The sequence below is a fragment of the Harpia harpyja genome, chromosome 12 (assembly GCF_026419915.1).
Source record: "Harpia harpyja isolate bHarHar1 chromosome 12, bHarHar1 primary haplotype, whole genome shotgun sequence".
NCBI lineage: Eukaryota > Metazoa > Chordata > Aves > Accipitriformes > Accipitridae > Harpia > Harpia harpyja.
In genome coordinates this window covers 44,476,981-44,762,477 of record NC_068951.1, presented here as the reverse complement: position 1 = coordinate 44,762,477, position 285,497 = coordinate 44,476,981, and the positions used below count along the sequence as shown (strand labels likewise).

Below are 285,497 nucleotides of genomic sequence, written 5' to 3'. Positions count from 1 at the left end.
ACTACAGTTTTGACTGGAAAGAAATGTGCCTAAATCCTTATTTTCTTCCCTCTGTTTGCTTTGTAACAAATATTTACACTTAAATCGCTAAATTACTCTGTCAGTGGTGGAAAAAAAGATCCATCACGTGTGTTATGGCAGCACGGCCTGGGAGGGATGAGGCTGCACTTCAGTTTCCATTATAAATACCTCCTGATTTTGTGAGGACCACTATATGTAGCACCAAGAGGCAATTATTGAGCTGGGTACGATATCGTGCATGTTCACCCCCATACAGAGGAAGCTAAGAGCAGAACTTCCAAAAGTGGGTTGAATATTCCCTTTTTAAAGTTGGAGTCTAATGCAGTAAAGAGGAATTTTCTTCCAGGGAAAGTACCATACAGCAATAAATAATAAGCTGAAACACCTTTAGTAGACTTACCTTTGCCTTTTGCAGTGGACAGAACAGGGCTTCTCAAATAAATGTTTATTTTCTAGAAGTCTAGCTATTTGGGGCTCTCCTCTATCAGCTCAGTGACTTCCTTTTTTCTTGTGAATGGGCTCATGTGGGGCAGAAGAGGAGCTGGTGGGTTGTGGGTTTTTAAATACATACATAATCCCATGGCAGAAGTGGAAAGGCCAAGTACACTCCTCCTGGACATGCTGTTTGTACTTAATTTTTTCCCGCAGCAGAGATACGTGGTTGTCAGCTCCTACACCTGACTATCTATATTTGCTTTCACTGCTGCCATCCGTCTTGGGCTTGAGAGAGAATGTGAAAAGAGAAATTTTGCATTTTCAACCCAAACCTACTTTCTGTTTAGCCTGATTTCTTACGTGTGTCTCATGCAGGAATCTGCCGAACCAAATGCAATGCCTATTGCTCCACAACGCAGTTGATGGCACCTTCCGCTCACCTGTTCACCTAACAGGGTTATTCATTACACTGATCTCATTAAGTGGTGAATATTGTTAATGCTGGAATACCACACGCAGTTCAGTTTGCAATCCATGCAGTGTTCCTGGGTTTATGTAGGCAGCTCCTTGGCAAGAGGCTCACCGTGGTTCCCGGTGCCCCCACCCCAGCCCCGTCAGAGGCAATGCCTATTGCGGGCAGTTTGCTACATGTCCTTCTTTCTTGGTAGTAGTGTTTCTCTTCTGGTGACTGCCATCATCTTCACAGGGTACGAAAACATCTTTCTTCACCTTTTGATATCCTGGGGCAGTTTCACGATACCAGCCATCCCTTTTTTCCTCCACGTGGCGGTCGTACGTGCTGGGCAGTGAGATGACAGCAACCCCCGGTTGTGCAAGCGCTCGTTCAGGCCCCATACTGAACACATGGCAGGAAGGAAGGAGAAGACAGCAGATAAATAAACCTCTGCCTGGTAGCCACTTTCCAGAAAATAGTTTGTGTCATGCTCAGCTCACGTCATGCTGGCAGCTCAGCCTTTCCCAGCAGCTGTGTGTGCAGAAGCGCAGATGAAGACAGGCAGCTTCCCTGGGAGCATCCGCATTGGTAATTTGAAAGTATCTGTTTAATTAGGCCTGTATAAATCTGAAACGGTAAGCCACAGCCTACTTTTAATGCTATTAGGAAGCACACCTCTGCCCCTTCAGAGAGCACACAGGATGGCAAGGCTTGTTGGGGGAGCGGAGCTGACCCTGCCTGATGCTCGTCCCAGCTCATTCCTGCCCGTGGGTGGGCACGGGATGCTCCGAGGCAGGCGCAGCCACCACAGCCGAGGCATGAGGACACGGTCCTGTCGCAGCGGTTCCAAAGCAAGGTCTGGTTTTCCCGTCAGCACACATCAGCAGCAATTCTGTTACTGCCAGGGAGGTGACTCTGGGCTTTTCATGCAAGTCAGGAAGAAACTTACGGTTTTGCTTTTGGTTTTTTTTAGCACAGAAAACAGTTGTGAAGAAGCTCAAGTTGCTTTGACACGTGGAAGGTGTCTGGGTTAAGATGTCCTCCTCAAGGTTGGGTTTGCTGGAAGAAGAGGCATTACTGGCCCAACAGCATCCACGTGTCACTGCTCCGGTCCTGCCGGGTTCTGGCTGGGGTCCAGCTCCGCTGTCCTGCCCAGGCTGGGCCAAGGCCAGTCCAAACCCCATGACAGGGCTGGAGCCGCGGGCACGCATGATGCCACTGCCCTTTCCCCATCAGAGATGCACCTGTACAGTACATGGCATACCCTGTCTGGGTGATCGATGGCCAGGAGGCGATTTTTCTTTGCAAACAATGTGTAGTGACAGTTCTTATGGATTAATATGTTCAGTTATTTGTTTTGCTGTGTCCATTGAGGTGAGCAGGGTCATCTGCTCCTTATTAAGTGCATAGAGTCACTAAGGATACCTCCCTGTGTACACACCAGTGTCGCATGTACCCACACGGCTATTCCCTGTCGGCTTGGTACCCGGCAAGTAATCATTATCTCTAAATATATGCTCTTTCTCTTCATATATACTATATAACCACCGTAAAAAAGGTGCAAAGTTAGAAACTAGTGCCTGTGCATCTGAAAGCCCAGCACTACTTCATAAAAATCCCATACATTATATCAACTGGTTTTTATAATAGCGATGCTATTATTTCTCTAGTATGTGTACTGATCATATCATGGCACATGAAATTTTAAAAGACAGAGGCTAGCTAATTAGAAAATTGGTTATTAATTCATTTAACTGAAATTCTGAAGGACTGCAATAGCTCTAACTTCAGCAGGAACAGGCTGGCAGCTGTTAAGCTCTTTTTTGTTTCTATGCAATTAAACTGCAGGAAGAATACTGAAAGACCACATCAGCAATTTCCCATGAAGTGGTAGCATCAGGCTGCTAACAGGGAGGCAGGGGCGAGCACGGCTGCTCCAGCGCGGGGTCTGAGGGCCATGGGGCGAGCGGGGCCAGGCTCAGCTGGGCGCAGGCTCGGTGCCCCCCGCATTTTCCCTCCGGACCCAGGTCCTGCAGCCCAACCCAAAACCCGCTTTTGGTTCCCACAAACGAGCGGGATTTGGAGCTGCAGAGTGAGAAACTAGAAACATTTGCATGTCCTGACTAAGCAAACAGCCCGAGCGCTCGCTTCCTTCCCGAAGAGGAGGACAAGCCCCGGAGCTGGCACCTTCCTCGGCCACACTCAGCAGCTTTCCATGCTGCATGCACGGCTGCTCCATCAAGGCTTGAGCTGGGCTCCGCCTTTTAATGCACCCCCAAAGTCCGACCTGGCACAGGGAACCTCGTGTCCAGCTGAAAGGCGGCTGTCTGAGCTGTAACGGAATTAGCAGCAGGTGATACTTGCCTTTACAAACAACGTGCTGAAATCTCTGAAACCGTTTTGAGACTCAGGATTATAAATCCCAATGCTTTTGAAAACTGTCTTTCGCAGCACTACCTATTATACAGTCTTGCAGCACTTACAGATCCAGGTAGTATGTAAAACCAACATCTTCTGAGATTTCTCATGGCAGATATTGTTTCCCATTTCACGTATTTTTGCCCAAATTCCACACTGGTGACAGTTGGCTTATCTCTCATATTGTCGTTTTCAATGTTTCCTTCTTTTTAATGTCTTCACTGCAGATGCTGTCCTCCAGCAGTTGGATTTATGGACCACCTAAGATGCAGGAAAAGGAACTTACATTTTATTGACAGTTTATTCTAAGACCAACTGTTGTTTAATCCCAGGAAATATTTTCTATTTAATAATATAAATGTAGTATCATAGGATACTCAGGTTGGAAGGGACCACAGAAGATCATCTAATCCAACCTCCTCCTCAAAGCAGACAGGTCTGAGGTCTGACCAGTATATCCACAGTAACTGTGAATGGCAAGACTGATTTCACTCTATGTGACGAATTAGATATAAAACAAAATAAAAATCCATATTATTTATATAATTAAGTTTTAGAACCATTCTGTTCAGAATAGAAGAATACAATGAATTATAAATGCCAAGTAGTACAGACTAGCTCCTTCTAGAAGGAAGACTTAGCAGAGGACATTTATACTATATACATCACTAGCGCTGGAAAACATAGGAGTGGGGAAGAGATGGCAACGATCATGTTAAACTGCAGACTTAAAGTAAAGCCACATAGTAAGAAACCTTTTGCACATGCACCAGAGCTGAGCTTTGCACCTGCTTTTAACGGAGCCGGGTCTAAGAAGGAGCCTGTGCCCCGGCTCAGACTTGGTCCCGTAAAACCCCCACCCAAGACCCGAGCTCTTCATGCTCTCCTGTGGCTGAAAGGCAGCACTGCAGCCGCTGGTTGGGGCTTAAAGCAAAGGCAAAGAGGAAAAATGAAGTTTAATAATCCCTTAGTAACCCTATTTCTGAGTCTGGTTTTATCCTGGTTATATGATCCGGATTAACGTAACAAATGAATTTTAACCCTTTCGGTAATTGGAAATCGTGACATTGGCAGCTCCTGCATTGCCTAGCCCCGGGTGAACATCGCAGCAGCAGCAGCAGCGTACTCCTCTCTGCAGTCGCTCCCTGACGCTGCAGCGGCAGACCTACCTTTTTCTTTTCTTGGCCTTCATAAAAGCCATTTGTGTTTAGCTTAGGAGCCCCTACACAAAACCTAGGCACCTCGGGTGATTTTTATGTCCCGTTGGGCTCTGGTCCCTTTAGCCTTCTGAGATAATCCTGGTTTGTGCTTTTGATTTAGTGGCAGTCTCTAAAATCCCCACCTAATCCCATTTCCCCAAACTAATTAGTGAAAATTCTGATCATTACACACTTTACTATGGTGCTTCTGGTCTTCCAATTAAAAATAGCAAAAATGCAACAAAAAAAGGATTCCTTACAGACATTATCTTGAAAATGACTAAATAGTCTGTAGCATCCAGCTAGAAAAACATGAAAGTTTCTTTCCAAAAAGGCTAATATTCAAGAGGGCCGTTTTCTTCCCTCTGATTTTGCTTGCTGCAGATGTACCTTTTTTTTCTTTCAAGGGGCAGGTCTCAGGGTCTTTGCATGAACCAGGCACATATCACTTCACAGGCAAATAATTCTGTAAAAAAACACCTTAAGGGGTAAGAGCGCTGCTCCCCCAGCCTGGGTGTGATGGTGTTTCCAGCTCTGCAACCCCTTGCAGGCTTTTGGCTTTGTTTTGTACATCCTAGGTGACACTGAGATAAAAATCTCTACGTTAAAGTTATGTATGCATGCTCTGTCTTTGTACTGGATAGTACAAGTATACTGAGTAGTATACAGACAAATTAAAATAGAAAAACCCAAACCACAAGCTCTTCGCATGGAGATATATCACTTAGGCTGAGCTGAGTGGGGCTGAACCGGGGTGCAGGTTTGGGGTAGGCGACTTGGGCTGTGGGCCTGGGTCCCCCCGGGGAGACCCACGCGATGCCCCGTCACTGCTGTGGCCACGGACCAGCACTGACACTGGCCCAAGCGCCCCGGCCACCCTCCTCTGCCATCCCGTGCCGTCCGTCCCATGCCCCGCTTGGATGCACCAGCACAGGCTGGAAACATCCACACTGGGCTTCAGTTGGGGTCCAGCTGGGTTTTTGTTTGTTTGTTTGTTTCATTTTGTTTTGTCTTCCCTCCTTTTGGGTGGGGACAGAAAACTCAGCCTCCAGAAGAACAGGAATTCAGCTGTGAGTCAGACTGAAAACAGTCCAAGTATGTTTTACTGGCGGTAAGTGATCTAAAAATAAATGTTCCTTGCGATGAGCAGTGCTGGGTACGGCGAGGGGTCGCGTCGCCGTGCCGGGCACCCTCGGCTCTCCCCAGCGCAGAGGCGTGCTGCGATCCCAGCTGCCTGCTTTCCCAGTCAAATGCAGAAGCCAAGACATTGGGCTACTTTTAACCCCTGGTTTTAGGCGCTGGACGTGTCAGTCTGAAAGAGGGAGAGCTGCTTTCCAGGAGACGCCTGGTTTTAGGGGAAGGAGCTGCAGGAGGAGGACCCACCTTCTGAGGGAAATCACAGCTCGGCTCCAAACCCACCTGTCAGAGCAGAGGGCTCAAAAATGCATGAGCATATTTTTTATTCATTTAAAAACCAAGCAGACCTCTGCTCCTCCACAGCTCAGAATGTGTAAACTGTCCTACAACCTTTTTTCTTACATTCCACGGGAATTTCCAGGATTTCCCTCTGTGCCCATTGCCTCTTGCCCCACTCCCTGGCACATCTGCACTGAGGACAGGAACCCCACTCCTTTCCCCACCAGCTCTCTGGCCATGCTCTATGCTAAAGCAGCTTCTGCTCTGCATTATTTTAATAATTATTTCTAAGAATATCTTTCCAGAAGAACAGGATTGCCCACAGGCTACCGCAGTGGCTGTGGAGTTAGTGCCATGCCATGCGAGGGCTGGCTGCCTGCAAAGTCAGAAGTAATCCTGGAAACTCAAAATGAGCTCTCCCCCAGCTGTGATTTAACTGTGCCGGGAGTATGCCAGGCTGCCCGGCTCCCGTCACTGCATGCTGGCACCCTTCTGCGTGAAGAGTCACACCAGTGTATTCCTGACAGTGTAGCTGGTACAGCTGGACAACTTCAGATTTTTAACTACTGGTGCTGCTGGCGATAGAGATATTAATTCAGCTGACTTTTGCTTGTTTTCAATTTGGTTCCCACTTTCTAAAAATATTTGAGTTAAATCATCCATCTTCCTGAAGCTCAGGAGGAACTTAATTCTTTAAGAGAGTCTGTAAGCCAGCCAAATGTGTTCCTTTGTTTGTTTAAATGTTATCACCTCAACAGTACCCCCAAGGTCTACGGACAGCATCTGAAGTGTGCAGTAAAACACATACTTAAATGCTTACGGTATTACCTATTTGTTCAAAGCAGCTTTATAGCAAGTGATCAGCAGCATAGGGGTCTGACCTAAATGCATAAACACCCTGAGGACAGGACATTGCAGGTGACTGATGTCATGGGCAAGGTGGCTGTTAGACTTGTCTTAATTCTTTTTACTTTTCCATATCTTATCTTGATTCTGATCCACATAAGTGAAGCCAAACATGTAACTGCTGCTTTTGACTCATGTTGTCCGTTCTTGCACTCTTACTTCACTTCCTGACATCATCACATAAGAATCGCAGGATGGAAAGTCGCATTAATAACCTTCCAGTTGAAATAATTAAGTCATTTGATAAATAAAAGCAATTCGGCAGCTTGCATGCTGACTTTTGAAATAAATTCTGCACTCTCAGCTACTTTAAGGCTTGGTCTTACGAATTCTTTTTCCTTCCTAGAGACGTGCTTTGTTTTGGTGGGTGCTGTTGAGAAGCAGACAACACGTTCCACCTGCTGTCACCTTGATTCCTTCTTTCTGATGGGAAAGATGAAGACCATGCCTCGCATAGCCCAGCTACCCAGCCAGGTGATGAAGTGCTGGGGCAGGGGGGGCTGGGAAGCATCCCACCACCTGGGTGAGGGGCTGGGGGGGGCCAGAAGTGCTGACGAGCCGGAGGAGGGGATGAATCCCACCTGGATCCCCTGGAGCCAGGGGCTCCCCATCAGACAGGGTGTGGTGGCTCGGCAGGGATTAAATAGGAGCCAGGATAAGAGCTGCCTGCTTGCACAAGGACCCCCCAGCCCGATGCTGCCCGTTAGCGTGGGTGGGAGCGCCCAGAGTGCCGTGCCAAGGGCGCATGGAGAAAGAGCCAGCTGAAAAGGTAAGAATGAGGTTACATTTCTCAAATGTCATTTTCTTACTAAATAATGAACCGCAGCAGAAAATTTTACTGCTGAGCGTGGCATTTCTTGGAAAAGCCTTGTTAGATGAGCTGCTGGAGAGACAAAGCTCGTATGAGTGTTTTGTGTGTTGTCGGGTTGTGGTGTGACCCATCAGATGGAAATAGGAGTTACTACAGAGAAACAAAGTGACCCAGTTTGGTTTATCTAGCAACGGAAATATATATTCAGTGTTCATGCAGCAATGTAAAGGGGAACTGGTCTTTGCTAAGATGCTCTCTGTGACACAAGTGGGAGGATTGTGAAATGTGGCACAGGGAAGCGAAAGCGGGGGTGTCATACAGGGCCAGTGGTCTTCTGCAGATGCATGTTGCTGGCCGAGTCAAGACTTTGCTGCATCTGTCCTGCACGATAGCTCAGGCCGTGTTCCTTCAAAGGCATCCTCTCCTTAATGTTGTCCTGAGGCAAATGTGATGGAAAGCGTAAGGCCATCCGTCTTCTAATGCTACATCAAAACATTAAGTAACTTCAAATGAAATGGCCTTGCAGTGGATGAAAAGGGTTGGAGACTGATGGTCCCTGCCAGGCGGCCCGAGCCTTCCAGCAGCTGAACTCCAGTGAGGAGCATCAGAAATGCTGTTCTGGCACACACGCGGTCCGTCCCACCCTCAGCTGGGGGATTCGGCTCTGCCGCTCTCGCTGCCCTTGCTTGCGCCAGGTAAATGAGCCTGGGTGCAGCATCCCTGCCCGGCGTCCTGCGGCAGGGCGGGTGTCACAGGGCTGCTCCCTGATGGGATGCTCTCACGCTGGGGTGGCAAGAGGAGGGGTGTCTAAGGAATAATTTTACTGCTCAGACCCAGGGGCAGCAGTTCAAATGCTGTGTTTTCTGTCACTGTGTCTACCTGCAAAAGCTATTGATGTGCCTGATGAGTATAACGTGACTAAGTAGGAATGTATTGCTCTTAGTAGTGGCTTTGCAGCCTTTCCAAACTGTTGGTCGCTGTTAATGTCTCTGTTGGTGGACAAATATGCAGACGCAAACGCTTCTCCGTAAGCTGGCTGTTTGGTAGTATTTGCTTTTGGGCTTTTCTCTTCATTCTATCTACATACGCTTGCCTTGTGTAAATCTTTGATTAGGCTGAGCGTGCTTTGGGCTTAGAAGTGGAGCTGGAGGAGCAGCGTTGCAATGGCAGTGGTTTGTGTTTCTGCCAAGCAGAAGGGGCAGTTCAACCACGTACAAAAATGTCCATGCTGCAAATGGGAGAGGTGAAGGAGAAACCCCTGGAAGGAGTGCTTGGCCTACGCTTGCATTGCTCCCTGAAAAAACTTGATATAACAACCAGATAATCTAAATCCTGCTAGTGTCCTGTGCTATTATTTTGTATCAACAGAAGAGAAACCATTCTTTGATGTTCTCTGACACACTTAAATTGTTAACCTGCTAACTTGAATAATGCTGTCTACTTCTGATGCTGAGAACTGAAAAAGCTAAAGCTAAAAAAGACTGTAATTCTTAGGAACCAGATCTGAGTTATAGGGGTTGGCAATAAAAAATTACTGAGGTTCAGCAAAGAGGTCGATTATGTGCTGACTACTTGGCTTCTTCTGGGATATGGAGAAGCTGAAGTGGCTGTGCAAGTGCAGCTTTGGGAGATGTAAAAGATGCAATGTTGAGTTATGTTGAAAGGGCACCTAAAGTAATTTTTTTCTTTGAAAATGATACCTCTTCTTAATAGGGGTGAGGATGACTTAAACTTGTAAGATTTCTCAGCTCTTAACTTAGGAAGAAAAGACTGTTTAAGTTGAATACTTGTTGAAGAGTTGGGGCTTTTTTCTGTTGTGCAGAATAAGATGCTGAAATCTCCTGTTTCTTTATGTAGCATATTATTGTCGTATTTAATGTAAACTAAGATTTTAGAGACTTGTTCCTTCTAAGATGTAAATGTCATAGAAAAGTTAACCCCACTCCTCTGACAGGCCACACGTTTGCCCAGGCGGCTGAGCGGCCCCACAAAGGTGCAGCTGATAGCAGCACCCGGGAAAACACCGAAGGCACGGAACGGTTCTGCAGGGAGGTGGTGGGCATCCAGGCTGCCGGCACCGCGCCCGTCCTGCCCGGGGCCGGAGACGGTGCGCGGCAGCGCTCGGTGTAACGGCGCGGGCTGGTGACACGGCTGTCCGGACACGGCTGTTACAGGGAGGAAGGGAGCTGCTGGTACGGAGTGGCTGCAAGAGGAAACCACGGTTATGGCACGCTGAAGTAAATCCAGGAACTGGCGTAGCATGAGCTACGAGAAACTTATCCGGGGTTTGATGACAATGTGAATTTGACAATACGATGTTTTTATATGTAGATATATTTTCAGGATATTTCAGTGTCGTGCCTGCCTTTGCCTCTGTTAGAAGAGTGCTTGGCAAAATAGCGGCCAGGTGGTGCTGGCAGAAGAAAAGGTTTTTGTGCGCAGGATGCAAGTCTTGGGTGTAAAACTGAGCTCAAATGGGTTTTGGCTGCAAATGCCTAAAATGGAACATAAATGCCAAAACCAGTAAATTAAGCATTGATCCATTCATGTATTGGCTCTTCCATGATTTATCATCTGATGCTGATCGGGAACATCCTTGGCTATTGACCTTTCTTTTCTTTAGTGATGTGTCATTGGTTTATTTTAAAACATTGGCTTTTGCTTATTGCGGCATATCTCAGTAAGTATCTCAGAAGATGACAAAGTAAGATTCACTTTATTATATACATGTTGTGTCACTGCACAGGTTTAAGGAAAACACTGACTGCTGGAGCAGCAATGCCATTACTGACCTTGTTTGCAGTTCTCTCAATGCCAGCCTCAGTTTCCCTGCTGGTTGCTTCCCATTTTCTTTCATGGCTCCTCACTTGTAGCTGTTGTAGAACAGGCAATGCCCGTGCCACATGATTTGTGAGCTGCTGGGTATCCTCCTCCACAGCCCCGGCAAGCCCCTCCGCAGAGCGGAGAGCACAGAACTGAAGCATCTCATCTGTCCAGGGAGGGGGATACAGAGGCTGTAAGAAAAGCTGCTGGAAAATGATGTCTGTGAGAAGAATCTGTCACCTGAACTGAGTGGCTGTGAGATGGCAGCTTCTTGGGAAGATGCTGTCACGGATACAGGGAAAGAGATTAGAAAGGAGTATCTATTTCCATGGATTTACTTTGACTTTGAGGAATCACTTTAAAAAAAAAAAAAAACCAAAAAAACCCAACAAAACCAACTACTATCCTGGGAAACATTTAAATACTTAGAATTATTTGTTTGAGTGGAGGGTGAATGATGTTCAGTGTGCTCTTAAGCTTAACACTTGCCTTTTTTCTTCTTCTAGACAGCACTTTCATCCCAGCTTGACACCGGGAGCTGCTCCCCTGGGGTGAGGACGTGTGTGGCCGTTGGGACCGCGGTGAGGAGAGCCCGGGGCTGAAGCACAGCTCCCAAACACAGCTTCGCTTGTGCACCGTGAGTGATACCTGCAGCGTGTCAGGTGTAAGCTAGCAGGGAAGTGTGGGCTTAGTACCCATTTAGTTTGCTTGCTATGTATACCAACCCACACAATTTTCTTTTGAGCTTGTTTCAAATGGGAGAAGTCACTGTGGCATGCAAATTGGGTTTGTTGGGCTTGTCTGACACCGAGTCGGGAAGTGGGAAAATTTGTCGTCATCTTCAATAAACTGAACGTGCAGTGATGAAATTCTAAAGCAAAACTGAGAAATAAGACCAGGCTAGACACCACTGCCTGAAAATATACTTGTGAGCAGCATATGACCATAAGCAATATTCCTGTTTGTGTGAGTATCTGAGATTGAACAAATCAAACGTTTTAAAGGCCTGTTTTCCTGTCGGTAGGCTCTGACAGTCGGTGTATGCTCTTTCCATGTTTTGTCAAGACTACCTTGTGACTTTGAAAACATGACAGTGACAGTAACAAAGCAGAGGAGGTCCCTGAGCAGATGGCAATGAAGGGGATAAGGTAAATATACATGTCATGTACTGGAAATGCAGATGAAGGTTCAGATCTTTGTTTCAGGGTGTTACAGGACATTCAGAGCATCGCTCTCTGGTTCAAGGAGTTGTCAGGTAACGTTGGCATTGACCAGCATTTCTAGGGTGTTTGTGCCCCACTTCAACTGCTGACACACCTCATCCTCATCCTTATCCTTCCCCATGGCATTACAGCTTAGGCTAAATTTGCAAAGACATCTGAAGTTTTGAAAGTGAGTGGGGCTTTTTTTCTGTTATTTGTAGAGGTAATTAAGTTTTGGTTGAATTCGAAAACCTTTAAAAACAGCTAGGGTGAAACAGCATAAGATTTGGTTGGATTAGGTGAGTAGTGACATATATAAGCGTGAAACATCTTTTATTTTGGTATCATTGAAGGAATTTGCTAATATTCGTGCCTGAAATTTGGGAACATGTTACTGGATTTTTAGGTCAGCCCTGTGAGGTCATGTTTTGTTTTTTGGGTTTTTTTTTTTATTTTGCATTAGAAGTAAACTGTGGATATTCACCATGCGGTAAATGAAGTGAATGCTGGTATGCCAGTGTGCCCCAGAGGAGGGCAGGCCACAATGCTGTATGGTAAATGGAGGACTAAACTAAAACATGATGTAAAAACTTTGTTGCCAACATGACCTTTAATATCAGCTCTTATGACCATCAGCATTACAGGACAGATGCTTAGGAGACAGAAAAATGAAGTGATGCACCAAGCGGTTGTTAACCAGGTCATTTAACAGCTACTCACTGTTATCCTTTCCATTCTGTTGGTTTAAATACCTGGTGGTAATAATTTGAGGCTTCTCGTATGTGTGTGCCGAGTGCTGGCTGGTCCCCAGCCCTGTGTGCGTGGCCGTGGAGGGGGCACATGCACCGGTCCCTGCCTGCGCCCGGTCTGGGGCTGTCCCACAGCGGTGGGATGGAACAGGGTTAGGGAAACCCAGGGATTATGGGATATTAGGGATAATGGTGTGTCCTTTCCTGGGATGGATCATGCTGCCAGCTCTGGGTTTGGGAGCAGGGACATCAGCTGGTGCTGTTAGAGGAGGGATCTGGGGGTGATGCTCAGGCTGGGACACAGCGGGGGGGCTCAGCTGCAGCTGGAAGCGCACATCTGCCTGCAGCGCTGGTGACGACGGCAAAGGCTGGTAACTGCATTGAGACAATTCACATATCAACTTAGTACAATTTTCTACCTCCTCCTTTTATAAATATATATAAAAATAGATAACATATATTAGAACTATGTAATATCATATAATAAATATATAATCATATACATTATAGTTATGTTTAAATTGTCTCCATGCTCTTGCAGTTGCTTTCCCTTGCCAATCATTCGTAGTGCTCCTCTCGCAGTCCTCCTTTTCCTCCACTCCTGTCCCTTTGTGTTCCTTCCCAGGCCCTGGCTGCTCTCCTCCACCCGTACCTGCCCGGAGGCTCTCGAGAACCTGCTCCGGCCGCGTCCCCGCTGCCTCTGCAGGACTCATGCCTGCTCCAGGCACCACGGACCGGTGTGCCGCAGAGGTTCACGGAGCCCTTGCTCAGCATCCCCTTGTGCCCAGCAGTGATGCTGTTAGTGAGCGTGCCGGCGGGGGTCCCCTCCATGGGTACGGAGGTGCAGCCGGTGGGATCGTGACCCAGGAACTCCACCCTGAGGAACCTCTTCCCTTTGTCTGTAAGAAGGAAGAGTTACAATATGACGCGTGTTACTTGTTTAACCCTAAATCTTGAGATGGTGTTACCGTCAGCCTGTGAGACTGTGCAATGTAAAGCTTAGAAAGGAACTTCATTAAGAGCAAAACCCAACAGCAGTAAAGCCAGTGATAAAAGCAACAACTATTTCCATAAAAATCTTACCTTTATAGGTTTCTAAATTAGCTGGAAAAAAATATTGCTCCAGGTTCGAGCTTGCCAGTCACATTTAGATTTCCCTTTATTTCTGTAGACTGTAAGTTTTGCATGTGCTTTAACAGAAGTAATTCCAATTATTTATTTGAAATCATTGTCTAATTCAGGTGTGGATAATTATGCTTTGAAAATGGCATGTGAATTTTTAAGACAAATGTGGTGCACATGTGCAGTGTTCATACTTGCAGCATAACACGTTAAACTCTACCTGGCCTATAACCCAAATTTTAGAGTGCCAAAATATCCATTGAGATAATATAGTAGGTGTTAGTACCTCTGAACTCACAATATAGAGCGTGAGGTTAAAAAAATGCTGTTTCAGAATCCCTGAATGAGGATGCAAAAGAAGAGCTGTGATCATGTTGCAGAGAACTGCGAACTCAATATTCTGGGTAAATTTTTATACCTATATAGCTGAAAACATCAATTAATGAGACTGCTCTTTTGATTATTATAGGAAATCACCCAGAACTGTGCAATGAAGTCTCCTGACACATGGAGCCATCCCAGTGGAAGATACTGCTCTCGTGTGCTGTGGGAGGTAGAAAGTAGGCAAGAAGCAAACCCCCTGGTTCAACAGATGCCTTGACTGCCAAAAAAAGGTCCCTGTCTGTCTTCCCACCCCAGCAGGGACCGGGGGCCCTGGGGCTGCTGAGCTCTGCGCTGTCCTTGGGCTGCTCTGAAGCCGCGTTGTTCTATGCCAGGTTGTGCGCAGGAATGGGTTAAACGCTGCGAAGGCAGGAGCCACTGCGCTGGTGCACGGGGTTTTGGCTGAAACCAAGGCCCAAATTCTTGTAATAATACAGCAGGTGAAATCTGTGATGAGACCAGCGCAGGCCTGAATTTGCATTGAATGAATTAGAGTTATATGCTAAAAGCAGCGGTCCCTTTGGGCTGCTGCTTCACGTTTTCTGTGCATGGTTACCAATCAATAACACTGATCACTGGTTTCTTCTAAGATGGATCTTTTTAATAATGAATATTAACATGTAATGACACTGTATCCAACTTATCAGATTGCTACTTAATCATCTCATGTAAGATTAATAGTGATTTGCTGAGATATTTTCAGAGGGATTTAATAGGATTCTACACTGCAAACACATGGTTGCATGCTAAGCATTGGGAAGTGATTAAAGGTGTGTGGGGTTTTTTTGAAGTTTAGAATTTTTTGGTACAAAATTATGCACTGTATGTCTTGCAGTGGAAAATACTGCTTTAATAAGCATATTGGTATTAAAAATAGTGTGAAATTAGAAATAAGAGTACTTTGATATGGTATATTCCTTCCTAATGCTTTTCCAGCAGCAGGTCCCTGGTGTATACTTCAGACGTTTATCCCAATCAATAACCTTCTGTAAGGTCTTGCTTTCCTCTTAATATACACTTCTGCAGCTGTAGCAAATGGGAGGTCATGTGCAAAAATACTATTCTGTAGAGCTGGTTTAAAAGTAAAAATACTCAGAAGTAACCTGTGTAAATGAAAGTACGAAGAGCGAGTTTAAGCCGAGTGACCAGGCAGGAGCCAGCCTGCCGTAGGCTCTGAGGGGATGCGTGTGCCGGAGCCTGTGCTGTGCTGCACCTCCAGCCTCTGCCAATCCGGCAAGTGACTCAAAATGTGTGAGTCGTTCAAATGTGCCTTTTCCATCCTTGTAATGGTAGCTGACGCAAGCTAGCTTGAAAAAAAAAAAAAAGGACTTTCTCTTTTTTCCTTTAAACTAACAAACAAACAAACCTTGCATCTTATTTCCTCTAATCAGCTAATGGAAAGTCTCAGATTGACATTACTTTAAATGATGAACCTTGGGCTGCTGACATCTAATCTTTTTCTTTTGAATAGCTCATGGTACTTTACGAGTTTACCATTCTTCTAACCAAATAAAGCTATCAGGATGCCTGATTGTTTTTTACTGGCAGGTTTACTAGAGGAAATCCTCCTTCTGAAGGAGCACAATAGCTGGTGATTTCTCAAGGGTGAGTAGCAGCCAGTAAAAACAAACATTATCCTGTTATAGTATGTTTCTACAAAGGCCTGAATTACAAAGCTTATGTATGAGGTTCAATTACCATAATTTTATATCTAATAATATATTTGAGTGGAGAGGAAGTACTTTATCATACTAAACATTCTTTTCTTTATGGTGTGTGGAGAAATTCTGATTTCTCTGTATTTCAAAACCAGTATATTTACAGGGAATGATTTAGGTATCGACTCCCTCAGCAATGCTGCTTTGTCTGAGGTTTGTGTATATAGTTCTGCCCCAGGGAAATAACCTTTTCCTGATAAGAGAGCAATTTATTTTCAGTGCCTATTTGGTTTTCAGGTTGTTTTTTCTTATCTCCCTTCAATTAATTTTTGTGCATTTTAGGGAGGTCATTACAAAATTACAAACAACACGTTTAGTTGCCCTGTGGCAAGTTTCAATATATCTTCAAGAACTTGGTTTTGCTTATTTCATGGCACTCTTTGCCCTGGGGCCAGCAACGCTCTTCCACTTGACCTCTATGCCTGGGGAGTAGCCCTGCAATTAAAGCCTGCCATTAAGCCCAGCCCAGGCAGGCTGGCATCGCCCCGGTTCGGCAGTACGCCCTGCAGAGGAGCCTTTCCCAGTGGCTGTGGAAGCCGGGATGCAGGATCTGTCCTCGCGTGGCCCTCCTCGATGGAGCAGCGTCCATGCCAGTGGTGGAGGCATCTTCCCCCAGGTCTGGAGGGCAGGTCCCTGCAAAGCTCCACCTTGGCTCGTTGACCGAACGCAGAGCCTGGCAGCGCGGTCTGCACTCGCACAAGGGGAGAAAGGGCTGCAGCGCGAAAAGGGCAACTTTGTGCTGTAGTAACTTGATGGTGTGCCGTAGGAAATGTGGATAACCTTGTATGTGATGCTTGAATATTTGAGGAGTTATGCTGTGAGGTCAAAAAAAGAGATCTATAGTATAGTTCGTATAGTAGCCACACTCACTGCTGAGTATGATTTGCATGTTATTCCTGAAGATATTTTCAGTGGCTTTAAGCTTCCTTCATGCAAATTTCAGTGAAGGTATCTCCAGTTCCATGGGGTTTTGGACACGAATATAAAGGGAGTGGGAAATAATTCCCTGTGGAGCTGAATGCCATGAAACACCAACTCTTGAGCTTACAATGGCCGTAACATCAGCTTAGCATCAGTTTGTGTATTAACACCCATGTTTTTGAAGGTACCTTGTTCTTCTAAGGTCTCAGTTGATTGATTGTAGAGGCAGCTCAGAGAGCGCAGGCAGAGTTTTCCTCCTGGGGCAGGTCCTCCGGCAGCCGCCGCAGCAGCCGGTTGCTCTGTGCTGGTCCTTGGGACCTGCAGACTGGAGCCTCCCTGCAGAGGAATTTCATTCCTGGCACAAGCCGCCTGTTCCCGGCCCAGCTCTGCTGGGAGGGGAGGCAAGAGGAGTGCTGCTGCAGGGAGTTCTCTTGGAAAACTTGCACATCATCTGGGCAGGGAAGACAGAGGTGCTGGGAAGGACCGAAGGATGGTGCCTTTAAAAACTATCAGCAGGCTGTGCTGAAGCCTTGTGCTGCTTCGGAGCTCCGTGCTGCCTGATGTGTTTGGAAACCAGGCTGCCTGGCTGCCTCCGTCCGAGGCCGTGTCTGTTCGCTGAGTCCCGCAGCCTGCGAGAGGGCGGCAAATCTGCACCGAAACGGCGTGAAAACACATCAGCTCACAGCCCTTTTGGGATTTAGTGAGTACAGACGTGGTCCTCTAGACCTTAATGCGTGTAAACCCACTTGAGTTCATGGGATGCCTTGGGTGCTGCTCTGGCAGAGCCGGTCCCGGGGGTGCCGGGGGTTTTGGGGTCCAGCAGCTGCTGTGGGGGCAGCCGTGCTCGGTGCCTGCCAGGTCAGACCCACGCGTCGGTCCCCATCTCCCCTATAGCTCGTATACAGCAAAGGGTCTTGGCCAATATGTATGTTTGAGGAGAGTGAGCTGGTGGATCGTTGTCCTGAAAATTGAAAAGGCATAATGAGAGCGATTTCCACCCCCCTGCCCTTTTTTATCTGACTATCTGGACAGATTTTTTTTTTCCTCTGTTTATAGTTTTCTTAAAAAAGCAGCTGAGCTGGTCACTGGGTTCTTTCTTAAGTAAAGAATTTGGCCCGTTTGAAGCTGGAGCTGCAGCCTGGACCGCCGATCCCGGGAGACTGCTGACCAGGGAACCTCACTGGGCCTGAACCGAAATCGGGAGATTGGATGCTGGCACGTTCCTGTCTGACGCTGAGTCCTCTGGCTCTGGTGTGGAGTAGCTGGAAGGGGAAGACAAGAGAGGGGCTCTTTCTATGGGAGTTCAGCAGTTTCATCCCATTTAAAATATCAGTGTGATGCAGAGAGCTGCTTCAATCAAATGGGAAACCTGTTTCAGCAGGCTTTTAAGGACTAAAACATAAAAGTAGGGTGGTAGTGATATTCTTCCTAGTTTTGCTTTCCTGCGTGTGGTGAAGTTTGCTGTTTCAATATGATAATACCCTGTGAAACATGATCTTCAGGCCATTTGGGAAAACGATGTGCTGAAGTTTTTGCGCCACAGATGATGTCTGTTCTTGGCAACTGCCCGGATGAGTGTCCCGATCTGTTGGAAATAAATCCTGCGGAGAGCGGGAGCTGCCTGCCCAGCCCAGAGCACACAGCAGTGCCCCAGTCAGCAGGGCTGGGGGGACGGCAGGCGCTTTTCTGGGTTTTCTAATTGAAATTCTGTGTACTCAAGGCAAGACTTCGGTCAGCGTAACTTCAATAATGCAGATACATGGTTCTTTCAACAAGCCAGTGTTGTCTACCGTGATAGAGTATTTTATTACACTTTATCTGCTCCATGCCTGCAGGTCTTACCCCAAACCTTAATTCAACATTTGGGTCGTGAAGATGGCACGCGGCTTGTTCTGTCATAAATCCTGCCCGAGGAGCTGGGCGCGGGGACGGACAGAGCCCTCTGTCCTGCGGCCACCGGCACTGTTCCCGTGGGAGCCCGGAGCCAGGGCAGGCTCCGTCCCCGCAGGAGGTGCGGGACCTGCAGCCCTGGCCAGCGCCGCTCGGGTCTGCGGCGTTGGCGTGACGAGGACAAAGCTGTGAGCGCAGCCGGGAAGGACTCGCGGGGACGTCCCATGGGAGATCCTGCTCTGGGTGTTGGACCGTCAGCATGGTGCTCCTCGCTGCTTGTTTTGCTTCACTTGGAGAAGTGTCAGGAGACATTTTAGATGGCTTGATTCCACAAAAATCACTTTGAATTCAGGTTTTGTTTGGTTTTGAGGATGAGCGTTGTGAGCCCCAAATGTCTGTCCCAGTCCTCGTCCCTGCCTTCGCCTAAGACCAGCTGCACATCTTTCGTCTTCCTCTCCATCTTGTGAGTGGAGCCAGAGTTTGGTGGGCAGATGCTTTCTCCTTTGTTTTGATTTTTGTTATTTCCCAGAGTGATTTCAGTAGTATCCTCAAAGAAGCCAGAAATAAATTTTCCAGTTGCCATCAGAAGTTAATATAGCCTTTGTTTTCTCCTGACTGCAGTACCTTTGGGCGTAGTATTCGGTACAACTTGGCAAGGGAAGAAAAAACATCGGAATTGACCTTGGTACCAAAATAAATAGAGAGAAATTAATGTTTAGTTATAATTATCCTGTTCTCATTAACAGTTCCTCTGCTTACTGTAAAATATATGAGGTTCCAAGGAGTTTTGTGTGACTTTTGTTATATTTATGAAAGTAGCTTTTCAAGACCTACCACCTGTGCAAGGAAGAATAAGCTTGTGTACTTCTTAAAATGGTTTTCAGACTGCTCTATCTAACACTCAGTATTGCTTCACATAAGACAAAGATCAAAATAAACAGACCTAAATGCTTCCTCTTTGCTATATCAGAGAAATCAGCTTTCTTATAAAAGCTGCTGCATATCATTACAATAATTCAACCTGTTGTATAATGTGTAATGTACTGATATAATTGAACGTAATTTTCTCAAGCAGTATTTCTTAGCATGAAGTACTTCAACTAGATTCCTTGTGCTGGACTTACATCTTATTTTAAAGCAGGTTTCTGCTTTATTCATTTAACAGGCAACCTGTAAATCTGTTTTAATGGGCTTGCTGACCAGGTGTGCACTTTATTTATTTTTGTGTCTTTCTGTAACTTGATCTTTCATATTTTTTTTCATATCCTTTTCTAAAATGTAAGGTACAAGTTAATGGTGCCCTCATGACTGGGGACTGCTTCTGCAGAGTATTCTGTATGTGCTGTTGCTCTGCTACAGGGGTATGGTCTGCCATGGATGAGGCAAAGCAGCCTGGAACAGTGAAAAGACAACCTGGTTGAAAATGCAGCGTTCAGAAGCTTGACTTCATGCACGGACAAGAAATGTACCGTGTTGGTGACTTCCCCTGACTCTTCATCCATATTCATTACTTTGCTTCAGTCATCTGAAGGCTATTAATTAAGCAGCAGTGCATTACAAATATTTTGGAATTAGGAGTGTGACATCTGCTGACCCATGAAAGGAGCATCCCTCCACAGCTGGCTTCTCACTCCTGACATGCTGCTTTGTATAGGCTGTACCACAACACTAAACACTAATGTGAAGGCTTGGAGAGTTTTTCTTCAGCAGGATTTTTCAATACCCTTATGATAAGTTGAATGGAATGACATATTTTGTTTTATATGGAGAAAGTTGAAAAAGCATTGTAAAAATCAGAAAAATATCAATTTAAATAAATAAAGTAACAGGAAGCATGTGCATTCTGCAAACCCTGAATTTTTTACTGTTATGGAGCAGCCTGCTGTTAATATGACTCTTGCACCAGGCCAGTGGGGTCAGTAGTGAAGGAAGCACAAGGCAGGGCAGGTCTTTGGTGCAGGCGCAAGGATGCTGGTGGGGATCTTGTTGTGCTCAGTGCCTGCTTCACCTCTCTTGGGGCAACTTGGACTTAACCTCAGACGTGAAAATGAGATGTGATTAATGTGGAAACGCACTTACTATATTTTCTCATTGCAGCTGTGACAGCACCATAACCAACCCTGCGCCCCGAGAGAGGTGTTCCCCTGCTGATCTCTTTCATTTAAGATGGAGAGATGGGCACCCCGAGAGGGAGCGTGCTGGCGGTCGGCATTTCAGTCTGTTTGCAAATAGCAAAGTGCTTTGCAGCAGGAGAGGTTTAAAATTTATTCTGGCAACAAGAGGCAAACTCAAGACTGTGGTCCATCAATCCTCAGTTTGTTGTTACCCATATGTTTAAACTGTGACAGCTCAGTAATATTAAACATGAAATACTTGAGTTGCATGTCAAATAGCAAAAGAAAGGATAAATGTATTGAGGTATAATAGAAAAGTAATTAATTGTTTTAAACAGTTTAAGGTAAATTTCCATTAACATCATAACTGCAGATTGAGTCACAGAAAGTATATCTTCTGGAATAAAAAACTCTAGCAAAGTAGTTTTTATACTCATGCTGGGAGAAACTGTAACCGCCTAAAACACCAGCAACCGGCCCTGGCCCTCACCTGTGAGGAGGTGCTGGTGTTTCGGTTCTGTCCTCTGCCCTCCGGCTGCCTGAGCTGTGTGTGACCAGGCTTTGCCAGGGCTACCGCTGTGCTTTGCTTTTTGGGGTGGTTGTACAAAGACTTGGTTAATGCCCAGGTCAGCAGTTAGTGGCACAGGTGATAAGCTTTATTGCCTCCCCTCTGGGATCCCTTGGATTGCCTTTGGTGTGCCCATCGCGGCTTGCTCCCCAGCTTCTTGTGTGTGTCACTTCAGTTGCTGCAGAAACATGGGAACTGAGATGTTAAATCTTTCTGCCACTACTGAATGTTGAATAGAAAATGTAAAGTTGAGCGGTTTCTTGTCCTTAGGAATGAAAGATTTGCTTTTCTGTAACCCTGCTATGAATTTTGTTATTTCCTGCAGGATTGGATAAAATCCCAGCATAAATAATATTTAAAACTACTTACATGACGTACTTATGAGCATGATGTTAGCATCCAAAGCCTGTAATTTTTTACTATACTTGTCAGAGTGGGAGAGCAAAAATACAGAAACACAAATCTCAGAATATAGCTTTGCTCTTTCACATGCTGTCTGTTGGTATGCCGCCATACAGTGACAGGACTATTTGGCTGCGGTTTGGTATTAACTCTGTACACCAATTTACTCAAATTTTCATCTTTTAGGTAGTTCTGACCTAATGTGGTCATTAATAATAAATCTCTAATGAGGACCGGCCAGTTCTATGTTCCCCTTTGTTGGCACGCAGCCTTAGCTCAAGTGCTTTGAGTTCTCTAAGGTATATTTTTTTCATTATACCCTTTCTTGTCTTCTAATTAGTGATCGTTCCAAACTGGGAATCCTTCCTGCTCAGCTGATCATCCGCAGCATGTAGGTGATGGAGGAGCTAAGTGCTGGCACCGCTCCCTCCACGGCTCCAGTGCTGCTGCTCCTGCGCAGGACTGGGGATGATGCTCTCGTGCAACCAACTTTCAAGTAATGTAGAAGGCACTGATTCATGCCACTGGCGCACCCACAGCTCAAAAGCTGGATGTTACTTTTCAAAATGCTCTCTTTCATCGCTGCTCATTACATACCCCGGCCGTATCCAGGCCCCTGCGGCATCATGTCCGTCTGTCCCCCACCTCCACTCAGCTCCTGAAGCCGGCTGCGGCATCGCCGCCTCCTCCCCAGACAGCATCTCTTAAAGGTTCTTTCTCAAGCACTTACCCATCCAATTCTTTCCAGCAAAAGTAATCTATTCACCTTAAAAAAAAAAAAAAAAAAAAAAAGGAACTTTGTTATTACTAAAGCTCTAAGTTTTGGTTCTGGTTTGGAAATTTTTTTCCTGTCTTGTCCCATAGTAGCCCTTGGAAACATGTAATTGTTTCACCCTGGTTTCCCCAGTTGCGTCCTCTGCTGACTTAGCACAGATGGTGGTTTTTTTTCAGACTAGCACAGAGAAAGGGGTGCATAATAATTCCCATTAACTGACTCGTGTTTGAATTGTGCTTCTCATGTTCTTTCTGTCAGTGGTTAGTGACAGGAGGCTAGTTCTTATTTTCTTTCATTTTATGCTGTGCCTACCCCAAGTGAATTCTTGTAAATATGTCTGGTTTATCGGTACTGCTGTCCCTACTTCGGAGGGTGCCATCCCGTCCCTCCGTGGCCCTGACCCGCCGCAGCCGGCGGAGGAGGCCAGTCCAGCGGCCGAATACCCCTGGGCTGGTGCGGGGGTCTAGGTCTGGCCGATGTGCAACGGCAGTCCTAGGAAGATCTTGCAGAAATAGGATTTGTATACCGACAGGCTAGTAATGGATTCATTAGGTGCTTTTTTTATTTTTTCCTGAAGTGTCAAAATCTTTCAGACCAGAGTATTGCGAGAGGACAAATTTGAAGCCCTGCTCTGCTCTCTGCCTTCGTGCCCTGCTGATGGCACTGTCACTGCTCCGGGTGATCGCCGGCACCGCTGCAGCTTCTGGGATAGGGCCAGACCAAGACACAAATCTGCTCCAGAGTGATAGTTGAGATGAGAATTTATTTTCAGCTTGGAAAAGAGTCTTTGAGCCTGGCAAAAAAGATGATCAATCCAGTGGTCAGGTCATTTTCCATCAGCTGGATGGTCATTTTCCATCAGTGTACATCAGCTTCGGACGTGCCTCTCCGGGGCAGGAGGAGAGCCTGGCAAACCGTCGGAAATGTCACTCCCTCTGTAGTGGAGGACCCCAACACTTTTGAAATGGGAATTCACAGTTGGAAGAAATAGCTCTGCTTTTAATTTTATCTAATAATGTGAGGTTGCTGTGAGAATGAGGAACTCTGAAAGGATACTTTCTTTTTCCCTTATTAAGTCAGAGTTTCTACCTTTGTGTCATTTCTGACCTTGGAAACAGACTGCTAAATCCACTTCAAATCCACAATGGCCACTGCCATAGGAAGCAATTGAATGACAGTTCATGGATTGGGTAAAATAAGACCTGTGCTAGCAGATGAGCCCGCAGCGTGAGCACAGCGTCATCCAGAGAGCCCAGGACCGGAGCCGCCGGGCTTCCCATCCCTCCGCACTGCTCCAGGCAGGCAGGCAGCCGGTCTGCACCCGCACGCATCTTGCACGGCTTTGGAGTAAGCCTGAGAGATGTCCCCTCTCTACTCACAGCCCTTGGTGCTAGGAGTCAGCAGTGACTTTGCCAGCGCAGCAAGGCTACCGTCTCGCCTAGCCTTCTGCAGGGATCCCTGCAGAGGTTCAGGATTTTATCACCATTTATGTCATTGTGTGTTCAGCTCATTCTGGAGTGAGCCTACCTGGCTGCAGACAACTACAAGACACCTGGCAGTAAAAGGACACGGCTGGAGAGGGTTGGAGCGCTCCGTCCAGTGCAACTGCAGACGAGATGCAGGGGGAGCAGCAGGAGTGAGAAGCCTGGACTGCATTTCCGAAGGCGGTGCTGCCCCCGAAGCAGGGGTCTATCCAGGGACATGGCAGCTACACCAGGCAATATACTGGGGTGGGGATTCTACCCTTTGCAGAACCCAAACGAAGCGGTCTTTGTCATCTTGAAGCTGTTTCTACTGTTGGCCATCTCAGTTCTCCATCAATAGCCTGTTGCCCAAAATTACTGTTATTTGGTTGATCCCAGATGTGGCATTTACCAAGTACGATTTTTCAGTTAAAGTGATCTTTAAAAGCAGCTGTTGAATTTGACCTTCCTTTTTTTTGCTGCTTCTTTCATTAGCAGCATCCGAAGTTACCGCTTCCAGCACCGTGCTCCACATTGAGTGACAGTTCAGCTAGCGAATGGCCAAAACACTGCTGTAGCCCTGTCCCCCCTGGTGCTGCGTGGAGCCTTGCAGGTTGTGAAAGTCTGTGTATCCCCCAAAGGCTAGCGCCTTTTTCACTAAAAAAAAAAACAACCTTACAAATTGACCTAATATGCCTTTACCTGAAATCTGATTTTTATGACATGCATCTATGCTTACTACTTAAATATAAAGAGTACAACTTTAAATATTGGGTTAGAAAAATCCAGCTTATGGTTACAGAATAAGCTAATCATTAACCCAAGGCTCTAGAGATATTGCCCTATGCCCTATTCTTCCCATAGCATGTAATGATTGCATCAGCTGAACTTTACTGAGCGGGCACTGTTCTGTTTTTACTTCAGTGGGATGGCAGGCTGTGGAAAGGCTGCGGGATGGCTGTTTCTACGAACAGTTGTGTCAGAAAAAGAGATCGTGGAATTTTTGGGGGTGTGTCAAAGTGAAGTGAATGGCATGTTTTCTGTCTGTTTGCTGTCTGTCTGCTGGGGTTTGTGTTTGTTGCTGCATTTTGGTTAAGTGGTAGATATGTCAGCCCATTTGTAGCTCTCAAGCAATGTTCAATTACAGAAATATCCCTGAAATTGTTTGTGTTGATGTGGCTGGACTCAGATCCTAGGTGAGAGGAAGACAGAAGTAATACTTTTGTTGTCTTCCCATTTTTTTGATCTGATAGTGTTTCATTTGGGCATGAAAGGATGGGTCTGAGTGTGCAGGGACAAGGGCTGTTGGCAGGGGAAGTTGTCATAACAAAGCAATGTGGCCTCTTGAGATGCTGTGAACCCAACGCCAACCCCAAAATACTTTATCTGTGTTGGTTAATTCCTCAGACTGGGAAAGTATGCACTATAAAAACGCTTGCTTTGAGGGTGTTTCATAGCAGATGATGTGTTTGAAAGTAGGTCTCAACTAGACCCGTGAGAATTAGCAGTGTCTTCTAAAGAAATCAAGGGCTATGGTTTACTGAAGAGACAGGGAATTACCGAAGGGTGAGGCCGTAGTGATCTGTGAACTAGAATACCTTGGAATTTGAATTTGCAATCAGCAGCGACTGAGAAATTTCCTACAGACATCAGATTTTGGTTTAACTTTTGCACCGGAGCCAAAGCCGCAGCTGAGCCCTGGCATCTCTGGGGTGAGGGGTGTAGCTGCTGACATAACGCTGCAGCGCTTCCCTTCAAACCTGTAACAGCATGCTTAAGCAATGTCTAAATATTTGGTTTAAGCCACTGTATCCCATTTTCTGCTGTGAGCTGTAAAGCATAAAGCAGCGTACGCGCCTGCTCATGGCAGCTCTGGGTGGTGCTGGCTGGGGGGGCTGCGGGCGCTGGGACGTGCACGGCTGTGCCGGTCCCTCTGTGGGGCTTATAGCAACCCTCCGGTTAAACCCATCTCCCACGCCCTCCGGATCCCACGGCGGAGAGTTATCCCTTCCCACGTGCGGCTGCCATCCTTGCGGTTTGACTTCTCCCCTTCACTTTGGGGGCCCTTACCGCAAGTTTCTGTAGGCTGAATTAGCATTTTTTTTTTCCTCTGGATGATTGTAAGTGCAGAAGATGGAGCGGAGCATGTGCCGTTTGCATTAATGTTGTTTCTAAGAACGTTCTCTGCTGGGGGCTGGAGAAGCGTGCTCCCACGCCTGCCTGCGGAGCCGCTGCCTCGCGGGTAGCGGGCTGGCTGGGCACAGTGCCCCAGAGGATGCTCTTGGGAGCTGAGAAATGCAGCTGGGAAAAATACCCTGTCCTGAGGCAGGTGGCCCTAGGACTGACAACCCCCAAATGAAAGTAAAATGTCTACAGCCTTCTCCAGAGCACTTGTGAACTGCTCCTGCGCTCTTCGGATATGGAATTAGGTTTTTTAATTTTTCCTTTCTCTTTTTCTGTCTCTTTCTCACATTTTTAAGGTGCCTTAGCATATTTGCATAGTAAGCAGTAGTAGATAGCAACAGTCCTATGACAAAACATCAGATTTAACATAGATTTTTTTTTTTTTTTAATTTGAAAGACCTCAAAGCCAGGCTGCTAACTTGTTACGCTCAGCACCCTTTTGGGGGCAGGCTCTGTGAAGAGCTGCTGAGAACAACTGCTGTACCCTGGCAATACGTTTCATCAGCAGAGATGGACCCTCTGACCTATAGGAACAGCCAATTCACTCTTCTGAAACTCAAAACCTGGTGTCCAGCACGTATAGAGCTTTGACTGTTTGTCATTTAGGGACTTAATCACTATGGCAATGTTTTGTAACTTCTAATTACAAGTAATTGGAGAGTAATTCTGCTACTGTCTGCAGTAACGCAGTCAACAAATTCCCCTGCATCCCTGGGCAGCCTTCTGTAGCTTGCACAGAAAATGTTTTTCAACAAGCAGATTTTTCATTACCTTAATAAGAATACTTAGTGTGAGATTCTGCAATTCAAGGCTTTACCATAACAACTGTATCCACAGAAGCCAAACCAAAGCTCTGTCAGCTGCGCTGCCCTAGCCATCGTCAAAGAAGACCACAAAGCCCTACTACTTTTCTAGTAGTTTAATAAAGATTTGGGGATTGACAAGGCGTGTATATGGTGAGGACAACATTATATCAATCATTTGGTCAACCACTAGAAGAAAAAAATCACTCAAGCAACATGTTCTTTGGTTTAGAGCACTACCTAAATAAGGTCATTTCTTTCACTTGGGATATTTACGAGTCTTATTCATCTTGACATATTCCTATTCAATATTAATGAGGAAAAAAAAGTTATTCAGTGATTACAGAAATGTCTGTTTTCAAGAACTCTTGACATTAAGGTAAATTTCAAAATACAAAAATGTACCGGGCCACAAAACTGGGAATGTAGGAATTCCTCTGCTTTTTGAGCTATTACTAGGGCCTTGCAACACGTCAGGGTTCGGTAGCTGGCAGTGCAGTCTCCACCGCTGTGGCTGGGGTCACGCTGCTTTGTGTTGCTGCCGGGGTGGGAACTCCCATTTAATTAATTTTGTTTCCTACATTGATTCCACGTGTCCAAGCAGGAAGCCATAAAGAGGGCAGAGACGTAGTTTGAAGCCAAGCAGGGCTGTCATGCAGCGCATAGTGCTTCACATACAGGGGAACTAATCTGCAAAAGCAACGCATATCTTATCGACCACAGCTTTATGTTTTATTTTTCACGAAACCTGCTGTAATGTTGTATTTACAGAATCCTGCCACTCACAGTATGTGCACAACAAGGGATGCTCACATGCCGCCGGTGGGCAGGACACCGGCACGGCTTCTCTTCTCGGGTGTTGCACAGTGGCTTTAGCTGAACGGCGTGTTTGGGATGATCCCATTTCTGGGGAGTGGGAGCGGCACATCCACAGCCCCTCTAAAACACCACCCGTCCCCTCGAGGTCCCCGGGAGTGAGGATGAGCCCCAGCACCACTAAAATCCTGCTGTGCAGCATCGACTGGGTGGGCAGAGTCAGGGGAGGACGTGGCTCGCAGACCTTGATTCAGATTTATTTCCCGTTGCTAAATACTTTGAAAATTTAGAAATCCCAAAGACTGATGCTGGTGGTGATGTGTATCTCTGAGGCCCTGTTTCTCGATTTTACAACTCTTAGGTTAACAAAACGACAGCATTTCCCCAATTTTTGTCAGCTCTTCATCTTGGTCATTTAGGGATGGATAAGTGTGCTATTGCATTTTCCCTAAGTACACAAAATAATCTTTGAGTTTTCTGGACTGGATATAGATTTGCCTTATTTATATGTAATACATTTTTCTCTTTTTAAAGTTTACAGTCTCACCACATCCTAATGTCCACTCATTTGGTGAACCTTTCCTTTCTCTTACTGCAAGACTGAAAACTGATATTTAGAAAAAAATAGAAAATTAGGCCAAGTGGGTAATGCCTAAAATAGACAAACCACCATTAAATAACTGTCACTGTCATGTAAAGAAATAAAGGAGGGAAACAATGTCTGAAACCATAAAGCTGTCCCCTTCTCTTGATTATTTAAATAACAGAGGCTGTGAAATGACTGCCTCGGGTGGAGCTGGTGGGTGCCTCACCTGGTGTCCCCGGATCCCGTGGGAAGGGGGCGATGCAGGTGCTCGGAGCGAGGGAAACGGGATGAGCCGTGGCATTTGCACAGCCCTGAGGTGACTCCAACGCTCGCTGTCCTGCTCGTGAAAACCAGACTGGAGCCAGCTTGGGGGGCAAGGGCAACTGGGGAGGAAGGGCGAGCGGGTGTCCTGGCTGTGCTGACCCGCTCGGGTCCCCACCGTGAGCCTGGCGAGCCCCCCCGGGCACCCCGAGCACATCCCCCTTCCCTGGACATGCTCAGCTCTGAAAGCTTTCAGGGATGTGCCGTTTTGCAGGGGATGGCTGAACCAGGTCAGCTTTACCTGAAGAGGAGTCACAAGCCATCTGTGGATCACACAAAACTAATTAACCCCGTGCAGATATTTCCCCATTGCTCTCTGCCACCCTCTGGGTCAGCCCGTGGCCCCAGGGTCCTCCCTCGCGTCCTGCCCCTCGCTGGGCAGCTGCTCCCTCTTTTTGGGGGTGAAGGTTGCAAAGGGCAGGGCTGGTGCTGAGCAGAAATTTGGGTTCCAGCCCCGGTCGGTTCCTGCCACTTTTGTTCTGCCTTTGCTCTGTCCCGCCTCAATGGCAACAACCTTGCCTGGCTGGGGAACAAGTGCAATCTTGCTCTGCCCCTGCAGGTAGTCACAGCGATGTTTTCTACAACATCCCCATCGCGTGAGCTGCAGCCCTGGGAACGCGGACGGGGCTCTGGGATGAAGGGGTGCACGCACCCATCCCCAGAAACGCCATGCAGAAATGAAGGAATCTCTAAAAAGCAGGTAGGTGTGCTTGCGTGGTCTGCTCCAACAGCTATCTATGTGGTACTCGAGCTGGTTATTAAGTTTAAAAAACGGCACATAAAAGAGGAAAAAGTAGAATGGCGTGTGTGCAGAAGTAGATATTGATCTGAGTACTTAAATCTGCAAGGTTGAGGTGATGCTTAACGTTCTCCTCCAATAAAGTGATCAAAAAGCGATGCTCTTTCCTAGGCAGGGAAGTAAACGGCCCATCTCAGTTGTTTCACGCTGCCTGAGCGTCGCTTTTCCCCCAGGTTCCCCCAGAGCCTCCCTCCCGCTCTGGAGGGGATGGCTGCGGTCGGTCCTCCCTCGGGATGCCGCCTGCAGCCCTGTTTCCTCGAGCACGTTCAGCCGTCCTCCCCCGGAGCCGGAGGAAACGTGCGGGAGCTGAAATGTGGAAACGACCCCCTCGCCGCGCTTCTCCTTCCCCGGGGTGAGCTGATTCCGTCCGACACGGACCTGACGCCAAAGGCCATTCGTGGCAGCGGCTGTGCCTTGACGTGAGAGCTCCCCAAACCCCTGCGTTTTGGCACCGCCGGGACCGCGTTTTGTCGTTCAGAGCCGCTCAAGTGGACGGGGAGGGCTGTGACCGGCCGTGGGACACCCCCGGGGGTCCCCAAGCCCCACGGCCAGGACGTTTGGTGGCCCGACCTTGGCCGGTTGCAGAAGGATTTATGAAACGCCATTTCCAGTTGCAGCCGGTGCTCCGCTCCGGCGCTGCTCCCCGGCTCGGCAGCTCCTGCCCGGCACGCTGCCGCTCGCCCGCCCGCGCCTCAGCTGCAGGCAGGGCTCAGCTCCGGCACACCGGGGCCAGGACCGGGCCAGCCTTGAAAGGAGAGGAACGGCATCGCCTTCTTGGCGCACGGGCACGGCATTCCAAAACGGGAGCGAAACGGCCTTTGGCTTTACCGGAGTTGGCAGAAGGGGTGTGAAACTAAATACCGGCGTACGAAAACGTGTACCTCGAGCGTCGCGGTGTACAAAAATGCCACCCTCATATGGCGTCTAGCTGGAGCTGGGGCACTGCTGTCACCAGAGCTTTGAACTCCCTTGCTAAAAAATGCAAAAAATAGCATTCTGTTTATTTGGCTGAAGATCTGTGGGGCGCAGAAAGTCACGTCTGCTACGCTCGCTATAATGTAATTATTTAAGTCTATGTGTAGGCTAACGTGCAATAACTCTCCATGTTCTTGTCAAAATGAAATCTGACTTTGAAATGTAATTTTCATCTCCCTCGTTGGCAGGAGGGAAACTGCGTTCCCTCTCACAGACTTCCCATCACATGGGACTACACAAGCACTGTTAGTGTGACTATACACGTGAAAGGCTGTGCGTTATTTTGGAGCCATTCTGATACGCACAGTGTTAAAGTGAGCCAGCATTATTATTAATAGGTCACAGCATTTCAGTGGTAAATCCAGCCAATACCACTCTGGGGAGCTAATGTTAATCAGCTGATGTTGCTGTAACAACCTCAGAAAAAAATGATAGCTGGGCTTTAGATTGTGACCCTTTAAAAACACCTCTGTTCCTGAAATTGCTGTATTCTGTGTAAAGAAAGAGTGGCCATGTACTTCCACTTGTGAGCTTGGCAGTTTTGCAGCAAAATACTTTGAAAATGCAATTGGTTTGGATCGCAGGTACATAAAACCCTCTTGTGAAGCAAGGAAACGCTTTGATAAAATGCCAAAATGCCAGAGCTTTCACACAGATCAGAGTTTACTGCTTCTGTTAGCGCAGCAGCATACATACTTTTAGTTAAATATTAAAAGCAACCAATAAGTAGTTGGACACAGTCTTCCCATGAACGATTTCTTCATTTCCAAATGTGGCTGGTAAACTATTTGATGCTTCTACTCGAGCTGCAGTTCAAAATGTCATTTAATTGCTGAAGCATGCAACAGCATCTTGCTTTTTCACAAAACAATAACACAGGTCAGTAGGCCTGTCCCTCAGGTGCAATTCTTTATTTGCTCCAGCTGATTGCTGTTTTGCTGAATTGCAAACCCTTCTTGGGTGCTCTGGAAGGGTTTGGCAGTGCTCTCCTTGCAGCTGTGTGCTCGTGCAGCAGGGCGTGCGGAGGGGATTTGCTGGTTTTCCAGCAGGTTCTGGGGAGATGGAGGAGACAGGTATGCCTCACCTGCTGGGATGGCCATTTACAGCGGGGTGCTGCCCCTCCAGCCGGCCGCACAGCCCCGGCAGCCAGGGGCTCTGCAGGGGACTCAAACCAGGCAAGGGACAGGGAAAATGATTCCCCCCCCGCCGAGTTTCTGTGTTATTGCCTGCTGTGGGCTTTCAGAAGGATTTGTGTCCAGGATTTGAATTCTTGCAGGGTCTCTGCTTAATTGTCTCCTTCATTTCGAACTAACAAGCTGGGGTCAGTTTACATGCAATACTTCAGACAAATAAGAAGTTGAAGCTGCTGTATTGTTATAACATTTTGGCACAAATGATATTTTTCCTGGGGAGGAAAAAAGGTGAAAGAGCTTTGGTGGGGGACAGAATAGTGGCTGTGCCCAGGCTCAGCTCAAGTCCCTGAGCACAAGGCAGTCAGCAGAGCATCAGGGCAATCCCCAAATTAACCCCCGTGATTTACCAGGCTCGTGATGAAGGCGTGTGGCACAGGGTCTGGAGAGAGCTGAATGCTCCAGGGGAACAAGGCAATCTGCACTTACCGTGTCTGTTCCACAGCTTGTTTATGGAAGAGATTTGTTACCAGTACTAGTGCCCAAATCCTATTTTATTTTTTTACTAAAGTGGCTACAGGACATTTTCTGCTGTTACAATAAATGCTGTTGTGTGCTCCTACTATATGGACTGGGCACCTGGGCTCTTTGGAGAGAGGGACATAAGGTTGAAGGGTATGTTTCCATGATAAAATATCAGCTTTTTATCATTAGGTGAAAGGCCACTTGTGCAAATCCTCTGGACCTTCAACTGTGAAATAGCATACAAGTCTAATACTTTGTATTTAGTTAGAAAAGGAAGAGTGCTGGGATTTGGCCCGTGAAGACCAATTTAGAACATGGGAGGGATGAGTTTGGCACAAAGTTCATCATGGGTAAGTAAAGAGATATTTGCGATATTTGCCGGGCTTTTTCCTTTTTTATCAGACCTACAGGAGTTGTTCAGTGGCTGTCAAAAGAATTGTTTACACTAAGGTTTGGGAAGCTATGTCTTGTCTGGCAATACAGGGTCATAAAATGTAAAGAGCTAGATTAATGGACATCTATATTTAAAAAAAATCAACAACTAGTTGTTTTCTTTCTTTCTGAAGATATTTCTATCTTAGATGAAGGTATCAGAGTTGCCTTTACTTCTGGCTGGCTTCTAATACCAAGTATTTCCAATTCCAGTAAACGTTTAAAACTGTTATGGATTTGATAGCGGTTTGAAAACAGTGCTATTTATGTTGATCTAATTTACTTTTGGGGGACTGTCATAGACTGGTATGTGAAGAATTAAGATTTAAAAATTGATAGAATTCAAGCGTTGTTAAGGAGGGTAAATAAAAATGTCCGTTCACGAAATTTGCCAAAGCCTGTAGTAAGTGGTGGAAATCCTCAAACTTAACGCTGGCGTGACACTTCACTTTGAAGAGTTCTCGTTGCCTGCTGGGTGTCCTCTATATTGTAGCCACATTTGTCCTTCAGAGTGACTTCAGCACAGCTTTGGCTAGATGGGTGCGAGTCAAAAGCACGCAGCCTCTCAGGTTTTGTTTAAGAGAATAGCTGTACCTTTGGGGAAGCTGCAGTAACGATGACCATATAGTGAAACATGGGAGATGCAAGTGCAGGGAATGGGCGATGCCTCTTGGGATCTTATAGGTGGGTAGCTACCACCTGAAATAGTAGATTTAGAGATGAGATAAAAGTGTCTGAAGGTATGGTTATACAAGACAGTTGGGTAAGATGCTGGTGTGCTGAGGGTGGCAGGAGACGTGGGTCCGGCAGCGCCTTCCTCACCCGCAGAGGTGGGGGATGCTCAGGGCTCGCACCCTGTTTTCACAGCTGGCACAGCTGGGGGGTCCTGGGGGGTGATGTTAAGAGGCTGGTAACGAAGTGACTGCTTTAGACGGGCTGCTTTGTGGCTTCATGGTAACTAAACGAATTCTTTAGATGGTCTGCGCTGTGGTTTCATAAAATCTGGAGGCTCCAGATGGTTCCAGAGGAGGAGGCTGGTAAAATCAGACCAGGGTACCCACGGCTTGGCCAGGCTGTGACCGGCGTGACGGCTTCTCTGCGTGCTGCAGCCGTGGTGACCACCGTGAGTCACTGCCTGCACAGGGCTGGGGCACCCGATGTGGCTAAATACATCTATATGGGATTAGGAGGATAAGAAAAGCTCTCATACATATAGCACGCTAATGACCCTCTGCTTTACTCTTGTATTTAATTGGAAAACCAGTCTAGCACGTACATAACAGCTCCCAAAATGAGCTACTGATACTGAAGAAGCACAAGGGGAGAATCCATTTAACTGAATTCTGGCTGGATGACATGTATCTCAATTTGTTAAGGATTAGTGACTTTTGGCAACAATCAGCAGTGGGTTTGGTTGTTTCCAGAAGCCTTACTGCAGGGGGCTGCATATACTACCTTGAGGAGAAAAACTTCCTTCTGTAGTAAACTCAGTTCTAGACTCCCTACTGAAGTAAGGGAAGAAATAACAGAAGCAAGAGAGAATGAGCCTCTTGATGGAAGTTATAACCAGCGAGTGTTTATGGTGAAGTTACCTTTATAGGCTGATAGACCATTTGATAATGTGCCTTATAAAGTGGTATTGAAGAGACAGTTCTGCGTGGATTTATAGAAAGGATGAAGGACTATTAAAGGAGGTCAGTAATATTTCTTCACTATGATGTCAAAGGGGTGAGGTTAAGTCAAATCACCTTTAATATAATTAAGGATGTGGAAGGGAAAGATAATTACGCTATCAGATGACACAGCTCGGTGGGGATCCCGCAAACCCAACGCAAGCTTGTGAGTCAGGCAGGGGAGAAGCGATACGGACGGACAGGGCAGGGAGCTGATGATCTGCTCGGAAAAACCCCAGCCGTGCCTGCCGGCGATCAGCTGTGAGCACAACCAGTCCTTGGGAGAGAAACCTGGCCCGAGTGGTGCAGGGGTAAGCAGGAGGGTAGATACCGGTGTGTGCAGCACAGCACGGCAGCAAGGAAGCTCGGGTATTTCGGGCTGCGCACACCTGCGACCCATGCACCGGGAGGGGAAAGCATTCCTCCGGAAAGCTGCTGCGCGGCACCCGGACCGTGCCGTCGGCATCACAGGCACCGCCATACCGGTAAACTTCAGAGCTTAGGGGAGCCTCGCCCAAAAGATAAGTGAGAGAGAGAAACGAGGAACGTTTCCAGGAGTTAATATTTAATTTGGCTGAGCCGGTACGGGCAGGAATGTGATATTGCTCTGAAAGAACAGGGAGGCTGTGAAAAGCAGGGACGGAGAGAAGTTATGCTGGCTGTTTGCCAGGCAACGGGATGGTAACAGGTAGAATTGAAAAAGAAAATTAAATAAAGCACTAGCCCTGAAAATCTTCAGAAAAGGTCCGTGGTGGTGTATTGCACAGTGGAAGGATGGCCCAGAGGAAGGAGAGCAGTGTCATCGGCTGGGACCTGCTGGCGTAAAGCTGCACAAAGCTCCAGAAAACGTGTCAGGAAGTGACAGCACATGCTTCCTTTTATCAAAAGGGGATAAACTTTTTTCATTCCTAAAAATCTATGACTGGTATATTAGGCATCTGCATTTGTCTCATGTGAACAAGTCTTAAGTGGCTGCATTGTCAAGGAGTCTGTCCTTTGAGAGGTCGGCATTGGCAGAATTGTTGCAGTAACAAACCCATATTCCTCAGGAAATAATAAACACTTCAGTCTGGTGAGCCACTTCTTAAAGTCCTTGGGATCTAGGAGAAATGAAATTAGTTTTGAATCTTAGGGGGGGGAAATGGCATGTTGAAGGGCTGTAGCGTACTCAGACTGAAGATCTTTGTTATTCCCATGGCATGGAATGAGACTTTGAAAGTAATGACAAACAGCAAAGCTGTTAGTGACAATTAACTCTGTCATAGGTCTCATACCAGTATTTGATACTGAAGAAAAGAAAAGGTATTGCAGTAAACAGAAGGTCAGGATAAGGGATGAACTGGTAACCTTGCCAGTCAGTAACTTGGCATTGATGGAGCACTGTACATTGCTCCTGATAGGAAATGAGAATGTTTCTGGTTCCAGATTCACAAATCAAGTCAATTAGAAGGCAAAATAAAGATATTCTCCTGTATTAATACTGAAATGCATGGGAGCATGGCTGGCTTGCCTATTTTAAATGCCATGCTTATGCTGGCATGTGTCCAGGGAGCAAAGTAGTCTTGAGTATAAACAGACTGTAAGAATCAGCTGTTTGGAGGATTTGTCAGCCTGTTCTCCAAAGCACTTGCAGGCTCACTTTTTAAAACTATTATTTTGTTTGGATACATTCAGTTTAAAAAAAAAAATACAGCAGAAAGGCCTTTAATAGCTATCAGTATTGTTTGGGATTTAATTTCTGAAAGGAAAAAATGCAAAACACAGAAGCCAAATAAGTATCAGTCATTTTACCTGGTGTACTGCCCATCTTCTACATTCAGGAATTACATGCTTTACGTCCTTGCTCCTGCTCCTCCTTATGGCTGGACTCGATCTTAAAGGTCTCTTCCAACCTAAGTGATTCTATGATTATATATCAGATGGAGCTCAGGGAAATGGAGGTGCTCCCGCTGCTGCCCATCGACACCAGAGCCCACGTGCCCATAGTGTAACTCATGGCCAGCGCACGTCTGTGCTTGACTTACGCAATTTCTCATGGAAAATAGGAAAGTTGCCTAAACAACACAAAAAGGTACAAGAGAGTCTTTTGCAGCACCAGTCTATTATTGCAAATTGCACTGGGTTTTAATATAAAAATATTAGGATCCTGCTACTAGTTCCCATATCATGGAAGAGACCTTTGTTTCCAATACAGATCTGTTCGATGTGGTACACAGCAGGAAGGCAAAGCTGTTACCTCCAAACACTGGGAGGAAAATGAGGAAAGAGGATACTTTATCTCCTAACTAGGGAAAGGAGAGATTGTCCATATGTTTCCCCCATTTCCTCTGATTCAGATAACACTTCACAATTTAATCAAAGTGTCCTCATTCTTTTCAAACAAAACAAAATGCTCCTGCCCCTGAAAACTTTTAAAATCATTATTTTTCAAAATAGACCCAAAGACCTGACCAAAACTCAGAAAAATAATGAAAGGTGTCTGGCCAGACAAATGTCAGCTGTAGTAAGAAAGTATTATATCTACTGATGTATTCGAAACAGAAAACCCTTCAATACAGAAAAAGAAAACAGCACCATAGGATCAGTTCTGTTCTGATGGAAATGGCCTGCATTTCTCCTTTTTCACTGGGGAAAAAAAGTAGAACTCGGGAAGTTCCAAACAGATTTTTATCTATTTTTTCCCCTTGGTGTTATATTTTACTAGATCATCATTTGAACATGTAACTTCAGCTTAATATATTAGCTTCCTCTTCTTTTTTTTTTTTTTTTCTATTGTCAATCATCATCATTCCTATCCCACAGATAAAAAAACAGATTGAATTGCACAGCTTTTGTACACAGCGTGGTATCAGGGATCCTCTCCTCCTCTCCTTCCCTTGCTATTGCGTCTTGTCAGCGCACGTGCTTTCCAGACGGCTTCAGTCGCTCCTTATCTGAGCAGATAAAGCATGGGTGACTCTTATTTCATCCTTAATGGCAGGGAGAAATTTTTTCCCGTATTTAAAGACAGTCTTTTCTCTCACCTGCCCGATGGCATCGGCAGGCTGGCGTGTCCCTTGAGCGTTCTGGATGACCCCACAGTTGTCTGTGCCCTAAGCGGCACTGCCCATCGTTTCGGGTCCGAGGTGCCAGGACCGGGTCTGGCTGCAGGGAAACAGGAGCTGGGCAGCACCGGGATTCCCTGGGAGCCGCTTCCGTGGGCACCGGCTCCAGGCTGGCACGGAGCCCATCCCGCAGGACCACGGAGCGGGGCAGCCTCCCAGCCCTGGGATGGCACACCCGCCCCCGGCCGACCCAGAGGGGCTTTCTGGGCTTTGTTAAGGGCTCCCAGCTTGGTAAAAAAATTCTAGAACAGAAGTTGAACCCCACGTTGGTGCTCCCCAAAGGGAGCTGGCTTTAAAGTCTCCCAGGTGGGGATGAGCAACCTCGACTCCTGTCGCCACTAAAATTTGGAGAAAACACACAATGCAGGTTATCACTCGGGTTTCCAGCAATGTCCGGGTCTGCCCCATGTCTTTTGGAAGTGAAACATTTAACCGTCTCCTTAATTTTTAGTGACTGCTGTATGAAAATCATATTAGAAATCTCATTTTTACAGTAGAAAGTATTTTAATCATGATCCTATTTTCTTTTTCTAGAAAAAGACTAATTTGGGCATTTTGCAGTTCCCAGGTGTACTCCAAATTTTGTTCCCTTTGCGAAAAGGTTTATGAAGGCTTTACCATCTCGTCAAAAGCACAGGCACGGGTGTCATAAAATGCAAGGGGTCTCTAGGGCAATGGCAGCATTAGCTTTAATGTCATAGTCCTTCTCTGCCAACGTTGTGAAAGGAGAAAGGAAGAAATGAAAATGGAAATTAGCCTGCTGTCATTTACAAAGAGTAACGTGTACAAAACCAGAGTGAAGTTTGTTTTCAAAGGACGTTTGCACAAATACAGCTTGTATTGTGGGGTTGGGATCACATAGTGTATAAACGTTTTTGTGCTGTGCAATCCTGTTTTTTTTAACTCTGTGATGGAAATACCAGTGATAGAAATGCCACTTGGTGAGATGTATGCTGGTGGGGCTGTATACCAGAATACCAGTAAGAGAGAGAACTTTGTATATTTTGTTTCTGCTCAGCCCCACTGTCGTGGTTTAACCCCAGCCAGCAACTAAGCACCACGCAGCCGCTCACTCACTTCCCCCCCCACACCCAGTGGGTTGGGGGAGAGAATCGGAGAAAAAGTAAAACTCGTGGGTTGAGATAAGAACAGTTTAATAGAACGGAAAGGAAGAAAATAATAATGATAATAATAACAATAATAAAGTTACAATAATAATAAAAGGATTGGAATATACAAACCAAGTGATGCACAACGCAATTGCTCACCACTCGCTGACCGATGCCCAGTTAGCTCCGAGCAGTGATCCCCCTGGGCCAACTCCCCCCAGTTTATATACTGGGCATGATGTCCCATGGTATGGAATACCCCTTTGGCCAGTTTGGGTCAGCTGTCCTGGCTGTGTCCCCTCCCAACTTCTTGTGCCCCTCCAGCCTTCTTGCTGGCTGGGCATCAGAAGCTGAAAAATCCTTGACTTAGTACAAACACTACTTAGCTACAACTGAAACCATCAGAGTGTTGTCAACATTCTTCTCATCCTAAAGCCAAAACATAGCACTATACCAGCTACTAGGAAGACAATTAACTCTCTCCCAGCCGAAACCAGGACACCCACATATGCCATTACTGAAGCAGAGACAGTGGGTGCCCAGCTCATTTATCAAAGAGCGAGCCAGCTTGGGAAGATGTTGGCCAGTTTTATAAACTCCCTTACAATAGAGCCCTGATATTTTTAGGGGGTTATATATAGCACAAAGGGCTGCGTGACTTCCTCGTTCCTTTCAGCCAAGAAATTTGCAGAGCTCTCACTGACGTTGGGAGGTTTATAAATGAGGTTTGTGACAGCAGAGGCTGGTGCGACTTTGTGAGTCCCCAGGAACGGAGCGGCTATAGGGAAGTGCCAGGCTATAGGTTGGCTGCGCAAAGGTGGCTTTTCCCTGTTGGCATTTCTAACCATTTTCAATGGGGTTTACAAAGACTTTTTTTTTTTCTGTGTCAGTGGGACTTCTGTGCAGAGCTACCTGGGACTCTTAGGAACCGGCTGCATCCCTGCTGACTTTAGCACAGTTTCCCTGGAGAATTACTTCATTTTAGCTCTTGTTACTTCTCGGCTACGCTGTTCTCTTTCCGGTCCTGTTCTGTTGAATAGTGAATGTCCTGATTGGGAAATACCGTATCTGTGAGTGATATGCAAGTGTATGTGCCAGTTACAGCCTTCCTAACACACGAATGCTATGAAGTACATAGATGGTATTTCTTACATTTCTGCTTCTTGCTCAAATGTTTTTTTTAACAGAGAGCAGGTATTAAGGAGAGTTATTTCCCCCCCAAAAAGCAGAAGTTCTCTGTAAAAAAAACCCTCATTGTAAACTTGCAGCCTTTCAGCCTTATAGAGGATATTTGGGTTCTGAAGAACAGTTTGCTTTATGAATTTTTCATCTGTTCTACTGCCACTATAATTTGCATAATTATGAAATCGTATTATTGACTCAAAAAAATGAAGTAATGTAGGGCTGTTTACAACCCACGAGCAATCGTACACCGTGGTTTTGCCAGCAGTTACCGCAACAGCTGTTGAACTGGACATTTGTTTGACTCTTTGCCTCCGCAGACAGCAGTGGGTGGTAACGTTGGGACTGGCTCGCCGGGAGGCTGGAGAGCAGCTTACTGCTCCCCTGCACCCGCTGCCAGCACCGAGAGGCTCAGCAGAGCTCCTCTTCCTCAGCCAGGCTTTTCTTTCAGGCTTTGACCCGAGACCTGCCGGTCTCCCAGCTTCTCGGTAAATCTTCAGGTCGTGTTTGCCCACCTGTCCAACACCCAGATTCTCTTTTGATGTGGCATCCCAAATAGAATTATAAATACAATAACGATCTGTAACAATAAACAATACCGGACACCCCCCCAAAATCACAATGCGTGTTCAGCCCTGTAATGGCAGCGTCGGTTTATGGCTCTCCATGGCCCTGGGGGGTGAGGCGCTCCCCCCAGAAGGATGGCTGTGGGAGGGAAGGAGCCGGAGCTCACCCAGGGAGTGTTACCCCAAATCACTTCCCCGGTCCCGCGCAGCCCGCAGCACCGCACGCTCCTCTCCTTCTGCGGCCGTTCAAGTGGCTGCCATGCCATGCAAGGGGTTCTTTGGAGCTCTGTCACATGAATTACTAATAGAACATCTCGACGCGTTTACGTTCTCAAACCAAAAGCCCGAGTCACGGCAAACCCCTGGAGCGCCGGGCGCGGGGACGCAGCGGTGGCTTTGCCGCTGCCGCGCGGCACGAGCCCTGGGTGCGGACATCTGCCCTCGGGACGGCGCGCGTGGCCCCGGCACAGCCCCCGGAGCAGACGCATTCACGGTCCTCTCTGAAGGTCCTTCCTCCACAGGGTTAGCAATTGCTAATGACATTTACAGGGAAAGAAAGCATTTTGCTCAGCTCTTCCTCTTTTGCATACTGTTTTGCTCTCTGGCATCATGTTCCCATGTTTGCGATACAGGCATCTCCACAGCAACAAGTCACACGCAGGGCTATGACTTCAGCCGGGGAACATGCAGAAAGCGTTGATGAGCTGTCAAGCAGCAAAGATGTTGTTCCAGCAAGGGTGCAAGAGGCAGACAGCGACGCTGCACTTGGTCTCTGGCTGTCCTCCTCCTGGTGAGGCCCCGCTGGAGGTAATTGAGGCTCAAGAGAGAAGAAAACCCTTCCGAAGGAACTCATTATTTTCATATCTGCAGAATAAGGCCTAGGAAAGACCCCAGGCTTTGGACAACTCTTTAGGAGTAATAATAATAAGAAAGGAAAAAAGCTAGGCAGAAAGCGTTGTCATCTGACCTACCACCGTAAATCTCTGTAAGCAGTCTGCTGTTGATGACACTTCAGCTCGATGCAAAAGAAACACAGCAAAGCAAATAACAGTCTGAGCAAAAATGTGCCAACAAGTTCATCTTTAATCAGTAATTAACAAACAGTTTTATTCATTCATCAGAGTGTGAAGACTTCCCCAGCTGCGTATCTGACACTGCAGGGAAAATGTACTGGCCCTGTTCTAAACATTTTATAAGCCCATGTATTAGTATCACATTAAAGTGAGTTACATGAAGAGCCAAGAAGAGGTGATGTTTGCTAACATGCTATGCCCAGCAGTGCAAGGACTGGATGACAAATGAGAAAATCCTTTTGTCGTTTTAGCTGTGATTTTTCAGACCAGAACAGGACCCCTTTCCAGGGACGCCTCTGTGCCGACGGAGGCCTCAAGGGCATGTTGGACTCCTGTGCAGGCAGCTGACACCCATGGAAAATTTTATCTGTTGTGTCTCTGTGGCTGCAATTTCTGGGTACCTTTCACCCTCATCGGAGGTTTTACTCTGACCAGGCTGCTGAACCTCTGAAAAGCCCTGACGACTGACCGGCGTGCCTGTGCTTTGCCTGGAAAAAGGCTTCTGGATGGGAAAAGTGGAGCTCCCTCATGCATGGTATCCATATCCTTGCAAAAATGCACCAAATTCTACACTAGGAATAGGTATTTCTTAGAAGACTGTTCCAAGATCTTAGTAAAATCAAATCAGCTTATTTACATTCTGCAGTTTATGTGTATTTTTTTATTTATTAGCAATTGAAATCAAGACTCAAGATTTGGATCTTTGCAACATGCTGGATGTGGCTTCACATTTGAACTCTCCATTTGGGAAAGATTGCCGATTACCAAAAGGGAAGAAGTACTTTTTGCTGGAGAATGTAAGTCCATTTTTCCTATTCTGTTTACTACGTTAATTACATCAGTTGATTAAACTAACGATGCAGACCCCAGAAGGGAAAGTTTTTACTCTTGCAACTGACAAAAATAAGGTTTGCCCTGTGCCTCGCAGGGCATGCAGTAACACGGAACGTGCTCTTATGCTACATCGTCCGGGTAGATTTGGGGTGACTGCGACGCTTTTGAAGAGATAAGAAAAACAAGATTTTAAATGGGATAGCTCTTTGATTAAAAAGCCTTACGTTGCTGAAAAATTTGCATAAACCCATTCAGGCGCACCAGGCCATTTTCAACTCTCTCAGTTGCTTACCTGTGTCTGGTGGCTCAAGAACAGCAATAATACTTATGAGGCTTTTATCTTGTGAGAAGCACTTTGCCGGTTGAATATACGTCCTGAGATTGCACACGCGCTGCCTTCTAGCGTTGGCCTCAAGCACCCCTGCCTTCGCAGGGTGCCGGTGCGCGCGGCGCGGGCACCGGCACCCTCGCCCGCGGGCACCCGCCGCGTGCCGGCAGAGCTCGCCGCTTCGCCGCGCGAGTTCAGAAACCTTGCCCCGCCACGACGCGCGGCGGATAACGCTGCCGTGTGAAAAGCAGCACGCGACGCCCGGCAACACCCCGAAGGGCAGGGGAGGCTGGCACACCGCGAGTTCTTTCTAACCGAGATGTGCAATTAGAGGAGCCCGGTGGCTCAGAATATAGAAATCATTTATCTCCTCGGGGCTACCGTGCGCGGGACAGATGGCGTTTCTCCCCATGCCTCCTTAGCGGTGCCTTCTCTCTCCCTGCCTCCTCCGGCCAGCCCTGTTCCTGCGCTTGTCTTCTACAGCTTGCATATTTTACACCAGTAATTTTCAATTATAAAATATAACCCACACAGTGTAGATTTCCTTAATCTTTTTCATTGTAAAACCTAGGAACACGTGTGAAGTTTGTGGGCTTAGACTTCAACCCCCCAAACAAGCAGTAGCTGTATAAATACATCATTTAAAAATTCACTGCTTAGTACATGTCTGTAGTATGAATTCCCTTAAACAGTTAAAGCATTTTAATGTACTACATATGAAAGAGCAACTAACACTTAAAGATTAAACGTGTTCCTCGCCGCAGTTGCTGCAGATTAAGGCCTTGCACGTGATAACGGCAGTATCTGATCTCATCCAGTGGCATGCCTCAGCTTAAACAATGCTAACACAATTGAACAGCGTCCATACCAGGGGTTTTGCCAACCTAGTTAAATCACTTTCTAACAGAACAAGAGCTGTCTTTACGGGCGGGTGTCCGTGCCCTGCCCTGCTCCGGCCGGCCGGGAGAAGAGCCTGACAGCAGCTGGGTGCAGCGCGGGAGGACGTCGCTCCTGACACACACCAGTGAACCACAGCTGCACTGCAAAACGCCGCTCTGTGAGTCATTAAGAAACATTTCCTAGGGTTGGCTGTGTGAAGACGTGTGTTGTTAATAGCTGTTGTTTGGGCTTTAACGTGGAAAAAGCCTGGTTTGTAAATCGTGTCCTAATTTGCAGGTATAAAGGTGACACGTGCTGTTATATAAGGTGCCAAAGTACCAAACCTGGAGCATCCTGCTGCCTGAAAAACAGCTCTTGGTGCTTCATCCTGTAGGAATTAGTAGTTAAGTCCCCCCACCTGCAAAACAAACGTAAGCATAGTACGGTAAATATATTGTGCTAAACGTTCAACCTATTTCTGTTATTTCCCAGCAACAGATCCTCGAGAGATGCTGCCTGCAATGCTCTGCTCTTTGAAAGAGTCAAGCCAGCAGCAAGAGCTTAAAATCCTTCAGACAAGGGGGACCTTGGGGGCTGCGGCCGAGGGAGAGGTGTGAGGGTCAGCGCTGCCCCAATGCTCCCACGGCAAGAAGCCTTCCCTCCAGCCGCCCGCGGTGCAGAAGTCTGACGGCGGTTACAAAAGGGAGCCCGGACACGGGTGCGACTTCTCCTGTCCCCGGTGTGCGGGGCTGGCAGAGGCCATTGCCCAGCACCGCTCCTGCCTGTCCCTGCCGCCTTCTGCCTCCCCGCCTCGGGCTTCGGCGGTGCCCATGTAAATGGCCGGGTCTGGAGAGACTCCGTTTCACTAAAGGGCAGCTCCTGCAGCGACCTCGGCGAGGAAGCCGTGCAGATGAAGATGCCTCCTCCCCGGTCCCTGGCGCAGCCGCCTTTGCTGCCAGCGCTGCGCCGTGCTGGGGCCGAGCAGCGGGGCTGTGCACTGCTCTGCCAGCGCACGGGCTCTGGGTTAGCAGGTACGTGCCACGAGATGGGCTGAGTAACTCTTGCACAGCTATTCTGTTAACGCACGCGACATCCCGTAGGGCGAGGTGGCGAACCCTTGTGCACCGCAGCACGACAGTAGTAGAGGGGGACGCTGGTAGAGGAGTGGAAAGAAATAACAAGAAATCCTGTTCGTAATTACTGCTAGTGTTGACTGCAGCATCCCTCTACCGTGGTTTCCAGGCTGCTTTTCCCTGCAGGCTGCACCTCCAGCACACCCTGGAAGCACTTCTTGGGAAGCAGGCGGCTTTGCAAGCCTAGGTCTCATGCACCGTGCCCTGCAAGCGCGCAGCCCTCCGGTACCGCGTGCGGAAAGGGGCTTAAACAAGCAGAGAGGAAGGCAGACAGCGTTTCCGCCGCAGCGGTGCCCGCGCTGCTGCTCCCCAGCTGCCACCCACGCAGCCCTCCTGCCCGCTGCAATACCCACTGCGGGCAGCCGGCTCCTGCCGAGGCGCTGCCCCGGCCTGGGAGCTGCTCTGCCGTTTTACGAAGGCCGGCGGTGACCGGTGAAGCCGCGGGGGATGATGTGTTTCCCTCCCTGGGTCGAGCAAGGGACGTTTCTAGCAAGATCTGCAGCGCGCGGCGAGCTCTCGCTCTGCGGGGCTTTGGGCGGAAGGGCTGTTGCTCGTGCGGGAAGCCCGGAGATGGCGGCGGCGGCAGCAGAAATAACAAAAATGGGTCTAAATGTTTCTGGTCGGTGAAGCCGGCCGTGCTGCAGGCACTGCCAGCCCTGTGCCGGTGGCGGTGCCGGCCGGGCAGCCGTTATCTGCGGCTCGCAGCAGGAAGGGAGCCCCGGGGACGCCGCCCCAACCATCGCCCCATTTCTAGGGACCGCGGCGATGGCCTTGTTGGGTGGCCCGAGCCCGTGTCCCCCCCCCCCCCCCCCCCCCCGCCAGATGCCAATGGGCAGATTAACAGGTCGCAGCGGAGACGTCCTCAACCGGTGCGTTTCAAAACGCGCCTTTGTGCCCGAGACACAAGCTTCCCCGGCAGTGAGCCACGCTGCAACTCAAGATGTGGCCACAATGCAAAAGTACTTCCCCTTGCGTCTCTTTTTTTATTAGCCGAAACTAATTTTTGCTTCTTTAAGGAAATAAATACATATGCAAACCACAGCCTGTTGCCGTGGTTACTGCTGTATGCTACTGCGAATAGCTTATTTCACATCTTTAGCCCTATAGGGTTTGGAAAGCGTGATTCTTCTGGCCTTTCACCGTTTCCCCCCTCGCTAGGCCACCATCCCGCTGTTGCAAAAAAAGCATGTTGTAATAAGCCCTGCGCGCTGCCGGAGGAGGCGGTGGCTGCGCTGCCAGAGCGCTGCAGCACGCTCCGACGCACCCCGCGCCAGAGACCCCCCAGGTAAGAATTGTGCTTTTTACCCCACTTTGTGGCCCTTGCCAGCCGTGCAAATTTGCAACAGAATAGCATACAGTTGTTTAGTGGGTTACGGTAAGTTGTTCAGAAAGCTAAACGGTTTTATTACGTCTGCATTTCATTGCGCCTACTTTGGCATATAGGTCTTGCGATCTTGAGATAAGTTAGGGAAGATTCAAATAATATGTTAAAGAAATGAGCGCTAAATATAAGATGCTGTTATGCAAAGTTTAAGTAACAAAACCCTGCAGTTCTGAAGCGTATTGGAAGTAGCAGTCAGATTTCAAAGCAGAGCCTTCGTGGCGCTTGCTGGGGGCACAGCGGGACCCCCATGGTGTGGAGCTCCCCCGGGACGCCGAGTGAGCACCGACCCGCTCCCAGGAACACGCGGGACAAACCCGGCGTGGGACCTGGCCCCCGTAGCACTGGCGGGTGCATCTTTCTCTTTTCTTCTGGTTTTACTATTATTTTGTCAGTTAATCTCCTGTGCTGCTTACTCCGCTGGAAAAGTTGAGGGAAAGATTTTCACGTGCTTGCAAGAGCCCCATGGGTTGGTTGAACAGTTTGTTCTGTGCTGTCGGTGGAGCGGAGACAGGGCTGGATGCTTGCGCCGAGGCACCACCGCCATAGCTGTGCCGCAATTTGGGTGCGTTTCTCAACGGGGGCCGAGCGCTGCTCCACCCGCACGGGGGTCCCCTCCAGCCCTGGGCGAGGCGGGTGGGTGCCCGTCCCCGGAGCATCGCTCCCCGGCCCCGCTCCGGCTCCTCAGGAGCTGTTGGTAAAGCCCACAAGAAATTAAAATGACATTACTCCCCTGAGAGCGAGCCCTCGGCTTCCTGCCGTGAAATATGCTGCTGACGGCGAATGTCCCGCCGGTTTTCTGTGATTAAACACGGTGTTGGGTCGCAGGCAGGGCCCGCCTGGAGCGAGCCCCCGTGCTGCTCCCCATAGAGGTTAGAGTGGACCCCGGCACTGCCGGCTGGGCTCCAGCACAAACTGAAGAGCAATAAAGAAATCATCTTACAGAAAACGCAAAAGACATAGCATATATAATAATTATTTGCTGCGAAATTAGCCGTGTGGATTTTGCTCATTTATGTGCTTGTAGACTAGTAGAGATTTTAAGTATTTTATTACTTTTAACAAAAATATTATCGCTTAATAGTTGCAGGAGGCTTTAAAATAAAAGGACAATACAGCAGAAGGGCCAAGTCTGAAATTCGTACGTTATCTTTACTAAAATGCACATGCAAATAATATCATTAAAACAGAAAAAAAAAATCTTTTAGCACTGCAGTGTGAAAGTGATGGCCTCCATGTTGCTGTGAAGCAGAAGCGGAAGTTCATTACTGCAGAAGTTGCACCGTGCTAGAAGAGATGTAACGATTGCTTTCTTTATCGGGAAGACTGAAATTTAATGTCAGACCTTTTTGGGGAACTTGAATTTTGTGAGTGCTGAACAAATAAGAGCATAATGAAGTGAATAGCTTCTCCAGGATCGTAATTGTGTTTAGTCTGTGTTTGAACTAACTTGCATATCTGCCTTTAGTAAAGGCCAGGAAAAAAGGAAAATTAGAGTACAAGTTTTTTTTGGTGACTATTGTATTGCAGCTATTTGGTAGGATAAAATGAAGCCACAAGCCATACTTCAAGCTAGATGGATTTGCACTGCGATTTTTACTTATCTGTTTAGGACAGGGGTACGGCAGCACCCCGTACCCCTCGCGGGCGGGAGTTCTGCGGTCGGTCTGCAGCAAAGAGCAGCCCGGTGCTGCTGCCGTCAGTGTGCGGATCTCTTAATGTCGTTACCCTTTAAGTGCTCTGTTACTGTACATACTAAGGAGAGAAGCTTTGCTTTCGGGTGCACAGCTGGAAGTGCCTGTGCAGCTGGAGAAGCCTTTCTGTGCCCGCTCCTGCCCAGGGGTGCTGCGGGCAGCGTGCCAGGCACCGGCCATGTGGCAGGGCTGACGGTTCACCCGGGCTGCTCTCACCCAGCGCCGGCTACACAGCTGGCTGGAGTCCGGGGACTTTTTCAGCTAGTTCTGAATTAAATTAGGCTCTTAACTGACTTTCTTTTGTGCTTTTTCTTTAGCAAAAGATTCCCGTTTGATTTGCGGTCTTACTCAAGCAGGAGTTGGGGTTTGAAGTAAAGCGCTGGTGCAAGTTGAGCTGGAGGCTTTGGTCCTCACCGGCTGTGCGCGCAGCGGTTTGTGCACCTCCAGTCATCTATGCCTGACCGCCTGTAGGCACCGGGCCCCTATAGGGACCCTGAGGCTGCGTGGGGGGGCAGCAGGCTGCCAGGGTGGCTGCTTTTATGGAGTAACAATTGAAAGATGGTTGCTGAGTTGGTGCTTAAAGTAGCTGTGGTTCATGCATCACAGGTTACCTTCCCCTGTCCATACTGAATGTCTGAAGAAACCAGTCTCTGAAGGAGGGCTAGAAATGGTCTATAAGGCATCCATAATACAAGTTTCTTAATTCTGCAGGCTTATGTCATCTCTCTGAGTATTTATCACATTTGTAATGACAAAGAGAAAATTTAAATATATTTTCACTTTATGTCCCTAATGCCATGCCTGTTACAGCATGACCTATCGCTCAGTCTTCCCTTTAAACTTTTACCTTCAGATCATTTTGAAGTAGGACCTGAAGAGGGAAGTGCTTTTATTCTGCCTGAGGCGCAGTTGTGAAGAGGATGCCAAGAGCCATCCCCACGTAGGGCACCCAGGACAAGTTGGTGTCCCACTGCTGTGCTCGCGGGGCTTCTGCCAGCCTCGGCTGGGTCATCGCTGGCCCTGCAGCCTTCCTCGCCGGGGTTTCGGAGGGAAGGGCAAGCAACCATTGCACAATTTTCAGAGGTCAGGCTCTTGCTTCACTTGTGCCAGGCCTGCATTAGCTCAGCCAAGAGAGTTCCTCTTTTTTGCTCCAGTTGTAATAACACATAGTGACTCTAAAACATAAAATGTCTCTCAAAATACTTTCTCTGTACACAACAGGTCTCTCTTTTCCCTTGTCTCCTAATTTACATCTTTTTGTTTGAATGACATAAGAAGCTAAGTGTACAATCACATATTTCTTTATCCTTCTCTGATGGCAGATAATTAGTCCATTGTCTTGTTTGGTATCCCAGATGGTGATCATTATCATTATCGGATGATAATCTGGGAGACCCCTGGATCTGAGACTTCCTTACGCTTTCCTCTTTACCATGCCCTGCCCAGACATCTTGCTACTGCAGAGCTTGTGCTTGGCATATGTGCTCTAGGGTTTAATCCCCTGTATCCCCTACATAAACCTACGTGAAACAGAATACATTCACCTTATAGGATATAGTGAGAAATGACATCACGGGCGCACAGGGCATAAACCCAACGATGAGGCAAACCGGAGCTGTGCCGCGTCAGAGCAGGGATGTGTTTGAGCGGGGTTCCCAGCAGGACCAGCACCAGAACCGCCGGGCAGTGCCCGCTCCCCGGCAGGGCTGGGACCGGAGGCTGGCGGGGCTGCTGCCGTCGCGGGCAGCAAGTACGAAACCCAGCAGGCGGATCGCCGCGTGCTGTCACGTGAAAATGGACTGGACGGGAAAATGAAACTAAAAAAATCTCATTACCAACACAACCAAATAATGGCTGTGGAGCTAGGCCCTTTAGGCCGGGGGTGGAGGGGGCTGGGTAGGGAGCTGCCATTCCAGCTGTGCAGCTGTGAGCATCTCGGTGTCCACGTCCCCGCTCTGCTGCCGCTGCCGAGGCAGGACAAGGAGGCACAGTTTAGACACCGGTTATTTTTTAAAGCTAGCTCTGGGTATAGAAAAGATCATTTGTGCGGACGCTGGTCTACCGAAGTTATTTAAGAGAAATCTGGGCAGGGAGGAGTTTGTACAGAAAACTTTGTGACCGGAACAACTGCTTTGAAAATGCCCAGCATACTGATGTAAGCGTACAGAGAGGAAACAGCCTCACGTATTTCTTTGTGATAGAACAGAAACAGGAAGAGCAACAATGATCCATTACAATATTCCTTCCCAGAGACTATCAAGGCGTGTGCAACCAATGCTGAAGTTATCCGAGTGGTACATCTGCACCGCTGCTGCTTTATAGAATGACAGGCAAACTCATGTAAGTCAGGCAAATATAAAAATACGATGGGATACCAATTGTCATGAATTTTTTACTGATCTGGATTAACTTTCTTTGAAACACAAGTGTAAATTCATGGCATTTTTTCCTGAAAGAAAAATGAGTGTTTCTTTACGTCCTTTCAGTCTCCAGCTTCTATAAAAAGGCCAAAAAAGATAAACAGAAAATATCAGAAAGCTCTCCCAGTCGGTGACGTGCCTTCACTTCCTCGGGCACTCAGTGCTCCAGGATGCTCCCCGAGGCTGCTCCGTCTGGGCAGCTCCCGAGGAGGGATGCTCAGGGCATCCCATGTCTCTCCACGGGCTCAGAAGTGCTGTGCGGTCTGTTGCAGGGTGTGATTAGAGCACACAAACAGAAAAGTTAATTATATTAATGCTAGGCTGTATTACAGAACAAAAAGCCTTAAGATTCAAACAGCTGGAGTTCCTGAGCAGGTAATATTATTTGTCTCCCAAGGTAAAGTGAGGAATTATTCATTAAAGCTGAAAAGCACTTTATCACCTCATTTCACAAAACATAACTCTTTGCTTGGTTCAGCCCTGAGTATGGATCAGGGAAAAAGGCAAATTTAAAGGTAAATTTCTTCTAGTCTCCAAGCCTAATAAATTTCAAAGCAAACAGCAAAGTGGTTTGGCTTATTCCGTTATGGATTGAAGGATGTGGCGGATGTAATTCTGAGCGATCGTTTGAAATTTCAGAAGTCAGCAGAAGCTCAGTATCTATAAATGAATAAAAGTAGCATTCAATTGCAGTGGAGATGCCACTTTAGTACTGATTTTTTTCATTTGTAAGGTAAAAAATAAACGTATTCTGGAACAACTGGGTATGAGTAACAAGTGATGCTCAGAATTATAAACACACATTACAAGATTTGGGGGAAAAGACAAGCATGAGAGAGAGAGATGGAAAGACAAAGTTCTAGCATAACTACAACCCCCAGTGCGTTTGGTAGAAGAAAGTTGGAACAAGGTGTCTGTGTTGATAGAGATGTTTAACACAAGCAAGTTACACTCCTGATACTGGAGATAAACCCTCTGTGTTCTTCCTTGTCTTCTCTGACGTCGACGTGCCCTGTAGTTTCCTTGTAGTCTGCTATTCATGTTGGCTGGGGATGAACACCAGCCTCGCAGGTTGAGAAACACGTGGCATGAGAGCCCCAGTCTGCGGAAACAGAGAGAGGCTGAAATTAAACCACGTCTGAAAATGGGAGCCTGCTCGGGGGGAGGGAGACGGTGTGTTTATTTTCCAGCAGCAGGGCACCCCTGCATGACCGCTGCTTGTCACAGCATCCAGCCCCGAGCGCTGCTGGAGCCACCGTGTGCTTCCAGTCGAGAGAACCCCGGTCGGTAGTAACGAATAGAAGGGATCGGAATTCAGAATGAAGTCACCAAGGAGCACAAGGTGTAAAGGACAGAGGCGTTCGGGGTGTCTGGTGTTTCCACGCAAAAGGAGGTGAGCAGGAAGAGAGATGTGGGGCACGGGCCATCCCAAGGAGCACGTGCACCGGAGCATTAAATGAGCCCTTTGGCGAAGTGTCTGTGCTGGACTGCGGCACTGGCCTGAGGTGTTAGGGAGCCGGAAGGAAGATCAGAGCAGATTTGAAAACTTAACCACGGAAAAGCCTTCTATAGTTTTTTTGTAGTTTAATTTCTGAAGCGCGTGGTACCCAGTTCCTTGCAGCGGCCCTGAACCCCTTCCCTCGCCGCGCATGCCCCCGTGCTGCAGTTCCTGCCGGTGAAGGACCAATGCATGACAACCACGGGACTTCAGAAAAAATTGCCTCCTTGTAGACATGATGATGCCTTTTTGGCATGGTGCAGATTATGCTGGCAGCAGAACTTGTTTATAGGATTCACACTCTTTCTCTCCATGAACACTCATTTATTTGATGGCTCTTAATTTTCACAACCCAAGCGAGGAGAAAGCTCCGTGGAGGTGGAGCTGCGAGCGTTTGACATGTCCATTTTATAATGCTTTCCAAACCTAAGAGCGGTTAAAGCCTCTGTGGAAGGTGCCTGTGGCAACTGTCATCCCTGCGGCGAGGCGGGAGCGCAGCGCCGGCGGCCAGCGGCCGTGGGCAGCCGCGCTGGTCATCCGGCAACCTGCCGCCGAGATACCGGCAGGCCGGGGGCCGGGCGTCAGCCTGGGCTTCGGCACCCGCGGGAGCTGCTCGGGCAGAGCCTGCGCCGAGGGGGAAGAAGGGATTTCCTTGTCTTGACTAATTGGCCTACCGTTACATTTAGTAACAGGGACCAGGGAGGAACAGAAACTGTTGGAGGGCACACCATAAGGTAACAGTTCTCTGAATTGTTCCCTATGGAAGAAAACAGAAGTTGAAATTAAAAGTTTAAGGGAAAAGAGAATAACTGAGGTTTTTTTTGAAAAATGTATGTGTATATGCATTGAAATATACTCAGCCTTATCAATAAACAGTTGCTTCATACGATCTAATACTTGGGAAAAAATAGTAAGCAAAACGTCTCCTGGAATCAGTGCAAATATTTGTAGGGTTTGGGTGTGAGTTTGGCTAAGACACGGCTGCTGCCTTGCTATCACGAGACAAAGTCAGAGAATCCTGCCACTGATTTTATTAAAATGGTAAAATATAGAGAACTGAAAAACATAGTTTTCAAAGGCACGGGACTCTTTTATGGCAAAAGGCAAAAAAAAAGAAGACTTAACAATGTAAGAGGTATATTGTGAGCCTCAGGGATGGAACAGACTGCACACTGTAAAAGAAAAGTATAGATCAAAAAGAGTAAACCTCGGCAGGGTCAGAGGAAGAAAGAGCTAGAAGAGGGACCACAAAAGGTCACTTAATCCATTCCCTCGCCCCAGGCAGGATGGAGTGTACCTAAATCACTCCTTGAGACGAGCGTCTCACCTTGATTTAGTACCCTTGTCAGTCCTTTTTTTCCCCTCTAAGTCCAGCCTGAATCTCTCTCCCTGCAGTTTAATGCCATCTTCTTGTCCTCACCACCATAAATACAGAGACAAGATTGTTCCCTGCTCTTTATAGCGTCCTTAAATCTTGGAAGATCATTGCCGTGCTTCCTCCAGTCTTGGCGTCGGCAGGGTGTTTCCAGTTCTTTCCATCGTTTCGTCCCCACCGCCGTCCCTGGAGCTCCGGTCCCGCTTCCCATGGCCCGGTGGGCCGACACCGGTGGGCCCGGCCCCTGCGTGTCCCCCGGCACCCCCCCGCCCAGCAGCCTGCCTGCCTCCCTGCGTATTTAGGTGTACGTCCTTCTCTTTTTCCGTCCCTTAGGTTAGCACCGCATTGGTTTGCCGAAATCCCTTCAGGCACGGCCCTCGAGGCGAGTGTCCCGCAAGCGACACGTCGATGTTGCGTCCGACCGCTTGACGTTACCGTAGCTCCTTTTTCTGCGCCGCTCCCCTCGGCGTCACCGGCGTGGCGGTGCCGACACCTGCCCGCGCGACGCTCGGCAGAGCAGAACGCGGACCCCGGCGGCAGCCGCCGGCCTGCGGGCTGGCCGCGCTGGGGCCACGCGGGCGCAACCGCGCGGCCGGCGACGCGCTTTATTTGCCAAGAAAGGGCGGGAAAGGGGACGAGAGCACGGCCTTTCTGCCTGCTCTGGGAAGAAGATCAGCACTATGGCCTCACGAGAGGAAAAGCGTTTTGGGGGGGGGGGGGTGTCTGGAAAAACCAGTACGGTAATGGGTAAGGCAGCCTGAGGCCGCTGGCGGCGACGGCCCCGCGGCGCAGGCCGGGCTGTTTTGCCGGAGACGTTTTCCACTCGCTTCCCTCCCTCCCCCCGCTCTGCCTGTTTTTTTTTTTTTTCTTCTTTCCTCCGAAACCGGAGGCGGCGGCGGGGCCGGGCACGTGTGCTGGGGCTCGGGCACCGTGACTCATGAGGCGCCGGGCCGCTCCGCCGCGGGGAGGATGAAGGAGGCGAGTCCCCGGGGGAAGGGCAGCCCACGACGCCTCCGCTCTTCACCTTTTCCTCGGTTTTGCGGCGCCCGGATCCCGGACGTTGCGCCTGGCTTAGGTAAGCGCGGCCGGGCCGGGCCGGGCCGGGGCCGGGGCCGGGTCTCGGTCTCCCCGCGGGGCCCGGGGCTGCCGGCAGGGCCGCGGCCGGGGCGCGCTTCCGGGCGGGGCGGGGGCGGCGGCGGAAGCCGGGGCGGGCGCGGGGAGCCCGGGCCGCCGCCGCCTCCCTCTCCCTCTCCCTCTCCCTCCCTCTCTCCCGCCCGCCGCGCCGGCGGCGCTGTCAGCATGCGCCCCTGACTGGGCCGGGCCGCCGCGGCCGCCACCGCCGTCCCCGGGCAGGGCCGCCGCCCGCCCGCCCGCCCGCTGCGCGAGCATGCCCCTGAGGTGAGTGCCGGCGGCGGCGGCTGCAGGTGCCCGGGGGGCCGCTACCCCCGGCCCGGCCCGGTGCGGGGCTGCGGCGGGCCCCGCGGGCGGCGGCCTGCCAGGGGCGGCGGCTCCGCTCGGCTCGGCTCGGCGCGGGGGGGGGGGGGGCAATTGGCCGTCCTCCGCCGGGGGGGGGGGGGGGTCCGGGAGCGGCGGCCCGGGGCGCGGCCCGCGCCTGCCCGGGCGTCCCTTGCTGGCGGTGGCGGAGCCGGAGGCGTTAGAGGCCGGCCGTGGGAGCCGGCCACGCGTGACTCCTCCCGGGGGGGCGGGAGCCCTTCCCGGCCGTGCGGGGCAGGTGCGGGGCCGAGCGGCCTCTCCCCGGGGGGGGAGGGAGAGCCCCGAGGGGCGGCAGGGCCGGGCTGGGCCGGGGGTGTCCGCGGGAGGAGGCGGCGGGCTGCCCCCCCACCCCCCCCCCCCCCCCACCCCACCCGGGGCTGGGCCGGCGTCCTGGAAACGCGGGCGCTCCAAAGCAGCACGGTGGTTTAGGTGAGATTTTTAAAGACGACGGTAACTTCGAAGGGACGTCGCCGGTCTGGGCGCGTGCACATGGCGGTGTCGGGCAAAAATCCCGCCTTGATAACGCGCTCGCTGCGCTGCCCGTCCCTTTGGGAGCTTCTGGATTAACCGGGTGGAAGTAGAGCGTTGGGGCTTGGGTTTTTTTGGTTTTTTTTAGAGTTCTTGAATTCAGAACTTTGTTTTGCATGTAGTTACTGCAAACAAATCAGTTTGTTAAGATGTTAGTATAGTGGGAGAGAAAGACGCAGGGATGTTGTCTGTATGAAATAGTTATTTTAGAAGAATACATGGTTATTTCTTTTAGAAATTATTTCTTTTGGTGATTTTTTGAGGGGGGAACTATGCTGCAAAACGTGGCAGCAGCAGCAGGACACAGGTGACAAAGAAGCAAAGAGAGCGAAACTGTCTGAGCGGGTTTAACAAAGGGATGTAATGGACAGGAGAGAGCTACGTACACAATGAATAATAACGTTGAATAAATAACTGGACTATATCTTCTTTAGCACTACGGAGAAGAGGTTCTAATGGAACAACAACATGTTCCAAAGTGACAAGGAAGTAATTTGCATAATGAGTAATTAACCGATGGTACTTATTACTGCAGGGGAAGTTTGAGGGTGAGAGGCTGAGGTTGGGCAGTTGGAAGCTGGGATGGATCGCAGGTGCCTGCCGGGGCTGTCTGCTTGTGTTTGGTACTGACCCTTGCCAGACCTGCTGACATAAAACAGTATTACGACAATTTCAAGTAGATAAAAGAGAAAAAAATTAAAGGCTTGGCATCCCCAGTTTCACTGAAATGGGTGACAAGACTGCTGTCTGTGGAAGGTTGGGACGTACCAGTGCAGAAACCTGAGGTGTCGGGAGTCTCTCTGCTTGCAGGGCGGTGCCGGGAGCGCTGCCCGTGGGTTTTCTAGGGAGCGGAGCACCCCGACAGTCTGTCCGGAGGGGACAGGGACGCTGGGCGCACGCTGAGCTGAGCTCTGCAGTTGCAGCATGTGCTTTTGCAATTTAAATTTTGCGAGGCCTGTGTCACTGCTTTCCTCAGCTCCTGTCGGATCAGATGTAGGCTAGAACGTTGTAAAATGGATTGGACTTCCCTGGATTTAAAGGCTGGGCTTCTGAGCTACAAAACTTCTTCAGGCTTAGTTGAAACAAAAGGTGAGTAAATAGAAAAGCGATGGCGATGACTAAACATTCGAAGTTTCATAACCAGTTAGTCTTCAGACTTGAGAATATTTTGAAAACTTATTACCCCGTAGGTTGTATGTATGAATTAACAGTAATTGTGGAGCCTGCCTAGTTTTAGGTGACACGTAAAAGTACAGGATTGTGCAGTTGTTATTTACTCGGGCTACTGAGGAAAGATACACAGGCAACAGATTTCTTAGTCTGATACATGAGGAAGAAGGTGACAGGGCGTATTTATTGTCACATTTCCTTAAAGCCATCATTAGATTAAATTCATTTTGAATGGCAGGCAAGGGTCTGAGTCCAAGAATGCTTTGTTGTACTACGAGGCAGTTGAATCAGTGGGCAAAATTGGGGCATTATGTGAGCGATTTGTAATTCACTTGTGTCAGCAAGCAGTGCCAAAGCCGTCCTGTGAGAACTCCCCTCAGCTGCAGTGGAGGGTATGGTTTCCATACATCCACTGCACAGTGCCGGCGTTCCCTGCGGTGGGAACAGCCTGGCTTTGTGATTTCTTTTCATTTACCCACAAAATCCTCCTTTATGCTCGTTGTCTCAGAAGTGTTGTGAAGCACCACTGTGCCACGTGCTGCCTAGGCACGAGCTTCGTGTTTTTCTGGGCTGAAAGCTGTATTGCAAACACGGGAAATCGCCAGTTCAGATGTATCTGACAGCTGCCTACAGCTTGGACCCTCCTAGGCAGATGCCTGACTCACGTTCTTCACCCTCGTGACAGAAGACGTTAGAGTTTTAGATCTGGTAGATTAACAAGGTAATGGATAGTACCTATCTTCAGGAGTATCAACAAAACAGTTTAATTAGTGGAAGCAGAGAATTTTAATTTAAAATTTCTCTGGTATATTATTATCTAATTGCAGAAGTAATCAGAATCGTAATGCAGAATAGCCTTTACTGAAAGGTTTTTCCGTAGGCAGTCAGGGCCAAGAAGTTACTCTTCCGCTGACTCGCTGCAGTCACTGTGCGGTGTTGTGAGGGCTTTCAGCCCAGTTCATCCCGGTGAGACTGAGGAGATCGCGAAAGCATAATCCTAAGCAAGATACTGGAACGGGGGGTTTGGTAGGGTGCTGTGCAGGATCCTGGAGTACCTCGCCATCCCAGCAGCCGCAGCACGGGCGCCTAGGAAAGGCTGGGGGTGCGGGTAAGGCTCTGCGCTGGGCTGTGGTCAGCGAGGGGCACGCAGCCCTCTGCTGCTGCCTGGGGGGGGGGGGGGCACGTAAAAATTTCAGGGGTTTTTGCTGATTTTTCTTTAGACTGGAAGTGCTCTTAGTTCATTCTGCTTTGGGAGGTTCAACAATATAATCAGAAATAAATCGGTGTGAATCAAGCTGCTTCAAACCTTAGATGTAGACATTCATTTTCCGTTTTGGAGAAAGGTTAATTTTGTTTTGCGTTACTCCACCTCTTGAATTCTACTACTTTGTTGCTTCACTAAGTCTCAGATGCTGTTCATCATTGTCTAGTATTACTAGGTAACAATTACTGAGTTTATCTATATTCTGCTTCCTATAGCGAGGCCAAGGATTGAATAAACTGACATTTTTAGACACCTCCGTGACAAATACCACACACTGACAAGCATTTGAAAGTAGCAGGTGCTGCTGTTGCTTTCTTTTAAAACCTGTTTTGCATGGAGGTTTCTGGTGCTTGTCCAGTTTGCATGTCTCAGGAGCACCGAAGATGCTACTTTCCAAAATTTCATAAGCAGGGAAGGTACTATTGAAAAGAATCTGTAATGTCATTCACTGCAGTCTGTCCTCCAAGCGGTTTTGAGAGGACTGGTAAATGTACTGTTCTGTGGCCTTTGCAGAGTGTCCCAGCTGCATCGCTTTGCATCCCAGCGTCAGGTGCAAATCCGACTTCCCTGAACTTAGAGCCCATGTATATTGGAAACCTGGAAGATAAATCTGAAGTACAGGAGATGGTGATGCATCACACCAAACAGCTGAAACAAACATTAAGTAGTCAAAAGGGTGTTGCTCCACAGGGCCATTATTTTGGTTGCCCAGAGGAGGCAGACTGTTAAAGCTGCATGGTTTTTACAGTACTGTCCGCAACGGCTTATGTGGCCACAGTAAAGGTTCTTGTATGTGTGGTGTAGATGAAGATCTCGTGGCCAGTTCAGATTAAAACAATACACTTTCCTCTCTGTTTTTATTTCCTTTAAGTACTCATTTTATTCTGCTGCTTCAGATTTAATGCAGAGGTGGTAAGGACACAGGAATGCCTGTAATTAGGAGGATGAGCCTTAGCACCTCTTGATGCCCAGAATAGGGAGGGTTGATTGCTACTTAGGAGCTGCGTGTATAAACTGCGAACTTCGTTTTTCTAACAGCGCTGACACCGAGGAAGTCACACGTGTTGGATTATAAAAGACGCCTTGCAGTAACTATGCATTACTTTCAAAGGCTTAATATGTGTTTTCCTTTGCCTTGTGCACATTTTAAATGCAAATGCTATGAAGAGATGATTTTGCTGTTAACAAAGACCAGCTCATTAAAACAAAACAAGTTCTGTTCCCTTTTGTTGTCATATCTATATGATTTTTGTCCATGACGAGGATGACTTCTGTAACTATGAATATTTATCAAAAAATTGCTGCAACTACTCTTGTCCAGAAGGAATTTTACTGTGGTTGTATTTTTCTATATTTTCTATATTTTTATTTTTATTTTATTTTCTATACTCTTTTCCAGTATGAACAAGGAAGGACACTCCTATCAGTGATCAGGTGTTGCCTGAAATAAGCTGGTTTTGTGCTGTGGTTCGTTTGTAAGCGGTGGCAGAATAATCCTGCACACAAACGTGCAGGTGCTGCCAGAGGGCTCGGAGATCTGCCGGAGTGCGAGCAAAGCTTGTGTGTGTAGATCCAGCATTTTGGCTAATGTGCTTTATACACCTAACAGCTGTCAGGTGTGGAATGGGGCTGGGTGTGATCGCTTCCCTAGGGACTCCTATGTGCAAATCTGTCCTGCTATTTCCAGCCCAGTGGAGGGGTGGCAGGGGGACCCGAGGCAGGCAGAGGCTCCAGGCCTTTCCTTTGCCTGCATATGCAGTGGTCTCCACTATTTGTGTTCCTTAGGGATTAGAGCAGTTGCCTATGATTATTTTTTTTATTTTATTTTATTAACAATTATGTATTGTAAACTTAGTTTCCCAAGTAATGCAGTAAAGTAAACAGCATTTCCTTCCTACTACCCCATAATTATTTACTGAAAGGATAAACACGTGAATAGTTTTTTATTGCTATCCTCGGTGACATTTGGAATCTGTTCTGCCGTGAATATGTGCAATTGTAATTCCCATTAGTGTCAATGAGAGTGCAGAGCAATTAACAAGGAAAGAGAAGGGACTGTTAAAACTGTGGCACAGTTGTGATGAAACTTGAATAAATCCCAAGATAAAAAAATACACATTTAATGTAAAGAGTTGAGAGGTGAAGGTTTTGCATGTGGCATTTTAAAATGGAGTGTGGTGCCTGGTAAGGATGTTCAAGCAAGCCGTCGATGTCGCCCCTTCCCGTTCTACCTTCAGCAGTTTGTGTAGGGTGATCGTCTTAGTCATTGCTTTGCTTGGAGAATAAAGCCAGTGACAAATGTTGTTTTACGCTGTTATGTGCACTCAGAACCAGCACAGTAAATTTTCCTGCTCTGAAGCCGATGTGAAATTTCTTCCATCGCTTCAGTGGAAGCAACAGGAGAGCAGCAGCAGCAGGGCTGAGCTGCTGCAGGTCGACACACGGGATGCTGCCCGTGCCCATTGGGCTCGTTGGTGACTGTGTGAGGGTTTGATGGGTACTGACCTCAGGATGAAATCCAGCTATGTATCAGGAGAGTTGCTTTTCCTCTGGGATCAATTTTTTTTGTTTGTTTAAACATTTACTTGCTGTCAGCTACTACCCTGTGAAATAGTCCATGTTTCAAATTATGTGCATATGCTGCATTGTTATAAAAGACTGTTTTTATCCAAAATATCTTGATTTTAGGTAGCTGGGAAAACTCCCTTTTACTGTACTATAGAGAAAAAAAAGTCAAAGTTTGCAATAGATATAATCTGTCCTCACTAAAGTCTAACTTAAGTTCTCACTAAATGCAGCTTGAATTTTTAATGGGATAATTGCTATTTGGTATTAATTAGAAATAGCAGCAGCAGCTTATAAGGTAAAAGTATAGTTCTGTCACTAGGATGCTAAATAGTGGGCTTCGAGTTCATTTTCATTTGAATCTACAGATCGCACAGGAAAACTGAGGAAGCCAGGACTGAGTAAACCACAATTGACTGTGAGTGTTGTGTAGCCAGATTATCATTTCTGTAAGCCAAGTATATAATCAGCATTAACCCAGCGTGGGGACACGGGCAGTGCTGCCCCCCGCCGCTGCACAGCCCCCCATGTCCGTGTGTCCTTCTGCAGCCCCGCTGCCTCCCGGAGCTGCCAGTCGCTGCTGGCGAGAAGTCTCGGAGAGAAAAAACTTCCAGCCCTTATTTGAGCACTGTCAGAAAGTGTGCAACTGCCGGTGTTGCTCTTAGGACCTTCTGCTTTTGGCAAATATGCCAAATACTTGTTTTCACAGAAAAATATTTTCGGACGTAAATATGCACGCTGTATATCGGTGGCTGAATTGGAATGAATTTCTGCACAATAAAAAGAAATAAGTACTAGACAGGTTAAAATATGTCTAATCGTTTGACAGCTTGAAAACTGAGCTCTCACATAGCCCTCCATTGCTAGCCCAGCTGTACTGGACTCATTTTATCAATTCTTTCTTGGAATTTACAGGTGGCAGTTTAAACTTCTGCATAGAGTCCAGGTTTTCCTATTGGAAGCATACCACCTTACTGTCTGCCCCGAGGGAGACTGCTGCTGTAAAAGGAATTTTTTTTTTTCCCCTTACGTACTTGTCAGTAACATTAAATTCAGAGTTAGTTCTTACAGAAGTGCGTCAGTCTTGCTTGCCATGGCACAGAAAAAAATTAACAGAGCATGCACTGAATTTTCCCCTTATCTCAGTATACCACATTTTATGTATCTTGTAGTGAGATGTTTTGTTTCTACAGTTTCAGACTTCGTGTTTCAGAAGATTAATAGACTTAGCAGCTCTGTTTGCTAAGCTTAGCGATGATAACAATGTAATAAGTCATGAGACGGTCACAGATCATCTGGCAAGGCAAAATATGCCTTGGGCTTGAACTTGGAGCAGGTATTACTTGGAGAGAAAAGTAGAATGTTGAAAGTATTATAAATAATGTGTCCTGGCTTGGGTGGCTCTAAGTCCAGGTTTGCCCGAAGACCCTGCACAGGAAGCTCAGTTGACGGCATCTGCGTTCACCCTTTCTGCGTACCCACAGATGAGAGACAGCGTTTTTAAAGTACATGTATGGTATTTAATGCAGCCAGTGCAGAGCACAGGATGGTTCCACTGGCTGAGCTCGGCCGCAGGTGCCCCCGGTGCAGGACGGAGGAGCGGAGACCAGCGCGGTGCTGGACCCCGGGCTCCCGCCGCCCTTGCTGCCCGTGCCGCGTGGAGCGGCTCCGTGCATTCCTGCGGCGCTGCTGGCTCCCGCGCAAGTGAGTCCGACTGCGAGCGGTGAGTAAGGACTTGGGAACCCAGAGCATGTTTGGGCTCTGGGCCCAATCCTGCTTCCAGAGAAGTTAATGGGAATTTTTCCTTCTAAAAAAGGGAGAGCGATCAGTGCTGCTCAGCTGGGCCCCGCGAGGCCCTCGGCGCTCCTCTCCTGGGAGTCCTTTAAGCCCAAGCTCCCCGCTTTGCACGGGGAGGGGTGGCCCACGGGTGCGTGGCCGAAGCCCACCGTGGGTCAGCCTGCAGTGGGCACGCGGGACGGGGGCACGCTCCTGAGACCGCTTCAGCTCTGGCGTCGCAGCGACGTTGCCTCTGCTGCAGTGACACCTACACAGCGTTCAAGGAGATAAGCTCTTCTTTTAAATTTAAGTAAATTGCTGTGGGAGAAAATGAAGTTTGCTGCGTTAATTGGGTCTAGATATACCCGAGGTCTCGAGCCTTTAAACTCTGCGCTCCCCACGGGCACCGTGGAGGAGCGTGCAGGCTCCCGGAGCTCGCTGAACCAGGCAGATGTGTCAGGTTTTCCGAGCAGGTTGCCAAGCTGAAGGCAGCAGTAATTAGGCCTGGATTCACCATAGAAAAGACATGTCTCTGTGCGCGCAGGCGCCCGAGAGCCGGTGCTCCAACATCTGCCGAGTTTGCTCGCGGAGGTGCGGGTGGGATGGCGGCTGCTCTGGGGCTGGCTGTGCAGAACCACCCGCCCTTCCTCCTCCTCGCCGATCCCTGGGGGTCGGTGCTTGCCGTCCCAACTGACACTGGCTATTTCGGTGTTGCTTTTGCCATCTGGTTTCCATGGAAGAAAGCTCCTGTCAGCTGCACATACTGATAAACACAGCATGATTTACTTGTGAGAAATAAACTCTAGTATTTTTTTCTGTGACTCTCTGAAGCTTGGAAAAAAAAAAAAATCCAAACAAAAAATACTTCTTCCAGTGTTTGGAAGACTTTATTAGTGCCTGGGCAGCATTCTTGACTTTGTATGATCACTTTTGGTTTCCAGCGAAATCCTTTCCATATGTAATTTTTTACGGGAATCCTTCAGTGCTCGATGCATAGGCAAAACTGAAACTGACTTTGAGACTTCTTTCACAAGCAGTGAAAAATCAAAGGTAGTGAGTCCCTGATACTGATAATGTAACTATGTGCTTTTCAGCTTTTTGATGTGTAACAGTTAAAAGTATTCTTCTGGGAGTGCAGGCACTTGCTGCTATGACTTAGCTTTGCAAACCACTTAGAAGAAAGTCCCTGGGAAAATATCTTGCATTTTACTGAGCTCCTGTATTTACGTGCAAATATATTCCATAAATAAATCTTTCATGATGTGATTTTTTGTGAAAAGTAGACGCAGCTCTGTTCAATTCTTCTAGTTCAATACAGCTAATGGTGGCAACTGAAATATAAGAATTTGAACTGCTTTCACTCACTTTTCTGCATGACTGATAAAATTATTGCTTTGGGTTTGTTTGGTTTGTTTTCTACAAGTTCTAAGCATTCTGTCTTTAATCACCATTTTTATAAAAATTGCTTTCTCTTAAATCTTTTCAGAAGCTATTTTCCAAATATTCCATGTTTTTTGTATAAGACTAGAATTTTAAACTTTCATATTTGGTATTGTCCTGGTTTCGGCTGGGATAGAGCTAATTTTCTTTCTAGTAGCTGGTATAGTGCTATGTTTTGGCTTTAGGATGAGAAGAATGTTGACAACACTCTGATGGTTTCAGTTGTAGCTAAGTAGTGTTTGTACTAAGTCAAGGATTTTTCAGCTTCTGATGTCCAGCCAGCAAGAAGGCTGGAGGGGCACAAGAAGTTGGGAGGGGACACAGCCAGGACAGCTGACCCAAACTGGCCAAAGGGGTATTCCATACCATGGGACATCATGCCCAGTATATAAACTGGGGGGAGTTGGCCCAGGGGGATCACTGCTCGGAGCTAACTGGGCATCGGTCAGCAAGTGGTGAGCAATTGCATTGTGCATCACTTGGTTTGTATATTCCAATCCTTTTATTATTATTGTAACTTTATTATTGTTATTATTATTTTCTTCCTTTCTGTCCTATTAAACTGTTCATATCTCAACCCACGAGTTTTACTTTTTTTTTTTTTTTTTCTCCGATTCCCCCATCCCACTGGGTGTGGGGGGGGAAGCGAGTGAGCAGCTGTGTGGTACTTAGTTGCTGGCTGGGGTTAAACCACAACAAGTATTTTTAAATGGCTTTTAGAGGTAAGGGTGAGAATACCAGTAGAACAAGCTTCTTCCAAAATGTCTTTCCTGTGTTGTTCAATTTGGGTAGCTTGCACAGGTACATTAATGAAAAAGTGGACACATCGAGGAGAGCTCAAGTAGAGGATAGAGAGGAATCTTCCACCTGGTAAATACTACGGGAAAGCAGGTAGACAGTGATGATAAATATATTGGGTATTATGCAAGCTTCTACACTTGCCGTGCAGTGCTGTGAGCATTAATTAGAATAGTGCTGTGGGGCTTGCAGGGGTCGGTGCGGGATCACTGGGGGTTCTCGTCCCTGGAGGTTGAGGAATGGCTCGGCTGTTGTGCTTGTGCGAGCTCCCTGAGCACGCGGGCTCGCACCCTCGCCGTCTGCTTGGCAGGGGACCTCTGCTGTGGCTCTTCTCTAGAAAGAAAATAGACAAGGAGCTGCAGAACTAGCGCTCGGCGTGTGAGTGGCACCGTTAGATGGGCTCGAGCACTTCTTTGTATTGGGTTTTCCCATAGCGTCATTCTTCAAGCTGTTATTTTGGATTCTGTAAAAAATAAGAAAGTTTAAAGTAGCTCTAATAGCAGGGGTATAACCTGAGTGCTTTCGATACCTTTAAAAAATTGTCTAAAATTTTTGGTCCACATCTGTGGTCCTTTGACATGTTAACATTGGTATTTTTATTCTGTTGTAGTAGGCATTTGGGGGAAAGTGATTCATTTTTACGCTGCATGAATATATAGAGGCCATTTCTTCTGCAAGAAGAATTAATGGGAATTTGAAGGTTATGTGTTCTGTGATTTGGCACTGGTTGAGCATAGAAAAGCTTGCCTACAGAGTGAGCAAAAAGGACACAGCTCGCTTCTTGCTCAGGAAGGAGACTGTACTGGAGACCAGAGGGTGAGCCTTGTGTGCGGGGCTCTGCTAGAGCGGTGGGAGATGCCGCTCCTTCGGCCTGACCTAAGCAGAACGGGCTGAGAGAGCGAGTCACAGGCAGGTGTTGTTGGTCCAAGAGTGATCCAGGAACTGTTACAACATGAGACCACAGGGAATACGAGGATGCAACAGGATAACGAAGGGTCCGCATTCATTCTGCCTCAGAGACGTTCCTTGATTATTCTGTGGAAGATGGGAGCTCAGAAATAATTCAGATAGGTCAGCCGTGCAACAGCCATAAATAAAAACTTAGCATGGTAGTGGGTTATGACCTGATCCATAACCCAGAAGCAAAAATTATTCAAGATCTGACTGACCAAGCTGGAAACCCCCTGTAGCTGCCATTTGTGATGATGCAGAAGGAGGTGCCGCCGTGCTCGCTGCACCTTCTGCGCCAGGCTGCTGCTTGCTCTTTTTCTTTTGTTTAAAATACAAGTTTATTAAGCTCAGATGGTAACAGCCTGTGGGTGATCTCATGTGCCTTTGTGTGTTACGCCAGCGGTGTCTCTGAAGCCGTTTTTGCTTGGTGGCCCCAGGAACGCCCCAGGACCCCGTGCCGGCAGCGGCTGGGGTTTCTGCTGCCGCGCTGTCTGCAGGGCTGCAGGCGCGACAGCGTTGCAGCTCCTTCCCGTATGAGCACAGACCTTCTGGAAGGGCCTTCTGGGTGATGAGGTAACCAGAAACCTCTTTTTCATCCTCCCGTAAGTTCATCTTTATTACCCACAGCAAAAGGCTAAAAGCAAGAGAAAAGTTGTATGCAAGCATGTACTTAAGCAGCGTGACACCAGCTGGGTCATCTAGACATTGGGGAATCCATGAGCAAAATGAGTGTTAGCAAAATTCATCAGCAAACCCAGCTCGTGAGCAAGGAGGGGAGGAAAGCTAGCCTTAAACCCTGTGCGCGGTGCACACACTGGGAGGGTGTCCCCATTAACTGCATCGCTGCCGTCTCGCGGACTGGGAACAGCCTTGCTCAGAAGTCCCTTTGTAGTTCACCTCCGTCAGTCGTGGTGGTTCTTCTGGGTGAGACTTTGTGCAGAAGAAACTGTTCCAAACGGGCCATTAGTGGGTTGTTTTTCATGATTATTGTTAGCTATGTAAATATCATGATTCAAGATGAACAAGGATAACAATAAATTATAGCAAATACTGATTAAAAAATGGTCTCAAAGACATTTTCACTTCTTTCCTAAAATAAGGCATAGTCATTCAGTTTTTGTTCCTTCTTTTTAATACTGTTGACTGATTTGGAGCTTTTCCCTGACACCTGAAGTCACATGTATTTATTTAGCTTGGGTGAGATTGTTCACGATGCAAAATTAATTGCATCAGTAGGTGTTTCTGTGCTGCTGAGCACTGTATGTGTAGTGATCTCTGTTAAGTCAAGGAAAGCATCTCCTAAACTTGATTAGTTTTGCTGTATACTGAAGAATCATTTTGCTCTTATGTTAGTGCATAACAGTTATCCTGGGATACCTTGGATGGTGACAGAGCATAGAGAGTTAAAAACCCCATTCTCTACGATTTCGATTCTTTCATAAATAATGAAAAGAAATTATTTTAGATTCATTGTATTTTCTGATAAGCAGTACAAGTTTTTATTATGCTGGAAGGATATGACTGATAAATATAAATTAAATGTAAGGCCAGAATGTATTAAAACAGAAAATACTCTATTTTGGATTTGAGATTCTTTGAGAAACAGAAGGCTCTGAACTGAAACGCAGTTGGCTTTATCTCCTATCTTGCAGCAGATGCTGGAGTAGTTTTCCAGCGCCGTCGTTGCCTTGTGATTCATGTTAACATTAACAGGAGTCAGGCAGTTACACCCGCGCACTAAGCTGGCGTTGCCTCGCTGCTCTGGGTGTCCCCGGCATGGCAGTGCTGCGATTGTTGGAGACTGGGGTGATTTCGGAGGTGTGGGTCCCCCGGCCCTTTCTCGGAGGTGCTGTGCGGGGTGCTGCCCGGCCGTGCCGCGGTGCCGGCGCGACGGCTTGGCGCTGTCCGCGGGTCTCCTTCAGTCCCTGCCGCATCAGCGATCCCATCTTCACCCGTTCCCCTGTAATTTTCTCATTCTTGGAGAGAAGCATGTGATTGTCACAGCATTGCCACAGCTCACCATTACCGAGCTGAAGTGACCAGGCCATCGAAACCTGAGTTCTAATTTTCTGTCGAAAGCGGAACTCTGTATAACGTCTTCCTCATTATCTGTATCATGTCCCTTTTTGTTTGCCCTCAAGTCAGATGCAAGATGAAGCAATCCACGTAACTATAACTCCTGATTCGCCTCGCTAGGAGCATGCCCGTTTATGCAGCAGGCAGTTAGGGGTAAGGTGCCCCACACTGAATTTTGCTGAAGACGCCCCGGTCCTCCCCGGCAGGTCCTGCTGCGGCGGTGCGTCTCTCCGCAGGGTGAGCAGGGGTGCGTGGTGGTCCAGGGGAGTGGGACGGCGGGGTGTGACCCGAGTGGGATGATGTGCCGGCTCGGAGCAGGTGACATGAATGGCCTTTGCCGTTTCTGGTAATTTAAGTTCAGATTTAATCTCACTGATTAATTTGACGTGTGCAAGGATGTGGTGGCTGTATCCAGGCTCCTAGTTCATAATTATCGACATAACAAAACGATCGTCATGTGAACAAGCAAAGACTTTGAAATCTAGAGTTTGGTGTCAGGGGCAAACGTGGAAGGGGGTGCCTGGACTGGGGCAGGTTAGTGAAGCTAAGCGGAGGAGCTTGCTGGCTGGAGCAAATGCTGTTAGTAAGAAATCAATAATAATGTTAGTACTGACCGTGTATATGCCATAATCCATCAGGTGCTCACCAGAGTGGTCTCTCAGGACTCATTTTACCCACTGCTGGGATCCATTTCTGGGGAAGGAAAAAGCCACCCTTTGCAACCAGGGCCACGTGGCAGCTGCTTTAGGAAGGGAAGTGAAAAATGATACAGCTGATGGTAAAAACTGGGAGCCCTTCTAGAGGTAACATGTAGATTTAATTTAGAACCTTAGCAGTAATGAGGTGCTGGTATTTTTTCCCTTGCTATACAGTAGAGGTTAAGGCACCCGACCTGCAAGAAGCTAGGCTGGGTGTCCGCTGCATCTCTTGTGAGTGAGAGCTCCTCCGGGTCACTTCTCCCTGAAACCTTCGGCATCAGCTGAATTTGATGTTGGAGGGAAGCAGTTGCTTCCCTTGCTGAGTCATGGGCATCGCTTTTTTCTGTAGTAGTTGTTATCACGGATGATGCTAATAATCATGTTTCGTATATATATAACATTTTATATATATATATACACACACACACATGTACAGTTAGAAATCACCTGTCAATATGGGAGTGTTTTTCAGTGATGCGTAGCTATCTTTTTCGCCACCGTTACAAGTACCTCCCAGTTTTGAATCTCAGTTGTGGGACTCATCCTGAGGTTTGCCATGTGGCTGTGTTCTCGAGGAAAGCACCCAAAACCTGCCGCATGTGCGGCGGACTTGTTAACGTTTGGCTGCATAATCGACAGGCACCTCCAGCCTGCTCCCACTGAAACAAGCAGGAGAAGTAACAAGAATTATAGTCACATGTGTGCGTGATGCAGGAGAGAGTAGGAAACATTTTGCAGGTGAAATGTGCCTTTCTGGTGGCAGGGGACAGTGTGGGGCGAACGATTCGGAGTGACTGACCGGCCGGGTCAGCCCAGCTCACGCACCCTGTGCTGCCCCAGACGAGACGCTGGGTTTGCGGGAGGCTGATGCTGGTGTGATGCTGTTGACGTCGGTCATCTCGCTCCTCTCCGGCATCACTTGGCTTATGTACGTTTGCAGTTAATCAGGCAAAATATCTTTAATGTGCAAGGGTCTGATTAATAAATAGCTCTGTACTTTTTAGAAGGGTGCATGGTTGTTTAGTTATGGCCTCTGAAATGTCTTTGTATAGAAACTCAGTATTTAAAATGAATATTCATTAGAACAAGCACGTAAGACTGATTTTAATAAAAGAGCTTCTGGTTATTTCAATTCAGTTTGTTTTCTTTTTTAGAAGAATTACTTCTCGGAGTTTTAAGTTAAATCACTAGATTACTGTTATTTTTAAAGATAAACAACAACTTTTTAGACTTGCGTGGGAAGTGTCACTTCTTTTACGGTTGAAACTCCCCTATGTCAGGATAATACAGAACTTCTTATTCCTAAAATATATTATGTAAATGTTATGGTAAAGGAATTACAGTATGGATACGTTTTTACTACCAGAAACGGTATTTGCAGCTTCGGTGGTGTGGATGGATATGTTTATGCTTTGTAATACATAAATCAACGGCAAAATGGATTAAATGCAGGGTAGTCCTTCCTGCCATTTTCTGTGTCTGGCTTACAAGTTGAAAGAGCAGAATAATAGCTAGTATACACATTTCCTAGTCTAGAGACAGACACTGACCTTTCCCTATCTCAGTTTATAAATACCCATCCATCTAGTGCTGTCGGATAATGTGAATTCTGCATGTCTCTGAAGTCCCAAATTTTGTAAAGGAATTGATATATACCACAGGTTATAAAAAAAGAAAAATTTCAGCAGGCATATTTCTTGACTTTGCAGGGTTTTTTAATTACAGTAATAGCGGTTAATTCATAACAGTCTACTCTTTAAAGGAAAGAAGGTTTATGGAATTTGCCATATAACTTTCTGACTTGAAAATAGCGTTACTCTAATTAATCTAAAGTAAGAAAGGATTGGGCTATGGGATTTGTACGTCCGTGCCATTACGCTGTTGCTAGGAATTGGTTCACAGTTTGATTAGGGACATAACTCTTGGAGAACTGATTTCAAGGAAATACCTTATTTCTGCAGTAACGTGTGTGCAATTGGGGGCGCTTACTTTATGACATGTTGCCTCTTTTTTCGTTATTTATCCAGTTTTCCTGAATGGCGTACACTTGGATGTGTTAAATTCAGGTGTAATGTCACAGTTAGGTGTTTCTGCTAAAACGGTTTCAGAAACTGTGAAATATACTCAAGATAAAAACACATCTGATGAGGATCTGCCTAAGAAGCCCACTGAAGTCAGTGGGAGGTTGCACTGCCTTCCTAAGCAACTCTGTCAGAGCTAAAACAGTACAGAAATAACCTTTAAAACACTACTACTAGTACTACTACTACTAAAACTATGTATATAATGCAAAATATCTGGGTCATAGAAATAGTGTTGGCAGTTTTTTTACAAATCCGGTGTGGGACTTGCTTAGTAGTTCAATGCTAATATGTGCTTGTAGTTTTACCAAGCTCTGTTTATGTCACAAATTGCTGGGCTGTGGGGGGCTGTGAAGGACGTCTCCAATGGCACAGTATCCGGGCATTCCCACTTCAGAGCTGGCTATTCTGTGCTGCTGCCTTTGCGCTCTGCTTTTTCTTGGTATATGTGAAAGTACAAAATTGAGAGAGGGGTCTTTTTGCTTTTACGTGTTGTCATATGGGTGTAGTGAGTACAGTTCCTACAGAGCTAGAGTACAAGACCAATTTGGTTTGTTCAGCAGTAGTTGACTAAAGAATATTTGTCTTTAACCAATCCTTCAGTTATGTGGCCAAGATGTTAATTAGCTCATTGTTTCTGCTTAATTTTGTGATGGCACTATAATTATATCCCTCAGTTGTGCCATGAAGTAATTGCTGTAGCTTTTCCAAATTTTATGTTGCGATGTGTTATTGGTAAACTTCAAATTTGGCAGAGGTGTTTTGAAAATACTGTAAGGCAGTCAGTAATTTTTTTGTTTCTTTATTTAAAAGACAGCCATTTGGCAATTTCAAGCTTTGAGACTGTACTGTCAATGTAAATAGAATATTGATTTTATTCCATTTCCTATCTCATTAGAGTCATTGTCATGAGGATGGATTCATGTTGTGTAATTATCTGTTCTTGCTGACAGTTCTCATGTCATTGAGACTGGTGTTTCCAGCTTCCACTTTCTCCAAGCATAAAAATAGCATTCTTCACTGCCATGTTCTTCTTTAGTGTCGTTGCTTTTTGCCTGTCCAGCTTTATACATCTTTCTTTCTGAGAGTTGTGTGTGAATTGAGATAGAGAAAACAGGAACGTCCAGCAAACCCGGTTACAGGAAGAGTGAAAACAATGGCTCCTTGGGAACAGTTCCCGGTGCAGTGAGACACTCCTGTTCAGATACCTTATTTTTGTGTCAAAGACTGTAAGGAGGAGGAAAAACGTATCATTTACTTGGCTGTACAACATTCCTTTATAGCAGTGACGGGAAGTAATAAAAATTGAACATACTTAATCAGCACTGAGAAACCATAATCACATGGTCCTTTCTGTGTTAGTTTTACTTTCTTGGGCATTTTCAGATAACCTTTCCATTGATTTGTGAAGCTGTTTCTTAATCATTTTCATTGACCCAGCTCAGCAGACAACTAAGTCATCTCTCTTGCCCTCTTAAGGAGTGACTTCTCAGTGTTATTTCTCTCTTTTGTCTTTTCTGAGGATCACTTTTTAATTTGCTTTTCGGTCTTTTCAGCTTCATTTTCCTTGTATTCTCAATAATCAGTGAAGGCAAGGCTATGCTTTGCCCAAACCAGTGTTGCAGCAGTCCCACGATAAGTAGCAAATACTTTCAAATTTCAAAAGGTGAACTTCAAAAACCAGCTGTGGATTAAGAACAGCCTTTAGTACTGAATGGCCTACTAGTGGAGTCTGGAAACTGTCAGCCCCCAAATAAATTTTAATTGAATTTAAAAAAGAAAAATAATAAAAATCAACTCAACCCCTTTCCTGTCCTGTCACTATGGTTCCTCCCTCTGGATTTCTTGCAGCCTTTCCCAGCTTATCAGAGACAGACCAAAGAGAGACATCACACACATCTGCTGGGTCTTTTTGCAGACAGTATCCTTTAGTATTTGAGGCTTATTGGGGACTCTTTATTGACTTAGAATATCATGAGAGAATTTCAAAGCAAGGGGAAAATAGTTTACGCAGGTAAAAAAATTATAATTCTATGCTAATATCTTCCTTTATTTAGTGGAGATATTGAAGATATGCCTCTGGTCTGGAGTCAGTCTTTATTTTTGCTAGAAGGCTATTTTTAAAGCTGACATTTCTGGCTATGTTTTCAGGTAGATAACAAATTCTGACAAAACAATTTTTCTTCAGGTAACTGTAGAGACAAAATATACATCTAGCATTTCTTCACATTCAGAAGATTTACCTCGGAGGCAGCACAGCTCCTCGGAGTATTGCTTTTCTTTTTGTAGCTGGCAGCCTGAAGAATGAAGGGTGAAATTCAGCCTCGTTTAATGCAGTTACAGATATGTCACTGACCTCAACAGGAGCAGGATTTTGCTGCGAGTAAGTGGCTAGTCCGACTCCAAAATTATAAAGCTAGGAATAAAGCATAGCTTCCTGAGTTTTACCAGGAAGATTACTCCTTTCACTACATGTGAGCACAAAAGATACTTTTCATCTGTTTTCATTTTGTATGTTGCCTTCACGCTGTCTTTCTTTCCTCGTTAGGGGTGACTGCTCTTGTAATGAGAGTGAAATTAAATATCTTGTTTTGAAAATGTGGCCTTTAACTTGCTTTGGCTTTAGCATGTAAAATATATCAATTGCTGCTCTAACTCGTCTTGGTGTTTGGAAAAATCAATGCTTGGTATGGATTGTATACCAAACTGACTAACAAGAGAAAATCCCTGCTTAGAGCTGTTTCACAGCTTTGTTGTAGAGCTCTTACTGCCTGCATTGGCATCACCCTCTCCTGGGGGTCTCACGGGGAATAAATGTTCATAACAAAATAACACTCAAAAGTCATTGTTTTGTGCTGTGCAAGAGTGATGGTGGGAGGAAGCGGATACATCTATTAGCTCTATCTGTGGAGGACAGGGTGAGTTGCAGTACACCTTGGCTGGAGGCCGGGTGATGTGTTTTAGGCTGCCGAAAGCTCTCTGACGTGAAGGGCAGTCCCGCACGAGGCGGCTGGGGATGCCTGGAGCCCATCCCACCGGGGCGCCCGGGTGGGCCCGCTGGCATGCGGCCATGGGCAGGCGGCATCGTCAGGTCCCGGCATGCTGTTCCGCACTTTCCAATCTCGTGGTGCTAACCCGTCATGGCTGGGTAGCCTGGCACAGGTGGGAGAACCAAACTTGTTTGCCTGAGCACTTGTTGGGGAACGAGTTTCCAAGACCCAAGTCTCTGCTGTATCCCCAGGTGCTGATCAGTAGTGACTGCTGACACGGGATGACTTTGACTTTGGAGTTTTTTAGGCAGTTCAAGCAAATGAGTATCTGTGTTTACCAAGACGACACCTGGCTGTTAACTTGTGCTTGCAAGTAATTATGCATGGTTGTTTGTCTCCTGCTAGCAGGGATTAAAAATGTGGGCATGATTAGAAGTGTCCTTCCTGGCAAGGAAACCACTGTGCCTGTTATAATCTTGTTAGCTGTATTAGGTGTGCTTTACTTCTCCTGGAGTTTGTTCTTCTAATCACTTAGTCCCTGGAAAAAGGTGCTTCGTAGATTTTCGTCGTGTATTGGGTTGCATCCACGCTGACCAGCATCACTTCCCAAGATGCGTTTCTGATGGCAGTGTCGGTGAGGCTGCTTTGGGGTGGTGGGAGACACGAAGGTTACGGAGCAGTGCCTTTAGAAAGACAGGGATGGGAACAGCCTTCCCCCTGAACGCGGGCGGGATGCTGCTGGGGGTTGCGGTGCTGAAGTCCCACGGTCGGTGTTGCCCGCGGGCTCCAGTAGGCACTGCCGTGGGTGCCCCTCTGCTCCGTGCTCCAGGCTGCTCTTTTGAGATCTCCGTCCGCGCTGGGACAAGAGTTGTTTATTTATAGATACTATATTTATTGTAGCGTTACATTTGCGTGTGGCACCAGGCTTCTGCGGCAAAGCTGGGCATGGGAAACTCGTCTCGAAGAAGCACCCGCTCCACCTTGGCATCTGAGGGGAAAAGGTTTACCCTCTCGTTTCTAGATGTTAAACGCCTGGGTGTTTTTGTTTTTTTTTTTTTTTAAGTGGTGATGTTTATCACGAAGCCGGTAGTTCACCTGCAGCCTGTTAACGGGAGGGAACAGACGGAGCGCCGAGCGACCCGTCTCTTCGGGAAGGGGCAGCCGCACATGGGCAGGCCCGTTATTTCCCGAGCTCTTCGGTGAGCACGGGCGCAGGGCAGCGTGCGGTGACCCCGCAACGACGGCGGGTGAGGGACTGGGGCTCTGCGCGGGCGGCGGCGCCGGGGCCGAGCGGGTCCCGTCCCGTCCCGCCAACGGGCGCGGTGCCGGCTCCGTCCCTCGGCAAGTGCCGGCGCCCGCCGGAGCGGAGGGGTCGCGCCGGCCGTGCCGCTGCCCGGCCCCGGCCGGTAACCGCCGCACCTCGCAGGGGGCTCCGGTGAGGGGAGCCCGTACCTGCGGGCCGCGGCGGGGGGGGGGGGGGGGGGGGGGGCTCGGCGGGGCGGGGCGGCGGTGGCGCAGGCGGGCGGGCGGGTCAGCGGACGGTACCATTCCCCGCGCCGCGCGTGGGCGCTGCTGCGGCGGCGCCGCCGATCGCCGCCGCCGCCATGGTCCGTCCCCCTCGCTGCATGTCGGGTAGAGCCCGGGCCCACACGCTCGTCCTCCGGCGGCCGGGCGAGCCCCGTCGGGCGGGCGCGCTCGGCGGCCGGGGCAGCGCAGCCAGCGTCTGACAGGCGCGACCTTTCATAAGACGGCCCCCGCCATTGGCTTCCTGCCCGGGAATATCGCTGCAACGCTATCTGCGATTGGCTCGCTCCCGATCATGCCTGGCTCCGCACGGGGAAGCGGCCCCTCTCCTCGCAGCCCGGCGGCGGCTGGCGTGAGTGCCCTGCGCGGGGCGGCGGCGGCGGCGGCGGCTCCGCGGGACACCCCCGAAATGCCGCCCGGTGAATTGTAACGTGTCTCTTCTCTCTACAGGTTGGTACTAAGAAGTGCCTTTCCTGACGTCTCTGCTGCTTGGGACCGCTTCTAGAGCAGCCGCTGCTTTTTGCCTTGCTTGCTGCCAGCTAGACTGCGACGACAGCGCATCCGCCCGCCACCTCTAGCCAGACACCCCCGCTGCCACCCAAAACCGAGAGAAAGGCGCTGTCGGGCCTTGCCGTAGGCTGCTTTACTGTAAAAATAAAAGTTTGCTGAGAAGGTCAGATATCTTCTGCCCGAAAATCGAGGAGAGGAGGAGGAGGAGGAGGAGGAGGAAAAAAAAAAAAAAAAATCCAGTCTCGATCGTTGCTCTAAACTGCTGCATCTGTCTATGCCAAACTAATCGATACCGATTGCACCACCAAACCCCGCTGCAAATTCAGCTGCGTGGAGAGATTACCTTTCAGACAACTTTACTGAAAGCGGCTTGGAAATCCCGTGTCAGAGGGTCTGCCACGTTTTCATGCTTGCATTGTGGGCTCCGGTTGGCACCCAGGATGGGTTACTGAGCGCACGAGGCTAGTCCCAAGCCACACTTTTTAACGTTCACCTTGCTGGTTAATCCTAGCGTTTCTCTGAGTACGAAACCTCTGTCGATTAACAGTGTCGCACTGTGAACTCCCGGTGGCACATCTTTTCCTTGAGATTGCGGCCACCTGCTTTTACACGTACTTTTAAAATAGGGAGCGGGGGAAAAAAAAGTATTCTGGAGGTGACGCTTTCATCATTTCCAGTTTATCAGTTCAGCTACTCGTTTGTCCATTTTATTGGAAATTTTAACTACCTGTAAAATCTAAAGATGGCTGTTAGTGTCACACCGATTCGGGACACAAAATGGCTAACGCTGGAAGTGTGTAGGGAGTTCCAAAGGGGGACTTGCTCACGACCAGACACGGAATGTAAATTTGCACACCCATCGAAAAGCTGCCAAGTTGAAAACGGACGCGTAATCGCCTGCTTTGATTCATTGAAAGTGAGTAAATATTATATTATTTTCAAGGATATACGGTTAACGAAAGAACCAGTTGTAGCCAGAGAAACCCTGCAGCCTGAAAGGGAGCATTCGCTGGCTGCCAGCAGTGGGATGTTTTGCTGCTTTTATTTTATTGATGCTTGTTGATTTGTTTTGCTGTTTTCCTCAGGGGAAGGATAGCGGGAATGAAGGGAAAATACGCCTGGCAGGGCTCAAATCCTCCGGTATGGCTACGGTGATTGGTTCTTTGCCTCCAAATTATTCTCTGCCTGTAGCTGGCATAAAGGGCACTTCACGTAGAAACAGCAAAGTCACTGTAAGGATTCTTTGTTTTTAATAGCACAAACCACGTAAGCAATATGAGGATTTGTTTCCATCTCGTAACTACCAGCGGGTGGTTGGTGTCTCTGGACAGCTGATGGTGAATCTTAGAGGAGTGTTTTCCTCCCTAGGTTATTTGGGTTTCTGTGAGCACCCTGCTTGTATTTCTGTATTTGGGACTGCTGTGGTTGTCCTGTCTTTTTCACAAATGTACTTGCTTAAGGGAAGGACGACGCTTAGCAGAAGGCAAGGTGCCTCAAGACATGCAAGCAGGGATGTAGCAGAGAGGGTACAGCCTCACTGTGATTTTTAGGAGGCATATCCGAGTTAGGCACTGTAAATGTATGGCTGCTGTTTTACTGTAGCTGTAGTTTCAGTAATAGGTGTTAAACGTGTGGAACCCAGCGCCTTCCCTTCACTTTTTGTGAATTAAATAATCTTAACATTTAAAATACTCACCCCACAAAGAGAGCAGAATTAATTCAGTAGAGTCATAAAAAAAAAATCAAAAGTTGGGATACAGAAATATGCCTGTCACATTTTCTGCAGTGTAATTTTTGTCTTCTTGGGACCAAATCCCGGGAAGTGGAGCAGAGCCCGAGTGCGTGGAGTTGGCTCATGGCAGAGACGTGCTCTGGGGAGGGAGTTGTAGCTGTAACCAGCTACTGCAGGTTGCTTGTGCAGCCAGGCCCCGATCGCAGCGGGAGCTGGGCAGGAAGTGGGTTTATAGCGGTTTTATATAAATCCTGCAACGTTCCTGAGTTTAAAAATGTGTCTTGTCTCAGATCGGGGTGGAGGGTGAACCTTTAAAACGCTCATGGGTCCAAAATACCCAGCCCCACCACCCCCAGCCCTGTTCTAACTTACGGCAATGGAAACGTTTTTGTTTCTGTGTTGTTCAAATTAAATTTAAAATTATAGTGATTAAAATGCATGGGGGGGGGGGAACAACTAGTTTTAAAAGGTAGAAATAAAATGTTTCTAAGCATTAAAAAAGTGTTGGGGTTAGGAGCGGTGCCAGGGGCCCCCAGCGCCGACGGGGAGTCCCGGTCCCGAGGCATCGCCCTCGGCGGAGCATCGGCCCAGCGCCTCTGCCCGCCGCGGCAACGAGCCCGCCTGGCGCTTCCTCTTCGCGGCGAGGCATGGCGTAGCGCGGCGAGGCATGGCGCGGGCCGGCCGCCGCCGCGAGGACGCTGCGCCGCGGGCGCTGCTGGGGCCGCCCCGCCGGTGTGTCGTCGTCGTCGTCGGAGGCTGCGCGGCCTGACGCGGCGGGGACGGCGGCACGCCTGCCGGAAACGCGGGCCTGGCCTCGGAGACGTGAACCTGCCTCTGCGTGAGAGTGAAGGTGTAGTGCTGGTAAAACAGTACCGGCGGTATCGCCCGGGTTAATTTCCCACCGAACTGCCGTTGGGTCGCGTGGCGCGCTGCGGTCGCAGCGGCTTTATCCCGCCGGCCTTGCGCTTTTCAGCGCGAGGATCTGACCGGAAAGGTTGGAACGAGACACCAGAGTCAATTGGACGTGAATCTCCGTCGCTGTGGGAGGCATCACCTGAGTTCGCTGTACGTCGGCGTCCTCCCCTCAGAGTTCCGACGTCCGTGGTCGTTGGAAGTGCCTTAAAACCTCGGTGCTGGACGAGGAGGCCAGCGGCGCTGGAGCTGGAGCGGCGGCATGGGCTTGTGTCTGGATGAGAGGCAAAGCGGGGGCTGGCCAGCTGTCCCCGTCCCTGGTGGCATGGCTGGCTCTTCTGCTGCCATCAGCAGGGCCCTTCTGTTTCCTTTTGTAATGAAGGAGATAATTATCACCTTTCTAAAGAGCTGCAAGGTCCGTGGATAATAACTGTAGGGAACGTTACAGCATTATTACATTGCTTCAAAATACAACAGAGTGGAACAGAGTCTTCTGCTGCCCATGTAAAGTCAACGCAGTAGCCGAGTTGTAAGCTGGGAAGGAATCTGCTGTTTAAAAATACGCAGCTTACCAGATGTGTTTACTTGTGTTGACGCTAAAAGGTTTACTTGTGGCCGAGGTGCTGTGTGCTGGAGAGGCTCCGGGGGATCCGGCGGACCCCCTCGCTGCAGCCGGGGGAGCGGGGCCGGGTCGCGTTGCTGCCGCCGCCGGAGCCAGGAATGCTGCTCGCTGCAGGAGCGCGGTGCTGCAACGTGGGCCTTACACGGCCGCTTGTCAGCGGGCTCCTGAGCTCTTTTTGTTTTTTTTTCTTTTTTTTTTTTTTTTTAGTTAAATAGCTTGTGTAATATATGAAAATACCTTTGGTAAAGAGAAAATGGGATATATCCCTCCAGTGAATTCCCTGTCCAATCCACAGAGCAGAAAAGCAGTTGCTCAGTTTTGGTTTTGTTTATCTTTGTCAATTTTTGTGTGGGCTAAGCTAAACAAGTTACTTTGTTACGGTTTCTGCAATATGACAAACTTTAGGTGTTCTGCAAAAACAATTTAGGGACATGTAATACCAGATTTGTCTAGATCCTCTAAGGTCAGTTAATAGTTTACCAAAGAAAGGAGGGAAAAAAAAGATTTTTGGTTAGGACATTCAAGAGTAATTTTTAATATTTCAGTAACTCAGTGTGGATGTAATGTCCTTGCTCTTTGCTAAAATAGCAGTACACCTAAAAATTGACCTTATTATTAAAATAGTTGATTTCTTATAAATGTATGTAACAGTATTAACTAAACAGCTATTCTTGCATTGTCTCTTGGACGTAAGACAGATGTTTAGTCACTGAGTTTTTCTTTACAAACTATGAATGCATCTTTCACTCTCAGTGCTCCAAAGAATTAGTGTGTCTTAGAAGAAATGCTGTATATTAGCTGACATCAGGCAGGTGTGCGTTAGTGCTGCAGAGAGCTGCAGCCCCTGATAGGAATACTTGCTTATGAGCTGGAGATGGCCGGTGTGCTCTGCTATATTTAGAACATAAACAGGCAAAGCAAATACTTTCTGAGGGGACCCCGTGAAATGGCAGTACCCTTCAGCTCTGCCCGGCCAGACTTTGGCCTCCGTCCCAGGTGTCCTCTGCGGGTGTTGAGCAGGGACGGAGTGCACGGAGCACACAGCCAGCCGCAAGCAAATACGGCTCATCTGGTCTGCTCGTAGGAGGTAAAAATAGATTTCAGAAGTGGAACTTTCAGCTTGTCAGCTTGGGTAAAATACTTTTTTTTTTCTTTTTTTTTTCTTTCTCTCTCTCTCTCTCTCTCCACCCTGTGAAATGAAAGCAAAAACTGTATGTAGGTCTGGAGCAAAAAAAGAGAGGGGCATCTACTCCCAAGAATCTCTCCTCCAGGTTGTGTTGCCACCCGCGGATACCATCGTTGGCATTTGCGGGGGCTGTTTGTGGAACCGTGGCACTGCAGCGTTGATCTCTGGGCACGTGTCATTTGTTGGGAAACATGTCCTGTGTGCGCACCTTACGGGTTCTTTCTTAATTCTGGATTAGTAACAAACAGCAGTTGTTACATGTTAATTAGGAGCATGGGGAAGAAAAAGGAAGACGCATACATTTCTGTGACCTCGGCGAGGTAGTGCAAGGAAGAGGTCAGGACTGTGTCAATCAGAGCAGGATTTTATCATCCTGCTGTTGAATACCCTGCTTCATAATTAGTCCTAATGAAATCTGCAAGGCTGTCCTTAGGGTAGTGCATTAATCAAGATAAATGCATGTGGGATAATCTAGCCCTTAGATATTAGGAAGATAATTTTAAAACAGGAATGATTATGTAGTATATTCAAATTGTGCGCTTGAGTGGCTGAGTCAGCTCTAGCTCTGGCTCTGCGTTGTTTAAATGCCATAGGATTTTTTTCCTAAATTTGGATGCCTAAAAGCCTCTTAAACTGTCTACAGCAAAAATAAGCTCTGGAGTTCCTAAATCGGGAAACCAGTTTGCAACAGAAATTAGATTTTTAGCATAATTTTAAAACATTTTTCTTCATTTTTTTTGCTTGGAAAAATATGTCTAAGCAGAGTTCATTTTTGAAATCACGTTAGCTTCATCAGATGTTCCGATAGATGAGTCATCTGACGTTTCCTGAAAACTGAGATAAAGATGTCTTAACAATGGGGAGTTGGATGTCAAAGGCAAATCTTGTGGGAGGCTGCAGATGCGCTGAGGACACCCTGTCAGCCTGGCTGCAGCTTGTCTGTGCGCACCGCATCCTTTGGCTGCTACATGGTCTTTCCTAGCTGCATATTTTTGAAAGTATAAAACCAATGAGGATGTAAGTGGGGAAGGGGTGATGAGGACCCAGACTGTCTTTTCTGTACTGCTGGCCAGCTGCGGTCAGCGTTGCTGTTAGTCGGCACTTCACTGCAGTCAGTGGGCTTTCTACGGGCTGTGAGCTGTTGTGATCCAAAACATGCTGGTTCTAACTGATCTGAACTTCACATGATTTCAGTGGACTCGGTGAACACCGCAGGATTTGGTCTGAATCACAGTTTATCCCTTTGGAGCTAATGTTCACTACAGGCACTGCAACTTTCAAATAAATTTTTGCTCTCTTAAGTTATGCTCCTCCTAAGGTGGCTACTTCATGCTCGAGTTGGATGTCCCAATGAAGTGTAAAAGCTTTTCCCTACTCTTCCTTCAACAGCTGAAAAGTTTTGAACTTTCATATTTCTCTGCTTTTTTGAAATTCTAAGAAAAACCTAGAGACTAAAAGTTCAGGTCTTTTCACTGATGATGTCTGCGTTTGCAGCTCTGGTGCCTTGTGTCTAAGATCCACCAATACATAGTATGTTAGTATTTTATCTTCTGTTGTAGAAGTACTGTATTTTATCTTTTTATCAAGAAGCCTTAAAAATATATAAATGCATTATTATTGTTACAGATGAACTTGGTGAGCACCTTATTTCTACCACCTCAGAGATATAATTGTTAATTGTTCAAATCTCTCTACTTTGTCACTGCTTCAAAAAATAATGATTTTTTGACTTGTCATTCCCCTCTGTGTTATACTTACCTAAGGGTGTAGAATAAAGACCTTATTTATTTTAACACAAAGAAAAGGAAATCATGGTAAGCGTATTTCACTAATAATGTGAGAGTGGCAGATTATTGGCTCTGTCTCTCCTTTAATTAAGGCAGAAGAAAAAAGTCCAGAAACATAGTTACAGACCACTTTAGCAGGTGACTCTTCAGTAATTTTAACTTTGCGGTATATGGCATCACTCGACTGTGAGGCAAGAACAGCATTCAGGGCGCTCAGGGGCTGGGAGGCAGATGGTCACACAGCTGATTCCGAGGAAACTGGTAAAGCAGTAACCCTTGGAAAAAAATGAAAACAAACAATGTTCAAATTCCTAAGATCTGATTTGTCATTTTTCTCTTCTTCGGCCTGTGCATCTGCCAGTAGGCTGAGCTCCAGAAGGGGAAGCAAAGGCAAAGTGGCAAATACATTGGGAAAATGGTGCAATTGTTAGGCTGAGTGGCAAATAGTCCATTAAAAACCCAAACAATCGAAACCATGCGTGTTCCTCTGTGGGAATATAAATGGCATTTTGAAGTCTTATCAGATATTCAGACAAGAAGGTTATGGCTCACTATAGAGTTCATATTACAGTTTCAGCTCTACATCCGCAGGAAGAAATTTAAAAAAACCCTAAAACATTGCATTGCAGCATTTGCACTGTCATTTTTTTAGAGGCTGTACATAATAGAAACCAGCGTGGGTTTCTGTTACATACAGTCAGGAACTCTGCTGGGTACAGTCAAAATCAGTAAAATTCTGACCTAATTTGCAGGGAAAACTTAGAGAGGCATAAAATAAGAAAACCTCATGTCAAGAATATTCAGTCATTTGTCCCAAGTCTTCAGATGAGTGGTCAGAAGCAGCCTGTGAGGCCTCTCTCCTTCCCGGGATGACCCCAAGTCTCTGTTTTTCTAAATACAGATGCCTTGTTGCCAAGGTTCACTCTTAAATTTGTTGGAAGCAACAAATTACATTCAAGACTGAACAATCCCATCTGGTTTTTGAGTTTGGAGAAGAATTAATGTTTCTTCGTTGGGACTGCATGGCCTTGTTAACCCAACTGGATACCGTTTAGGAAATACTGCCCTGGGTGCTGCTTAGAAGTCTGTGCTTCACGTTGGGAATAACTCCTGTGTTGGAGCTGTGTCTAATGTCTGAGAATGAGACCTCTTCTCTAGGAGACTGCCCAAAGCCGAGGCAAGTCTGCAGCCCTCGGACCAATTCAGTCAGATTCAGAAAACCCTGTTAAGAGAAAAAAACAGCATTGTTTTGGGGATGGTTAGTAATGGACACCTCTTTAATCGTCTCTCAGTTTTCTTGTGCTTCCTTCTGTGCCCTGTTGTTTTTTTACCGTGGATTGGTGATGGGTGCATGGGGCCAGGCTCGTGGAGAGCCGAGTGCCTGCTCTCCCCGTTTCGCAGCGGCGGTTCTCGCCCTGGGAACCAGCTCCCGGCACCGTCCCGGCACCGTCCTGCCGTTGGTCGGGGTCCGGACTCGGGAGGGGGGCAGCAGGGCCCCGTGCTCAAGCACAGGCTTGCGGTAGAGAAGGGTTCAGTGAAGAGCAATTAAAACGTATTCCTGTGTATCTTATGTCTTTCCTTTGCTTGGTGTCACTTTCAAGGAACAAAAGGGAGAAAGCAGAGTCCAGTGCCGGCTGGAGCATCTTCAAGGCGGGAGCGCTGCCTGCAGCATCAGGTCAGCTCTCCCGTTTTGAGGACCAGGATCCCAGACAATGCGCAATTTCAGTGACACTAATTGCTTGATTTTGTCCACCGATTGCCTCGCTGTGTGTTTCCTCCCACCAGGCTTGTGTTACAATGCTTCGGGGAAATAAGAGGGAGATCTTTCTAGTCTTCAAAGGATCTGAAGCCACCTCACTGAGACTCTGTCTTGCTGGCTGTGGTAATTGGCCTGCTTGCTGGCAGCCTTAATCGTGAGGGACTGGACTTGTACAGGTGAATCTGCCTGCAAGCAGCACAGTGGCAGCTGGTCCCTGCTCGCCTGGCTGTGTGAGCCTCACGCGATGGCTGGGGGATCCAGGCTTTTAGTTTCTTTGTCCAGGGCTTCACAGCAGCACTTAAATTAGTCCCTGTATAAAATAACAGAAGAGATGCTTTTATTCTGGTCCAGAGTTCTGTCTTTTTCCTTCATTTGCACGGGGCCAGTAGAAGGATTACTGCTATTGAAATAAGATTTAAGTAAACACTGAATTGTCAGGTACTGAAACGCTGATTATGCAAATAAGAAAACCTTTTTGGGGTTCATGTTTTAATTTATTGAAATACTTATGACTTATCCCCTTCATTAGGGAATGTCTAATTAACTGATACAGAACACCTGTTGAGGTAGTTGGAAGCAACTCCAACATTTTGATCAAATAGAGGAAAATATTAACATCTGATGAAGTGGATTTTTAAAGAAGAATTATAAATCCAGCTACTTCATCTGCAGGGTGTAGTGATGTTGGAGTGCTTCTCACCGGCAATGGCAAGCTGTGGGACGCAGCAGCCTTGCGAACTCCTGCTGCATTAGTAGCAGCAACGTAGGAGACCTCAAAGGACCGCTGCTTTACGTGATCCACCAGAAGCTGTTCTGGAAACTGGTCGTGTAGCCAGGCAATGCTGGTTTGAGCTCCGGGAGCGCCAGCACATCTCTGGCGCGAGCTGCCCCCGTGCCGCCCCTGCAGGGTGAGGGTCTGGTAGGGTCGCGGCAGAGTGGTCCGGCACGTGGCTCCTGCCCAGCCGGGTCTGTCATCCCTTCGCAGGTGGGCAGCAGGGTTTCCTGAGGGGCAGCACTAGGGCAGAACTGATGAGTGCCCTCGGGGGCGTTGTCCCCCCGGGTGTCCGTGCACCCAGCCTGGAGCCGAGATCTGCTCCATTGCAGAGAAACGGAGCTGCGTTTCGTGGGCACTGCCTCGAGAGGTGGTGTCCCTGCTTTGGAGTGAGTAGAGGCGTTCCTGGACGTAGCAGATACCTTGGTGTCATAAACAGGATCTGTTTCCTCAGGTTGCATTTTTTTTATATCCCAGTCACTCCATAAACTTCCCAGTTGATGAAAGTGCTAAGCTCAGCACCTTTTGCATCCCAGTGCACTTTGACTGCCAGCTCTCAGCCCTGGAGATCCTGAAAAGTTCTCTCGCTTTTCAGAAATGGCATGCTGGGAGCAGTAGTGCTGATCCGATGGGAAAATGCTGATACTTTAGAAGTTTGCTCAAAGGCTGCTGAAGAGTGGTGGTGCTTTAGCAGGAGGGTTTGAAGGGGCCGGCTGGGGTAGCGGGTTTGGATCCAGCTTGCATTTCGAGAGCACTTCAAGTCCCGTCAAGTTCCTGGAAAGACTCTCTTCGGCTCCAGATTCCTCTGGACCATTCCTAACTTGGCAAAATAGTACAGAGAGTTAGCAAAAAAGGAAGAGAGTACTGTTTGAAGAAAGGAGCAGTTTTTTGAGGAAACAAAGCTGTTTACTTTTTGTCGGCCTGATTTCACTGAATTTGAATGGGATAGTTTCCAGGCTTAAATACAAACATAAATAGTTGTGAGATTGAGATGTAAATATGAAAAAGAGGAATGGCAAAGTATGGAAATTGTCCCTCATGTGCGTGCACGCTGTCCATCCAAGCATCCGTACGTGCCCAAGGGGCCTGGAAGTGGCCGGCATAGACAGGTTGCTGTGGGGACACGGGCGGTGGGTGGCTCTGAGGCCACCTCCGTTGGGGGAGATGCCTGTGGGACCAGTAGGAGCAAACGCTCTGTTGAACCTGAGATGGAACGTGGCAGTTCATGGCTGGGGCAGATCGTGGGCAAGAGTCAGCTCAGCTCCAAGGGGGTCCGCAGTGTACCGGGGGAGCAGGATTGTTTGTTTGTGGACATGCTGAAAAAACCCACAATCCAGGAGCAGCCACACAAACCCAGGGTAGCTGCAGGTATAGTAGGTAACCGCCACTACTAAAAGTAGGTAAAGGTCATTGTTTTCTGCTCTTCTTAAGTCTTTCCTATCTCCTGGTCACTGATTGAGTTGCTGTCCAAGGGAAGTACTCACCTGCTGAACTTCAGGAACATCAGAAGCCCTATGGCATTTTAGCCCCTAGCGATATTAATGCTTCTTCAATTTCCAGCTTTTCCAGTGTTTTTTTCCCTTTCCCTGTCCTTTCTTTAGATGTGCATCCTTTTAAAAAAGTCCTGTCTTGAAACCATAAATACAAGCTGATCATAAACATTACTACGTGAAGATTGCAAGAAGATACAAGAGGGAATTTTAACAAATTTGACCTGTCCGTGCCTTATACGTGCTGGAGAGAAATCTAAGGAATAACCATGTGTAAAAGTGTGCGAGTGAGCAAGCAGAGTTCCATGATGAATTTGTAACAGTGGTTAGACTCTACGAGCACAGACTGATAATCCATTGCAGAAGTTAATTTCTTTATCCTGAAGGATTCAGTCTAAAATCCTGTGCGATTTTGGTGCTAGTTTTCAATACTGGGCGAGGGAGAGGCTGCACCTTTTTTTTGAGAGAACTCTTTCCATCCTTGACTGGCCCATGGAGAGGTTTCCACTTCACAGGACCCTGGCAGATTTTTAGCCGCGTGTAGTAGCTAACATAGCAGTGTCAAGAACAGTGCACATTTCTTCTTCATTTCTTAATATAGGAACAAGAGTACGCATGTTTTAACTGAAGTCTTTCGAAATTTCTGCCCTTCGAGCATAATTCAGCTGTCAGTGTGCAGCAGCTCTGAGCTGGGAGCGCGTTGTACAGCTAGAGACAGGGCAAGTTGAAGCTGGACTGGCTGCTGGCTCTTTGGTGACTTCCCATTTTTTACAGTGGAATTTGGGTTTAGAGCCAGCTTTTGATGGTAAATTTTGCCTGTAATTCAGCTTTCTGGTGGTAGGGTATTTTCAAAAGGTCATTTGCATTAACATATCCTTGCTTGTCCAGTACCCTGGTAAAATCTTCCCTGCAATGAACTGAGTTAAGAGGCAGCTTGGATTTATGCAGCGATTGTAACTGAATAAAAATACAGGCAAGTTAGGAAAAACCCTGATTGGGCAAACTGAATGATTAAAGATTTCACACCCAAACTAGATGCTCCTCAGAGGAAACAGAAGAGTCAGTTCTTTCTATTTATTACGTTGTTATTTATTCTTGTTGTTTATTGAACATTGAGGCTGCACCAGGTGGTTTATGGAGCAGAGCAAGATGCTTCCCTTGCACAAGGCATGGAGGTAATGGATGGATGGATACATGTGGATATATATTTATTTCAAAGTAAAGTACCTTAAAATGCAAAGTTCTTTTTGATAGTGGAGCGTGAGGAATTGTTTCATAGAAAAAAAAAGAAATTTGTGATTTAAATATTTCCAGTTGATGCTGGGGGGGGCTTGTGGTGGGCTTGGTGAGTCAGAGTAGTTTCTTACTTGCCCAAGCATTTGTTACACAGAAGTGAATGTGCGTGGAGCTGCAAACTGGCAAAATGTACTTGCAGCAAAAGGGTGAGCACACTGTAACCTGAACTAAGTATTTTAATCTTTTTCTGTGGCTGGGCTGAACAGGAGGAAAAAAGGGATTTTTAGAACAGTAGTACCATGCAGCTTCAGTTAAAACTGGCTTTTTCAGACATGATTATAAACGCTTGAGAGCATGAGTTAAAAGAGTCTCCAGCCTGTAAAGTCAACTCAGCTTTTCATTGCATTGAAAGTAAAACTATCTCCACTTTCCTAATGGTACTAGCAAAGGTAGTATCAATATAGGATTGGACAATAGTTTAAAATATTGCTGGAAAAAGTGTTTAGAAGTACTTAAATGTTTTTTTGCCCCCAGTAACTTTCTTGTAACAACATTTGCAAGTTTTATTTTGTGCTTAGAAAACATTCTTCTTGTTAATTTCATTAATGTGCAAACAGAGCAGTGAACACACAGGTGTCATTTCTGTGCTCTCAGCTGTGAAAGTGTGGAATATATGGAGCAGTGTTTGTGCTGAGGGGAGATAAAATTGCAAGGAAGCTTACTGAACTCTTTAGGAAGAATAAACCTAAAGGCATATAAAAATGTGATAATGTTGGTGAGAAATTCACTTTTCTGCATGCAATTGTTAAATAAGCCTAATGGCAACAAATCAACTAAAGTATGTGTTAAATATAAGGAAACTGATGTGCTAAGCAAGGACCATTTTCAAAACATAGAAGAAGGTATTACTCAAAGGCTGAAATGAAGCCGGAGGGGGAGAGCGAGACAGAAGCGCAGCCGGTGCGACCCAGCGGCAGGATCTGTCAGCTGGCGTGGAGTGAAATAAACCCTCTGTATTATGGCCTCTGGACTTGGACTTGGCCCCTGATGTGGCCGCCAGCTGGACCCGTGCTTCCAGAGGTGGCCAGCAATTGCCTTGCTCTCAGGAGCAGTTGTGGCAGACCTCAGTCAGCCCACGTAAACGGATTTAAAAAATATTTAAATGGCAACCCAGTAAGGTGCAGCACACTGAACTGGCCATTTACTAACACAGTGAGAGAACCTATCTGAAGCATCATGAGTAAAACTGAAGGGAGACAATTAGAAACACATGTAATCATATAATATTTTTTTTTAAATCAGCCATTTTCCTAGTGACTGGAATGAGAGAAGAATGGGTGCTACAAATAAGTTGGAAAATAATACCAGCCATATAAATAGCCTTCATAATTTTTCAGAAATATCTAGATACGTACATGAGGGAGAAGGGTGCAGTGATTACATATAACCCCAAATTTAAATGCCTGCACAGTGCGATGCAGCTGACTCTTGTTTGTGGTACAGCTACTTGTATCATTAAAATAAATGAATTGGCAAAGGTACGAATACCATTGTGAGAAGGCAGAAATACCAGCTTTTTGGCAACTGTATTCAGTTTATTAGATCATGGCTTACTGTGTTTAAAGCTTTCCTGGAACATTACTTTCCTAAAGCCTGGAAATTGACTGCAATAAGCTTAAATTGTACACAGAGTCAAAGTCTGGTTTATATACTCTGCCTTCTTCAGAGGTCTTACAGTGATTTCTGTTATCTTGCAATCACCTAGCTGCCCTCTTCAGTTAAATTTCAGTGGAGCAGGGCCTTGCAGCCCTCTGCTCAGAGGTGAGTTAGAGTTCAGCCTGTTGGAGATGCTCGTAGCAGCTGGAGAGTGAGCTGTGGGTTCCTTGTCAGAGCCGACAACTGCCTTTTCCTATAGTTGGTACCACTAAAAAGCATAATTAAAGTAGCTGTAAATGATTAAGGTTTTTTATGTGCCTGGTTACTTCGAATAGAGATGAGTGTTCCAAAGTGCAAGTTGTATGCAGTGTTGCTCGTTTTACTTTTTAAAAAAAGTTTTGAATCATGCAGATAATTAATGCAAATGACAATTTCAAAAATGCAGAAAAAACTGACTCAGGAATTATTTCTCATTTGGTTTTAAAACCTCCTTGAAGTGCTGGGGGTTTTTTTTTGCTTGGTTTCTTTTTTAATTATCCACTGCAGGTATAAGTTTATGTGGCTTCTTTATGTCGAAGTAAACAGCTCTTCGTAAGAAGAGGTGCCAGTTGTACTGGTTAAGGTCCAGAATACCAGAATTTCTGGCTGCTTTTTTTATATCACATCTCCTATTTGAACTACGGATGGCTTGATTTTATACTTGGGGGGGGGGGGGGGAAGGGAGAAATAGAAAGAAACTTAAATATCTTATACCAAAATTATCTGGAACAGACATATCATGAAGTGGTTAATCATAATTAACATTCATTTAACTATCATCGTGTTAGTGACCCCACTTAGGATGTGGTCAGGAGCGTGGGTGGCAGGGTGGTTCATTTGCCCTCGTCACACAGGTTCGTTAGGGTAGTGCCCACTCAGGTGGTGGGCTCTGTGTGCACTTGGCACAGCACCATCGTCCTGCAGGCGCTGAGCGAGCAGGGTACGTACCTGCTGGAGTGCCCTGGAGCCTGTGTTTGTTCAGCTCTCTGGGGTAACTCGCCGGTAAGTGTTTTTCAAGTACGTGATTGTTGACAGGATGGGAGCCATGAATGTTTAGATGAACAGAATTTGTTACAAGTGGTTTCTTTAAAGTACTTCTTGAAATCAGAAAGGTTTTTTTAATCTCATTCTATTTGTTATATAAGAAATTCAACCAATTTTCCTAGGTCTGTCTGTTTTTATTTGCTTTAGCACATTAAAGGCATTTTTGCAGGAAGTTCTGTGAGGAGGGGGTTGGTTGGCTTGTTTTAATTCAAGGCTGGAAGAACAAAGACGTTTGGGTGCTAAAATTTTTATGTAAATGGCCTTATCATAGCCAGCTGAGGAACTCGTACATTGCTAATGCCATTTTGCCTCATTTTTTGCAGTAGGTTTAGCCGTAAGTGAAAGCAGATAGCGTCTACATATGTTGAGTTTTGGAGGAGAGCGGGGGTACGGGAGGAGGAGCCGCTGCGGGGCTGAAGGGGTCAGCGGCGCGGGCTGCACGCTGGTCCCTCACCCTTCTTTGTGCCTGTATTTTCGCTTCACCTCGTGGAGGGGAAAACCCGTTCAGACGGAGAGCTGCAGCTACCCGGACGGCTGCTGGCTCTGCCTGGTGGCAAGGGGTGGGTTTGACGTTCTCCACCGGGCAGGGTGCTGGTGGGTGCTGGGCAGCCCCTCGTAATGGAAGGACGGGTCCCGCTGCCCCCCAAGGCGCCTTCGCCTCTGGGTTTTGTCTCGGCGGGGGCAGGAGCGTGGGGATCGCTAAACCCCGCTCCACGGCTCGGCCCCCGCCACGGCCGGGCTGCTGCAGAAACCCGGGCTCGGCGGCCGCGACGGTCGGCCCTGGGTGCGGGAGCCCGGCTGCCGCCGTGAGCAGGACCCGCGGGAGGCACGGCCGCCTCTGCCGCGCCAGCTGCCTCACCGAAACCGCAGGCAGGCACCGGCACGGCCGGGGCAGCGTCACCTCCGCCGCGCGCGGGGGCTCGGCGCTGGCCTACCCCTGCGCCGAGGTCGATCATGGCGCCCTTAGCTTCGCAGCTTCCACCCCGTCTGACAAGCGTGGCACAGGGCGGCTGCCTGGGGGCCGTGGTCCGCGCAGGAGAGCCGTCCCGGTGCTGCCGGGCTCCTCTCGGCCGCCGCACCGCGGTCGAGGCCCTGAGCGGAGAACGGGCCGTGGCGGCCAGGCTCAGCCGGCCCACCTCGCCTCGGGGCTGAGCCCCGTCCCGGGGAAGGCGCTCGTAGGCGACGTGGCTCGGGCCCTCGGTGAGAGGGCCCGTTGGGTGTGCGCAGAAATGGAGATCTTCAGAGGGGAGGAAAAAATAACAGGAGTCGGAGGGGAAGAGGAGGCGATGACCGCAGGCGTTCTCCAGTTTACGGAAATAATACGTGTAAGGAGATGATTAAATCTCTAACTGGAAAAGAAGACAAAGCAGAAGACAGACAGACGTTAAAAGGAGAGACGGAAGACAGGAAAAAGGCAAGAGCTTGAAGGAGGTCAGATGCTGTTATGCCACCTGAGAGATACCGACGGAGAAAGGACTCGGTTTTAAAAGCGTGAGCAGACAGAAGGGGAAGAGAAAGAAGGTATAAAATGCAAGAGACAGCAAGAACTAAACTGCTTGGGGCAATGCATCGGTTGGATGTAGCATACAGAAAGGCTCTTAAATTCCTTGAGAAAATGCGTTCGTTCTCAGTTTCTGCCAGCTCTTTGCAAGACAGTTTTCTGTACGTAGTTCCAAGCGTGGCTACTGGTGTCATTTTAAATATATCTGAAGAGGACACTAATACTTGTTGATGGATTTTTTTTTTTAATAGGAGGAAAGTGCACCTAATTTTGCCTTGTGGGAAATTTTTAACATTTGACTTAAGCTGAGGCTGCCTCTTAACGTTTCAGGCCATTAGCTGAAGATAATTCTAATGTCTGTAACATGAAAATATTTTCACACCGTGTTTGTCACACGTTTATTGTTTAGATGTTTCTGGTGATTTTAGATCTGTAAGTATCTAAGTGGTTAGACACTGAAAAAGTGGCTACAGTGGAAGTTTGAAGTTACTTGTTGTAAAGCTTTCAACTAAGTGTTTTGCTCTGTGCTCTACATACATGTGTATATACACATTGTATACCACGTGTGTATATATGCTCAGTATGTACCATGTATTATATAGCTCAGTATATACTATATATTGTATATATGTCTGTATGTATGTGAACATCACAGATTAATGACAGAAAATAACACAAAGCAAGGTTCACTGAAGTCGGGTGAGGGACAGGAGGTGTAAATTTTTAGAGCTGTGTTGCTTTTGGGGTTTGTCGGGGCTGACCACTGTTGCGGGATGCGAGGTGTGGGGAGGCCCTGTGCTAGCGGGCGCAGCTCTCAGGAGGTGCTCGGTTTCCATTTCCCCAGGGCGGCCATGCATGCCCCAGTGCTTCCAGTGCCACTGGGGCTGAGCTGCGAGGTGCCTCCTGGCCCCGCTTACACAACGTGCCTCTCTTATAATTTGTGTGCAAGCCAAGTGGCTTTATATCCAGGGAAGCGCTGCTTCAAATGTACTTGAAAGGATCATGAAATTTAAGTAGATATGTTATCAGAATTGCTCTGAGGTTCCAGCGATAGGTTTGGATTCTGATGAAAGCGTTTGGCACCCAGGCACGGAGAGGCGTTGTCATTTGTTAATTAGCAGTGAGCAGACAGGCTTGTGGTACTTGGGAGCGGGTGCATGTGTGCACACACATGTCAGCAATAGTTATTTGTAATACCCGTGTTGTACATTTGCATAATGTAGATAGCAAGAAGTATTCCAACTGTTATATGATTTACTAATCACAGCACATCGCTTTCTCTGGCTTTATATCATGTATCAGTTTTTAAGTCGGGCTGTTTTTAAAAACTCTTTTGTACTTGCTTTCTTTTCAGTGTCAGTTGACTAGCATGCAGGAAACCAAAAGAGAGGTCCCCCCAGACCACGTGGGTAAAAGGCAGGGGAAGTGCTCTCGTTATGTTTAACAGAAGCGGGGCTTTGGGGGTAACGATGGAGTTTTGTTCCCTCTAAAGACAAGAGGGAAACACCAAGTGGCCTGAGTAGGGTTAGACACCCAGTGACTTGTTTTTTTTCAGTGGTAAACCTTAAAGACTTAGTAAAATAGAGGAAATGCAACAGATGAACTATTTAATTATTTTTTCTAACACACCTGTCTTCAGATTGGCACAAGCTGTAAATAAAACTTTTACAGCAAGGTATTTGAAACATAACATTTTAGCAGAAGGAAAAGATTCACAAAAGCTAAGGCTTAGTCAGTGTTTTCCTTTCACCCCCCACTGTAAGACATCCCCTGCTTCTTTGAGTTGAGGCTGGGGAAAAGGCAGTGTCTCCGATAGGCTGGGACTGGGCTTGATGAGCATGGCTTGCCGGCAGCTCCACAGAGATTTTGGCAGGATCGACAGGTCCCCAAGACCGTCTCATTCCTGTGTCTGCGGCATTTGCTGGTAGAAAGCTGATGGGGAGAAGAGTTTTTACCCCCTCCAGCCCTGCACGGCTGGGGTAGATGCAGCACACTGTCGAATTCCCTTGCGCTTCCCCTCCGGAGCTGCTGACGCGGTCACTGCGCGTGGTGAGCAGGGTGGGCCCGCGGTGGTCCGCAGCCGCACGGTGTGTCCGGGTGCTCCGGGGGTGTGAGTCGTGCCCCGGCGGCGAGGGCGGCCCACTGTAATTCAGAGTCAAACTCTGCTTGGGGTGACGCCGGGTGCTTAGGTCAGCACCCCAGTAGAGCTCTCCCACTGGGTGGCTGTTTGGTGCTGGAGGTCTGCTGGACCAACAGACAAGTCTGCTGAAATAGCACAGAACTGACAACTGCGTTATGGGTGGAAAACGCAGAGGTAGCGAGCCCCCTGCACTCCAGGTAAATCAGGGTAGTACTCAAACCGGCTTTTTGATCTCCCTGCTTTAAGGCCAGTCTCACCTTGCAGTCTGTCTCACGTACCTCCTGTTATTCACAGGGGGGAAAAAAAAGACCCTGAAAGTAATTTGATTTTGATTTCTCTCTATGTTCTTCTCCCATATTAACTGCACTAGTTTGAAAAATAGCTGAGCTTGGCATTAATCTATTGTATTTCACATGACAGTTTTTAAAAATGAAACTTTATGATGTAAATTACACTGTCAAAATTACTTTCTCGGTTTTACACTTTCTCTACTGCTGATTCCAGAATGGCTCTGGAGCTGAAACGTCCCTTTCCTGTCTGACTTTTTTCTGTCTCTGTGTGTATGTGTTCTGGTAAAGTTACCGTTGGTTGTGGTGGGTTTCCTTGGTTTGTGCATGTGGACAGGTATTACTGCTGCATGTATTTTTGCAGTACATTGGTGGTTTGGTTTTAATACTTTTTGAAAAGCAATATTTTCCTGATTTTGTTCCCCGTATACATTGCTTGAGACCGGAGAGAACTGCCGTCAGTGTTTCGGAAGGTGCGACAGTGACACCTTTCTGACACCCAGCAGCCACCTCGCGGTGTGAGCTGGCAGAGTGACGCTGTAGGGCGTTTCTGCTAAGATTTAGCAGGAGTGCACAACCCTTGGCCTCCAAAATGCTGCGTGACATGTTGCTGCTCGGTGTGGTGTTGGGCAGGCGGGCACATACTGGCACTCTCGCTGGGAACGGTAAATGGGGATTTCCCTTGGGGTGGGAGGTTGGCAGTTTGGGATGACAGAGAGTTGTTATCATCATGATGCACTCTGTGACCCTGCCTGTAGCAAGGAGATAAAGTGGCCATGGATCACTGGAGCAGCATCGTTAGACACCAGCAATTTTGTCCCATGTCTCTTGAATTCTTGGTCTTTCTATAGATTATTCCAGCAATTGCAGCAACTGGTGCCAGGTGGCTCCTCCAAGTTTTTTTCAGGCTGCTGTGTTTTGTGTATTGACTTTGATTTTGTGTGTAAAAAGGAGCCTTCAGCAGCTGGAAAGGCCTTTTGTGAATTAAGAAACTTTGCTTTGTGCTCATACAAATTGCAGTTGCTAAAAATACACCCATATTTACTTTTTAAAATTTGGAAAGCATTGCTGGACTTTATTGTTGCCTGGAGTACAGCAAAAGGTCACTTGTCCAGCACCATCCATAGTTGCTTCATTCTTTTCTCTCTGTTCTATTTAAATGACAAGTAGTTAAATGTAACTAAGTGACTACTTAAGTTCTGTTTTGATCACCTGACAAATTACTCAGTTCAGCTTCTGCTCCTTAACTTGATTTAAAAAATGTCAGCCCTCGGGAGCTGAGAAAGGCAGGGATTTCCAGTGGCAGTGGTACTGCTATGTCACTTCGAGTGCTCTGATGGTTGGGAGGTGCTTTACCTGCTGGAAGCTGGGACCTGTATTTCCAGGCAAAAACAGTGCTGAGCACTTGGTGGAGGACAGGGAATTCTTTTTAAGGGCCTGCCTAATACAAGTTCAGATACTGTTGTTAGGGCCAAGTCCAGGAGTGCATGAAGGCATCAGCAGTTAGGGTCCTCCTTTCTCTCTGATCTCCCTGGCATTACTGTGAAGCCCGAGGGGCAGAAGGAGGAGGAGGGTGGTGAATGGTGTGGCACAGCCTGGAACAGCAGTGGGAGCAACCGTGGGCAGCAATGCCAGTTCTCCCTCCAGCCTTTTTCCTCCTTTCTTTTCGCCTTGGCTTCTGGTCCCATCTCTCCTCCCTCCTCTTCTCTATCCTCCTCCTGTTTCTGTGACAGGAGCGAACAGGCTCCAGCCCTCATTTTGGAGTGGGAAAATTAATTTTACCAGCACTGCTGAGAAGCCTGACATTAAGAGGCTTCATCCGTGTGGAGGAAGAGGAGAGAGGTGTGGGCCGGTGAAGCCACGTCTTGTCCTTCCACCCTTGGAGGTGCCGCGGTGGAGTGGGATGCGACTGCTGGGGCAGCACAGGGGACAGCACTGGCTGTTGGGAGCAGCACATCTCCGGATCCCATGAAATACTTTGCTGGGGCTTTTAGGGCTTGGCAGCAGTGGTGGGCAAAGCTTTCAGCTTGAGCTTGTTTTATTGTAGGGAGGTTATAGTGTAGAAAGTTCTCATCTGCTATTTTCTTGCCACTTCTTGCTTGTTTTACTACTTCTAGAGTCAATCTGGTCTCACTTGAAAAAAAAAATAAAGGTTGGGGAAAAGAGGGGAATTTAATGGTGTTTTTATTGCCTTTTAATACTCAGAAATTAGTTGTCTCCTCCCTCATAGATCTGTGTGAAATATATTAAAGGAGAATTTAAGTTCTTGAAGAGCAAACACCTGTAACGCAGCTCTCCAGCCCAGCCCCGAGGCCGATGCTCTCATCTCTGTGACTTTGATTCTGCCTCACACATGCTGAACTTAGGGAAAAAGTGCTTCTCAAATGAGATCATGGTATGCTGGTCTTCCTTCTGAATGTTACTTTTTGTTTCATCAGTTCAGTTGGCTCCCACACATGGAAAGTTTTTAATTTCCCACCAGCTATGTGGCTGAACACTTCAAGCGAGAGAGTTCAAGTCTTCAGGTCATAGGCATGTTTTTGAGCTCATACACACTACAGATAATATCTGCAGAGGTTGTATTTTCCTTTTCTCATTGTATATGGGAAAGGTAGTGGAACTGTTGAATGTCTTATAACGAACTTAAACCGCCATTAGTACAAATACCACTTCCTACAGAAAGATTGCTTCTGTAAAACAAATACTCGCTCCACCGCCCCCCCCCCCCCCTTTTACCATGGCATTCGGGTTTTTGTACCTTCCTCCTGGTGGCTGGGACCCCCAGCATGGCCCTGGGGTCAGCCCACTGCTGCAGCCGGGGCACCGAAGGGACCTGGGAACTGAACTTCCATGCAGAGGAAAGCTGCTGCTTCTGTCTACACAGTTTGTTTTTGTGACAGGACATTTCAATTGTCAGTGCCCATGTTAAAATAAACAAAGGGAATTCTGACCACAAGGCAGTATTTTGGCATATTTCGTGATTATTTAACTTTAGAAAAATAAATCCTGCCATCTGTGTTTCCCACTAATTCTTGTCCACTGACCTCCTCGGTTCAACAACTCAATCAAAATAGTAAGGGCAGATTAGTCTTTACTTCTTTATTCCTTCAGAGCCCAGATGCTCTGTCAGACCTTACAGACGCTGAAAAACAGTTTCTGCTGTTCATATGTACTTTCTGCTCCTCTAATGTCATTGTCACATATTTCATAAGCTTTTCTGAGCTATCGTTGCCTTTTATCGCCCCAGTACGTGACTTTGACAAAGTTCAGCTTTTCAAGGCTTTGATACCGAATATTCACCCTGCAGCCACGTTTCTGAGCACACATGGGCTTTTACCTGGGTCCTTTCCAACGAGAACAACACGTGTATCTCAAAATCGTGCCGGGGCTGCCGGCAGGTGCCGATGCCAGCGAGCGGCCTCCCCTCGGGAATGGGTCGGGGATGCGGGAATGTGCCTGCAGCTGAGGGGGACAGACAGGCACCGTCCCCCGCTGCGCCGAGAGCTCCCAGCCTGCTCCGCAGCAGTGCTGCGGTGTGTGGTCTGTGTGTTACCAGCTTTGTCAGGGGCCGTGTGGAGTCCCAGCTCCTCAAGTGCGAGAACTGTCGGACTTGTTCTAACAGCACGGATCTATGCTAGGTATGTATGTATTTGCTGTAACAGAGAGTTGCATTTTTAAAAGTAAAGCCTATACAGGGGCTTTAATAGAGAGCTCCTGAGAGCAAGTGATGTTCTCTTGTAGCCTTAATTATATTTGCACTGCACTGGTACGGACAGCATAGATACTATCTTTATTTGCACACTGTGACTTACAATGGATCTTTTGTTCTGTTGTTTTATTGTCATATTGTTTTATGTAGAAAGTGAGCAAGGCCAAACCTCTGGTGTAAAAGCTAAAAGGGATACAAAGTGTGTGATTACAGCAGCACTGCTTGTTAGATATGGTTTAATTAGTGCATACATCCGTCCCGCAGCTTTGTTTTTGTAAAATATTGATCTACAATATCAGTGTTATGAGGCCTGGAAAGCACTTAGTGCAGGAAATTATTCTCAAGCTGTATGAAAAAAAAAAAATCTGTGACTGATATAGGGCCTGTTGAGTCCAGCTTTGCTGCCAGGTCAGCAGCATCCTGCCGTTCCCCTCTGCTTCAGGCTTTGCAGTACAGAGCTCTGAGCAATAAATTCTTCATCGGTATGGGTTGAAACTTTCAATTTTCGTTAGTGTTTCTGTGTCCCAGTGTTAATGGTTATTGGATCGTGTCACAGCGTGTCGGTGGCGGAGCCGGATGCTGACCTGAGGGCACGGTGGCTGGACACCGGACTGAGCCCATACCTCTGGTGTTTCGTTATTGCGTGGTGAAGGCAAGCCGCAGCTGGCCACCACAAATTAGAAATTAATCAAAACTTTACTTGTGGCATCGGTTGACCTCCTCCGGAGCCGGGCAGAAACAGGGTGGGCTGGTGGACCCAGTGCCGCCTGACTGCGCCTGCCGAGCCCCGCCATCTCGTCCGCGGCTCTGCCGCCGTCCTGCGCCGCCCGCAGCCAGGGAGCCGCTTCCCGAGCTTTCCTGCGTTGCTGGCCAGCCCTGGCTATCCGGCTGGGACGGCACCAGCAGCGGAGACGCAAAGGGACTGTCGTCTGCGGCACTCCCCAGTCCGTGGGTCTGCGGAGGGCCGCTCCGTGCCCACCGTGCCGTGAGCGTGGACCGTGCACAGTGTCCGCCGGGTGAGGTTTGCAAAGGCAGCGCGGGCTCTGCTCGGCCGACCTCGCCGTAGGCGCCCGCTGGCCGGCCCTTTGCCCTCCGCCTGCACGTCCTCGGGGCCATGCCGCGGCGTCCGGCGGCGCGCCGGCTGCGGTGCTGCGCTCGTCCGGCGCTGGCCCGGGATGCTCGAGCCGCGGGCTGGCTGCCGGGGTGTCCTCCACACGCGTGCTCGCAGCCCCTCCCCGCCACGGCGCACGTGTGGCGTGTCCGTAACGTGCACGTTTCTAACGAGGCAATGCAGAGGCTTCCCTTCCCGCCAGCTAAGACTGGTCTCCTCCTCTCATTCTGTTTGTTTTTCCACATAGCTGTTACACCACTGCAGGGTTGTGTTTGGTTTTGGTTTTTTTTTTAAATAAACATGATAAGTGCATCCCAAAATGTATCGTGAAGCAGTGCTTTATGCGAGGTCTCACGTGTTGCTCCGCTGCCCAGTGTCACTGGCCCAGGCCTCCAGCCATACACCCAGTTGCTTGGTTTTGCCATAGCTGCAGTTAGCCTGCAGGGACTGGAACGTTGTTTGTTTGGTTAGGAAGCTTTTATTGTGCCTTAGCACACACTTGCTAGGTAAAACAAACCCAATGTATCAGCCTTTATTTGCTCATGACACTTTTCCTTTGCTACCCTTGCTTGCTTAAATTTGTTCTTTGTTAAAGACTTTTAACTCTCCCTTCTCCTCCTGATATCAAATATATCAACTGGTTCTCTTTTTTTGCCACTGAAATCTGAATTACTTACAGACAGACCTTCACTGTAGTGATTTTTAAACCATAAACTTGGTTAAGTTTTTTTTATTTCTCTGCTGCTGAATGGTTTGTTCGTTACATCCTTTTCTTTCCCTCATTTGCCTAAGCAGTAAAAAACTTTATTAATCGAGCTTGTCTTCAGTTTGGCATGGCTTGGTTGTTTTCTTTATCTAGCCTCTAATTATTTTAAATTTGTCTTTCTCTCTTGCTATGCATGCCCCTCCAGATGTTGTAGTAAAATTTTGGATTTGTGTTTTTCTAATATAGTCCCTTTACTAACATCCAGTGCCATTATCCCTCCATCAGTGAGCAGTGCAGACCGTATTTTAAGGGTAACGAGTACTTTTCAATGTGGAAGATTGCCATCAGGGAAATCTAATCTTCTTTTCAACTTTTCTCCCCGCTTCTGAGGCTTCTGCAAAGTACCCTTACAGTCTGAATACCGTATTGCTTGAGAGCCATTGCTTGGAGAAATGTGCTAGTTCTATACACCAGCGAAATGTGCTCCAGCGTTACACTTTGGTGTGAGATGGTCTGTGGTCTGCCCGCCTGGGTCCTTTCCTCGGCTGTGGTTCACACAGTCCCATGCAGCCACTGGTCATCTCCGACGCTGTTTCTGTGGCGGTTCCTAATGGGAGCAAGCGATCACTGTGAAAGGTGGTGGGTGTCCTGTCCTGCATCGGTCCTACTTGACTCACCTCCTGAAGCTCTTCTGCAGTAGGTTTGAATGATAATGGTAATTGTTCAAAATTAAATATATCCTTAAATTCTAACTGCTGTATTTCAGCCCTCTTTGGCCTCCCCTACTATTTTCTTATCTGCCCCCAAGCTGAGCAGTTGCGGTGCTCTCCATGCTTAGGAAGGCGGAGGAAAAGCCGGGGATGTGGTTTAACTAGGTCACAGTTTAACTTCAGTCATTAGCACAAGTCATTAGCTGGAGGCGCCTGGGGATGAGAGGAGCCTGTGCAGCAGATCTGCTGTATTCGTGAAGGGTTTGCTGTAGCGGGGCTGCCCGGCACCCCGCGGGGACACCCGGGCAGGACAGCCCTCCTCCTCCGGCTGGTCCGGCGTCCACGGCAGAGTGTGTCCGCTGCCCGCGCCTGCCTGTCCTGCGAGCTGAGCTCCGCTCTCCGGGCCCTCCCAGCCCAGCCGCTCCGGCCTGCCGCTCAGCTCCCCTCCCGCCCCTCTCTCATAGGCTTTGCTTTTTTTGTCCAGAAGTGACTAAGCTTCCTGTTATTCCACTCTGTCAGTTTTTCCCCAATACTGGTGCTGTGTTGAGCAATATTTACTTGCCAGCAGCTTCCTCTGCCGCAGTCCCGCTCCGGCTCGGTTGTGTTCCCGCGTAACTTTCACCAGCCACGCATTGCTCTTAGTGGCCCTTATGGATGTTCGCATTTGCTCAGTTGGACATGTATCCACCAAAACCAGTATTTATAGAGAGACGTCAACCCCAGAAGAGCTTTAACTGGTTATTCCAGGAATGCACTGTGAACCAACGTTCAGTCTGCAGAAGGGGAAGTTGCACTTTGGTTTTTCCTTTAAGCAACAGTATGGGTGCAGCCAGGGTGGGCATCAGTGAGTTGTCCTCAGCTATCCTGAGCTGGTAAATGCTGCTCGTGTGTATGAAGGAATTGTTTCTGCCTCGCTGGAAACTGTGGGCACGTTTAGATTCAGAAGGGCTTTCCACCAGACGATTGGAAGTGAAACGTTTCTTCTCCGGCAGCAGCAGCTCGGGCGAAGGCTTTCCTTCTGGAGCTCCAAGGGCAGCGTGGAGGCACTGGCTGGTGCCGCGTGGAGGATGGCTCTCCTTGGGTACCCGGCACAGCTGGCAGGGTGGGCAGTGGCTAGTGGCTGAAGGTGTTTCTCGTAGACCCCCCCGGGTACGAGGACCTCTCCCAGCCCCGCAGGGCAGCCCTCTGCACCGAGGTGGGATGGCCGGGCCGGAGAGGGATGTCCCCGATCCGGCGTCCTGCGGGGGTCATGCGCCCGGCCCCCGCTGCGTGCCTTTGCCGGGACCAGCGGCAGCAAAACGCCACAGATACCCAGAGCTGCCGGTGTAAAAATAACACATGAGGAGGAATAAACAAGTTATTTTTGTGTATTAGGGGTGGCCCTGCGTAACTGACTCAGGGCCTCGCCTTGTTCTGCCACCGAGGGCTTACTCAGACATCCTGAGCGTTTAGAAACAACTTGAGGCGTTTCCCCTGTTTTTCAGAAGGCGGGATGGGGGCCAGTGGGACGTGGGGGGGGTGTCGGTGCCCCAGGAGGGGCTGCTGGCTACCAGGCGATGCTGCTGTGTCTCAGAGGAGCAGGCATCCGAGTGCCAGGTCCGGAGGTCCTGCAGCAAGACAGGCTCGCTGTGCCAGAGCCGCTGCCAGTTCTGGTGGTGTTTGTGCCCGGGGTACCGTTAATTACCCTGGCATTTCAACAAACTGTGAGGGATACAAAGCACTCGGCCTTTCTGAAAATCAGCTGATTTATAAAAAGACCTGGAATTTATACCTAAATTCTTTAACTAGTAATATTTGAAATGCTGCTGGCACAGTTAAATGGAAGGGAAAGAACTTGTTTTGCAAAGTTGGTGCAGCTGACTGCAACCTCCCCTACCTGCTCCTCCAGCTCTGCTGCAGGATGCTGCGGTGATACGTTCTCTTCGGACAAGTTTAAAATTTTGCCTTCCTGCAGAGAAACATTTTCTGAAAGTTAATAGGGATAAAGCTGGTAGAAAATGAGTAGTGCCCAGCAGAAATTGGGCACGAAAAATAACACAGAATGGAAAATAGTTTCTTTTATGTAGAATTAAAACACTCATCGCCCACAGACTACAGCAGGCCTGGCTGTGCGGTGGAGAGCATCTCCCCCTTTTTTTTTTTCCTTTCTGACAGCACTACACTACTGTAAAAAGTATTAATTCTAATTGTTTTAATTTGGATGTGCTGAATTCTGTCAATTACTAAATTATATGGAACAATACCTATTCCCAGTTAGGCTCCATGGGTTTTATGGTGATGAGCAATGACCATATAACAAAGCACTCCTCATTTCTGTAGGCTTTTTCCCTATCCGCTTCTGGAGGTTTTCTCCTACAAGAGCAGGCAAGGCTTTAAGTGCGCCCTAAGTGCTTGTATTGGAGCCTGTTTTAGATTTAATGTCGTCCCTATTTTACTTGCACAGATACATCACTTGCACTGGACGTGCTCTCTCCGTGGCAGGGGAAGAGCACTGCTGGGTGCCGTGCTGGTTGCCAAGCTGTCTGCGGCATGGGCAGGTGCAGGCGGCTGGTTTGGCCAAAGGGCCACTTGAGCAGCCGTTAGGTGTGTGTGGAAGGAAGACACCTCTTTTTTGACTATAAAAGGCATCTGCAAGTCCTCGTTGTTTATTTGCAACCATATAAATAGCTGCCCATGTGTACCTGGTGGCGCGAGTGCTTTGGCTAGCGTTTGGCAGGGGGCTGCCTCCGAAGCGCCTGCCCTGGCTTGGCTCCCGCTGCCGCCCCGCGGCTGCCCGCCGGCGCTGACTCGGCGTTCTCTGCAGCTCCTGGTATTGCAGACACTGCGACATGAATTATGGGTGTCTTCTGGATCTTTACCAGAGCGAGAGGAAGCCGCCTGCTCTCTCTTGAAGGTAAGGAACAGGGGGAACAAGTGGATATTAATGAGCGGAGAGGATTTAATGAGTGCTGGCCTGGGGAAAGTTTAAAGGAAGATGGGGCAGCATGGGGAATTTGGCTGGGCTGTGGCCATAGCCACCGTCAGGAGACATGGTACCACGTCTGCAGTGAGCTGTTACAGAGACTTCTGCCTGCGCTCTGCCTGCAGTCCACGTTCAGTGCCTCGGGACCAGCGATGTTACCTTCCCTCCCGCCGCAGCCCCCTCGAGTGCTGCTGTCGTGGTGTGGGCAGAGCCTGAGCCTCTGGGCTTTCCAGTCCTCCTCTTCACCTTGTAAAGCCTTTTGTTCTCCTCTTCTTCAGTCCTCCTCCACCCCTCTCCTCTCCTTTCCACTCACTTGCCATGTGGTGGTGTGCTCTCTGCAGTGCTTCTTCCTCATGCTCTTTTGTCTTAGCTATCAAAATAAATTGTTTCTATTTTCTTTTTTATTCCCTGCCCTTTTTTTTTGTACTGGCATTGATTTTGACAGTTCTCTGGAGCTTTGCTTACCTGTCCTGGGGGCATCTTTTTCTGTCACCAGCTATTCCTGTCACGTTTCGTAGAGCTGGCCTCCAGGTCTCTTAAACACTCGACGTACCGTGTCTCCCTTGCATTTCAGTACCTGCTGCCTGACAAATTTCATGTGTGATCTCTCTTTTCCACCAAATCCTCCACTCTTCAAACACCTCCTTTCCTGCCACACCGAGTAGCCAGCAAGGAGAGCGAGAAGGAATTGTGAAGAGCAACAGAAAGTATCCCGTCTTACCCTGTGGCAGATGGGTAATTTATTTATTTATTTTTAATCCGTGAAGTGTCCACAAGAGTTATGTGCCAGATAGCCAGCCCTTCCCCTGTTTCCTTTTGAAGTGCGTTTACTGTTCCTTTGCATAGAACTCATTATGATTTGTAGTAGTCAGTCTAATGCTAGGAGAAAGATTTCACTATTTGGTGGAATATAAAGTTCAGGTAGTGTGTTTACATGCACCTCCACGTACAAAAAAAAAGGGCCAAAGCAAACAGTTTTACTTACATTATAATTGTGATGCAATAGGGAGGAAAAAGAGAAGAGCAGTGTTTGTTCTGTCTTGCGCATTTAAGGAAAAGTGCAAGTCTAGTTTTCTGTCAGCCTAATCTTTATCTTTTAATGATTGTTCTTTGATTTTCACTTCAAAAAAGACAGAATTAAGCTTTGAAAGAAGAATTTCAAGGGGATGGGGGTATTTAATTGCCAGCCGACAGAAATCAGGAGAAAGGTGTGAGACGTGGCAGTGCCCTGTGGGTGGTGGCACACCAGGTTGCAGGAGCTCTTGCTGATCTGTGGATGCTCTTAGGCTTGAGGTCCATGTGTTGTCCTTGCTCATAGGTGCATGCTGCCGGGTTTGTTAATTCCTGTTGAACTACTGATTAAGTCTTGCAAAATTTCATTGCCACTGATAACTTGTTAGGTGTAGTAATGTCAAGCTACGGGAAGCTTTGTAGTTGTCTAATTGCAGCATGGACAGCGTGGTGAGACGTGGTGAGGAGCTGTATTTCACGCTGACCCTTGGACAGCTGGCCTTGTCCTGTGCTGGTGCATGATTGCACATTAATTACTGCTTTGTTTACTGTACTTCTGCTTACAGCAGCTTCTGACAGCTCCAGCTCCATCAGTGCAATAAATAATAATGAGATGCTGACACTTCTTGGCTTGGTTGGATATGCAGACCAACTGTTCGCTCTGGATTCTTCTTGTGCCCATCCCAGGGATACAGTTAAATTAAATACCTGTTTTGTCATGGTATGTGTACCTGCTACTGCAGGTATATTTCTGTGGGCTGCGGCAGTCCGTGCCCGCCGGGCGGTGGGGCACACGGGGGTGCCAGAACTGGGGTCACACGAGTGGCTGCGCCTCGGGACATCACGTGGTACTGGTGGCGATGCCCGGTGTCCTCCGGAGATGGTGGCGGGACCATGTGCCGTGGGGGCTGTTGCGGTGCAGGAACATGTGCCTGTCCCAGGGCTCGGCCGGCACGTGTGCATCAGCCTGGCTGTGAGCCGCTGCTCACAGCGCTCATTTCTGTCATCGGTCTTAGGAGGACCAAGTTGACTGCAGGGGGGTTGGTGGTGGTTTTTTAAAGATGCATTTTGCTGGAAATCGCTGTCTTGTCAAAAGCTGAAGCCATTGGCTTCACCGAGTTCCCTGTTGTGGAAAACAGGTAGAATTTTTTCTTAAAAATTGTTAAAGATTTCCTGATTATTTTTTGTTTTTTCAGAACAGAAATTCTTCAGCTTTTATTAGTTTCTAAAGTCTTGTTGGACAGGGAAAGTATTTTCTGCTTCACTCAAGTACATTTGTGGTTTTGTCCTTTTGGTCGCAGCAATGATGCTGGCTAGAAGAGGGACGTCCTCTGGCCTGACGTTTCTTATTACTGGAAGCTTTAAGCGTTTTTCCTTTTCTATGTACTGTGAAGTTTTTCTTTTCTTTTTTGTGTCTCTTTTTACACAACCCCATAAGGTCAGTCTCCGTCGTGCCATTTCATTGCCCTGTGCTGACTTGCTGGACTCTGTCTCGTGCCTGGCGCGGGGGTTAGCTGGACCTTTGGCAGCCGGGCACAGACGAAAGGCGCATCCTTCCTCCTGCGGCAGAGGATGCCCTGAGCAGCAGCCGCCAGCAGGTCCCGAGCGGTGTGGCACAGCAGTGTCTCAGCATCGCCTGGCCCCGGGGAGCAGCGAGCCAGGCTGGCACCGCTGGGGTTTGCAAGGCCGGGCAGCACTCGGTTCGTTCTCCACGTGCCTACCGTGGTGGTGGCAACCATGACCAAAGGCAAACCTTCACTCTTAAAGTGTGAGTCACCCCCGACTGGTGCAGCGGGTCAGCTCGGCGTTGCACGTGGGACCTCACGCCGTTACTCTAAGGGTCGCAATGTCCAGTTTTTGCCTGCTGTAGTGGATGTTAGCGGTCCATCAGCCCCGGCATCCTCACGTACCTCAGAGCTGAAGCCCCTGTGGACATTACATCTCAGGGCTTAAAGTTTTGTGGTGTGGTGACATCAGACTAAACTGGTTTTGAAATCCAGTGCAGTTAGGGGTAAATGTGAACCGTGCCTCCCGCATAGGCCTTTCTTGTGTGGCTGTGTGTGTGTTACTTCAGTCTCTCTTTTTTTTTTTTTTTTTTTTAATGAGTAGGCTGAATGGCCTTAATTCAATTACTGTATAAGCAAACTGTACAAAAAGGGCCAGAAGTTTCAAGTTTTCGGTGTTGCCAAAGGCAGAACTCGGTGTCAGCTGCCAAAGGCAGCCTGTCCTCTGCGGTCGCACACCTCTGCCCGAGCGGCACCCACACAGGTGTCCCTGCAGCTGTAAAAATGCTATTATTTGCTGTAATGCCTGAGAGAATCTCTGTCGCTGTCCCCTGACATCTCGCTCCCTTCCCCTCCATGGCTACTGCTCTTGGTTTATTTTGGCAGTACTGGGTATGTGCAGTAATTAAGTAGAAAGGTTTGGATGTTGTTGAAGCAATATGTTTCCATCTAAGAAAGTTTACTGTATTGTAAAATGTCTTGTGCGTGTGGGGGTTAGGGACCGGAGAGCTGTTTGCATTCCTGAAAATCAGGTCACTTCGTGCCTCCTTTCAGCAATTTGCAATGAACGGCCGTGCCGTGCAGTTAGTGGGTTTTCCTAGCAAGCGAAATGTGCTGGGTTTGTTTTCTCTGGTTTGACTAAAAATGCCAGCCAGCTCTTACAGAACTGCACAGAGAAGCAGAGTACATTACTCAGCAGAGATTTCAGTGTGACATTACTGAAAGAGATTCAAGGTAATTTCTCACGCTGGTAATTCAAAATTGTTATCCTTTGCAAACTTTTGAAAAAAAGATTTTAGTGCTGAGAAAGTAGCTATTCACTTTTCCAGGTAAAAATAGCAGTTACTTCCCATAGTGCCACTAACCCGCTCTTTGTTACTCGTGTAAAGATTCGTTAGAGCCCCATGCTTGGTGTTCGCTTGGTGAAGATTCACTTTCTGCTTTTCATATTCAAACCAAAGTGGCGTCTCGGAGCAGAGGTTGGTGGATGCATTTGAAATAATTTCCCTGGGCTTTGGTATTGATTCACAGAACAGTTCCCATTTGACTGATTGACCTTGGCTTCAGGGAGATGTTATATCTGAAAATAATTTTAGTATTTGTAAGGAGTACCTCAAGTCCTGGCAAATTTCACATTCTGTCTTTTCCCCAGAAACCGGTCCTCTTCCCCTAAACCGATTATATCAGCAGGGAAAAGGCATCATTTAGCTCTTCGCTGTTGGTGCGTGCTCAGGCATCTCCTTTGTTCTCTGCGCAAGTCCGCCTGCTCACAGGAGAACCGCTGGTCCTCCCAGCTGAGATCTCATCTGCCTTTTAGTGGTGGAAATGACCATTTAGGTGTTTAAAATTTGGAGTACAAATTTTCAGAATTTGACTGAAACATAAGGTAATCTTTCAACACAGCTTTGAGATACCAAATTCGGCTGAAATTAGCCCACAGCCAGCATAGTCCCTTCCAAAGGAGGGAGACCATACAGGTAGGTCTTGCCAAATATTGAGTATCTCCTGCACGGCACTGAAAGGCTGCAGCTTCCAGTGATTTTGGTTAACGTTTGGGGCTGGTAGCATCCCTGGAGGGGAGCTGACCTTGCCCAGTGCTCCTTTGATTAATCCCAAGTCAGTGGGGTCTTTCCTGTCACAAAAGAGGTGTTAGAGCAGGTCCTCTGTGAGCTGGCTCTGTTTTGGGGTAAGAAGCACGGTTCTGGTACTTCCAGCTTCTAATTAACCCTTTGGCGGATCCATTCACCTCTGACTTTGCAAGTTTGAAGCGGAGGGTATGCAGCGACGAGACAGCCTGTGCTGCGGTAGGGTAGTTCTGCTGCAGAAGCGGACCTGAACAGGTACATCTTCTGTTTGGTTTTGCTTGGGGAAAGAATCTGGTTGAGAGAGAGGCTTTGCCAGGAGAAGCAATCAAAAGCACAGAAGGGCGGCACGGCACGGACACCCGAACGGGGCAGGGTGCGTGGAGCGTGGCTGACGGCGGCCACCGGTGTGCCGAGATGCCCAGCGCAGGCACGGGACCCGTGGGGTGGGGTGGGCGGGTGGGAGAGCAGCAGCACCGTCCGCTGTACCCAGGGCGCTGGAAATGCTGCTGGGGGGTCTCACCCTCAGAAAGCAAATAGTGGGGTTCTCTGTTCGGATGCTGTGGCCACACAAAATAGAAACTCAGAAAGCTTTGTTTGACTTGTGCTCGGTTAAATTGCAGTGTCAAATGCTATTTTGAAATGAAGTTTGATAATTTTCCATATTTCAATCAGAATTTGTCATTTAACTTTACTTGAACAAAATAGTATTTTACCAATTATTTTTCCCACAGATGTTGTTAGGCTGTTTTTAGTAAAATTTAGAAATAGTTTCAGTCAATCCAAAGTCATTATTTTTCAATCCATAAACTATTTACCTGACAAATTCGTTCCAATTGTACTTAAAATAATGTGTCGAGATACTGTATTTGTTAAGAACAAGGAAAAACACTACAAAAGGGATAGCAAGGTCTAAAACCTCCATTTGCAAGGCAAGAAAATAGGTAAATGTGTAAATGTTATGTAAACCCCATCAATAAAAAACCCCAAACATGTCAATGTGTTGACATTTTCAGGTTACGATTCCAGCAGTGATTTCCAGTGTCGGTGGTGTGGGGCTGCAGTTTTCACCAATGCTTTTAAATCAACCTCTCTTCAATAAAAATCCAGACAAAAAATAATGACAGCAATTGACCTTCAGATTGCTAAAGGAGGGCCGTCGGTGTACTGTTGGAAAGTAGAGAACAATTTATTGCTATGATGTTAATTTTTTTGTTACTCAGCAATGACCTTAACTATAAATGCGAGAAGAGGCTGCATGGCGTCGGCAGGCTGCGCGGCCACTGACGTCTCGCCCGGCACGGCAGAGCATTGCAGTCTGCATCCTCGTTTCACCTGGGGCTTCATCCCGCAACAGCCAAGTTATTAATTAGGCTGGAGGCAGATGAGAGACCTCCCAAGTTTCACGACCTGCATAATACAATATGCTGATGTGCTTAAAACCTAACCCTATGAGGGACCCAGCATGAGTAGATTTCAGGAGAGATTAAACACCACCACTGCAAAAATAGACTAGCAAAACTAATGTGCATTGTAGCGGGTAATACTGCATGAAAGTTTGTAGGAATCACTTCTCTTGAAGGAGTAAATACAGAATGAGCTTTCAGAATAAGTCTGATGGTTGTAGGATGTAACAGAAGAGGTTTATAGCAGTGAAGATTTCAGGCATCCAAACAAAACTGGTGAGATTATTTCAATACAGGAGAGTGAGGCTGGGGAACGTCCTTTTTGTCACTGTTTGACTGTCTGGGACTGGATCCCTTTGCAGTGTCTTCATGGTTATACCCTGAACACCTGCGTTCAGGCTTTCCTTTTCTGAACGCACCTCCACATTGTGTCTTGTTTGAGTGTTGCGGCAGCCTGTTACCAGCTCTTGGTTTTATCTTTGTTTTTAAATTCGTCCCACAGGTCTGCAGTGCTCTGCCATTTTTGTGCCTTGAAAAACAGGGATACATTTCAGCAGTGGTGGTGAGGTGTAATGTGGGCAGGTCCAGATGCCGCTGTATTGCTGAGGATTCACCGGCTTCTGCTGCTTCCCCCATTATGTAAAGGACTGCCTTTGGATTACTATTATTAAAAAAAAAAACGGGCACTTTGCAGAAGCGGTGGAAGTGCAGGCAGGCACAGCTGTGAGTGCAGCTACAGCGTTGTGGAAAGCTGTTGGAGCAGCGTGCTGGAAATGAGATGCAGAGCTTAAACAGGGAAATTAATCACATGTATAATTACAGTGAAATTTTCTGAAAATATTTTGTATCTTTTTTAAAGGATATTTTTGGTTTTGCAGTGGGTATATTGTGAATTGGCTATGAAATCACTCCTGTTTAGAAAGAAGCATGGCAGTTTGCAGCTGTAGTCTGTTAGCGTTGCTCACGTCTCAGACACCGTAATTGCAATGCGATGGTGTACGATCGCTATAAAGCCTTGTCAGAGCCTAAAGGAGGGGAAAGTGTGCTTCCCCTTCTAAAGTAAACGATGTAGTATGAAGAGGAGAGACCTTCCCCCTCTCCCTCCTGGTCCTTTTTCAGGAGCTTACCCCAGACTCCTGCGCACATCTTGGCCCTTCACTCTCTGGCCGCATCCAGCTGCAGGCTGGGAGGGATGCTGGTCCCGTCGGCGTGTCGGAAGGGCCGGGTGCCCTGTCTGAGCGGGGCGGGTGGGGGGATGCCAGGCTGGGGATGCGCTGCGGCCACTGGTGTCAGTGGGAGCTAAACGGCAGCCTTCGGGAGCGGCGGGGCTGGGGGTCCCTCCTGCAGCGGGTGCCCCCCGCGGGGCTCTGAGCAGAAGGATGGCGCAGCGATGGTGCCTTGCCCGCTCTCGTGCCGTTTGTTTGCTTTGCCTGTTCTGTATGTTCCAGGTCAAATTTATTACAAAGATGCTGTAGTAGTGCTTTGTGTCGTGCCTGTGCAATTTAGGGAAGAGCTTTATAAATTGAGCGACAGACTGGCATCGCTCCTGCCACAGAGGCACGGCTGGCAAGCGAGCTGTGTTTGGCCTCAACTTACTCTCTGTTTGCAGATGTAAGCAACAGGTGATGGCAATTTCTCTCTCTTGAAATCACAAAAGCAAGATTTTATTTTTAAACTATAGCAATTCAGGTTTAAATATAGCACCTATAATGGAGAATTCTCCTGCATATTTACACTTGGGTGAGGACACTAATTATCCAATTTAGATCACCATGCCAACCACCTCCCCTTTTCACCAGGTAGAAGAGACTTAAAATGCCAGTGCACTGCAAAACCAAATGAAAATAGTTACATCTGGGTTTGAGGTTTTTTTGTATTTTACGTGTGCATATATCTGCCTTAAAAGTTACATTTGGTATCTAAGACGACGACTATGCTTTAGTCAACAGGACAGTAAAGAGCGTGTGGGCAGGCGCTGGCGGCAGGGCAGAGCAAATGCCCCAGGCAGCAGCGACGGAGCCAGGGCTGACGTGGTGGGAACACCCCTGCAGACAGCTGGGGCGGGTTTCTAAACAATTTTAAAATACATCAGCTATGTAAAAAGTATATGATAACATATCTGGTGTCATACCTGGTGTCATCCTTCTTGTGGTATTCGCTTTTTAGATTTGCCGTAAATAACATTGACCTGTTTCAGCAGCTCTGCTGAACAAGGGCCGTGCCCTTTTTGTTTGTTCCCCCAGTTTGGATGCAGCATTTGACAACTTGCCTGTTTTCTGTCATACCACACCAAAACAAATTGGAAGCCTGAAAATTTTATTAAATATTAATTATGCTGCAGTACATCCATTAAACAGTTGCAGTGGAACCTGATGGCTCTTCAGCTTACTGCTTATTTTAATCATTGACTTGGAGCTACTGAGATGCTAAGCGCAGAGGCTGGACGGCAAAGGGACTGATTTTCAGACCGAGTCATTTACAGGGAGATTACACACTGTGAACAGAAATGTTGATAAAAGTAATCCTCGGTACCTGCAGCTGGCGAGGCTTTGTACAGCGCTGCTTTGTTCACAGCCGCTTGCTGGTTGGCACCGTGTGAAGCTATAACGATAAATAGATTAAATCTTGCGTGTGTTTTACTTGATCTTGACATAAAGTCATTCATTTTACTCTTAAAATGTTAGTTATTGTATGCTTGAGTAAGGATCGTACGGATTACTAGAGATTGCTCTAACAGGATTTTATGGCTTTAGGAGTTTAGAGAGAGCAGTTTCTGAAGTCCTTGCTAGAAATGTCTTGTGGTTTCTAATACTGTCATTATCCACTTGCAACCCTTGGGAGATAACTGACTCTTGGGGGGGGGCATTTGGTTTTCCTGTATAGGCTCAGAAGAATGCAATTCCCCCTTGTCCTGCAGTACAGCACTGGTTGGGGGGGCAGGTGGAGGGTTAGTTGGGAAGAAATCCAGTGTTCCTCTACCTCAGTCTGCAGTTTGTGTGACTTGGGCATGGCGATGGTGTAAATGTAAATATAAATATTGATAAATTGATACATACAATGTGTCTATACAGACACATGGATATACAAATATTTGTAATAATATGAATATCCATCCCAAATTATATGAAAGGATTAGAAACATTTATATTTCTGTAAGCTATTGATGCATTTGCCAATGGCTGTTACGAAGCAAAGATTCGGGGTGGTTTGATAGTCTCCAGCAGCCACCTTACCCCCAGGTTACAGACTGACTTGAGCTGGACAGACGCTTTGGTGATGCCACTGTGGGTGCCGCGCAGGAGGAGGAGGGTGCAAAGCAAAGTGGCGCAGGCGCAAACGTCCCCATCCGCATCCCCGTCCCCGTGCCGCTGTTCCCGGAGCTGGGGATCATTCTGCACTTCCCCTTGTTTCTCCTTGTCTGCTCCTGCTCGGGGTTGTGGGGTTTGAGTTGCCGGTGATGACAGGGCGAGGGCTTGGCCGTGCCGGAGCAGAAGGTGCGTCCATCCCACGCCGCTGGCTGGGGGAGAGGCGAGGGCGAGTCTCGAGCGTGTCCGCTGCCTCGGTCCCCGTGTGTGGGCTGGCAGGAGCGCTGAGCTCTCCCAGCAAAGCCTGGGGCAGCTCCCGGCAGACTTCAGAAACAGCGAGGCGTGTTTCGCCACTGTGCTGTTTTCTTTCCTTCTGGTTTCATGCTGGGAGTCTGCTTGCTCTGTTTTCTTTTTTCTTTCTTTTTTTTAAGCCTGTTGAACTTCATGGCAATACGACGGCTCCTCTGTGTTTCTTCCCGTACAAGTGCCATTAGAAGCGTAAGCCAAAGTGATAAATTAGAGGGTTTGAGACTTCTCTCTACAAGATCCACACACAAAAGACGTCATTAAGTGGTCACTTTGGTGTGTTTTATTGCTACACTGGATATGAAAAGATGCACAAAGATAATTAAAGAGTATAAACTTGTAGCCGAATCAATTTAATTATTATAACCAAGATCACACCATGCCAAAAAAGTGAGACAAAGCGTCTTAGCAAATTCAAATGAGTCAGATTTCTCCTTTTGTAAAGGCACAGTAGGTGCCTGCAGGAGGCAGGGATCGCTGGTGCCATCGGGGCAGCGAAGCGGCGGGGTGCAGCCCGAGCAGGGACGTGGGGGCTGCCGCCAGCGGGGCACCCGCCTGCGTCCCTAGCCCCCCGGCAGCACTGGCACTGCTGCAGTGGCGGCCGCTGGCTCCTGTTAGGTCCTGTCGCTGTCTGTGAGGCTGAGTTGGGAAATACTTGTTTTGTACCTATTCTGGTAGTGCAGATTTTGGCAAAGAGCTCCCAAAGTGACCAGGAATAACTGAGAAAGGCCTCTTACTGTTATTTTTTTCCTCCTTTCTCCAATAGCAGCCATAAAATCGTAGAAAGAAATACATGATAAAGAAATAAATCAGTGAAAGGTACTTGGAAATAATTCTGCTCAGCCACTGATGACTTAATTTAGCTGAATGAATCACAATAATGCATTGCAATAGCTGCAGCACAGCATATACATTACAGCTGGGCTTATCAGAGATGGATTAAAGTTGTCCTCTGGACCAGCAGACGTGATGAAGTGTGAAGCTGGAAGGAGACAGTCTCTGCTTTGGCTGCAGAGGCTCCTGCAGAGCCAGGTGCCTGCAGCGGAGGGTGAACCCTGGGAGGACGGAGGGGATGCAGGGGGAGGCAGGACAGCCCCGGGTTAAGGTCTTGGAGAAATAGCAGTCTTAAACCAAGCTTGAAACAGCTCTGAACCAAAGCTAAACTCTTTTCCAGAGCATGGCAGAGCTTTGATTGTTATTCCTGGAAGCAGGACTTAACCAAATATACTCAATGTATCTGCTAAACGTTTACAGTGCTTTAAAAGCAGAAATTATTCACTTGCTTTCTTTTACAGGACCTTTAATAAGTTTAATAAATAAGTTTATAGTCAGAAATGAAATAGCTGCACTTACTTGCACCAGGTTGGCTGAGGCACTGTCCAGAGCCAGCTGGGGATGGGGATGGGGTGATCCCTGGGGTGCTCAGGAGCTTGCCCAGAGCTGCCAGGGAAACTCCTGCTCTGCGGGGACTTTAACACCAAAGCCCACTGGTGAATGGAGGAAGGTAAAGACCAGTGAAAGCAAAATTATATTGAGTCTTGTTGACACTGTGAGTTGGCCGGTTTGGGGCTTTGCAGAGGAGACTGGTTGAAACACAAGCAAGGAAGAGCGTTGGCGCCGATGGCACGGTGTGCATGCCGTCGCTGCGCTGGTGTCACCGCTGGCTGTGAGGTCCCTTTGCTCTCATGACGTGACGCTCCCCACTACAAATCCGATCCCTGAGGGCTGAATAAATGCATGTTTCAGCTACCTAATGAAACCCAGGGTGCTTTTTTGTTGTTGTTAAAAATACTTTCTGCTTTTCTTTGCTAACACTTGGCAGCTATTGCAGTCCAGCAGAAAGCCTTACGGGGAGACAAATCCAAGCTGAATTGAAGGTTCTGGAAAGTTATTCAGATGATTTATTTTATTGTTGCTGTTCATTAAAAATGTGTTCTCCATGAGAATTTGATTAATGTCAGTGCTGACAGAAATCTGTGCTTGGTGACGTGGGGCAGTGCGGGGCCGTACCGGGCCGGGGATGCTGGCTGGCTGCGCGCTGTAAGCTCATCTCGGCGTGCGTGCAGCCTGGGGCATGGCCCCTCTCCTGGTGTCACTTGGTGCTGTGGCCATGCAGTGAACACTCAGTGCCATGCTCCTCAGCTTCGGTGTTTTATAACGGGGATATTCAGCTGTGACTGACTGGTGCGTGTTTATGTGAAATCCTTGTTTAATAGAAATTCAGCAGTTGTTGTCAATATTTATTCTCGTCTGCTGCTGTTTAATCAACCCCTATTGTGTTTTCTGCTGCTTTCCCTCTGCAAGCAGGGACTCTGCTGTGGGTGTCTGGCTGCTGGTCTCTGCGTGGCCGTACCAGCTCAGCGCCGTGCTGTCCCCAGGCTGCCATCGGACCAAGGCACTCACACCCTGCAGCTGCAGGAGGGGTTTACCTCGACCACCGTGGCTCTGTACTTGGTTTGTAGGTTGGGTTCTACCTTACTTAGAAGTTTTCTTCAATTATATTGAGGCTAGTATTATAAAGGTGGGGCCAGTGGCAGCCTGCTCACTCCTGCGGCCACTGGAAGCAGGAGGTGGGACTGGTGGGGAGGTGAAATTGGGCTGTCACTCAGCAGGACATTTAGGGACGGTTTTCCAGACCAGCGAAGTGTGGTAGGGCAGATCAAAGCATGGCGGTGATAATTGGGGAAACAGATGTGGTCTGAAGGGCAGCTTGAGCTGCTAACGAGGGGAGAGGCATAAAGTGCGGCATCCATCACTGTCGGCCTCTGCGCCTGCAGTTCTCTGACACTTTGCATGTCGCCGGGCCGCTTGCTGTACTCGAGGACAAACTGTGTATTTCAAGGGGGGGTGTTTGTCTCTCCCAATTTTCCATGTGTTTGTTGTAGGCAGCTGCACTGGCATGCTTGCTCATGGGCTACCCCGACCACGATGGTGCCAGGAACGTGGTTATTGTATGTGGAAAGAAGAACCTGCTGGGTTTCGCCGTGCTGTGGCGTATTTTCATTTTATGCATGGAAACCGCTTATAGAAACAGAAATACACAGATGCTTTTCATCTTTTTTACTCGGGCACAAAGCATTGATTATCCTGTCGCAGCATTTGCTCTTCTGCTGGTGCTCTGGAGCTGGTAGGCTTTCCTCCGGTGTGCCAGTACTGCGGAGGAACCAGCAAAGGAATGCACTGCTTGAATGGCTCCAAAACCAACAAAATGCAGCAACATCCCTCTTTATCCCCTCACAGTGAAATCACCGTGGTGCAGGAGGCGCAAACCACCGAGGCTGCGGGTTTTGACACGCTGAATCAGACTTCAGGCTGGACCCCTGAGTCCCCCCGTCCCTCCGCTGTCAGGAAAGTCGCTGGTTTGAAGTCGAGAGCGGTGTGTGCCAAGGGCCAGCCCTGCCAGGGCCTGCACATGGATCAGGGGCACTGGTGACCAGGCCAACTGCCTGGATTTTAGCGAGCTTTGGAACAGCCTAATTTAAAAAACAGATTTTTTTTTTTTAAGGATAGATCCTCAGGATGGTTTGTGCAAAGTATAAAATCAAGTATTTTCATCCCAGGATGGATAACTGTGTACTTCTTGTTTAAAAGGCTGTTTGCCCACCGGGACGGAGTGTTGCTAACAGGTGTGATTTACACCTCCCGTGGTAATCTGGTCCCCAATTAAGGGTTGTGTCACACAGTTATGTGCTCACACCACCGGTGTGAGCAGCTAATGACCAAGCACACCTCGTTACTGTTCAGCAAGCAGCGGGTTTGTCTGGCTCAGCCTCTGGAGGAACCTCAAGGACATGGCTGGGTGAAGGATATCCATACCCTCTTGTACGCCTCTTGGGGAGCAAAAAACAAGCTCCCCACGCATCTGGAGTGTGCAGTTTTGGACAAAAGAAAATGATCACAGCTGTTTCCCCCTGGAAAAAAGCTGAATTCATTTTCCCCTTTCACCTCAAGTGGAAAAACTGTGTTTGCAGAGGATGCAAGCACCAGCTCATGTGCTGCCGTTGGTGTGCCCGTGCCACAGCCCAGCCCTGGAGGGGGCTGAGGGGCCTTCACGGGGCCAGTGCCCTCACCTCCTTCCTCTGAAGACATGCATTTGCCACCGGCAGGCATTCTGGTTGCACGTGAAAATTATTTGGGAGTACCCAAGCCCACGCCGTCTCCTCAGCAGGCTGTCGGGCTGCGAGCCTGGCTGCGGTGGGGAGGTGCCACAAGGTCTGCCTTCACCGGCACGGATGGACAATCTGCCTGAGGGTTCGTTAGCAAGCATTGCTCCCAGCCGGTGGGTTTGGCGGTCAAGCAGCAGCAGGTTATGGTGTCGGACCAGCTCTGGGGAGAGGCACCCGCGGTCCCACAGCGACAGGGGGCCATTGGCCATGCGCCGGAGCGGCCGAGGCGCTGGCAGAGGAGCTGAGGTGCGGCGACTGCTCCTCCGGTGTGTGTTGGGCTGGGTCTCGAAACAGGCTGTGCATCGACATTGTGTAGTGCCTCAGCGATCGTGGTCCTGCCTCTGGATCGCTGCCTGGCTTCAGAGTCGTAAGTGTAGCCATTGACTCACTGGGACCGCAGTTTGTATGCCTCAAGTCAGTAAAGCAGATCCAGTAACTCTTTTCGTTTAATATTTTAAAAGTTTATCTAAATGTATGCTTGGCAGGCCAGCTACTACAACAAAGCACGTGCAAACAGTTTATTTTTAAAAAGCAAACCATAGCTTACGTGTAGTTAAATGTTTTCCTGTAAAACATGTGGGCATCAGTATAAATAGTTTTACCATTTACAGGCAATATTCAGATTTTACATAACAGCCATCTTCCTGCTTGGATTTTAACGCACCGAGCTCTCTGCTGTCGGAAGGAATTTACACTCCCTAAAAGAGGGAGGTGTTTGCGTGTTTGTTTTGGATCAAAAATATTTAATCTGTTACAGCTGCGCTGTTCAGCGTGGCTGCTGGTTTGCCAGCTCTGGTTCGTGCGGATGCGAGTAGGTTGGGTGCCCGCAGCACGGCGGGACCAGCGGTGCCGGTGCGGAGGTGCCAGCGACAGGCAGAGCCCCCCGGCCAAGAGGAGACGGCAGCGGAGCATCCTCTGCTGCGGCTGTTGTCATTCAGTGTCGTGGTGCGTTCGAAATACCCAAAAGTGATTGGTTTAATTACGTCAGTCATTAATAACTGTTAAATAGTATGGGACGGTAAATGTTCATGTGGTACACTTGGGATTTGCAGTGCTCATAGGAGTGTCTGCTGGCCACAAGAAGCCTTTTCTTTTGCTTTTAGGAGGTAGCCTGTTAAATATTAGAGGGTTATATGTCTGATCTTGAAAAGCGGGACTTGGTAACTCTAATGGCACAGAAATGCTTTGTTGAGTCTGTCATAACGTTGCAGGTGGTTAAAGGCCGTGGTAGCAGCCAGAGGCCGTCAGCAGAGATTACAGCCTGCTTCTGGTCGACACTTTTATGTTTAAAAGCCAGGTTCATTGCATCCTGTGGTGTGGAGGTTGTCTCATTGATTTAATGGTAGCAACAACAGCAGCAATGCTGCATGCAGGATCACATATTTAACCATAATTTCACAAAACCACCTGAGGAAAAAAGGTTTGCTCAAAACCCAGAGCAACTCCACAGGGCTGGTGTTTCTTTCATTTCAGTTTTATTTTGTAATAAGCAAGAGCAGAGTTTGGGCCGCAGTTAGTGTTTCCCTGTGGCACTGGAGGGTTGTTTTTACCTGTTGCACACCAGGTGCCCCACGACCACCTCCATCAAGGCGGGGGTCCGGCACCAGCCGCGGGCCATGCACCCCGGGGCAGAGGCGGCTTCTCGCACCCATCCTGCGCGCCTGCGGCCAGCTGTCATGGGCACCTCGCTTCTCTCTCCTGCATCTCGAACCCTGTTGCTAAGCAACAATTTTTAACTGGAGAATTAATTTGGCTTCAGGACATCCTGAGCAGCAATGTACGCTGAAAATTTCAATTGAAAGGCTGTACTTCCGCTGTGTTTATAGGTGACAGTCCCTTTTTTTAAAAATTTTGTTAGCTGAGGGGGCGAGGGGAGGCGGCTGCTCTCCCAGCGGGGCAGCACTGCGGGGATGCAAGTGATTGTCTCGGCTCTGAAGCGAGCGGCCGGCCCGTGGTCAGGGCGAGCAAGCTGCCCGGCGGCCGCGGCCGGTGGTGTCCCCGCCGTGCCGCACAGGGATCCGCGCTCCTCCTCGTGCCGCGCCAGTGGGACGTCGTGGCTCTGCCTGCAGCGATGGGGCCAGCGCCGGGACCTCGGGGAAGGAGCAAGGGGTTTATTCCAGGGACGCTGGGGGAAGAGCCAGGGTTCATGCCAGTAAGGTCTCCACAGGCAGCGAGTGGCACCTTGGTTCTCTTGGTTCTCCTCTGCCCCTGGACTTCTATGGTGATATTTTGATGGTATGGTGTTGGTGGATTGATGAAAAACAAGAAGCTTTCCCATTTGCTTTTGTGAGCAGTAGTCCTTGTATAAACATGCGCAGAGTGGTGTAGCAAGTGCTTGGTAACTCGGGTTGTGCTACCGCAGTGGTATAAAAATAGCATAAATAAACAGACCCAGCAGGCTGGCGCAGCTTAGTTTTAAGACTTTCCCAGACTAACTGCATTTATGAAACTTGTCGGTGCAGATGTGTTTACTTCAGATACGTGGAGGGTGGTCAGTGTTACCTAGCTCCAGCAGCATAGAGGAAAAACTCCGTGTGGAGTAAGGCAACTTGCCCTGGTTGAAGTAAGGGGTCAGTGCCATACCGGGGACATGCAGAGTGAATGGCACACACCAGCTTGCTGAGTCTCTTTGTTTTTTCTGGTTTTATACTGCCGCAGAAGGATAACCTTAAGGAACGATGGCAGGATCACAGTGCTCAGTATGCACTCTCCACTGTTTACCAAAATGATGGCATTAACTGTGATGTTTATTTAGTCTCTGTCCCTTCAAAATTCTTTGTATTTCTACTTTGGCTGTGCCCAATCTGATGTTTGCTGATCCTCCCAAATCAACTCTTCTGCAAAGGATGCCCCCTCTCCAAAACTGCAGGCATCCCAGCACTATCAGTCTGTCTAATCACCGGTAACATTACAAATAGAAATGCAAACACCACGTCACCTCTCTGCCGCTCTCCCGTCATGCAGGTTTGGTTGCAACCGTGCTGTGCCGAGCAGTGTCCCCCCATGGCTGCAGGCGCCCCGTCACAGTCCAGAACCCGTCTGGATGCTAAAGGGAATACTGATGACAGTTACACATTATGTTGCTGCAAATAGCGTCCCTGTGGAAATAACCAAACGCAGGGAAAGCCCTGCTTTGGGAACCTCAGCCTGAAATTCAGGGGGATACTGGAGGTGGATGCGGTGGGCTCCCTGGGGCTCCTTCTGGGAGAGGAGAGTTCATGTTGGGCATCACATTGGGTGATGGCACCGCAGGTGCCAGGCCACGGCGGGGTGGTCTGGGTGCTCCCTGCCTTCCTGTACCCTGCCAGGATTCGGTGTGGAAAACCTCCCGTTGCCTGCGCGCAGGGTTTCTGAGGACAGGGCATCTCGGCTTTGGCAATGCCCCTGCGCGGGGGCTGCTCTGGGATCCCGCAGGTCCCTCGTGCAGGTGGGGTCCTGACGGGTTGTGCCCAGAGGAGTAATGACCTTGTGAGAGCTGTTTGCTAATTAGACCTTATTTATTGCATCACCAGGCTGTGCTTTCCAAGAAAGGTGTAGGCTGGAGCCAAGTCCACCAGGGTGATGATTTTGCTGTTCTTCCTTTGCAGGACAGATTAGACAGTGTTTCTAAAGACAGGTATTGGAAAGTAATTATTTTGAATTTGAATTGGTTTAAAGTTTATGTGGGTACTGAAAGCCATGGATGTCTGCAAGTTCTTAAAACAGCTTTGAAAGCCTAATAGCAACTGCTCAAAGTCAGGGACCTGCTTTTCAGACCTTGGTGCAGATACTTGCACAAAGCGTGTGCACTTTGGCCTGAGTGTGCATGAGATTGGGGGTTCTCACGCACCATACCAGAGCGGAGGTAGAAACCCGCAGCTGCATGCCAGAGATGCCAGGGTCACTGGTGCAGAAGCTGGACCTGGACCCGATGCCACCCTGAGGTCGTCTTTGCAGATTGCATGGTTGGACAAAGGCAACTTGGGTGCCGTTAATTTGTAAACCCACCCGGTGTCAGCAGTGAGGTTGCTGCCGTGATCTCTGCTGCTGCAGTGGGTGAGGGGAAGGCTCGCATCTGGCCTTTGAAAGACTGTTTGCAGGGCACGGAGGATTTTGCCCAAAGCCGTGGGCTGTGCCGGGGCTGTGGGTGAGCATCGGCGCTGTGGCAGCACCGTGCTACGTGCCTCGGCGCTGCCGGTGGGCCACGCTTCTCTGCTGGGCGGCGGAGCCGTTGCACAGAGGGCTCTGCAGCATGCTAAGCTCAAATTATCTTCTTGTTAATTAGTTATTGACTTCTGCTGATATTTCCATTAAATATTCCCTCAAGGAAAAAGTAAAAGTTGTTAGTACCCATATTGCCTAAGCCGTAACTGCAGCAGATGAAGGAGTTTGCAATCTCAGAAGTGAATCCCAAGAATACCTTTTCATTATTAAACATGCAATCAGGGTATTTTCTGGAAGGGAATTATTTTCAGAGAGCAAGAATTTCCAATGTATTTCTAACATTTAGTGTGGGATCTGAAAAGCAGGACGTGCTGCACTTCACAGAAACATGGTGTTGTAGAGAAGAACATGGTAGTGACCTCACAGAAATGGACTCATTTTTTGCTCATCTATGTGAAGGTCTTAAATATCTAGGTGTAACATCAAAATCCAACACATTTGTCAGATGATCCAAGTCTTGTAGAAATACTTACACTGTATTTTCAGAATGCAGAATTTGCGGGGTGATTTTTCCAAGACAGGGTTGACTGTAGTTTCTTTTTTGTCTGAGTTTTCCATGTTTTCTCTTCCACAATTCTGCAAATATTCGCATGAAATGCCTCCTGCTTTGTGGGGAATAAAACCAAATTGCATAGCTGGGAGATGGCTTCTGGCAGTCTGTGGGAGGGCGCCCAGGGGACAGGTACGTGTCCCTGCTCCCCTGAAGGCAATGGGAAGAAAAACTCCTGACCTGACTCTTGATCGCCAGACCTTGATTAACCCAGCGCTGCACCTCAGTGAGGCATTACAGGAGACTGAACACCGCTGGGCTCAGGCACACGCGTCCAGGCTGCGGCCAGGGCATCCTGATCCCGCCACCAGAGCAGACTGCTCTTTACAGCGTTTTTGAGCAATGAAAGTGAAATGTACAGAATAGGAGATAAATTTGTATATTAAAAACTAAGACAAAAATGGAGAGCCAGCATGAGTCTAGAAGATTTACTTCTGTAACGAGAGCAGAAGCAAATGTGTACTTGCCACTGTATTTCAAGTAAGACTTTAAAAGTTTGTGTAGTAGCTGCTGTTCACTAAAAAGATTATACTTCTTCCTGGTATCTTACCAATAATTTAAATGGAAATCTGCACGTCTAAAATGTGTCTGCCCCAATAAATAATTATTATTCTGCAAGAGAATTTGAAAAATAAAGTAAGAAAAACACATTTCCCTGTGGTTGGGAAGTGGTAACGTAACACAGAAAGGTTCCCCTGCCTTCACTCCGTGCCTTCCATGTCGCAGTGGTTTCCCAAATACAAAGGCAAGTGCTGTTGTCTGGCACTGAGAGAAGGCAGGGTGCATGCTGAGAGGCAGCACTACTCATTTCCACCTGTCTAGGGAAATAAATAGAAAACTCAAAGCAAACAGGCATTTTCTGTCAACAAATGAATAAAAAAATAAATATTTTCCTACACACACATTTTATTAATTCATATTTCCAACTAAAAACTCATCAGCACAATAATCTGACTAGCAGTTTTTATAAAAAAGCAGTAATCTTCAGGAAAAAATCTAGATTTCAGGGTTTGGTGTGTAGCTCAACCCCCCTGAGATTAGCAGTAACCAATTTTTTAAGGTATTCAGTGCTCTGTGTGTTTGGGGGGTTATTTTTTATTTCTTAGGCAGCTGTGCAAGGGTCAAAAAGCCATATTTGATGGCTTCTGTGTAGCATCCCGGTGTCCCTGGTCATTCAGGATCGCCCACCCCTGCGCCGGCTCCTCGTGCAGCATGGCAGCTCCCATTCTTCTGCAGCTGCCATCTTTGCAGCTGCTCCCTGTTTGGCTTTTTTCACTTACCCGGCTGCCGCGGTTTTGGCCAGGATGCAAACCCAGCTTCCCCGGAGCATTGGCGGGTGCCGATGCCGTCTGGCAGCGCTGGCGCAGGCAGCGGTGTGTGCTGAGTGCTTGCGAAGCCAGTGGCAAGTCTGCTAGAGCCCTCGGAGCGTGGGACCTGCCTGTGAGTGGCAGGGAGCGAGTGGCAGACGAGAACCTCTGGGCATTTTTGGGTGGAGGTGTAGTGTGTCCCCGCAGCCGGGCCCAGCTGCCTGCATCGGGGCACGGGAGCTGCACCAGCTCAGCATCACACACCGGCGTGAGAAGGGCTCTCGGAGATGCTGCTAGGAGGAGGAGTGGTGCAGAAGGTAACGTGCAGGTAGATCACCTTACAAACAAATGTCTTTTCTTGGCACTGCCCTTGCAAGCCCTCACCGCTTCGTGACATTTGCACGGCGTTCAGCTTAGGCACGTATTCAGAGGTGAGCCTGATCCAGCAGGCAGTGAGGGCAGACGGACGGGCAGAGCCCCCGGGGCGATGCTGGGCCCGTGGCCCCCCGGCTCCATCCCTCCTGCCTCCCCGAACGGTGACGAGGAGGCAGCCGGGTCCCCCCCACAGCTCCACCCCCAGCTCAGCGTGTGCTTGCCATGTGCTTGGCTCAGCGAACTGTAAAAACACGGGCATGGGAAGCGTTGAAGAGCGAGGCAGGAGGCATTACCGCAGAGAATGGCACCCTCGCTCCCCCTGCTCCCTCGGGGTGGCTAATGCCAGACCCAAGCCTAGAATTGGGGGGGTGCGGGGGGGGGGGCGCCTCCCAGGGCCCGCACAGGTCTCCGGGCAGGCGAGTGCTACCCACTCCTCATCCCCATCCCAGTCCCCATCGCCCGCTTTCGCCGAGGCTAGACAGCTTAAAATCCTGCAGACATCACGCTGCCCTAACGTAATGACAGTCGGGCTGGCTCTTTAGTTCAGCCTGGGCTCTCTGCCTGAACGTTGTTGATACGATAGCTGGAGAAAAACATCATGTGAGAGTGGCCCGCGCGTCCTCCCGCTCCGGCATTCCTGCCGGGAGGATGCCGAGCCGCCCGTCAGCCGGGCCGAGCTGGCCCTCGTCCTCCTCGCCCCGCGGGGCCTGTCGGGGAGCAGGGCGCGCGCGAAGGCCGACCGCGGCGCGCGGGGCCACGTTCTGGCGGCGACGCCGCTGTCGGGAGCGCGGTACTGATGGGTGCTGGTCGGTGACAGCGGGGCTGCTTGGCGGGGACACGTGCAGGGAGAGCGCTGGCGCTGCCCTGCGTGGCTGGCAGGCGAGGCCGCGGCAGGGCCGCAAAGCGCGGCTCGCTCGGACCGGTGGGCCTCGGGCACCGCAGTGGGTCCGTGTCCGTGCCTGCCTCCGGCCGCACCGGCCTGGCCTCTTCTCCTGGCGGCTGCTGGCTGGGAGCCGCCGCTCCGGCCGTCAGCTGCGGCGTGAGCGAGCGCCGCGTTTCTTGCGGCAGGAGTCCTGGGCGCAGAAGTAAACGTGGCCTGTCGGCAACGGGGTTTTGCCCAAATATCGCAGCGCCGCGTGGGTGTTTCCCCCCCCCCCCTTCGTGTCACGCTGCGCACCCCGAGTTTCCCTGCTGGCTCTGCCCGTGGCGGAGGCCTTGTCCCGCTTGTCTGGAGGGACCGGAGATCTGCGGCGGGCCTCTGCTGAAGAGCGTGCCTGAGGAGCCTCAGCAGCATTTTTAATAATTTTTAGTCCAGCAGGATTCTGGTAAAGCCCTACCAGTGGGCTGGTATGGCATTTCAGGACACTGCCAGCACGCTCAACTTCCACTTCTCTGAATTTACTTGCTTACAGTAGTCATTTTTATGTGATTGAAAAAACAACAAAGGGTTCAGGAAAGATTCAGAGATGAAAATCCGCCTGAAACTCTGTTGACCAAAGTCACCAGAATCTAGTGAAACACTAATTAAGAAACTACTTGCTCACAGTATAAAGGAGGTGAATGCAGTCTGTGTTCTCGATCGAGATTTTTGACAGTGGTTTTCAGCCTGTGTTTGCCAACTCCTGGGCGCTCTCTGGACCATTTCTAGAGGTCCATGGAATAAAAGAAAGACAAGAAACCCTGTTCCCAAACAGAGAAGTCTGCGTTTCCTATGGAAAATTTGCTAAGATCTGAAAATTAAAAAAGATTGAAGGTTAAACACTGCAGTAGGCTCCAAAACGACATGCAAACAAGAAAGGTGTAAACTTTTTGATAGTAGCTAATGATAAGTAAGCATAAGCGTATTTTACCTGGGGACATGGTATATTCTTGTAGTCTTTAACTCGGAGTACATTGTCTTCCTTAAAGATCAGCTGCTAAGCAAATAGAAATGATGGCCTTGATGGGGAAACAACGGAGGGGGCTCCTTGTTTCCGAGGAGCCAGAGGACGTTGCATTAGATCACTGGAGTGGTTTCTTCTGGCCTTAAAGCATTTGAGTCTATGAAGTACATTAAGCGGTCATGATGTCCAACACATATTGCCAGACTTCAGATCCAGTCTGGAGAGGTGCGGAGCAGCCTAAACCCCACCACTGAAATAAGGACATTGAGTTTAATCTGCCTTTCAGAATCAGGTTTGTTAATTGCTCCTGTCTGATTCCAGCAACACATGTTGTAGTTTCATGTTACTCATTTAGCAGTAATTAAGTCTGATTTTTACACTGTGCTAATGTAAGATATCATCTTCCAGGCAGCTAGTAAATGTGCAATTTTGCCCCGTGTTACTTAGTGGTAGCAAGAATTAACACGGGTTTTAGTATCAAGAGAAAAATTGACATAAATAAAGCTGTTCCAAAGTGCCTGCCTTTTACCTACCATTTCATATAATTGTGAAATGCTTGGGGGGGTGGGGGGGGGGGGGTGCTGAAATGATGTTGGTTTATTTGTGCAAAATGGCTTAAATACCGAACTGTGTTGTCAGTAAGGCATTAAAGGAGAGAACTGAGGGTCATTTTGTCCGAAAGCATCCCCCCAGGCTGAAAGCCTGCTTTCCCCCGAGCGAAGGCGTGCTGTGCGGACAAGCCGGGTGGCAGATGTCATTCCGGCTGGCCTGCCCCAGGCTGCGCTGGCCCCTGCGCAGGTCTGGCCGCTGCTCCGGGCTGTCGGGTGCTGGCTTTGGTCCCCACGGACACGGGTGGGTGCAGCCCTGCCGACAGCCGCCTGCCGCTCTCGCCCTGCGGTGCCGGAGGTGTCCCGGGAGCTCCCACGGGTGGAACAGCAACCAGCAGATGCACATATGCATGCGTGTATATGTGTGTGTATACACACACATGCAAAAACATGGTTTCAATTAGTAGCACAGTGACTAAAATTCACACTCCATAAACACTGAGTCCTGTTGCCACCATCAGTTCGTCTTTTCTACTTATGAATCGTTAATGTTTGTTACTGAAGTATCCTAATCCTTATTTGCAGTAGGAAACTCCATTCCCCTGTAAAAATATTTTCTCAGGCTGCACATGTCTGTCTTATCTGTAGTATAGTTGTGCTTTTAGCTTCTGTGCATGATCTGGCCGCTATCTTGATTGCTTTCCAACATTTGGAGCTGTGTTATTAGGGAGATTTTCTTGCAAGTGACTTCAGCGGTCCTTCCCGTGCGTCAGCTCTGCCGAGGACAGCCCATAGCACCCCTCAGTCCAAGGAGCAAACGCCCGCAGAAGCCCCGTCACGGGGCTGTGTAAGGGGAAGGCAAAGGCCCCACGCAAAAGGGCTTGCGGGACCCCCCCGACTCTTGCCGCAAACGAGAGGGCCGACGTCTGCAGCCCCGCGGCCCAGGGCCAGCAAGGCGGCAGCGAGCGCAGCACGGCCGGGCGCAGGGGTTTCTGTTCGTCTGCGCCTTCCCGCTGTGACTGGCAGCAGTCGCTCAGCTCCTCTGTGTTGTCTCTGGGACTGTGTAATGGAAAATGCATTTCATTCAAGGAAATAACGCTCCGGGATTATGAAGGGGTGCTGGGAAAGATGAACTTTCTTTGCCGTTCATTACAGTAGTGGTGTGCATATACATGGGGCTTTCTGTAATCTTGGTGTGTAGCCTAAAGATAGCCACAAAACTTCAGGTGTTTTTCTTTGTATCGGGTGTATCTTCCTATGCAAGGATCACTCAGATGTCAGTTGAATAACTATGAAAATGAGTTTAAGAGCTTCGGACTGCCAGCAGGAGCGATGAGTTGGGAGGGGGGCAGCAGCAAACCGTTTATCCCAGCCTTAAGGGGAGACAAAAATCATCGTACAAATTAGATTTCTGGCAGATCTTATAACAGGAATACATTTTAACTTTCTGAGCAAAACTGCTGTATAAGGTCAAACTATACTGAATTAATTTGTTTCCTGATAAAAACGGTTTCTTACTTAAATTAAGGCTGTCTTTTGCCTTGTCATTGTTCCTGTTTGGATTTATTTCAAAGATGAATGAGTAAAGGAAAAAAAATGTAATTTAAGGAATCTGTTTTTTTCCAGAAAAGGATTCAGTTCTCCTTTTCTTTTTTATTTTATCGTTGTCATCCCTTTAGTGAAAGTATGGGCTCCAGTGTTACAATTTTAAAGAACAGTTAGTGTGTAAAGCTTCCATATTAATGAATTTGCATTTTCTGAAGTCTCATGGCACGCGAGATCACGGCTCACATGAGAAGCCATGAGAAGAGGGGATTCTCTTCCGCAGGAGAGGGGGTGTCTCTTCCCTGACCTCCCTGTGCCGCACACCATGCCTGAGCGTCCGTGCAGCAGTGCCCTTCGCTCTGGCTGTGCCTTTCATTTTAGAGGTTTTTACAGTGGAGCCCCAGCTGGGGGGACTTGGGGCTAGTTTTCAGAAGTCACCTTCATGCCCAGCTCCCTGTACCCCAGCTGCCCCCCTCCCAGCTGGGACCTCGCAGGTGGGGGCACCCAGAGCAAGAGACCCCACTGAGAATTCACCAAGCAGGGGTGTCTTACGTGCGAAGCTGGTTTACTTGGTAACAAGGAGGTACAGTAGGGTTTGGGTATACATTGTACATCAAATTATTTTTTATTATTTCTTGATGTCGATGGTTGTCAAATTGATGAATGTCCTCTCATCCAAATAAAGTCAGTGCATGAAATTTGTTGTTTACTACATCTGAATTTAATGGAAAATTTAGAAACAAGTCAATTCTGATTTTCTTGTTTGGTTTACACAATTGCAACAAAAATGCATCATATGTAAGAGGTCCTCGTCAAAGATGCTGTATTCCAGGCCTAGTGAAAGCACAGAGCTGGTGCTGCTTTCCTGGTAACAATACTACTTTGACCACACATCTTGCTGTGCGCTCAGTGCTGCTTGTGCCCTTGCACAGCAGAAAGAGAAGCGAGCCTTGAACATTGTCAGAGTAGCACGTGAGCTTTTGTAGGCTCGCTGCTGCAGCGGGACCACGTTTCTTTCGCCGGGTTTCTGGCTCGGCAGCCGCCTGCTTCCTGGAGGCAGGTCTGTGGGCAGGGGAGAGCCGTTCCGAGTCCCCATGGGCATAGCTTTCACTGAGCAAAAATGTGCTCATAGAAGATGGGCATGCTGCACTTTCAAAATAACTGATGTTTGCTCGCCTTCAGCAACTTCTAAAAGAAACTATTTTTTAGAGTTGTACTGCAGAAATACATAATTTAGAAAAGTAAAGCAAGCAGCTGATACTAGAACTGTCAAGTTGCTCTGGTCGGTATGTGATAGCCTAGAGAAGTAGCCGAGGGTGTTCCTCCTAGGTCTGTAGCATCTGTTGTGTTTGTTTTAGCCGATGACATAAGGAGCAAAGATAGGCCTATAGCTTCTGAGCCAATTGTGTCAATTCTCTTCTGCAGGGTCGATGTTCAAGGGAAAACTGCAAATACCTTCACCCACCACCACACTTAAAAACGCAGCTGGAGATAAATGGACGCAATAACCTGATTCAGCAGAAGAACATGGCCATGCTGGCCCAGCAGATGCAGCTTGCCAATGCCATGATGCCTGGTGCCCCGTTGCAGCCTGTGGTATGTGCGCTTTTTGGCTTCGATCAATGAGTACAGTGAGTTGTAGTAGAAGTAAGTTAGCAGGTGTGCTTACATGCCTGTAAAATCCCACAAATGTCAGTAACTGGTGCAGAAATCAAATACAATGAAATGCTGGTCTGTATGTCTTTCTACTGCTTAATTCTCCCTTGCCTGCAGTAATACTGTTAATTTAATTAATTTTGTTAATCTTTTGTTAATTTAATTCATTTTTTGCAACTTCTTTCTTAAAATTAAGAAAGTAAGCAATCCGCATGGGATTTTCGTAAATAGACGTTTCCTTTGCAATTTCACGTGCTCTAGGAAATTCCTGGGTTTGAGAAGATTCCCACTGGATGTTTTCCATTCACTCAGGGGAACCTTCTCAGGAAATTACTTGCTGGAATTGGACTTTGATTTTTACAGCGTATTGTCAGGCAGAGCAGAAAGCTTGCCCCGAGTGATGTATGGTGCATGTTAGTCTGACCTGCTCGATCTACAGCTCAGGGCTGGCAGGAAGAAGTAGTACAGATAATCATACTTTCTACAAAAAGCCAAGGGGTGAGGGAAGGAGAATCTATCAGAAATCTCTCATCTGGTCCCAGTAAAATGTGATCATATGTTACATCATATCTGTTTCTCTTATACCTTAGGAAGTAAGCGCAGTGCAGTGTTCCACAAAGTTGAACGACGTGGCTGAGATTCTGGCTCTGCAGTAATACCTTGTTTCAGTGAATGTAAAGATGATTGGCATCAACCCGCCATGCACATACGCATTTGGGAGCTGAACAGCCTGTGCCAGATCCCTCTCTAATGCAATCCAGAGAGGTCATCTGAGCTAACCTATGGATAAATTTGGCCCAGAACCCTTCTGATATAAATTTCTAGCTCAGATATTAGAGGGTACTGATTAATGTATGAGCGAGACTAGCGCTGATTAATGTATGAGCAAGGCTGGTATCTTCTACATAAAAATGCAAACAATGCTCCCCTGGCTGAAGCTCTCTCTTTCAATGAGTAAAATGGCAGCAAAGGGAAAAAATAAGTTGAAAAATATATATGAAATCAATATATCTGCATTAGCACTTCTCTGACTGTTCTTTCGTTCCTTTCTTGCTGGCAAAGGTAGAATTTAGGGAGTTTCGTTTACCTCTAGATACCCTCTGTTAGGAAACCTATATTCACTCTTTTAGATGAGTTCTTCAACTTTTATTTCAAAAGACATAGTGACAATTAATGCCCCTCAAAATATAGCTAAATCCTCAGGAAAAATCATCTCAGCAGAAAGGACTCTCATACTTATGCCAAATGGTTATTTGGCCCCACGTTTTGTGGGTCTACAGAATACCAGTAAATATTTTGTAGCTTCTTATTTGATTCAGTTAATGTAACTCTTTCACAGAGCTTTATGCCTCGGCTGTTTCAAGAAAGAGTGTATGTGGGGGAGAAAAGCAGAAGGTGTTGTGGTACAATCGTCACAGCAAATTGACTTTAGTACCTGTTAGCACAGCGTGAGAAGATATCACGTTTTGTTTTCTCTCTTTTGATTGGCTTTTCTTTGAATAAAATTGTCTGTGTCACCTAGGCAAGGAGATGAGCTGAGGCAGCGTCAGCGCACAGACAGCAAATGCTGTGGCACCGCAGTGCTTCAGGGGATGCCCTGACGCTGCACTGTGCAGCCTGCTCCTTACTCCCGTCTTGCAGGAGAAATGGGGCTGCCTGTGGGCTGGTGCCCGCTGCTGATGGCTTTCAGATCAGAAACAAAATTAAGTGTCTGTACAGCCAGGCAGCTCAAAAGCAGGCTGTGCTTTACGTGCTTTAACTCCAGAACAACCTCCAAATGATTTTTCAATTTCAGCAGCTCAAAACAGACGTGTGCACATGCCACAATTTTATTTTTATTTCCTGATTTGAGTACAGTGATACAGCATTAGTGCCAGCAAATTCGTGTTTGGGACTATGAGAAAGCTTAAGTCAAAATGCATCCAACAGTAAGAACCATTGCTTAAAATATTTTTTCTCTGTTAACCTGTTTGTTTGTTTGTTTCATGAATTGTAACCAAATATGGCTGTGTCTGGTTTATACAAAGCAGTGTGTAGGCATGTACCAACGTTTGGGTAAACGTGAAAAAAAATACTAATGCAGTCCTTTGGAGTAACATTCCTTTTTAATATAAAGAGAGACTAGTGTGAGGATTAAACCAAGTTTAAATTCTCCTTTATGCTACATTCACACTGTCCCTAATGAGCAAAATTTAAGTCAGTGTATTTTGAAGTACAGCACAAACCTTCTACCCATGCCTGGGTAATTTCTGTGTACATCGCTTGAGTTCAAACATTACAGACTGTGTACTTTCAGAATTCAGTCTCATTCAATATGAGGATTCATAGCAAGGCGCATCGGCTCTCCCAGCAATAGTGTTTCCAAACGGATGTCATCCTACTAATTTGGCCTTAAAATTACTTTATTTTTTAGCACAGTTGAAACAGAAGATACTTCAGGGTGTTCTAACAAGTGATTGATATCATCCCATCTAATGATGATTCAGGCAGGTTTTTTTTGTTTTACAAAAATCTATACACTATACTTTAATAAAAGTAAGTGAACTAACAATGAGAGACTCTAATTTTGTAAGCAAAGCAGTAGGATCCTTTCACTCATATTTCTGTTTGATAAACGTTTTAATTATCGTAGTTGCAAATAATGTCTGTGGACTTTTCCCATCTTTCCTTTTTAGTTCACTCTTTTATCTGTCTTTAGCTGGCACTTGAGGGAGGGGATTTCAGATGGTGAGTGGGGATTGCGTGTCCTGCTGACTGCAAGTGCTGAGATCCTGAGGAAGAGCTCTGCCTGCTCGGATCGGTTCTGCCCTCCTTGCTTGTAAACTGGTTTAGGGGGAGTCGGACTCAGCTAGACTATGGCTTTGGTACTAGCGCATCAGTTGGTACTAGCGCATCAGTTTGGTACAAGCACATCAGTGGGTGACGCTGTGCTGCTTCACAATAGCAATGTCAGACCCTGGATTTGCCTATTCCAGTGTGGAAGAGTGTGAAAAATGCTAAATAGAAGCAGGAAGATGCAGATGTGAGACCAGAAGAGCGGAGATGGACCGCAAAGGTGGCCGTTCCTTGCCTCCAGAGGCACGTGGGGCAGACCTGAACCGTGGGGCTGGTAGTCAGGCATGAACTTCTGCAGAGTGCCGGCGCTCCAGAGGCGGTCCGCTGCACACTGCAGGTCCGAATCTGCAGCAGAACAAGGTCCCAGACCTTCTGCAGGTGTGTTTGTAATTCACGAGCGGCTGTAGGTTGTCAGTGTTTCTCTCCGTGTATGTGGCACACTCCTGGGCTTTCCTTGGCACGGTAGGTGCTCAGTAGGTGACTGTTAAAGATGCGTTAAATGAGTCCAGCTCCTTCCCTGCGGGCAGTTGGTCCTTCAGGGCTGGCGAGCTGGAGCGCTGGCAGAAAGCCGTCTGTCTGTCTGTCTGGGGAGGAGCTGTGGCTCGGCTCCCCTGCACTGCAGAGGCCGATTTCCAAAGGTGCCCCTGCATCTCCTTCCTAATCGATAGACCCCACTAGCGAGCAGTGCCTCTGAAAGGCAGACCCGTGGAGATCAGACCTGCTGGTGAGGTTCACACTGGTTGTGCACAGGCAGTTTTAGAGCAGAATTATTCAGTAGAGCTGATATGGATTATGGGGCATCTGGCAGCACAGAGCTGCATCCAAGGCTGTGTCCTTCACCTCTGTTCTCTCTGCTGATCTACAGGAGCTGCTTTTTTCTTTTTTTAGCTGTTTTGCACAATGCACAGCATAGTAGCGCCCAAACTGCAAGGCCAGTAAGTAGTTGCATGGTTTGGTCAGAGTGATAGAGAAATACTACCTCTGCTTCTAGAGATGGGGAAGTGAAATCTCCCTGGAAAACAAGTGAACAGTAAACAGCAGAGATGAGCCCAGCAGCTCGGACTGACCTGGAGCTCCCCCCGTGTCTCTCCTCTCCTGCCTGGCATCGAGGTCCCAGTTCTGACCAGTTTGCAGTTACAGGCAGGGCCGTGCTTGGGGTGACCCTCACGGCAGAGTCCCGCTCCTCCCCGTCCCACAGCCGCCCGAGCCTTGGGTCAGCGCTGGGGCGGCTGGGACGGTCCCCGGGAGGTCCAGTTTGTGCCGCGTGTCCTCTGAGACCACTGTATCGCCAGCAAGTTTTTCTGGGTGCAGGAGCGTTTGGGTGGCTTTGTGCCCTGGCAGACTCCTGCTACCGAGAAGTGGTTGTGTGCTGCCCAGGTTTCACCACTTCATGGTCTCTTTCTGCCCGCAACAGCAGTCTGGGCTAATACGACTGTGGGACAGGTTTTTATCTCCTAATTTACATGTTTACAGCACATTGCAAAATACCTGCGAGTTTCAGAATAATATGAAGTGGCTCTGATAAAATATGCTATTATTTTGCAGTGGTCTAAAGGCCACAGGATATTTATATTAGTATAAAATGATCTCAGCAGAAAATAAATGAGGTAGTCTTTTATTTGCTGTGCAGTGGGTATATTGGGCTGAAATCAAACATTGATATCTCGTAAGTTACACACTAACAGACTGGTTCGTAGTTTTATTTTTAATGTTCATAATTACATAGCTGATAACACAGTAATTAAAAGTGCAGTTAATTAATAGTGTATTTAAGAGTAATACTTTATTTCCTGTAAAAATTGCCTGTTTGTTTTTCCTTCACATGGATGAAGAACCATTAATGAAGAGACATTAAAGAAATTATTCCCATTTACGCAACTTTCAGTCTTTTTTCTTCAGTAATCTCTGCATGTGTTTTTGTCCAGTGTTTCAAATGGACTTGTTCCTTGCTTCCAAACGGTTCAGTCATTTCCTCAGGAATACAAAAACATGTGGTGTTATATGCTGTCTGGCTTAAACAGATATGAAACAGAGAAAAAGAGTTGCATTAACCCTGTGGTTGTTTTTCCCTCTAAGAATTAGTTTGGAAGAAAAGTCTAAATGCCTTGAGTAACTACTTTATTTAGATACTAAAGATAAACACTCCAGACTAGATTTTATTTGGCAATTACACTGGTAGCGCGGTGCCTTTGCATTATGTGGGGCAGAAGAGTTGTTTAATCTTTACTGCAGTGTAACAGCTCTGCATTTGGTCTTACAGCATTATTTGGTCTTCTACATCCAATTATCTTCACAACATGTGAGAGCCTGCAAGGGCGTCTGACTCTTTTTTATCAAGCAAACAAACAAAAACCCCAGTATCTGCATGTTCTCTCTCTCTTTCTCTGGCTTAATGTTTTAGGCTAAATAAAGCGTATCCTTGATGCAGTGTATTTCTTTCTGAATATCTGTGTGGACAGCCTGTTTAATTTTGTAAAAATAAATGATTATGGTTGTCTGGTCTTGTTCCTGTATTAAACCTCTGAAATTTCTGAACCAGTGCTGGCTGTCATCAGGGTCAGAAATGTATTTGTCTGTGTCTGAAGTTGAGTGTGGTGTGTCGGAGCTCTCGCACAGATGCCTTTTTCCCCAAGAGTGGATGTTTGTACAGGTTTTGGATGTGTCCTTCCCAGAGCCTCAGACTTTCTCCTGCGGCCGTGAGGAGTGCTCGTGTACGATGGCCTTGCTCAAGTGCAGATCGAATGAGAGTTTGCTCCAAGAGCTGCCATGTGCTGTAATCGCACAGGGGAAGCTTGAGCAGGAGAACCGGCAGAGGCTGGCAGGGCACGCCTGCCCTCATGGACTCGCTTGGGTGCGACATTTGCACGGGTGTTCTTCATGTTCTACAAACACGACAAATGCTTCTTTCCCATTAGTGACAGAAATTCACTGCCATTGTTCTCAAGATGATAGCCAAAACCTCACTATGCTGATGGCATGGCAAGTATAAATATTTAAAGTGCCTTTCTTCTTCTTTTCTCTGATTGCAGCCGATGTTTTCCGTCGCACCAAGCTTAGCCACCAACGCATCAGCCGCCTTCAATCCCTACCTGGGGCCCGTCTCCCCAGGCCTGGTCCCAGCAGAGATCCTGCCCACCGCCCCGATGCTGGTGACAGGGAACCCCGGTGTCCCGGTTCCTGCCGCTGCCGCCGCTGCTGCCCAAAAGCTAATGAGGACAGACAGGCTGGAGGTAGGACCTGATATGTGTAACTTAGTCTCACAAGTTGTATCATTTATTATGTCTCCTAGATATAAAATATTTTTCTTGTGAAAGAAAATAATGCAGGTTTCACTTCAGCTGATAATGTCGTATCTTCGTGATGGGTAAGGACGGGGAGTTACTGAGTGATCATGCAGTAAGTTAATGCCTGTGGTTCTGCTTCTGACCCTCCGTTGCACAAAGAAGTGGAAATATTGAGCCCTTTTAGGAGTGCCGATGGCAGCAGCAAGAGAGCCTCGAAACTGTGTTAGTGTGTGCCCAGAAGGTGTTAATGTGGGGGGTGCACGGCCATGGGTACCAGAGCACCAGGGGTGGGTGTAAGGGCAGAGCTTCAGCTGTCTCGGTAAAAGATGACTTTCAGCCTCTCTTACTTTTGCTCTGGACAGATGGTGCCGGCGCTCCCCCGCCGGCCTCCCGCATGCGGCTTATCATCCTTGCTACAAACCTGACAAGTGTTAATGCTCTCTCGCTGGTACTCTCCTTGCCCTGAATCTTTCTTATCTGAAAGGCTCGACGGTGTTTTCACCGCCTTATCGGCACTGCGGCAGCATGGGTGGTGAGCCAGCAGCCTGCCACCGGCTGCCGCACGCTTGGGGCGTGCCAGCGAGCGCAGGCAGCGAGCGCAGCCCTGGTCAGGCCTGGTGGTTAAAAGGCACCGATGGGAGAGGCTGAGCAGGCGGGGTGATCCGCTGTCACCCCGTTTGTCTGTCAGACACGGCAGTGTGTTAGGGAACGCACCGCTTGCGAGGGGTCCGCTCTCCCTGTAGCACGGCTGCTGGTGGTCTCCTTCTCCGGTGCCGTGCAGCAGCTGGCGGCAGCTTTGGTCGGCGGTGGAGAGAGCCGAGCTGTGACCTGTCCCTGCAGCTCCAGCCCTCCTGCTCTGCCCTCAGCCCATACCCCGTGCTCAGCACCAGCGTTCCTGTAGCGTCAGTGCAGTGGCAGGTCTCAGGGATCCTGGTACTGCGACATCTCCTCTGCGTGGGGAGGGTGTGAAGGTTTGGGGCTGCGGCGGGTGGATGGGTTGTTTTGCTCTTGGACGTGGTCCCTGAACTCAGGGGGCATGATGGGAGGAGCGAGAAGGAGGTCTATTTTAAAATGCTGCCAGTTGTAATTGTAATGCTTTTCTTTCTGCCCATGCATCTGCATTAACAGGGATTAATTATCCTTACAAGGAGAATTAATTCCTTTTTCTTAGTTGCATCTCTGACTGACAAGCTGCTGCTCAGAAGGCTGCGAGCTGGGAGGGTTGTGGAGGGTCATCTGGCAGCTAGTGTTTCCCGCTGCTGCTGTCACTATTCTGAGAGCTCACGTCACCACAGGTTCCCCTTCTGCGGGATCACATCACTTCCCTTTTTAGAGATGTTTTCTCCGAGGAAAGCGTTCCCCAAAGCACGATCAGGTTACAGGAGATGCAGCCACACTGAGCTGAGAGCTGGCGCATGGGTGGCTGTTTGGAATCACCAAGGGATGTTTTTCCTTTGAGGACTCTGTTTTATGATGGATTAAAACCAAATCCAGAGGTGGATTAAAACCAAAATGCAATTAGATAAACTCATAAATAAATCACACTAGATTTGGAAATCAGTACCGAGAGGAGGATGCCGATGGCGGGGAGCCCTTTGGGTCACAGCACCAAGGTCAGCTGCTGTGTTTGATTGTGCTTCCACCCATGTAGAGGCCATGGTGCTGGTCGGTGGTGTTGGGGACATGTGGGCTCAAAAGCTTTCTGTTCGTAATGAGGAGCAGGACGTACCCAAAGTCCCCGAGCACCAGCTCTGCCCACGGCCAGGGAAGCACGTATGTCTGTGGGAGCCCGAGAGGGGCTGTGCAGGGGCACCTCTTCGTGTGGTGCCTCTGGGGCAGAGCTTGTGCTGGCCGGCAGACTGTGACCAAAGCACACAGGGAGCTAATGAAATTTGGGACTTCAGCATGCAGGATTTGGTCCTCCGGATGCTTGCATTCTCTTTATATCACTATTTAGAGAAGTGATACACTGCTGAGCCAAACTCCTCTGCACAAGAGGGAGTTGTGAGAGTGTTACTCTCACAAAACACCCAGGGGCACAGCCTGCAGTAAAAACCATTTTTATCAATTAGGAAAAGCCAGCAAAAACATCTGAAATCAGCAGAACTTTAAAAAAAGGGTGAGTGGTTTTGCTTTGGACTTCTATGGAAAGGAAGCTGATGGCCAAGTTGGAAACGCCTGAAAGTAAGTGCTGAGACTTAGAGGAGTGCCTCTTTTGTCACCTTTCCTGGTGAAATGGTACTGTGCAGGGATTCCTCTGGAAGCAGACTGTTTGCCGCAGGAAACGCTGGTGGTGCGGGAGCCGGCCGCGTCCCTGCGCGCTGGCCGAGCTGCCGCGGGACAGCATCCCGCGCCGGCGAGAGCCCCCGGCAGCGCCAGCCCTCCCGTGGGCTCGGCTCACAGCCAGAACGCGGTCGAGCAGGGCGCTTACTTCTCAGTCATATTCCCCAGTTGACTAGCGTCCCAGCTCATCAGCACCCAGCAGCCTTCTCTGCTGTAATTGCATTTATCTCAGTGGGCTCTGCTCTTGGGAGATGTCCTTGTCCTTGGAGGCGGGCTGTCCCAGCCCTGCCTTCCTAACAGGGCCCTTCCCTGGGCTCTGCTCTAACCATTGCACCATGTAGATCACTTGAAAGGAATCCAGCTTCTTCTATCCTTTAAGCTGTTTAAGTTTTGCTTTTTATTTTGACTGGGATCAAGAGCACATCCAGGTTGACCCACTGACTCTGCAATTACACTCAGGGCTGCTGTCTTACAAAATTAGTATCTGTTGTGGGGAGGGGCTGTCTTTTCCTCCTCCTTTTTTCCCTTCAGCAAATGCAGTTTAAATAGTGAAATATGTAAGGGAGAAGATAAATTGCTAGTGCTTTCCAGTGTATTGGTTGTTTAACCTGGAGTATCTAAATTTAGTATAGAAATACTAAATAAGCACATCATTTTTATGAACAGCAAAATATTTTAATGTACTTTATAGATTACAGAATTGTAGAACTGATTTGAAAGATTTTGCATGGTGTGGTCGTTACCTCTCAGAGAAGACAGCGTGTGTCTACCTGCTCTTTAAGTGAGCTTATTGCTGTCAGTATTGTCATTTGTTATGACATGATAAGAGAGCTTTATAAGGCTTAGCTTGCTCTCCCTTGGAATGAACTGTCCTTGAGAAAAATAACTACTATGATGTTAGCATCTAATCTTGGAATATGATTTGTTCTGCTTAGAATTTTGAATACTTATTTTCAAGACTGATGTACTCTGGCATTAATTAAGTTAGCACACATGTTCTGGGATGCTGAATCAGACTGTCCACAACTAAAAGCTCTCGTTACATATACCTAGGATTTTAAGGAAAGCGGGCAGACAACGCAAGTCTGTCAGGCAGTGTGCCTGATCTCCTGAATTAATATGAGTATTCATAAGATAAGGTCAGTGACTGTTACTAGCAGTAGGATTGATTCCATACGTATTTGGACCGTGTCGGCTGTACAGATAGCATGCAGATGTTTGGGTGTCCAGTGCGTTCAGCCACTCCTGTAAGGAATCTGGATCTCAGGGTGGAAATTTCATGGGTTGAGGCTTTTCCTACAGCTTTCCTCACGCTCCTCTCCTGCCAGAAATACCTTGAACAAGAGTGTGGCTCTTCCAGTGAACTAGAAGAGAAGCAAGGAGGACAGGGAAGTGAGAGAGAAAGGAATTGCCTAACTGTTTTATTTAAAATGCATGTGTTTCAGTTTGAATGTCATCATTTTCTATTAGAAGTATTCGAGAGTCAAGAATGACCACAACCAAGCTGCTGTTTCCTGCTTGTTTCATATATACCATTTTTTGCCAGAAAGCAGCAGCTTAGAAGTTCTTGGAGATTTTCAGATCTTGGGTAATCAGGAAATCTGACCTAGTGGTGCTGTTTGTTTAAACGTTCAGAATGCACTAGATAACAGTATGCCCATTTTGATAAATTCTCTTCAGTGCAGAGAAGGAGACAGGAGGTGTGACTTGCTCATGGGAGGGCAGGGATCTCAGCTCTGCTGCCCATCTCCCTCCAGCCAAACCTCTGCCCAGCTTTTGGGTGAGCAGCATGGGACCTCTGCTGTAGCTGAGGTGATGTGGCAGTTGTCTCCCCACCAGGGTGGGCAACTTGAATCCCAGCAGGGTGATCAAAATAAACTCAGCCCAAAGTTAGAACAAGTTAAGTGAATTACAAGGAATTAGTAATATTGCAGCACTAACTCAGAATTTTTGCAGAAAGGCTAGAGACATACAGGTGCCTCTTTTATTTATGTTTCTTAAAATACTGAGTTGAAAATTATGATACTAATTACAGGGCTATTAATAAATAACTAAATCAAAGCTCTCCAGATCTGAAAGACCAGACAATGTATCACGCTTCTGTGCCTCTCTTTACTCAAGCAGATGAATGATATGTTGCTGCGTGCCCGTGGCAAAAAATAACACCATTTTCAATGCTTGCTTTTAAATAAGCAAGAATTTGAAACATTCTTGGTTACCATCGCAGTGGTTGAAAAGCCATTGCTGGTCACACTGATTAAGAGGACTAGCAGTATTATGGTTTGTGTCTGACTGCTGTAAACCATCGTTCAGAGATCTGTTAAGGAGCCCTGAGAGGGAGCCATTCATTGCCTTATCTCAGCTACTGCATGACAGCTCTGTGAAAATTTGCTCTGGACATGCCAAAGATTATCCCCCTAACTATTCCAGTTTTCTGTTCGTCCTTCTTTGGTTTTTAACTATGATAAAATTAGCTTATCTATGGATGCATTTTCTTTCTCTCTCTGTGTATATAGATACTGTTATATATATACACTTATATATGAGTTTGTATATACCATCTTTGTGTTAATAATGGAGTAGTTCTTGCTTATATGTGGAGTGGTTTTGAGACCTCAGTTTTGTGGATCAGCAATACAAGACAAAGAGTGAAGACAGTCAAATGACATTAGTTGCATCCTTTTCTTTATCTTCAGAGGAAAAGACTTCAGTTTACTCCTAGACTGCAAACAAATAATCAAAGGAAATTACCCATTTTTGTCTATTTGGGAGGCCTGTGTTTGGGTAGAAGACGCTACCTGGTTCATGACCCAGAAAGTATTCCTAGATGAAAGAGAGCAAGCCGTAACGCAGGCGGTGGGGCTGACCAACCCAGCACAGCTCTCTTGGAGAAGCAGTGACGTGCCAGCTCCCTTTGGTGTATGCTTGAGAGTGAGCGGGGGAGAGACCAGGGGTCTCCTGTGAGCAGGGATGGTGCTAGCTCGGAACATAAACCAGAAGACAACTTGTGTTTTTTGATGGCTTAAACAGGTGCCACCTCCTTCCCCGGTCGCTCCCTGTGTTGTGCTAGCTGGCAGAGTGGTCCACATCACTGCATGGGGACTAGACCAGGGAAGGGATCCGGCTGCAGAATTACCTGGAAGGCAAGTGGTTATTTTCCAGCTGAGGAATTTTCCCAATCTGTTTCATGTCTGCTGCAGAAACAGTTCTGCAAGCACCAAGCTGCGAGCAGTAGGGTCACGGGGATGAACGAGAGCAATGGAGGTGCCTGAACTGGCTCATTCGGCTCTGCTGCAAATATACATCCAGAGTCTTTGTCACCGCATGGAAAAAGACTATAAACAGGGTCATGCTGGAACGACCCTGGACAAACGGGTGTTTCCTGTGAAACAGGGTTCACAAATGGCATAGCTCTTGTCCTTCGGGGATGTCATTTCATAAGTCTTAGAGGATGGGCAGCTGGTACTTGAAGCAGCACAGGGGTTAAAAAGCAGCTAGAGCACTAGCATGGATGGAAACCAAATAACAACCAAATTTGGTTTGTTGCAGGGATCAGAGCCAAGGTCCTTGAGGAAATACTGATGATCCAAGCTCATGGGCACCCACCTTTAAAAGGAAATTCCATCTACTAAAGTGGTTTTATTTTTATACAAGCTTGGTTCCTTTTGTCCCTTTCTGTTTCCTATAGCCTGTGGAAAACTAAAATGACAAACGCATTTTTGTTTGCGGTTTGCGAAGAGCTGACCATGAAAAGAACACACGTCATTTTTTTAAATACAGGGTTTGCAAGGTGTGTGAAGAGGGAACCGATGTTTGTCGTACTGGTGATAAGTTAGTGTCTGCACCGCCGGTGGGGGCTGGAGGTCCAGGAGGGGTCTGTGCCGGCTCGGGCCCGGGCTGGAGCCCACGTACCAGCAGCGAGGATGCTGCAGGGGAATGCCCTCCAGCCAGGCGGGTTTCTTCGTGCAATTTCTGATTCCTTCAGCTTCGTTCGGCTGCTGTCGCAGGGCAGCGGCGTGACAGCGGGACCAACGACCGCTCTGGCTGCAGCCTCCGCTCTTTCCCAACACGTCCCACCTTCTTCTGATCCGCAGGGCGATCCCGGGCAGCCCAGGAGAGGCAGCCACGGCCGCTGCGGGTTTTGGGTTGCCCTCTCGTGGCAGACGCCCGGATCGTGGGAGCCGGCTCGGTGCTGCACGCCCCACGGGTGCAGCTCGCTCCCTGGCATGGGCGTGAAGCACCCGTCCCGTGGGGCTGCGCGGGGGCAGCCACGCAGTCATCCTCCCGGCACCTCTGGCCAGTCACCTTAATTAATGCATCGAGCGTTGCTAACTCGGGCACAGGCAGATCACAGGGGAGCACGACCACGTCCGAGCACCGCGGTGCTTGGGGTGATCTCTGAGAGCTAGCCACAGCACGTTTCTTCAGAAAACAGAAAAAGTCCTGTGGGCGGCTAAGCAGGAGCCAAAATAAAACCTGCTGTGTGCTTGGCTCTTGATCCTGGGGGGGTTTGATGCTCTTTGACATCAGGAGTGGCCATAGCGAAGCCAGGTCCCTGCTGCCAGGGAGCTGAGCCCACCGTCCCAGCACCGCTGTGCTCCACCTGGGGCTGGGCACCTGTCCTCACGGCGCTCTCGCAGACATTCAGAAATCCCCACTGCGCTCCGAGCCGTGCCCGCAGCACCCGCCACCCAAATTAAGCGACTTTCTTTTCCTGGTGTCGCAGGTATGTCGAGAGTACCAGCGTGGCAACTGCAACAGGGGAGAGAACGACTGCCGGTTCGCTCACCCCGCCGACAGCGCTATGATCGACACCAACGACAACACAGTCACCGTCTGCATGGATTACATCAAAGGGAGATGCTCACGGGAAAAGTGCAAATATTTTCACCCTCCCGCACACCTGCAAGCCAAGATCAAGGCTGCCCAGTACCAGGTTAACCAAGCTGCAGCTGCCCAGGCAGCAGCGACTGCAGCTGCCATGGTGAGTTTGGAAAACACCTCTGGAATAGAAGTATGTTGACGAGAGACAATAATTGATGTGTTAGCTGTTCTTGCTGGAGGGGGGTGCGTGTGCGTGTGCTCGGGGATCCCAGTCACTACACGGTGCAATGAGCTTTCTCAGCATGTGGTGCCAGATCTGCTCTGAAGTAGTTTCAGACTGTTGAGGTGTTTCACTAATTTTGCCTGCTGACGTACAGAGTATCTATATGTACATATATGTGTGCATACATGTGTGCGTGTCTGTACGTGTGTGTGCATATATGTATATATAGTTTATTGTATGTTTGTGTGTGGGTAGATGTGTATCTATCTAGTTGCACAGATAGATAAACCCGTATTTCAGTTACCGTAAGTCCGTATTTGTAGAGACTTAGTTCGAAGTCGATCCGACTGTGTTAATGCTATCCGTAGCCCACCTCCCCCGTCCCCCCGCCGAGGGCTGTCGGCAGCTCTCGCAGGGCACTAGAGCAAACCTCGTAGCTGTAGCAGCCAGATCTGGAACTGCTCAGGAACTGGCTTCCTGGCGAGGAGAGGACAGCCCCCCGAGGGGGGCTGCGATGCCTTATTGTCCTGTCTGTGCCGAGCCCTGTGGGGGTGTGGGAAGAGGAGCACAGCGGGCACGCTGGGGCGCGGCGGCCAGGAGGAGCGGGAGCGGCAGCGCCGGCGGTGCGAGGCGGTAGCCGCGGGCTCCCGGAGGCGCTCCGCCGCCGGCCGACACGGGCGGTGAGCCGGTGGCCGGTTGCGGGGAGCCCGGTTTCCGCTCCGGCGTAGCCTCCCCCGGGCCTGCCCTCGGGAGGGGGGCCGGGGCGGGAGGCGGCCTGCGGTCGCCGCCCTGCCTGCCCTGCCCCGCCCTGCCCCGCCCTGCCCCGCCCGCGCGGGGGCCGCCCGCCGGCCCCCCGTGCATGCCTAGTCTTGTTACCGTTGTACACGGCATCCGGTGATTTGTTTTTATTTGTTTTTTCTCACCTACCCAAATGCACTGCTGCCCCCATGATGCACCTCTGCTTGCTGTTTATGTTAATGCGCTTGACCCCACTGGCCATTGCCATCATGTGCTCGCTGCCTGCTAATTAAGACTCAGTCGGCTGTCAAATCACTGAAGCGACCCCTCGAGGCAACCTTTGACCTGGTACTATGACCTTTCACCTTTTAGCTTGGCATGTAGCTGTATCGTAGAGTCGAGTTTGGGGTTAATGTGTAGACACGGAATATCCCGGTTCCCCCTTCCCCATCCCCGGCAAGGGGCGTGGGGGCGGCCGGGCTCGGCTGGGCCATGCTCCGGAGCAGGACCCCGCCGCCCCCGCGCCCCGCCGGCCCCCTCCCCTCCCATCCCCTCCCCTCCCCTCCCCTCCCTTCCCTTCCCTTCCCTTCCCTTCCCTTCCCTTCCCTTCCCTTCCCTTCCCTTCCCTTCCCTTCCCTTCCCTTCCCTTCCCTTCCCTTCCCTTCCCTTCCCTTCCCTTCCCTTCCCTTCCCTTCCCTTCCCTTCCCTTCCCTTCCCGTCCCGTCCCGTCCCGTCCCGTCCCGTCCCGTCCCGTCCCTTCCCTTCCCGTCCCTTCCCGTCCCTTCCCTTCCCTCCCGTCCCCCCCCAAGGGTGCCATGCGGGCGGCCGTGTCGCAGGGCCGGCCGCGGGCGCAGGGTGCGTTGGCATGGCTTCGTGGCGCTGCGGCGCGGAGGCGGCCCGGGGGTGCCGGCATGCGGCGCGCGCTCTGCATGCCCGGGCAGGCGCTGGGGCCCGGGGAGTGGGTTGGCGCCAGCGGCCCTGCCATCCGCTCCGGACGGTGACTATTAACATTGCTTCTACGTGTTGATCCTCATGGAGCTAGCAGTGCTGCTTCCCCCTACCCCGATAGCCTCGCTCCTGATCGAAACCCTGAAGCTTTACGGTAGCGTAATATTTACGCCGGTTCCTATAACGTACGGCTCCGACACGTTACCTGTGCCGCTGTAATGGTAGGCTAAAGTAGTGCTCCCTTGTAAAGCTTTTACCTCGCCTTTTATTTGGTAGTTAAGTCTGCTATGCTGCTTGCTTGCTCATGGATAAACATGGTGCTGCCTGGTTTTTTTGCCTTCTACTGATTTTTCTTTTTTCCTTTCTCTCTTTCCTTTTCTTCTCCCTCCCTCCCGTCCTCCTCCACACCTCACCCCACCCCCCCACCCCCCCCACCCTTTTCTTTTTTTTTCTTTTTTTTACTGGACTTTATTTTTATACCCATCCACCATTCAGGGAATTCCTCAAGCTGTACTTCCCCCATTACCAAAGAGGCCTGCGCTTGAAAAAACCAATGGTGCCACCGCAGTCTTTAACACTGGTATTTTCCAATACCAGCAAGCTCTTGCCAACATGCAGTTACAGCAGCATACAGCCTTTCTCCCACCAGGTAAGTGCTTCTCGTTTGCCTTTTTCTGGGGAGGGAGAAGGGGGAATTCTGGAAAGCGTACACTAGGAAATAACCGTTTGTTCCTGGCAGCGAATGCGTAGAGGTATTTGCGTGGCGGCCGCTGGTGCCGGGGCGGCTGCTGCCAGGCGCAGGCAGCCTCTCTCCAGCCTGCGGCGCTGCGATGCCTGGCGAGCCGCGGGCAGAGGAGGTGCTGGCTGCGGGAAGGCTGGCTTCTCTCTGCTTCTCTCGGAAGCTGGGTGGGTGTTTTCCAGTCTAATATAAAAACCGGCGTCACGCTCTGTCATCCCGAATCAGAATTTGAAATCTTCTCTCTCGTTCCTCTCTCCCTCGATTAACTTCTCTTTGTTACACATCTCTTAAGCTGTTGTATTTGTTTCTCTTTGCTGTAAGACCCCTTTGCCTTCATGTGCTTAGCAACAGTTGTTCTGAGTCACACACTTGAAGGTTTTGATTTTAATTACAGTGCAGCGATCATAAAAGGCACAGGCAGGCAGTCTCGCAGATAGGCTAATCATGAACCTACGCAAGAAATCAGGGTTCAGGCCTCTACCGCTAAAGCCTCAGGGCTGATTTTGGACTAAGCAGAACAAAGGTGCCCTTGTTCTTATTCAAGAGTGATCAAATCTACACTTGTCCTAGTGTATGTAATTGCTGAAGAATTGATGTCTGTACTATTTACATAAGCAGAAATCCCTTCAGAGGACAAGTGATGGGGCTTAAAGTTGGAATATATGTTTTGGTTCTGCAAATAGCACTTCATGAATAATTACATACGTAGTAAGTCATGTGAATTTATGCCTATATTAACACAGCTGAGTTAGTTTTTACATATGAACCCACATTAAAACAGCACTATCATTCTAGGAGGTATGGAGAGGATGTCGGATAGATCTGTGCTCAAAAAATTGGAAGGAGTCTGTGAGGACAGCCTTTCGTAATGCAGACTAGTTGAGGGGAGGGGAGGGGAGAAAACGCAGCTATTCAATCTTTACAAAAAAAAAAATTAAGGATTTTATCCTAAACATTTTTGGCAAGTATGTTCCCAGGAGTTCGATATAATGCCTTTTGCCATTCTTTCTTGATCTGGCATACAACCAACATGTGTAATTTAAATGGCACAAAAATCAGTTGCTTGATTTAGTACATTTTAATAACTTATTTAGATTCCAAGAATGCACTGCAACCACTGAAATATATTAGCAAAAGCTTGTTGCAAAGCTTGTTGGAGTCAATAGAAAGACTGATTGAGTAAGCTTTAGATCAAATCTCTAGCCCACATACTAAATTTCATATAAAAATGCTTATGCAATCACAGTCCTTCCTGTAGATATTAAACAATTTCAAAGGTTTGTTTTGGCAAAGCATAACTGATGTAGTTAGTAAACCATGCAATTTTCCAGCTTCCATTAAATCAGCAAGGGGCTGGATGATTTCTGAAAGTACTCGAGCTGCTTTGAATCGCGCCCTGTGAACTTAGGAGCTGGGGTTATGGTTTGTGTGCATCGGGCCTCATTTGCACTACATCATTGACCGGGATCTTTCGTGTCGGCACTTACACACAACCTACCTCAGCTCTTCCTCTAGCAATCTATACTGAAACCTACAGGAGTTTGCGCAGTGGTTCTTGATGCTTTATTTGACCTTTCTTGACCACTGAAGTATAGTGTATGTTAAACAAGAGAAGTAGAAGATTTTTTAACATGAGCTACTATAAATTCTCTTTTTATATTTTTCAGATAGCAGCAGTTTGAGCTTTCCAGTAACCCAGTACTTTTTCAAAAGTTTGAAAATTTTATTTGCCACCTTGCCCTTTTTAGTTTTCCCCACTTAATTTTAAGTAGCATCAGTCCAGTTTGTGCACAGTCACCTGGATATAGAGTTTCTCCGTCAGTGCCTAAGAACTGACGGGAGAGCACAGAGCGTGGGTGCCCTCAGGTCCACTGCCATGGAGCAGAGGCAGGTTAATTCAGTGGGGCCTGAATTAAAATGACATTTTTCAAGTTCAGACACCCAAAGTGTAGTTACTCATATGTGTTCTTAGTTGCTTCAGCTGCAGTGTATGAAAATGCAGCAGGTCTGGAGGGCAGGACACTCGCAGAACCTACACGGTGTCGGTGTGTACCCCTCTGGAGGATCTTGGCAGGACCCTCCTCTGCAGGACACTTCACTCTTGATATTTCACCCTTGAGAGTTTTCCACTCATGTTCCAGACAAACCCAGATGCCCCTTCTAAATTGTAAGGTGTAATTCTGGCTGCCTATATGCAAGGGCACGTGAAAGCAAATAAAGGGATCGTCCATGCTAGGGGATGGGAACTGGCACTCCAGCACACTTCGAATGATTAAATGCTCTTAGGTACTCATCTCACTGCTCTCAAATAAAGCTCCCTCTTTGCATGGCTCCCCTCTTGAGGTCTCCCAGAAACCTTGTCTGGTGGAAGATGTCCACAGACTGAGAGGGGAGTCTAAAAGGCGTTGCAAGAAAGAACTGGGAACACTTGTGGTATTGGCTAGTTGAAATAAGTGGAGTTAGTCTGCCGAATGAGGAGGCTCTACACGACTTAATAGGTGTTCACAGCTTGTTTTGGTACTTTGGTCCTGGCTGACGACTCTTGACACCTTAGCAGACATGCGGGCGAATATTTTGCTGAGGGGCTGTGAACTTGCAGAGCACCGGTTAGTTGGCGTTCACTGCTACTGCACATGCTCTTTGTTCTGCAGTAACTGTGAGCTGGCTGGGGGTATGTTTGTATGTGCAGATAGAGAGCTCCTATGTGCAACTAGATGAAATTCCTGCCCTGGTGCTTGTTACCATCCTGTGCCTCAGCTCACTGTCTCCTCAGTTGTGCGTATACAGCTGTTCCTGGCCTGTGCGTGTCAACCGGCTGACCAGAGGGTAGTTGAGAAGTGTAATCCTCCAGAAGAAGGGGGTCAGGTTTACAGGGTACTCCCAGGAGCCGTTGCCCTAATGCACCTGCAAGAGGCAGAGTTGCAGCAGGGCAGCTGAACCATGTAGCCAGCCGTGGAAAGACTTCAGCCACCTCTGCTGTTAAGTTAACGCATTGCATATTTATTTAGTTACTGCAGCTTCAACACCAGAGAACTTACTTGTTCATGGTTGGGACTCAGTCAGTGCACAGACGCTTTCCTAAAGTGGTGTCTGTGTAAGCACCTTCCTCCGTGGGGCTTCTGGGTCTGTGTAAAAACACTGCTCTCCTCCAGAACATTAGGGAGGGGAAAATCAGGCACAACTGTTCACCTCAGCAGGACTGCTTATGCTGTCTGTGGTGATATTTTTAATTAGGATTTAGTAGATTGGACAGAATAAATAGACTGAGGGGAATAATACAAGGGAGAGGTGAGAAAAAAATGCTTAAAACACCAGTAAACCTAGAATATTTATAAAACTAGCTTTATTCCACTGCAGAACTAATCTGGTTGTGAAGTTATGATCAGTTAATTGAACACATCCTTGAATTAAAATTCTGCCTTGTGCTGAAAAGCTAGGGAACATTTGAAACTCCACATTTATTATTCATGCATTCTCATTAGTCAGTCAAAGCTTCTGAAGTCAAGATGGATGTTAAGGTCATAGCAAAAATGATTTTTATTACTGGTAAGAGGGTCATACAGCATTACGTCTTCATATTTGCAAGTTATTGCACCCTAGCTAGTATTTTCATTTCTGCCTTATGTTCATTTGCTTCAATTCCCTTTCAAAACTGTGTGCACTGGTTATAATGTTAATGATGATAACTCAGACTAAAATTTTGAGCTGCAAAGCTTTACAGTGATAATTCAGAGTCATCATGAATATCTAACTCGTCTTTAGCATGTAGACATAATTATGCATGGAATGATGTAATGTTCCAGATCTAATGAAGTATGTACAACCTTATAAATAGGGCACTTCTGCACAGAGACAAGAACTCAAAGGTTCTTCTCTGTAGCCTCATTAACACCGTAGAGATGTCATAAGAGGGGCCGAGAAAGCAGTTTTACTTACTGTTTGTACTTTATAGGCAAATTTTGCTCCATTTTTTAATCTTGCAAGTGGTCCCATTGACTTCAGCCGTGATTTGTACATGGGGAAGTCGGGAAAGCTACCCTTCTTTTAACCTTTCCTTATGAATATTTTCAGTCTCTTCCATGACACAGAAATAGAAGAGTAATTAGGAAGCATGATTATGCCCTTTTCCTTGTAGCCTCACAGATACAGTGATGACAGTGAATAACCTTGTCCCCAGCAGTAATTATACTGACTGACTTTTTCCCCTGCTTAGTTAAATGCTCTTGAGATTGTGCAAGCCACTACAATGCTTGGCACCAGCTAAAACAATTTCCTGTCCCCCCGTTACGGTCACGTAATGTCAAGGAAGCAGCATTGCCGTGGCTCCCACTGGCAGTCTTCTAGATTATGTTTCTATTTCCACTGCAACCTCTGTTCCCAGATTTCAGAGTTTATTTCGGTTTTTGCTGTGTCAAGCATAATTAGCAGTTTTCATAAATGTTATTTGTTAAATAAAAAAGTAAATTGTTTATTAAAAGTGGATATTCTGAAATATCAGTATATATTTATCTATCATATTGGAAGCAAAAATAGAAGATTCTGAGTTCAGTCTGGTGGAAGGCATTTTGCTATGTAAACAGAATCAGCCAACATAACGATATTTAAAAAATGATGCCATCATGTTCCTTAAAACTCCATACTGCTGTTGGCTCTCTAGTTACAGGGTGGAATTCACCAGGTGCTGTCGCTCTAATTATTTTTATGCAGCCTAAAGAGAGCTGCAGGTTGTGAGCCCAGACACCAGCAGCTTAAAATACGTCCTATAATGTAGAAAAAAATGCTGAACGAGTATTCTTAGGTGCTGCCATGAGCTGCATAGGAGACTTTAGCTATTCAGTCACTCCTCTGACCTGCGTAGTAAGCAAACAGACCAGAGGACAGTCAGGATCACTTCCACTTCACTGGCAGCTCACAGGGGTCGCGCAGCTATGGCAAAAGTACGGCATGCCAAATTCACCTGGTTTTTGCCTATATGTTACCTAAATATTGGAGCAGCCAGATTGTGGCTAATGAAACAGTATAGATCAAGTCATCACTCTGCGAGGAATCGTCGCTCCAGCCCGTCCGAGAAGGACCCCAGCTGAAAAGGCAGCCCTAGCAGGAGGGGAGAGCCTCGCTCGCCTCCTCTCGCCGTCTGTCTTCCCCGGACAGAACAAGGCGGACGCCGCGCTTCCCGAGCAGCCGCGGGGACAGGGCACAGCAGTGCCAGTCCCTCGCTCCAGCTGGTCCCGGTCTCCTAGCAGGGGTGGACCTCAGGTACCTGTAGGCAGGTGCAAGTTGAAAAGTATTTCTTTCAATCTGAGGAAACCAGGGTTAAGACCATTACAAAGCTTGCGTCAAAAGGCAAAAAGATTTAAGACTAAAAGAGTTCTAAAATAAAGCTAAAGAAACTTTTCCTAGCCATGCTAATACTCCGTGGTCCTACAAAGGCAAACACGATGTACCAGCACACGGTTCGATCAGCTCTTTCCCCTTCACTGAACACTAGTTCTAATGGATCACTGTGCTATTGTATGGTTTGATTGTGCTGACAGTTACATGCCACTGTTCCCATAATAACAATTTTTCTTCTTTGTTCAAATGAAATTTCTAATTACACGTGTGATGGGTTGTTTTAATTCTTTTCCCTTTCCAAATCCACCTTCCTGTTGCAATGCATGATGGGCAGGCTCAATATTGTGCATGACACCCGCTACAAGTGTTGGTAGGTGCCAGCTTTGTTTCTTGATTATCTTAAACCTGTGGTGCAGCTCACGGACCCTCAAAATCCACTGCTAGATTTTAACTTATAGCTCTCGTGCCAATCCATCTCCCTTAGCCTCCTGCACTAACACCTGTCAATTAAATGCAATTGTTTTATTTAATTGACATGGACACATAGACGTTATTAATTTTGTATAGCAGTTTTTTGAATTGCACATTGTTCCTTGGTGGATTTTGATTGGACTATGAGTTCCAGTGTTTAGAAACTATCTTGTGTTAAATAAAGACTGTATCTTACTATAGCCACGTAGACGTATACTGTCCTTCAACAAGATTAATTTTTGTTTGCAGTAAATATTTGGGTTGAATTTTTAAAAGACAAAAATTTGTAAATATAAGGGCATTTAAAAATTCTTCTGTTGATTTTTGTATTGAAATGGTTAAGCTTGTTTGTGTCGATTTTCTTGATTTGATGGTAACAAGCATTTTCCCCTTTTTTTCTCTTTCATTTCCCTTCCCTCTTTCTCCCTGGAATGTTGTCCTGCTTTGCACTGTGATTGCATGTCACGCGCTGGCAATGATGACTCGGGCTTTTTGCTGTGATAAATACCATGCTCAATTATCCTACCACATGTCGCTCTGGTTCCCATACTGCTACACTCTTCTGTATGTTTGCTTATATGATTTTCCTTCCGAAAGTTCCCATGGTGCACGGTGCTACGCCAGCCACTGTGTCTGCAGCAACAACATCTGCCACAAGTGTTCCCTTCGCTGCAACAGCCACAGCCAACCAGGTTTGCTAATTTACAGCTTTGTTCCTTACAGACAACTTGAAATTGGTGCTTTTAATGAGCATGGGGGTTTTGATTTTACCTCTTGTTGGCCTACACATTCTCTCTAAGATCTGCAGCACAGCTTAATAAGCCTTTATCCATGCTCAAAAGGTGCTGCAGTTCCATTTCTGATGCTAAAAATAATTGATAATAGAGTTTCTGACTCAGTCTTAACATTTATGGGCCATGCTGCTTCTGCTCTCAGAGATGTAAAGAGAAAGGGATAATACACGGAACCCATTATTTATTTCTATTTCTGTGAAGCCGATAGTTCCTTTTAGTGCAGAACTCCAGTGAAAGCCAGTAAAACCTTTGTGCGGAGGGGTTGCAGGATCACAATTTTAACAGTCTGAATTTAGCAGTCTGAACATGTTCTGACTCTCCTCTTCCAAGAGCAAAACAAAAACGTCTGAGCATGGGCCACACAGAAACTTCTTTTAAACCTTTGTTTCAGCTTGTGATTCTGCTTGGAAATGGCCAATTACTTGTTGCAGTAGGCAGACTTCAGTTAAGAAAATGTCCATTAGAGTCTGGTTTTATTTCTAAATAGCTACCCCAATTGTTGCCATGTTTAGATGTATTTCAGGAATAAAAGAATAATGGTTTACTAAATAAGTGATTAAAAGTCCTCCCAGAAAAGCCAGGAACGATGCTCTAAAGATGAGTACCCGGGGCCAGAGGAGCTGCAGTCCCCACATGTACCAGCTGCAGCTGCACTTGAGAACAGAACGTGGCCTGTTGTTTTTATCTAGCTGGGTTGTCAAAAATGCGGATTTCTGTAGTAGGTCTGGCTGAAAGTGCAACAATGAAAACTTTTTAAAGACCCTCTCATTCGTCTTATAAAAACAAATTATTTTTTGAGATTTACTAGGAAGTTAGAATTGCCAATGTCATGAAACCATCAGTTCTGGTCTAATATGCAGGTATTACTCTCAACTCAGTGGGAATCACACATGTGCCTTTTAGAAGAGGGAACTAAACATTTTCTTCAGTATTTTGCAGGTGTGGTTCTGTATGTGTGATTAATTCTGGAGATAAATGTCGGTTTTTAAGGCAGGCTCACGCGACATACTCAGCTCCCTAAGTCATGAGAGCTAACTCCTTAAACAGTTCCAAAATCCCACCCTCAAGTTGTCAGGTTTGCAGCTGCAGCTGGACGGTGAGCAGCAAGACCCGTGCCCGTGCCCGTGCCCTGCTGCTCATGCCCCTCTGTGCTTGGGGAGGATGGCACCGGCTCCTGCCGAGCCGGGAGCGCCAGGGCTCGCTGCACGGCGCCGGGCGCTGCTCTGCTGCCGCGGGCACCAGGTGCCGCAGGCTCTTGCAGGATTAAGTGCAGAGCCTGGCTTCAAGCCTTCCCACCTTTGCCTGTTGAGCCACTACCATTTTGTACTACGCCCAGCTGTACGTTCTTTGTTAACCTGTCCGCTTACTGGTCTCTCAAAAATAGTACTCCAAAAATTATACTATTGCAGTGATACATAGGTGTCCACATCCTGAGTCTCAAAAGGGGCCTGGATATTTTACAATTCCAAAAAATACTCAAGTTAGTCTGCTCAGCAGGTAGCACTTTCTGCTCTTGAGAAATGTTTGCTGAATGACCATGTCAATCACAGATTTAAACTAGCATAAGAATTACTTTGTATTTTGAAAAGCTAGTTTATAGGTAGGACTACCTGTGCATACATGTCACCTAAGCAAGCAACCACCTGTATGCCTGAAGTATCTTAATATTGTAATTTATTGCACCATAAAGTTAATTTAAATGTGTCTCTATATTGTCCGTAAGTCCAGAGAGTTGTGAGAACAAGCCAAGCCACAGGAAAACGTAATTGTTTTTTAAAATCATCTCTGTCCAAATAACCATGCACTTTCCCAAATAGATTACAGGGAAACTTTCTGTTGTAGAATCTGATCATTTCATGCATATCCTCCCTGGAGCCTCATAACACACTTAGTACAGTACTGCAGCCAAACCTCAATATATACATATATAACAAATATATGTATATACTATGTGAGCAATGCTGAAATTATTTAATGCCACACGATGCAATGTGCATGCATGCCAAAAGTCTTAAGATCTGGCCCTTCATCTTCATTGACTGGTGTTGAAGGTCCTTGGTATGTTCCGACAGCACTATCCCTGATGCTTCTACACAGTTGGGTGCAACAGCCTGTCCTGCAGCAGTAGAAAAAAATGGTATGAGAAGCTTCATTATGCTTGAAGCACGTTTCTGTACGAGTTGGCAATGTTGTAGAGTTGTGTGAAGTGCTAGGGGAGGAGAGGGCACGAGGGGTGGAAAAACCAACACCAAGACCTCTAAACGATTTAGTTAAGAAGAAACCTCCCCATTCCCCTTCTTGTGCGGATTAACAGATCAGCCTTAGTGTCCGTCAGGAAAAAGAGTCTTTTCAAATGCGACAGCCGTTTGTGATCGCACAGGTCCGTTTTGTGTCCCATGCCCCAGCATGTTTCCCTGTACGTGGGCGCATCCGTTTGCTCCCTCCCGCCGGACTCGTGGTCCTGTCTGTAATGCAGGGCGGCTCGCGGTTCCTCCAGCCCCTGCTCGCCTTAGTGCTGTCCTTCTCAGGGGACTGGCCCGCGAGGTCTCTTTGGGCTCGCTGCCGCGGACTTCAGCCTGTGCACCACACACAGAGGGCTGCACCCTGGGACCCCAGGGTGGGATGCAGAATAGAAGTTTGTTGTTTGTACTGCTGGTAATCTACCCTGGTTTTAATACTTTTTTTTAAAATGGGAAACTGACGTTGATGGGGCACTTCAAGAGAAGCCACGTACTGAATTCTGTTTATGCAGACAAACATTTTGAGAATTGTTTCACTGCTTTGGGGAGTCTTAGCTTTTCGGCTGATCCACCGTGATGCCCGCAGTGGCCGTAGGAAGAGCAGGCAGCTCTTCTCGACAGTGGATTTTCACTGGCTGTGAAAATCAACCTCAGGGCATCTTAGGTTTGGCATTCAAAACCCAAGACAGTGAAAGCAGTGAACACTTCACAAAATCAGACTGAAACAAGGTCACTGTAGAATTTATCATTTTAAATGATACACTGAAAGCACAGAATTTTGTGTAGGCCAACAAAAAGGGCGATTGTCAATTACTGCACTGCATGACTTTTGTAGATTTTAACTTCTCTTATTTCCTAAACAACCAATAATACTTATTTATATTTGTCAAGTAGTTCTTAACACAATGTTTTCCAGTTTTTAAGTTGCTATTGTAGCACTTCAGTTGACTTTAACTTATAGTTACAATATAAAATCCACCAACTCACAGCTGATCCTCACTTTTCCAAACTTATGTTCTGTAGCAAAATGCTGTGTCTCTGGGTTGGCTCATCGCACATGTTATTCATTGTTTAAATTTTTTACCTGTAGATACCCATAATATCTGCCGAACATCTGACTAGCCACAAGTATGTTACACAGATGTAGACATTTTGTCATCAAACAGTAAGTTCCCGATGTGTTGTTGCTTGCATTTTTCTTACCTTTATGTGTGCATAATTTGTCTTTTGCAGGGACAGAATGTTTTTATTTTACTTCTAAGAAAATTAATAAGATACGGGGAAGGGGAAGAGGCTCTGAACTCCACCGACGCGCAATTCTTCTTTGCGTGGAGATCCCATAGTTAGCAGTGACCACGTTAGCTAGTGTGTTGGACCAGATGTTGGTGTTAGTTTGTACATATCCATATAGCAAAATCAGAGAGTCTAAAATTAGAGTTTTAAGTTTTGTTTATAAAGGATGATGGCTCCAGCACTGATGTGAGCCGAGGGCCAGGTCTGGGGGGGTGATGGTTACGTTAAGCTGTCTTTAGAAAGAACGGATTTTAAATCTCCAAATTGGGAAAGCCAGAATCTCTTAAAATACAGGTTTAGTCGTCTGTGTAGCTGAAGCCTGATTTCTCTTGAACGCAGGTTGTCAGACTACGATGCGTTATGTACAGTATTTTCCTGGCATGGGTGGTATGGCAAGGAGAGGTCCCACAGTGCAGGCACAGTTCATACCTGCATTGTGTTGGTGTGAACGGCGATTGCAGATAGTGTATGTCAGCTTTTTATACTGTAACCTTTATCCTGCATAGCTTGAAATCTAGGTTTGCGTGCCTAAGCTTGAGAGACTTTTTTTCCCCTGTATCTTCCCATGAGTAAACTGTAGTTTCCCGTCTGTCACTAAATTGCCTGGTGTCATCAAGACCACCCGCAGCACATCACCTCCCCTAGGATAGCTTGTGATTTGTATTACCTTTCTCTCCCTTGCGCTCCATTTCTGCTGTGTTTTTTATTGAATGGCTTGGCCATAATGGAATTATTACTTAGGGTGAGGATTAACTGATTTGCCACAGTGGGTTTATAATAATAGTTATTCCTTTCAGCTGAGCGTAAACATTGTTAAACTGCTTGAGTGACTCAGGTGGGACGCCTCTTATCTGCAGCCTAAACTTGCTACAGGGCTTCCCTCTGCACTCAGCTGGGACTGGGGTGTCCCCATTTCAGAGACCCTCCCGAGGTGGAGGAGGAGGAATCGCTCTCTAGATGTGTCTCTCATGCGATAGGCAACAGAGACCAGAGAAATAGCTACGCTAGATGGGCAGTGAAGTAAGAAAAATTACCTTGGGAATACAGGGCCCAGATCCCTAAGGATGTTTAGGTGCCTCTCAACCACTGGCTGGGCTCCCAGGTTTTACGGGGGCAGCAGCAGCAGCAGGGCTTGGGAAGAGAGAGGGGCCCGGGGCTGCCGGGCAGCGCTCCCGCAGCACTTTGTGGGAGCTGCCCCCCAGGGGCTGGGCTCTGGGAAACTGTCCCCCGGGTTCTGCTCCCACGGCTGGGACCTTGGGAACAGCGGGAGGTCGGTGTGTCGTGCGCTTTTATCGCTGCGGGATTCGGGTGTAAAGTGAACCTCTGCTGGAAGGAGTTACCGAAGGGAAATCCCGCAGGGGTTTGGGTGCAAGCTTCCCTGATGCTCGGTGGCAGACTTCCCCGTTGCAAATGTAAAGTTTGCGCTGATGTGGTGCTAACAAAAAGTTGTGACTCTGTTGAAAACGCTTTCTCTTCCTTCTTTTCTAGATCATAACTAAAGAGAAAAGGACAGTGTGTTTGGGTTGAGAAGAGGACGAGCTCATTAGCCATAATGTATATACCGTCAAGCAACACTCGGAAACTCCCTCAGCAGTAAGACATCCACACATTGCATGTTAACGAGATGAAACAAGAACTTGGAAATCCACTGCACACTGTTGCCTATATACTTTGTACATTTAATTGATATTTGTGCTGAGGTGATCTTATTGTCTAAAAACTACAACATTGTCTATCTTTTCTAGCACAGAAGTATGCATATGCATTTGAATATGCATATGTAGTCTATTTCCTACATAATCATGTATGTCACCTTGAAAAGACAGACGATGATGTAACCATAAATCTATTATGTATTGGTACGTCTGTAGACCAAGATATAATTTTTTAAAGTAAGTTTATTTCTTTCAAGGTTTACAAATAACAAAGGTGCACCTTGTATTTAAAATTGCCATTATAGATGAGAGCGTGCATGCACAGTAATTTTTGTTTAAGAGTAATATTTTTAATGTAATAGATTGTAAGAAGTGGTAAGAGAGGTATCTGACAGAGATGAATGTGCCAAGCAAAACCACAACTGTGTATATTTTAAAGCACATCAATGGCTTTAAGTACCATGTTGTTAAGGATTCTCATGAAGTGCCATAGACTGTACATCCAATTAGAGTATTATTTCTGCAGTGTTATTTTCAGAACCACGTTTTCACTTACTTTACTAGTACTAATCAGTCAAAGGGCACCATTCTGTTTCAAACCAAAGCTGTCTCAGAAATGGCCAACTATTCCTTACAGTAACAGTAGACAGCACAAGAAAGATACTCTAGCCGTACAAATTAACCCATACTGGACATATATATAAACTATTTTAAGGCATTGTAGTGTAATATTTATGCATATTTTACTGTATAACATGATATACAAAAGGGAAAAGCCATTTCTGAGACACAGTAACAAACGTTTGAGGAACTTCTTTTGCTTCTATTTATAGCCTCTGTTGAAAGTCAAAAGGACTATAAATGTTTTGCAGAGTTGGGTTTCACTTTTACTTCATCAAAGTCACGCTTTACATGGTGACTCTAAACAAAGACAGAAGAAGCACTGACATCAGATGCATGACAAACCAAAATATGAAAAAATGGAGATGTTAATTAGCGTAGGAATTGGGTGGGTTAAATACTTGGGTGAGTTTTATATGTGATTTTTTTGTTCAGATTAACTGCTTATAGCCTTAGAAAGCCTTTACAAAATAAAAACAAAAAAAATAGATGTGCATTCAAGTTTTAAGAATGGATTCATCCAAAGGAATTCCTTTTTGTGGTTTGGATGTTGCAGCTAGTAAAGGATATTTTTGCTCTGTTCAGCAAAGTGCTGAAGTGGGGGCCAGGTCACTGGTAGCGTAGCGTGGAGTGGAAGAAGCGCGAGTTCGGTTGTAGAACTCTCCATACTTCCAAGTTTACTGCAAGTTTTTATGCTTGAGAGAGATGCTTTATAGTATAAGAATGATGTGTTGATTTTACTGATTGTACTGTACATCTATTAAAGCCTTAGATTATTACATTACGGGTTAAAACCCATACCAATGTAATTTCAATCGTGTTAAGAAAGTATAGGTGACTTCACATGTTATTGTAGTTACTTAACATTATAGAATATTACTTATTTTTTTTCTTGTTAAAAGTGTAGTTTTTATTTCTTACATTTATTAGATTGTTTTCATTTTCTATTACCAGTTGAATACCATTTCAGTTTATAGAATTTTGTTTTATTAGAGTTTACTGATGACTTTTTCAAAATACAAAAAAAAAAAGTAGTTTTCTTCATAACATACTCAGTTTTGAATTTACATGTAGTGTCATATGAGTATTCGTATTATTGTTAACTAAATGATTTATATTTTACTGATTTAATATTACAATGTAAGAATGTCAGTCATTGTTAGTTCTTGTCTAGTTTTCATTAAAAGAACAAAGATCTTTTATATGGATATCTTATAATTATATAATCATTGCTAAGTAAGAAGTTAAGTTGTTGCTATCGCAACAATCCTGGCAGACAATTGAGTAATATTTTGATGATTTATTTTGTTTGTAATTAGTTATTATGAGAAAATCTAGTTCCTAGATATTAGAATAAAATTTATTTTCTACTGTATCCATTTCAAATGTTAAAATATTGTTTAAATATTTTTTGAAATCCCTGAATATCAGGCCTTGTTATAAATAAGCTGCATAATCAATAGATCAAGGGACTTTTTGTTGATAATCCAAATACTCAAAGTTTACGTAACAAGAATTATAGCGTGTGTGTGCAAACTCTTGAGGGTTGATTATGCTGCAGTTTAGCATGTGGGAACGTATAGAGAGAAGGTTGACTTTTTGCACTTCTGTATATAGTCAAAAAAGAGAGAAACCTGTATAATAGTAAGATCTTATTTTGAATAAAAATGTCTATAATTACAAGGAGTTTTGTTAAGGCTAATAAAATGACAGGCTGAACAAAATTGCTTGCAAAAGTGGCACAGAGTTAGCACTCCATACCCCTTCAAAAAAGTTGCTTTGCTTTATGTGGACAGCTTGTAGTTTGCCAGGATTTTTTCAGCTGGAAAGATATGCCATCCTTCCAAGATCTCATGACTGACAAAAGCTCCACTGGTTCAAATCTGCCTGAAAATCATTAATAAAAAAAAAAAAAAGAAAAAAAAAAAGAAAAAAAAGCAGGTACTTCAAACCATCAAGGTGAAATCATGGATCAAATATTCCGTACATTATTCAAAAACTACTGCATGTTTAAAGTATCAAAAAATATATTAAAGATATATGCTATTCAAACCAGTTTCTGACAATTTCAGTGGTTTATTGTTCACAAAAAAGATTCTTCAAAACAAATACTGACTTTCACAAAAGAGTTAAATCATGAACAGGCAAACCAAACAGCACACCGTAGCTGTAGTTGTTATGTGATTATTTTTTATCGCTGTAGTGGTCCTGTTCTTTTAGCAGGTGAAAAAAAAACCCTGGGAAATTTTACCGTTTTAATGGAAACCGTTCAGGAAACCTTGTCATTATATATGCCAAAGCTGGAAAGAGAAAGTGATTAGGCCATTACTGTATCTGATCTCTCCAGTACTCACACTGAATGATTAATGAAGTTGCACTTACTTGCAACCCCGCAACTTTCATCTGCTGAAAGGACAGATGTGCTTGGTTTTACTATTATGTAATCACAGACTTACTTTTTGCTTGTAGTTGCTCCAAATTATGTACTCTGTCCTGGGCTGCAATTTGTTTTTATGCTTATTTTATTATTACTGCTATAGTTGACCTTGCTGTATGGAAAAAATAAAGTGAAATTGCCCTAATAAAAGTTCTCTTTCTTAATTACGTTTTTTTATATCAGGTTAAAAATCGCACCGCTTTCTTTTGTACACGTTTTTCATTTTATCTGCGCATTTGTTTGACTGAAGGGATGTAATTTATTTGTGGGGAAAAAAACCTATATGCTGGTCTGGGGGGTTTTTTCTTCAACAGTGCATAATAAGTTAGATATACAGAATATATATTAAGAATGCTAAGCATACGTGACATTATTGATAAATCCAGAGGATAAATGTAAAGTACCAGGGTACCACAGATCCAGACCAAGCTGTTATTACCCTCAGGGAGAAGAAAGGGACCCTCGACATCTGCGCCCGGCGTTAGTGCCCGCGGCGGGGGTGCAGCCAGGCGGTGGCTGACGTTAGAGGGAGCCCCGTTTCCACGTGTTGCTCTTCCTTGGTTAGTCTCCCACAAATCACTCTGAGAGTCAAAATTGTTGACCAAAAAATCACAGGCTTCATTCGGAAAAGGAAGCGCATCGGAACGCTTGTTTTGCATGAGGATTTCAGGTGGTGTCTCCTTGTTTGTTAGCGCGGCCTGAGAGACCTCGCAGAAGAGCTGGTGTTTCAAAGGCCGGTTTTATTGACCTCATTTCTCAGCTCAGCACATCAGGATGCCTCATTCCTGTCGGCTGAACACCCGGCTCATTTGCGCTGTGTTTGCGTCGATACCTGCGATGACACTAGCATTTTAATTTGTCATTGCATTTAGCTGCTAGGTGAAAAAATAACGTGTCAAGCAGCACGAAGGTTCTAAATTAGCAAAAAGAACACGACTTTCTTTTCCTCTCCAACCAGTGAAGGTGGCCACGGAGGTTCCCGTGGTTAATCAGACGGCTCTGACAGCTGCTATCGGTTAGTGCTCCCGCGACCAAAGTCCGGCACTGCCCTGGGTGCCAGCCCCACGGGAGGTCACTGTCACGCAGGACCCTCCGCCGCAGCCGGGTCAGGTCTGTCCCCTTGCACCCGGGCAGTGCCGGGGGGGTCTCGGGCCGCAGCCGCTGGAAAGCGGGTACCGAGCAGCAGCTCAGCCTGCGGCGGAGCCGAGAGGAATAAAACCGCTCGGATGCTGAGGAGAGCCACGAGAAGGAGCTCCTGCCAAAGCGGCGTCGGCGCCTGCGGCTCGGGAAGCCGGTGGCCGTGGCACCTCGCCGGCCGGGGCCGGGATGGTAACAATGGCAGGAGCAATTAATAACAACTGTGTTAAAACCAAGATAAAAGAATCCTGTCCGGAGGGATCCATGTGTGTCTGCAGCTGAGATGCTTTCTGAAATGAGGAAAGGATTCTCGGCCTCTGGGGGAGGAGGAGCAGGAACCTCCTTCAGCAACCTGGGTCTGGGCAGCTGGGGACCACGGCCGAGCCTTTCCCTGAGCTCCCCTTCCCTCCCCAGCCCGGCGCGGCCCTCATCTCCCACGGGAGCCCTGCGGGGGGGTCAGCGCCGCAGGGACACCCACCGGGACGCTGCCTGTCGCAGCCCGGGAGAAGCGGTCATCGTCCTGCCTCTTGCTTGGCGGAGTTAGCGAGGGAGTTTTAATTGCTGCCTTTGTGTGATTTGTGAGAACGGGGAATGGCATCGGGAAGAAGGAGAGAGAATAATTCTGAGGGTCTTTTTCCATCCAGATGCTAGTTGTAATAAAAAAAAAAGCCCATGTCGTGCCCAAACGGAGCTGATCACACCGCTTTCTGTGGTCCCGGCAGCGGCATCGCACGATGCTTCGGTGCCTCGTGCCGGCTGCCAGCGCAGCCTTGGCGTTGGGGAGAGGTGCCGGGTCCGGCACGGCTCTGCCCGCCGGCAGCGCCCGGGGACGCGCAGCGAGACGTGGGGGCCGGGGAGAGCAGCACCGTGCCGGGCCGTGGGCCTGAGCGACCCGTCACCGCCGTCGGCTCCTGCAGCCCCAGAGCTGCTGGGAAAGCGGGTTTGGAGAATTGCGCAGGTGCCTGGGAGTGGGTGGGCGTGATGGGGCTCAGCTGGGGATAAAGGGCTGGAGGCAGCAGGGCTGCAGGGAGCTGTGGCTGCAGGAGGGAGCTGGGGGCTTCTGGATGGGCAGGTAGGAGCTGGTGGCTGGGGTGGGGGCACGGCTTGGGGTCCCTGGGCGAGATCTCCGGGAAACGGCTGATCCGCAGCCTCGGGAGGGCACCGGCACTGGGGGAGACCTTGCCCTGGTCCCCTCGTTTCTGGGTAATGGCACAGAGCAGCGGTGGGGGCCACGGTGCCGGAGGATTCCCCTTGGGGTTATGCCTCCATCGTGACCGTGAGAGTGAGTGGTGAAAGTACAGGGTGGTGACGGGTCCTTGGTGCTGCTTTTAAGAGGGGGACGGACCTCCCGCAGCTGACCTGGGCGAGGTGGTGGGGCCCTTCCGCGGGGGACCTGCCTGCGGCGCGGGTGCACCCCTATCGAGGCGTTTATTATTGCCGTGCAGAGCTGTCGGGTGTTGGAAAGGCACGGCTGAAGGGCCCCAAAGCAGCTGACATGCGGCTGCTTTAACTGGTATTTCTCGTTGCGTGTTGCTGGTGGTGCCGGGATGCCCGGGGTGGGGGGGTGGTTGGTGAGAGCGAGGGTACCCGGTCGTGCTTTGCGGTGCTTCTGCAAAAGCTCCGTCTTGGTGAAGGAGCTGTGCCGTGTGCCGGAGGGGTGCCACGGCGTTTGCGGTGGGATGCCCTGTGCTGGGGGCCCACCGCCTGCAGCCCCCGGGGCTGGGGGTGGCGAGGGAGGGGGAAAAGTCTCCCTTTTTTATATAGGAACTCCAGGAACAAACTGAAAGGTGAGAAGTCAGTGCGCTGTGTGTTTCATGGGAGTTGGTGAAGACGTTGGAAAGTGCGTTATCCCTGTGCTAATAAACCACAGGAGGAAATGAATCACAGCGATATTTCAGGAATGCACCACAAATAAATGTGCAGTTACTCCGAAGCACCCCGAAAGCGCTCCGAGGGTGCAGCCAGACAGCGTTCATCACATACACGTTCTCGGTACCTAAGAATAGCCAGTTTGGAGTCTCTTACCCATCACAGGAATTTAGCAAGCTTGTTGTGGCGTATATTGGCAATTACCTGGCACCAATAGGGAAACATTCAATTAAATAGTGGCAAGAGAAGTGACAATTATGGGATGGGAAAGACAGTCTATGCTCTTCTGCAAACAGCATGTGCCACAGCGCTGCATGTTCAGCCCCCCTTGGGGCGAGGGGAGCAGGGTCCCTCCCTGGCAGGCACCCTGTGAGGGGTGGGATGGGGGTGCCGCGGGCACGGTGCGGACCCTTGGCTTTGGGGGTGGAGAGAGCAAAACCGCTTCGGCTGTTTTCATGTGCCCTCAGCTACAAGGTACTGGGGCGGTGGGAGGCACCTGCAGCGCTTCCCGAGGATGGGGGATGTATCTGAGCGCTCGGGAGAACGAGCCCACCCCGTCCCCTGGGCTGGGGGAATGGGAATGAAACCGCAGGGCTGAGTGTGGGCGCCTGAGCCGTGGGGTGCTGGTGAGATGCCCAGATGGATTTGGCCAGGAAGGAGGTGGGATGCTCGTGCTGGAGAGCAGCATCTGTGCCGGAGAAAACATCCAGTTATAAGGGAAATGTTTTTTTTCAGTGCTGTTATTAATCCCAAGCCTTACTCGCCAGCATGTGCTGGTTGTCCAGCCCTGGCTGTACACAGAGCGTGCGGTATTTGGGGCTATCCATAGCCCCGGGAGCAGCTTTGCAGCTGGGCTGGCACAGCCGGGGCTGCCTCCCGGCCATGGCACTCTGCAGGGGCATTGCAAAATGCTGTTCAAGGAAAGCAAAACAAATGCCTCCGTAGAGCAGTGTTGCTAATTGCCTTTTCCGCCCACGTCTCATTTTTCTCTTCTCAGTGAATACTTCTGGTCCAGGAAAAGGTCAGCAGTGGAAGTTGCTGCTTCCTACCTTGCTCTCAAGTACGGCTGGTTTTTAAGAGCCCTAAACCACACTTTATACAAAACAAACCCTATCTTATTGTTAGCATTAGTAGGGTGCAGTGTCATGGGGGAAGTTCCTGTGGCGACGAGCTGACCTCTGCTGAGTGGGTAAGGGTCAGCCAAGCAGCTTGTCTCGGTTAGGCTAAAACCAGACATCTGTGTCCTGCCGATAGCAGCTCGCCGTGGGTCAGGCGCCGCATCTTGCCATCAGCGTGCAGAAAAAGAGCTTCTCCCAGTGCTTGCTTGAGCACGGAGTCTATCTCGGTGTTTGTGTATGCATTTGGCAAATCCAGGTCGGCCTGCTCGGCGTCGTGCCTTCGTGTGGTGTTGGGGCACAGAGCCCGGGCGGCTTTGGAGGGACTTTTCTTGTCCCTTCCCTCCTCTTCCTGCACCCACTGCTTGCCGAGCAGCCCGGATCAGCAGCGCCTGCCCTTGCCGTCGGCACGCTCGGCTTTGCCGCCCCGCGGCAGAGCCGCTCCGGTGCTGGCTGGCTGTTTCAGCAGAGGCACGTTTAACGCTGGGTGAGTTTGGGGGCTGGCTCGGCACCGAGCAGCGGCAGCGATGCTGCAGCCCGGGGTGCCGCTGGCTCCGGGTGCTCCCCGGGCACACACGCACAGGACCCGCTGCGGTGGAAGCGTGGGGTGTGCTGAAATCCCGAACGAGACGCATGAAGAAGAGCCTGGCTCAGCACTGAGCTCTCAGCGCGCGCTCGTTGGCGGTGGATAAAAACCAGCGTCGGGCACCGAGAGCCGCTGCACTTTGGGTCTGTAGGATGCGCTGCGTCTCATTTCGTGGGCTACTTTTCTGCAGCCAGTCAGAAAGCGTGGCAACAGCCTGCGTGGGGTGTGCGCATCCAGCCGGGGGCTGTGGGTTTGTCTTTTTTTCCCCTGTCCCAGGTCACCCCCGCTCTGTCCCCCCCTCCCCATGCAGCACCGTCGCCCATGGTGGGCAGGAGCTGGGGCCGAGTGCTGGGTTTGGATGATTCCAGCGATGCTCTGGGGCATTTGGGCGAGGGGGTGGCCCCAGCCAGGGCTGACCTGGTCCACAAGCCCCGTGCCGGCAGCCTCTGGGGTGGAAATAGGTCTGAGCTCTGGCAGCACCGTGAACCTGGGCGAGTGACGGGCAGCCACCCACCCGCGCCTTGTCCTTGCCGTTCGCTGCGCGCTCAGCACCACTGGCCTTGTGTGCTTGTGCCGCAGCGCACGGGGCCGGTTGCCGCTTCTCTGCGACTGTACCGCGCGTCCTGCAGCAAAACTGATCTGGTGGTGAAATAACGCCTGCATTTAAAATGCCATCTTCGTAATTAGTACACGTGCACGTGCCAAATGGATCAGTCTCTCTCTGGTGTCTGGCTGGGTATGCCGCTGTGCTGCCGGGGAAGATGGGCAGCTCCCCGGCCGGGCTGGACGAGCAGCCGGTGAACAACAGCCGGCGCAGCGCCCGGTGCGTTCCTCGCGGTGCCAGCAACCGCAGCCTGCCTCGCAGCGTGTTACCCGAATGTGGGGTTTGGAATGGCAGGGACGCAGGAGACGCTGACACCTCACGGTGAAGGGGTCTGTGACTGTGGTTACAAGGCCTGTGGCATCGGCAGCCGTAAGCAAAGGGGGGAAAACATATCCAGTGTGTCATTTTGCCCAGCCTCTGACAGCTGCTGCTGGCTCCAGCTCCTTCCTCTGTTCGTAATTTCTAGTGCAAAAAGGAAAATGATTTGAAAAGATCGTTACTGCATGAAACCCAGTTCTGAACATCTGTGCTGAATTGAAAATTTTATCCTAAAATAGACACACAGATACAGAGTGAAAAGGAGCAACTTATGGAAGAGAGCTTGCGGGAATTAACAAGAACCTAACTTGCCCTATAAAATTGCTCTGGGGGTATCTGAGCATCTATCAGCATTCCTTCCTAACTTCACTGCCCGCTGCGTTGCTGTATGAAGTTCTCCCAATAGCAGGTATTAGTCCCTTTAACTGTGTCCATTCTCTAAAACAGCTCCATGCTGTTTGGAGGACATGGCGTGTCTGAAGTGTGGTGCTAGGGTTGGGTCTGCGTTGCCCTTTTATGTGTTTTATCTGTAACACAAAATCAGTAACGTACGCCTGCAGCAGCACAGAAATGTACGCCTGAACATAACCTACCTCTTCAGTTGGTGCTTGGTTTTATGAGTTGCTATAACAGAGTTTCAATTTAGTCTGCAATTAAATTATCTCTGCTCGTCTTTTCGCGCAGCTCGGAGCAGCCCGTTCCAAGAGCGCTGTGCTCTCGGCACAGCCGTAGTTCAGCGGCACTCTATAGGGGTGCACAGGCCGGCGTCTGCTCGCCTTTAGTCTTGAGATAAGAAACAGAATAAAAGGTGATGGCGGCCGAAGACGCTGGCTCGGCAGCTGATGGGGGCTGTGTGCCGGCGCAGGGGTGTGAAGGCGGTGGGGCGGGTGGCGATGCCCGTGTCGGTGCCAGCCCGGCAGTGCCCGGCGGGGCTGCCACGGCAGGCAGGGCTGCCCAGAGCCGCCAGCCAGCCTGGCCCGGTAAAGGATTCCCCGAGCTGTGCTGTTCGGGGAGAGAAGGCAGGATTCACCCCCGTGACCCCCGTGGCTGAGAGCTGTCCTTCCCCTACTTCATAGGGAACAGAGGGAAATAAAGCACTGTGTGGTTGAGAGGGGTTTTTTTTGGTTTTTAATCGCATGTTGTCCATAATGTAAAGCTTTATCTTGTCCTCTTGCCCCAGAAGCGGGGCTGGCTGATGCTGGGAGGCACGCTGTCACTGGGAAGCTCTTCAGCCCTCCTGCTCAGCCACCGCCTGGAAAACCCCCGGAGTCCCAGCTAACACCTGGTGTATTTTGTAGGGAATCGCTTTGATCGTTACTATTTTTAAAGAAAATTCTGGAGCTCGGCTTGAGCGTGCCAACTTAAACTGCTTGGAGAAGGGCCAGGGTTAGGAGGTAATTTATCCCTTGAGTAGGTCGGGGAGAGTAAGTGCGTACATTAGGGACCTTACCAAAACCAGCTGAAAAGGTGTTTGTCGTCTTGTACCTACAACGTGCTTGAGAAGGGTGGGCAGTTCTTACCGGCTGTGAACAGAGAAAATCTCAAAGTCTGGCTCTTGTGCTGAGGGATCGCTTGCTTCCCAGCGCAAGGAGCACGAGCCCTTCTGTAGCCGACCTCTAACTTTCCCAGCCTCCCACCCCCTCTTGGCCTCCTTTTTTTTTCCCAGCCTCCCACCCCCTTTTAGCCTCTTTTTTTCCCGCACTCCCACCCCCTTTTAGCGTCCACTTGTTTCCCAACCTCCCACCCCCTCTTAGCCTCCCTTTTTTTCCTGGCCTCTCACTCCCTTTTGACCTCCAATCTTTTCCCAGCCTCCCACCCCCTTTTTCCAGTCTATCACCCCCTTTTGGCCTCCAACCCCTTTTTCGCGGCCTCCCACCCCCTTTTGCCCCTTCAGCCTGCCATGCTTTTGGTGCCTTGACTTTTTTTTTTTTTTCCTCCAGTCTCAACTACTGATTTTTATTTATTTGTTGTGTGGCCTTCCCTTGTTTCTGCTGTCTCAGCTTTTCCCCTCTCGGCTGAGTCCCTGACAGGCTCCAGGAAACTGTTCTCAACTGTCCCATGTCTTCAAGGCCAGACACAGCAAAGCAAACAACCCCCCCCCCCTTGGGCAGGATTTAGGTCGGACGTGCTGCTTTCCGCATCCCGGAGGAGCCGGGTGCAGCGCCCGCCGTGCCAGTGCTGCCCTGGAGCTGCTGCAGTATCGGGGGGGGGTGGAGGACCCAAAGGGCAATCCATCTTCCTCCTGGAGCCACGCAACTTGGCTCCGCAGAAGAGCAGCAGCAGCGTCCCGCTGGTAATCTGGTTGCCTCTCCCGGGGCAGGCAGCACGTCCCCTGGGACTCCTGCCCGGCAGCGTCCCTGCTGCGCGATACGCTTCTTATTTAAATCCTCGAGAAAATTAGAACACAGAATTCATCTACTGGGATTTTTCTTCTGCATTACCAAGCCTTCAGTGCCCGCCTGGGGCACCGGTCAGTAACTGCAGCTGCCCCCCGGGGCTCTGGCCGCGCTGGGGCTGGGTGTCCCCGAGCTGTGGGGTCTGGGGCGTGCAGGCAGGACGGGCTGGGGTGCTGGACAGGACGGGCAGGAAAGCGGTATCTCTGGGTTGCACGCTGGATCTGAGAGGTGCTGCTCGTGTAGAGCGGAGGTACCAAGCGATGGGTTGTGCCCCTTGTTCCTCACATGCAACGGCATGGCGCCTGGCTGATCTTAAGCGAGATAAAATCACGAGGGAGTTCGTTTTCCAGACCCAGAGAGGCAGGAGGAGCCGGTGTGTCGGTGGGGCTGGGCGCCTGGCAGTGAGCCCACCTCGTGCACCGGCAGCCTTCCCTTCGGTGCCCCTTCGCTGCCACAGCAGCCCCCCCGTGCCGCCGGCCTCGGGCGTGGGAATGGGGTGCTGCAGTGCCGGGGGGAGCCGTGACCCGTGAAGAGCTGCCTAAGCAGAATTACCGTCCGTCAACAGCCTTAAACATTGCAAAGAAACGAGGGCACGCGCTGGTCTGCCTTAGCTACGCGGGCTTGCCCGGGATGCTACAGCGAGTACTTGCCACCTGGGCTGCTACTCGTGTCTTGGGCTCGGCGAGGTTCTGTGTCCAACGCTGCCTCAGTAATTGAACTTTAATACGCTACGCGGTCAAGTTTACTTAGATTATTTTTCTCTGGAGGAACCTCATATAACTAGGTGTTGGCAAACACGGACGTTGGCCTGTTGTCTGAGGCAGGCTTCTGCATACCCACGCTCGGTAACAAACTTATTAATGACAATAATAAAATGACCACTGTAAGCTTAAGGCAGAACCAGTTCCATCATTGCTGGAACTGCTCAGGAAAACGCTGGGGTGTTTCAATTCTTGTTAGCCCCCATAACCACAGCCATCCGTGATGGTCCCTGTCCCCGGCGGTGGCCGTGTCCCTAGGGCAGGCTGCGTCTCGGGGACCGCGTGGTGAGGATGCTGCTGGCTGGGGCAGTGCCGCGGCTCTCCGGCCCCGGGTCCCCGGCCAGGACTCACCCGCGCTGCCCCAGCACCGGGTGCCAAACCGAGCCCGGCCCCCTCGGAAATCTCTGCCCTCGGCAGCGGCAGCGTTCAGCCCAGCGCAGAGCCTGGCGTGCAAATGCTCTGCCAGCCAAGTGAGGGCTTTGGTTGCCCCCCCAGGTTGTTACCGACTGCCTTCAGGTACTCCAGTCAAACAGAGCGCTCGCTGCCGGAGAGCAAACACGCCAGGTTTGCCGCTTTCTGACTCACCAGTAAGTGAATTGGGCAATCTTCTGTTTCCCAACCTGTTTTCTTTCTCAGGAACTCGGTCTTCGCTTCGCTTTCAGGACAGCAAAGACCTAATCCAGCTGCTAGTTCACACATGCATCTCCCTCCCTGCTCAACAGATGCCGGCAAAAGCCCTCATTTTTCACGAGAAGGAAGATGGAGCTGTGCCCGGTGCCCCGGCAGCGGCGTGCCCGCCCGCTGAACCTCGCGGGGCTGTGACCCGCTCCCCTGCCGCCCCTTCCCGCAGCCTGACCCGTGTCCCGGGGTCCTGCCGACCCCGAATCGCTCCCAGGGCGAACGCTGCACCCGGGGGCCAAGACCCCCCCGGGAGCTGGGGGCTGCTGCGGGGCCGAGCGCTGCCCCGCTCCCTCGGGGACAGGACGGGGCAGGATGGGACAGGACAGGGCTGGCCCCGTGTCCCAAGATGCCCCAACGCGCAGGCGCAGGGCGACGTTCCACGGGCAGCGCCCAGCGTCAGAAACTGCCAGAACCTAACTCTGTTTTTCACATGCCTCTTCCGTGTCATTTCATATTCAGCGCTAAAATGTAGGCCTCGCCACTTCCCAATTTATTTTCTGGCATTTTACATTTCACCCTGTTTTCAGTAACTCGCAGTGCTCCCCTTCCCCGGTGCCTCACAGCCCTGCTCCTGGAGGGGAGTACCCACAGTCTGTTCTGCCAGGCAGATCGGCATCCCTCCAGCCTGCTGCCGGATGGATGGATGGTGGGAGAAGGGACACGCTTCCAATCCTTCCCCCTATTTTTTTTTTTCCTCCTTTTTTTTTTTCTTTTTCTTCTCCCCACCCTAATCCCAGGCAATGGTTTGTAATGCTGCAGTTTGAAGATACCCACTTGTGACAGATGAGCAACATTTTCTTATACTTTATTTGTAAATTCTTTCCCAATAGAGTGATTATTAGTAATTATATGAACCAAACTGCTACTTAAGTCTCTTGCTTTCCACGTGGCATCAGTTCAGGCTACTACAGGGCAGAAATCATTGAAGAATTTGGCACCCTATTTCGAGCATGCTGTGACAGTCCTCTCGGGCAAACAGAATTTTGTATTAATGTTTTAATCCCTCATGTCCTACCCTTCTGAGCTGAAGACTCGTTCTGGGAAGAAATCTGTTAAATCCGGCACGTGACTTTCTCGCAGCACCGCTTGCGATGTAGTTTTGAACGGGAACAGGAAGAAATGTGTCAACAACTTCGTGTCTCTTCTTGTCTGGAAAGCGGCATCCCTTGCCAAGTCGGCGATGCCTTTCGGCGAGGCGCGCCGCCTGCCAAGCGCATCCCTGCGCCGCGGGCACGAGCACCCCCGGGGTGCCGCTCGGAGCCCTGCGGACCCGCGGTCCTCGCCCACGGCCGCGGACCAGAGGTGCGTGACGGGGACATCTCCGCCTGCCTGCCGCCGGCTGGCAGGAGCCACGCGGTTTGCCTCCGCGTGTCGAGGGGGAGGCTGAGTCATCCCCTCGTTTTTTTAATAGTCCGGAGGAGGCCCAGCTGTCTCCCCGCCGGGCGCGGAGCGTCTGTGCCGCACGGCTTCAGCCTCCGTGCGAGCGCGGTGGCTTCCCACTTCATCCTTAATGTCATTGTTCCCGGAGAACAGCGTGTGCTGGCAGCGTACCGCCCTGTCCCGCGGGTCACTCGCTGTTGCTGCATATGTTGGGATTGGCTTAATTGGGGCTAAAACAGGGCTGTGTTCACACCTTGTCTCTAGAAACAAGGAGGAGACGAGCGTTAAAACCGTGCTGGAGCTTGTATTTCGCCCTATGTGTTTGTCGCAGTTGAGGCGTGTTGCCTTCACGCGTCTCTCTTCTTCCTGGACTTGATCCAATGGTTGGATCAAGGTGGTTTTGGTAAGGGGAGCGCATCCTCCTGCCAAACCGGATCCGGCGCCGTCGGGCCGTGCCGGGGAGCCGCCGGCAGCCCCCCGGCTCTGCTTTGGGCAAAGCTCACGCGCTGAAATGCAGCGTGTTGAACCCATGGCCGCAGGGCAGCTGCTGGCTTCTATTGTCCGTGTGTAAGTTGCAGCAACAGGAATTTGGATGCAGCCCTGGTGCCGGGATGGAGCTGGCGGGGCACTCATGCCCGGACCCCCTGTGCATGGTGCTGTGCACCCAGACGACCACCGCAGCGGGGACCAGTGGCGCTGGACTGGGTCCCACGGGCACTGCAGTCTGTAATGCTGGAGCTCCTCCGTGCGCATCGGCACGGCGTTTTGGTGCTTGTTTCTCCAGATGGGTTCTGGTCTTTGAATGTTTGTGCAGGGTAAAAAAAAAAAATTTTTTTAAATATTAGAAAATGAATGTATACTCCTGAGTTTCAGTAGTGGATGGGGGATAGCCATGGTGTTATACAATTCATTAAAAATATTATACTGACGGGCAATGCACTGTAATTAAAAAAAAAAAAAAGATTGTTTGCAAATCATGCAGGGATTTGTTTTAATTAAGTGCTGCCTTGTCAGACCCACACTGGGTTACAGAGGCTGCGAGAGCCCGGTTTCTCTCTTAATTAGCTGATTAGCTTCCCTGGCCAGAGGAGGCTGGCTGGCACAGGCCGCCGGCCATGTGCGGGGGTGACTTACATTGGCCATAGTTTGGATTTTTGCGGGGGGAGGAGTACAGAAGCACGGCAGCTTGATTTACTACGACTGCCGACAAATGAGGAAGTTACCATAAAAAAAAAAAACAAACAAAACCCAAAACCAAACAAACCAACCGCCCCAAAGGATAGCCCAGCCCCAGGCAGCTGCTCTTCCCGAGCTGCCCCAGCCGGGCTGTCCCTGGGGGGGACGGGGGACCCCGGCGCAGGGGGGGTCCCTGTGTGGGCGATGGGGCAGCACCCAGTGCCCCGTGTGCCCGCCGGCGGGGCCACGCGGAGCTGCACGACGGGTACCGGGAGTTCCTTAGAGCCGCATTCCTGCAGCATGTTAAACCGATGCAGAAATTACCGCCATAACGTAAAAATACGGGATGGCTTCATCAGAGGGGGAGAAGGGACCCCCCCGACCCACGGTGCTGGAGATCTTGTCGTGCTTAGTGGACGTTCTCACTCAAGCACGGGGACGGTCCCTCCGCCAGGACAGCTCTGACCTACTGACAGGGTTTTTTTTCCACACCTGGGCTGAATCCCAGGTTTGCCATCGCTCGCCAGGGTTTGCGACTAGCAGGGGAGGAAACGCAATGGGAGAGGAAAAAATCTTTGTAACCCGCTCTGCAAAACTGCACGGATCTTTTTTTAAAAAGAAAAAAAAACATGAAAATTTTCAAAGGCCCTTTTAAAAACAGGGTTAAAGAAGGAAAACTTTGGAGATCAGAATTACAGTGTAGAACTAAGCTTTAGTGAGGAAAAGTTTCATTTCCTGTTAGTTTTGATCATGGGTTTATGTTAGTTTCATGAAGTTGTATGGTGTAATTTATCTAGTCTTTCCTATATATGGGAACATTTCAGAGTAAAATGTTGTTAACAGCTTGAAATGCTGCCATGCTCTAGCATTTTTTGTTTTAACGCTATTCAATGTGAAAAAATTAATATTTTGACTCAAAATACTGAATAGCAACTATGAATGTTAAAAATTCGCAGCTCATTTCAAAATCTGTCAAAACTTCCCAGCGAACAGAAATACTGATTTATTTATTTTTTTGGACCAGCTCTAATCTTGCCAGTGAACTGTGATGGGTCTCTGCAGCAGAACTGTCAGTGACCGGCTAAAGGTTTTCCAGGGCAGAGCCCCGCACTGTCCCATGTATGTGTCAAAGCCCTTTCCAAGAGGAAAAATGCTCTCAGTTTTCTCTGTGGGGAAGGACTTTCAGGTGCAGCTCGCTTTCAATATTTGGCTTTTCAATAGATGTCTGATTGTCTTCAGAGGTACCGGACACCGGTCAGCACCACCAAAGCCGCTGCTGGAAAATCACAGCATTTGGTGTCTCTGAGAAGTGGTGGCTTATTTCAGTAGCTCCCTGGTTTTCCATGGCTGAAAACTATTCCCAGAACTGTGGGAAGTGGCAAACTTTAAGAACTTCAAATGCGTGACCTTCCAGTGGGTGTTAGCTCAGCTAGCAAGGGGAGCTTCCCGGGGAGCCTGCTCTGCCTCCACGCTCGCGCTGCTTCGCTTGTCTCCCGACTCCTATTATAAAGCCGAGCGCAGGTCTGGTTTCCTTCTTCAGTGCACCAGAGGAATCTGTGCAGTATTCCAGTAATTTTTAAAAAGTCATTAATTATTAAGCAGGCATGTATCTGGGGTCAGTGAGATAACTTAGCCTAAGAGATATAACTCTGTTTGCAAAGCTGTTTGTGCGGAACAGCTGTTTCTGCAGAGCAGCCTATTGTGGAGGGAAGAAAATTTATAAATAAAAAAGTTATAAAATGTCAACAAAGGCTCTGGTATAAATAGCCAAAAGTTCAGATAAAATAGGAGCCATTGAGGGCCACTTTTCTCAGCCTTTGAAAACCAACTGGGAGTTTTCGACAGTAAAAATTGTTCGACCTGCCGGTGAAGCCCTGGGTGATCCCAGCCCCTGGAGTCCCACTGGACTGGATGTGCTCGGGGCCCCCAAGCTCTGCCCTCCCGTGGCGCACCGCATCCCCCGGCCCCCCAGCCAGGGGCCAGGAGCTGCACGGAGCGGGGCGGCTGGTCCCACCCCATCCCATCCCATTCTACCCCATCCCATCCCACCCCATCCCATCCCATTCCACCCCACCCCGCGGAGCAGGGGCAGCAGGAGCAGAGCCTGGCCAGCCACCCCGCGTGCCCTCGCTCCGGCCGGCTAGCGAGGCATCCCGGCATCCCGGGCGAGGAGAGCAGCAGCTGCTCCCTGCGTCTTCTGGTCTTGTTATCGTCTGCTGGCACTTAAACCCCTAATAGCTTGTGCAAAATTAGCTTTACTGGGAAAGCGTGTGTACTTTAGCTCTTCGCTCCTAATGCATCAATTAAGCTCCGCGTTATCTGGGAAAGGCAGGGGGAGGCGAGGGCAATGCCTGCAGAAGCCGGGCTGCAGTCAGGAAAAGGGAAAACTGCCTTCCAGTACCCAGGACCGTGGGAAACCCCTTGTCCCGGTGTCCCCCTGCCCCTGCTCCCTCCTGGCTGGCCGGTCATGCCGTGTCTTCCCGTGGCTCTGCTGGGGCAAGCTGGGGGGACAGCAGCCGTGCTCCGGGGGTCGGCACCGGCCCCGCTCAGCCCACCCACTGGCACGGGGCTCGGGGGGCCCTGGCCCACTGGACAACAGCAGCTTCCAGAGGAAAAACAAAAGGGCACGAAGGGAATTAGCTTAGAAATGTGCTTCCAGACTGTGGGAACCACAAATTATACAACTCAACTGACGTTTCTCACGTCACTGTGAGGATGGACATTCACAGGTGTGGTTGCCAGTTGTGTGAAGAGTGCAATCCTTTTTTTATTGTTTAAATAATAAAAACTATGTGCTTTAAAAAACAAAACCAAACAAACCACAACCCTAAACGGATGTCATTAAAATCCTTCACTTGGGATAACAGGGAGATCAAAGAGCAGAAAAACACAAAGGCTCTGGCTTTGCTTTACCTCCTTGCTTGGCTTGTTCCTCTGACTTCAGACTGCTGGGAGGGAGCTGTCTCTTCCACGGTAAGAACTGGTGGGTTTTCCACTGGCTATGATTACAGGTCGCATTGCGCTCATATGCATAACGCAATGCAGTTTCCAGCATTAATTATGCATCATCAGAACTGGCACGTTTAGCAGAGAAGTGGTCGGGATCCTGGAGGTGCTAAGGAGAGCAATGCGAGGGGAGATGCAGAAGGGCTTCTCGGGTGCCCTGAACAGCGAGTCAAGTCCGTTTGCCTCACTGTTTGAACACTGTATTTGTATCTGAAAACTAGCTCGTTAACCAGGTTTAAACCCCCCTGTGATGCTGCTGCTCCAGCCAGGTTGAGAGCAGACCCCCGGCACGGGACTCTCGGCGTGTGCCGTTCACCGAGGCGGCGGGTGGCCCAGGAGGAGGCTGGCATTGGGCTGCTCCGCTCCTCTACCGGGGCACAAACGGGGCTGAAAGCGTTGGCCTTTGGATACCGTCTTAGGCAAGAGGGGTGGTTGGGGTCTAATTACATCCGGGCTCACGGAAAGCTCGTTTGCGGTGGGCAGCACGCTGCAGTGCTCCTGTGCCGGGATCAGGCTCTGCTCTGCTTTAGCGAGAGGTGAATCGGTGACTGGGGCCTCCTGCTGTCAGATGCACGCTTCGAGTAACCGCACGCTTGAGTATGTGCTGCTTACCAGTGTGATGCACTGCTGAGGATTTATTTTGATCCCCTGTTGAAGGTCTCCACTTTTTTTTTCCCAAGGGGGTTTTGTTTGGTGCCAGCTTGAACAGAAAACAGATGCCGTAGAGAGGCTGGGGTCCCTGGAGGACACCCTGCCTCCCCTCCTTCAGTGCTCTTCCATTGCAAAGAGGAGAAAAATAACGGTAAAGCAGTTGCGGTCAGGCTCCAGCAGCAGCAGAAGACACCCGATAGAGGCAAATCTGTTTCCTGCCTGCTGCGACCCGTGGCAGCCCGGCCGGCTCCGGATGCTCCTGCGGCTGGAGGAGCGGAGGGGGTTTCTCTCGGTCTCGAAACGACTCGGCAGAGCTGTGCACCGCAGCCCCCGTCCTGCCGCTCCCTCCTCCCGGCCCTCCCTGCGCGAGCGGCAAGGGCACTGACACGCCAGCGTGGTCTCCAGGGAGAAAAACCAAAGAATTTGGCTACACGCTCTGAGGACGGCGAAGGATGATTTGAACGAGCTGATAATGCTGTTTCCTTGTTCTCAAACTGGACTTCTGAGGGGTTTTTCCTCCTCTGCTTCTTTTTGACTCTTCCTTATTGCTCCCGTTTGAGGAGCGGTGAGCATTGCCCTCTGCCCGTGGCCGGAGAGCCCACCTCCCCCTGCACCGCATGGGTGGTAGGTGCAAAAACCCACCACTGAATCCCAGTCTGTGTTTGCAGCCCTTAACTCTTGGGTCATAAATAGTAACTACTGAATGTTAAAGTTCTATTATCCCTCTACGATAGATTTAGCTCTTTTACAGCCCTTTGCATGTCTAGATTTCCAAGTGGTTTACCAGGGTGGTTAATTCTGATTATCCTTGCTTACTTACTAGGAAGCTGGAGCAGGGGCAAGTGAAGGGACTTGTTATTCCCTGTCGGAGCAAGTTACAGCTAGAGGAAAACGCCGGGGTCCCCTTCAGCAGCCTCCTGCCCTGCCGCTAGCAATCCTGCCTCCACTTTTCTATTAGAAAAGCCCTGCATGGCCAACCACACTGGAATTAATTCTTCTTTTAAATGAATCATGCTAAAAAACTCATGACACAGGAGTGGAAGGATTATTTTTCAGAAGAAGCCTTGCCTGCAGGAGGCACAGATCCTGGCAAAGTAAACCTTGACCCTCCCCGCTTCCTGCAGCAGGCAGAACCCATGAATAAGGGAAAACTGCCCTCCTCCTGAAAAGCCCCCTCGTCTCCCACCCCGCATGGGGCTGGCAGTGCCCCTGCCACGGCTGGGAGAGGCTCTGCTGGGGCTGCAGCCCCGTGCTCGGCGGGGAGAGCGGCCGCGCTTCCACGTTGATGTGATCCCGATGGGAAGGGCCAGGTCAGCAAAACTCATCTTGGGTTTTTTTTTTTTATTGCCCATCAGAGTATAAGTGGGCCTGAGAGGAAGATTCACCCGCCCGCCAGCCCCCGCTGCCCCCTCCACCCGCATCCCTCGCTGCCCTCCGTCCCTGCCCATCCCTGCTCCCGGCTGCTTTCCCTCAATGAAATTGCTCCTGGTGACCCGCCACTTCGTGGGCAGCGACCTCCCTTCCACCGGGACCGGCCGTTCTGCACCAGGGCCGCCCCACGGGGCAGCCGGTGAGCCTGCGGTACCCGGCACGGGGGGATGCTGGTATCAGCCACACACCTAGCATCGCATCTGCGGGCTCTCCGTCACCCTAAAGCCACAGCCCGCCCCTCGCCTGCACAAAGCGGGCTTCTCTTACGCTTTTCTCTCCCACCGCCACGGGACTGCACGCACGCACGCGGTCACAGAAAGGCCCTTGAGTTTTATTTCAACCAGAAAACACCAATCTGCAACGCAACGTGAATGCAGAAGGCTGAATAAACCCAAGCCTGGGTCTGCGCTCCCTGCCCGCTGCTGCCGTTTCCCTGCCGACTTGGCAGGCAGCGTGGGCGAGCCGCCCCAGCCGGGGGGCTCTTGTGGGACCCCAGCCCCGTCCCCGTCCGTCCCCCGGCACCGCGCTTGCCCTGCATCAGCCCCCGGCTGGGCAGCGAGCCCCGGCAGGGCTGCGCGGCAGGCCCAGAAGTGAGCAATATACGTACCAGCCGGAGTGCCTAATTGCTCCGGTTTAATGGCTTTTTAACTTAATCATCCTCCAGACGGAGGGAGCGAAGGGAAGCGCCACTTGACAGCGCTTCTGAGACACTCCAGCAGCGAAGCGTGGAGCGGCTCCGCGCCGGCGGGCACTGGGAGGGATGGACGGGTGGGCGTTTTGCTGTGAATCTATAGGTGACTCACAACGGCAATGCACGCGTGGAAGGCTGTCCGGTTCCTTCCTTTATGTAATGCTCAGCATTTTCTCTGCATCTTGGTATCCAGAACAGCTATTTGCTACCTAATGCACCTTGCCACAGCGAGCAGTGATGCACCAGGGGGTTAGCAGAAGAATTCCAACAGCATTATCTTAGTGACCATGTTGCTGCATTTCTTTGCTGCTTTCCAAAAATTGGGGCAGCTAAAAGGCAGACTTGCTAAGTGTTGGCTGGCTTTTCTGGGGTTGTAGCCCTTCTACAACACATCGCCAAGGGAAAATGTGAACTGTTGGATTTAAATACAACTTTTTCCTAATGTGCCCTAGTAAAGAACACAGGCTCCTAATCGATTTTTCTTTTGAGTTGAGTCTTAAAATGGTTTCTCCAATCAAGTATGTTATCTTTAAGGAAAAAAAAAACAAAACCACCTCCAGAAATCCTGTTGCCTAAGGGGTGAAGAGAAGCATGTAGTGGTTTGTTTTCATAGGAAAATCAGTCTTTGTTCGGAGAATGAATCAAACATGCAGGGACTTTGACTTGGATGAGTTAACCAGGCGTTTAGCAATACAGTTTTATAACACGTGCGTGATTTCTAATGAACTGCGTGACAAGAAGTGGCCAAAACTGCGATTGGCAACAGCAGGACTGTGTTTGGTTAGGAAGGTCTGCTTCAGCATTTGGCATGGTCCGGCCCACGACCAGAAACTCGCTCACTTATTGCAAGAGCTTACATACGACCTGAAAATATGTACGTTTGTGCAGTAAATAACATCACCTGCTTGGAAAAAAACGTCTGCACTTACCTCGGGAGATATTCCCATCGGTATTTAATGGGGAAGTGTTGTACGGATACGTATGAATTGGGTCACCCAACTCTGAGACTCGTACGAAAGGCTTTTTGTTTGGTGGGCTGATTTCTGCCGCCCCTGTTCGGCTGGTGCCTATGTGCTGCTACTTACCGCCGCAGCGGGTCCTACCTGCTGTATTCGTGGTCCAGCTGGGAGGGGGGGTCTGGCACGGCCGGTGCCGGCGGGCAGAGCGCCTGGGCTGGGGACGGAGCACGGTGGCCACCACTGACCGCGCTGGTGGCCCGGCAGCAGCTGAGCTGCCGAAGGGTTCTCTGCGCCACGAGGAGGTGGGAGCCAGACGGGCGCTGGGGCGGCTCTGGGCGCGTTTCTCGGTCTGGGCTCAAGCTGCTGCAGAGTTAGTCGCCCTGTTTCTTGGCTGGTTTTCTTTGCTTTGAAAAGCACCTTCCACGCAAGGCTCTTGCCACGTTTGCAGTCCCTTCTGTGCTCATCCAGACCCCGGAGATCCGTCTTCTCCCTTACTGAGGGCAGTTGCTCACGGGCCCCCGGGGGTGCTGCTCCTCTTCCTCCCTGCCCTGGCTGCCCTATGGAGGGTCCTGGGGAGAGCCCACGCATCGCACTCTCAGCTGGGTGGGTACCTCCAGGGATACCAGAAAGGCTGAAAAATTAGCTTTTTCGTGGCAGTAACGCTGCGGGGAGGAAGGGAGGTGAGATGGACTCCCAACTGGAAAATGCCTTTTCTGCCCTCCTCTGTTGAAAACCATCCTACTGTGAATGTAATACTTTTTCTGCAGCTCTAGGAAATACAATAATAGGTTGCACATTCAAACCAGCTGCTCGTTTATTTTTTCAACTGCCTCTGAAAAATGCTTGTAATTAGGAAAAATGTATAACAAGAAGTACAAACAAATCAAAGTCTGTCATTAGCCAGGAAGAGTTGGCTCTCTGCCCTAGCTATGGTTTTATTAAATTAGAATAATGAAGCAGAAGCTATACAAAGTAAAACAAGTGCTTTGGAAAGGTCTGAAAATATACAGCCATTAGTTTAGAAAACACATTTTCAAATTTAAACGTGAAGCTGTAAACATGTTAGCTTGTGCTGTTCTAATACCTCCTTCTGTAAGGCTGCATGAACCTTAAAGAAATACCCTATAAAAGGGAAATAGGAGGAAATCTTCTGTAATGCTTTAAATTTCAACTGTGGAACTGGCAGAACCCGCCCCAGAGCAGATCCCCACGGACTCGGAGGTGGCTCCGGGGTGTCCCCGTCAGCAGTGGTGCCAGCAGAGCTTTGGCAGTGGCCAGCTGGTTTGAAGGGCAGTGGCGAGGCTGTGCCAGGTTGGACTCAAGGATGGTGGTGGCATTATGGATTTGCCTCGTCTCCTTTGGGAGATGTAATCCCCCCCCCCGAAATGCTCTGTCATGCACAAAGGGTGTTGCGGAGCGATGTGCACTGGAGCAGCTGGGACACGGGATGAGGAGAGGAAGGACATCCTGGGGCGAGGGGACAGTCCCCAGGGCATCTGCACCATGTCACACTGTCGTGGTTTAACCCCAGCCAGCAACTAAGCACCACGCAGCTGCCCACTCAATCCCCCCCCCCCGTGGGATGGGGGAGAGAATCGGGGAAAAAAAAGTAAAACTCATGGGTTAAGATAAAGACAGTTTAACGGGACAGAAAGGAAGAAAATAATAATGATAATATTTTTGTCATTTTATTATTATTAATAAAAGAATTGGAATATATTAAAAAAGTGATGCACAATGCAATTGCTCACCACTTGCCAACCGATGCCCAGTTAGCTCCTGAGCAGTGATCCCCCCCAGACCAACTCCCCCCAGTTTATATACTGGGCATGACGTCACATGGTATGGAATACCCCTTTGGCCAGTTTGGGTCAGCTGTCCTGGCTGTGTCCCCTCCCAACTTCTTGTGCCCCTCCAGCCTTCTTGCTGGCTGGGCATCAGAAGCTGAAAAATCCTTGACTTAGTACAAACACTACTTAGCTACAACTGAAACCATCAGAGTGTTGTCAACATTCTTCTCATCCTAAAGCCAAAACATAACACTATACCAGCTACTAGAAAGAAAATTAGCTCTATCCCAGACGAAACCAGGACACACACTTATGGTCAGAGCTTCAGGACAGAAGCACACCTCCATAGGTTTGATTTCTGCAGGAAAGTTTTCCTGGCTCTGGTGCAGACCAGGCTCGGAAGCGGTAGCCTGCAGATCTTCCCGTTCATTGCCTTCCTCCGTGCTTGCTTCACACAACGTCTGGACACACGCAGAAGTGTTGAAGACCTCTGTGGCCCGAGGGACAAAACATGGGCAGGCCACTGCCAAAGGACTTGCTTTCTTGCAAGCACTAGAATAAACCAGTTTCGATGCATTTCACTGTTTCAAAGTTCATTTTTTCCCATCCGTTTCTTTTAATAACTGCCATATGGTAGTTTGTTGCTTTCAAAACCAAAACAAAAATGACCTTGCCAATATGAGCAGAAAAATACTTTCAAAAGTCTTCACCTGTGTGTTTCCTAATGTGTAGTTGGGAGCTGGGAAAATAAGTCTTGCCCTTAATGCTCTTCAAATGGAGGTGCTGCGGGGCCGTGGCCGGGCCGGGCTGTGGGGCAGGACGGGCAGGACTTACCGGTCCTGCTCCAGGGTCCAGGGCAAAGCTGGTGGCCCGGTGCAGGGCCAGGACCAGGCTCAGGACCCCACAAGCGGCACTTCGCATCATTAGATCCAGATGACAGCCAAAGCCAGACGTGGGGCTCGTCAGCTTTCAGCGGCATTGGCACTGGGGGTGGTGATCTCGTCCCTGTGCACGTAGACGGGGCAGCCGTCCCCGAGCCCGTGGGCTCGGCGGTGGGAGGAAAACCATGGCACAGCTGCCGCGGTGGGTCTGGTTTGAGAGGTAGTTTTTAATCGTAATTATTTCTGGTTTATTTAAGCCATGATTTCTGAAGCTGCAGCCCATGGAACACAAACAGATGTTGTTTGGTCAGAGTGGGTTTGCAACGCGGTGCCAACGTCACCTCGCGTGTGCGTGCGGATATTTACCTGCAGGTTGCAACCCTGCTCCCTCGCATCGAGAGTAAGGACCGTTTGAGAGTCAGTAACTTGGCTGGCAGCTTCCTTCAGCTGGTAACTTTAGTGAGCAGGATCACTCGTGGCAGTGTTGAAGCAGAACAACAAAAATAACTTGTTCTGGAGTTTGAGCCCAAACTGAGCATACAAATCCGTACTCTGGGCCCCACCATCTACATGTATTGTGTAAAAAATTTCCGGTTGTTTGTGGACTACAGGTAACACCGGTCATGTACTCTTTGGTCCGTCTTCCCTGGGAAAACCTCTCTGTGAACAGGAGCAGGTTTTGATTACAAACTTTTCAACTCTTTGTCCACAACCTTTTGTAAAGAAGCCGCCAGCGCAGAGCCGAGGGCTTTGCTGCCCACCGCAGCTGGGCGAGCCCCTCCGGGCTCTGCCACGCTCCCTGCAAAATCTGCTCGGCCCTTTCCCCCGTCCGCCGTTCCCAGCGCCCGCCGCCGCTCCTGGCTCCGGTAATTGGGAAAGGTGCCCTGGCCCATGGCGTGCTCTGCCCGGAGCACGGAGCATCGCCGGCCCTGGGCAGCCCCTTGCCCCCGGGCTCCGCACTGCTCCTCGCTCCCCAACAGAGCAAAAACTGCACCTAGCAGGGATCTGCCTGCAGACAGCACTGCTGGAGACAGCTCTCTGAAGGAATGTTTGTTTATTGCTTCAGCACCAGCCACAAAACCCCTAAACCGGGATAATTGAATATTCATTTTCTGTGAATTCTATTAATTCTGCGTTTCGTGTTCTGAAGAGCAAAATAATTGCTGTAATTTCATTTCAAAACCTAAAGCAAATAACCATGAGCCTGTCATTTTTCTGTGTGTTTTCACTGAAAGGAAATTCATCTGCCTGCCTGCTTTCATTATGAAATGATCAGTGGGGCCGCTAGAAGAACGGCGTATTTATTTTTACATTTCTCTGCAAAAGCCTATTTAGTCTAAGTGGCACAGTTAACATTGCCAGTGATTTCTTTGTCCTGATTTTAAACAGCCTTTTAAAACCCAGCATTAATTTAAACAAGATAATATAAATTAAATTATGTGGTTTGGTGCAGTTCAGTGCTCCTCCCCTTCACAGGCTCTGCCTTTTTTTAAGCAACCCCTAAGTAGATGTACTTTAATATTAACCAGTGCTAAAAAACAAAAATAATTTTTAAAAAATCAGGTTTTATCCGCTAGAGAAAAGCACAGAAAGGAGATGAAGTTTAAACGTGTAGATTTGGGACCTGGCATGCAGGATGCCTGCAGCAGCGGGGCAGACGGGCAGGGGCTCTGGGGAGTGCCGGTGAAGAGCCATGTGCTGGGGGGGTCAGCCCTCCCCTCGAGTGGCTGCTTGGGTAAAGCAGCCGGTTAACGCGAATCCCGGCTGGAAAAGGCACCTGCCGGAAGGTTTCCCCGCTCCTGAAGGGGTGTGCGTGGCGTGGCCCCGGGGCCGTCTCCCGTTCTCCCGTGGGGCCGATAGCTCGGAAGGGGCTTGGCAGGGAAGAGCTGCCTGCGAGAGAGTTGTAAAAAGTAGTTTTTATGCTTTCTGTGTGTCTCACAGGAGATGTGAGGGAAGTCTCCGTATCTGGCCTTTTCTCTCCCCCCCCTTATCTTCTCATCAGTGTTTACCAGACACACTATTTTCTCATGAAAGAGAAACTCCCGTTTTCAAAATTGGGGTCATTTGGTATCTGTGTCACTTACACGCCAATTCCTTTGGCTGGGGACCCGCAGATGGTGTTTGCGCCCCGGAACGGAGGGGTGAAGGGAGCAGCGACACCGGTTTGTACCTCTGCTCTCGCGTGCTCAGGCTGAAGGTCGGCAGCACGAAGGGCAGCCCGAGGCATCGCAGTCCTGCTGAGCCCTCCCTGCCCGCAGACCCCTGCTCGGTGCAGGCCGGCAGCCGGCAGCGCCTGTGCCAGGGGATGCAGCATCATACTTATTTATTACTTACTATTTAACACATCAGGTCTTCGCATGTTTTATTTCATCAAGTACTAAAGTTTAAACTGCCTCAACGTCCAGGAGCAGCAGCATCTTTCTGCCACGTTGTAATTTGTCCTCTTTCTGCCGAGGAGCGCGGTAACACCGTCACCCACCCGCTGCCCCGTTGTATCCCCCCCTGGGGCAGGCAGACCCTCTTCATATACATGCCACAAAATTTGCTTTTGCCCCAGCACGCAGGAAGTTTCGCTGACAAACCCTTCAATCTGCTCGCAGGTACGAGCTACCGCATTACTGACAAATACATTTGCAGCTCTAACTCACGGCTGCTGCCAGCTGGACGTGCCGGGGGGGTCGGGCACACCGGCACGCTCCTGCCGCTCGTCTGCCCCGCCGCAGCAGCACCCACCCTGCGTGCAGGGAGGGGGAAATGTTGGGGCCTTAAAATAACTGACCCAGATAACTCAGACGGGAAGGCAGCAACCCCAGCAAAGACGCGGCATGTCTCCTTTTCGGTGCCTGCAAACCGATGGGTTTATCCCACCTTGCTCTCTGGCTGTTTCCCAAGGTTCAGGGGCCCCTGCAGGGAAGTATTTTGGGGAGCACAGGTTCCTGTAAGCAGCGACCTACTTCTGCCCCGTGAGATTGCGGATTGATTTATAGCTGAACGCTGACATCCTGGGTTTGGGGTTTTTTTAATTTGGAGAGTTTGGGGAAGGGCTGGGGAGCCCACGCAGCTGCACGAGCTGCTGCTCCGCCGAGCAAACGCCCCGTGCCGGTGCATGCCAGGGCATGCTGCCACCGCGAGCGGGGATGCGGCTCGTCCCCTCCCGTGCCAAACCGCCCTGGTTTTGCCGGGCTGCCGTGCGCGAGGTCTCGCAGCGCCGGGCGAGAGTGCCGGGTTGGCCGGGACCAGGACCAGCCGTGGCGTTGGGCAGGGCAGGGAAGCAGGCATGCCCTCCCCGTGACGCACAGCCTCCCCTCCTGCCCTCGTCTCCCTCCCGTGTTTGCTAAAACAGCGGGACCCCAGTGGGTCCCGTGGCAGTCAGTCGTGCTGATGGCAAGAAACCCTCCTGAGCCAAATCCCGTGGTGCAACAGCCCAGAGACACCAGCAAACGCTTCTGGGCTGCAAAACCGGCGCAAGCTCATGGGCCCCTCCAGCGTAAACCAATGATGTTCTTTAAGGGGAACTGAATTTGGTCAAAGAAATTCCCAGACTCTTTGCAGGGACTCGTTACTCCGGGGCGGGACAGCGTCGCCGGGAGAAGCCCTGCAAACGCGGTGCTTTTCACCGCCGGGTCCCGTGGCTGCTGGGGAGGCGGCAGCTGCCTCCGCCGCCGGCGAGACCCAGCGCAGCGGTGTCACCAGAACCGCCGCAGCTCCCGGCTGCAACGCCTCTTCCCTGCAGCCAACTTTGGCATCAGCCCGGCGTCCCGAGGTGCGTGCCGGCTGCGAGGGAGGGGAGTCACCACCGCCCAGCGAGCCAGTCCTTCTTGTCAGGCTACTTAGCCCAGACTAATGTGCTGGGCAGGAAAGCTGATGCCGTTCCAGCCGCTTGTTGCTGAGCCGGCTGTAAGCAGCTTACGGGGCTGGCACGAGGGGCCTCTTGCCAACGAAGCCCTCTCCTGCCGGACCCGACGGCAGGAGCCTCCTGCAAAGTGCTTGGGATGCTCCTGGTGCAGCAGAAGGCCACCGCCGCAGACGTGTCTGCAGGGGCAGCCCGTCACCTGGGGGGGTTTGGTGTGTCACCCCCACCTGCACCCTTGCCAAATACCGGGGCAGCCTCAGGGCAAAGGGGGTCGGGGCTGTTGGTGCTGGAGGACCCTGCAAACCGCTGCAGTTCTGGAGCAGGCTGCCGGACACCTGCTCCCCGATTTTTTTCTAGAAATGGGTCCAGTAATTAGACCCGTCAGTTTACATAGAATTAGTCCTGTTCACTTAACCACCAAATTACGACTTCAGAGATTCAATCTCATTATTTGGCCAGTAGGCTTGGCAGGATGATCCCTCTTCTCTCATTAGTTTACAAAAGTACTAAGCCTTTGCCCTGGCTGCTATTTTCTCCACTGCGGCCGGGACCGAGGGGAATTGGCAGGGTTCCTGCGGCAGCCGCCTTAGCCAAACAGATGAAGCCTCATTAGCACCTGTACCAGGGAGGTATTTATTTCCATTAAGACAGCACGGAGGGTGCCTTCATGCCGGGCACAGCGCAAACACAGCAGGAGACGAAGTCCTGCTCCCCTTTCCTCGAGAGCTCCCTTAGCATCTCTTTAAACTGTCTGCCAAAATCAGACTGAGATGCAAACGAGCTCGTCCGTGGCTCTGGCTCTGCCTTCCCCTCTCCGCAGCCAGTGCTGGCACCCCAGCAAGCCCGGGGGTGCCTGCAGTCCCTGGGGACGGGGCTGGGACGAGGCAGCCCACCAGCATCCCTGGGACGGTCATGGGAACGGCTGGGAAAGGGCTGCTGGGGCGAGCCTTCGCTCTGGATCTTGCACAGCACGGGTGAAACCAGTGGTACAGATGGGCTTGAAAACCGAGCTCTTCACTGGGGCCTTTACGCCCAGAAGGCGGTTCGCTGGTATCCTGCCACCAGAAAACACGAGCCCCGTAAGTCTCCAGGGGTTGGTTTTAATATGCTGGAGAAAGCAGGCACAGCCTTTACATTCCTCCCACACTTAAACAGATCTGGGCTGAGCAGAGCCAACGCTCCGCACTGGGACAGGCAAAGGAGGAAATGTTGAACCCAAGTGTTGAACCCAAATCTTGAGGCAGCGGAGCCAGCCCCGGGGCGGGCAGGGGTACAGGCAGGCTGCCTTGCTGCTGGGGCTCGCAGCAGCGAATTTACACCTTCTGGCTTTTTTAGGAAGCTGTTCCCTGGGGTTGCTGCTGCAGAGGTGTCGCTCCCTGCTCCTCCTGCCTGTCCCCGTTTTTTTTTGCTAAATCAGAACTTAATTCCTGTATAACCAGTCCATCAGTTTTCTAGCCAGCACAGGACAAAAAAATCCCGATCTATAGTTTGCAGCAAGCTGTTAGGCGCGGAGGAAGCAGTCTGGCAAGGAAAAACCCGGGTGCAGGGTAATGGCTGGGCAGAGCTGTGCCTGGACGTGGCTCAGGGACGGCGGCACATTTGTAGGATAAGCCACTACTTGGTTGTAAATCTTTGCACCAGGACTATGCAAAGCTACTACAAACGTCGCTGTTTTAATCAGTGGACCTCTCTCTGTCTCCTACTGTCATTTCTTCATTCCGAGTGACTCAGACTGAAGGAATTTTTTCCCTTTGTCCCCTTGTCCTTTCTCACCTAGAGATAAGCGGAAAACCCGCCAGTGGCAACTCCCAAGCTCTCATAGAAAGGGAATGATCACCAGACATATCTCACTGGTGTTTCCTCTTCCAGACATTGGGTTTTCAGTAAATCACTCTCCCTGTGGTTGTGCAGCGGTAATAGGATAGCACGGAAAACGGCACTCCAAGTCTGAAGCAATTTGTATTTACAGCTTACAGTCACGTCTCCGTTGCTTCCTGTGAAACCGCACATAGGGAACCTTCCCTTTTCTTAACATTTACAACTGTGTGGTGATGCCGTTTCTTAAAGGTCAGGGGTACAGAGAGGAAAAGGTCGGCAGCTCTGTGCAGTTTGGGGTGCCTAAGCCGCACCAGCGAGGCTCTGAAAGCAGGTAAAGCCCATCCCTGCCCTTTCCCCAGCGAGGGCACGGGCAGCTGGATGTGTCCTCCTCAGAGCAGAAATGGCCTGAGCGGGCAGCGGCAGGGAGAGGGTGCGGGGCAGATTCCTGGGAAGGGTGCTGGGGTGATCCCGGGTCCCCAGCAAGGGTCCCCACGGAGCCACAGCTCCGGCAATGCTTCCCCTCTCCCCTCTCCCCTCTCTCAAGGCAAGTGCAGAAAGAAGCTAAAGCAGATTACGGTAAAATAACTATCAGCGTGGACAAAATAGCAGAACACAAACGACATACATTGTAAGAACAATTGAAAAGCATTTAATAAGATGCATCTTGAAATAGAGTTATGTTTCATTAGTTGAAGAATTAGATAAACGACTACTGGCAATAGCAGAGGTTGCACTGAAGGCTGCTGTGGGAAGTCAGGCCAGGGATCCGCACCAGCCTGAGTTACCTGGTTTGCTGTTACAGGGAGAACGGCAAATTCCGTGTTGGTGCAATTCCAGGAGTGAATTAGATTTAGGTCGCTTGGCTGAATATCACGCCGGCTATCTCAGTACTTCACAAAAGGAATCTTTAAGGAACTGTTAAAGGAACTTCTAAGAAACGATTTTTGCAAAGTGGCAGTTGATTATCTGGGATGACAGGGGATCCATTACGTGGGATCCAACACGGCTGCAACACCAGCGCTTCCCAGCAAGCTCTGCACGATAGTGCTGGTCCTGTGCATGAAGGACAAGCTTCTCTTAAGAAAACCCATATTAAATAGCAGTATGTTTTGGTATTAGTCCTTATCTGAGACATCTCCCCAGCGCTGGCAGTGCAGCTTTTCTACCTTCCCCCATTTATAATTGCTCTTGATTTTACTTATATTAGAAATCAGAGTGGCAAATAGAAACTCACAAAGGACTTTTTGCCTTTCTACACACAAGTTTGCTGTGGTTTTAAGTCAGTGCTGATCTTGTCCCCCATTAAATACAAGACATTAAAATCAATCATTAATAGCTTTAAAAGGTTTGTACAACTACCACCACACTCACTCATGTTTGAACATTAACCGAGGTATTTTTCCTTAACAGTGGGTTCTTTTAGATAAATTCTAGAGATTATAAAAAGATTATCTATGCCAGTGATTTTTTTTCCAGTACATTTTTAGACTAGGCTCCTGAAATAAGCTCCTGAAGCTCCAATTTTAAAAGCCAAAAATTAATCCTTTAAGAGCTGAATAAACAATCATTAAAGGGATGGAAAGCACTAGCGTGGTGCAAGCAGAGGCTGAAAGGCAGGAGGGAAAGATGTGCCCACGGCGGGCAGCAGCCACTGGCCTTGCCTGGGCGCGGGGAGCGGAGGGTCCCGCTGCCGTAACGGGGAGCGGAGGGTCCCACTGTCGAAGTGGGCAGGCACGGCCCCACGGCACAGCCCCGCGGGCACTGCCAGCTGTCAGCGGGTGCAGCGTGCCCAGGGCGAGCTGATTGGATTTCTAGGCAAAAAAAGCCAAATACTAAAAGAGGGAAAGAGCGTAAAATTCAGCTGAGGGGAAGGAGGGTCTATTCGGTTTGCCTGAACCCTTTCAGGGGAGCGCCCGTGGTTTGGATGGCTCCACGCCTCGTTTGTCTCTGTGTGGGGTTTGCCTGGGAAAGAGTCAACAGCAGCCGGGCAGCAGAGGCATCGCTCGGTACCCCCCCGGCAGGCATCTGGAAGGAATTAATGTGCAAAATGGTTGCACGTAACAGTACAAAATCAGAAAAGTGACTTCTTTTGCATGAAACAGGAGTCAAAATCAAGGACATAAGGAATGGAAGCTCAAATAAATCAGATATAATGAGAGACCTGATGCCAGCGTGATTCGCTGAAAAGGGGGTTCTGATGGGGATGAGCCATTTGCAGGGACAACAGTTACAGGTGACCTGTAACGCTGCAGGGACGGATGCAGTCTGTAATGGCACCGTACAGAGTTGTCGGAACATTCATCAGCTGGTCTGAAACAGGTACTTGATTCCCTGAGGGAAAATGGAAACTGGTCTGGTTTAGCCAGGACTTCTCACCAACACTGCGCTGCAGTCTGCTCCTTGAGTGCCTTTCTGTCTTCTGTCCCCATGCACACATCACCTGCGGTATGTGCTAACTTTGCTTTACAATATCTCAGAATAGATTTGTATTTATGGGTTTTATGGTTTTTCTACATTCAACATGCCTATCATATTTGTTTTATAATGACTCGGGTACAAACCAGGTGAGTCTATTTGTATTTGCAATTTAAATAAGGGAGGTGGGGACGTGGGGACGGGAAGGTCCCTGCAGCAGTGGCACTTCCCACTGAAGTGCTTCAGCTTTTGCAGATTAAACTGAAGCCGTTGCTTCAGCAACTGCACATTGAATTAGAAATGGCCTTCATAAGGATTGCCAGGGTATTTGTTTCCACTAAGAGCTAAGCTGGCATTATCTTCGTACTACATGATTAGCTTTTCATTCAGCTTTTTTATTTCAGGTACTGACATATCTCTTTGTTTATTCCTTAGCATCATCTCCTTCCTAATTGTCAATGGGAGCTGTCGCATATTACTTTGAGTTGTCAAATGCATATGGAAGTTTTGCCGAGAGCCGATAGATGCCTGGCTGCTCTGAGACACGCCCAGGAAAACGTTCAATTCGCTCGGTTTCAGCCCAGTGGCAGGACAGAAACCAGCTGAGAGCATCCCGGTAATGGGAGACGACTGCGACCCACGCAGCAGCTCCCAGGGAGGAACACCTCTGGGAGGAAAGAGGCCAGAGCGGCTGGGAGAGAAAAAGAGCTGCAGAATAATGAGAAAGGGAACAATAGCTGGAGGAGGAATGAAAGGGTCTGGCCACGGAGGCATCAGTGCAGAAGTATTGCTCAGGGTGCTCCTACCCCCATCAGCTTCAAACCCGTCAGAAGTCCCCCAAAAAAAGGGACTTCTAATACTTAGTTTGAACTCCTGTCACTGCTTTGTCATTACCATATTTTCAGATATTCCCAAAATAAAATAAAATAGAGTATTGGCATCAGCACAGATAAAAATCCAGGATTCATTATGCGGCAGCACTGAACTGAATAATTTAGCTTCCGTTTCCATGACTGGTATTTTCGAGGCCCTTCCTTCTCCAAATTAAACCCTTCAGGCAGAAATGTGAGGGAGGGCAGTTTGCAAAAAGGCCAGCTGATGGGAGGAAGGGACTGGCAGGGCTGGTGCCGCGGGCAGGCAGGGCTGGTGCTGCGGGCAGGCAGGGCAGGCAGGGCAGGCAGGGCAGGGGGGCACCACCACCACCACCCAGAGCCACTTGGGTTTCATCACCGGCAGCGAGACTTGGGCAAGAATTGCACCTCACTTATTTTTGTTGTAAAACCAGTGCCAAAGTAGATCCTTAGGATCCATTAGAAAAGCCATTGACTGGTCATTACTGGTAGCTTTGGTCCCTCGAATTCAAGAACAACTAAAATATGGCCAGACTTTAGCATGGCCCACAGTTAAACAGAGCCTGTGCCGTTAGCAGGGGCCTGGTGAATGACATCAAGTTACGCTAACAGCCTTTGAAAATGCAATTCTAGGGTTCGGGATTCAATACGTCAGCGTTCGACGGCATAACTGCTGCTGTACAGCAAAGCGAAAGCGTACGTGGACGTTTATTTTTATCTACGTGGAAATAACAATCCAACAGAATTCGGAGGTTCTACGTTTTCCATTGAACTAATGGGCGTTAGTTGCATTCGGAGCAAGGCAGTCGCTACGGCTCCCGGAGCAGCAGCCCAGCCTGGAGAGGCGGGTGAGCGTCCAGACAAGCCCAGCACAGCCGCTCGCTGCGGGGCCGGTGCTCGCCCTCGGCCACGGCTCTCCTCGGGGAACGGGCACCGCCAGCACCGGCCCGAGCCCTCCGGCACAGCAAACCCAGCAGCTCCCGTCGGACACGACGGGGCTGGTGAGAGCCTCTGGCACAGGCGCCCGGGGAGGCCGTCGGGTGCTCCGCGCCACAGCGGGCGAGACGCCACCGTATGGAAAATGATGAGTCACCCGCTTCAGCTCCATCGGGATAATAGCATAGGGTGAGGGTTCTGCAGGAAATATAATACCATGCGTGGGTATATGGCATGTTCCCCCTTTTATCTACATCAGCTCATGTAGAACTGATCGGGAAAGAAGATGTGGGTACAGAATAAAGAAAAACGGAAGGATAAAAGCTCAGAAGGGCTTCAGGAAGTGGTTCTTGCTAACAGCAGCAAGAGGTCACCTCAACAACTTTTAAACTGTGGTTGTTGCTGCCTCCGGTCCGTAGAAAAGCAATATGCTAGGCTTTCACCTGTTATTACATTACTGTTCTCTGATTTCTTAATCTTAGCTTTTAAAAAATTGTTCCAGATCAGTTTTAACATCTTCTTTCCAGTGTTCCATACACAGTAGGAAAGCTTAGCACCTGAAAACGTTGTCTGATTTTAGCTTTCCTGTATTTTTAGTGTTGACAAGATTTATTTTAACCAAACAGATGACCTGATCAAATACTGTATTAAAATGTCAAGAAACAATTTTTGTCTACATTTAAACATGTTTAAAGATGTTAAAAGGGAAATTTAATTGAAAATCCAATATTACCGTATTTTCTAATATCTGCTAAACGTTAGCAGATGATGTTTACCATTGATATGATTTGACGGTGATGCAATTGCAGGTATTTTCTGAATAATATTTGACTTCCTCTGCTCCAGAACTGGACGCTGCCTCCAGCTGTGCCCACAGCAGGACTGCTCTCTCAGCAGGCTAGTGAGTACTGGGAAGTGCATCCCTGCAAACTGGGATGAAGCCGGGGTCCAGGGGCGCGCTCGGGGCCGGCGCCGTGCGTCTGTGCAAAGTGGCTGAGATTTGATTCCTGCGAGAACATCTGCTGAGCACCCTTTGCACATCTGGAGCTGGCCGGGTTAGCAGCCCTTGCCATCCTGCCCCAGCCAGGGGACGCAGGGCCACCTCTTTCAAGTCCCTGCCTTGGGTGGGATTCCGGGATTCATCCCTCCCGATGCCTGCACTGCAATCCCGGCAGAGGCTGTGGGCATGGAGCGAGGCAGGGCCAGCTCCTGCACGTCTGGGGGCCAGCTCCCGCATGCCGCGGGCTCCCTGCGCATCATTACGGCTCGGGGTCATTGCCGGGACATCTCCTTACACAGACGGTAACTCGGTGTTGTCAGCACCAATCACCCGGCAGTGCGAGTGCGTTTTCCAGCAAACGCACCGCTTGCCTTGGCCATGGTCAGAGATGCCCTTGAAGAGACAGCACTGATGCTGCAGCCAAACCAGAGAAAGCCGAGGGCTTTGCTCCGACCTCTGCAGCCTGAAGAACGTGCCCGCTATGCTGATTACCGAATGCTCGCCGTTGGTAGGGGTGCCTAACCGTACCCGTAAGCTATGCGTACCTGCAGGAGGCAAGACAGAGCTGAAACCTGCCCGGGAGGTGAGGAGTGAGGACATATGCAAAACTCCCAGCTTCTGAAGAGCTGTTCTGAGAAAGCGTGGCACTCACACCCATCTCCATCACCTCAAACTGGGCTCACTGACACGGAGTGCAGAGTTAACAGCGCTCTTGAAACCACCCGAAAACTCCCCGCAACAGCAGGGCTGTGTACGAGCGGTGCTGTGCAGCTCCCCCGAGCATGGGCTCCCTCCGCTCCATCCGACTCCCGCTTCCTCACGGCCCTCGCTGGGCTGGGAGAACCCTACTGCCTTTCCCCACTGCAAGCTTTTGTCCAGATAATGGAGAAAAAGACAGAGAGCTGGCTAAAGAAACCCCAGCCAACCCATTTTGCAGACCTATGCAACCGGACATTTACTTGCAAGCTAGCTCCAGTGAAAATCAGAGTTAGGTCTCGAAACAGCATTAGGGCGAGACGTGGTGGTGCTGCCAGGGGGCTTGGCTGTACGGGAAAATTCAGCTTTGCTGCAGGGGCAGCATGGATCTGGGGTTACGAAAGGCTTTGGGGGAGCAAGAGGAGCCAGGCAGGGCTGGAAGGAGGCACCAGGCACCTGCGGGGCCCCGCTGCCACCCCCCCATGGCTTCCCTGCCGGGCGGCCGCGTGGGGACACATCCCTGCAAACAGGGAAGCCTGTCCCTGTACCCCACCGAGATACGCTCGTAGGATGCTTCGGTTATAGCACCTCAGAGGGAATGCTGTGTTCATTTCCCTCGATGCATTAGGTAGCAAGTACTTAATTGAAATACTTAATTTTGTCTCCCTTGGTATGCGATCTTCACTGTTTCCTGCCTGTTTGTGTTCCTGGCCGTTTGAGGAAACTGTGTAATGTGAGTATTAACGCACTATTAAACCTTCTCAGTAGAATCGTCTTTCTTGGCTGGTAGCTGAACAAAAGATCTTTTCTACTGAGAATAGTAATTTCAATTTAAAATGGCAATATAGGAAGAAGGCAAGATGCTCCCTGCTGTAATTAGAACAAATTTTCTAGTATTCTGCGTTATCTTTAGACTCTGGAAGTGTAGTTGCTCTACTAGGATTAATAAGTCACCTGCATTAACTCTATTTATTGCTGTGTTCTATCACGGGGGCATCACAGTGGCAGCGCTGATCAGAAACTATTTGCATATTCTGAAATACAGAAGGCACTCTGAAACAGCAGGTTTGTTATTCTTTTTGGTTTATAATATTAATAAAGGCAAAGAGGGAGAAGAAAAGACGAATAGTATTCACCCCTGTGGGAATATGTGACAGTCACGTCGGATGCTTACCAGGGCCTTACGGACCAAGCAGTCCGAATTCCCACACTAGCCACCCACCACAGTACCCACTATTGATTCTAAAATTATAATCTTTTGCATGCACAATACTGTGCCATTCTGTCTCCCAAAGTTCACACCCTGTTGGGACTCTGTCGCTCCTTGGGGCTTACGTTACGCTGCGTGCAGATCTATTTAATTAGCCCATGAACAGATTTTGTTTTCAAGACAGCAAAATGTCAGCTCAGACATTAAAAACGCACACGGGCGCACGCTCCTCTCGCACCGGGGCGGGGGAGAGAGCCGCTTCCCCTGCCTTAGCAGCAGGCACCGGGGGTATCTCCGTGACGGCTGTAGCACAGCGGGATTTTGTCACCCCTAAAGAGCGGGCTGACGGTTCTCCAAGAACGGCAGTAAGGACAGCGGCGTCGGATCGGCAGGGACGGCAAGCACGGGAGGGCAAAGCAGTGGCGAAGCAGAGACCTCGCTGGCAGAAGCACCAGCGGAGCGTTGGGCACGTATTCTGCTGGCAGTTTTTGTGAGCGGGCTGGGAGCTCAGTTAAGACTTGCTCTCAACCAGCAGCGCATGTCGTGTCTGCAGCAGACACGTCTAATGATTCTTATCAGCCCTCGAACTGTCATTTCCCAGGTTTGTTTTCTGAGGAAAGGCAAACAGAGGCAGCCGAGGCTTGCAGCGGTGAGCAGGTCCCGCGCCGTGCCGGGCTCGCTGCGGTGCTGCCGGGGCTGCCGTGCCGGGGTCGGGGTCCCCTGCCCCCCCTCGCCCCGCTCCCCAGGTTCCCAGGACACACGCGCTCCTTTCCGCAGCCGAGCAGTAGGATCCCCGGGGCTGGTGCCGAACTGCAGACCAGAAACCCACCCTGTCGGCCCTTCGCGAGGGGGAAAAGGGAATATTGGGCATCTCTTGTGGGAGATTTGACATGCCCTCCTGGTTTTCTTTACTGTTACGGACCTTTTTGTCTCGCACATCACTTCCTTGCCAGCGTTCAGCTCCAGCTTCAGCTGCTAAGGGCAGCAAGTTCTTGCAGGAAGGTGACAGAAATTGCTTATTGTGCAAAAGCAACTTCCCACGTACCTGTCTGCTCACCCTCACGTTTCCCAAATAGATGTACTCACAAGTCGAGGCCAAACCTGGGCATTTTCAGCATGTGAAGCTAAGGGTGGAAGGAAACAAAAACTGGGGTAAATAGGCACTGCTAAGAGTCTGTCTACTATGTATTTTTTTAAGTATTTTTAAATAGACAAGGACGAGCTCTGCTTTTTTGTACAAGTAAGTGTTTGCTCGAATCCTTTAAACCAGAATTTCCTCAGTTCTCACCTATATGTGCAGGTGGCCGCTGGAAGTCCAGCCGAGGGACTTCCTACAGCTTCAAAGGTGTATTGTTTTAAATACTGCAGGCAGTGGTATTTTAAAATAAAATAAATTTGTATTTCAGGCTCACTGTGTAAAGTCTGCAGCTGTATAAGGAGTGCTGGGAAGAGATGCTGTCTTCTGTGACAAATGAAAAAGGAAGATATGAAACTGCAGAGACTGGAGAAAGAAAATACAGTGTGATAAAGCATTATTCGACCTAACGCATTTCCTAATGAAAAGGGGAATGAAGCTCACCAGAAGCCAATAGGAAGGTCACAAGCCAATTCAGGTAAAATGTGAAATAGGCATTTTTGCAGCAGAAAGATGTCCTGCAGCAGGGAGTCAAGAGCAGCTCACCCTCTGAGTTCTGTCCTCACCCACCCCTGCCAGCAGCACTCCCGAGTGAGACGAGGAGTGCCTTATATACATGTGTGTTTGTATCTATCTATCTATATTTACCTTCACTATGAGCAGGCATTGTGATGATCATTTATGGGGGTCCTCTCCACCAGCCTCTCAGCCTGCACCTCGTTTGGGCCTGTTGTTCATACCAGCACACTTTGAAATATTGAAATCTGCATCTAAATCTTCCTGATAAGCAAAACCAACAGGTAGAAACAGCTGGATTTATGTCCAGACCGTTCCCTTTGCACACACCCACACACTGCGATAGTTCAGCGCTAATTGAACTGACTGGGAATTTCCATTTGCTCTCAAGCATGCTTTCTTTTCTCATTAGGGATATATCCTCCGTTTGAGTTGAGTTAAATCAGCTGTTAACAGAACAAAACATTCAGTTTAGTGGAAATCAGTGGTATAAAATCCCAGATTTTGCAGAAAGTGCATTAAGAGGCAAAGCTGGAAGGAATTCAGTTTCAGCTACACCAGACAGAAACCTATTCAGCTACAAGGCATATGCTAGAGCTATGGAGGAAAAGGTGCTAATGCAACGTGCTTTGTGGTTGTGGTCCAAACTAAGAACAGATCAGTGATACCAGCAGGAAGACACTAATTTGCTGGCTGTGTACGAAGGCATGTAACAGTATGGCTGCTAAAAAATATGCCTCGTTCTTTACTCAAGTAAGTGCTTGGACCTTGCGCAGCTGAAGCACTGCAGTCAGAATGTGCAAACTGTTAAAACCAGTATGTGAGATTTCCATTTCCAGTACTGGCAGGCTCAGAAGGGCGGTGCTGAGATGCGGGCTGCCGATGAAGCAGCAGGGATGTTGCTGCTTATACAGTACCGGCTGCAGCGGGCAGGCAGTTTCCTTGGCAGGTCCAAAGTGCCACTAAAGCCGGTGAGGAGCGAGGGTCCCGGCCATCCACACGCCTCTGCCCTTCATCAGCAGCGCCCGGCTGAGCCCAAGTTGTAGCAAGAGGGGAAAAGCGGTGTAGGCAGAGACAGGAGGTGAGGTTTGCTAGGCTAGGCAAAGGATGAAATACGGAGCAGCCACAGTAACTGGGGTATAAAAAAGGAAGAGGAAAGCCTGGACGAAGTGGGGTATGTGAGGCAGGAGTAAAAAGGAGGCAAGAATGCCAGTGATTTAGAAAACGTGCATTAAAAAGGGAAATGGCTCTTTTCTACTCTTGTGAGGCAAGGTGAGTGTGGTTCTGGAAAGATGCTGCTGTTTGCAGTATGGGGCAGCACCTGATCTTCTAATGGCGGAGGTGCTTCCCCAGGAGAAGCCGGGAGCCGATGCGTGAGCGTGACGTTACGCCCTCGAGGGCACCGTCAGAAACTGCTGGGGCAGGGAGGCCGCTTGATGCTGGTAATCAATGCCAGCAACACGGTAACAACGGGTGTCTGCTTCGGGTGCCCGCCCTTCCAAAAAGCCACTGAAAAATGAGACGACGCTCAGAAAAAAGTTACAGGGATGAGTCAGGTATCTTGGAAAATCCTGCCCTGGCACAGAAGGCTAAATAAATTGAAGTCTCTCAGACCAGATTATAAATCTGAGCTTGGAGTCTTTAGTAACGGATCAACAGCGCTGCAGCTGAAGGATGTGAAGCATGGATTTGGTAGGGATTCACTTCTGCCTTCAGATATTTATGCATTTGTGTTCATCCTTGACTACGCGTACCGGCCCCGCAGGAACGTTACACCAGAGGAGGAATCCCCCCTCTCTGCCGCCACAGCTCCATGCCGGATCAGGTGTTGTCTCTCCCGTCCCGGCGAACGTCACGTCGGCGTGAACGCTGCCACGGGTGCCTGGGCAAACCCAGCACACGCAGCCACGTCCTGCTCACCCTCGCGCCGGCGGCACCCGCCCGCGGCACGGCAGGGTCCCCGTGGCCCGACCCCGCGCCCGGCGTCGCTGCCTGCGCCTCAGCCTGTCTCAGGCGCGAGCCCAAATCCGAAGAAGCGCCTCCTTCCCCGGGAGGCTGTGGGCTCCCGGAATTACTGCTCCGACCTTTCGTCTCCACGGTTTGGATTTACGGCGCTGCTTAGGTAACCGAGGCAAACAGGCGGTAGTTCATAGTGCATATTTACTGATGCTATCTAACGCTGCTCTGGTATGACTCAAAATTTGCTCAAGACAGGGAATTCAAGGAAGCTGCCAAGAGAAGCTATGTGTTAGCAGTGGGACTGAGAGAATCACTAATGAAATAACAATTACAAAGGGAAAGATAAACTAAAAGGCTTCTCGTACGCTAATAGCATCGCTTTGTATTTTTTGTTATTTTTTTTACACAATAATCCAAGTCCTTTATTGGAATAAACTCTGGTTTTGGCCATGCAGCTGATTCTCCGAGGACCAAGATGGCTTTTTCATAAACCAGCATGGTGGGCTCGATATTATTACACTGTATTCACCGTACGTCTGGTTTGTGGGTTGGATGTTTTCTCTTGTGGGAACACTGAGGCTAAGGATTAGTTTTTGCTGGCACTTTAAAATCCTAGAGGGCACCACTGAACAGTTTTGTAAACTGGGTTTGCTTTACAAACACAGATTTTACAGGTGTTGCTGTTCTTGTCTCATTTTTCGCTTTCCTTTCTCTTCGCATTCAATTTGTATTAAAATGAAAAAGAATCTTCAAAGTAGTAAATATGCGGTTAGTGGATGAGTACAAAAAGAAAAAAAACCCTAATATACAAGAAGAAAAGGTCTCCGTATTTACAAAATTTAAGCCGTGGCTTCAAAGTCGTAGTCTGTGTAACTTGCCCCAAAAGAGATGCCAGGCTGGCAACTCCATCTGCATCCACTTGCGTATTCCTACAGGGATACAATATGCAGCTGATTTCCCAATTAAGCTTTCCCAACAAAGTAGTTTTATAATTTAGACAGACTCAAAAGTTTGAAAAATGAATACATATTCATGAAGTACTAATAATCCTCCGTCTAGAACACAGCTTTTAGCTGAGAGGAGATATGACTAGCTCATGTATCACTCACCACACATCTTAACTAAAATGTGAACAAGGAAGAAATGGCTGAAACCAGCAGATTGTGTTTTGCTAAGACAATAAATAATAATCGTATTCTGACTCAAGCGCCAAATGTATAGCGCTTAATTAGAGGTCAGTAGAGCATATTTCTGCTCAGCTGTTCCATTTACAGCAATTAACATGTTCTCGTAGCTTCAATTGGGTTGCAGAGCAGATTTCAAAGGGCTGAGCGAAAGCAGGATCGGGGAGGTGGCGTTGGGCCGCTCGCAGCAGCAGCAGCAGCAGCAGCGCAGGAGCAGCACGCCCGGCCCCGACGGTGCTGGCAGCCTCCGGGGAAGATGGCGGACGGAGGGCGCTTAGCCCAGGCGCGGTGTCCTCCTCCTCCTCCTCCTCCTCCGTCGCCACCGAGGACCTGCAGAGCACCCTGCCCTCCTCTGCCCCGGCCGGCGCTGGGCCGTCCCGCGTGCCCGCGCTTCGCCGGCGTCGTGCCCCCCACAGCCCCCCGGGGCGAGGCGATGCCACTCCACGCCACGCCGTCGAAGGCGGGCGGCCGTGCCTGCTGGCGCTGGCCTCGCCTGCGGCGACACGCCCGCCGCGCCTAGCCGCGCCACGCGGACCCGCCGGCCTGCTCCGCTACCGCCTCTGCCCCTCCGAGCCCCCCTGCCTCGGGTGGGCCGGCTGACGCGGCCGGGGGCCCGCGGGTGGCGGGTGTCGCCCGCAGCAAGGGCTGTGCCGGGGGGGGGGGGGGGGGGGGCGGGTGTGTGTCACGGTCTCCCCGAGCGCCTGCAGCCCCTGCCCGTCACCATGTGCCGCGGGCGGGGAGCGGCGAGCGCCGCCCGCCTGCGAGGGCGGCGCGGAGGGCGGGCGGCGCGCCCCTGGGCCGAGCCGGCGCCTCGTCCCTCCCGCCCGCTCGCCCTCCCTCCCGCAGTCCGCCCGGGGCCGGCGCGCTGCCTCCCGCAGCGGAGGGGCTGCGGCGGCGGCGCCGCCATGGAGGGGCGCCCCGCGCCTCAGGCGCCGTAGAGCCCGGCCGCCCTGCCCTGCCCTGCCCTGCCCTGCCCTGCCCTGCCCGGCGATGGGAGCCGGCTCGGCCGGGGCAGCTGCGGGCGGGACGCCGCCCCCCGCCGGGCGGACGCTGCCGGCGGCGAGGAGAGGCGAGCGCGGGCTGAGGAGGGCGCCGAGGGAGGCAGGTGGGGGCGGCCCCGGCGGCTCCGCGGAGCCGGGCTGGGGCGCGGCGGCGGCGGCGGCCGGGGGCGACGCGGGGAGCGGGGCCGGGCGGAGGTGGCTGGGGAGAGCCGGGCGGGCTGAGGCCACCTGGGGCGGGGAGGGAGCCGGGCGGGCGGAGGTGACTTCGGGGAGGCGGGCGGGCGGAACCGCGGCGGGCTGTGGGACGAGGCCGGCGGCCGGGGCGCGGCGGTGCTCGGCTGAGGAGCGCGGCCGGCCCCGCTGCCCCTTCGCGGCGCTCGCCCTCTCTCCTCTCTCGCCTTTTCCCCGCTCTCGCCCCCGCTCCGCCTGCCCTGCCCGGCCGGGAGCGGGAGCGGGGGCCCGCCGGCGGCAGGCAGCTCCCCCCCCCGCCGAGGTGTCCCCGACGTGCGGCGGGGTGGGGGGGGGGGACACGGTCCGCGCCCCACGCTAGACCGACCTGCGCGGGTGGGAGAAGGCTGAGCCGAGCGCAGCCGCTTGGAAACCCGGTGGCGGAAAGCCGGGCAGGTTCCACCTTCCAGTTAGGTTTTCTTTGCTCTTTTCTTTTTTTTTTTTTTTTTTAGATGCGCTGCTGTTCCCGTAGAGACTTTGTTGCTTCCCCTCAGACCGATGTGACTCTGGTGGAAGGATCATGACCGAAGTCCTCTTCTCTGCTGCTTTGAATGGAACTGAACCCAACCTGTTATCCAGCAGCGGCTGGTCTGCGGGAAACGCCACCACCAAGTGTTCCCTGACCAAAACCGGCTTCCAGTTCTACTACCTGCCCACCGTCTACATTCTGGTCTTCATCACTGGGTTTTTGGGCAACAGCGTGGCCATCTGGATGTTTGTCTTCCACATGAGGCCTTGGAGCGGCATCTCGGTTTACATGTTCAACTTGGCCCTGGCTGATTTCTTGTATGTCTTGACTCTGCCCGCCCTCATCTTTTACTACTTCAATAAAACAGACTGGATCTTCGGCGATATCATGTGCAAGCTGCAGAGGTTCATCTTCCACGTGAACCTGTACGGCAGCATTTTGTTTCTAACGTGCATAAGCGTGCACAGGTACACGGGAGTGGTGCACCCCTTGAAGTCGCTGGGGAGGCTGAAGAAGAAGAACGCGGTGTACGTCAGCACCCTGGTCTGGGTCATTGTGGTGGCCGTGATTTCTCCCATACTCTTCTACTCGGGAACGGGGATAAGGAGAAATAAAACCACGACGTGCTACGACACAACAGCTGATGATTACCTGAGAAGTTACTTCATTTACAGCATGTGCACCACCGTGCTGATGTTCTGCATCCCATTCATACTGATTCTTGGTTGCTATGGGCTCATCGTGAAAGCTTTGATTTACAAAGATTTGGACAATTCTCCTCTCAGGAGAAAGTCGATTTACCTGGTTATTATTGTGTTGACGGTCTTTGCTGTGTCTTACCTTCCCTTCCACGTGATGAAGACCTTAAATCTAAGAGCCAGGGTGGATTTTCAGACTCCACAAATGTGTGCCTTCAACGATAAGGTTTATGCCACTTACCAAGTGACGAGGGGTCTGGCCAGCCTCAACAGCTGCGTCGACCCCATTCTTTACTTCCTGGCAGGCGATACCTTTCGAAGGCGGCTTTCCAGGGCGACCAGGAAATCGTCCAGAAGAAGTGAACACAACGTGCAGTCCAAAAGCGAGGAAATGACTCTCAATATTTTATCAGAGTACAAACAGAACGGAGATACCAGTTTGTGAACAAACGCGAAAGATTTCAGAACAGTTTGAAAAAATCCTCCGCTTTGAGACAGTAGGATACTGTAGTGCTACAAGTGTGTGAGGAAAATCTACCAGTCTCTCAAATTCGCTTTAGGTAAAGCCTCATTTTCTGATCTTAGAAAAAGCCTAACAAAGTCAGTGGAAGATTTTTAATGGAAAATAACGTGTCAAAATTCAGCTTTCCTTCTCCTTACAATATTCTCATTTCTTTCCGACTTGTGTCAGATAAAGTAAAATGAAGTAAATCCCCTGAAGGAAGAAAGCGATCCAAGTGCTTCTGTTTTAATGACTTAGTCTCCCACGTTCAAAAATGTTCTCAATCAGCCTCTCTTTAAAAATAGGAAATAAAAATAAGAAAGAGCAGTATCTTCTCGTCTGAGGCTCAGTCCACATGCCTAGCCTTTCGCTCACTTGCCGTTGTAAACACGTATTTAAATCAAAGTCACGATGCAGTTATCTCACCTTTGCAGTTTTATTACTTCTTCATCTACTTCTAGTGTTGATAATTATTTGATAGTTCGGTAGCATTTATGATTCAGTCTTCTTTGAGTGCCGGTGTTTTACAAAAGGTAGGCTTACTGATGTGTGCATGATTATGCTTTCAGATTACGATGGTTGTTCATGAAAAATCTGGACCCCCTTTAAAGGCAAATTGGCTTCCAGGTGAACTGACACCTCAGCCCCTGGCAGACAGATAAGCAGGTCGCTCTAGGAGCTGGTGCAAGCAGGCGCCTGCTTTGCGCGTGCACGTAGCGGTGCGTTTCGTGAACAGATGTCGGCGGGCGAACGCGTGCGGAGGCGATTTGGTTCTGAGCGGCCGACGGTCCCATCCTGCCTTCCGTGCTGAGGAAAACCGGCGCGTTGTCGGCCGGAGGAACGGCGGGACGGGGCTGAGCATGGACTGGGCTCGCCTGGGGAGTGCCCGCGCCAGCTCTGCGGAGCTGGGGGCGAGACGCCCGTCCCAGAGGCTGACCAGCATCTCGCTGCAGCGCGAGCGCCTGACTGCCGGCGTTGGGAGCCTTGCTGGAGTTCTTTACGGGTAAAACGTGAGACGTGTGTGTGCTGAAAATAACTGTACCTTTCAGACAAGTAAAACTACAGTTGCTCGAGTTACCTGCGTTTTCGTTTGGTATGAAAATATTTCTGTTCCTGGCAATCTTTAGAGGCAATGTAAGAGTTGTTTCCCAAGAAAATAATCGTTACGATGGATAATATAAATGGATTATATATTATATATATATATATATATATAAAAAATAATTGGGGGGAATTAATTTTTTTGTACTGTGACAAATAAATTACTGTATTAACGAGATGTTGCGATATACTACAGACTAAATCCGGCCCTTTATTATATATCTTCTCCAAATGTGGAACAGGTCATGCAAAATTAGCCAAACTGCAATATTGTGTAACACAAGAGCTAGTGATGAGAGCACAGACGAAATCTCACATGAGCAGTCTTACTCATTTCTCATATTTTTAAGAAATGTATTTGAAAATATTGTGTGCTAAAAATGGTATGAAAGCATGCTCTAAATTATAAATTTAGTGTACAAAATTAAGTTCTATGTAATCCTACGGGTGATTTTAACAGATCTGCATTCCTCCAGTCTTCATAGTAAAAAAGTAAAATATTTATATTTTACTTACTAATTTCCAGTGATTGGTAACAACAAGAATAGCTCTAGTTATTTTTTGACAACATCGTAAAGCAGCTTCTGTTCACACGTACAGCTTCTTAATCTGCCAAGTCCCTATTTATTGAACTTATTTATTAGAAAGCTAAATGTAAAGTATGTAAAGTGTGGTTCTCCGTGTTCATATTCAGAATTGGGCATTAATGGAAAATTTAACAGCATGTTTCAATCACTGTAATACTGTGTCTTCTAACAGAACATCTTTGTAATAAACTCAATTCCACCCTGACTATTCACTGTTGATATGTAACCTAGTGATAAATTGAACTACTGATTTATAGCCTAGAGATAAATTAAACTACTGCTTAGGAAGCATAGCTTCTTAAGGCAATATTAAGATCTCACTTAGCCCTATAAGATGAAAAATGTAGAGGTAGTGAAGAAATCCCGACCAAGGGTCAATTGCTAATTAATCCCTACTGACAAAAGACTGTGGAACAGCACAGCCTATTTATATCACCGGAGAATGAGCCTGATTCACAATAAATGACTTCTCCTATTATGTGATTATTTGAGACTTCATTCAGCTGAGGCGTGTCTTTTTTGGAATGGCAGAGGAATTAAATGGAGAGAGCGCATAAAAATAGGATATTCTCTGAATCTGCTTCTCTAGGTTTAAAATCGTGTTCATTTCCCAGCGTTTCGTGGTCTATTTCTCTCTTTTCTTTCAGTTAGGAAATAAAATGTTCCACTAATTCATGTCTGAAAAAAGATCCTAAACAGACACAGCAGAATGTAAAACCGCACACCCAGGTCGGTCCTTATGTAGTTACTTGCAGTCTTTTTGCAATATGTCTCTTTAATATGGCAAAGTTGGCTGACTATTACAGTGTGTATGAAATCCAAGCGCAACAGAATTCTGCGGGCCCAGCTATAGCAGGCTGGGCAAGCTGCAGGAGAGACCCACGGTCTGGATAGACGCCCTGCCAGGGAGATCCACCTTCTGGAGCTCAGGACAGCCGTGCCTCTCTTACCTTGTCTTCCCTGCAGTCCTCTGGGTCTCGGACACCTGCAGTGTTTTTATGCTTTCCTCGTGAACCCGTTGAAAGCTCTCTCTGTTTCATCTTGCTTTGCTGAAGAGAACTCTGCAGTTGGCCAGATGATTCACCCAGTTCGTTACTGAGGTCTGTTCTGATACTTTATTTAATGAAGATCACTTTTACCGATGATCAGCCGTGGCAGGCAACTGCACTCGGCATCTTCACCTCACGGAAGCGTACAGGAGCCTCCCGCCGAACACTGAGAAGGATCATTAAATGCATTTTACACACAGTTTATTTTCCATCTTTCAGATCCTATGGCCTGCAGAGCTAACACCTCAAACCGCATCCTGCTCCGATGTGACACCCTGCTGTACGAGATGTCACAGCCTCCTCTGAATCCAGCTGGCACTTGAAGCCGAGCCTCACAATCTCATGTAAAGTTCCTGCTCTTTTTTTTAAGCATTGCTGTATTTGACATGGGGTAGTCACAACCTCTGTGAAGTCACACCAAATTCCTATCTCCTCCCACACGATTACTTTTTACCTGCAACATGACGGAATCGTGTCTGTTGGGCCATCCCATCGGAGAGGAGGCTGGTCAGACGGGGGGGATTGGACGCCACCGGGACAAAAACCAGGCAGATCTTCTCCAGGCAGTGTGATGGCTGGAGCCATTAGCTCCTGGGGAACTTGGCAAGTCTGTGGTTAAATATTTGCCTTTTGGCACTTACCCTTATTATAATACGGAGGACAATCAGTCCACCAGCGTTAGAGGCCCAAGGTGATTTCTGTGTTTATCCATAAACCTCTGTGACGGGAATGGTCCAAGAAGCCTTTCCCTAAGCCACTCGACGGGAGTTTCTGATCTATCCGATACGCAAAGAGAAGGCAATCTCAGCTACAGCCTTTGGGCTGTTAATTAATAATCAATGCTGACGATGGGTTGGGTTTACTAGCAACTAGATTCAGCACATCGTCTCACTACAGGGAGACCACCTAAAACTTCCATCTTCGCTTGTTGTGCTGTAGTAGCCTTCAGCTAGCAAATGAGATTAAACGTTTTATGATTTCACAGTCATGCTTTTAACCTATTTTTTCCTCTGGGTATATTTGGGAATCTTTTAATAACTACAAATCATTCACTGAAGACACCAAAAGGTTTGAAGTAAATAGTTATTTAGAGCTTAAGTTTTGCCAAAGCATTCTACAATGCTCCACGCTGAAACAAATTATTATTCATTAGCTATATTTTGCTTCCTCCAGCTCACAGGGTTACTCTTTTTTCTCGTTTATGCCCATTAACTCTTACATATGGTAATCTTTAACACAAAATGAAATCGTTATGAAACCTGCGCATGATCTGCTGTCAGTTTGTACATTCTTGTAACGCAGCACCACGGATTTTTTTGTTTTAATCCAGTTCATATGACACCAAGTTAATGAAATAATGATGAGACATAGGGAACCAGAAGTATCTTGCCTGACCCTGTTCTCAGCAGGAGATTGCACTCGATGCCCTGGTAAGCTGCCTCCCAGCCCGAATTCCCCTGCGATCCTGCGGCAGTTGGCCGTGGGAAGCTGCAGGGCCATTTCTGTGGCTGACGGCCCGCGAGCGAACGCCGCAGAGCATCCCGCTGCCTCCCTGGCCGTGCCCGAGGACAGAAGCTGAAGATCTGTTTCCATAGTGTGGGCCCATAGACTAAACCCCCGGGGTCATGCTGTATGAGCCCAAAGAGGGGTCGCGCCGAGTTTTCCTGAGCCTGGCATCCCCTTCCTGGATGAGGAAGGACAAGGTGGGGGGGACAGCGGGACACAAGGCTCCCGGCGCGTCGGGTGCCTCTGGCGCGGGTGCCCGGCCGAGCTGCAGGAGCCGCGGCTGCTCCAGCTGCAGGGCTGAGTCCGTCCGGAGCCCGCTGAGCCCAACGCGCTCTAGCGCTGGTCCCGCCGGGAGCTGGGCAGAACGCGTTATGGAAAGGGGCAGTCCCACCTGGAAAGTCAGGGCTGTAGCAGGTAAACGTGCTGGCCCCGGGGGTGCCAGGAGACAAAAAACCTGCTAATTGCCTTTGTGGGGTTCGTTTTTTTTTTTCCTTGTTACTAGTTTTTGTCTTCAGATTGGTCCAGAACAAAAACATTAATGAGGAGTGGTTTGTCTTAACACAGGTATTACTTCTGTGATAAGCTCATTATTTTTCAAGTCTATACATTCGTACTTGTTACCTGCCATGGTTAGTCTTCACCTCTGGTAAAATTTTTGAAGGAAGCTGTAGGCCTGAAGTTGAATTTCAGTATGAAAAAAGTATTCCAAGCTCCTGAGCAGCTGTGCTCAACATCTGCCAATTGCAAACTGGGGATGGTGCAAGCGCTTGGACAGTATTGCTGCAAGGGGTGAAACACTGACGCTCGGGTGGACGTTGGTTTAGACAACGCTAAAAGCCCTTAACTTTAAAAAAAACTCACAACAACTATAGCTGCTTGAATAGGACTCTTTCACCCTGCTTACATTTGCTGTATTATTTCTAACTTCAGGTGCGTTGCACTGGATCAGAATCTACTACAGAATAGTATTTCCAGAGCCTAACTGTATTGGCACAGTAATTTCAAATACTTTGAAGACGTACGACTTGTGAATTAAAACCACTACTTATTTTGTGGCTGTGAATTACAGTGTGTTTCAAGGATATACGTGAAAATGTTTATTTTTCTATTGTACTGTGATTTTAATATTGTTGAGTAGGTTTAATTTTTGTGTAAATACTAGTGAAATTTGACTGCAATGTCTGCAGAGACAGTGCTACTTGGTATTTAAGCTCAGGTTATGTAACTGCTTTAATTAAATAGTAGTAAAAAAAAAAATCCCCTTATTTGTCTATAATTTTAATGAATAAAAAGATTTTGTTTTTTAATAAAGCACGAGGTTGTTTGCATGTACATTTACTGTTAGGCATGGCTTTTGAAGTCGTAACTATTTTTAGTGGCAGCAGAACTGCAGCCACAGAGTTACTGGCACTGTACCTAGCAACCTCACTTTGAAACCGCTCCAATAAAATTATGAAACCCTTTTTCTGCCTTTTGTATTATTGCAATTAATTCATGTTTCCAGGTGATTCTTCAGGCAGCGCTATGTACTTAAAAACAGATAATAAAAGGTTTGCAAGATTATATAAAGTTTAAAACCTTGCAAAGAACCAGGCAGATCAACTGAGAAGCAAAATAAGTGAGTAAATGAATGATGCTTCGTCTTGCAGGATTTGAGGGGACAGCACGTCCGCCGGTGGCAGGTGAATGACCCACCTCCTAACAGAGACAGAGGCAATGTGTGTGCGGTTCTGCGGGCGGCGGGCTGACCCAGCACCCCCTCCCCACCCGCTCCGAGCATCTCTCCCATTTCTAGCATTTGACCGGAGAAGAACCTGCTCCCAGTCCCTCTCTCCCTTTTCCTCTGCAGCTCCCGCTCGGCCTCGGGTATTTCTTCCTCCAGTTACTGTCCAGCATGTGCCACTGTGATCTGACAGCCTGGAGTGCATCGCCCGGTCTGGGCAGATCAAAAGCTAAATCTGTCTGTACAGAAACTTCCTTTTTTCCTCTTTGGCGATGGCTGCTGCCTGTTGATTTTGTTGCAGAGTGCAGAGTGACTGTTCCTTCCCAAACGGCTTAACATTTAAAACCCAACTAAAATATTTAACCCCCTTTTTTATCCATCCCTTGCCTGACAGTATAGGTATTTCAGATTTTATGCCGACCTCTATTTTCATGCCATTGACGTGTTTCGCTGCCTGCAGCCACCCTGACTTGACACAGTGCGGAGTTTCGTTCTGCTTCCCTCTTTATTCCCACGGGACAGCCGCGGTGCCCGGAGGCAGCCCCGCTCCCGGGGCCTTGGCCTGGGGATGCTGCTGGGATCGCTCCGAAGGGCCAGGGGTGCAGTCGCATCCCGGCTTCCCGCAGCAGCACGGCTGCTTTGGGGGACAATTCCTGCCGACTTCTTGCTGTTCCAGTGACTGCGTGAGGCAAAAACCCCAGCACACGGACCGAGGACCCAGACCCTCAGCCGGCGCTGCAAGGGGAGGGACGGATCTCTGTTGTTGAAGACTTTTTGATCCTGCAAACTGAAGGTATGGGTGTGGGGCGCTGACAGTGATGCTGGGGTGCAAACTGCAGGTACATGGGGTATAAGAGATTGGTATTTCATTTATTTCACCCGCCTTATTTTAAGATTTATTTACCTCTTTTTTTTTTTTTTTCTCATTCTTCATTTATCTTTGCACTTCAGGAAAATGTTTTAGCTTTGCTGTAGTATCCCTTCAATTGAAATGATATTTTCTTGTCAGTAAATGGATTCCATCTTCAACAAATAGTGCTATCTCATGCCTTTCCAAAGTGCCCTTTCCCATCCAACACCCTCTAAGACCCGATGGCCTCCTCTACCCTCAGCACAGAAACCTTTAAATACTCACAAGTAAGTCAGGTCTAGAAGCATCGGGGTTTGTAAAGCTCTGCTCTTGCTAATTATATTTAACATAAACAGCAACACACAGTGTGTAAACACCATATTTTAATACTCGAACTGATTGTGCATTTATTTCTGGCTTCCTTTAGCCATGGCCTAAGTGTGCAAACGCAGTTTGCTGTCACCCTGGCAGATGTGAGGCAACTCGTGAACATAGGGAATATTTGTTTATAAACTTTTTAAAAATTATCCTACTGCGTTAGAAAATAGAAGACAAGCCTGTGGCAATAGGCAACGGGCTGAATAGATAAATAATTAAATAAATGGGGGTTTTCAAACTGTGCAGCTCGGGTTTCTGCTGCCAGCATCAGGCTCCTGCTCTGATGGGAGCGGGAGGGAGATGCCGGGAATGCCGCTGTACGGTTGGGGCTGCATTCAGGCGGGCTGGGCTGGGAGCAGGTCAATGCTGGGAGGCTACCGGGAGAAGTGCCACATTCCCGTGGGGTTTACCCCAAATCATTGCCAGCAGCGAGGTGGGCAGCCGGTGCGCAGCCCCGCCGGACTCGGTGGGGTCCCGGCCCTGCTGCCTGCCCCGCAGCCGTGCCTGCAGCCCCGCGGGGCTTAAACCTGACCGAGGGTTAGGCGTGAGAGATGCAGAGTTTTTGGTGCCGCTGAGGCTGAACCAACCGTAGTCTGCTGGCAGAAATATAAATACCCAGAGACTTCACGAGTTACATGGCAGCTGAGTGTGGGTGTCACAAATGCTAGCAGTGCCTCTACGTGAGGTACCGAGAGGACAGTGAAGTGCTGGGTGTATTTATAGCCCCCGGGGCGCGCACACTAGCACAGCGGTCCTTGGGGACCGGCGTCACCCCTCTGCGAGGTGGCAGCGACCCACCGCCCTCCCCGGCCCCGTGGTGGGAGCAGGGTGCCGAGGTGACCACCCTTCCGCCAGCTTGGCCGCTGCTCCTGGCCAGCCGCCGGGCTGCGCGGACGGCTCAGCTCACTGGCAGGACAGGAGCAGACGTGCAGGAGCTGGACGGGCTCTCTGCACCTACAACACCCCCGCCTCGGTCGGGGCTCTCGCTCCCCAGCCGGGGTCGCGGCAGCCGGCACGGGGCAAGAGCCAGCAGGCAGGTGTCCTGAAGCCCGGGCGTACGCCGGACTTCCCAGCTGAGAATCAGGCAGCGAGTCCCACGGGAAAACCCGTTACCAGGGTCCTGAGCGGTTGCGCCTCTGCCTGTGCGTGCCCCCCCCCCGGGCTGCTGCCTGCCTGCAGGAGCATCCTTGTGTCCCTGAGTGACCACTGGAAGATCCGGTCATTTAAAATGCTCAGAACACCATTTACCCTTCCTGGCATTCCCATAGAGCCAAGGAACAGCAGAGCTATTTATGTAAATAATTCATAAAAGTCTTCTCCATTCAGTTTCTGGCTCTTCCGTGCAGCAGCCGCCCTGCACGCTCCTCCCGCAGGCTGCGGCAGCAACCCAGGGACAGACAGAAATCCGTCAGCAAGAGCCCTGCCGCTCTCATGGACCTTACCCGGCAGGGCGAGTGCCTCAGCTCTGGTTTAGTGATGGTAAGAACCAAAGCCAGGTCCCGATACGTGATACTGGCCGTTGGCGGGACCACTTCCACGCTTGCGCTGTGTGAAAGAACGCGATGGCTGTGAGCGCACCGCGACACAGGGACCGGGGCATCCCTCCGACTCAAGGCCAGACACCCAGGACACGGTCACGCTGGGCTTGGTCCCGGCACGCAGGCACCCACTGCCCCGCTGGCAGCACGTGCTCTCCAACAGAGATTTCTCTGTGAAAGCGGGGTTGGTTGGTCAAAAATGCGTTTCCTTCCACTGCGAATAATGGCCTTTTGTAGGAAACTGATTTTTCTCCAAGACGGTTGCTGAGAAATGACCCAGCCATGGAGTTAACTGCCAGCTCAGTGGAGTTCGGGTGAGAGGCGGGCTGTAGAGCTGCTAGTGTCAGCTATAGGACATCATTAGCCAGCATTTGGGTTATCGTAGTGCTGCAGCCACACCTTGATATCAGGCCACCCAAAGAGCCAGAAGGGACTGGCAGAGGCGGGGAAGGGACGATCCTGCACGCAGCTGAGCATCCCGAAACGATGCGCTGGAGGCTTGGGGCACAGCCCTGGCACCTACGGATGAGGACTTGCTCGCTTGGTCTCTCTGGGACCCAGCTGGGAGAAGCTCTTGGGGGTTATACGCAGTTTTCGTACCACATATTATGCTATTATTAATTTCAGAATTAAAGAGTACTTTTAAGAAACCATGTAAGTTTAATCCTTTGCAGACTACTTGCATGGTAGAATTTGAATATCCTCAGTATAAACAACTAAGTTCAGTTATACATGGAAAACAAATAAACTTTGCATTGTAGAGGAGAAATTATTTATTTGTTTGGCATTACTGGGCCTTTTTAATGGTAAATTTGTTGAACGACACTGCCTTTACGAGAGGCTGCTGCTCTTTCCTTAAAGGCTCCTCTGACCGTCCTGCGAGCGAGCAGTGTCAGCACTGACCCTGGTGACCAGGAACAATTCCAGCACGGCTGAACCCCTCCTGTGCTGAACCGGGACAGGGGTCCGGACCTGCCGTGGGTGCCACAGTTGCTGGAGCCGACGACGTTGGGCTCAAGCAAACTGAAGTCCATCTCTCCCCCTTTGAAGGTTGTGCCTGACACTGTGATGTGCACATCTGCATTAAAGAGAAGAACCTGCGGTTCTGTCGTGGCTGCTTTGCCTGGGCACAGACCCGCTCTGCACGGCCCCGCTGGCACCGGCTGCCCTTTGGCTGGCTCTTCCCTTGGCCAAAAATGTGTCAGGCATCCCCAGCACAGCCAGAAGCTGCTTCTGCACCACACACCCCGGGGACTTGCTTCACTTGCCACACTGAGAAACTTTTTTCTGCTCCGAGAAAGCTTCAGCAGCAGAGAGAAACGCCTCCTGAACAGCAGGTGCCTTCAGAAACATAGATGAATGCAAAATGAAGTCATACAGATTCTGTCTCAGCGTACGGACAGACCAGTACATCCCATGTAACCAGTAAGAGCAGTACATCGTGTGGATTTTGTTCCTGCTCCAGGAGAGCTGTGAATTAGTGGCGCTGCCCCACAGCATGTCCCAGGGGACACACGCAGCTTCGGCAGGATACCTGGGACCAGCGCAGGCAGAGATTATAAAATCCCGGTTAAAAATAATAAACCACTTTTTGCTCTAGGGAGGGGACTGTACCTATGAATTCTAGTTTACAAAGTCAAACATAATTTCTGCAAAAAGAAATCACAAATGATCAGCCCCTTCGGATAATTCCATAGGTGCTCTTCAGCCGCCGGCAGCCGGAGGAGCCAGCCGAGCCCACGGGACGAGGAGACAGTGAGGCTGGACAACGACGCTGCGAAGAGCCCGCGTTGTGCTGACAAGGGGCAGGAGCCAGGACGGAGCTGGGCATACAATCATGTAATTATTTTTTCCACCAGCAACTCCCATTTCCCTGTTTTCTATTATATTCATTCCCTAACTGGCAATGATGTCCTCTACCACGTACCTCCATGGCAGCTGCTCAGGGCGGCACGGCTCCAGGGACCACCGGCTGGAGCCCGGCTGCTGAACCAGCCCATCCCCACCCCTGTCCCCATCCCGTCCCCATCCCTGTCCCCATCCCATCCCCATCCCAGCCACGGGCTCCATACAGGGCCCCAGGACCTGGCCGGGTGCTGCTGAGGATGGGTTTTGCCTCTCCCTGCTCCCCTCAGCCACAGTTAGGCAAATAGAACATGAAAAATGGCCTTGCAGGGTTTTTGTAGCAATTACCAACGCGATGACAACAACCAGGCCAGATAAAAGCAGCGCGCCCAGGCTCTGCCTGGGCTTTCTTTTGAGCTGCAGCTTTCATCTGCCTCAGCAATGTGTCAGGACACGTTTGGCACAAATAAAAAAGTAAGTTGTTGTTTAACATTCTTGTGTATTACTGAGCGGTGGCAGTGATGCTTCCTGTAAAACATATCTGCGAGCGTGGCAAAGCTGTTTGATATTACAGCCTTATTTAAAACAGCATTTAGATAGTAAAAGCAGTCATTTCCCTCCATCCCCACACACCAGCTACCCATTAAAATTCCTTCTCATGCTCTTGCACAAAGACTAATTTTGGCAAGCGACTGACTTGCCCTAGATTTTTAAAAGACTACTTGTTTTAAAACAAAGTCCTTCGGGGAAGGGAGAGAGCCGGGAGAAGGTCTGCTTCCTCTCCCTGCCCGCCCCAGTCCCGTGATGGCCCCGACACCCCTCAGCCCATCACCCCCGGCCCAGGCGGGTGCAGCAGCATCTTCCCCCCCCATGGAAGGGGCTCCTGGCCCCGCGGAGGGGTGCTGGAGGGGAGCGGGAGCTTGGGACACTGAGCAGGAGGAGCCAGGGGAAGATTGAAAAGCTGCTGTTTGCCTTGACATTTATACGCTAAAAATAAAGTTTCCAAAGTTAAATGGTTTTAAAAAAAAATTATGCCGATATTCAGATATTACTTAAGGGACTCAATTCAGAGTAAAAGCTCTGGTTTTATAAGCCGGCTTTCACTACCATCAGAATAGCTTTTCACCAAAATGATCTTTTATTTCGAAGTTGTTTCCTTTCCTTCAGACACTGGGCAAAATGTCACTTCACAGTGATAACTGAGCACAGCAAAAATCAGAAGAAAAACGACCTACAGGTGTCCAATGTAACACCACAGAAAATAGGTACAGAGAGACCCATGGAGGCAAATTAACAACTAAACCCTCACTTCAAGCAGATGGAGAAGGCTGACTTGACTGTTTGGATGTGATTCAATGAAAATGTTCTCTTGCCTTCCCTTTCTGCATGGGGAATAAATCTGCAAAGAAAAACATTTCTCTTTGCTGTTTGCTGGCAGGACTAGTATCATACCAGCGATATCTAGCATTGCTACAGCCAGCTTCATATGTGTTTCTTAATAAGTACACTGAAAAGCTTCTTTGCTGGCTCTGGGATCATCAACAGGTTACTAAAACGGAGAGGTTAAATACCACTGAATACCAGCGAAGACCAATCCCCAGTAAAGGGCTGTATAAGCACTTGCCTTTAATGGACGTACGTAAGCAAGCAGACCTGAATTTTTGGCTAGCAGCTCTCTGCAGCACTCCCATCCCAGGCCACGGTGCCCTGCAAGGACGGCTCCACAGAGGGATGCTGCCTTTAAAACCTCCGCGGGCGCTCGCAGGAGCCCTGCCCGCAGCCGGGGACGGAGCCCAGCGCAGCCGCAGCACCCACCTCCCCACTCCAGCCGCCAGCCGAAATTCACCCCGTCACCCCATGCCGGGCTCGGACAGCGAGAAGGGGCCAGAGGTGTACCCACGCTGTCACCCGTGGGCCGGATCCGCGGCTGCTGACGCCGGCGGAGAGGCTCCACGTTGGGTTTGCAGCCCCGGCACGCGGCCCCGAACCTTCGCCAGCGGGTTTGGTCAGCGGCTCTGCTCGTTTAAGCTCTCCTGCAACTGATACTGGAAGGGATGACTCAGCCCTAAGTATAGTTATCTGCACCCAAAATAGAGCGGAGCCCTGCCTGCAGCTCGCCCGGCTCACGGGGTGCGTGTCAGCCCGCTAACGACTCCTCGCTCCGCCGGAGCTGAAGGTGCGATGCAGAGCGGCAGCTCGCAGGCAGCACGGGCTTTTCACCTGCTTCGGAGCAATCAGCAGCCATCCCGGAGGGGATTTTGAAGTAAACCTTCAGAAATTAATTCGCTTTTCTTCCCAGAATTGCATGGCTACTTTGTATTTCTATAGAAACAAAAGCTTTCAGTTGCTGTTTTTCTTAATCAATTTATCCTAACCAGAGAGCTTATGAATAGGATCAATTTACACTGCATCTAAAAATACACTATCAACTACATACGTACATATCTAAGGGGGGAAGTATGTATAACTACGTGCATCTGCATGAGTACCTAAGATGCTAAGATCCAATTGTAATTTATGCTATTTTTTTCCACTTTAAATGACACATTTGAAATTGCTTACTGCAGTACTCAGCCTCGCAGGGAGAGAAGTTTTACAGCTTCTGTCTGAGATGTTTTCTACCACCCTCGTTTTACAGGGGCTGAAGAAACAGGTACTACCAGCGTGTTCCCCCGAAGCCCCCTGCACTGCCCGGGGCTCGGAGCCACAGCCCTGGGAATTCGTGCTGGCCAAGAACATGCGGCAGTGAATGCAGCCCCATCAGCAGAACAGCCCCCTTCCCCAAAGGTCCGGTATCCCAGTGACCAACTTGCTTTAATATGGCCCTTGCTGCAGTTACCATAAGCGTTTTAAGAAATTCCTGATACTTTGCTGTAAAGGGTGGGGAGGCAGAAAACGTGATGCACTGGCAATAGACAAATGGTGCTTTGGTAATTTGCCCCTGTGCCCATAGGAGTCCGGAGCAGATCTAGAAGCACTGGTAAGTTCACACTGGTGGGAAATCTCCAGGAGGGAGCAGAGGAGCCGGAGCCACTCAGCCCCATCGCCCTTTTCGTCAGCATCCAACGCCAAGAAGAGGAGGGGCTGTGTTCTGGGCTCTGCTTTGCCTCTTAGACTGAACTGTTTAAAATATCAAACAAAAGAATTTGCCTCTTAGGCTAAGACAAACTTATATTAAATTGTGACAGGGTCTACCCCAGCAAACCCCAGAAATAATTTGCACACTGTGAGACGCTCCTGCATCTCCTCGGTGCGACCCTGCTGCCGGCAGGAGAGGCGCTGGCTGTGCTGCTGCCTCGCCTTCCCCCACCGCCGTGGTACGCCCAATGGCAGCTAGTGAATACAAACCTTCGGCTTAATTACTGCATTATGACTAACCTCGCTGTCATCACTACCTGTAATTAAATGCCAGATTTAATATTTGAAGCTAAGCAGGTGACATGGCAGGAACAGAGGCTGCCCAGAGCAGCCTTGCTGGGGCGCGGTATTTCCCAGCCCCATTTTGGAGCCAGGGCGCTTTCAGCAGCAGCCGCCAGCCCCGCTCCTCCTGCACTACCAACACGCAGGTGGGACAGGCTGAGCCCACGGGGCAGCCGAGGGGGCTCGGGCAGGCTGCAGCCCCCGGCCCACTGCCCCAGGGTGCTCTGCGTCGGGCCGATGGGGGGGGAAGAGACCCAGCCTGATGCTGGGAGGGAAAAGGACTTAGGAAGTAGAAGTCAGATGGCTTTGGCCAAAACGAGGACAGCAGATTCATTTTACTATGGCAAAGTGCAGTGAATTACTAATTTTCTACAGGTTTTTCTCTGTCTTCTGAGATAGATACCCTCATCTTGCTCAATGTTGCCAAAGCAGCAGCTCCTCCGTTTGCCCATGTCGGTGCTTCTCGAGGTGGATGTGCTGCACCTCACCTGCAGCAGCACGAGATACCGAGGGGCCCTGGGACATTGGGGCTGAATCAGGCTGTGCACCCCCAGAAATCCCCTGGGATGCCTGGACTGAACCAGGCTGTGCACCCCCAGAAATCCCTGGGATGCCAGGCTGATCTGTGCTGTGCACCCCCAGAATGCTGGGGCTGAACTGGTCTGTGCACCCCCAGAAATCCTCCAGGATGCTGGGGCTGAACTGGTCTGTTCACCCCCAGAAATGCCCCAGGACACCAGGGCTGAAGCGGGCTGCGCACCCCCAGAAATCCCCAGGTGGAGCTGCAGCAGCACACCCGCCGGGCTGGTGCTCCTCGAGAAGCTTTTGCTCTTTTCCTAGTAATACTTTTAAGGGTATAAATATGCATATGAGATCACTCAAAATGAGTCATTTTTCAGTGTCATCTAGTTATTAGTTATATTATATGATATTTGCCAGCTCATATTGTAAACAGTTACTTTATATAACATATGGAGAAGTGTGTCAGGCTGCCAGTGGTTTTCAAGATCTCTGCTTTGAAAATGATTTGAGTGTGATGCTCGTTTTCATCGACTCCAAACCTGTAAAGTTGTTAACACCTTTTATCCAGTAAAATGAGGTGTAATGCAGGTGCAGGTGTCATGAAAACTTTTGAACTACGCTCTGCACGTGAAGGAGATAATTTCCCAGATGCCTAATGCCCTTGCTAGCACTGATACTGTGATTTGAAGAAAAGTCAACAGCAACAAAAGAAAAAAAAGGTCCCTGTAACACTATTCAGTTTTATGCAGGAAGCATGCGTCAGGGCTGGCACCGCTTCCCTTCCCATAGATCTGCTTGGACTCTCTCTTGTAAACTATCGGCTGATGCTGAAGACTCCTGCTCTCCTTACAGGCTACAATTTGTCATTTGCAGACTTTAATGTAAAAATATGTAGGCGCAATCTGGAGATGTGCAGTTCCAGGTACTGAGCAAGGAGGGTCACTCCAAACCACTCAGGCAGGGTCACCGGCGACAGATTCCCCACCGCCATGCACCGTCACGCACAGACAGCAGAGCGCAACTTAAATCTCCAGCAAGGCGGGAGAGCAGCGTTTTGGTTCCACTTTGAGAAAGGACGCGGGGTTTGTGGCGCGCAGCGGAACGAAACAGTCATCGTCTGTCACTGCCTGGGAGCGGGCAGGCAGAGCCACCACCCCTGCTCCCATCGCGGTGATGCACGTGGGTGCTGCAGGACGGAGCAGGTCTGGGCTCCCGGCCCCGGCGTTCAAGCACGGGACCTCTCCACCGCCCTCACACCCCTCGGACGGGCGTTTGCCAAGCCGACCCCTCTGCCATCTGGTTTTGTTCTGCGGCTGCTCAGACCGGCCTCAGCGGCAGCGCGGAGGCACAGCCCGGATCCCGGCTCACTCCCACGGCTGGGCTCGGCGGGAGCAAACCCGGCACAAACGCTCTGGCTGCCGAAACACGCGGCGCTGCCTGGGGCGGCAGTTCCCGGGTCGGAGCGGGATGGCGAGGGCCGTGGCACAAACCCTGCGCCCGCATCCCTGGGCGTACGGCTCTCGCAAGCGGCTGTGCTCGCCAGCTGCTTTTAGCTGGCACGAGTTTGTCCTTAGCCCCGTGGAGGAGAAAGCAGCCTTGTTTTAGGAGAGAGCTGTGCTGCGTGACGAGACTTCGTCCCCTGTCGTGCTCGCGCTGGCAGAGGAGGTCAGCCAGCCCGGGGGCTCGGCTTTCCTCCCGGCCACGGCACGCTGGGCCCTGCCAGCAGGGACGGCGACCGAGGGAAAAGGCGGCGGTGCGAGAAGCTTGTCGGGGCTTTGGGGTAGCTGTGGGGAGAGATGCACATCGTGGGTTTTATTCTGCAGGTCTTGCACCCTGAGTTCAGCACACACAGCATGTACATGTGCGCAGCAGGAAGGGAAGGGAAGGGAAAGAGGTGTCCGCTCAGTCTGCTGGCTCAGAGGCAGTGACACACACAGCACCCACAGGGTCCAGAGCGTGACGGTGCCACCACCCACCCAGCGGCTGTCCCGGCCGGCAGCTGTGGGGACAGGACTTGTCCCCCATCACCGTCACGGAGCCCCCTGAGCCCAGCCAAAGCACCCGCCCTCGAAAAAAGGAGAAGTTGCACAGGAGAGGCTCTAGGGGCGGCACGGACACCGCAAGTGTTCAAATGGGCTTTGCTGTGGCTGGCGAGGGGCCTTTCTGGCTTGGAAAAGGGACAGACCACAGCTTTTATTTCCCCTCAGACTTCTGGGCTGTGTTAAAATAAAAGCAGTTCTGCCCCAGCCCAGTGCAAGTCAGTGCTGTAATTGCTCAATCACCAGGAAAGGTGGGATGCTGGGAGACAAGCGGCACGCGCTCTGATGAGCTGCTCTCAGCCCTTTCCTGGTGACTTGATGTCTCGTGGCTTGCAGGGAGAGATGTATGCTATTATTTCAACTTTGTTTTGACTGATAATGAGAGGGAAGGGGGTGCTGGAGGCTGCTAGCATTGTTTGATTTAAGTAACTTCAGGAGAACTTCTCAGCGCTTGTCTTTGCTCAGGTAACAATCCACGCTGCTTCATTAACCGTCCCCGAGCACCTGGCGTGTCAGGAGCTGGTTATTCGGGAAGCGGTGCAGGCAGCCAGCAGCGACACCTCCCGAGAGGTGCCGAGGCTCCGGCGTTTTTCCTCTGCTGGATGCCCTGAGCCCAGCTGGTTACTCACTGCCTCTCCTAAGCAATCGCCAAAGCGAGTGTGTCAATCTCTCTGGTCGCCATTGTATCTGAGCCTCGGTGCCTTTAGCATCCGCTTCTCCCCCCAGCCCTCCCCCGGGCTAGGGGAACGCTGTCCGCAGGAGAGAAGGGGACGAGGAGCGATGGGGATGCCCCAAACCTTGTGGACAGTCTGTGGAGCAGCAAAGTACTGAGTCAAAAGCCCTAACCACCGCATCAGCTCTCTCAGCCGGGCTGCAACTATAAAAGCCATTTAACTGGGATATAAACTTTCTCCAACAAATCTAATACATTTGTTTCGGTGCCAAGCGACCATTAAATGAACATAGTCCAAAAACCACATTAGCATGTCCTAACCAGCGAGTCCCAGGGATGTCGAGGGCAGCTGGAGAGAAGGGGTGCGGGCTCCAGCCCAGCCTGCTTGAGCTGCAACCTCACCAGCTCAAGTGTGCAAGCTGGTGGTAGACGGTCCAGGTTCATCATGTGGGAGCAGGGGCTCAGTCTCACAACCAACAGCTTCAAAATGATGACACAAGGCCTGATTCGGCCAGGCAGCACTGGCGGTGGTCCTGAAGGCCAGGGTGCTGGCACAGCCCTCGATCCCCAGCACCCTCAGCAGAAGCAGCGATGCTCAAGGCAACGTCAACAGATAACTCCTGCCACTGCGTAAGGTAACTGATGCTGTGGACAAAACCTTTCACAGCTTCTGGAACACAGGCAGAGAGAGGAGCTGAGGGTGAGAAGCGAGGGCAGCCGGCATGCCCTGGGAGAGCCGGCAGAGGAGCAGCCCCGTGCCCAGCTGGCATCCAGCGCCGCGGTCCAGGGTCCTTCCCCTCCCCACCGCTTCTGCTCCCAGCATGGTTCACCTTAGCCATAAACTCTCCATAGAGATTTCAAATCAGTGATAATATGTGCTGAAGCGTATTCCCAGCTGGCAGCGTGACGGAGGAGCTGCATTATCTTTCCTGGCTGCACTTTCAGCTTAGGCAGCGAAGCGTGAACTGGTGGACGCCCCCCCCCCACCAGCGCTCCCCAGTTTCCCAGCCTCCCTTCAAAACATCTTCCCAAACCTCGCTGCTGCCACCGCTCCAGAGCTATATTTAGCTGCTGGCTGTCATGCTCTCTCTTAATTGTCTGGTTAAAACATTCAGTAAGATTTCAGAGCTAGGTTTAAAAAATTTGGTTAATACCTTTTGCACGGCCATTTGTTAGAAATGCCCAGCAGCGGTGGCAGGAGGATGGCACACACGTGCCCTGATCTGTCCTCGAATAGCACCCAGCGCTTTCATCCCCCCTGGGGGGGCTGCGGTTCCCCGGGCTGGCGGGGGAAAAAGCAAAAATTGTGATCTTTCTTATTGGGCTTAGTACCGGGTGGAAGAGCTCTACATGGCTGAAAACTGACCTGGACAGTCCCTGAATCAAAGCTGCTTTGTACGAGATACTGATGGGGTAGAGAAAGCTTGTGCAGGTGGAAGCCAGAGCTCCCTCTGCAGCTCCAAGACATGACATTTCTCCCGTACCAACCTGTGGTTTCCACCCCCGTCACGGTGCTCCAGCAGAACCAGGCACCCCAGGGACCCCGCTGTAGGGTCACGGAGCTGTAGCCGTGCCCAGCTTGTCTTCAGCCACCCCCGGCCCCCCCCGTGCTGTCCCGCCGGCCAAGCGCAGACCTGGCTCCCCTCTCCCGGCGATGGAACGCACGGACGGTAGCGGCATCGCTGGCTTCGGACTGCCAAGTTCCCGAAGGCACCCACCCGTGTCGCCGTGGGGGAGGTCGGGGTGAGCTGGCAGCAGGACCCCCGCTGCCCCGGGCACGGCATTGCCCCCCGCAGCAGGTCCTGCAGAGGAGCCCAGCGACGCAGCCAGGAGGTCATTGCGCCCGTGCCCCGACACCAGCCAGCCGCACACGGATAATGATTAATTGCTGAGCAAATGTCCTTTGCGCTTTTAGCATTTAGCACTAACCTGGTACCCGGTGAGCATCGAGCAAAGCCAGAAACACACGGAAAATGGATTTCCCTGTAAAACACAAAGGTACGGCTGTCCCACCATCATGGTCATGGACTCTAAGGCTCATATTTGGAAAGGGTACATAAATACTGATATAAGTGTCATCTCCATTTCAAAGCCACTTAAAAGGCTACAGATTAGATAAAACTAAAGGTATTTCTTTAACAAGGACTTAACTGAAGCAGAGACAATTAAGTGCAATCCATTGCATTTCCAACTTCTTAATTAGAAACAGGACACTGTAGGAAATTATCATACCACATCATTTCAGTAAAAAACTTTTCAATAAAAAGATTAAACATGCCTATAATGCGTGAAGATATGAGCAGGTTACAATTACTATTGACCTCACCTCATCAGCAGTATTTAATTGATGTCAGGGTCTTTGTCTGCTTGTTCAAGTTCATCAGCATCCTTGGTCCTCCAAAGACCACATTTGCAAACCTCCTAAGGAAGCAGAAATATTTCTGGGGGTTTTTTTCTCTCTTTTCTTCAACACGTTTCTCTGAAATGCTGGCATCTCTGGCTCTGCCAGGGGCACTCACTGCCTGTGTTTTTAAAATAAAACACTAAAATAGCTGCTCAGAGCCACCTCCTGCCACTTGTGTTTCCCAGCCACTTGCAGCATGTTGATTTTTTCTGGAAATGCAATTCTACACTTTCGGGAGTGAGCTGCTCCTGAGTGGGCTGCAGGTGTCACACGGGGTTTTTTCCCAGAACCTCACATGCCGACCCGGGCAGACGCTTCTCCTCACCTGGGCTGGGATGCCCGGGGCAGGATGGCCCCTGGTCCCGAGTGCCGGGTCCCGGACCCGCGCAGCCCCTGGCCCCCATCGCACCCTACCGCTGCAGCACGCCCCACCAGGCAAAGGGCTGGCGGCCGACCTCGCACTTTTATAGATACACACATATCGAGGGTTTATAAATACACCGGGAGCCGGGTATGCATATGCATGGGCTGCAGCAGCACGCCAAACGGGAGGTGGGTTGGCTCCCGCGGGCTGTTCTGCTCCATTGCAGGCATACATATTTATATAGAGATTTTTTTTTTTAATATCAGATTTTTTTTTTAACCTGCTGGCCACCGAGGAGCTGAATGCCCTATATAATGGGTGTTAAAAGCAAATCAGTGCGCAGACTTTTAAAAGAGCGATGCTACAGTTGAAGAGACAGGGATTTATGCTGTGCTCAAGTGCAGTGAGTTTGAAGCATACAAAGCATATGAAAGCTCCTGTCCAGACCCTAGCATGGAATAATCCTAGGCAAACTTTTCTTAAATGAAACAGATTATCTGATTATACCAAAATAAAACAGAACCAGGACCAGGAAACTTCCCCTTTGGCGCTGCCATACATTTACCATAAAATCTGTTATGGAAAAAAAAAACCAAACCCCAGCAATGAAACATTTCTCTTGGCCTTAAGCATCAAGCTCAGCTCTGATTAAATCCCCAGATGCCTCGGGCTCCCCACGTCCGTCCTGGCTGCATCAGGTCCCTGGGGATCCTCATCCAGGGAGTGTCCAGCAGAGATCAGGATGGAATATGTGTCCCTTCACATCTCCTTCCCCTTCCCCTCCCACCCTGCAGATGCACAGAAAGCAGATTTGGAGACAGGGCACCCCTGGCTAATCCAACAGTGAGGTCAGGATTGCAAGGTTTTTTAAAATTACAAAGCAACTTTTCCACTGTGCCTTTCATTGTGTTAAGCTGATTAGTACCATTTAAAAAGAAAAAAAAAAGTAGCTTAATTCTATATTTTAGCAAAGCTTCTTTACCAAATGCATTCAGGAGAAAAATACCCCTTTTCAGAGGACCTGAAACTATTAGGAGAGATTTGCTGCAGGAGGCTGTCCTCCGCCCAGCTCCTTACAGTCATCTGTGTGTCCTGGGTTTCGTTTAGCTTTTTATTTGTTAAATGCTGAGGAAAAATATGTCATAGCTGTAATGGGCTGAAGCAAGGAAACGTCAAACAAGTTCTGTGTCACCTCCGCCAGACACAAACCCACTGTTGGTTTAGGCAAGTCCCACTTAGCATAACTAAAGCTTTTCGAATCTCTCCTGCTTAGAAAACCTCCTGACTTTTGCCAACCTCCAGTCAGACCCCGTGAGAAGCCGTATCTCTGCCAGAAAGCCTCGTGTGCTGGAATTAAACCTTGCCGGGTGTCAGACTCCACCTGCCGTGAGCAGCCCCCTGCGCTCGCCGGGACCGACCGGGTGCTGGCAGCTCCCCCGCTCTTCCCAAGCACTCCCAGTTCAGACCTCTGCCGCAACTTAATCAAGCAAATCATTAGAGGCTTACATTATTTCCTAGGGGGAAGCATTTGATTATAACCCCCAATATTTGAACCAGCACTGCAGCCTCCCGGTGGGGCTCAGCGAGCCCTCGATGGACCACCGCCGCCGTTTACCGGCACACGGCCGGGCAGCACCTCCGTGAGCTGTGAGCTGTGCCCGGTGCATCGCACCGAAACTCCGACAGGAAATAAAACCCTGCTGCGGGACACCATTTATTCTATATTTGCATCTGAACAAGCTGTGCTTTCAGCCAAGGGCTACAAAAGCTAAAAATAAGTAAAGAAACGAACTGTTAGAGGTGGATTATTCCACCAGTGTCAGAGCACCGAGCGTGGCTGGGAGCACTGGGAGTGCTGGGAGGGCTGGGAGCACTGGGAGTGGAGTGCTGGGAGGGCTGGGAGCACTGGGAAGGCTGGGAGCGGCAGCGGTGCCGTCGGGAGCAGAGCAGCACCTGCCCGGTTCTGCCGGCAGCAGGGAGCGGTTCAGCCCTGAACCGGACCCCACGGCATCTGCCAGGCGAGCGACCCGTGTCGGTGCGGGCAGCCCCGGCAGTCGCTGGTGCCAGCCACGAAGAGGACGGTCAGGCTGGCCGAGCAGTCGCGGAACAAGCCCCCGCGTCAGGCCCCCGCTCTTCAGCACCGGCCCTCGAGCCTGGGCAGCTGCTCCTGCTCCCGATCCCTTCGAAGCAGCCTGTTATCACCACTCCCTTCGGCCTTCCCGTCTCTTCCCAACTCCGCTTCTCCCAGCATTTCTTCCCAAGCCAGCTTTTCCACGCCCCTTGTCACTCTCACTTCGCACCCCGGACTCTCGGTAGCGGGATCGCATCTCCCGGGGCGCAGCGCTAACATTTATTATTGCCTGGTAGACACGGAAAAATGTTATCCGAGGGATACCACACTCCCACGGCTGCTTTTCTTGCAGTAACACCGCATTTCTGGCTCCCGTTCAGCCCCCGCGCTGCGGCAGCCTCAGCCCCCTCCTGCCGGGCTGCTGCCAGCCAGGGCTTGGGCTTCTGTGCCGGAGCCGCGCTCGGCCGTGCCGAGCCTCGCCGATGGCGAAGGCTGGATCTGCCGTTTGCCTACTGCCTACGCGGCCATAGCCGGGGTCTGCGGCACAGGGGCACGGTGACCCCCTGCTGCCTGCCCTGCCTGCAGCCCGGGCTCCACCATCCCCTTCCAGCTCCTGAAGAAGGAGCACATGGGGGCAAAAGCATCACCTTAAACCACTTTTATGCTCCACCAGTTTGGCTGTCCGGGGCTGATCCCATTTAATTCTCCAGGTGTGGGGAGTGAGCACGGGGGGACAGGCTGCTGCCGACATGCCCACACCGCCGAGCAGGATCAGGCCTGAGCTGTGGCCCCTGGCCTGGCCGGAGGGTACCCTGCGCAGAGGCTGGCCTCAGGGGGCAGAAAGCCGTTTTCTTGTAATTAAAAAAAAAAAAAATCAAGCTGTGCACGCTGTGACCAAAAAGAGGAGCAAAACCTCCCCCACCACCCCAGTGGGGCTGGATGTGGTTTGTGTCGGGCTGCAGTGCGCCGCTGGAGTCTGGCTGTGCTGGGGCAGGGGGCATTTTTTCATTTCAGACATCATTTACAGCAGGCTGCAGCAATTCCGAAGTCAGCAGGCTTTCCAAAGTAAATGAGGGAAAAAAACTGCTGTTGATTTAGAAAGTTGTTTTGTGCTTAGAGCCAGAAAGTGGCTGTTTTCTGCCAATTACGCTTTTATCACAAGCCTGCCATTGATTTCGGCACACTGTGAATTGGAGACATGCTTGAGGCCCAGGTGCATCATGACATCCCGACGGGGCGGTGCTCCCCGCTGTTTGCAGGGATGTACCAGGGACTGAGCCTTCTCCTGACACGTCTGACCCTCTGAAGTTTGGAGGATGGCTACCAACTACCTCAAACATGGCCAGGGGAATGGTGCCTGCCCACCCACCCCGGCCCCTGGCAGGCAGCATGCCAGCCCTCTGGCCATGCTGGCCCATCTTCAGCTCGTTGGACCCACAGGAGAAATTGCCATAGGGTGCTGGGCTGTGCGGGAAGCTGGATGGAGAGGAGCCTGGGACGCGGCACCAGCAGTTTCCCAAGGGATACTTTTCTTTTCCATAGGGCTGGAGTAAAACTGCACATGGGAAAAGTCAAACGTGATTAGCTGGGATTGTACCCTGAAGGTGCGGATAGAAAGCTAGTGGTGAAAGCCTTCGTCCTTCAGGAACTGGGATTCCTAAGTCTTCATACATGAAGTTATGTCCAAAAAGGGGAGTTTCAGATTAAATGTCCCTGTTAGTGCAGTCCTGGAGCTTAGATGCCCCTTCGCCACCCCGGGGCCAGGTCACGTTCCCCAGGGGCTGAGCAGCACGAGGTGAACGTTCCCAGTTTTGGGGACAAGGGCTTTCTCTGCCATTCCCAAATGGGGAACTTTCCGCCAACCCTACAGAAGCAGAGTGAGGTAGTCTCTCTCTGTTTGAGGAGGCAATTACTGCCGCGTGCCCGTTTTAATCACAGCAGCACTGCGCAAGACCTCCAAAGCGCTGTGCCCTTTCCTAAGGATGCTCTCCTCGCACAGCGAGTCGGCAGAGCCCAGCACGGGGGAGCAGCAAGAGAAGGGGGTTTCCCGCGGGGCTGCGGGCACCAGCTTCCACGGCAGCAGAGGGGAGAAAGCCTCGGGTGTGTTGGGGATAACGCATCTGACCAGAAAGGGAAGGGACAGAAAAGGTGTGTCTGAGCGACAGGGGAGTGCCAAAATTAAAAGCACTTATATATTCCTCGCATAGTGAGAGCGTAACCCTGCCATCACACAAGACATGCTGAACACCGCAATTCGGGACTGGAGCAAAACAAGGTGGGTGTAAAGAGGCTAAGAAAGAAGTCGTGATGTTTTGGTAAAATGTAAATTAGAGCTCTAGCAGCATGCTCAGCAAACGCTGATCCGGATGCGAAAGCAAATATGTTAGGATGGAAGCAGGGTAAATGAAACCATCTTCTAATAACCCCAGCAGTTTAAAGGAGGAGTGCTCTGGCATTACGGTCTGTTTAAATGTGTCAGTAACAAGAAGTCGCATTAAAACATGAAGTGTTTTATTTTTGGAAAGATGATGTGTTTCTCCTCTTGAGCTTAACCGTGTCCTAATCCCACTAAGAGAATGATGGTCTTATAATGTGAGCTCCTAAATAATGTATCACAGGTCAATTTAGAAATACACTAGAAAGCCTCGCTTAGCGCTGAAGGTTTTTTATTCCCTTTAGGTATGGTAATGCATTAGTTGGATCCCAGCTTCTTAGGTACTGCAAGTGTCTGGGTGTCTCTGCCCACCACACACAAGCTACTTGGCACCAGCTGGGTTTGTTGTTTGTAACGGGCCCGTGTCTTGCAAAGCTTGCTGATCTATCTCTTTGCAATGTGTGATTTGTGAGAACAACACGTATTTTGCAAGTGCCACTTGTACTCTCGTACTTCACAGAAATATCAGGAGCAGGTCAGGTACCATGCTGGGCATTTAAGGAAGCGTTGTCTCTTCACCAAAGGATGGACAGGGAATGACAACACCTTTCACTGGTATATGGAACTGGTCTCATCCTGACCCTGATTTTAGCTGTGTTTAGCAAAGCATCTACTTGTTTATTCTCCTAGATCCACTGTAGTTAGATATTACAGGTTTAGGTATTGTGGTACTGGAGAGCTGGATATAATCCCCAAGACAAGCTACCTCATTAAAGTGCCTTTGAATGGGGCAGTGCAGGTAGGGACGTTGAAAGCCCCTAACAAAACTCTTTCCAGAGGTAATTGTTGTGAAACCTGTTTTAAGAGATTCACCCCCATTATGGAAACTACAAACACACACAGTGCCCGTGAGCAAGTTCTCACTGGACTTGGCTGTTTCCCCTCCCTGAGCATCCCCGAGACGCCTCGTGTTTCCCCCCCCAGCTGCCAACATCCACTCGCACCGCTCCGAGGGACAGGGGCCGGGCAGAGCTGCCTCGGAGGGGGCGAGGGGGGTCTGAAGGACAGGACACGGCAGAGGTGAGTTTGTCACCAGCGCAGGCTGGCTAACAGTCCCCATCCTCGGCTGCCGGACACCGTCGTGTTCGTGCTGGGCAGAGCAGCCCGGCTCCTGCAGACCCAGGGTTAGCCAAGCACCGGCGTGGATATCCAGCCACAAGTATGAAAAGCAAGAAGGGGACAATTGCAAATAATAATCTGCTTTTCTGCAAAGCAGCCTTTCTCTTCCTCCACAGATCCACCGGAGGACAGACCCCGGAGCCGCAGGCATCTCCATGGTTACTGCTCGGCGCAGGGTGCGCAGGCAGCACCAGCACCTCGGCTGGGCTCAGGGAGCCGGGCAGGAGCGGGAGGGGGGACACAGAAGGTCGGGGTTACATTCGGCGATGGGCTGCCACGCAGAGCCCCTTCAGGGCCAGCGCTGGGCAGAGACGCAGTCTCAGCGCCCGGGAAGGCTCAGCGCAAGCCGAGACGTGCAAGGGCAGAGGCGGCTTTGGCGCTGGCGTTGCACTGGTCCATGGTGATGGGTAACGCACCCAACGCTGCCCTGCCCCGCGGCGACCCACGGCCACGACCCTCTGGTACGCTCAGGTGCTGTTAGCAATACCTGCAGGCTCATTTATGCCTATTTTTAAGTTGGTGATATTGTCTCTGCACTGGCTAAATATGTCTTATACCGTGTGGTGAGTAACGTTTGGCAAAGAGCCACGGCAAAGCAGCATGTGGCCGGGCTTTGAGAAAGCTGCAAACGTGGTGCGGTGGGGTGGAAGAAGATGAGATAAAGAACACTGAACACCCGAACTGTTGCTTGTCACATCCTAGAAAGACATGTGACAGAAAGGACAGTGCTCACGGGTAAGCCGGCAACGCGGCGCAGCGGTGATGGGGGAGATGAGCTCGGCCCCCCGTGCAGGAGCAGGTCTGGAGGGATGCCCCTCTCCACATGGGCAGCGCATGGGCCATGCGGGGACATGCTGGTGCAGGCCGGTCCACGAGACCCTTTGCATTTGCAAGGAGGTCCCAGGTCTGGGGGTTCGGCGATGTGCTGCCGGCTGCGTGGCGCTGACCCCAGTGGCTGCCGTGTCCCCGTGGTCCTGCGCACCCCGTAGGAGCCGAGCCGTCCTGCCCAGCCCTGCCCGCACCCTGCCCGCACCCTGCCCGCACCCTGCCTGCACCCTGCCTGCACCCTGCCCGCACCCTGCCCGCACCCTGCCCGCTCTGCTGCCCCTCGCCCCAGCCCCACTCCCCCAGGAGAGGCTGCCCAGGCAGCCGGCGGGCACCGCACCGGGTCCCACTGGATCCCCCATGGGAGCCTCAGCCGCACCGTGCTGCTCGCACAAATTAATCCAGCTCGACAGAGTGTTTGCCAGACAATTAACATACTCCCCCAGCGCTGATTACGCAGAGCCCTCCACCTCCCACCACCGAAGCCAAAACCCACTCCGGAGGGCAGTCGGCAGCCCCACACAGGGGTATGGCAGGGACGGGTGCCTGCAGGCGCGGGCGCAGCAGCTCCTCAGGCCCCTGTATATTTCCAAAAGCCCAGGCTGCGCTGGGAGGAGCTGAGTGATTTGGTCTGTTCTTGGGTTGAAATGTCACCCCCCCTCACACCAAGCAAACATCAGCAGGCGCCTTGCGTTACAGGCCCCATGCATGCAGGTTTATTTAAGAAGCCTTAAAGAACACATTTTCTAAAAGACTTTAGGAAATAGATGAAGGTTGAGCTAAAGCTTGGAAACAACTGAACAGAAATGAGCTGACGTATTATACCACTGCAACTAATTGGAAACCAGTCTGGAAGCAAAGGGGCTGTGCTTGGGTTTTTGTTTTCCTTTTACATGAAAGACATTTTATTCTCGGTGCCTTTATCCTAAACTCCCTCCTGGTGATTCTTGATTAATAAAACTGCAAGCAGAGGACTGGGCTGTGACTAGGTCACCGCTCCAATCCTAAAGCTGTCACCACCCGTGGGAAGTGACAGGCTGACCTGTGCCCAGCCACCATCCAGCCATCTGTACCTGTGAGGGGCGACGACCACAGCGGCGCTCAGCTGCCGCCCCGGGACGCAGCATCCATCGGCTTTCTCGCTCTGCTCCCTCCCAGCCCGGGAGGTGACGTCCCAGGGCTGGCTGGTGACCGCAGCTCCGCAGATGTCCCCTGCCAGCGAGGAAAGGACACGACGCAGGACCTGCCATGACAATTAGCGTTACTTGAGACCGTGGTGGCAGTTGCGGCACAGGGCCGAGAATAAATGGACACTAGGATCTCTGCCCTTCTGAGAGAGGGCTGGTTTTCATTTTTCTCTCTGTGTAGCCAGGAAACCCTGGCAGAAAAACCCTGCAGGGGTTGTCTCTGGGTGAGGATGCAGGCCACGATGCCTGCAGCCTCAGATCCATCACCAGGGCAAAGTTTCACTTGTCACTTCATCCACAGTCCAGTGAGGTCCACAAGTCTTGCAGTCCTTTTGGTCATTGTAGCACCCAAGGTGAGTAAAAGACACAAAAAAGGGCTCTTCCCCTTGCTAGCTTTCTGACATTTATTACAAAATTTTCAGCGTGAAAGTGCTAAATGGCACTGGCTTGATAGCATCAAGAAAAAACCCCCCAAACTTCTTAAGTTCCTCATTTGCCTTTGGAGAGACCGGTCCACTCCCAGCAGCGTGGGACAGTTCCCCCTGGGAAATCCCAGGTTCAGACCTGGGATTCGCTTTGCCAAAATCTCCAGCTGCTGAGGGACTGTCACCTTTGCTCCTTGGTCCAAGCAGGCAGCCGAGCCCGTCCGAACCCCGAGGTACAAAGGGGGGGTGGGAGGTTTTGCTGCCCGCCAGCCTTCGAGGGACCCTCCGCTCTCCCACGGGCGGTGGGGCCGTGCCGCCCCCCCCGGCCCCTGCAGCCCGGTGCCCGGCAGCCCAGCAAACCCCCTCCCTTCGGCGGCCGTGGGTGCAGGACGGGGGTCCCCCGGCACCCGCCCCCCCCCCGCCTTGCACGCCCGCTTGCTCCCAGGGATGGGACGCTCAGCCCTCGCTCTTACCCCCCCCCCAAAAAACCCCCCAAACCCGTCCGTCTCCTCCCTGACCGGCCCCGCGCATCCTCCCCGGCCCCGCGTGGGGAGCGCTGGGCTCCCCCCCCCCCGCGCCGGCCTCCCCCGGCCCCGGGTCCCCCCCTGCGCCCCGGGTCCCCCCCGCCCCCCCGGGCTGTGCCAGGCCGGCGGTAGCAGCAGATGGCGCCAGCGGTGTCTGGTTTTTCCCTCCCAGCCAAAAAAAAAACCGGAGAGAAACCGCGGGGAGAGACAGAAGCGAGGGGCCGGGGGGGGGAGGCTGGGGTTTTGGGGGGGGGGGGGGTGTTCACGCGTGGGGGAGAAGCGGCTGGGGAGAACGGGGAGAGCGTGGGTCTGTTCCCAGAGTGTCTCCTCGGGTGGGCATCGCCCTCCGCCCGGCTCTGCGTTCACCCGGGGGCCGGGGGGGGCCGGGGGGGCCGCTCCGGGCCGGGCCAGCTGGGGCTGCAGGGACCGGGGGGGGGGGGGGTGTGCGTGTGTGTGTGTGTGTGTGAAGCCTTTTCACCTCCTTGGATCTCAGTGCGAGAAAGGTTTTTCCGCCGGCCGCTCAGTCCGTCGAGGATTTGTTGCGGGTTCAAACCCGCGTTTTCTGTGCGGTGACAGCGAGACACCTCCCCGGCCAAGGACGTGATTCAGGGCACCCTGTGCGAGACCGAGCGAGGCTGACCCGAGCCACCCGCCTCCGTGCAGGGTGTGAGCTGTTGCATGGCTTATCTCTACAATAAATAGCACATGACACCAAGTTCCGTAGTTTTCAATAAGTACTTGGTTCCTTTTTCCTATGCTATCTCCGGTATTCTGGTTTGCGTGTCACTGGCTGCAGACTTACAATCTACATTCAAAGAATCCCAACCCAGAAGAAATCACTGTAATTTTCCAATATGACCTTCTCCATATTATAAACCGCAGCACTCCCCCAGCCGCATTCCTGCCTGCCTGCAGCATCTCATGTAGGAAAAAACCACCTTGTTTCAGAAAAACCTACTAGGGGCAGGAGGCTCCTTCTAGTTTTCAGGAAACTGTTCCCAGCTGTGGTTATCCGGGCTCTTCACATCTGCCGTTACAGAGCTTCAACCTGCAGTCACCGGATCTTAAAACACGTCTGCCTGCTAGGCTGGAGAGACCTAAAACTAGCACACTTTTGTTCTCTTTATAAGTGTTCATAAGCTGTAATCAAATTACTGTAATTATCTTTCTGTTACACTAAACAGATTAAGCTCTTTAGTTCAAAGAGTGTTGAATATTGTTTAAAACTGGACCTTCATCTTTGATTCACCAACTTCCAGCTCTGAATGAAGAGCAGCAGCTGGTTTTGTGGGGTCTCGTTGTCCTCATTTTTAAATATAACTGAATCTACAAACAATTTCACACCCAACCTAAATTTGAGAAAGGCAGAAATGTACAAAATAAACACAAATACACACATAGCGTTGCAGTGCTGAAAATATTCAGCAGGCTACATGTAGGCTGTTAGTGCTGACCTGCCAGAGAGCATCCTGCCAGTTACCCACATCATCGAGAGTCCATTCAACCAGTATCACTGAATAGAACACAGCTTCTTCCGCTGTGCACTGTTGCCTTGGAGATATTTTACATACAACAGTAGGTATGAGGTTTCCTTTGTGCCCAGGTTGGTGGTTAAAAGCAGCGTATTTTTCTTCACGTGTTGCCATTTGCAGCGTTTTGGCCCCTTGAGGATGCCTGTCCTGGCCAGCACAGCAGCCGGGCTCTGTGCCGGCATCCATCCATCCCGCCCAGTGCCACGCTGCCCATCCTGCTCTGCCCCGCTCCGCAGGTGCCGGCGGCTGGGGAGAGGAGCGTGGGAGAAATGGTGATGCGGGAAGGGTATGAGAAAACAAGGTACAGGTCACATCACGTGTGATTTTTAGCCCAACACCTCTCTTCAGCAGTTCTGTGGTGCTTTTGGGTAGGAAACAGAAACGATTTGCGATGAAGCATGCAGTTATAATTATTGCTCATCAGGGTGAACACAGGCATGTTGCTCTTCATATTGAGCCTTTTGGGGACCCAGAGGAGAAGGTGCTATTGAGTTTGAACTGCCACAGGAGCAGAGACTCAGCAGATGCTGTGCCTGGAGCCGGCTGTGCGTGTAGCCACACTCGGGCCGGCAGTTCGGCAATGTCAGCGCAGCAGTAGCCGTGGAGCACCAGCACTATTTCCTTTTCCCAGGCAGACCAAAGCAGAGCCCAGCTCTCCTGCGCCTCGGCGGAGCAGCTCCCAGCGGAGCGAGGCAGTGCCGCTGCTGCCTTCCCACCATGTGCCCGTGGCACTCACCGCTCCGACCCTCCAGCTGCCCTCTGCTCCTGGGGTGCTGCTCCCTCCGTGCCGGTGGCACGCATCCATCCTCCTGGAGTGCTCCAGGGACGAGGAGGGAGTCTGAGCCTCTGACCTGCTCAGCAACAGGCCTGCTCCCTCCCGCGTCCGCACCCCCCGATGCTGTAGCCCGCTCCCCCAGCACTGCCCCGCAGCCCTGCCCGCAGCCCTGCCTGCAGTCCTGCCCGCAGCCCCCTGCCTGCTTGGGCCGCTCCTTCAGGGGGATGCGAATCCTCGCTTCTCTTTGGGTGGAAAAGAGGTTTTCGTCGGGGTCTCCCACGTCCTGGGTGGCAGCTCCGATCTCCGGGCTAGCACGGAAAGGGGCAGCAGCTGCTCCCACTGCGCCGAAGAGCAAAGTGCGAGCACGTGTCGGTGCTTTTGAGGGGGGAAAAAAGGAGAGAAGACAGTGCCAGCCGGTGAGGGTGGGCAGCTGGTGCCGACCTTCGGCTGAGCCCTTCTCTGCGTGCTGGCTGCTCCGGCCCTGCTCGAGGGAGCTGCCTGTGCCGGGCTCGCAACGCGGTGTTCCCCGCTCTGCTCCACCAAGGCCACGCGGCCGAGGTTTTCCCTGGCTCCAGCCCTGCAGGGACCTGTATTTTTCGGGGTTCCTGCTCTCTGTGGCTGTTTGCACTGTACAGGACACCCTAGCCAAACTTTACTCCCATTCAAATGACAAGCCCCCTCTTAATGCACAGCAACTCTAAACGTTAGGTTTAAAACAGATGAGTGCAGCAGTCAGGCAGATATTTATTGGTTTGAGAAGCAGGGAGGGAGAGTCAGACCTGGAGGGCAGTGCTTGCAACCCCCCCCCCCCCCCCGGCTGGTGACTCGCACTGACATGTGTGGAAGAGGAGGATGAAGAGGGATTGCTCTTCCTTCCTCTCCAGCCCAGGCTTCAAGCCGGTCTCTGCTGGCTAACAGCATGCACAGGGCTTAGCTGGGTGCAGGTCACAGTGCTCCCCGGGCCAGCAAACACGATGCAAACACAGCTGCAGGCAGCGAGGTGGAGTGTTGAACTTCAACGCTGGATATACAATTATTACGGGATTTGTGTTTTGTGGTTACACGGGATTTGTGCTGCTGGGTGAGGAAGCTGGGCAGTGCTGCACTCTGCCTCCAGCAAAGTCTGCGGCTGGCTCTGCTCTCATACCAACTGAAAATCCTCTCTCCTATACTTACATAAATCCTCCAACTAACAGCTCAGGTAAAAAAATACACCATTTATTCATGTACCTGGTGGCTGTGACTAACAGCTAGACCTGCGAGGAAAGAGGTTCCAGTTCACGAGGGGTTCAGAGATAGGGTTGCAGGCTTGCCTGGTGTGGGGGTGATAAAGAAGAAGAACTGCTTTTAAAGCTGGTGGTTGCTCACTTACTTCAAAAAGAATTTGGGTCCCACACCACAATTGACACCAAATCCTTATCTGTTATTGGGTTAAAAACAAAACAGCGGCAGACTTATCAATAAAGTGGCATTAAGCCATAAACCCCAGCACTTAAAACACTCCCGGGACTCAGTATTTGTAATTTGGGGTAAGTCAGTGAAAGCCAGCGGAGGCATGCATGAAAAGCGGTGGCAGTGCTCGTGTGAATGAGACAAAGCTCTGTGTGTGTCACATCCTTATGTGAGCGTTCACTTGCATGATGGGAAAGGGGAGCCTCTCCTAAATCCCCTTGTCAGCTCCGTGATCTGCAACTGTGTCCGTCCCTTTGCTTTGGCTATTCTCAACTGTGATCTTGCCTTAGTGGTTGGAAAGTTTCAAGTACAGAAATGCGACACTTATGAAGGTAAACAGACACGGGGTCACCTCTTTGGATGTTCTCCAGTTTGAATGTTCAACGTCTTTTTTTTGTTTGACAGACTGCTTACATACCCCCACCAGAAGGCTAAACCCGTTTGCTAATCTGACTCTTTTTGTCACCTTGTTTAGCTAAGAGAACTGATTTTAAAACAGACAAGACTGTAAACAGGAGTAGCAAATGGTGCTTGAAACCTCCCGATGGGTTCCTGAGCCTCAATGTTCCCATTGTTCCAGCCTGCGAGGAAGCAGCGGCTGGAATTACGGCTGCATGTGTCAGACGGGACCTTCCCAGCTTCAAACCCTCCGGGCTGGGGGAGCCTTTTGTTTGCAGATGTAAAACCTCAGCCTGCATTTGGCCTTCCTGCTCCCATCACTAGATAACCCTGTTTAGGGCAATTTGCTTAACTTTGTTCTGAGCGGTCAGCAGTCCCGTCTGCTAAGGAGGGATCCTGAGGGGATTAGCGTTAGCACAGAGGCTTTGCAATAGACCTTCAAACACAATACACAGATGGAGCTTAGCTTGACACTAACAAACCACTAAAATGACCTGTACATTTGAATAAAATGTTTATAAGATTTTAAGTGTTCTCATACCTTTAATACCCTGCACGAGTGATCCTCATTTCCAGGGCACTGTGAAGAAACAAGCCAAAAGGCCTTCGGGAGGGAAGGACGGGGCTGGCTCACCCACCGCACAGCAAGCAGCAGCAGCTCCTCAATCCACCTCGGAAATCCTTCTCCTTCTGTGCCAGCCCGCGTCCGGAGGAAAAAGGCTGAAAACACAGGAGAAACCACCGTAAATTCCCATGACTGTCCGATGGGGGTAAAGGATTTTTTAAGATTTCAAGGAATATTGACACTTTTTTATTAAGATGGTGCAAGGAATTTTAAATTGTCTTCTGCACAGGCTCTCAGCTGCCCTCTCGAGACACTGATTTGATTTCGGCTGAAATCACTGTATCCAGTTGTATATGGACTTGCTGTGCAGCCCCTTAAGTATTTGTGACCGAACAGAGGCTGATCAGCACAGAATTTGCCCCCATGCAAGAAAACCAAAGTAAAGCTGGGCTGGATTTGTAAGCCATTCACTGAAGTTAATGAGAGTCTTTTTCCAGTAAAATAAAATTTAGCTCCACGTGATTGAGCAATCCCAGAAATGCAAAGACGGTGCAAAACCAAACTCTTCTCAAGGGTAGATTGCTAATGTGCTGATTGCAGTGCTAATGCTAGAAATATGAAATTAAGTACGGTCTGTGGCCATATCTATATTTCTGGCTTATTCCCATAGCCAAATCAAAGTCTGAAATTTATTGTCACCCAGCCCTTCGCAGGCTGAGGTTAAAGTAACTGCGCTGACTCTAGTTTATGCAGCTTACATGAATCAGGCTCTGCAAGCATTGGTCATCAGGCAACCCCCTTCTTCGTCCCTTGGACATGTGAAGTGCATAACTTTGTTTTCTGGAAACCTTCCTTCACCTTCGCTCTTCTCTGGCAGTAGGTATTTGAGCTGGAAGGTCTTCAAACAATTTAAATAATTGCTTTTCTAATTATCTTCCCCATGGGAGATGAGGGATGCTGGCTAGGGACAGTGCCCCACTTTAAGCACGATGGCTGCTTGGGGAAGGTGACAAAAATAACCTGCCCTTCTCTGCCGAGCACTCCCACCAGAAGACACCTGTTACCTGCAGGGCCAGGGGACATTTCAGTCTGAGTATTCTGCTGGGACGAGCAATCACAGAAAAGCCATCATGTAAACAGCTGATGGGTCTGGTTTTTTCCTATATGCCATCAGCTATAAGCCTTGCTTAAGCACAAAGCTTGGCACGCAGATACTATAATGGCACAGAAAAAAGACAAAGAGCAGTTCAGTTAGGCTGGAGGTGTTTCAAACAGTGTTTCCCCCGGGATTCAGAGCAGCTCGGTACCGGTGGCCTCTTGCCATATCACCCCATCAGCTCCCTGTGGAACCGCACCATGTCCTGGTGCCTGCGCAAGCACCAAACTCACACATCTCTGACTCCTTATCCCAAAAGCATTAACTCAAAGGTGCTTAAATAGACACTTAATGATGAAATTTCAGTACATTTAGACTGGCTCAGTCAGTGCACTCTCATTTTTTATCCCGTAGACATGTCTACATGAATTTAGCACCACATTAAAATATGAGCTTTCAGATTCCTAACATCTGTCACAATTATTTATTAAGCGTGAGATCCAGCACCGCGCCGAGGACCGCGTTCAGCCCACAGTGACTGATTAAGCTCCCTGCGCCTGACTCCCACTCGCTTCATTCTCTGCCTTGATAATGTGAAAATGCTGCCACACTGAGATCAGTGGAGCAGCAGTTTTTATTAATACCCAAAGAACTTTTATAAATGGTAGCTGTTAATTAGTTTTAAGAGCCTTGCTTATTTTTTTGTGTGACTTAATCCACAAACAGCACATGGAGAGCTAAAAATGCTCATTTGTCTCCAGGCGAAACGTGGCTAAGTTGTAAGAAAAGCTGGTTGGTACTGCTCTGCTAGCACTCGCTAATGCCTCCTCCTGACAGCCTCCCTCCTCCGTGCAAAGAGGGAGCTGAACCGAGCCAAAGACCTTCATTCTCTGAGAACTGTTTGCACCACAGCAGTTCTACAGCTCCGGCTTCGCATAGATATCTACACGTAGCAGGTCAGTGAAAATTGGGTTTCTTTGCTATTCCCTCCCCTGGAAGGGGTGGCTTTGTTGTTCAAAGGTGAGTTTCACCTTTGATAGGGAAATTTTCAGATAGGTTTCTTCTCGCTGATACAGACACGGATGTCTGCTCTTCTCCCAGGTGGGAAAGCAGGGCTGCATCCCTGCATCCCACTCGCGGGCAGCAGCGGGGCTCCCCAGCCCTCGTCTGGCCCCTGGGGCTCCATCACTCAGGGACCACACACCGCAGACACCCCCTCCCCACTTCACCCGCCGGTTAAATGCTCAGATCCATGCCCTGCAGATGAATTTACAGGGCTGGGTACTTCGGGGTGCTGGTTCCCCAAGCACCACGACAGCATCTTCAACAGCAGGGCTCAGGTACCGCTGGGATTCGTGGTCGTTCTGCTGCCGCTGCTCCCAGCCTTCGCCCGCCCCAGGAAGAGGACTGCGCTCTCCCAGCTGTGCCGCGTCACTGGTTTTTCTGTGCGATATTTGCACCATCCTGGAGCAGAAATCTCACCGAGTCTAGACTTGATGTTTTGCCCTTCATCAAACCTCAGGCATTTAACAAGCCCATGAAAACTGTAGAGAAACAAAATTTTTAAAGGGAATTAAGTATAGATGAAATGTAAATAGCAAGTCAGGAATGAACTTCCATACATAAAGAGTCAGAACCGTTGAGAAGGTCAAGCCCCACATCGCTGTTAAACCAAAGCTGCACCTGAGGTGAAAGGCCAGAGCTTTTATCCACTTAGTTACCAAGCCTCTGGTCTGAAGCACAAGTATAAACCCATCTGCTCAGCAGGCAGCACGCAAGAATCGAATCAATTAGCGCCATGTTACGTGACTTTGGCACCAATATGCATTTGGAGGAAATCATCTGCATTTATTACTTGCTTAAGAAAATAATACTACCTCTAGCTTATTTTCCTAATAATTATTTTTTCAGTTTGCTTCTGTAATAATTAATCAAAGCACTGCCTTCTTAATGGAGTGCAAAAAAGTCCCACCCATTTATCTATCCTAGAGCAGCAAAATGGCATTTGCTGTCTTAAGCAGGAAATGAGCAATTAAAAGGCAACAGGAGGTTATTTTTTATTTCCCTCTCTCCTCTAGAATAATAAGCATATCAGAGTGCATGTGCTGCGTGTGTTGATTACTTGGACAATTTGATGTGAGGCAAATACTCCTTAAACACAATGGCAATAGATGTGTCCATTACAATTTGAAAAATTCCATTAGCTTTTCAAAATAACTAGGTTTATATCTCTTCCAGAGCACAGTGTAAGCAAAAACCTTTTAAACTAATCAATAAGAAGAAAAATAAATTAATTTTCCCAGACCGCTTCAACATGAAGGGGTGCAACAGTGCAAATACATACAATTGATCATTTAGCTAGGCTAAAGCTAACAGTTGTTAACACACAGTGTTCATCGTATTAACTCCAATCTATTCAAGATTCCTGTCAAAAACACTAAGTGGAAAAGACTAAAATCATTTGGTTTGTAAAGGACTTTGGCACAATGGAGGTTGTCTGCAATAAAAATAACAAGCACTTGGCAGCGCCTTTTGAAGGATGCGTGCATAATTCAGGGAGTAAATGTCAAGAAAAAAGACACAGCCCAAATAGTAGTTCTCCGCTGCATCAGTGTTATCTTGCCTTACACATGTTTGGGGGTTCGTAGAGCTCTCTCGCACCAAGGGCCATCCCTGCCACCGCTTTCGGTGAAGCTGAGACACGGGCAGGTGTGCCTGTGCCGAGTGGTCCTGACCCTTGGGGTGCCACGGAGCATCCCGGGGTGGGGGCATCCCACAAGCATCCCATCCCCATGGCCACAGCCTGAGCCAGGAGGCAAGAAATGCCCAGGGCAAATGTGGTGGAGATTGAGAGCCACCAACCGTTACTGGATAACCGAAACTGGAGTGCGGCCAGACAGAATAAATACATCTCAATGTATGGGCACGCAAGGCTTGACTGCGTATGGGCTTCAGTGAAATCAGACTGACAGCGCTGTGTTTGCACAGTAACAGCATAACGGGACTCTGCTTTGACCAGGATCTACAGACACCCCCGTATTTCAACCCTCAAGTGAAGACATTAGCTGTCGTAGGGCAGGGGAGCACCCGCCGAGCTGCTGAGGGGCTGTTGTAATTAATCCTTGCCAGGCTGCCCCTCGCCAGCGTGCTCTGAGTCTGAATTTTGCAAACAACCGGTCTCGCATCCCTCTGTGCCCACTGCTCCCCAAAGCGTCCTCAAACACCTGAGCGAACAGGACTTTCAGAGACTTTCGACAGTGCAAGCCTGTGCAAGATGCATGGCCGCTGGACCGCGGACTTACCTTAGGATCTTTAGGGCCTGCCCAGCCCACAGTAGTGAAAAGGAACAGGAGAGAAAGAGATCAAAGTCTGAGGAAGAAAGAGTGCATGTACACTAATGGACATGGCTTTGCCCTTGAAAAGCCCAACTTTATTGTGAATCAACACTGAAAAAAGAATATATGCACAAATTCTGAGTGGAAAAGTGAGGTTTTACTGAAGTAGCTTACTCCTTTGTCATCAAATGCAAATACCTAGGTTCATCCCTGTTAACTTTTGGCACCCCCAGAGAGCAATTCCGTCTGAGATGTCATTCATCTCGCCGGAGCTCCATCTGCCTGAAACTCGTTCTTTATCGCCATCGGTTGAGTAGTGAGGGACTCTGGCAATCTGGCTTCTAACATAAGCGTCTTCCGTAAGTGTGTAAAAGGGATGAATCTGGGTGTAAATTCATGTCTGCAGAGTTGTGCACCCACAGACTCATATTTACGTTGCCCGTGGCTAGATTTGACCTAGCTCCAGTGAGCAAGTGGAGCAGCCACGTGGCTGTGCTTGTGCCATGCTGAGAAAGGGGCATTGTTTTGGTGCAACATCTCTGATGCAAATAGCTTGGCTTCTGGATTGGGTGTACCCTACCAGCTTAGAGCACAGCCAGAGTAAGCTTGGGTCTGTCTTCACCAAGTTAGCAAAGATGAATCCTTCAGTTCTCCCGCAGCGATGGATGGCACGCTGAGGGTGGGTTGCAGTTCCTTTGGTCATCCTCCACTGCTGCCTGTTCATCATTTGATGGCCGGTTGCTACCTAACATAGTGCATGTAACTCTCTAAGCACATATGGAATAATGCTCCACACATACAGACTAGGTTTATCTAGGCACCTTTTCTTTCCATTCAGTGTATGTGTTTTACGTATACTACATATATACTACTTCTATACTATGTTATATACTACAGCCACCTACAACATCAATGGAAATGCAGAGAGACCTGTATCAGATCCACAGCCCACACAAATACCTCCCTTGCATCAGCCCAGTGATATCCTGGTATACCCTACGTGGCAGGGAAGGTTTCCCTGTCCCGGATCCCGTGCCACGGCTTTTGGCACGCCGTGGCACCAGGTCACAGGGCAGCAGCCGCGCAGCGAGGGGGCTGAGCGCGCTGCCTGCCTCCTGCCTGCCCTCCGCCGTGCGTTCCTCCCGCTCTCCTGGCGTGGCTCCGACGTGCCCTGGTAACCAAGCCGCAGAAAGCATTTTTGCGAGATAAACGGGGACGCTTGCACGGACAGGCCAGCTGTGGTCTTGAGCAAAGTGTTGAGCAAGTCCGGGTGGAGAGGGGCGGCCAGAGCCCTGGAGCCAGCGCTTCGCCCCCCGCCTCTGTGCGCAGCACAGGCTGCGGTAGGGTGGGTTAGATGGAGATCTGCGCTCATTTTCTAACCGCTCGTCTTAGGTCAGCCTTTTATTCACTTTAGCAAGGAATAGAATTTAAGGCGATTAGATTGCATAATTTATGCTATCGGAAAGCATTAACATAAGCATTAACAACTAATATATTCACAGTCTTCAATAGATCATTGGTAAGAACTATATGAATAAAATTACAGCTTTGCACAGAGCAAGTGATTTTATCTGCGTTTGTTCTAATTGCTGGGCCTTGAACATAAACAGTTGAAAGGCATCCATATCCTGTTTTACCAGTAGTGAAACAATATTCAGATGTCAGTCCAAGCATTAATTAATAGATGTTCATGGTATGTAACAAATCAAACTACTTTTCAGCTAAATTTTGGGCACCAGTTCTGTTGTTTCTGCTTTGGCTACAGTAGCTGAAAATCTCTCTCTCTCTTATTTGTGTCCCTAACCAAAACAATTAGCCTGCTCTTCGCTCAGCCTGAACTGCAGTCGTGCTTAATGATGAGGAGGGAGGGGAGAAAAGCCTGTCAAACAGGATTATTCACGAAAAAAATAGCTAAGTGGATTTAAAATTGCAACCTGTCACTGCCTTCTGCAAGTCATTTAGGAAGAGCTGGAAACTAGTATAATGATTTTATCAGGAACAGAAAACCTATGAAAGAAGGAAAAAGGGGACTTGTGGGAGGAGATAGACGGACCTGGCTGTGGGCAGAAGTGGTGGTGGTGTGTTTGGGTCACAGCAGTCCTGACGAATGGGGGGGATGAGAATGATGCCTGTAATTCCCAGAAACAGAATAGCAAAAGACATAGAGAATACAGATTTTTATATGTATTTTTAGTATGGAATATATATATTCTATTAAGTATAGAATTATATGTAATATGTATTCCATATAGAAATATACAATCTATAATGTATTTATAATACATATTTAATATTTGTATCTGTAAATATATAATACCCTGGTATATTTTTTTATATATATATATATATGCACATATATATAACTTCCTTAAACTCAGTTGTTCCTAGGATTGTTCCTGTGACAGCAGAAATAATGATGCTTCATTCCTCTTTGCCTCCTTCCTTTCCACCCCAAAGACCACTTGCAGGCAGGTTTAGGAGATTTCAGGAATCTCATGAAATAACTAACTGAAGATAAACACAATTTAATTCTCCAGTGTTCAGCTCCTTCCATAACCTCTTAAAATCCAAAAACCTCTTGTAGCTGGCCCAGGAAGAGAAGGCGGTTTGTGGGTCAGGAATTTTGCCCCCATCCAAGGCTGTGTCTAGAACTTCAGTGAGTGCTGTCCCTCTCCCGTACTGAGGATATGGCATTCCGTAACTACTGATGGCATTCTCCAACTATTGTGAGTCCTAGACACTAATTTAAAATAAGTTAGAACATTTTTAAAATCCTTAGGGTGTCTTAAAATATGCATGATGCGGAAAAAATAATGTTAGGGCAGAAAGAATATGGACATATTGGTGGTTACATACCGGACAGGAAAATAAAGTGAGGACTCCTGTTGTTTCCAAAGATGACATGAAAGTGGTGACTAACTGTGAAGGCCCACGTCTTATATTCTCCTTCCATAAACTCTTCAAAAGAAAGAAATGGTGACAACACCGATGCTCTTACAAAATACAGGTAGAATATCTTTATCCTGGCCAATGCGGATATGAACTTCTATCTTCTGAAATTTACGAGCTTCAGGCAATTTGAAAGCTTTCCCTCTTGGCCATAGCAAGGCTTTCTTGTCCTAAATGAGAGGAAAAAGATGCTATCCTTCCATATCAAAAGTAATAAAAATCCTATTAGAAAATGGGAATGACTATACCTACCGTTCAGAGACAGAAGACGTGAAAATCTCTTAGCATGTTGAAGATATTCCTAGATTAGAATTAAAGAACAGTATGGACAAGCTCTACAAAACCACAGTTCAAGCATGACACAGGTCTCATAGCTAGACTGTGGATGGATAAAATTTCAAAGTCTTTAATCACAAATCAGCATGACTCAGGCTGATTTGTAAGGCAGGGCAGATGCAGGATGCTCCTGCACGGTCTGGTAACTCACCATTCAGCATAGATGTGTCCCCTCTTCCATGTCTAAAGAGCAGGTTTTGGTAGCTCCAGACACTGCTGGCCAGGGCAGGAATCCCCGTGGGGCTCCTGCTGGGCTAGAGGCACTGCAGGAGCAAAAAAGTTCTCTTCCTCCTCTGTGCAGTCACTTAAAAGGTTCTGTTTATTTAATGGTGTGACCCAGCGATGAGAACATGAACTGGGAACAGAAACGAGAACATGAGCAAACCCAATGGTTAAATGCCAATGCTTATTAGCCTGTGTTCTTCTACCCCCTGCACGGAGATCCGCAGGAGAAAGCCAGGATCTCTCCGCCGAAGCCCACTGACATAAACAGGGTTTAGCCACATATATCAGATTACAGGATACGGGTCCTGAACGAGTCTTGAACCAATGATCTAATCCCATTACCAATCCTGTGAGTCATTCAGCTCCACCAGGAGCATTTAAAGTATTTTGTATTTAATAAAAACACACAGGAAAGGCATAGTGTGTTTGTAATACACTCTCATTACCTCTGCAGATGTACTGATAGCGGAAAGAAGTCTTACAAGTCTCGGACCTCTCTTGCTCAAACTGGAGTTATAAGAAAAGCATAAACAGCTTAAGCTGTTGGTCTTCCACTAGTCTGGGTTCTAACTTTGAATTCTCTCCAGGCAAATTTGTGCTGAGAGTTGGGGTTTCACTCAAGCAGTAGTATCTGACCAGACTTCCTCGTAGCTTTGAGAGATCTACAGGGGATCTGCCCCAAAGAAGCATAAAACAGGAAAGCAAAAGGGAAGATACATTCTTCAGGAAATAACTAGCACCAGGAGTTCTCGGGTCTGGTTTTACAGCTCTCTGAGTGAAAACTCATGGATTTTGTCCAAAAGAATGGATGAGGAGAGCCTATTCTGTTACTCTGTGTACTGCAGTCATTTCTTCCTTGAGCTCAAACTGTCATCTGATGAGCAAACATCCCAGAGCGTTGCAACCGAGTCTCTTGAGATACTCAGTACAGAGAAAAAAAGGCAATTTAAAGAAGTATTTCGTTATTTGAGTGAATACTAACACTATTTCATAAAATAACAGCAGAAAGAAACTTTCTGCCTTAGAAATTTCTGGATGAATCTGTTTTAGACACTATTAGGCAATTATTTTACCACAATCACCCGTTTTCTCTACTGGTAACGGCTGTGCTAAGGCTATGCTCCGTAACGGCCCTCCATGGCCGTTTTCCTGCCTCTTCCCTTCGCAGGCATTTCGAAGATACTTTTGTTCGGCGGCCGAAGTCCCAGCTCTACTCAGGCTGCCGTCCGTGCTGTGCCGTTGGTGCTGACAGCAGATCTGAGCGTTGCCCCCCGTTCTGTACGGGGCGTCGGGGCAGCGCAAGGCAGAGACACCCCGGCTCGTCCCAGCCGGCAGCAGCACAGCGTTTTGCTGGCCACGCTACCTGGCTTGCTGTGTCCTGCACAGAGGCACGACGCTGCCGGGACAGTATTCCCTCCAAACTCAAGCCTGCTTAGAGCTCATTCAAGTATTTTACACAGCACCGTGCAAACTCGCTTCTTGCTAGTCTCAGCCATTTATCTGCTTTTATTCTGCATGTGCAAAGAGCGCAGTATTAGGCCCTAACAACTCGTCAAAAGTAGGAAAGAAAAACAAAACCAGAAGCTATAAGCGTTGTCTCACTTTGAACATCAGAAAAAATTACTATCAGCAGTTTGAATGTGGTAGGACCATGCAAGCACTGATGTACCTATCCCATCTCCCCGTGCCTTCGTTCTGAGCAAGACTGGCTGTGCTCAGGGCAGGGCAGGACCAGCTCTTGTTTCACTATTCGACTGAAAGTGGTCACTTTGACTTTTTGTTTTGTACTGCGAGCTAAGTGGACAGTGTGTCCTCTGTCCTCTGAAACGGTTCCTTTGTCATTAACCAAATTCAAATGTATGCCTCGGCTGCTCTCTTAAATTCTCATCCATGAACTATGAAGCAGCAGTGGTTATCTGCTGAATTAAGCAGTTCAACTAAAAGAATTACATATATTGTTTCCAGTCAATGGACACTATGAATAGATTTTATGTAAAATTACTGGGAATGCATAAGCCATTTTGCCAAATGTTATGGAATTTCTTATCCCAAACCCTGGGTGAAACGTAATTTATGTTCAGATACTGACAACTGAATCATACTCGGCATTTATATAGTGCTTTACATATGCAAACTACCATAAAACATTAATTAAGCAATATATTTCCTAATGCTGAAAAAGTACACTTACACCAGGCTCAGTGTGTTAAATGTTTAAATACTGTCAATGCTTAAATACTATTTACAGAATTTCATTGTACTATGAGTTGAGTTATTGGCATAGCTGCAACATTCAATGGCTTTTTACATATGGTAAGTAGGAGTAGGAACAGTGGTTTGGTCTTTATCTGCACTAAACTTTACTGTGAAATTTTACTTTTGCTACCAATATGTTATTTTAAAAATGAAGTAACTGTAGTAAGAACACAGCCTGTCTATTTGCAGACTTGTGGTACATCTACAATAAAGAGATAACACTACCATTTATTGGGGTTTTTTTAATGTTCCAGATGAGTTTTACTCCTTTTTCACAATCTTTTCTTTCATATTTGTAGACGTGCAAAGGCAAAGCTTTGAGAAACCCTCGTCACCCTCAAACCACCACCCACAATCCCCAGGTAATGACCATGTTGTTTGTGCCACTGCTACCTCCTGACTAAGAGGCAAATCAGCTGATTATGGGCTGTGTGTGGGCTCCGAGGCTTACAAGAGTAAGTGTGGGGGCTTGACCCTGGCTGGATGCCTGGTGCCCACCAAAGCCGCTCTGTCACTCCTCCCCTCAGCTGGGCAGGGGAGAGAAAATATAACAAAAGGCTCGTGGGTCAAGATAAGGACAGGGAGAGATCACTCAGCAATTACCATCATGGGCAAAACAGACTCGACTTGGGGAAAATTCGTTTAATTTGTTACCACTGAAATCAGAGTAGGATAATGAGAAATAAAACCAAATCTTAAAACACCTTCCCCCCACCTGTCCCTCCTTCTCGGGCACAGCTTCACTCCCGAATTCTCTACCTCCTCTCCCCAAGCGGTGCAGGGGGACAGGGAATGGGGGTTGGGGTCAGTTCATCACCCCTTGTCTCTGCCGCTCCTTCCTCCTCAGGGGGAGGAGGACTCCACACGTGTCCCCTGGTCCAGCGTGGGGTCCCTCCCACTGGAGACAGGTCTCCACCAACTTCTCCAACGTGGCTCCTTCCCACGGGCTGCAGTTCTTCACGAACTGCTCCAGCATGGGTCCCTTCCCCAGGCTGCAGTCCTTCAGGCACAGACTGCTCCAGCGTGGGTCCCCTGCAGGGTCACAAGTCCTGCCACCAACCTCCACCGTGGGCTCCTCTCTCCGCAGGGCCACAGGTCCTGCCAGGAGCCTGCTCCAGCGCGGGCTTCCCACGGGGTCACAGCCTCCTTCGGGCATCCCCCTGCTCCGGCGTGGGGTCCTCCCCGGGCTGCAGGTGGAGATCTGCTCCACCGTGGACCTCCCCGGGCTGCAGGGGGACAGCCTGCCTCACCGTGGTCTTCCCCACGGGCTGCAGGGGAATCTCTGCTCCGGCGCCTGGAGCACCTCCTCCCCCTCCTTCTTCACTGACCTGGGGGTCTGAGGGGCTGGTGCTCTTACATGTTCTCACTCGTCTCTCCGGCTGCAGCTTCTGTGCCCCAGCAACTTTTTTTTCCCTTCTTAAATATGTTCTCCCAGAGGTGCTACCACTGTTGCGGATGGGCTCGGCCTTGGCCAGCGGCGCATCTGTCTTGGAGCCAGCTGGCATTGGCTCTGTCGGACATTGGGGAAGCTTCTAGCAGCTTCTCACAGAAGCCACCCCTGTAGCCCCCCCCCCCCCAAAACTTTGCCATGCAAACCCAGTACAGTAAGTTAAATCAAGTGTAACTGCTCTTCAGGTGAAGGTTCGATATACTATTAACTGAGGGTCACTTCAGCTGACTCTTTAATATAGACAGGACTTTGAAATGTAACATGAATTTCTTTGCAGTGAAAAAGACATACTTTGGCATTTAGCTATAGAGTGACAGCTAATCTTTTCTAAATGAAACTTTAAGAGCCTCTTGCCTCCAGGGGAACTCTTAAGAATTCATACGAGGGTGATTTAAAAGGCTGCTGCCTGTGACTGCCCACCGGAGCCCTCTCCCTTCCTCTGGCAGCAGCGGTAGATGCTTGTGAGCCGTGCTGCTCACAGCCCCGCACGTACTGAGAACAGGGGCAGCAGCTTCTCAGAGCAGAACAGGGTGATGATACGCTGCAGGTAGCCAGCTGCCCCATCATGAATCCCCAGGGCATGTGTTTGAGCACCTTGCATTCAATATACTGCAAAAGAAGCACCAAGAGTTCTGGAATTCGCTGCATACAGCACTGTAGGTGGGTATGGTATGGGTGTGTGCCCACACCCACACACAGATATACGCATTTGCAAAAGCATGCTTCTGTCCTGAGAACCCTACAGTCTAAACTGGATTTAACGGGGTGAAGGTGGACACACAATGAGACAGGGAAGTGTAAAGACAATGGCTCTCCTAAGACAAGACAAGGTTTATATAATGTCGTAAATGTACTGTGTAAATGATAGTGGGGCTCTAGCCATATTATCTATGCCATGGCTTAGGAATACCATGACAATAAGCATTCACTTGATCTCTGTAACTGAAATCTTAGCAGATCTCATAGCTCAAAGGATCAGACATAAATTTGTTTTCACCCATGAAGCTGAGGATCACCAGTCTTGCAAACTTTCACTCTTCATCTTTGTGTTGTCATTAATTTTGCTTACAAAAACATCTGCATTGAAAATGCAGCATTTATTTTCATCCATTTCTTTGTACAGCTTTTATTGTCACATCAGTGAAAAAAGCATTTGGATCCAGAGGCAGCTTCAGAGCGTGCAGCTTTTCCCTCTCCAGGAACTATGATTAATTCCCTCAAAATATTCCCTTACTGGTACAGCCTAAGTACAGTCCATACCATTAAAAGAGTTAAATGACCTTTGTCCCTATAGTGATCAGAAGGTCAAGGAATTTGAGAGCATTACCTAATTTTTACAGCCATAATCCTACTTCTCTTTTAAAATGTCTTACATGAGTCGACATTGCCTTCAAACAAGTCCCCTTGCACTGGAGCCTCCATCCTTCTCTTAACGTGGAACAGGAAAGCACAGACTCCCCGGTAATGCTGTCTTACAGCACCAGTAAATTTCACTGTGTGACTTTTCAAGTCCCTCATGTATTATAACTACAACTATGAAATAGTCCAAATGGTTATATTCACTATGTAACAGCAAAGTTCATAATATCCTGGATATTTCTTGTTGTAGTCTCTGCTCTTTTTCAAGTGAAGCAAAACCCAGGGTGTATTTTCTGTAGAGCACATTCATTGGCAAAAATAGATGATACCTTTGATTCCAAGTGCAGCTCTCCCCTTCTAACGCAGCTTGTTTTTCTGAGATCACAAGTTTTTAGGTAGTTGGTTTAAAAAAAAAAGGAGAGAGAGGGAAGTTAATTACATATAATTATAGCGTCTATAAGGTTTCTACCGATGATGGGAATAAATGGCTGTGTTATTTATAAAAGAAGAGAATTAGCTTTTAAGGAATTTGTCATTTGGATAGCATTTTTTTAGTCATTCAGATCAGTGATGTTTGTCACTAAAACAGCAAACGTACTTTTGTCTTCCCTGGTGGTGCCTGCTCTCTACAGACATGGGAGCGGCAAAGAAGACGCGAGGAATTTGCCCCAACTTCTGCCGTTCTCCACAAATCCAGCTAAAAGCAAAGCCAGGTCTTTGCATCGAGAGAGCACTGGGCTGTGCGGAGGCAACAGTGCCTGTGGTGTTAACCACGGAGTACGGCCAAGCGCGGGGGGAAGCACCCACCTTCTCACGCCATGCAGCACGGCTTGCGCGCTGCTGATGCTTGCAGCTGCAACTCTTTCCCTCTGCACAGTGCCTCTTGTAGGATGATCTGATTTTGTAATAGCGTCTAGTAAGCTCTTTTATCAGTGCTAGTGGTAAGCAGACTTTGTTTAAATGCAATCAGTTTATCAATAGATGTCAATCTTTTCATGACTGAGCTTGATAACTACATGCTGAGAACCAAGGCAGATCTCCATACAAATGTAAGGCTATCCAAAGCCACAGGGCACATGTTTATCAGTGTGCTGAGATATTCTCCCCATGTTCGTTACTGCCGAAGCAGCTAACCACATTGCTGTGGTGGTTCCCAATCCCTACAGCTCCAAGCTGTATCCTCCTCCTGAGACGGGATGCTAGGTTTGGGGCTCAGTGATCTTACACGGTATGGCAGGCAGCCACTTGGTGCTGTTCAAGTTGTGCAGTTTTCTTGTTGTTACTGGTTAATTGTTTATTGGTCAGGAAAATCGTAACTAGCTAGCCTGAGTCAGCACCACACCTTATAAAATGTCCCAGGTATTACGTGCTCTCCCCTTCCCTCCGCTCCCCGGAGTCCCCAAAACGGCTCTCAGTCCTACCCAGGAGGCATGACTCATGCTTTCGGGGTGGTATTTATAGGTACTAACTGCAGCACCCAGGCACTGACATTGCTGCGCTCACACCAGGTATGAATCTGGCAGAGAGCAAATACGACTCACACTTGCTAAACACGGGTAACCGCAGTCCCTGAAAGCCTTTGTCCTTCTGCTGTCAAGCCTTACCAAGTCAGCCAGCTGGGCGAGCCGTGCCAGCAGCAGCCGGATCAGCCCCTTCCCCAAACGCCGGTGCCTCACCCTGGCCGGAGGGAAATGCCCGGACCAGCCACACGCAGAATAAGGATTGCAGACACTTCTGCTTCCAGTTAACCAAGAGTGAAACTAAATGGGAATTTTTTTTTTTTACCCCTTCTTTGACAGCCTGCCACGGCAGTCCTTCCTGGGTGAGGTCTTTTCATATGAGAGCCTTTAATCAGGAAGACTAAAAGGAGCTTTAAAATCATTGTTTTAAGCAATGACAGTGCAGAATGAGTTCATGATGCAGAGAACTGGCACATTCCCTCCAGATCCCAGCAATCACGAGATCCTGAATCCTCCTCCAAACGCTTCTCCAGGCTGTGCAGACCCCAGACTGTTCTTGCTTTACATGCTACACAATAGAGTGCTGGACGGTTTAGTTAAAAAAAAAAAATCAACAATAAAAGACTATTTTTAATTGATTTATCACTGCAGCCATGAATGTCCCACAGAGTTTACTTTCCTGTTCTCATAAATGCATTTGTTTACATTTGCAGAAGGATTCAATCTGATGTGAACTATGAAATATGTTGTTTACTGTACGAAGACAGATACCAAGGCACTAGTTAACAATGAAATCAAAACCGACTCTTACTTATGTATTTGCATTCGTCAGTCACCTCAGTGTCAGCATACCTGGCCGAACACAACACTTCATTAAACAGTCTGTGAAAGCATCTAGAAGATAATAACCTGTTAAGAAACTTCTTTTGTGAATGCAGACATGACCGAACCACAGTGTACACAGTTTCCATTTTTGTCCGAAGAAGTGGCTATACATTAAAAGTGGGAGCCAGTGGATCTGATGTATTTTTGACTGCAGAAAAGCTTTTCCCACATCCCGTTTCCAGTAAGAAAACAATGTTGATATATTATTGTATTGTATTCAGAGTAGTCATCAATAGTCTGCCATAAAGATGGAAGACATATCAAAAGGTTTGTAATGCAGTTTGTGTTTGTATTAATGCCTTGAACACCAGAAGTCCAAATGCAAAATTTGCTGATGTTATCAAGTTGGTTGTCAGCACTCCGGAGAACAGAATTGGAATTCTAAGTGATTTTGATAAATTGGATAACTGACAAAAATTTGTGCCTTGTACGCCATCTTTAATAGTGTATCTAGTTTTAAGTTTTACTTTACCATTACACAAAAAGAGTCTGCTCATAGGGTGAAGTAGCCTGCAGGCTTCACTAGTAGGGTAAAACCAAGCAAAAAACCCTGAAGTACAGATGAAAACTGAAACTCTCTGACCATCTCGACATTTTGGTTTGCTAACAGCGTTAAAATGCCACATCTGTTTCATTGATACTAAGAGATCCTCCAAGTTCACCTCTTCCTGAGCAATCAAGAACTGGCCAAAATGAACAGAAGCATTAGTAGGATTAATTGGAATAGAACCCAGGACCAGATACCTTGTTTGCTGTTTGCAAGTGGGACAAACAAGTAGAATTCAATTCTGTCCTGGGGAATATGCTTCTTGTAAATAAAGTAACTTGTGTTTTTTTCCCATTTACTGTGGATCAGCTCCTGGTACCACGTTACTCTACTTTCATTCAGACATGATTCCCACACAAGTCACAATCCACTTGGCAAAGAACCGGGGCATCCGCCTCTGTGAGCCTACTGCAGGTCCCTCACCCTTGTTAAGTGATGGATTACAGACAGAATCAATTCATGTTTGAAGTACTTTTTCATCTCGTCTTTCCAGTATATTTTTCTCACGTGAGGGGACTAATTTGGGATGTGTTTTACTAGTGCACTTCAAGCAGTACTGGGCCACCAATGGAGGCAGCCACACTGACAAAGTGCCACTGGTACTCCTAGGGTTATCTTCTTACTGGGACTACTTATGACAAAACGAAGCATACTGAAATAGAAATAGAATACTGAAATAGAAATAGAAATACATCTACATTCAGTGAGCGATAGTATTTTATATTTATTGTTGCAGATATGCACTGTGGTATGCAGAAAGGCCTGCAGAAAACTCTGAGCAGTGGGTTTCCCGGCTGCGGCAAGGAGCCTGCCGGCCAAGAGCTGGCCGGGGGATGAAGCCCTAAGGCAGCAGTCAGTGTCCTGGCGGGGCGTGATGAGAGCCAGCCATCAAACAAATTCCCCAAGGGCTTGTGGTCCCATCAGCATTCCTGACTGCCCTGGCTGACAATATCGAACATGGCTTACAGATCAAGTAGTATCAACATCATTTTGTCTTATCTGTTCATTCTCATGAGGTCATCTGTCAATACAACAGAGGTTGTTTGTGCCGTGACTTGGCCTGGAGTCAAGCTGGGTGGGGTTATCTGCAGAGGCCAGGTGTTGCAAGAGTCAGTTTGCTCCCATGTTCACGTTAATCTGGCCCAGCTGCTGGAGGCCTGAAAGATGAAACAGTATTTTGGCTGGTGACACAATCAGCGGCCAGCCACAATGATCCCTCCAACCTTGACCAGCCAGAAACAACTAAGCTATAAGCAGCAGCCCTTTTAAAACCATCAGAAAACTTGGCATTTTGTTAAAGTAGAGGACTTCAAGTAATTTGAAGACTATTGAGGCTGCAAATAACTTACATCAGTCTGAGCCTAACATCGGTCTTAGTTTTCTCTTGGAAAACCCTTACCTCCTTTGTTACCCGTTTATCCCCAAATTACTTCAAAATACTCAAATACAAGCCTACACACTTATAAAGAATAACAATCAATATTTATTTATTTATTGAAGACTTGATTGTCTTCAGTTACCCAAGATGGAGCAAAAGAACTCTGCTGGTTACATCAGAAGCGTATATGCCATATAAAAACAGCGTAAGTTTCAGAGCTGAAATGACATGATCCTTTCTAAAATCTCATCTTATATATTCTTCTCAGATGACTGAAGAGTGAAATTATACAACTGGCACTGAAATGGTTTTCACTGACCTGCCATGTGGCCATCATCAAGGCTGCCAAATCTGGCACAGTTGTTTCATAAACTGCCATTGCCCATATGGCCACATAGCTTGCAGAGATTTGCTGACCTTGCAGTCTGCCTGTGTATTACAAAATAAAGCTCAATTGAGCAGGCAGTTCCTCTTGTCTATTTTAATTTCTTCTCTCTTGCAGTCTTAAGGACTCAATCAGGGTGAGGCTGAGGGATCCGTGGCTTGCCTGCCTACATGAGACCTAGAGATGCTCATCTTCCTGGAGGGCCACACTGTAAATATTTTAAGAGTTTGGACCAAGTGCCTAGAAATGGGTGCATTTTTTGTGAACTTCTGCAAGTCTAGTAATATCATAATTCCTGAAAAAGTCATGTGGGGATAGATTCAGATAGCGAGCAAAACATGCTTGTGTGGCAACTTTCTCTTGCACAGCTCTTACCACGAATACAAAACCAAAAGCAGGCAAAATGCCTTGATGGTTATTCTGTACGTTTATTTGGTTTTAAAGCTTTGACTGTGCATCAATTGCTGTGTGATCCTTTTTAAACCTGGAGACGCAAACTGCACCTTGGCAATGGCTGTAAAAGACATCAGAGAAATGCTATTTTAAGTCTCCTTCGGTATTAACCCGTTTCGCTCAGAAGCCTAAAGGATAAAATATGGTAACACAGGACAGGGAACAATGAGTCAGTCAGCAAACCTGCATAGATCTGTCAGGTAAGATGTGAATTTATACAGACGTTCCTGGAGGTTGAATAAGTGACGTTTTTCCATAACTCAACTTGGTTTGTTGCAATCAATGTTCCTAACTTGGCATCTCTCCTTTGTAGTCGATGTAAATGTTCACAGCACATAGTATCGAGTGGCAAAAAAGGAGACTTTGGGTTTAAATATATTCACTTTGCAAACACCTACTGTGATTTAACGCTCAGCTTCCTCCATTCCTCTTATAACTGAATCTACACTAGAGGCTACAAGAAAGCTGGCAAAAAAAGGAAGCTGTGGACAACCTCCTTGTGGTTCAGTGCAAAGTCAGTGCTCTCAGCTTTAACTGACAAAGGGCTTTTGGGCTAACCTGGCTCGCCCTGCACTGAAGTGGCCTAGGGAGCCGTCATACAGCATGTGATGCAGGGCAAACTGTGGATGTAGATAGTTTCAGCTGGGGATGATAAAGCCATCAGGTGCTCCATCCAAATCCAGAAGCGGATATATTGTCCGCACTGTTTTTAAAATTTAGTTAAGAGAAATAATGTCAGGAAATGGAAAGAGTTTACCTTGACAGACACATCACGATAATTTGAACTAGGAGCAAGCAAGCACTAGCAGCTATTAATTTCTTACTTGCTATTAGGGTTCAGCTATTAATTTCTTACTTGCTATTAGGGTTCATCAAATTGTACCACAAAACACTGTTCAACGGACAGATACTTTGATTAAATGACATTCTAGGGGGAAATTCCATGCTGTCCATTGAAAACTACAAACACCCCTAAAAATTAAAACCTTTCATATGTTTTCACTACGTTTAAATCACTTTTTCTTGTTAATGAATGGAATAAGTATTTTTATTTCTCTTGTTCTGGTACACAGGGGAAACAGGTTCTCTTGTCTCTCCCATCTACAGGCCCCTTCCTCACACCAGTTCCACATCATCTACATAACGGCTATGGACTCACTGGTTTGTTGGATTCACCTATCACTCCATAATGTTCATGGGAATTAGAGACAATGAAAAAGGAATGGAATACAACTCAGGTTTTCTCTAGGAGATTTCCTTCCATAGATGTACTCTCTTTTTTTTTTAAACGAGAATGTGTTTCTCTCGTTATTAGTTAGCGAAAAATCCCCAGACCTTAATAACTACCAATACTTACAACCACAATTTTACACCAGCAATCTGAGACCAAAGGCAGACTGTTAAAGCGATTCCTCACATGGAAGAAAAGACCATAACCTGGTGACCTGCAAACACTACTTTCTGCTTCTTTAGGACTTCTGGAAATCTCCCATCTCACTTACGAAATACGATAAGATCACAGTTGAAAGTATTCATTCCTCACTGCCATTTGACAGAAGACTGTCAAGCAAAGCTCTTTGCTCCTGGTCAGGAGATGGAAGAATTGAACAAATTAAACAGTGAAAACTCTCCAAATTATAACTTTTTGCTGTATCTGAACGCTACTGCCAGCAGAGGTAATACTGCAATGTGATTTAATGCCATGGGTCAATGAAGAAAATGCATTTTTCTACAAAAGGGCTTTTGCTGCAGACAGGAAGTTTGTTTTTTGAATTAGTCACCAGTTTCACTTCGTGCCGGTTATACCATTGTCATTAACACACAATAGCACTGTTTCCATGCAAGTGCTATCAAGATTACATTTACGGTTCCAAAAGCTGTTTCGCTACACCTACACACAACTTGACTGCTGCACATAGTAACAGATAAGTGCTCTCTCTTTGTTTCGTATGCTTACCTAAAGTCCTAATCTTCACCACCTTTTATGTAAACTGCTACTGTGGTAAATCGAAGGGGGTTGATAACTAATAAAGAACATAGAAATAGACCTGAGCTTTGACAATTATGCATATTTTGACTATAAACATCACATCTATGAGTGGGATATAAACATGCCATTGAACACATTCTTTATAAAGAAAAATAAAGTGACATTATTACAGCAATTCAAGTGAGATGATATGTAATAGGTTCTGGCAGCACAGGCTATTTTTTCAAAAGTGATAAGATCTCTGGCAAGACTTTTGATGGAAATAATGAACTTTCTCTTCTGTGTATGTGTCACTTCTTTTTTTTATTTATTTACACCCACCAGCAGCTGCTATTATTTCTTGAAAAATGAAACTTGGCTATCCTGCATTTGAGAATCTTTTTTCAGAGGGAAGTCACAGTGGGGCTACATTTCCCAAAGACACGCACACTAGACTTGCTAATACAGACAGGCAGGAAAAGGATGACTCTGCATAAATCAGTTCCTGCTCAGGAAGTAGCTGGCAAAAGGGAGACAGTTCAGCTGGTTGAGTCAGGGGAGAAACCAGCTCCTACTACTACAAACATATCCAATTACAGCATTAAGCAGTACCTTTGGCCTGAGTCACTTAGCAATTTGTCTTATCAGTTTCTTCCTGATTATCTGGGTGTTGAGCAGATGGAACAGTTTCACTTATAATAAAACTGGACTACCCATGGAATTACCCTAATTGACTATCTCATTTAACTCCATATGTAGACATTTTGATTCTACAATAAGAATACCTAATACCATTGGATTAAGATAAACAGACATTAGGCAGCCTTGTTTCAGGTGTGCATTCACATACAGAATTATCACGAATAACTCAAGGTGCAGACAAGTTAATTATTATATTTAAAAACTGTTGGAATGCCAGATTATTTCTGATGAAGAATTTTGAAAGGTCTTTTCTCTCTTAAATATGAATCTTCCGTAACGTAGAATGTAGGAAAACAAGCGCACTTTTAGAAACAACCACATAACCTGGACACAAAAACGTCCAGCTTTTTGCACAGCTTTCTGGGGAGAGAAAGAGAACAGAATACTTTATTATAGCAGTATATGTCATTACCTTGTGATCAGTATTGAGGGTTACTGGTATGGGAAAAAGGAAGGATGAAGTAGGAGAATTAAAGATAGGAGGACACAGATCTTCAACCCACCGTTGCCAGGATGCGGACAGATTTTCACTGTTACTCTTAAAATGAGTTTATACCAACCATGTAAATCTTTCTTGCTGATTTTTGGTTAAAGCTTGCCAGCAAATTTTTAGGGCTAAGGACTGAGTCTCTCTCTTGGACAGTACTGAATGCACCACCACTATTCATCAGCAGCAACCCAAATGAAATAAGGAAAACTAAGTTATTGTTTAAGAATGAGAGAGAGACACTGAATGTCAGTGCCAATATCATTAGACACTATTGTGACAAATGTAACCAAAACCACTCTTAGCTACTATTAAAGGGGAGAGGAGGTTTTATTGATCAAATATCCACACAAAATCTTAAAAATGCTATTGTTTATCAAGTAGTTATTAAAACCTGAAAATCCTTTAACATGCAAATACTTCCAATTTTTGTGCTCAGAAGGTCATCTTCTCCTTCCTCAACCCCCACCAAAGGAACCCCAAACCAACCCAAATCATCCTGCTGGTGAATCCAAAATAAAGACTTCTTTGTATACCACTGAATTAAAAACTAATTCAGGCCCAGAAATCTTGCTCAATTTCATATATTCAAAATGATAAACTTTGAAAATTTTCTCCAGATTTGTCCAATGCCAGAAAACACTTAGTGCAATTCTGTACTTTGAACTCTTTGAGATTATTTCATCTTCTCAGTTTCCCTCAGTAATTATTCTCCCTTTACCTTAAGGTTTACTGCTAATATTAATGTCACATACTAACAGTATGGGAGTGACAGAACAGCACCTCTTCCCCAAATGATTCTGAATCTTCTCAGTTTAACTGTTTTATATTGGATTATGAACCAGTTAAGTCATTAAAACTCAAGTGAATTGTAACATATCACTATTACATCCAGGGAACATTTCAGGTATTAGGAGGTGAAATGACTGTGTGCAGTATTCTTAGACCACGACTTCCCTCAGGATTTTCTCAGCAGCAGTGCTAAATTAAGACATTCTTGGACCCTTCAGTTCTGCTGAAAACGAGAATCAATTCACCATTCAGCTCTTTGCATTTGGCCCCAGTGGCCCACGAGCAGTTAAGCAGAACCCACAACAGAAGGGCCTATTCTCATCACAGATCAGCTGATTGTTGTAGGGCCCATTTACACCGTGGACCAAAAAACTGTTGCTGTACATACAAATGCCACACAGGACATACCTTGCAACTCAGCCCACTCCTCACATCCATTTTCTGTTCCACAGGTACAACACAGTTTTTCAATAAATACTCATCCTAAATAAGCTCAGTGGTACTTAATCAGATCTCAGGAGGCTATATATCCCTTTGCTAACACTGACCTTGGCTGGGAGTAAATCCCATAGCTGTAAGTGGTTTGGCTATGCCTTTTTACAGAAGGAGTACTGGAGGAGCTGGTTAGAAGGTCCCTTTAGTAACACCGGAACATCTTTACCTATTTTTATAGCACTAAATCTTGTTGTCACCAGACATTGACAAACTTTCATGGTACTGAAATTTTGGATATCATATGTGTTACTGATGTAAAAACTATGCTTAAGTTTAATCTTTGCCTATAATAAGTGAAATACATTTTAAAAAAAAACAAACAACCCACACTGCTTTATAGCTCTACAGTGCTGATACTTGTACGGACAAAAGTAAATATAACAGATGAAGCTAATGACTTGGTCTTTCTAAAAGATGTAAAGAAATCACCTTAGCTTGTATGAGTAGTTTTACTGAACAAGCAGGGTTACTCAACACAGTAAAAGCTAGTTATATATGTAAATATTGTATGGTAAACTGCTTAGTAACCAAATTTATGCTTTTCAGCTGATTCTTATTTTGACATTTTTAAGATAGTATCAAATCATCTTGAAATGGGTTTTAAAACATGCTTGATCATTTTGAAAATCAAATTAATACAGTCAAGTGATAATTATATTTTGCCTAGATTCTGCTGCATTGTAATGCTTTCATGTCGCCCCAAGAGAGCTTGTTCAGGACAATTTTCATTTATTCCTGAGAGAGTCTAAACCATGGTACCAATCATGAAGTACAACAACCCAGTATAATGTGTGCTTCATAATTCAAAAATGATGTGCTGAATACTCTTGTGATTTATTTAACATAAATGTCTAAACCCTTAGCTGAGGATTTTCAACCTTTTCAACTCGCAGATCCCCTTAGCAGTCTGTAGCCATGCACACAAAATTTATTTCTAACAAAACCAGACTTGCTTCTTTTAGTTACTTCCCACAGACTCCTTGCTATTATTTCACAGACTCCAAATTTCTAAAAGTAGCACTGCAGACTAATTACCTGGAGCTGGCTGGTAACAAGAGAGATTAAATTAATATATATGTAGTAGAGGACTGGGACTTGAGAAATAATATTCCATATTTAAACTCAACAGTGTAAAGATCATTTGTTATTTTGAACACAACACATTTCCTTCTTCAGATATAGCAGCAATTAATAGCATAGCGTAGAATGAAATAAAAGGAATTTTATTTTGTCACTGAAAAAAACCCCACACCGCAATTCAACCGTGAATTGGGATTAAATAGGCTGGATTTAAACCAACATTACAATTGTCCGGTCTTTGTAAAATTGGCTCTTACCACGTTAGTGGAAAGTGCAATGTAAGTAATTTACATGTGGGTTTGCTACAGAGGTGATGAAGGTAAGCAAATCCACATTGTGCCCAAAACCTTAGAGTAGCGTAAGCAAAGTGCGTCAGCAGAACAAGAAAGCAAAATATTTTTGCACTGATACTGTAGCCTTTCAACCAATTTTATTTATAGCTGTTTTTAGAGATAACTCTGCAAGCATTTGCTGGCTGGTGACTGGTTTTGGCTGGCTTATATAAAGGTGGGAGTGCGCTGTCAGCGGGTGATGTGCTAGCTCTGCCTCTGGAGTACTTCTAGAAGGGGGAATCAGACGAACAGCAAACTGAGATACAGGAAGAGGTGGGGAAAGGACTTAAAAGCCTCATACCGAGCTCAGTTACTTTGTTTCCAAACCCAACATCTATGCATGTCTATGCATGAGTCGAGCAGTCATTGAGAGGCAACTCGTTCATGGAACAGGAGGTTATAAGTACTTGTAGGGGTCTTTTTCACTTTTTCAAAGAACTGTAGTACTGCTCTGGAAAAGAAGAGGGCCTACAGGTTCGTCACAAGTTAAGAGTTAATGTGGTTAGCAGGCAGAGTCTAGAACAGAGATAAGGCCAAAGCCCAGCCCTCAGGATTCAATGCAAGATAAAATATCTGATCAATCTCCAGATTGATTTGTACATCACCTTGAACTAGCTCAGGATCAGCCTGCAGCTGACAAATTCTACAGGTGAGTGAGAAGACTGTGCGCCTGGGAAAAACCAGGTGGAGGCCTGGCAGATCAGCATCCCACCTGGGGACTCCCAACTAACAGGGACAGGGCACGACTACACCTACAAACTGAATACAGAGACTGCCAGGTTTCAGAGAACGTGATATATTTAAGAAAGTTGTTTAAGCTGTTGCCCACTCCAAAGCAGGGTTGGTGGAACGCACCTTTTACATTCATCTGGAGAGGCTTCATTTGCAAAGACTCACTCAAGCAATAGCAGAGGGGTTTAGTTTAAGCTCCTGAAGACAGGAGATCACCAGAAATGTGGTACTTGCCAGAGGATCAGCGGAAACGCAGTACTCACCAGATGACCAGGGGGATGCAGTACAGCTAGGTCCAGCAGAGTGAATCCCCACCGTGAATTCTGGAAAAATAATTTAAGTGGAATTTAATCTCTGTGAAAACTGCTCAGTAACAACAGAGTGCTGCTTACAAAACTTATTTCAAACCCTTTTGTCTTTGCCTACCATGGCCTGTTTCCTCAAGTACTGTGTTTAAATTAGGTTTGTAAACAAGAAGGTAGAAAGGACCTACATGCCACAACTACTTGGATAAATACTGAGAACAGCGAAGAATTGGGTAGGATATAAAAGCAAAGACCGGAGGGTGCCAAAACAAGTAACGATATTTTCTTGAAAGGAATGTCTGATTGATAGAAAGTCCAAGGAATGACTTCGACAAACAGCGGCAAATAGCCAGCCCCCATGAGTCAACCTCACGCGGGCTAAACGCTGCTGTTCGCGGGCCACAAAGTGCAAACAGCATCAACATCTGACAATTGCCACACCTTCAGCCTGACAGATCAGGCGACCCCGGCTTCAGATGGAGGGCGAGAACACAGAAGCTGGGGTGTCCTGGAAGGGGCTCCTCAGGAGCCACTGATGGACAGAGCTGCCACGGCCATGGTCTCCCAGCTCGGGGGGGTGGGAGGCAGACAGGCCAGCCAGCTCCAGCCGCCTCTCCCGAGCAGCCCCGGGGGGGCGAGGGAGCCCTTCCCACCGGGAACGGTTTATCCCCCGGCAGGGAGCTGGCACCTTCAGCCTCCGGAGCCAGCTGGGCCGAGAACCGCCGGGGAGAGCCCAGGGGGCTGCTCGGGGACCCCAGCGCCCGCCAGGCCCCCCCGCACGGGGCGAGAGGACGCTGCCGGCAGCCCCCCCGTGGCAGGGGGGACCCGGCCTCGGCAGCGGCTCCCCTCCCGCTGCCTCCGCGGGGGCCGGAGCGCCGTCAAGCGCCGAGCGCCCGTGAGCCGGCAGCCTCCCTCGGGGAGCAGGGCGGGGGGGGTCCCGCAGCTGCCCGGGCACAGGTCCCCGGCGCCGGCTGCGAGGAGCGCCTCGTCCCCTTGGCGAGGGCCGACAGGGCTGGAGGGCCCGCGGTGAGGAGATAACCGGGCCGTGCCCTCCGCCGATACGGGGGCAGGGGCACCTGGGGCTGCCGGTCCCGCCGCCCTTCTCCCGTTGCCGTGCACGGCCACGGGACCCCACCGTGAGCGGGGGGCAGCGCTGTTCTCGCCCGCGCCGGGTGAGCCCGCCCCGCTCCTGAGGGAACCCCGCCATTCCCTCCGGGCGCTCCACCCCGCTCCCTGAGGAGAACGGCGGGGGGGACAGTCGCCGCGCACCGGGTCCGCCCCGCTCTTGCCGGGCGGCGGCGGCGCCTGACGAGAGGGGCGGGGCGCTGCGCGCGCGGCTGCCCGCCGCCGGCAAGCCAATAAGGGCGGGCGGCGGCGGCGGGCCGGAGCCAATGGGCCGGGGCGGGCCGCGGGGCGCCATGGGCCGCGGCAGCGCTGTCCCGCCGCGGGGCCGGTAGCGTAGTCTGCCCCCCCCGCTCCTCCTCCTCTTCCTCTTCTTCCTCCTCTTCTTCTTTCTCCTCCTCTTCCTCCTCGCCGCCGCGGAGGGCCCGGCGCCCGCCCGCCGGGCCGCGGCGCTGCCCGGCGACGGGGCTGGCCCGGCGCGGCTCTGTGAGGCGCGGCTCCGTGAGGCGCGGCCGCCCCTTCCCCGCCCCGGCGGGCTCCGCGCGGCGCCAGTGAGCGCCCGGCGGGGCGTGCGCGCCCCTCCTTCCCTCCCTCCTTCCCTCTTTCCCTCCCTCCTTCCCTCCCTCCCTCTCTCTCTCCGCCCGCCGTGAGGGCGGGAGGGAAGCGGCAGCCCCGAGCGGGAGGCGAGGGAGGCGGCGCGCCGGGAGCCATGCGGGAGTACAAGGTGGTGGTGCTGGGCTCGGGCGGCGTGGGCAAGTCCGCCCTCACCGTCCAGTTCGTGACGGGCTCCTTCATCGAGAAGTATGACCCCACCATCGAGGACTTCTACCGCAAGGAGATCGAGGTGGACTCCTCGCCGTCGGTGCTGGAGATCCTGGACACGGCGGGCACCGAGCAGTTCGCCTCCATGCGGGACCTCTACATCAAGAACGGGCAGGGCTTCATCCTGGTCTACAGCCTGGTGAACCAGCAGAGCTTCCAGGACATCAAGCCCATGCGGGACCAGATCATCCGGGTGAAGAGGTACGAAAGGGTGCCCATGATCCTGGTGGGCAACAAGGTGGACCTGGAGGGCGAGCGGGAGGTCTCCTTCGGGGAGGGCAAAGCCCTGGCCGAGGAGTGGAGCTGCCCCTTCATGGAGACCTCGGCCAAAAACAAAGCCTCGGTGGACGAGCTCTTCGCGGAGATCGTCAGGCAGATGAACTACGCCTCGCAGCCCAACGGGGACGAGCAGTGCTGCTCCTCCTGCGCCATCCTCTGAGGGCGGCGGCGGGCCGGGGCTGTCTGCGGGGACACGGCGGTGGCGGCCGGCGGCAGAGGCGGCGGGAGCGACTCCGCGCCCCGGCCGGCGCAAGCCGCGGGGCGGGCGCGCTGCCCCCGGCAGCCGCCGAAAACAAACACACACACACACACACAGAGCAGAAAGAAAAAAAAAAAAAAAAAAAAAGAAAAATCGAAAAAAAAAAAAAATCGTGTTGGAAATGTGGCTTTTTTCGGCATGTACGTTTCGTCCAGTCTTGGTCGTTGCATAGTTCCTGTCAGTGTCTGCCGCGGGCTGCCGCCCTGCGCCGGCAGCGGGCACGGGGGAGGAAGGCTTCGGCGAGGAGCGGTCCCTGCCCGCCTGGAAGAGCGGGGCGCAGGCGGGAACACCCCCACACCCCCCCCCGCCCCGCCGGGACAGGCGTGAGGAGAAGCCGCGGCCCCGGTGCGCAGCCCTCCCCCCGCGGCCACGCGTGGAGCGCCCCGCCGCCCGCCCCCAGGATCTCTATGCAAAGTTGGGTGGTTGTGCCGGGGCGTCCAGCCTGGAGAATTGCACATCTGAACTGGGACTTTTAACTTAAAACACTGATGCCAATACGGTGTGGGGTGCCAGAAAGTGTCTGCTGATGAATATCCGTGAAATAATTTTCTATTTCGTTTACCTGCTGTATCGGATGGGAGTTTGCAGGAGAGTGGTAGCGTGTTGGGTTTTTCCTGTTTTTTGTTTGTTTTTTTTTTTAAATCAGCTGTGAAAATGTTACAAATCTGCACAATTTTTTGGGTGTGCGTGTGTGTGTGATTTCGTTTCTATTTTAATTTTTCTTCGGCGGGTGGGAGCGGTGGTGTTTTTGTTCCGAGGGTTTTTTCTTTTGGGGTTGGCAATAACTGATTTTGATGACTAGCTCTCTAAAGTGCAAAGACTTCCTATATGTGATGCAGGGCCAACAGCAACCCTGTGTCTGTAGAGTGCCTTCAAAACTCAGCTGTTCCAGCCGGTGCCAACCTGTGAAAGCTCCACAGAATCCCATTATCTACTACTCCAAAAACTACTTAACAGTTTCCTTGCAGTAATCGTACCGAACAAGGCAGGACAAAAGGGCCTATTGTTAGTGGAATTTATTTCTTATTTCCATCTGAGCCTTTTAACTGTTATTTCCATGTCTTGCAAGTTCGGGCTTCATTTACTTCAAATTTACAAGAATTTAGCCTCTTGGGATTTTGGGGGGGGAGGTGGGGGCTTGCTTTTTTTTTTGCGGTTTTTTTTTGCCTTTTTTTTTTTTTTTTTGCTCCCCCCCCCTTTGGTTTTGTTGTGGGGTGTACCTCCAGCCAGCAAAGAAGGAAATCTTATTGTTGTGATGTACCAAGAAAATTCTAACAACTGTCATTTTAATTCCAGACATGCATTTAAGAGATGTCTATCCATTTTAAGAATTTTAATACAAATGCTGTTTTTTAGAAAACAACTTTGTGCGCTTTTATGTATTACATGAAACACTAACTTTCACATAGGCTGTTAATCATGATTTATATCTTAATAGAAGTGAAAGGCGGGGAGGGGGCTCGATTTAGCTAAGGACAGTGTTTAAAAAAAAAAAAGGACAAACCACAAGATTGCTATTTTGCATAATATTTAGTCATTTTTAATACAGTTTTTCATTTGTGTTTAGGTCCTGACCCTATGTGATGCCAGCATGTGAGTGGAACGCTGTATTCAGTAGGCAGCTTTAGGAAGGTAGCGTGGCTTTAATGCAAAAGGACTTGTAAGATTAGGTCCTTATTCCTTACTGGGAACAGCATGGTTTATTGGGGTAAAATTCTAAAGGTCGATTATTTATAACATTTAAGCTTTTAATCTCATTGCATTATAACTCTTTAAATTATACATCAGACCAGTATTTCTTTTCTGGTTTGCAGAGGGGTTGGGCTGGGAGGAGAGCTGTACCTTCCGTCATTTGGAAGATCTAAGGAGTTTGTTTACCTCCATTATCTTCCTCTCTTAGCCCCTTCTTTAAGGATTAGCACACAAAACCTGCAACTCTTCTTTTTTTTTTTTCCTTTTTTTTTTTCCTTCTCTCCCCCCCCCCCCCCATCCCAAGAATACTTGAAATTATCTTACAACATGAAAGCAAAAGTTGAGCAATGATGTGTAAAGGGGTTTTTAATCAGGCCAACTGAAAACTAACTGCCATGACTCCTACCGTGAGTCTGATAATTTCTTCTATTTTAAGTAGGAAAACTTTCTGCTTCAGCACTGGAAGTGTTTAGTATTAGTTTAATTCTATGTATTGAAATCCCGGTGATTGAAATGAAAATTATAATCTTGTATTTTAGTTGAAAATTGGATGCTTATTTTAGCAACGTCCAGTATGTACTGAAAATTTGGAAAAGATTGTATACTTAAGTATTGAACGTATCTCCTCTCCTGAGCTCACATGTATCCTTCAAAACAGCAAGGACCTGTTCTGATACAATCAGTCAGGTTGTATCAGTCAGACTGATACAATCACAGTTAAAAACAAAGAGGATTGGAGAAGGCAACCCTAGTGATGGTCCCTCAAGGTCTGCTTGGGGCCTTTGTATAACAGACAAATTGATCCAGCCCCCCATTTTTAAGTGAAAACCAAAAACCTCTTTGCGGGTTATCTTTCATAAATTTCTAAAAATTAATTAGAAGCCAGCTCATTGAGGACTTCCATATTAGAAGTAAGGGCTTCTTGTAACAAAAATACTGCATTGAAAACTAAGAAAGCTTGACCGCCACCATGTTTGCAGTTTAAAAAACTTCATGTCTGAAGTTTTTAAAAAAAATGCCATAAATTTACATCTTGACTATTGCTATGGTTCAATTTTGCCTTAAAATTCAATGGGACTATACAGTTTTTAGCACCCAACAGGCCTTGCTCTAGATCAGTGTATTGAAAGCAACTTGTTCTGCTTAATAAAAGCAGGTATTTATTCTGTTCTCCCCAACAGATAGCAGATTCTTCATGTTTTCTAGTGCCTCCTGTTTCCTTACTGCCTGTGTTGTGATTAAGGAATGATGCAAAAGTGGGTGTTTGTAGCACACAGCGGCACATAAAGTCCAGTTTTTCTCAGCCTAGCAGAGCAGCTGAAAGCAGCCTACTAAGTTCTGGATTATGCTGGGCTTTCTTGTAGATACATTCTGGTTCTTGCCGAAAAGGTGTGTTCATTAAACAGTGAAGCGTTTAAGAAACCATGGCATGGGTCTACTCAAAGTTTTGAATGTATTTAGATGTTCAGTGTTCTCTATGACTTGGTGAGGACAGTACGAAAAGTAGAACTCAGTAGTCTGATCTTCCAAATACTCTGAAGTGTTTTGGTGCTTGTTACACATAGGCCTTGTCTATAAAGTAGGAAAAAGTCATACTGCTTTAACTTGACTGAATAATGAAAGCTATATTAGCTTCTACACTTGAGGAAAATGTTGTATCAATATAAAGGTACTCTTTTATTCCTTTTCCCTGTGGGAATATGTTATACCCGTGTCAATACAAAGGTGGTATATAGCTCTTTTCACAGTGAGAATTGCAAATATTTAATTGATTTGGAAGAAAAATTACATTCCCGGCCAAAATACTTCCTGACAATGCAGAAATTGTGTAAACAAGGCCTTACTTTAAGGCTGGTCTTATGGCCACATATTTTGCTGTACATAATGATTGTATTTTTAAAAATCCAAGCTTGTTCTATTGCAAGAAAGCGTGTTGTTGAAATCCTAGTCTCTGTGATTGTAACCGTGCAGTATTCTCGACCTCATTTTCAATACAAGTGTGGTTCTTCTCAACATGATGCTCAGGCTTTATTGATGCTTACGTCTCTGGAGATGATGTTGAATTCTGTGGCTATGGGATTCCTGACGGTTATGCTTCTCTCAAAAGAATGTATGGCAAGTTTTTTGCAAAGGGCATTTTAAATAAAGGGCAGCTGGCTCTTTATGACTTCTTCATTTGGATACTCATTGTGTGCAGGTGTTGTTAAGTATCACGTTTCCCCAAGGAGTGACAAAATGCAGAAATTTCCATGTTCTTTAAGAATTTTGTATGAAAAGGAGTGACATGTATGTTCTTCTCCCATTGAAATTAATGGACAACTCCCGTGACTGTAAATGGAAAATGGTTGGAGCTCTACTGCTGTTAGAAGCTCTCTTACCCACCAGGTTTGTATAGTAGGCAACCCAGACACTCTTTATGGACCTTCGCTGTGTCTTTGGGAACTACTGTTTGGAGTGCCCATTCATGTTCAGGTGAGATTTGAGACTTGATGTAGAAGCAAATGTGTGTATGAGCTGTGTTCAAAGGTGAAGTAGTTTAAATAATGATCTTTGTAGCTTATAGCCTGCTCCTAAAGTGTTTATAGTCTCATGCAAAATGTATATATCAAAAAGATTCTCCTTCCTGTCATATTATTATAGCATGGTGTTCTAGAACCTCATTTTTGTAGGACTCCAACATCTGACCAACTTCTAAAACTTGTTATTTGGGGCTGGCAATCTTTGGTAAACATGTACATAACAGATGAGAGTGATTCAATAGCAGATTTTTAGTTCAAACAGCCAAAGATATTCAAGTGAGTTACAGTGATGAGAAATGCAGTGGAAGTGCATTGCTGGGGCTGGGTATGCTGGGTTTGGGTTTTTTTGTTGTTTTTGTTTTTTAATTTGAGTAGACTAAGGGTTTGTTAGTCTGTAATTGACAACCTTACTGTATTTCCCAAGTAAGAGTCATTGTGTGTGTGTATTCTGACTTCATTGGGGTTGCAGTCAGAATTCTTGCCCTTACCACAGATGATCTCAACCTCTGTGATCTCAATTCTGCATTTAGTCAGTATCATGCTGAAGAAAACGCCCAATGAAACCTGACCTGGTCGACCGATAATGGCTAGAGCAGAAAGATTTACATGCAGAAAGCTTAAGAACAGCCATTAAAATTTTCCTATAGCTATTTTAAATTTTTTGAAGGGTATGACTGCTCTAATACACATCAGGTGCTGCTTTGATACGCTTGATGCTAGAGCATAGTGATTCAGTAGATGACTTATTGTGCATAAAACAAATACTGTATGTGTCTGTAATATCTAACAAGGTCTTTGATCCTATATACAACACTGTAAAATTAGAAGTCAGTTAACCAGAACTTGTAAGTTGTTCAAATAAGTCTAAAAATATTGGAAGCAGCTGTTTTGTAATGACTTAATTTTATTTTGGCAGTCTCTTGGTCTTTTGGAGGTTTGGGCAAAGAGGAGACTTTGATAAGAATCCATAGCTTTGTTTTGGTAATCCTCGACAGAGAGATATTTTTAGGAAAATGGTGTCTGACATGTAACTTCAGCTTTAATGATTTAAAAACTATTTATTTCTACAAAGTTCTTTAAGGGAACATTATAAAAAGGTGTAGTTAATAGATCTGATGTCCAGGTAACAAACAGATCCCAGATGTTTCTCTTCTGCTTGATTGACTGATTGTGATTGTGCAAGAAATGCTGCAGCAACTAGACTGATCAGAATGACGTCGCTAAATTTTTTGCCTTTTGATGTGGTCTTGTTATACTGCTGTATTATGATGCTAGGATGAAATCGGATGTTTGTGGTTGGTTTTGAGGATGGTTGTAAATGGACTTCTGGGTGAAAAACTGATCTGAAATGGAAGGGGTTTTTGGGGGGGTTTGTTTGTTTGTTTCCTTTGAATTAGGTATTGAAAAAGGTACAGGTCAGCATTTGTATCGGTATTCCCTTACCAGTTTATGGGCATATTAATCTAATGCTTTGTTTCTGCAGTGTCACTACTGTTATCCCAATTTAAACAATTAGGATGAATACTTAAAAATTCAAGTTCTTTTCTTAGAGGTAGAATTGCAGGTAAGGCAGTAAGCACTGAGCTACAGTTGAATGTGTGCATCTGCTCTTATTAGTAGGCAAGATATTGAGGTGTGGAGCCCAATGTGGGTATCTGAAAATAAGTTTTGTTTAGCTGTTAGAAGTGATCCACCCAAAGTGTTCCTGAGAAACATGACTATTGATACCCTTGTGATAGCATTTGTTCTGAGGGTTGAGAACAGATGCAAGAATTAGATGCATTTACTGTTGAATTAACTTGAGTTGTATCATTTCCCTGCCTTGCCTAGAGATGATAGAACTGGTAGTGTTCCTTCCAGCCATGGTGTCGACACTCCAGAGATGGGGAAGCATTATGCTTTCCTGATGGGAGAGATCATTTAAGTTCCTTACCATCTTGCTGCCTCTAAATAGTTTACTGCATCTGTGTCAGAGTTAGAAATGAAAAGGAAGGAGCAAGATGTTTCTGCCTTGGATTGCTGTCTAGCTCAGAGAGGTGTCTGGCTTAGCCCTCTATCAAAGCCATGCCCTACTTGTGGTTTCCAGCTTCAGCAGTGATTCAGCATGTTTCCAGCAAACATTTAAAGCTTTCTACACCTCAGTTTCTCCAACTGTGTATTTTGTTGAAATGTTGATTTCAATGCAGATGAACTGATTTTGCATGAGCATTTGACTCTGGAATTGGAGCACCAAATGAAATAAAGGAAAAAGATTGAGAGAGAGAGATTGAGGACACAAGAAAGTATGCAGAAAGGATGCTGTCACTAAAAGAGTATGTGACTTCTTCCTCTAAGACGGACCTAAATACTGGAAGCAAGTTTTTAAATGTTAAGTGTCTAGCAGAAATCTTTGTTTAACCAAGCCTTATGCTTAAATTAGAAGATACTTAAAAGCCCTTTGCATTGGAGGTATGGTACTTGAATGATTTCACAGAATTATCTTTGTAATTTTTCACCGACCTTGGTTTGTTTAAATATTCTAAGATTTATTTATTATTGTGATAGTTATCACTGGGTAGAGGATGTGTTTAAATATGATTTAATATTTATATTAACTTAGTACTATAAATATCTCCATGTTGTAGGGATCGATAGACATGGTAGGCATGAAGTGAAGGTCTGTTTACTTACTGAAGGCCTTATGGGAGGTAAAGAATGAAAAGATCCAGGCTTCTGTTTTGAAAAATTACGATGATGCGAATATGAATGTGTAATGTAACTTTTTGAATTTACAGGTGACTTCTTGTTTCTCAGAATAGACAGTCTTTTAGACGGGAGACGATTACCCCTTCTCTTCGCTGCTGCATGACAAGCTGTGCCATTCCATTTTTTTTGCCTATAGTGAAAAAAACTATGTGATCCTTCTGCTGCCATGGGTGTTTGTCAGACATGGGCTGCCTTCATGACTCTGTTGCTCACTTGGAGCTCTGGCATTCTTCCTCTTGTAGGCTGCATGGGAGAGGAGGGAGCCCAGATGATGCAGTGATAATGAAGTGATTGCTTATCAAAACACTGGTTTTGATATCTATCAAATCTATCTATTTGAACACTATCAAACCACTGGGATGGTAAGCTGGCTCAGGTCTAAACATTTGAGAGGGTGTATCCATTGTTGGAGTTATACTTGAAACTGAGCGTCCATACAATACATGCAACTCCTTGCTCTTCAGTGTTACGTGTTCGTTATAGGTTTGTTCTGGGAAAGCAGAAACAAAGAACTGTTTCCTGCAAGGTGAACGGAGACCTTACAGCATACTCCTATGGCTAACGTATAGCAGTGGTGTCCAGCACGCTCAGAGGAAAATAGTTTGGCATTTTGAGGAAGAAGTATGCGTGTGCATTGTATCCACTCTTGCTCGTCCAGAAAGGTGGATTGAAAGATAAATCTTCTGCAGATATCCTGAAAATAATTTCCTTATGTGCATAAAATAGATATATTTTAGACGTCAAAACAGTGAATCTTTTTGTGTTTCTTAAGAAACATATAATGTGACTTCTGTTCAAGTTCCTTTACTGAATCATAGTTTCTTCCCCTTGCTCACCAACCCTAATACAGCGATGAGGTCTGGTGCTTTAGACTCTTGTGAGTGATGAGAAATTGAATGCACATTCAGTATTTTCTACATCTGTAATAAAAGTAAGTTTGGCGTGTTATTGTACATACATGTCCATGACATGCAGTGTATTAAACAATGCACCTCCCCTGCATTTTTATGAGAAAGATCTAAGTGATCAAGAAGTAGCAGCGTAGGGCTAGTAAAATGCTGGCTAGGTAGGACAGGAATCTGCGATGGAGGACTGTGGTTTGGGTTTGTGGTGCGAGGCTGGAAGCAGGACACATGTTGCCAGGTTTGCTAAATGCCAGATGTGATTTGTGTGGAAGGGTAGGAAGCAGGACGTCTTGCTGGGGGCAGGGGTAGTTTGGGAGAAGATGGGTTGAATTTTTCTGTTTCAGGTGTAAATACCGTTCTGTGCATGTATGCTGCAGATATTCCCTCCCCCGTGGTGCTAAGCAGATTCGAAAGCACACAGAAAGTTTGCACGATGAGTGTGTTATTCACCAAGGATGATTTTGATGTTGTAAGTTTATACTGAGTTTCATAGCTTCCCTACACCACTAATCACCAAAATATCTTTTAAACTGTGTGGAACTTTATAATGATGATGGTTACAATGTGACTCAAGATAGTTAGGAGCCATATGTATTTAAGGATGAGATTAGCGATAAGCTCATTCCTTGAATGAACTACAGTAATATTACGTACCTCAATTTAGTATTGGGAGTTTGCTGCCAAGTTTACTTGATGATTAACAAAGTTGAGATGAAAGCATGCTAATGAAGTACTTGAGTAAGTTTCTAATGCTTGAGATCTTGATTTCTCTCCTTTTCAGAATATTCTGCCACGTTCCAGATTGGCTATTTTCTGCCGGGTTTCTTATTTCAAATATTATGTTTGCTTTAGTGTGGGGTTTGCTTTCTCTTTCGTTGTTGGATCTTTTGGTTTTTCCTTCAATTAAAGGAAAAAATAGGAGATTCACACTTGAATTACTGTATAGCACAAGCTGCCTAGATTCTAGAAACATGTGCCATGCACTCCATGTATTTTTGCAATGAAAACAAGTTTAAGGAGAACACTGTATGTTTAAGGTATTTCCAAGGCCTGGACTCTCAGCAGAGAAACAGCTTGAAAAAGCTTATTTACCAAAGAACTAGGTCAGCCTGGGAGTGAATTAGAGTGTTCACAGATACTTAGATATTTATTCACTTACAGTACTACTATACTTCAACCGCTGTAGTGAAAGTTACAGATTTCTGAGCATAAATATTTATGCATACATACAAAGTTGTATATGGTATCCACAATTTGGAAAACATCCACATTTTTCTACTCTGAGCATAGAAAATCAGGAATTGGGTGCCTACACTCACTGAATATCGGACCAGTAGGGTAGAAACTTAGGTACATATTTATTTAGCCAATTATAAGCACCTAAAAAGAGCTTTCTTGCTGCTTTTCAGGCATTTTTGACCTGGCACAATTTAATTTTCAGCATTGCTAAACCAGAAAATCACTGTGGTTATTAAACGTGTGCAGCCTTTTACCAGATGTAGGGATAGCAACCTGTCGAACTTGTCTGAATTGTTTGTGGTCAGTGCTGTCTGAATAAAATTTCTAGTTTATGTCTTACCTCTGTATTTCTTGTGATAAGGAAGCCAAACCTGGCTAGACTGAAATACTATGAGTTCAAGGATAGATGTTCTTGGATTCTTTACAGACTTTATGATAGATTGGAATTGCTCAATGTGCACCTGGTCGCAGCTTGTTTCAGGTGTTTGTAAGACACTGACTTCCTTTATCATCACTTGGGGTTTTTCAGCACTTAGAGTAGTTAACAGAAATTAATTGATGGGTAGCTGGAGTTCTTTTGACAAGCGTGTTTGTGCATGCTAATACAAAGACATAAGCTGTATTATTCCAGGATGTAAACAAACTCTAAACAAATGTGTTAGGTATCCTAATTACCTGCAATAGGATTTTTAATATAACTTCATGACTGAAATTGTATTTGTGTACTGACTTACACTATTATGAATCTGAACTTGACTTGTTCTCTGATTCTATAAATATATGTATGCTGAATTCCCTGTTCTTTTGTAACCCCATTGAAATCAGAGCCTTATTAAGCAAACGAGAGCAGAAATTAACCCCAGTCTGCATTTTAAATATTTCACAGGCACCTAGTAGTGTGATTTTTGTCCTTTTTAAAGTTGTAATTTCATTTTTTAAAAAAGCCTTCCCCTTTGCCTCTAGTTGGATCTTCAGATGTCTAAAATGTAAACTACTACTATTTTTCTTTTTTTCTATGGGTGTTTCTTATCTTGAGGTGATACTGGGTTTATGTAAATTGTGAATGCCATCTTGAAATGGCAATAGGTCTGTATAATTATTTTTTCATTTTGTACAGTTGTTTCCTCCCATTCTGTCAGAAGTTATAATATGTTATATTTTAGTATCAATAAGGTTTGTTCGTACTCATAATTCACAGCCATTAGACGACCTTTTATCTTTGTACTGTTATCTAATCGATCTGATAGAATCACAGAATCGTTTAGGTTGGAAAAGACCTTTAAGATCATCAAGCCCAACCGTTAACCTGGCCCTGCCAGGTCCACCACCAAACCGCGTCCCTAAGCGCCACATCTACATGTCTTTTAAATCCCTCCAGGGATGGTGACTCCACCGCTTCCCTGGGCAGCCTGTTCAGTGCTTGACAGCCCTTTTGGGGAAGAAATTTTTCCTGATGTCCAATCTAAACCTCCCCTGGCGCACTGGAGGCCGTTTCCTCTCGTCCTATTGTTGCTTGTTACTTGGGAGAAGAGACGAACCCCCACCTCAATACAACCTCCTTTCGGGTAGTTGTAGGGAGCGGTAAGGTCTCCCGGTGTGCAGGAGAGCACAGATACTGCGTGCTGGCTGACTGGGATGCTGGGACGCTTACAGTGTAAAACCTCTCCTAGATCTAGTTTGCATTTAACAGCGTTTTTGTTGTGAAAATGACAGAAGAACACTTTTCCCTATGCTGCCCAAGGGATGTGGAGACAGGCTTACAGACACAGTGGTTTATTTGCGTGGCTGATGGCATACATTGACTGTAACAGTAAAAGTTCCTTTTGGTGACAATTTGAAGAAGAAGAAAAAGAAAAGAAAAAAGAGAGGGGGAAAAGAAAAGCAGAGACAAGATGGAAAACTTGCGCTAGTGGCCAGCCGGGAAGAGAAGCACCCTGGGTTCTTTTCAGGTACGGGTCCTGCTCTGGGTGTGCTCTCCCATGCAAAAAGCAGTGCCCTGCAATGCTGTTTCCATGTGGCTATATGGTTTTCCAGGACCCGCTCAGGGTCCCTGCAGGTTGTTCCTGTTTCTGATGCTCCCAGTGCTCCTTGGTCAGGTGCAGGGGTTATCTACTGGCTGGGTGTTGAGCTTGGTGCATGCTGGTTATTTGGTGATGCGAGTTGGCTGTGTAAAACCATACCTATTTACTGGGTGGTTACTCTGCAGTAATTCACCAGGCACCTGAGAGCGCAGCAATGTCTGTTGCCCTAATCTTTTAAAGCTGAATTGGTTGCACTGCAAGGCCTTATGGTGCCCCGTGGGATGAGCAGCATCGCAGCTGGAGCAGTCCTGGTGAACGTCCATGATGTCCAAAAGCAAGTATTGAGGTTATATCCTAAGTGCTCTTCTCTGCAGCTGCTCTATGCTGTATCAAAAGAGCATAAGTTAGATGAAGCCTTTTTTTTTTTTTTTTTAATTCTACGGCTGATGCCAGGAGCTACATAAGCCCCTGAACTATGTCAGAACTGGAGGGAGAACAAAGGTGCCCTGAGCTTGCCTTTCCCTCCTGCCCTTCTGCCTTCTCTGCGTTCAGAAACAGATGAACTTTGTGAGCTTTGGAGTCTGTGGGTCACTGCAGAGGTGTATGGTCCACATATATCAAAACATATGTATTCTAAAATTTAAAAAAATTGCAGTTCTGTACTTCAGGAAGCAAGACTTCTGTGTTGCTTTGGCATAAGTACTACACTGTACTGTAGAAACTTTGAAAAGAGAAGTAAGTATTAGTTCCTTTGGGTGGCCCCACCCTCCACTCTTTGAAGAAAAGTGGAAATATTTCTCACTCAGATCCAAAGGTTAGATGTAAAACATATGATTTGAGTAGGCTTGAAATTGAATAAATTTGAAACTGTTATAATTTTTATTCGCTTGAAACTGGGTCAATTTCAAATCAATCTCTTTGAAAGATTAAACACACTTACTTCAAAAAGGGCCTTTGTGATGATCCATCACAGTGCTCATCAAGTTAACAAAAAAGGTTGATCCAGCAGAGTATAGGAAAAGGGAATATTTCATTCCTGCATTACGGCATTATAACAGGGTGCACACTCAGTTGTGGCTCCAGCTTTCATTCAAGGATAGGTATTATTTTTAAGTCTAATAACTATCCTTATGGAAAAAGAAAATATTTTTTTAGAACCCTCAGGAAAGCTTCAATCTAAAAAATAGTGATTGCAGGACTCTGGGAGGATTATGATAATTTATTTCAATTACCAATGCAAAACAGGTTATACATCTCTGTCCTTCACCATCTTGTGGAAAAATCTAACATACAAAATGTAGCGTAATCACATTTTGATTTATGCAAACTCTCTCTGGAAGACAGTATGCCAGTCTCTTGTTTTGCTGCCCGTAAGGCTGCAGTGATTGTTAGGAAGTTTATGTTTCCCTTGCCTGGCGGGGCTGAAATAAGCTCTGGCTGATGGGACGGTGCTCCTGCCTGCTGCTGCAGCTTTGCAGGGCTGCAATTACGCCTTATGGAACAGAACAGCTCCGTTGGCAGGCATTGGGGTGTCCCCCTCCAGAAAACCTGTAGTCTGGTAATTGGAACCCTTCCCTGGGAAGGTGATCGTCATCTCATGGGACTCTTGTCTCTCCCGTAGGCGTTCTGCATGGTCAGCTTCACACAGGCATCAGTTCAACTTGTTTCCAGCAGAAACTTGTGAGGCTGAAGAGCAAAGAGCAATGGAGCCTCACCCTGCTCGCAGCGCCAGCCTCCCACCTCGCCGTGTTAGTGGTGTCTTGTGAGAGAAGCTGTGCTCATTTGTCTTTTTGGTGGATGATTGTGCCTGCTCCCTTTGTAGCTGTAGAAGAAAAAGTTTGAAGATCTCAGCACACTTCACTGTTCTCGGCTTCCTCACCTCTTCGCTTGTACACACGCATACTTCTGCTTCCTCCCATTCTACCCCAATAGAAAAAAACAGTGGTTAAACTCATATGTGGGGGTGCTAAGAAGGAAGCACATGTTATGTCTGAATTTGGTGCGGGTGAATGCTCTGTTCAGCTGCAGCCACCTTCAGTTCCCCCACTGCACACCTCACAAAGATGGGTGGCTGCAGAAGTGATTATTCTGCATTGCCCGATGCCTCCAGCACCTGAGGGCAGAGTGTCATCGTCTTCCTTGGCATAATGGCAAATGCAGTGAATGCTGCAGCACTAAGTGACTAGCTTAAGAGGTTTACAGAAAGGTTATAAATAATTTAAATTTCCAATCATGGGTTATTCCAGTCACTGCTAATTTCACTGGGTGTAGAACAAGCGACACGTGACAGAAGCTCTGCCTTGATTTGAAAAAATAATCTAGCTGATGAATTGAAATGTGCTCACTGGGAGCATGGAGTGGGACATACGGTCTTTGAGCTCTGTGCAATAGTAATGGAACTTCCAGTCTCTAATTTTAAGAAAAAAACAGCGATTAATGTTCAGAGTTTAAGCATTCTGACTAAAAGCAGTCAGCACATGACTGACTTCCCTTTATCTGTTAAAAGGTTTATATTTATTGACTTATTTGGAACATAATGCTAAAGAAATTTATAGATTTCTTGTTTACGAGCTACTGATTTCTACTATTGATCGATTGGGCATCTTGAATACACGCATCTTCTGTGGTTTTTTAGGCATGTCTGCGGTAGCAGAAGTGGTGCTATGGCTCCGTACTTGAGTTTCATTTCTTTGCGCAAGCAGGTTTCCCAGAAGGCGATACCTTTTGGCTGTGTGTTCATCAGGTCCCACATCTTAGCAGGAGGTGTATGTGTCTTCATACAGTGGTGCTGTTTGTAAAAGCGTGATAAAATGACGGTGTTGGGAGATGCTGGTAGTTAATGGTTCTTTGTATGAGACTGTACGGACAGCAAATCTAAGCTCCCCAGCAAGCTGGTGATGTGGGAAGTGTCTGATGGAGCCCAAGTCTCTCGCTTTCCTCCTAGCTATGCACTGGGATCGCATGGCGTTTTACAAAATATAAAACTACCGACGTGCCCGTGGGAGGACATGGACATCGTGTGGCCGTGGGTGACTAAATGATGCTCAGAGTGACCTCGGAAAGGCCACGCTGGGGGTTCCTGGTCTGCACTGCAGCCGCCTGCTCCGGGCTGGGACCCCGGAGTTGCGTACAGGCAGAGTCAGCGAGCGTGCAGAAGGGGGTTACGGGAGCAGCTGTTTTCTGAAGGTTTGCAGCTGCTTAATTCAGGCTTGGGAGCTAGAGTAATTGGCTTCGGAAAAGAAAATCATTGTGTATATTATATCCTTTTTCTCAGCCATACTAATTTCCTAATATGTTTTAGGAGTTGGCATATATGTTTCTCCATAATAGGGTAAAACAGAACTGGCTGGCATTTCAAAGCCTGTTTGTGGAAAAACTGAGAGTAAACTTTTTTTTTTTTTAAACTTAGATCACCATCTACTGCAAGTTGTATTTGAACTGACAAATTCCAGGTTTGATTCCTAAAAGGCACTAAGTGTGTTAACTCCTGCTGTTTGCCCATTACCCTCCAAGTCAGCCACGTCTATTGGCAAATAGTCCTGGGTACAGGCGAAGATATTCAAGAGGGTGGTACTTGATGCTTTCTCAGCTGAAAAGTGCCAGGCAGTGACTTAGTCTATGTCGATTAACGAGGTTTGTCTTGTTGCCAGTGCTCATTTTTATTATCCACACTTTCCTTTTGGGGAATACTCCAAATAAATGGAATCAGTGCTTCTGCCTAAAGTGTGTGGCAGTGAGGATTTGAGATTTTTTTTCAGCATCATAAAGATCTGAAAGGGACTAACACTTTTTTAAAGACAAGATTTCATGATGTTGTTCTCAAGGACGGTGAACGTAAAGTCAAAAGCCTTCTACATAGGTTATACGATCAGCTAGTTACAAAGTACATGAATTTAATTCCTTTTTACCATTTGTTGCTTGCCCTATTTTTATGAGTGGAGCTGATACTTGCTGTTGGAGGTCCACTGTTAAATTCTTAGATGTTTCATTAACACAGATAAGTCATACTTACTTTAAGGAAAAAAAAAACACCTCCTCTTAGCTTTAATTTCTTAAATTAGCTCTTCACAATAACTACTGTCAACTTGGGTGTTCATTGATAAGTACATGTATGAAGTTGTTTTTCTGATGTAATAAAAGTGCCAATTTGTTTTCCATGTCTGCTCTTGACAGACATGGCCTTTTAGCTCTGCTGGTGCAGGCTAACCCCTCTGTGCTGGGGAAGGCACATAGCTCCCTGCTCGGGGAAAAAAAAATAGTGGAGCAGGTAATGGGGAGAGGAGGGCAATTTAGAAAAGGGGAGTAGAAGCTGTTGTGTCAAAAACAGGGTGTGGTATGAAACTTCAGGTTTGTTTGGGGGGTTTTTTTACACTTAGTTTCCACACAATGAAGTGGAAAATATTTTGTGCTCAGGAAGTGCCTGGAATTTCAGGTGGAAATTTCAGGTACAATATTTTTATATTTCATGCCATGCAAGCAGAAATAGTAAGCGTGTTGCTCCCCTGGTGAACTAAATATTAGTAAAAATATACGTATATTCTTTTGAAATCATTATTTACTACACTGAATATGCTTATTTATTTCAAAGTGTTTTCTTTCCATGCCTGATCAAAATCAAAACGTTCCCTGGAGAAATTTAGCATTACCTGCCAGCTTGTGCCTCCCCCGTGGTGGCCCACCAGGTTGTGGGGCTGGTGGCGTGCGTGACCTGTGCTGGGGCTGGCCCAGGGCTGCTGTGTTCGCCTGCTGCAGGGCTGCCCACCTCCGTCTGCTGGTGACAGGGGGCTCGACCGCAGGGAATTTTGCTTGCTGAACTGGAAAGAAACCGTCTTTTTCCAATAGGAAAATAATGCATGGAATCTTTCTCCACCTACTTGTAAAATCAGTTTTGTGGGTTTCTGGGTGGATGGTGAAAGCTTTCTGTGCAATATTTGGGTGCTGACTTTGAGTGCTACAAATAAGATGCTCATGCTTAGATCATAATTTGATTTTTGATGGAACTGGAGTTGATCTATTGATGTATTGATGGGAAACCAGTGGAGGGATTCCCTCAAACTTGAAAGAAATTCCTATTTATGGTTTATTCCTGGTGTTTACTTTGATCATTTGTATTTGACCATAGTTTACTTTTGTCAAGCATACTTGTTCTGGGATTAAGGCCAGGACAGAAATTCAAGGGAATGAAGATACCGGCATAAACCAGCCCTTTCTGCTCTCCTCCAACGTTTGGTGATTTAATTAAAGAGACTGGCAGAATCTCAGACCACTATACTCCATAAAAGAAAGCACAAGCTTCAGTACAGGAATTTCACCATGTCTCCAGGGCACCTTTTACTGGCTTCAGATCTCCCAACAACTCTTTCGGTCCTACGTTTCGTTTTTTTAATAATAATGATGACAATAATCTCACTTTGTCAGAATTAGTCTTAGCATCATTTTGAAGGCCTTTATATCTTCCCCGTCGAATTTGGTAAAGATCCTCGTTTGCTGTTTTCTTTCTACTGTAGGTGAAGGCTCCCTAAGGAATGTGAAAAATCCTCCACATCTCTACCTTTACAAAGTGGAAAGGGTCGGCACCCTCTCTGCTGGTTGTGTGGAGCCGTTTTGTCTGTATTGGGGTAGATGGCAAACATTTTCAAGGCACCTTTTTCAAGAAGAGTGTGAAACGAAAAAAAAAAGTCTAAGCTCCTGTCACACATTCTAGTGTCTAACTGGCTCCAAAATCCTGGCTGGAGCCTGGCAGTTTCCCGAAGGATTTAGCTCCAAGCTCTCCCTTTCGCAGGCGCATCTGGGGGAGTAACATGCCCAGCAGCCATGTGTAATCAGCCAATTTTTATCTCTTTACAGGGTTTTCAAGTGTTACTGTGTAGCTCAATATTTCAGATATTTAGAAATATTTTGTATGTATTTTGTGTGTATCAGTATCTTCAAATGATGTTATGAAGTGTAATTATTTAGTGGTAATTAGGATTATTTTGTATAGGGGTTTTTGTCCTCTTCTGAATTATCACCTAACTGCACTGTGCCACGCTTCTATACCAATAGTATAGAAATCTCCAGCTTGGTAAATAAGCGCTAGGCTTTCTGTCATGCAGTACAATCCTCTGATACCCCAATTCAGGGAATGGTTTTCTCTCTGCATAGAATTTGCAGTTTCTGAAACGGATGGTTTCTTTCACACACGGCTGGGCAGGCAATTTATGTGCTGATCACCATAGAAACCTGCAGATACATCACTTGGTCAAACCGTTTCCATGTTGTATCAGCGAGCTGGCATTGGAAAATGCAAATAAGGGGCATGAGAGAGGATTGGTGAAAACGTTGCCTTTTTTCTTTATTTTTACCAATGCTAATCTTTATTCTAAGCCGCCCATATTCCTTTTTTACCTCAAACTCAGGCTCTTTCCTTAGTAATCTTTTTTGTCAAGTTGCACCAGCTTTTCTGAGAGGTTGCTGCTGTCGCTGCTGTCTGCCCGGGATGAGGCTTTTGTTGTAAACCTCCTTCAAGCCACACAGCGGTTTGGTCTTTCTCAGGTCCGTTCAGACCTCCGGGGCAGCAGGGTCTTTCCTGGCACCTTGAAATGTCCTAGATCCACCAGCTCCTCTCCTGTGTGGTGGGGCTGGTGAATTTTTATAGCTTATCTTATTCATGAATTGGCTGCATAGGACTGCAGGTCATTTTGTTACTGAACAGTAATTTTTTTTTAATGCCATGCTGTTGACAGTTAAAGCAATGAATGATTCTTGGGATTATTGAAAAAGGGGTTGATTTTCTTAAAAAATGAAAAGGCAAGGAAAGGCTGATTTACACTTGCATGGAGTGGATAAATAGTCAAAGTGTTTGCGATTACAGCTGGCCTGAAAATTAACACTGAGAATTTTTTAATTGCAGCTGACCTTGGATGCTCTGTGCTTCCCACGGCAGCAGGAGTTGTGTTAAATTCGAGATGTGAGCGTGACTGTTCGAGACAGGAGGGGGCTGACAGCAATAAAATGCTGCTTCTGTAGGAAAACAACAGAAAGGTACAAGAGCGAGGAGAAGGAGGTTTGGTCTAGAGTACAGAAATACCAAAAGATGAGGCAGTCCTCATTATTAGGGAGTCTGTCCAGCAGTTTTTAATCAGGCATACACAAAACTAACAACCAAACAAAAAAGATGAGGAGAGACCGTGATTCTGCTGGGTTCCGGGGCTGAACCGCAGCATGGCCCAGGATATCACATTTACACCAGCTCAGGATCTTGCCTCCCCGGACAGACTAAAGTCAGGTTTGGGTGCACAAAGATTTCACTTCACTTTTAGGCATCCTGGTATTCAAAGTACTGACCTCAGTGCAGGGCTGCTGAAGCTGTGGTCCTCTCCCAGGGTGAGCAGCAAGCTTCTGCAGTCTCAACCTTTCTTAGTTCTTTGCCTTTTGGGCACCTGTTTGTCACAATCGTCACTCCTCTTTTTGAGGCTTTCCCCCTAATTATAAAGGTGCTGAACTGCTTGGAGCTAACTATAATCTCTTGAAAAAAGTGTAGAGAAAGGAAATGATAGTTTACCAGAAAATGGTGATTGCTTATGTAAATGGGTAAGTACAGAGTGAGGGCAGTGTGCCCGGTAAGAGAGGATGGGTGGAGGTGAGAGAATCCAATTATAACGTATTGTGGGTATTTCAGAGGGCTTAATAATTCACTTTTCTTTCAGTAATATTGCCAATCACGTTCAACTGTAAAAACTGGAATCACTTTTCATACAGCATTTCAAATGATTGGGACCAATTTAGTCTCTTTTATGATTACCACAGTGTGGTGTGAAAGGAGGATTCCTAATCTGGCTACTGGGATTCACATTTCATTCAAAACCAAAAACCTGCGCAGCTGATGGGAGCAGTTTACGTGTGGGAATAACTGGAATGTTTTGCAAATGCTGGATCTAATGGACAGTTTTAGCATAACCACAGAAGACCTGGTGTAAGAAAGGTTCTTCTTTCAACTTGTCTTATGAATGCGGGGGTGAAAAAAAGGACCAAAGCTGTTCCACAATCTAAGCCGAATATACTGAGCAGTTTGCATGGGTTGGGGGAGGACACAGGGGAAAAGATCAAAAGCATTTTGTTTCATATTTTCAAAACCAAGTTTCATCTAGGAAGTGCTAAAAATATTTTGCTTTAAGACATCTTATTTTCAATTTAAAAATTGATCAAAATTAAATGTGAAGGTGCTAGAACAAAAATCAAACTACTTCTTATTTTTATTTAAAGCACCATTTTTTTTTTTAATTGGCTGAGCAACCTTAGATTGGAACTGTTTCTCCTTCTGTGTAGTTTGAATTGTTATGTTATTTTTGGGGTTTAGCTACCAGTAGAGAAGGTGGTTTCTTCCCACACAACATTGTGATCATTTTAGGATATCTGAGTCCTTTCCCATAAATTCAATAATAGCAAAGTTTTTAATGATTTTTTTTTTCTGGTTTGCGTAACATGCTGTTGTTTTTCCCTCCTTGTTCACTAAATGACAATCCAGGCTTTAAGTTTGATGTCACTTGTCAGATGCTGTCGTTCAGAACCAGGTGTGTGAGTACTTAGATCTCATTTCCACAATAAGATTTATTTCCACAGTGAGGGAAGAATAGTTTTCCTTTCTGTGCATTTGATTTTTAGAAATGTATATGCATGGTGTCTGAATGTTTGACATTATGATCACTTTTTCCTCTATCAAATACAAAGTCAAAATTAAAATCATGCTTAATGCATCTTATCAAACCCATGTTTTTCTTGGTTTTGAGATGAACTACTGCAATATAGTATTTTTTTTAGTTGACCATGATCTGATTTTGGAACTAACTTGAGTTGGTATACGTATTGGGTTTGCGTGGCAATGTTTTGGTAGCGGGGGGGCTATGGGGGTGGCTTCTGTGAGAAGCTGCTAGAAGCTTCCCCAATGTCCGACAGAGCCAATGCCAGCTGGCTCCAAGGCAGACCTGCCACTGGCCAAGGCCGAGCCCATCAGTGACAGTGGTAGCACCTCTGGGAGAATGTATTTAAGAAGGGGAAAAAAAACTTGCTCAATTGCAGCAATGTGAGAATATGTGAGAGAAACAACCCTGCAGACCCCCAGGTCAGTGCAGAAGGAGGGGGAGGAGGTGCTCCAGGTGCCGGAGCAGAGATTCCCCTGCAGCCCGTGGGGAAGACCACGGTGAGGCAGGCTGTCCCCCTGCAGCCCGTGGAGGTCCACGGTGGAGCAGGTCTCCACCTGCAGCCCGGGGAGGACCCCACGCCGGAGCAGGGGGATGCCCGAAGGAGGCTGTGACCCCGTGGGAAGCCCGCGCTGGAGCAGGCTCCTGGCAGGACCTGTGGCCCTGCGGAGAGAGGAGCCCACGGTGGAGCAGGTTTGCTGGCAGGACTTGTGACCCTGCAGGGGACCCACGCTGGAGCAGTCTGTGCCTGAAGGACTGCAGCCTGGGGAAGGGACCCATGCTGGAGCAGTTCGTGAAGAACTGCAGCCCGTGGGAAGGAGCCACGTTGGAGAAGTTGGTGGAGGACTGTCTCCAGTGGGAGGGACCCCACGCTGGAGCAGGGGAAGACTGCGAGGAGTCCTGCCCCTGAAGAGGATGAAGTGGCAGAGACAATGTGTGATGAACTGATCGTAACCCCCATTCCCCATCCCCCTTTGCTGCTCGTGGGGAGGAGGTAGAGAATTTGGGAGTGAAGCTGTGCCTGGGAAGAAGGAAGGGGTGGGGGGAAGGTGTTTTTAAGATTTGGTTTTGTTTCTCATTACCCTACTCTGGTTTGATTGGCAATAAATTAAACTAATTTTCCCCAAGTCGAGTCTGTTTTGCCTGTGACAGTAATTGCTGAGTAATCTCTCCCTGTCCTTATCTTGACCCATGAGCCTTTCATTATATTTTCTCTCCCCTGCCCAGCTGAGGAGGGGAGTGATAGAGTGGCTTTGGTGGGTACCTGGTGTCCAGCCAGGGTCAACCCCCCCCACTGTAACAGGGGCCTACTCTGGGGCCATTTAAGTCACATAGTGATTTTCCTCAGCATGAGGCATGAATATGATTTATTATTTCTGCTGGTGACAGTCTTTCTTTGATAGAAAACAGGAAGGAGTTTGATTTTATAGAAGGCATTTGCTGGGTGGATGAAGGTTTGCATATTATGAATGTTTACAGGTTCTTTGTTCAGATTGCACCCATACAATATATACTATATTCTGGTGACTTGGCAGTCACCTAGGAGCTACACATAATAAATCAGAAATTCCTGTTTTATATGCCTAACTAGATATATACGCACTCTCTCTATTGAGAGTGCTATGCAGCAGAAATTTGATTTACATGCAGCTCCTATCAGATTATGCTAGGTGATCAAGGCTGTGGTAACTAACCAATTCAAAAAGACCAATTTAGCATTTTTTGTCTCACTAGGTTTTGCATTTGGATTTTTATCAGAAGTGCCATATTTCTAAAAGTTTTCTTTGCTACTTGTTTCATGGTGTTCCTTTTCTGTTGCTTAACTTATTTTAGGCAGAACACCCTCAACCTAAAGCTGGAAGGTCATATTCTGAGCTAATCTGAACGGGTCTGGTACATAAGCAGACATATACTGGTTTACAGCTGTGGTCTGACTCCTAAGAGACAGACTGGTTTCTGGTCTAATACTGTTGAAGTTGGGTTAAGGTTTTGCTTAAGTTTACTCTAAAAATAATGTGATGTAGCTGCAGTTCTGTTACGTTTGCTTATAGGAAAGATGAGGCAGCCATGGCATTTTCTGGGAATGCTGCGAAGGCGTGCATCACCACGGTAATTTGTTCCAAAACAGGACACTCCCATTAATTTATTTCACATGTCTTCCAAATCGTGAATGATCAAAATATTGCAAGATAAGTATTTTTGTCATCATCAGCCCTCTCTTCCTTTTCTTTTTTATTTTTATTTGACTTAAAGCCTAAAATTTTAGACTCGGGTTTAGGACTCAATATGTAAATCCCAGTCTTTCAGCAATGAGGAGAGACAGCTGTTAATGTCTTTCAGAGAGCAGTATAAAATTGTTTTCAATGTTTTTAATCAGACTGGCAGATTACTAAGCTTGAATTATTTAAGACAATACTCACTTAAGAATACAGGACACAGAAGAAATGCAAGCTGCATGTGCTGAAATGGCTGATGAGCTTTTGATTTTAAAGTAGCAAGTTTTGTCAGGGATCCTGTGTCATGGTCTTTGAGTCCTCTAGTGCTTTTATTAGTTTTTACACTGGTGCTTGTACCATTTTTGTTCTCTTCAGGAGAACCAGAAAGTACATCACCAAATGTGACAGTAGGAAATGAAGAAGGGCTTCTCTGATGCCCTGATACCTCCTTGTCCATTGGCACCCATGCAGAGCGAAGGAAGAGGCAATGTTACTCCATTGTCTGTCCTTGATTTGCAGCTCCCTACGCTCCAGCTCCTGCTGCAGAAAACTTGCCAGCAACAGGGACACATTTGGAGAGGCGAGTCAGACCATCTTCTGTATTTCTGCAGACTAGCAGCAACTTGGAAGCAGAGCCTAGTTTTAGTGCTGGGCCTCCCACTCGGTGGCATCTCTGGACAAAGCATCTGCTGCAACGTTTTCTCTTTTTCCTGGAATGTATGTCACAGGCAGTTACAAATTTTTACCCTTTTCTGCCTCTCTATTTCACAAGCTTTTAGCCATGATATCTTTTTCCCTTTTAAAAATTCAGGTAGACAGCAACTGTCTGCAATTCTGTGAACTTGAGCTTGTGGGGGAATTTGGCACTTTTGAACAGCATCAGCTCTACTTTCTTGGAGATTGTTGAACTTAACCTTCGTAAAACTTAACCATGAGGACTGCCATATGGTGGGCTTTGCAGTGTGAGAGTTTCACCAAGTTCTGTGTGCTGCCAGCTGTCCAGAGCCACGTTTGGGCTGACAGATGGGCAAGAACCAAGGGCAGCTCTTCTTCTAAAATCAGTCCCTGCAACTGAAATACCTGTTGCATCCTTCCACATGCAGCGACCAAGTGCGTGGTGGTGGGATGCCTTCCTAGTGGGGCTGATGCAGGTGTAGAACAGACAGGGAGCTTGAGAATGTAAAAAGGAGACGTATGTCGCTTCTATCTGTGCAGATACCAGTGTGACTGACAACTGGCGTGAGGCTAAAAAGACACAAGAAACTCAAGGATGTGAAATTGAAGTAAAATATTGTTATTCCCTCTAATAAAGAAGATGATGTGAGTAGACTCTGGTTTTGATAGAAGTCGGAATAATTCCTGCGGTCCTCTGAGCAGTTCATCTGCCAATGGAAGACTTGTGTCTTGGGCAGGAACAGAGAAAACATCCTCTAGTTTTCGGTTATTGGAAGGCCTTAGGCTTCCTAACACAGTAGCTTCTGTAGATGTTTCCCACAGTTTCATCCTACTGGCTGTAGAGATAATTTCCCATTAGAATTGTTTGTGAAGCATTGCAGAAAATTCTTCACACCACTCCTCTGCAGGGATCAGCGCAGCGGCACTGGGTCTGCCTGTGAACGTAACAGTGCAGAAAAGACTTTCTGCTTAGCTGGATCGCTGAATGTGCTGCAGGACTTCTTACTCCTAGGTCAGTCCCAGAAGAAGTTACAGTGTATGCTGCCTCTAACGCAAAAAAATCTTAAATGGTTGATGACAGTTAGGCAGTTCTTAAGTGGCCATCAATGTCAGAAAATGAAGTGACGTTGGGCTGTTGCATCCTATTGCTGCTGCATGTCCCCCCGGCAAGCTGCCCGGCACCGTGTGCTAGCCGCTGCTGCTGGCCAAGGGCAGGCGTCTGGTGGCACCAGGGGAGCCAGCCGTGTCTTGTGTCCCCATCCTCCCCCAGATCTGCCTTTCCAGAAGGATGTCACAGCATTGGCTGCATGATGCAGAGCCAGGATGAGGGCAAGCTGGCAGCAAAGCATCACTCCTCATAATTTACCGATACGCCGCTGGCATCGTTCATACTGTTTCAGCTGCTAGTTAGGCTGGACCAGGGTAAATGGGGAAAAAAAAAGCTGGCTTGCATTACCTTTCTCTCTGACTGCTTCAGATATTCAAGTGGTGTTGCTGTTGTTCTGGCTGATTGTGTCTTTGTCAGTGTCTGTCAGATGTTGGGAGTTTGGAGTATGCCTAAATGTGGCAACTCCGAGAGATTTGTTTTTTGGATTATGTAGCAAATCAGCCTGGAAAAAAAGCTGTTATAGGAAAAAGATGTGACTTTTCAGTCTGCCTCTAAATACTAATAGCAGTGGAGCAAATAGCCAAGAAAAATATACCCTC

The 285,497-nt window shown here is 48.4% G+C and overlaps 3 protein-coding genes and 1 long non-coding RNA gene across 30 annotated transcripts; 3 read left to right on the top strand and 1 right to left on the bottom strand.

Annotated features, from left to right (window-relative positions):
• Window positions 1–45,181: 45,181 nt before the first annotated feature.
• Window positions 45,182–158,564, top strand: MBNL1 (muscleblind like splicing regulator 1). 24 transcript variants are annotated; one of them, XM_052804129.1, is made up of 12 exons: window positions 45,182–45,525; window positions 74,414–75,389; window positions 75,559–75,705; window positions 127,451–127,621; window positions 133,546–133,746; window positions 140,810–141,067; window positions 142,163–142,216; window positions 143,312–143,465; window positions 149,224–149,259; window positions 149,958–150,052; window positions 153,485–153,559; window positions 155,176–158,564. In XM_052804129.1, exons 2-11 carry the CDS (start codon window positions 75,216–75,218, stop codon window positions 153,539–153,541), a joined length of 1,347 nt encoding a protein of 448 aa, XP_052660089.1. In that variant the 5' UTR covers window positions 45,182–45,525; window positions 74,414–75,215; the 3' UTR covers window positions 153,542–153,559; window positions 155,176–158,564. The 24 variants fall into 24 exon arrangements, with proteins under 24 accessions (XP_052660089.1, XP_052660104.1, XP_052660088.1 ...); XM_052804128.1 differs by lacking the exon at window positions 45,182–45,525 and adding an exon at window positions 53,500–53,683; XM_052804130.1 differs by lacking the exon at window positions 45,182–45,525 and adding an exon at window positions 53,875–54,006.
• A 3,976-nt stretch (window positions 158,565–162,540) lies between these two features.
• Window positions 162,541–202,196, top strand: P2RY1 (purinergic receptor P2Y1). 4 transcript variants are annotated; one of them, XR_008237466.1, is made up of 4 exons: window positions 191,418–192,466; window positions 194,018–194,224; window positions 199,087–200,361; window positions 200,873–202,196. XR_008237466.1 is itself a non-coding variant. In XM_052803367.1 (3 exons), the coding sequence occupies exon 3, from the start codon at window positions 199,155–199,157 to the stop codon at window positions 200,244–200,246; it is 1,092 nt and encodes a 363-aa protein (XP_052659327.1). In that variant the 5' UTR covers window positions 162,541–163,008; window positions 194,018–194,224; window positions 199,087–199,154; the 3' UTR covers window positions 200,247–202,196. The 4 variants fall into 4 exon arrangements, 3 of the variants coding, with proteins under 3 accessions (XP_052659327.1, XP_052659325.1, XP_052659326.1); XM_052803367.1 differs by lacking the exon at window positions 191,418–192,466 and adding an exon at window positions 162,541–163,008 and having other exon boundaries at window positions 199,087–202,196; XM_052803365.1 differs by having other exon boundaries at window positions 199,087–202,196.
• A 7,588-nt stretch (window positions 202,197–209,784) lies between these two features.
• Window positions 209,785–218,775, bottom strand: LOC128149136 (uncharacterized). The gene is made up of 2 exons (XR_008237545.1): window positions 218,689–218,775; window positions 209,785–210,569 (listed from the first exon to the last, which is right to left on the bottom strand). It is a non-coding gene; the product is annotated as an uncharacterized LOC128149136 (long non-coding RNA).
• Window positions 218,776–260,338: 41,563 nt separating this feature from the next.
• Window positions 260,339–261,775, top strand: RAP2B (RAP2B, member of RAS oncogene family). The gene has a single exon (XM_052803855.1). The coding sequence runs from the start codon at window positions 260,450–260,452 to the stop codon at window positions 260,999–261,001; it is 552 nt and encodes a 183-aa protein (XP_052659815.1). The 5' UTR covers window positions 260,339–260,449; the 3' UTR covers window positions 261,002–261,775.
• The last annotated feature ends 23,722 nt before the right edge of the window (window positions 261,776–285,497 follow it).

Excerpts from the sequence above, each read along its gene's own strand:
- MBNL1 (XM_052804129.1), top strand. The coding sequence starts at position 75,216 with ATGGCTGTTAGTGTCACACCGATTCGGGACACAAAATGGCTAACGCTG. Across the intron at positions 133,747-140,809 it reads TGAGGACAGACAGGCTGGAG|GTATGTCGAGAGTACCAGCG; the intron begins GTAGGACCTGAT and ends CTGGTGTCGCAG. Across the intron at positions 141,068-142,162 it reads CAGCGACTGCAGCTGCCATG|ACTCAGTCGGCTGTCAAATC; the intron begins GTGAGTTTGGAA and ends CTGCTAATTAAG.
- P2RY1 (XM_052803367.1), top strand. The coding sequence starts at position 199,155 with ATGACCGAAGTCCTCTTCTCTGCTGCTTTGAATGGAACTGAACCCAAC.
- RAP2B (XM_052803855.1), top strand. The coding sequence starts at position 260,450 with ATGCGGGAGTACAAGGTGGTGGTGCTGGGCTCGGGCGGCGTGGGCAAG.